A 288,358-nucleotide genomic window follows, 5' to 3' on the forward strand; every position below is an offset into this window, starting at 1 on the left:
TGAAGCTCTCTCTGAAGTATTGTGTTTTAATGGATAAATTCACACAAAATTCTGTCAAAAGTATCAGTGCTTTCTCTTAAAGTGACAGTTAATATTAAATAAACAGCAACAACAAAGAAATCACTCACTGCTCTTGATTGAATCGCTTTTGTAACTTTAATAAAGAGTAATCTTTAATTTATACAGTCGAATATGCAATGCTGTTTTACCTTTGATTACTTTAATCGTACTTCAATTTCTGTACCTAAAAAAACCCCTGAAAATCACTGATATTTTATTTGTATCTTTACTCTATTGTATTTTTATTTGTGCTGTTGCTTGTAGTTAAAGGTCTGCTTTTATTTGTGTACACTCACAATGAAAACAAAACAGATTTTATATATATAACATGTAATAATATTTAGCTTTTTCACATCAAAATAAAAGAAACTGAGCAAAGTAGATGTCTTTTTTTTTCCCTGTTGTACCGAAATTGTATCGAACCGTGACCCCCGAACCGAGGTACGTACCGAACCGTGACATCTGTGTACCGTGCCACCCCTAATATACACACATACATATACACACATACACATATATATATACATATATACACACACACACAGACACACACAAACTTATTCTTAGTGAAAATGCTTGTTTTGCATTTTTCTAGTTTGTGAAAAGACCTACTGGTGATGTTCTACAGCATGTTTTGAGATGATCCAAAGATCCAGCTTGAGGTTAAATGGAATCCCAGATTTTTAGTGAGATCTCAGCCATTTGAACCTATATAATTTGAAAGTGCGGTTTACATTTGCTTTATTTCAGAAAAGACAAGAATGTTCACATACATTTGCAGTTCTCCATAAATAAGAATAAACAGAAAAGCCAAAACAAAAATAAGACATTATAAAATTGGTTTTAAAGCTGATCAGACACAAAATCTTCCATTCTATTGAAGAATCACACAACGATCCCACCTTCCTCACACGATCCACAGTAGATGCCCTAATTTATAAAACATGCAATTCATAGCAGTATCTAAACTAGCTGATATGGTATTTCCCTGTAACACTTCAAAAATCAGTGGTTATATATACTGCTTTTCAGTCCCTCAATCAGAAACAAACCAAAAGATATATTTACAGAACCTGCAATTTAATACTTTCACTATTATTCAGCAAGTCTATTTTTGATATTTAATAAGCAGTATTGCTCAGTATGTGGAAAAGCAAAAGCAGCAGGTGAAGACAAATGAACCCCCTTATATAGCTATAACAGTCATTTCTAGGAAAAGAACAAAAAAAGCACAGTAGAAGCAAATAATAGTACAAAAATCAAATGGAACAACAAAATTATCACAAAGCAATTCCCTTTACTTACACCAGTGGAGTTACAGATATTCAGAACCGCATTGAGCACAAAACAGCAGGAAAAGGCACAATTCCTGTGTCAGTGCCACTTGCATGAAAAATTGCACTGTATATTGCATCTAATATAACTGTACAGCTCTCTGCAAAGACAGAGATTCACAGAGGCATCACTAGAACTTTAGCAAAGCACAGTGGTCTGTATAATACGTAGTGACCACAGCATCAAGATCCCTGCAAAGAGGCAAGTGCCACAAGACATACATAACTGACAGAAAAAGAAAGGCTTCCCAATAAAACTGCATTTATAGAAATAATATCTACCAAATTACTCACTTTTTTACATTTTAACATTCATTCAAATAAAAGATCTCACGTTTAAACAATCAGCCTTATACTTTCCCTTCAAAAACAAACAGAAAAAAAAAAGTAGAGTCATTTCAATTGGGCCTGATTTGTTAACGAAGAAAACCATTTAAAAAAGCTTTTAACTTTTGAAATACGTGAATTGGTGGATACGAATACCATTAATTATGTAGCTACAGGGTTAAGACATTATTCTAATCCTTTAAGAACACAATCAGCTCTATCCTCCGTGCCCTGTGGGTAAATGCATGTGCTCTGCCTCCGCATGCTGTTGCAATGACACAGACAGAACAGAAGAGGGCGACACAGTGCACAGGCCACTGCATAGCCCCTCTAGTAGTAGAGAGGAGCGGATCGGTCATCCATGATGCTTGGCCTGAGGTAGACCTCCAGGGAACGGTCACTAGATGGAGAGGGGGTGGAGAACAAACAAGGTCAGTACGCCCACAACACGTCCCGCGCAAGTGACCCACTGAACTCTACGACACATACACAGCTCTATTGCACTTTGATTTGGGATATAGAAGAAAGGTACTGCTGAAAGGCATACGGTGATTCATTTGACATATACTTATGAACAGGTATCTGGAGAAGAGTCTATGAAGGGTGTTTGGAGCAGGCATGCAAATGGAACAAGACAGTTACTTCTGTCAGCATTGATAGATGCATGCAAGAGTTAGATTCAGGGTTACCTCCAGCGCCAACACCATTTCCTGGCAACCTATGACCTCTCTGGCTGGTACGAACTACAGCTCACACACAAAAAGCCAAGGACCAACCAGAGAGGCAGGTGGCGGCATGAGACGAAACAGCTGTGAAGCCCTACTGCCTGTTTAAGCCGCACAGCGAATGAGAGTCGAAAAAAAAAATCTAAATGAAAGGAAAGGGCATGATTGCTTTGGCTGAGCAGCGATGGAGGCAGGTGACTTACGGAGGTCCTGCAACACTCAGAACCGGGACAATTCAGGACCCAAACTGGAAAGTAAAGAGAGTCCAGGGGTTTGTACCTGAGAGCTCAGCTCAGACCGAGGCTATACATGGCTACATTTCCACCGCATTCACATGATTGTTAGTGTTGCGTACGATGGCCGTACAGTAGGTTACTTGATCTGTGACATGGTGCTTTTTTTGTAATGCTCATGGATGACGTCACAGTTGTATGTTTGTAGATGAGTCAATAACGCACTTCTAGAAATGACATGGGTTCAAAATATAGTGCAAAATGAAAGGTCTGCCCATAGCAGTTTGGTTAGGAGGTCTAATGAGTAGATGTGTATGGAAACAATGAACTCTTGAAGAGCACATTTCAATATCAAACCCTTCACAGATCTTTATCTAAAATGCATGGTTATAAAAAAAACCTGACACCTCTTATATACATCTCAAACAGATCAGATCTTAGAAGATAAGAAGAAAAAAAGTGAGCAGGCAAGCAGAGACACTGAAACACGGACACATAATCATACAGACATGTCATGATGCACAAGTACACAAACATTAGGCTAGATTAGAACTGTGTGCTCTTCAGGTTCGTGAAACGATGAATAATAGTTGGCTTAAAAAGATGACATTTTATTTGTGGACGACCCAGTTGAGCATGTCTTGTTGGTATGTGGGTGCAAGTGATAAAGCCAAAAAAACTGAATAATATTAACCAATAATGGCCCAAAATCGCTCATGCCATATTTATTTGGTTGATTTTAATTGTATAGATTTGATCAAATAATATATCAGTAAATAACATCATAAAATATGAATGAATATCACAATAAAGGTATTTTCTGCTGAGTTGGCTTTAGGTGTGCAGCACCCATTGAAGCTCATTGCAAATACTTGCAAATCCAAGATGACAAATTAAAAATCATCAGAAGCTCATTTGAACAAATGTTTTATTAATATATAGATATTTATTTATTCCTTTCGTAAAAAGTCACCATACATTCAAGGTCAATGTTCACTATGTTCCTCCTCAGCATGCATATTGTGATTGTTACACTGATTTCTTGTGCATTTTTCCTAGTTTGTCTATTTTACAAGAAAAAAAAAAAAAAAAAAGAAGAAACAAAAGAACATCAACACAGCGAGGACTACACCACAGCTCCAGAGGATCTGTCAGTCAGCATCCTAAAACTGCACGGAAACATACTACAATGGGAATGTTTTAGAGACATGGGCTGGCGGCACTTCTATATGGGCTCAGAATAGGCTAAAAATTAATATATTCACATGATATGATACATAAATGTGTAACCTGAATGATATTCACAAAATAAAATTCATATATTCACAAAGGCATCATTTAAAGAGTTCAAAAATGAAAATTCTGTCATTGTTTACTCACCTTCATGTTGTTCAAACCCATAAGACTTTGGTTTGTTTGTTACCTGGAAGGACAGAAACCTCTCAGGATTCATTCAAATGATCTTAATGTGCATTTCAAAGATAAACCAAAGCAAAGGATTTGGAACAATGTGAGGGTGAGTTAATGATGACAGTCATTTCATTTTTGAATGAATGGTGCCTAAGGCCCTTTCACATTGCATTTCATTTCAGTGTTGTCCAATGCATTGATCTCCAACTCTCACTTGAGGAGGATGTACTTGATAAAATAAATAAACAAATAAATCAAATCAAATCAATAAAAAAAATGGCCAGTTCAATCACTATTTTACCAAAGTGAATTTTGGTATTTTTTGGCAAAATGTATTTTTTGAATCAAAACCTCTCTCAATCACTATTTTACCAAAAACTGGATTTTGGTATTTTTGGCAAAATGTATTTTTTACTCAAAACCACTCCGAAAAGAATACATCCACACTAAAATTCAAAGTTATCCATCAGTTCATGAGTTTCAAAATTTGTGAACACACCATTCAAAGGAATATTTGAGAAACAATATTGAGAAACATTTGTGAATCATACTGTCAGAATATTCATTTTCATACTATTCTGATCCCATACTTCAAGGTGTCTGAGGCAGGATAAGGGGGGATTTTTTTGAGGGGAAAGGTTTCTGCTCAGAGCACTTTTCTTTCATGCATGTAGGGTGTGTGGACACGTGCCGTTCTGGACGAACAGCACAGTCCCACCCGAGGATTTTAAAGCTCATGCGACCTTCACTCCAGTTTCATAGGTCCACTCATATTTGGCACTTGTTTAATGAGGGAAAATTTCGATTTTCCTTCCAATCATTCCAATTTCGTGGGTGAATCGGAGAAAAATCTAAGCTTGTTGCGGCACAAAGCGACACAGCCTCTGGACCAGAGGAGCACCAGGTAATACATGAGGGATTCACAAAACGCAAATGCTCTTCAAAACCACACAGAGAGAGTACACTCTGCACAACTAAACCACAAAGAAGAATAAAAAACACAAAACATTCCTCATTTGGCATTAGGCTACCATTACATCTGCTTAGAAAAAACACTCAGCAAGAGCTTCGGAATGAGGAGAGCTGCTTCAAAAGACCAAATTTGCTTTTCTTTTGGCACTTTTACATGAGGATGTCATTTTAAAAAACAACCACATAGCAAAACTTGTGCTCATGCATGAAAGACGGGAAGTGGTAAGCAGTCTCTTTGGAGTCCACAGCGATGTCAAAGCGGCGTCACTACAGGCGAATCAGAGTCCGTAAAGCAGCGAGGCGAGCAGTTGGACTGCGTTCCGGTCATTCTTCTCAGAGTTCCCCCCCGACCCACCACACGCGACCGCCACTATCGCCCCGGCAAGACGCAGGGAGGAAGAGAGGACAGAAAGGAGGGATGAGACTGGCCCCTTCCATTGGAGGAGGAGTGTGTGGAGGCAGAGCTTAAGAGGGGAGGGGCTAAGGGAAGTAGGGGCGTGGCCCCTGTGCTATCCGGATCTGTGTCTGATAGTCTGTCTGTGTTCACACTGTCGAAATCAATTTGCCATCGGAACTGTGGAACAAAGAGAGAAGGAAGCTTGCCAGGTCGGACACATTCAGAGAGAAATGAAGAAAAGACAAGACAGCCACAAATGGGCAGGAGTGAAGGCTGTAGGGGGGCTTATTACTCAACCTGTCTAACATCAAACTACACAGCTACTGAATGTGCCATGAAGCATTAAAGTGCCCTTTTCAATTGACAACGATCAAATTGAAAAGACAAAGGATCAAAATTGGTAAAAGGTCAGGTCAAGATGTCTCAAACTATCTAGAAATAATCTGGTTTAAATACAATTTACAATCTACAACATAAATCTTTCGACTTTCGTTCATTAAATCAGGTTCACAGTAATGCACTTACAACTGATGTTTATGAGGCAGGACATTACAGGTTTACAAAAATATAGAAACATTACGTGACAATCTCATAATAATCTTATCTATGCAAAGTTATAGTAATACACTGCTGTTTAAAAATCTGTTATGATTTTTTTAAATGTTTTTCAAAGGTCTCTTATGCTCACCAGGGCTGCATTTATTTATCAAAAATACACTAAAACAGGAATATTGTGAAATATTATTTAAATTTTAAATAATTGTTTTCTATTTAAATATATTTCAAAATGTAATTTATTCCCGTCTTGACAAGCTGAATTTTCAGCAGCCATTAGTCTAGTATTAAGCCACATAATCCTTCAGAAATCACTCCATTTGCGGCTAATTTTTTATGAAAACCATAATATATATTTTAGCATACTTTGATGAAAAGAAGTTTCAAAAGAAGTGCGTTTATCTGAAATAGAAATCTTGGTAACATTATAAATCTCATTACTGTCACTTTTGATCAATTTAATGTGTTCTTGCTGAATGAAAGTATTCATTCCTTCATAAAACAAACAAAAAAAAAAAAAACAATAACTTGTGACCATGAAAAAAAACCCATTAATTAATCCCAGTAAATTCTGCTACCTGAAAGGGCTGTTGAATAGACACAAATAAGTCAACAGGAGTAATACTGATAATGCATTTGAAACCGTACTCTCACTGCAAAAACAAAGATGCACACAACTTAATTTAATTTATCTGCTTGAAAGAAAGTACAAGCTTTACACTTCTACATTTAAACCCTTGAAATGAACACATTTTCATTGTAAGTGCATTACTGTACACAGTTTTGATAAACTGATGGGTTGATATGAAGCTATTGTCTGCTCTCCATATACTTTCAATTGTGCTGAACCTGAAACATTTTTGTAAATGAATTTTTGTAACTGAATCTCAGCTTCTAGAGACAATGAGTTCAGGGTACACAGACTATGAGCAGCTCTGATCCTGACCTTAATGGATCACACACACAATGAGGTTACAGTGAGGTCAACAACGATGCATCTCACAATCCAACAGCTCATTCGCTCCAATCACGAAAAACAGACAGACACACAACCTTCTCTTGTCAAACCATTTACAATTCTCTGATAAAACAGGGTTGGTCTCCCAACAAATATCAGCACTACATTGCACATTTAGCATAAGCAAGCAAGAGCTAAGAAAGGGAAAAAACATAGATATTAACTACTATTCACTAACAGAGGTATAATTAGCAGTACAGTTTTGGCATTTTGGGATAAATTCATAAAACTGATTCATTATTAAGTGTTGTCATTTCTGTTCATTAAGAGCCGATCTTACCTTGTGGCAAACTGACTGTCATAATCCTCTAGCGCTGGCTGGAATTTGTACAAATAACATTTCAGTGCGGCTTAGAAGCTTATTCCAGGGCAAATATCCAAGGGTGCATCAACAGTGTATTAACAGGCAGAGCTGGGTAGTAACTGATTACATGTAATCTGGATTACGTAATCAGATTCCAAAAATTAAGTACTTGTAATCAGAGTAAGCTACATTTTAAAATACTCGTAATCAGACCACAGTTACTTTTTTATGGATTACATGATTACATATTATTCACACAATAGCAATAAATTATTCATAAATCATTGATTCTCCCTAATTTCTCTTCTTCATCTTTTAAATTTTCTTTTCTAAAATAGCCTAGCGATTATATACATATTATATATACACCCCCTTCTAATGAACAGGTTTGACAATTTAAGTAATTTCCATGAGTACAAATCTTAATGTTTAAGCATATTAAGATATTCTAGGGGATTGTGTGTTTTTAATTTTATAGCAACAGTTTGGACAGGACCCTTTTCTATTCTAACATGACAGTGCCTCTGTGTATAAGGCACGGTTCAAAAAGACATGATTGATTCAGTCAGTGTGGAAGAACTTGACTGGTCTGCAGAAAGCCAAGTCCTGATCTCAGCTGAACTCCTCTGGTATGACTTTAAATGCAGACCTTGAGCCAAAAACTCATCACCAAACACCAATGATTTGTATATGGGTACAGTCATTTTAGACACGTCCAAAACTGTTGCAACAGAGATGGAAACACAGTTTTTAAATACGTGAATTATGCTTCCATCTTTATTGCCACAGTTTTGGAAGTGCCGCCTTCTGTTCTAAAGAAGAGGGTGTCCCAATACTTTTGTCCATATAGTGTATGTACAAATCATTAGTGTTTGGTGATGAGTTTTTGGCTCAAGGTCTGCATTTAAAGTCACACCAGAGGTGTTCAGCTGAGATCAGGACTTGTCTTTCTGCAGACCAGTCAAGTTCTTCCACACTGACTGAATCACAGTCTTTATACACAAGAGGCACTGTCATGTTAGAATAGAAAAGGGTCCTGTCCAAACTGTTGCTATAAAATTAGAAACACAAAACTCCCTAGAATATCATTATATACTTAAACATTAAGATTTGAACACTGGATTTACAAAAATTATTTCAGGTTTAAGAAGGGTTTCAACATTGCATCAACTACTGATGAACACATTCATTTTTATTTGTATTATTACTCTGTAGGTTTTTTAACCATGTATTATTAATTATAACTAATTAAAATGCACATATTCACGTTATTTCTTAGTTACATGTAATGCAGGCATTACAAAACTTTTTGTCATCTAAACCTTATTCACCAAATATATTTGCTTTAAGTACCCCTTAGATTTTCAAATAAATATTTCAATAATTAAGTAACACATTTGCATGCTCATGGTTTCTTTGATGTTGATTAATGATCACATTGCATGCAGGTAAATAAAAATGTCACTTTTTTTTAGTAAGTGTTTTATTTAAAACAAAGACTATAGAAATGCAAAGATGGTTCTCTCCTATACTTATGAATGGGAGAAACTGCAACACGCAATATGGAGGAATAGTCCCACCTTCGAAATGAAAGAGCCAACTTTCCCATAGAAACCTGACTAGACCAGCCAATGCACATGCACAGTATAAGCATGTTTTGACTGTGCATGCACATTGGCTGGTCTAGCCTGAAAAATAATTTTTTTTTAGCATAAGAAACAACATTCATGGGGCAATTAATTCAGATTTTTGTTGCTGATTTGACATAATGGGAGTTCAGAGAGCCGTTTTTGACATTTCAGGATTCCCCCATTCATTAAGATAGGTCTTGTACAAGCTGCCCGGAGGCGTTGCAAATATGGCCGCCAAGTGAAGACCATTTCCTCAAAAGTGAGTTCAAATTTTAAAAAAATTATAAAAATAAAAATAAATAAAAAGAAAGGGAGTTTGTGTTAAAATGATGTATTTTCATTTCATTTAATTAATTCTCAGCTTTTCATTAAACTCACAACCCCTCTGCAGTTCCTTTACGAACCCTAGTTTGGGAAACCTTGATGTAATATAATGTTTAATGCACTTCATGTTGTAAATTACAATGAATGGAAGTTTTTTTACTCTTTGCATTTTTTACATCATTATGGTACAAGATAACACTATTTAAATCAACGTGATAAACGAGTTAAATAAAAAGTAATAAAGTAATCTAAAAGTAATCTGATTATATTACCTAAAATGTGTAATGTAACGGATTACGTTACTGACTACAATTTTTGTCATGTAATCTGGAATCAGTAACGGATTACAATTTGTAAGTAATCTACCCAGCTCTGTTAACAGGACAGTTCACACAAAACACTAACCCTGTCATCATTTACTCACTCTCATATCGCTCCAAATGGAATAATGTTTATAATGCTTCAATTCTATTTTCCTAAAACAGAATGTAATTAGGGGCTAATATACTTTCAAAATGAACAAAGAGCACCATAAAAGTGGGCTGTTTTGTGGACTCTTTTGAAGTCATACAATAGTTTTGTGCATTGTTTTTAAATAACAAAACCTTCCTCTTTACTCAAATATAATTTAAAAAACCCAACCCAGGCAGAAATCCACCCATTTCTGCAAAATGATACTATGTTGCTCTTTGCACGTACTGCAAAAATTTCAAAGTAAAATGTCCAGTGAGTGTTGCTAAGCGCATTCCGTTTTATTCAAATCTGGAAATGCTTTTACTTGGTTGTTGTGCATATTCTTTAGTCTCGTTTGGAAAATAATTTACGCCCTAAACCCTAACCAATACTGCTAACAAAAAGCAAACATGGGGGAAAAACATTTGCTGGCTAACCTTGCCATTTCTTCTACAAGTCTTTGGACTCTTATTGTGACTCTTGTTTCACTGGACTTGCATCCAAACTATCCACATGGCAGGTGCACAGATGCACCAGGTGAGCTACAGAGCAAGTTTACCATGTCAGAAAAGCCATGCATATGGAACTGGTTGTGTGATGCAAACATCAAAGTGTATTAGTTTACAAATCATGAACTATAGTAAAAGTGTTTTGAGGCCATAGTATTTTGCAAGGAACTGCACAGTAAGTCTATATTAATCAATAATCTGCTCCTGTAATCACAATTTTTGGAATAAAAGTAGTTGGTATTTTACTGCCACTAATGCTCATTACAGCTAGATTCTGCAGTGAATTGGTATTTTTCTGATGCATTTTTTTGCCCCTGGGCAACAAGATTTTGCATTCCACCGAAGAAAGTCACATGCATTTGAAACAACATGAAAGTGAGTAAATGATGACATTTTATTTTAAGGTGAACTATCCATTTAATACGAAAATCATGCATGTTAACAGAAACCCCCATGCAGTAATCTTTACAGAGAAGATTAAAGAAGAGCTGATGCATAGATTAAGCTTTAAGAAGAGTTGAAAGAGAAAAAAATCCCAAGAAAGGAGACATTAGTGAAAGACTCCTGCCTAATGCTAATATGTGTGTGTGTACCTGTGCGAAGCCTGTCATGCTGTAGGGACGTGGTCGAGTCTGTGTTAGGCTCTGTGCCAACAGTCGGGCAGTCAGACCATAGTCAGGCATGGGCAAGGACATGTCCTCTCTCTCCAGCAGGTTTCCTGTACTGCTGCTCTTCCCATGGTGAAGACTACAGGATGAAGGTCAGTCAATCAGTCATCTTTACACCTGCCATTAACATGTGTTTTGCATCTGGCTAGTTTTTCGCTGTATTGAATTTATCCCTTTATTCCAATGCATCTTCAGTGTGATCAGATAGAGATGTGAATGCAGATATCTACTACCTCCCACTTACTGTTCAAAAGCTGTGATCTGTAAGATTTTTTTTTTTTTCAATAATTCAGCAAGAATGCATTAAATTGATCATTACATTAATTTGTTAATGGTTCTATTTAAAGTAAATGCTGTTCTTTTGAACTTTCTATTTATCAAAGAATCCTGAAAAAAAAAAACATTACTATTTGCACATAATATTAAGATGCGCTTTTCAGCACTGATAATAATAAGAAATGTTTTCTGAGCAACAAATCAGCATATTAGAATAATATCTGAAGGATCATGTGACAGAAAACATTTTAAATGGTAATATTTCACAACATTACAGTTTTTACTGTATTTTTGATCAAATAAATGCAGCCTTTTCAAAAACATAAAAAAAACTCTCTCACAGACCCCGAAAGTTTGAACATTTGTGTTTTACATTGGAGGTTGTGTTAACTGAATCGTTTGTGCTGAGGTTGTGTTAACAAAATGTTTCAGTTGTTTCATGTGTAATTATGAACTTCTCAGTAAAGGATGTTAGAAGTGAAGAAACAGGAAGAAAATAAATGAGCATTCCAACCGAAACAAGATTGCACCCATAATCCAGTGAAATAACTTGATTAATAATCAGATACTGCTGTTTAAATCCAGTGATTTAATCAAAGCGCAAGAGCACAATATTGGTTGTCTGTCAAATCACCAGAGAAGAAAAAGAAAAGCCCAGAACCTGTGGCCCAGACTTAGGCAAAGTGATGTATATGATATCAAATATTCCTACATAGCTGATAACTCAAAATGCATTTGCATTTTCACCATCAAATGTGGTCAAAATCTGTCAACGAGTGATCCGTTTGTGATCCGATTATTGAAAATGCAAGTTAATGCCAAGTGTAAAGAGTGTTTCAGGGTACTTACTTGACTCTTAACTTCTCACTGTCACTGTCAGGCAGCACTCGGGTATAGGAAAATGGAAACCAGCCACGCCTGAAATTAAAGAACTTTTCTTTAGAAACTCCACATTTATGACAGTGGTTACAACCCAGTGTGAAGAATACGCATAAGTTTAATATCTCAGTTTATTTAGAAATACTCTTCTAAATAGAAAATAGATTAAATGGGGAGCAAACAGAGTATCATTCCTCTCACACTACTCTCCGGATTAAAACACTGTTGTAATCAAATTAATCTCTGCTGAAATCGCTGTCTGGAGAGGACTGTCTGTGCACACATTAACTATACTGTAAGTCTTCGTTTATTGCAAAATATTTAAATTATGCAAATATATAAGTAGTTAGAGGGTGTAGGGAAATATGTCTCATGGGAGCTGGCAGGTGCAGCTAAGCTCTTTTGGTGCAGTTCTCATTTCCATGGAAACAGTGACTGATCCAAGTAGGTAGTCTCTCTAGGATTATGGGTAGTGTAGTGTAGGATTTAATAGTGTTGTCATCTTGTTTCCATCCAAAATGAGTTTAGTTTCAGATGTTTTTTCCTCAGGAGAAATTAAAACTAAAAAAAGATAATTGTTTGTATATAGTACGAGTATAGCATTACATTAATATTAAACTAAAAGAATGAGAGAATTTGGAGAGATATGTTCATATTGAGCTCATAATAAATGTGACTATGATTTGGCATCTTAGCAAATATCAGCACAGCTTGAGATCTCTTTTCAAACTCTAGAGGAGACACATGGGAGATTTCTAGGGTCTTTTTCTCAGGAGAATAATCTGAAATGGACAGGACTAGGGACCCAGAAATACTAGCAATTGATTGAATTCATTAAAAGACGTTCAACATTTGTTTTCCTTTGATTATCAACATATTTTGCATTACAAAATTATTTTTTTTCCTCATTCCTTTTTTGCTGTTAATGTATACATCATTGAGTGCTTACAACTTGTTTTTCTCATTCTCCCCATAGTGCCAGCCGTCCCGAGCCTCTGGCACCAGCAGGGTGATGATGTCGCCCTCAGTGAAGCTCAGAAGGGTGCTGTTGTCTCCAGCAGCATGGGAGAAAATGGCCTGTACGCGAGAACGTCCGTTCTTCTCCAGACCAGCCGCCATGGAACTTGACCTGGGCAGAGTTCGTGTCTCTCCTAGAGAAATATTCAAATAATAATAATAATAAAGTTAAATCAATTTTAACAGTTAACTTACTGACTCTTTATTTATTTATATAGAATTTACAGGTCCCATGAGGCATTAAGATAAGCAGTCAAACATTTTGAACATATTTTAGTCATCTAACTACAAATTTTTTTTTGCGATTTTTCATTTTACAGTATGTTAAAGTTGCAGTAATTTTGTTGCGTTTTTGTCATTTTTTATTATTCTTTCAGCTTATATTTTTTTTTTACGCTATATTGTCTCTATAGTTTTTAGCAATTTTTATTTTGGTTTTAGTAATGTTAGTATTTAAACTTTAACTAAATAAAAAAGATTGCCTTGGCAACTAACTGAAATAATAAAGCAATAATAAAAGAATAATAATAAATTAAGCAATAATAAATAATACTTTGTAAATATTTTATTTTAGTTAACATTTTTTAAGTAACAATTTTCCCCTATGGTTTTAGTTTAGTTTTTAATTTAGTTAGCGATAATTACCCTGTTCTGGGGATGAAAAACGAAAGCCCAGAAAATCAAAAAGCAATTTATGGCTAAAAAACACCATTTGCCCAAAGGTAATCCCCGTTGAAAAAACCAGCACATGCTGGTCAGGTATGTTTTGAAGCATGGCTGCTGGTGTGAGCTGGTTTAAGCTGTTCCTTTGCTGGTCATGAGCTGGTTTAAGCTGGTCAAGTGCTGACCCTAAACTGGTTCTTCTAAGCAGGAGCTAGTTGCTTAGGACCAGCTTAAACATACTTAACCAGCATACGCTGATTTTTTCCAAAGGGATATGCAGAAGGATTGGTTTCTCTTACCCACAGTGGTCTTGTTTTTAGCGGGCTGGGGCCTGCGGACGGGCAAGGTGTTGGAATAGACGTCGCTGACCTGTCTCTGAGGCTGGCTCTGCGTTTGAGACTGATTCTGTGGAGAGGGTGGTCTTCCCTGAGAGACCCCACCCTCTGTCCAGTAGTCGTCTCCATGGACACCCGTTGTCCCATTCACCAGAGACATGCCATCAGGACCCATTAGCCGCTGCAAGCATATAGATCACCAAGTAAGCGATGCCAGACACACACAGAAGTCTGGATTTTTTTGGCCTGGGAGTTTAGTTCAGCTACTGACATAGTGTATGCGAGTGAGCTACTCCTGACAACAGGACAAATTTAAGAATAAAAGAACATTCACTTTGACAGGAGAATAACTTCGTACTTGCTCTCAGGACATCCAAGATGTAGATGAGTTTGTTTCTTCATCAGAACAGATTTGGAGAAATTTAGCATTACATCACGTGCTCACCAATAGATCCTCTTCAGTGAATGGGTGCCATCAGAATGAGAGTTCAAACAGCTGATAAAACATCACAATAATCCACAAGGCAACCAGTCAGAACATCAAATAATAGCTTGTGAAGTGAAAAGCTACGTTTATAATGAACAAATTCATCATTAAGGCGTTTTAGCTTTAAAGTGTCATAAAATACGAGTTCATAATCCATAATACTGCTTTCTCCAGTGAAAAAGTTCACAGTTTGAATGTCTTAATGATGGATTTGTTTCTTACAAACACACAGATTTTCATTTCACAAGATGTTAATTGATGGATTGGACTCTTGTTGGATTGGATTATTGTGATGTCTTTATCAGTTTGAACTCTTATTCTAATAGCACCCATTCACTGCAGATGATCCACTGGTGAGCAAGTGATATAACTTAAAAATTTCTCCAAATCTGATTCAACATCATCTACATTTTGGATGACCTGAGGGTGAGTACATTTTCAGATTATTTATAGTTTTGGATGAAATACTCCTTTAAGGGAGATCTTAAAAACAGATTTTTTTGAACAGAGGGACATTACAACTGAACCTCAGGGAACATATATAAAAAAAAAAAAAAATCATGTCATGACCCCTTTAAACCAGCAGACGAGGCCAGATTTCTAAACAAGCTCTGTGTTATACGAGTATCAATGCAGCAGCAGCGCCAATAGAGAGCATTTATGGCTGTGGAGGCTCAGTTATTGTATTAACATTGTGTGAGCGTTCTGCTCTAGCGAGGGGCCACTCAACTAAAACACTGCCTGCAGAAATGAGTTTTAAAGAGGTTGAATCATCCTACGCTCAGCTAATGCTGCAGTATGCAAATGCATGTTTACTTTTTCACATTAAGACATGAGACGCTTGAAATGCTGTTTTGTATATTCTGATCAACAATAAAACTTTGCAAAACAGAAGGCAAATGTTTCCTACTAACCCCCTGATGGCCCAGGCCACTTCCCATGAAGGCAGCTAGTTCGGGGGGCACAGGCAGCGGCTGTGCTCCAGGAATGGGATCTGAGATGACCAGGTTGCCTTTGGAGGAGTGCAGAGGGCTGGAGAGGAGGGTGCCAGATCCAGAGCTCATCTGCTGGGCGAGCAGCATGGCTCTGTCAGGCAGCTTGTTGGGGTCTGAACAGGCCTGCTGCCACACTGGGATCTTCTGGGTTAACAAGTCCTTACCCTACAAACAAGAGGAAAATCACCATAGATACAGTGGTTTAGGATGGAATTAGAAAGGTTTGACCATAAATGGTGTGCTAAAATGTATTTGAGTGAGTGAATGAGAGAGAGAGATGCCAGATGTCCTCTGTGCGCTTTACACCACTACACTTGCTCATTATATAAAAAAAATTACCATGGTAACTGTAGTTTCTGCCAAAACAATAGAGTTACTACTTCAAAATCGTGACTAGATTTTTACACTTTCAGAACAATCTCAGTGGTTCCCAAGGTGTTTCAATAGGGTTGGTTCAGTATGAGTGGTTCTAAGTAGGTTGTATTCTGGGTTGTTGCTAAGTGGTTTATAGTGTGTGGTTAAAGTGTTCTGAGTGTTTTTTTGTGATTTGCTAAGATGTTTTTAATTTGTTGCTAGACTGTTCTAGATGGATTTTTTTTGTGTGTTGCAAAGGTGTTCCGAATGTTTTAATGTGTTGCTAGGGTATATTTAAGTAGTTTATAGCGTACAGCTAGGGTGGATGTTAAGGTGTTCTGATTGGGTTTTAGTTACAGCAAAGTGGTTTTAGGTTGCTGTCAGGGTACTGTACTGTTAGGGTGTTCTGAGTGGTTTTCCGTGCGTTCTGGGTAGATTTTTTTGTGTCATTAGGGTGCTCTGACTGGTTTTCAGTGTGTTGTCAGGGTGTTGTGAGTGGTTTTCGGATGTGTTGTCATGTTGTTGTGAGTGGTTTTCGGTGTGTTGTTATACTGTTGTGAGTGGTTTTCGGGGTGTTGTCAGGGTGTTGTGAGTGGTTTTCGGTGTGTTGTTATACTGTTGTGAGTGGTTTTCGGTGTGTTGTTATACTGTTGTGAGTGGTTTTCGGATGTGTTGTCAGGGTGTTGTGAGTGGTTTTCGGTGTGTTGTCAGGGTGTTGTGAGTGGTTTTCGGTGTGTTGTTATACTGTTGTGAGTGGTTTTCGGTGTGTTGTTATACTGTTGTGAGTGGTTTTCGGATGTGTTGTCAGGGTGTTGTGAGTGGTTTTCGGTGTGTTGTCAGGGTGTTGTGAGTGGTTTTCGGTGTGTTGTCAGGGTGTTGTGAGTGGTTTTCAGTGTCTTGTCAGGGTGTTGTGAGTGGTTTTCAGTGTGTTGTTATACTGTTGTGAGTGGTTTTCGGTGTGTTGTCAGGGTGTTGAGTGGTTTTCAGTGTGTTGTGAGTGGTTTTTGGTGTGTTGTCGGTGTTGTGAGTGGTTTTCGGTGTGTTGTCAGGGTGTTGAGTGGTTTTCAGTGTGTTGTGAGTGGTTTTCGGTGTGTTGTCAGGGTGTTGTGAGTGGTTTTCGGTGTGTTGTCAGGGTGTTGAGTGGTTTTCAGTGTGTTGTGAGTGGTTTTCGGTGTGTTGTCAGGGTGTTGTGAGTGGTTTTCGGTGTGTTGTCAGGGTGTTGAGTGGTTTTCAGTGTGTTGTGAGTGGTTTTCGGTGTGTTCAGTGTGTTGTCGGTGTTGTGAGTGGTTTTCGGTGTGTTGTCAGGGTGTTGTGAGTGGTTTTCGGTGTGTTGTCAGGGTGTCCTGAGTGGTTTTCACGGTGTTATGGTGTTGTGAGTGGTTTTCAGTGTGCTGTTAGGGTTTTGGGAGTGGTTTTTGGTGTTTTGTTATGGTGTTGTGAGTGGTTTTCAGTGCGCTGTTAGGGTTTTGGGAGTGGTTTTTGGTGTGTTGTTACGGTGTTCTGTGTGGATTTCAGTGTGTCTATTGTTGTGTCAAACTCAGTTCCTGGAGGGCCACAGCCTTGCAGAGTTTAGCTCCAACCCTAATTAAACACACATGATCCAGCTAATCATGCTCTTTAGGCTTATTTGAAAACTACATGGTTTCTGTGTTGGAGCAGGGTTGGAGTTAAACTCTGCAGGGCTGCGGCCCTTCAGTTTGACACCCCGGTGTTAGGGTGTTCTGAGTAATTTTTGGTGTGCTGCTAGGGCATTCTCCATGGTTGTCAGTGTGTTGCCAGGGTGTTCTGTGTGGATTTTGGTGTGTTGTTAGGGTGACTTTTAAGTAATCGCTGTTCTGATTGTCAACTAATTGCTTACTAGTGAATTAAGCCTCACCAAAAGTATCTATGATACTATGGTCTCTAGATATGGTTTGGGTCCCTCCAACAATTCAAGTCAATGGTATTTTTTGCCTTTGTATTGTCCATACGAAAATGAAGACGCCATCAACTGATAACAAAAGTAATAACACATATCCATATTGCATGATTTGAGGTTTTATTGCTATCCATCGCACAAACAGTGGGGGGAAAGGATGTGCCAAAGTAAACTTAGTATTTAGAGTTTTGAAAAAGCCCTAACCCTGAGGCGATCCTTCTATCTGACCCTCAGCTTCTTGACCTCTGTCTTTTGCTTTAGATTTTTAACTTAACACAGTCCTTTCTACATATAATTCACCTTACATCATATTCATTAGCAATTGACTGTTGGTGATTCTGAGCAACTGCTAATAGGTCTCTCACATCTCGGACCACTTACAGTACAGCACACTGCAGTGTGGGTGAGGGGCCTTCATCTCCATCCTACCGCCCACTCCTGGTGACTCACGCACACAACACACTCACGGCTTCTGATTCTACCACACTCGATCTCTCTCCCTCTTCAGCTGGCCCTTTCTGAACTCTTCCCACACACGCCTCCGTACTGATTAGGTACTGGACAGGATGTTCTTGAAAATGAAGGGCTTCTCTCCGACCCTCCCTACAGCCTCAACTACATTCCCAGAAGACATCACCACGATGAGTCCACGATCAGGGTTTACGGTTTAGTCCGAACAAGTTACACAATGAAATATTACAGAAAATAGCCATGTGCAAACATCTCTTCAGCACACACACAAGTATACAGAAGTAAAAAGGTGCATTTAAGCAGATTGCATATGGGTTGGGAACACCTGCTGATGTTAATAACTGCTCTGCATGCAGACTGGAGTTACAATGATGTGGTTTTATCGTGGGGAAGATGCTCCGTTATTACGGATAATTGATATGTCGGAAACGGCGTGCATTACTTCACAGGCACTCCTGGAACACAAACAATTGCAGGGGAGAATAAATCTCATCTTTGCAATAAGCCCAAACAAACTGTGCCCAACGGAGATGGTTGTGAGGGTTAAATATTTGGGGATTGCCATGGAAACTGCTGCTGTCTTCAGCCATATTACAGGAGAGACTGTGAAAGTACATCGCTGGTGATGCTGTCTATCTTGTACAGCAAAGGAAAAAACATCTGGGTCTCACCTTGCCATGGTAGGCACTGCTGTTCTTGGCCACGGCGCACTGGCGGTCCACTAGGAAACAGTATCTCCTACGTTCCTCTGAAAGTGCTGTTTTGTAGCCCTCTGCAATGAAGCTATCCAGCTCACTCTGTTTACTGCTGATGGTCTCAACATACTGAGAAATATAAAAGAAAAAGCAGTTAGTTACATACAAAACTTGTGGTTAACTCATGCAAAAAGCTTGTAAATACATGAGTAAAGTTTCTTTCATTTTTGACCTTCCTTAACCATTTTTGCTGTGTAAGGTTCTTAGATTGGCTATATGGTTCTTTGATGATTCATTTATTAATTACACACTACAATTAAAAAAATAATGAGGTTGCGATTTTTTTAAATGTTTTTAAGAAATATCTTATGCTCACATAGGCTACATTTATTTGATACAGTAAAAACAGTAATATTTTGAAATATTATTACAATTTAACAATGCAATTTATTCCTGTGATGCAAAGCTGAATTAATGCAGTCTTCAGTGTCGCATGATTCTTCAGAAATCATTCTAATATGCTGATATGCTTGAGAAACTTTTATTATTATCAATGTTAAAAACTGTTGAGCTGCTTCATATTTCTGTGGAAACCTGTTTTTTTCTGGATTCTTTGATGAATATAAAAGTTCAATGAACAGCATTTATTTGAAATAGAAATCTTCCATAACATTACAGATGCCTTTCCTTTCACTTTTAAACAGTTTAATGTTATTTTAAATAACATTAAAATAACATTAAAATGTTACGTACCCCAAACATTTGAAAGGTAATGTATATTAATTAATAGAAAACAAACAGTCATTAGATTTCATCGTATAAAAATTTAACTTTTTGTACTTAACAGAAAGGAGTTTGGAAAGATAAGAATAGGCTAAATGATGAGAGAATGTTCATTTGTGGGTAAACTGTCCCTTTAAAAATTTTCTCGATTAGTATCAGGCGGTTAAACTACTTTTTGGTACTGACAGGAAACTTTAAGACACTTAAGACACTTCTGTAAATAATTGGTTGCAGTAGTACGCCTATTCTCTTTTAAAGCCTTACAAAAAGTATTGTGGCAGTACCATGGCACTGAATGATTACCATGCATTATAGCACTACAAAATGGGTGCTTTTTAGTGTTCTTTTGTCTGTGACCGTACTCCAGATTAAAACCTGAGTAGGAGTGCTATGAATATATGAATGCGTTTTAGATGTCTGCATGATAGTTTTTCTTATGAATACTAAACGGCTTTTTTCTCTAGCAGCTCTCTGCTGATTGGCCCATAATCACCCCACCATCTCCCCCTCTCACATCCCCAGTGGGAACTCTCGGCTCCCGGAAATGTCAGAACCATTATAGAACTCATTATCTCAACACATCCAGGTGTTTTAGTGCCCTATTCCAATTTACCCACAACAGTATGAGGGGGACTCCCCGTTGCCCACTGGTGTTATCGTGCATTTCGGTTATATTGGCCTGAATGAGACAAGTGATGAGAAAAGCATTATAATGAGGAAAGCACCTCAGACACCATCAAGAATCAATGATGGAAACTACTTCAAATAAAAACACGGATTTATAGAGGGAGTGAATGCAGAAGAATAAGTCAGAGTCAGAAATCTAATGGAGCAGAAAATCTTCTACGGTCACACGGCGAAAGCTCGACTGCGTTGAAATGAAGATTGGGATGGAAAATTAATGGGCTGTAAAACCAGTTTTATAGAGAGATTTGATGGACTTCTATCTACTTTGGGTCCTGTACCTGTAGACTGAACTCTCTCAAACAAGAGCTTGTTGAAGAGAGTATTTAACAGATTGAGAATCTGCAAGATAAAACATAACCTTTGTTCACGACTCAACAAAATACAAGGTCCTGATTGAATCGGGTGCATGCAGTTTGAAGTTTTAACCACAGATTGGCGCTAGTTTTACACCAATGGCAACTGGCTTACATTTATTGAGGAACGACAGAAATTGCATTATAGACTACATGTAGGTTTTGAGGATTTTAGTTAATATCTTTCATCTGTATGCTAATGTAATCCAAAAAGTTGACAAAAGCAACTGTTATGCACTTTAAAAATGTCTGTCCTCCTCATCATCTCTTTGTTAGGGCTGTATTTAGATCTGTACTGTCTCCTGCTAAATTCTAAATATTATAAATACCACCTGTCACTAGCAAACTTAAAACCACCAAAACAAACAAACAAACATTTTCATTAACTGAAATAAAATTAAACAAAATTTAAATGGTTAAATATTTAACAAAATTAATAAAACAGAAAAAATAAAAATAAAACCTCATTCAAAATATTAACAAAAACTGTAATATACAGTGTTAATTGATATACAAAAAAGTACAAAATACATTGTATAGTATATATATATATATATAGTGCAAAATATACTGTTCAAAACCCCTTTATACATAATGTACCATATTTTCAGTGAAACAAGCTCACAAAAGCAAAAAAAAATACATTAAGAAAGGGTTATTTTTTGGACTTTAAAGTAAGATTTTGCCTTGCAGAATAATACATCGATCAGAGATACAAACTTCCTTTACAGCAGATAAAGCTGAGTGTTTTCACCTCCCCTCCAGAATAAAAGCACAGATACAACTCAACTATGAGTCATAGAGTACTGCAGTGTGAAAGAGACACGTGAGGTGAAATGAGGAAAAGCACAACGGAAATCTAGAACATGGGGAATGAGTGTTTGATGAAAAGATGCATTAGAGGTTATGACAGCAGACGGCCGTGTGGACAGGCATGACGCGGATGACAGGCATGCTCATGGAGTGGTGGATGGAGAAGGCAGGACCCTTTGTTTCAGATATGGAAGCTGTCAGACCTGCTCAATCAGCCGCTGTGAAAGATGTTACACAGGTCATGTGGCTTTGGCACACACACTCTAGTTATTAATGGGGACAGTGGAAAGAGGGGCTGGATCGTTATACTAGTGTTACATTACAGCAACTATGATGTAATTATGTATTATTTTATTGACTATTCAAATATTAATAATACGTTTTTTTTTTCCCTGAAGAAAACAAAGTAGTATTAGAAGTATAAGTAGCAAAATAAGTATTTTCACTCAGCAGGGATGCATTAAATTGATAAGTAAAGATTTCCATTTCAAATTAATGCTGTTAGTTTGTTTGAATTTTCTGGTCAAAGAATCAAAAAAAAGAAATGATGAAGGATCATGAGACACTGAAGACTAGAGTATTGACGCTGAAAATTCAGTTTTGCCAACACAGAAATAAATTACATTTTAAAATATATTCAAATAGAAAACAGTTAATTTAAATTGTAATAATATTTCACAATATTACTGTTTTTATTGTATTTCTGATCAAATAAATGCAGCCTTGGTGAACATAGGAGGCTTCTTTCAAAAACATACTACTTTTTACCGACCCCAAACTTTGGATTGGTAGAGTGTGATTGGAAATAAGATGGGAAATAATATCGGGACATGATGCAGACCAATTATGAGCCTGTCTCATCTCTCTCACCAAAGGGACACAATATGTTACTTTAATGTGAAGAAAACTAAAAACCTCATTAAAAACAGCAGTGTTGCATTCTGGGAAATGTCTAACCAGTCCAGTCCAACGTTTATGATGACACAATGGCACATTTCTCTAACAAGTGAAACCGAAGGCACGTGTACCGCAGAGAAATTCCAGACACAGGTATTGTTATGCTTATGTTAGTGTCAACACTATCTTGAATTCCTCTCCACAAAACAACACCTATTCCAATGAACTGCTCATCTAAAATGAATAGCCTTGAAAAAAACCACACAAACACACATCTACAGTACTGTGTTTTTGAACAGTACTATGCTACTAAAGCAGCAGTTCCATTCAAACACATTCTTTATCATTCCGTGTCATGATGTATATCAAAGTACCATGCACAGAATTTTTCAAAAGGGCATGGTTTCCAATCAAATACCATAGTTACAGTTATTTCTATCCAAGTTCTTGCAGGATCTAATTGAACAGGGAAAGACTGAAACCTCCAAAGTGTTTGCTAAGATGACATTTAAAAAGAAAAATTAATGCACAGCTCGCACAACGTTGGCTGCATTAATTATGCTGTATGTTTACTACTAACTTTTGGTATGTGTGGTTTTCTACTTATTGCCAAAAACATATTCCATGAAATGCATTATAAATTTAGCTTGTTTTGATCTGATCATGCTAGGAAAAGCTATATTTTCAAGCATGGTCTAATTAGTAACGAATTATATACAGTAACACATGTGATGAATCTATCAAAAAGGCAAATTGCGCTTTTAACCCTATAAAACCCACTGTATCATTTTTGATATGCAAAATTCTAAGGCCTCTAAATCAACATAATCATAACTTGTAAGTAAAAGGCATTTATTTGTTATATATAACTCTGTCTCTGAAATGCACTGGTTTTCAAAACTGTCTCCCTCATCTTACACACCCGATTCATCTCGTCAGCTCATTAGTAGAGACTTAAGGACATGAAATGGGTCAGAACAACGATGAGCCAAAATAACCAAAATAACCTAATAATTAGTGTTTGGTAACTTTATTCAATTTCTGTGTATTTCCTACTTGCTGAAGGGCACAGGTAACTAAATAGCCTCGGACATATTTTATTGTAATGGTTTTATGTAAGGATTGTTTTAAAGGGCACCTATTATACAAAATCCACTTGGTGCTTGGACATGTGTTGGCAGTGTGTGAACACAACCACCCTACAATAATAAAAATCCACCCACTCCTCATTTTTTAATCCCCTTTAAGCAAAGTCAGTTTTGATTCTCACAGCAGTGTGCCGTCACATTGCATAGGGCTGGGCCACAGGGGTCGATTGACAGCCCTGCACTGTTATAGTTTCCACCCTCAGCGGTTGTATGTAGTGCTGCTTTCGTCAACGAAAATTATGACTAAATATCGCCGTCAACGAACCTTTATCACGTGACGAAAATGAGATGAGACGCAAGGTAAATGCTGGTCATGTGACGATGACTATAATTAAATATATAATGCAATATTGTTGACGAATAAAAACAAGACTAAATGTGTTTTACAAAATAAAAACTTTGCTAAAATGTCTCTTCATTTTCGTTGACCAAAAACAGATGAAACAAAATGTTTTAATGTTATTTTGTCTCGTTTAGTCGCGTTATTATTATTTTGTAGTATTTCTGTTTCCTGTCTCACTTTAGGGGCTGCATCAGGTTGCACTGCGCAGACACGGGCGACATCACTTCCTCAAGCCCCACTTGCGGCATTATTTAGAAGACGACAACAAACATGTTAACATGTTTGGTTGGTAAAATAAATGTTGTAAATTCAAATCAGAGCGTCTTCCTTGTCTGGAATGGATGTATTCTTAAGTCTATAAGGTAACAATAATATAATAAGAACCTTGTTTGAAATGGGTTTGGCTAAAAGAAAATTTTGGTTTCGTCTATACTACTAACGCAGTGGTGGGCCGTCAGGGGAAGCAGGGCCTTCTCTGCTGGCCCTATAAAAAAAATTTAATTGCGTGAAAAATGTTATTATTGATTATTTTGGTATTATTTTCATTTGTGTAATGTCCACTAAATTGCCTATGATTAGTTTAGTTGAGGTTGAACTGGAATATCCTACATAAAAAAAGTCAGACGTTGAAAGACATCACATCTGATTTGTTACAAGCATTGGTGACAGAATCATCAGCGAATCAAATTTTGACTTTCAACGACAGCCCCCCCTCTGGGTTCAGCTACGTGCCCAGTGCTACCCCCAGCGTTAGACCGCCTCTTTAGGCGGGTCAGGGATTTCCAAGGTACAAACATGAAAGTAAACGAAAAGAAAATGACAGCTGCAGTCATCGGCGCCTACACCAGATCTTGTTGCCGATCTACTAAAATCGTCTTTTTCAAGGTGTTCTTTTGCAGACAAAAGAGAATAACTGAGAAAGGAAGACCTACACCCAAAGTGAATTCGCTAACAAAGGCCAGCAAAGGTTTTATGCACCATTTCAAAGATTGCAACTAGTGGCTAACAGCTAGCACCGAGCACAAGTTATTTTGTTGGCTGTGTTTACTTTTAAATCCGAGTAAAGGAGCATGAAATGACAGACCCGTGGATTTTATTTACAAGTGACAGGTCAGTGCTTTAATATTTGATGAGTATTGTATCATGCACATTGTTATGGAGGTGTAGGTGGTGTGTTGATAATACTGTGGTGTGGTGTGTGGATGTCCAGCATTTGTACAGTTTTGCTGCTTTTGGCGCGTCATCATTTTAGAGTGACATGAATGTGCACAGTGACCCGTGTATTGGCGGATTACTTTTACTGGCCATGTAGGGAAATTTACTCTGCATTTAACCCACCCCAATCTAGCCTACTATTAAAATAGTTGATCAGCTGTCATTGTTTGTTGCGAGCCTGTGTGCGGCATAATATGTGCATTATATGTATATAGCTGCGTTAGCTGTAACAGTGATGTATAAGATGTGTACATGTATTTTACAGTTGCTTACTGAAGGCCCTGACTAAAACCCCACGGTATGCCACTGCTACTAGGCACTTATACTATATTGACTGGGTTAAATAGAATTACTAAAAAGAGACTAAAATGCAATTTTCATTGACTAAAACTAGACGAAATTAGTCATGGCTAATTCTGACTAAAATGAGACTAAAATGCTCAGACTTTTAGTTGACTGAAACATGACTAGACCAAAAAGAGTATGAACGTGACTAAAACTAATAAAAACTAAAATGACAGCTTCAAACAAAGACTAGACTAAAACTCAAATTAAAACAGGCCGCCAAAAACAACACTAGATGTATGCTGTACTCCATTTTCTCCATGCTCGAGCAGCTGTAACGTCAACAATGTCTCACAAGCCATCCCGGTGCTCTGTGTTTGGATGTAAGACTGAACATAAGAGTTTTCATTTTCTCCCAAAATCCAAGCTGCTGAGGATTACTTTAATTTTTCAAGGTAATGCGCCTCAAAATCCACCTAAATACATGAATCACTCCAGACTCCTTTGTGAATGTCATGTCATTATAGTGCTTAGCATTTTAACCGTATTTGTGTGCGTACATTAAGTATTTTTAACTGATCAGTGCCGTGCTCGTGAGATAACTACTGATCCACGCCGATGACAGGTCAGCGCTGCGCGAGCTCTGTAACATTGCGCTGTTTCATCCAACTTTCAGAGCATTTGACTTCCCATATGTACGGCCAAACACCAGTTCTCTTGCTCTCAGTTGTTGCTTCTACCCGTTATTATTGCTGTAGATATGCAATGCAGAGAGACGTATATGCGACGCCCTCTTCTGTAGATGGGGTGGGAATATGCAGATCATTTGCATTTAAAGCCATACACTCCAAATCAACTTTTTTTAGACACACTCCCAAAATGAAATGTTCCAGCTGTTTTAATACATGATCTGTGGGGCATTTTGGGCTGAAGCTTCACAAACACATTCTGGGGACACCCAGGACCAATATTACATCTTGTAAAAAGGTGCCCTTTTTTATTTTTAGAAGTTCAAATGTTTCTAATGTTTTTTTTCCAAAATGTTTAGGTCTAATATTAAAATTGATAGCTCTCAATCATACTGTAATGTCGAATGGCTAGTCAATTGTTATATCTTAGAAAAAAATATTCCTAGAGACATCAGTAATATTGGTATCAGTGATACTCGCCTTCAGTCATTAAAAAGATGCCATTAAACGAATATTTAAATACTTTAATGCTAAGTGCAATTAATCACGATTAATTTTAGAAAAAAAAATGCAATTGGTTATCTTTAAAAATATCCCCATTCATGTTGTGGTACAGTGTCTTTTTGCGGTGAAATCTGATTTTTAAGAATAACTTTAGTATTATTAGTAATACAAACACTTACTGGACTGAAGCAACTTTTTTATATAAAAATAAAATTAAAATGTATCAAATATGATTTGGCTTTTGAGTAATATGTTTCTCTGTTCACCTTTCAATCATCAATGTAGTGCATTATAGCTATGTTTTGCCATGCCATGCAACTGCATGAAATGTTATGAAAATGTAATTTCAGTTTGGTCCTCTGAATAAAACTGGGGTATTTTCTTTCTCCTCAAGCATGAGTTTCATATTCTCCCATTTCATATTTTATGAGTCATAAAATCAACTTGGATGGATAGAAAGGTCTCCAAATACTGTCTTAGTGTTTGAAAAAAGGGGGCTTTGGAGTCAAAATCATTATGCAATGCAATAATGACTGATAATAAGACAAACTTATTATACATGTATGATGAACAAAATCATTTGTAGTGATTTGACATTTTCATTTGCCGATTTTGTGAGAGGCGGCAAACATTATCAAAATGATCTGCAAATGAAAAACAGCTAAATTTCTTTATTTAGGAATAAAATAATGTAGAATATTTTGAACAAGCAGTCAATTTTCTTAAATCACCCAGCGCTCGCAGTAATGTTTGGACACTGGCTGTGCGCCAAATGCTCAAAAAGCAACACTCAAGTGCTGTGTAAAGCACAAAGCCCTCTCAAACTTAAACGTCTCAAACGTCTCCCGCTGCGTCAGCCTGATATAGCCGCAGCTCCGCTCGTTCCTCTGACATCAGCAGTCCTTCAACCCGTGGCACAGCCGCTTCCTCTCCAGTCCCGGCTCTCCCGGGATAAGTCTCATGCCGGAGTCGTGTGCACTAACAGTGCGTGCAAGTGTTCTTCTGTAGATACTCTAATTGCTTTCCCTGAACTCGCTGAGGAGTCCACACCGTTCAGAAGCATGACATGTCTGTTAACATCCGATATCACAGCGAGCGCCGCCGCCGAATCTCATATCCCTTCCGCTGCACCTCAGACCACTCTACTGAACTGAATAATGAGCTAATTAGCATCTTCAGAGGGACTTCGGCGACTAATTATTTCAACAGCAACAGGAAGAGGGGAAAAAAAGAAGAGGTGACAGAGGTACAACAGAGACGAGAGTGAAAAAAACGGAGTGTATAAACAGTCGTCTGAACATGCTCAGACAAAGTAGTCAATTCATGCCTGTTCCTGGAGCTTTTTTCAATTAATTGCAATCTGAGAAGCTCCAAACCACCATCAGTGGTATAATTTATGGTAATATGGATGAAGTATATGAAATTATGTGTGTGTACACTCAGACTTTGCTTCATGGGCCCTGGGGCTCGTGACTAAATCAGTTGACTTTTCTTGCTCTTGCTCAAGGCCACATTTAGCCTACATGTAAAAAGCTCTGAGGGAGGAAATGAAAGGTGCTCCGTTCTTTAGACAAAAGCAGGTATTGAAAATCGATATTTTAAAAGATCAGAAACAAAATAACTCAATGTATATCCATGTATATCATCTAAATGTGAAATTGTACATAATTTGATTGAATGGGCTGTATTCATAGTCGCTGTATGCACACACACCCCCTTGACTAAACATTATGTATTAATGTGGTGAGTGACTTAGTTGCTTGGCAACTGTAAGGTCTGAAACAAACTCTGAGCAAGCATTAATATTAATACATCAAACTATTAATTGAACATCTGTGTCTGCTTTCTTTTTTTTTTAAAGCTAATCCGTAGTGTGTTACAGTGATTTTACCAAGGGTAAATGTGTTCTTAAACTAGACACTTATTTCTTCATTCATGAAACAGATATGATTGGATGAGACACATTAGGTAAGTAAACTAAATAATGTATAACAGATGATAGACTGAGTTTAATTCTACACTACCGTTCAAAAGTTTGGGGTCGGTAATATTTGTTAATGCTCACCAATGCTGCATTTATTTGATCAAAAATGCAGTAAAAACAATCATATTGTGAAATATTATTACAATTTAAAATAACTTTTCTTTTTGAATATATTTTAAAACGTAATTTATTCCTCTTTTCAAAGCTGAATTGTCAGCATCATTAATCCAGTATTCAGTGTCACATGATCCTCCAGAAACCATTATAATTTGCTGATTTGCTGTCCAAGAAACATTTCTTATTATTATCAGTGTTGAAAACGAAATGTATTCACGATATATGATGAATAGAAAGTTTTAAAAAAATTATCTGAAAAATAAATCTTTTATATCATTATTAATATCTTTAATGTCACTTTTAATGATTTAATGCAGCATTGTTGAATAAAACTATTAATTTCCTAAATAAATAAATAAATTAAATTAAAATAATAAAATAAAATAGAATACAAATCTTATATACTCCTTATGAACTTTTGAATGGTAGTTTATATTGCAAATATAATAATTTCTGTGACCATTTTATGAACAACTCCTCTGTGTCATGTAAAACGTCCCTTAACATCCACCATTGGTAAAATCACTGCATGTAAGTCATGGCCTCTTGTGGCTTTGGTTTACAAAATCACAACACTCAAAATATTTGCCGATTTCTGAGGCAAGTGAACCTAAGCTCACTTATCTGCAGGGCATCTGGCAGTAGATAGACACATACTGTATAAACTCCCAGCAGCGCTGCATCTCAAACCACCTAACAGCAGTCACTGACAGATACCTGCTCCTACACACTCACAGCCTCAGGGGGGAATTCAGTCGCACACTCAGTGTTATCATTATTATCTTTAGCTAGTAATACAAAAAATTACCTACTGTGAAGATTTTTGTATACAGTTTTTAATGAATACCACCTATTTAAAATCGTCTGCAAATGTATTTAGATAACAAAAATGTAAGCTTGGCAAAGAATGAAAACTGAAGATTACACGCTATGTAAGGTCACGTTAGTCAAGCTTGCATCAGCTGACTCTCAGGACTCTCTATATGAATACGACACCAATCTCAGCTTTCCTATATAAGGTCCTTCAGTATTATCAGCAGCTTTCGCGTTGCTCAATAGATAACGACCCTCCTCCATCCTCAACTCCTCCTCTCATCCAGTCAGAATTTGGCCTTCTGATTCTCTTTTGAATCAGGCTAATTTCTAAAATGTGTACATTCATTTATTGAACATTAATGATATCTGCAATACATTTATGTTGGTTCTGTTCTGTTTCCCTTGGGGGATTATGGCTGCTCTCCCTGCTCTTATCCATGCTAGGCTGTATGGATGTGCAGAGAGTTCTTGCCCAGAACAGAACCTTACCTCCAATCCAAACTGTATGCTAATTGTCAATCATCTTTGACGATAGTGGTCCTGACAGAAATCCACTTAAATGAGAAAAGTAGCAAAAAAAAAAAAAAAAAAGAGATTTTTTTTATCAGTGTTAGATGAATTAAAGGTGGGGTTAGTGATTTCTGGTGGCCAATGTTGATATTTGAAATCACCAAAACAAACACGCCCCTATCCCAAAAGGGTCTAGCCCCTATTTTGATAGCTCAGCCCCACACATACGTAGGCATCCCAGGCAATGATTAGTTCTATGAAACAAAGCAAAATCAATGTTACTCTCCTATCGAGGAAGAAACAAAGCAACCTCGGCGTCCGATCGCAGGCCTTCCCGCTCCTTGAGTTCTCTCCAGCGCTGCAGCATGACAGAATACTATAGAACTCATTATAATCAGTGATGATGTGTACACTGGATGGGACACGAAAAATCCCTGACAGTAAACTGCTGCCGTGTTCCATTTATGAGATATTGACACAAATTTCAAATGATTTTCAATGGTTGCTTTGTAGATGTAGACGTCCAGTGTAGATAGACTTTAGCTGCTGCGGCGTGGTGCCTTCTTTTGTTCCGCAGACATTTTCCTCTTTTGTTTTTTATCCGCTATCTCTATCTTTCTGTTGTCGCTCAGCTAATGTCCGTCATGTGCACTGAGCAGTCTCTCCTCCGGAGTCTGGATCATGAGTAGACATGCCCCTTACTGCTGATTGGCAACAAGTTTGTTTTGGTATTGGGCCAGACTCAGTTTTCTAAAGCGTTTTTGAAAAAATACATGCCACACTTTTAATTAAACTATGCACTTAGTTAGATATAATTAGCCAATAAGGCAAGAACCAACCATTCTTTTCTGGTTCTTGTCAGAATCCTGGCAGCAGTGTTCTGTGTGAGCTGCAGTTGTCTAATACCCCTTTTCCACCAAGGCAGTTCCAGTGCTGGTTCGGAGCCAGAGCCTAGTTTCAAACCGGTTCTTTGTTTTTCGACACCCAAAGCACCAGCTCCGAACCAGTAAAAGCGGTTCGTGAGTAGAACCAAAACATCGCTGGGCTAGAAGGAAGAACCGCTTGCGTCAGGGACTGGGGGCGGGGTGACCAACAAGACAAAGAGAAACTTGGACCGCCATATTTGAAATAGCAGCTAAACGCTAACACGTTTGATTCGCCGTGTTTGGATGCCGATGTAGGTTCGCAAAGCCATGAACATCAATAGCAACGCAACGTCCGCCATTGCTGATAGTTTGTTTAGGCTTGTTCGGGATGGATCGGCGCTGCGTGGACCGGTCGGTGCGAGGCATCGGGGTGCTGCGGGAGCGACTGGAAAGCAGACTGCTCTTTATGCTTTTGGATCGCTCTCGCGGTGCTTTAGTGTGTTGTGTGCCGATCAATCGATCGGTCTGCGTGGTGCTGATGCACATTGAACAAGCCTGTTGTGCTGCGCTAGTGAACCGAAACATGAAACGTATTGTGACGTAAGACCTGGCTCTGTATTGGCTCTCTAGCCTGTGGAAAAGCAACCGGTTCTTAAAGCGCTCGCCAGTCGAACCAACTAAGAACCGGCTATAGCTCTGGCTCTGAACTAGCACCTGGTTCCAACTGGTGGAAAGGGGGTATAATAGTCTTCTTGGGAAGGACAGTAAGGAGACTATTACAATAGTCCACCCTGCTGGTGATGAAGGCATGAACAAGTTTCTCCAAGTCTTGACTAGAAACAAGACATCTAATTCTTGCAATGTTTTTGAGATGATAGTATGCTGAATTAGTTACTGCTTTGATATGACTACTGAAACTAAGGTCTGACTCCAGAATGACACCAAGATTCTTGACTTGAATTTTAGTTGTTTGACTCCTAGAGTCAAGGTATGTTTCCAAATGCAATGACTTCAGTTTTCTCCTTGTTTAACTGAAGAAAGTTTTGGCACATCCAACTGTTAATTTCATCAGTGCATTGGCAGAGGAAGTCAATGGGGCTGTAGTCATTTAGAAATAAAGCTAGATAAATCTGGGTGTCATTTGCATAGCTATGATAGGCAATTTGGTTATTTCTTATTATTTGACTCAATGGGAGCATATACAGGCTGAACAAGAGTAGTGCAAGAATTGAACCTTGTGGGACTCCGTATGTCATGGATGTCCACTTAGACTTGCTCTCCTATACTCACATAATAACCTCTCCCTTCTAAGTATGACCTGAACCATTTGAGGACCATCCCAGAAAGCCTGACCCAGTTTTCCAGTCTCTCTAGAAGAATGACAATGTCAAATTTTAAAAATGTGATGATACCAGCATTTCCCACAAGCACTTTGTGCGCTTACACAGATACACATGGGAGTGTTTGAAATATCTGTTGAGCACGTGAACACAATGGCCAATCAGAAGTGTTTAAGAATCCGCTCAACAGCACTCAAAATGCTCGTGGGAAATGCTAGTATCATCACATTTTTTAAATTTCAGTACTGACTGGTACCAAAGTTGGTACTTTTGACAACACGTGAATTATTTTAATTTGTTTTTTAAATAATCATGTTCAACAGCGGAATTCCAGGTGAAAAACTACATTATCCACAATTCTGCAAAGAAATCTCCACAAATCACAGCACTGTGACCCTCCCATGAAGCACTGTGAATCACTCTAAGAACTGCAAATGTTGTAACATCTTCTCACAAACTACTTAAACATTTGTACATTTATATGCGGCTCAATACTTCTGTTTAACTGCATAGTTGAATGAGCACTGAGCTGCATCCGACTAATCATCTTATTCACTGTATCACTGTATTATCTTATTTATGTGTTCTTTTCTTTTAAATCAAAAATTTTATTTTATTACATTCTAAATGAAATGTTTGTGTTATACATTTATGATAATTTTTAAAATCTTTATATAAAGAGCTTATGTTAACTACCAGTGTATGAAATGTGATAAATAATAATAAAACTTTCTTGCCATATTTTGCCGTAATAACTGACTTGCCTTGCCATATTTTGGAATAAACATAAAATACATTGCTTCTGTATACATAATCAACATCTTTAAATCGATAGTTATCCATAATTTTTAATGTGATTATATGATTTGCAGTGCTTCATGGGATTGTAGTCCTTTCCCTCATTAAAAGCCATTAAGTACAGTCCTGTAATTTGTCTTTTTCTTCTGATTTCCAAAAATATTTTTGCTTCAAATCAAAGCTTGTAATGTTGTGATTAACCTAGTTGCTGGTTGGTTTGGTTCATGGCTTATAACTTTTTAATGAAGACCTTTTAAAAAAATCCCTACAGGAAAAGCAAACGGGAAAAATAATCCAGGACCAAGACAGCTGAAAAAGAGGACAGCTACTAAACTACCTCTGAAAATAAATAACCATTATGCTAAAATTACAACTTTTATATTAAATTAAAGCTAAATAGAAATGGAAAATCCAAATAAAACTAACTAAAAACACACTGGCAGAGCTACGTTTTAAGGAAGTGTGAGCCGATCAGGGATACCATGGCTCTGTAATGGGGTCAGGAGGGCAGTTCTTTCACACTTGGCAGAGCGAGTAAGCTTCCCGAGAGCTCTGGGCCGGAGAGCACATGCACTTTGCTTATTGATCTATGCCAGGTCTCCACAACCCCGCTGTCACAGTGTAAGACTTCTCTCAGCAGGCCAGCATTCACACACCGCAATTAATACGGCAGGTTGAGGTCTACTCGCGCAGTATAAACAGGGAAGAAAGAAAGTAAAAACCAACCGTGATATTTGCGTGTGTGTTCAGCGCAGCCTCTTAGCTGATATGCCGCAGCGCTGTTTGTATACACACCTACGGGTTTCGCCCCCCCATTGTGTTCTCTCTGCCACGAGAGGCTCGCAGCAGACGCCGTTAAAATCATCCCAGCATTAACATGATGTAGGTGGTCTCACTGAACCAGTGCCTATCCATCCACCTCCGTCCCTTTCAAAGGCCTCAATGGAGCCCACAGTGACACGCTAGCTCTGTTCACAGCCCGTGGCGGTGGCGGCGGTGTGGGGTCTCACCTGCAACTCTTTCTCGCCGTACTTTGAGGGGTTCTTGCTGCCCTGGCTCTTCCTCCGCAGTTTCTTCAGCTCACCCTGGCATTTCTCCAGACTCTCTCCTTTGCTTTTGTGCTCCATCTGGTACTTCTTAAGAGCCGCCTTCAGGAGGAAAAACACAGGAACAGTGTTGGTAAATGCAAAAATAATCAGACTGTAACTACTGCATTAAGAAAGACATGGGAGTCAAAGCCCACTAGTCAAAAGTCAGGTTCCAAAACACTCACTGTCTGCTGTCTACTGCCCTCCTCTGAGCCACAATCTTGAGTGAAATGGACTGATCTTAAACAGCCTACATAGACAGGAGCTTTCTTAAATGGTCACTAGTGTCCAGTACACAGATATTGCTCCTGACAGAATTCACATAATATCACAATACAAATGCGATTATTCAATACTACTACTACTAAGATGATTAAATACTATAATATCAAAACACAGTTAATACAATAACAACAACTATTGTTTAATAATTAATTAATTAATATTATTATATATAGTATATAATTATAGTATAATAATACTATTATTATTATTAATAATATAATAATATAAATATTCTAATATCACAATATAGTTACTATAATAACAACCATTATTATTATTATTAATAATAATAATAATAATATGATTATTATATAAAACATTATATCAATATAGTTCCTATAACAACAACTATTATAATAATTATTATTATTTGTTTGTTTGTTTGTTTGTGTGTGTGCCTACATACACACACACACACACATACATACAATACATACATACATACATGTGTGTGTGTGTGTGTTTTATCAGCACAATCCTAACCATTAATTATTATTATTATTTGTATAATATAAATGCTTTTATTACTAGATCACAATCAATTGTGATATTATAACTGTCAGATTAACTTGTGAGTGAAGAAGTCTGGTCTATACTGAAATAATAATAATAATGATAATAATAATGATAATCATCAACAACAATAAAAATAACAATAATTATACCACCACTATTAAAATACATTGTATATATACAAATATTAATAACATAAATCATCATTATTTTAGTATGTAAACGTTAGAATAAATGTTATAAATTATTATTGTTTTTAGAATATGAATTATAATCAAACTATCATTGTGACAATAATTGTGAAATTGTGATGTTATCAGCACACTAATACAGATTTGCTCAACTTAATCTGACTTTAGCATCTAATGATTCCACAAATAATTTTCTAATTTTATAAGTATTTTTCAGTGTTGATAAAGTCTTTACAATAAACATTTCACCATTTTACTTTTCAATAAATTTAAATTGACTGTGACTGTCAACACACACAAATTTAAATATATTTAACTTGACATGGCACCTTAAATGACACGACACTCATGGTTTGAGATGCTGGAAAAAGTTAGATGTGACGAAACAAAAAAGGTCTGTCTAGTACATACTGTATATAAACTGAGCATCAAACCCCAGTCTCACACATCTGATTCATCTGTTGAGTAATCATCAAGTAAAGTGACTAAAGTGCACATTGCCAGTTCTGCGATTGTCTTCTCGAAGATGGACACTTGCGATGCTGCCTTACAGTTTGTCCAGAACATCTGAGAAGGCAGCATAGCTCTGTCAGCAACTGTTAAGAACAGCCTTCAAGTCAGCATTCTCTTCATGATGCCTTCAAACACAGTCTGGCCAGGCTGTTCACTGGGGTCTGGAGCAAAGCTAAAAGTCTGGGGTTTCAGGGCAGTGCCTTCTGATGTCTGCAGAAGAAAGCAGCGAAGGTCTCCACTCCCAACTGCACAACATGGCTCACGGCCAAATTCTGGAGGCTGATACACTTGGCTGAGAATTTCTAGATATATAAATCTTTACACATCCTACACAAGGTACGCTGAGAGAATGATCTCTAGACTACACGTCTATAAATAGTTTGGCAGCTCGACCAGATTCTTGCGCAGCAGGAAAGTGTCTACAAAGACAGCGTTACATGTGAGTGAAGGAGCAATCGCTCAATCTTCGGCGGGAGAAAGGAAGATTCTGCTTCGATAGCCATGATCCCCTTTTCTCACCATATGAATGATTTACAAGGCATTACAGGAATAAATAAAAATCAGGTCTGACGGATCATGATTTCTCCTGGAATTTAAGCGATGGAGCGTGTGGTTGGTTAACTTCAGTTAACTTGCTTTGCTTACTTGTCAAGCTTTATTTGTTGTGGGCAGAAAAGAATACGCATTTGAAGCATTTTCTTCAGACTGACTAGTACTAAATCAACCTGCTATTTTAATGTTAATCCTTATAAAATGGTGCTCCTATGGCGGCAGCACAAAATGGATATCATAAGAGTCATCCAGACCTAAACAGAGATCTCACAATGGACTCCGGACCAGAGAGTCGACGTGTTGCACAGAATGTGCGAACAGAGAAAAAAAAAACTATTTGGTTTCCAAGGGGAACGACCGCAGACCGTTCTCTCCAGCGTTGAATAAGGCAAGACAGCAAGGCTTTAATTTTATCTGAATACAATGTGACGACAAGCGACGCCCAATCCCAGTCGCCCAACCCCCCCCAATGAACTGCTCTACACAGCTCCTCTCCAACCCACTCACAGTCTAAAGATAACTCTCACAGCACTGCTCCAAACATACTTTAATCTGCTGCAAATTGTGTACTTTCATTTGTTGAAAAAAGTGGAAACAGGAGTGATGGGAAAACAGGGTCGTTGCTATACAAGAAAACACGATGTATTTCTACAAGATCTATGGGTGTGTTTGGAATGGCATGCTAACTACTATAAAAGAAGTCAGTGGTATATATACTGTGTGGTGAACACAATTTTTCTGTTTTATTTTCTTTTCTGTAGCTCCACTAGTTGTGTTTGAATCAAGGAAACACATGCACTGATAAGTTGCTTTGCATAAAATAATATGCCAAATGCATAAATGTAAATTGTTTGCAAATAATCTGCTACATTTGCCAAAATGTGGAGCATGTACCAAAGCAGAGTTAGCAATGTCCTCCAGTTTTTTTGTTTTTGTTTGTTTGTGTGTTTATTTTTTTTTTAATATATTCTTGGCTCAATATTTCATCAGACTGCCAAGTAGTAAGACCAAATTTAACTCAAAAATGGCTAAATATCCATATTTACACTACAAATGTTTGGCATAAGTAAGATTTTTTTTTTTTTAAAGAAATTAATATTGTTATTCAGCAAGGACACATTAAATTGCTCAAAAGCGACAGTAAAGACTTTTCTGTTTCAAATAAATGCTGTTCTTTTGGACTTTCTATTCAAAGAATTCTGAAAACAGTTTAAATGACAACAACAACAAAGAAGATATAAGAAATACTTATTGAGCATCAAATCAGCATATTAGAATGATTTCTGAAGGATCGTGTGACACTGAAGACTGGAGTAATGATGCTGAAAATTCAGCTTTTCCATTACAGGAATAAATTACATTTTAAAATATATTCAAACAGAAAATAGTTATTTTAAATTGTAACAATTCTTTACATTTTGTACTGTATTTTTAATCAAATAAATGCAGCCTTGCTGAACATAAGAGACTTCTGGATAATTTCATTCAACTATGATTTAACTAGTGCTGGGTAATGATGAAATGTTTTTTTTTTAATCGCGATTAATCGCATGATTGTCTGCGATTAATCGTATTATGCACAAAATTCAATAATGAATTCAAAAGTAGTGTATTGTGCACTTTATTCATTTAAAAGTACTGCAAGTACTTTTTTTACAGCAGTATTCCTTTTACATAGGAGCAGTTAAAATATTTCTTGTAAATCTCAACTTAACCATTGATTTAATCAAATTAAATATAAAACCAAAACTATGCTCAGAGTCCAGAGCCTCGATTATAACATTTTAACAGGCACCTTCCTGAGTAGAGACCTGCACTCCCGCGGGACCCAACGCAACAGAGCGCAGTTCGTTTAGCCGGCCCTGGTTCGGTTGGAGGTAGTGGGCCAGAGCACGGTTCAGTTTGGCTCGAGCGCAGTACGCATGTACTGTGAGCGCTAACTGTGCCGGAGCGCGGAACTTCTGATACGTGCAGCATGACTGCGTTAACATTTCCTAGAGGCAAAATAATAGATCTGTAAAGCAATATATTGTGAGAGGGCCGTGTGTTACCGTGTCCCAAACGACTCAAAATAATAAACCACAAAATAAACAAAACATTGCACTCCACTGTGCTGAGCGAGAGCGCTTCTCTGCTGTCTTCACGTGCTATCAGAAACGTCCTGCTTCCCACTTATGAAATTGTGATTACGAGCTCGTTGCATTCTTTTCTGTAAAAAATAACAGTGAACAGTGGTTTGTGAATGTTGATGCTTAGCCTAAATAATTATATCGGGAGCGTTCATGTGAACGCTGCTGTAGTCTTAGGCCCACGCCAAATGCTCTCATTGGTGGAGCAGTACTGATTAACATCCCACCCTTCCAGTGACCCATGGTTTGTCTGTATGTGCATTCAGAGCAACGGACTTTCAAAATAATAATAATAAAAAAACACTGCATTAATGCACGATAAAATAATTGTTGGCGTTAATGAATTAATGCGTTAACGTGATAATAACGCGTTAACTTGCCCAGCCCTAGATTTAACAATTGTCAAGTCAGTTTAAATGGCCATTCACAACCCATTTTACTTTCATAATCTCATACATTTTCAAGTGAAATAGGAAACGTAGAATGGTTTTATTAATTGGAAACCAAACGGATTACAAAAAGTGTGCGCGCGGAGAGTGTCTGTGTGGTTGCTCTGATAGAGGAATGTGTATTACTAAAGTAGAGGGGAAGCACTTCTGTCAGTCTGTTAGGTTATCAGAAGGAGTGGGATGTGCTGTGGACTCACAGTCAGGTATCTCGCGTCCAATTCCACCTTCTTTTCCAGCTCTGATAGCAGCTCGTTGTGGAAGCATTTCAACTGCAACAAAACACATAAAAATGACTGAAGTTCGTTAAATTGGCTTTTGAAGAACCTTGAAACACAGATTTGTGCAAATTAAACAACATACCCAGAAATGTTACGTGTTCAATACACTATCGACAGCATTTTTAGTATAATGTTGATAAGCACAGAAAATTAGTCATCCGTCAATGCTGTGGTTACAGTAACAACTGCAGCTGAGCATTCCAGAAGGTTTTATATCAGAAACGTCAAGGATGTATTTTTATTTAGTGGTTACATTAAAGGTGCAGTATGTAATATCGACAGCTATCAGTTGAAATGGGTACTGCAGTCCAAATTCGACACTCGCACGAGTTGCCAGATTGAAGACATTAAACAGGAAACAGCGCAATTGACAATGGAAGGCACCGAATTTGATTTCTACACTTTTAAATATGCCTCTGCTCAGAGAGATTTTTAGATGGATGCCGAGGATTTTTATGTCAGGTAGAATCTGCAATGTCTGACTCAGTTAGTTTTCCCACTTCCATGGCTGCAATACGCTGGATTTTCAACAACCTGGCAACCCTGGTGTTTAAATATTATTGGGTAAACTGGATGTGATTTACATTACAATTCACTGGATTTAACTTGTATTGAACCTGCCAAGATTAAAAAAAATTCTAATCTAATCTATGCAAAATAGATACTTCCATAAAGATGCAAAATGGACGGCAGTCAAATAGAGTACAGACCATTTCCTCTAACTGCACTTGAATCTGTCGGTGGACCTCTGCCATCTGGAAAAGCACATCCCCTGCAGAGAAGAGGGACAGACATCAGTTAAGAGAGAGGACAACAGGAAATGGACTCATAATCATGTGATTCAAGTGAGAACAAATGTTGAGAGGTTAAAGAGACAGTTAGATCGAGTTAGGACAAGAAAGAAAGAAAGAAAGAAAGATAAATCCCAACGTGCATTACAACCATGCCATCATACACACACCACAGACAGGCAAACATAGGGACAATGACACGGTCAAAGACATTAAACACTGAGACAGAAATTAACAACAGGGTGAAAGGGTGAAGAACAAAGACAGAAACTCAAAATATAAAGCATGTCAAAACAGGGTTTCAAAATTTCAGTGTATTAAAGGAATATTTCACAGAAAAATTTTAATTCTGTCCTTTTTACTCACCATATGCTGCTATTTTTCTGTGGAAAGATATCATGTAACTTCTGAAAGCTTTTATAGGGAGCTTGACAGACATGGCCACTTTGAACTGCACTTTTATAGAAAGGGTTCCTCAAAAAGTCTCTTTTTGTGTCCCACAGAAATAAAAAACAACAGCATATGGGTTTGGAATGCCATGAAGGTCTATAAATACTGACAGAATTTAAATTTTTTGAGTGAACAACTACTTTAAACAGAGCCGAAAAAAAACTCTCGCCTAATATGACTGTAAATTAGAAATTAGCTTCATTTGTCTTTTTTCAAGTGCTTCTTCTGCAAGGATGACTGTCAGAATGTTGTGAAACTCATTGCAAAAAGAGTAAAGAAAACTAAAACAGGAAGAAAAGGACTAAACAATGAGAGACCATGCAGCTGGTGGAAGTTGTGTTGTTTTTCATATACCTACATGCTGCTGCTTCTGAATATGCAATGCATTGTGAAGAAAGGAACAGACAGTGAGCACAGCACAGAGGAGACCCGGTGAGACACTGTGAAAAGAACACACAGCAATGGAAGACAACAGCGAGCCACCCTGACCTCCACCCATCTCAGCATGGCAACCTAAAGTTAGGCGCTACAGAACGTCTCCAAGCACGGTGCAAAGCGGATCTCGTGTTTGCGCATGCTTGAACACTTCATATGTGACAATTTAACAGTCAGTCCAGTGAATCAACACACATCGCATCCCCGCACGCTTGTTTACACCACAGACGCGTGATTGAAGAGCTCTCGCTGAAGAGCAGAAGCATTGGGCTCAGAAATGAGAGAGAGGCTTCTGGAGAGATCAATGATGAAATGAAAGTTCTGTCGATGTTCATTCATCCTCATGTTCTAAACCTAGTTATGTGCTATCTGTCATGAAAGAGAAAAGGAGATATTTAGGTGAATGTTGATATTTAGGTGAATACAACAAAAGCAGACAGTGGTCAGTTCCACTTTCAAACAGCAAAAGAGGGAAAATAGTCAATCAAAATGGATTTTTTTTGATGGCCAATGACAATGAGCAGGGTGGTTGATGGCAGATGTAAGGCTAATATTTATGAAATTTAATTTAAAAATTATTTATATTACATATACAAACTGGATTAAAAACAATTAACTTGAAAATTAATCAATATAAAAATAATTTTAAAATGATGAAAGAATAAACCTGTAAAATAATAAACAGATTTATATTTAGATAGGAACTTAAAATTATTATGCAAATTCTTATAGTAGTATTTTTCACAAATAAATAAAAAAAGTTAAAACATGATTAAAAAGCTGTAACCAATAGTACACTCATTAATCTCATAAAAACAGCTAATACTAATTTTACATACAGTATATACAGTGAATATGACATAGATGACATGCACACCTATTGGCTAATGCCAGTAATTGAAAAAATGCCAAATACTGACTTTCGACTACAAAAGTCCCACAAAATTCCCATATTCCCAGCCTTCAAAAGCCATTTGATAGTCATTTAATGAAAATCTTGCTCTCTATTGTAGCAATGAAATGAACTTCATTCTAAAATGAATTTAGAATGTGTTTTTGCATGCTTGAACACTTTATACGTCACAAAGTTGCACTGACCACTTTTAAGGGGATATTATTGATGCTGTTAAAAAATAACGCGATTAAAATATTTTAACGCAGTTAATGCACTGGCCCCGCCCCCAAACCTGTATGTCATCTTACCTTTCATATAGTCGACTGTTGACAAATATGATGCAGGGCATAAATGCAGTTATGTAGTTATGCATGTAGCATAAATGATTGTGTAATACATTTTATGCTGATTTAAATAAAATATTTCTTTCTAAAGCTACAATTTGTAATGTCTACTTGTTATTTTCTTATTTAACACAAAAATCATCTTCTGTGGATATATATATATATATATCATCGATTGGGATTTAATAATCAATATTGGTTCATAAAAATGAGAATCTATTCAAATTGAGAAATCTATTTTTTTTTTACCCAGCCCTAGCATATTTTGTTTATAGTGGCCTCCGCTGAACATGAAAAATCACGCACAGTTTGTTAATCTGTTCTCATCAAATACATAAATCCATATATGCTCCTCCTGTAGGTTCAATATTAAAAATGAAAATGAGAACAAAATTAGAAGCAATTAAATGTATTATTATAACTAAAATATGAAAATTAAAACGACGGGTAATAATCGATTGACAATTTTTACGACCCTTTCCGTCAAAATGACAGAAAATGTTAAAGTCTAATGCAACCTCTGATATATTATATATTATATATATATTATGTATTGAAATATTAAATCTAACCACTTGCCACTTTACAACCTGAGCTAATCCAGTCTCTTCATGAAACGACATATGGAAGGACATATATACACATGTATTCATATATATATATATATATATATATATATATATATATATATATATATTCATATTCATATTCATATATATATATATATATATATATATATATATATATATATATATATATATATATATATATATATATATATATATATAATCCAAAACACTGCTATGGTTACCACCAAATCAACCATGCCATTTTGGGAGTGACTTCTGTTTTTCATACTTACTGAATGACAATTTAGAGGATTAACTCCCGCATTTAAATGTCACTCGCAAAAAACCCTCCAGTGTGCATGTGGCCAGAGAGCGGAGCTTCCTTACACAGAAACACAGACACACCCAAACCTTCCTTCCTGATACGTTACTGGAAAAGCTTCTTCCTCAGTCCACCTTTAGATCATTTATTCACTTTGCAAGCAGACCTGAAAGCCTGATTTTGTTTGGCTCGAGTCAAAGGAAACCAGGTCTGAGGCTGTTACCGAATTAATATAAATCAGCAAAATATTTTCTATATAAAATTACTGATATCAGACCTTACATATGAGATCTTTGATCTGATATGTAGTTAAAGATGTGCAGTGAGTTTTTACAGCAAAACCACGCACCAAAATGCTTTGAGAAAGCACCTCAGCTTTGATGTGTCTGACAGAAACTCTTCGTATGAAGGTACTTTAAGCTCTTTATAATGGACTTGTGATATCTGCATTCTCTTTGCCTTGAGCACAGCTGCCTGACTGACACACACACTCTCTCTCTCTCTCTCTCTCTCTCTCTCTCTGCCTGTCACAGCCGTTTCCCTGCAACCAGCGAGAACAATGGATACCTGTCAGTCAGTAATGCAGTTTCTCTTGGGAAAATCTGTTGGCTACATTACATGATTTTGCAGACAAACTTAATCATTTGATCATATAAAACAATAAATAAGTAGTGAAAGCAGTGAAGCAGGTTTGTTAAAACAATTGAAAGAAAAAATTAAAGAAATAAAAGTAACAATTATTATTATTGTAACATTTTAATAGGACAGCTTTATCACCCTAAAATTTGAGACAAAAAAAGATTTTAAATAAGTTAATAGTAAAAAAATAATAATATTAATATTATTTAATTAATATTAAGAATTGTTATTATTACTGTTATTAAAATATATTTATTTTTAATTAAGACAGCTTTATCACCTTAATTTGAGACAAAGACAATTTTTTAAAATACATTTATAATACTAACAATATGAAGATGTAATATGAATAATATTTAATTAATATTTATTATGAAAGTATTATGATTTTGTTGTATCAGAACAGCTTTATTAAATTGAGACAAACAAAATTTTTATATAAATTAATAGCAATCAAATTTAAAATTATTATTATTATTATTATTATTATGTAATATTGTTTTGTAAACATTTTTATTAGGACAGCTTTATCATCTTGACATTTTTTAATATTAAAATAATACTTAATATTTATTTACAATTATGAATATAAATAATAATAATACATAATAATAATAATAATAATAATAATGATACATTTCGTAAACTTGTGTACTTTTTATAAAACAGTTTTATCACGCTGACATTTTTGAGACACACAATAAGCAAGCAAGCAAATAAATAAATAACCTCCAGAAACTTTTATTGAGGAATGAAAAACTCCTCCTCTGTCACAACCCACAACGAGGGGTGAGCAATAGATACCCGTCAGAGGGCAGGTTCTCTTGGGAAAATCTTTGCCTGCAGTCTTGCATGTCTCTACTTGGACAGAAAAAAAAACACGTGGGCATTTGGATCAAGTCCATCTAGTCAAATAAGTCGCACTGTACTTCCGTGTCCCAGACTCACCGCACCGGCTTCATATGCAAACATTTGTCAGAACATCTGAAGTGCAGGAGTGTCGTCACTAACAGAGAGCCGCGGGCAAACCCGACAGGCCGGACCAGTCTGGGAGGAGGAGAACGAGGAGAGCAGAGTAAAGCACTGACAATGGTCAAGCGTGGAGCGCTGCGGGGTATCATGGAAACAGTCGAAACGCTCAGGCTGCCAGCCAAACCCAGATTATGAAGAACAAAATGGAGGACTCTGTGTATCATCTTAACATAGATGCGTCAACTCCTTTATCTATTTGTACAGCGAGCAGATTACATTACTCCCCACCGTGCTGCAACTGACAAAACACATGCATCCCATGGTGCACTGGTGCATCCACTACATTAAACAGCACTTAGTTGTGTCACACTCTATTGTGTGTGCAGTCGTCATTCACACATGCAGTGATTTTAATCAGTGGAGGTCATCAAGAGGCTGTATTGTTGTTGTTCATAATGCTGGTTGCTCTAATACTACTGGTGCGCTGCATCACATTGGAAAATCTGAACACAAATCAGATGCATTAATAATTGAAATAAGATCGCATTCTATTTTAATGAAGTGAACAGTTTTCTTGCTGGATAAACAAATATATTATGCACTGGAAAGTGTCTGTATATTATTTGTAGCAGTGCATAATTTATCATATCAAGAATAGGATGAACAATTATTAACTTATAAAATCAAACTCTCACAGAATGGCGACAATTCACATCATGTTTTTATTATTTTCCTGTATAAAATCACTCACAATTGGACATGAGTCAATATTCTTTATGTTTTTTTTTTAACTGTAAAGTTGTCAATAAAATGTAAACAAAATAATACTATTTCAGTCTTTAATCTTCAACATTATTTTGTTTACACTTGCTTATACATATATGGGTAGTTGACGTATCAATGTGACCTATATTGTGACTGTAAAAATGTAAAATATAAAAAATGAAGATACATTTTTCTCATGTTATTTGTATGTTAAGTTTTTTTCTACATTTTTGCTATGTCACACCATAGGACACAGTCCAATTTTTATTTGTCAACTACCCATATACATATTTATATATCTGAACATGTTAGCCCAAAAGGTTTCAGCAATTATCATATGAACTTTTGATCCAGTCACAGTAACACTTCCAGTTTTTCCTTCACTTCACTACAGTATCTGACAGGAAACAGATCAATATGCTTAGTTAAAATTTCAACCTTTTTTTCACTGAACACTTGCCAGTGCTTTGTTGCTTGCTACAATCCAGAGCATGTATAAATTACCTGCATCTTGAATTTGCAGTAATGCTGCATAGTCATTGCTGAGCCCATGCTGCTACAATTTGCACACTAAATTGGCAAGCATGCTAAATATATGGTGAAAACGCACCGCAAAGCTACTTATCAGCACAATCTTTTGTGATGCAGACATTTATGAAGCCAAACACAAACATCCCATTATTTTCTGCACACAGCTGCAGCTCTTTCATGCAGCAAGAGAGTGAAAGCACAACACGATCCTGCTGCTGCTAAGATCACATCAGGGGTGCCCAATCCTGCTCCTGAATGCCCATCTTCCTGCAGAGTCTAGCTCCAGCTTCAATTAAACACCTGCTAATCAAGGTTTTCAGGGTCACCAGAAACTTCCAGGCAGGTGTTTTGGAGGTAAATGCAGGAAGGTGCCCTGCAGGAGCAGGACTGGAGATGTGTGAAACCAGCCAACAACAATCAATCAAACACGCTCTCTCTATTGTAGGGAAGTCTGTTTCATCTGAATGAGACGGTTTGTTTGGATGATTCATTTTAAATTAATTCAAAAAACAGATTCACTGAATGACAGTCATTATTACCAGTGTTAGCAGAAGACTTATTGGAGTGAAAAAACAACAACAAAAAAAACACCCATTTAGTTACATAACACTGGGTTTTTTTTTTTTTTTACTATTTTGCCTGCAGTTATACAAGAGTTCTTTTGTTTTAAATTTATACATTTATATATTCAAGTTTGTAGCAGTGATCCTAATTTAAAAACTGTACCAGATAAATACTGCTCTTGAATTCCAAATCATGTGATTTATCATTTATCATCTGTTTTATCATTTGCCTGACTTAGCTAGTTTCAAATATACTTAGCTATTAATTCTTAGTAGCAAAACAGGTAAATTTAAATATACCATGTACATAAAAGTATTGTCATTTCATAGCACACGTCACGTCTTTAGTGTTTCCTAACTATAGTATACGGTAAAAGAACTGTCATATTCCATGGACCATGGTACACATAGGCCTATACAGATACTTCAAAGAATAGTATTAACATGGCACCAAAAACATGGTACTACCATTGGACTTTTGAGCTATTTTCATAAATATGCCAACAGAACTACATGCACGTGTGTATGTGTGTACCTGGTATTCCCTATGTCATGGGGACTAAATTTTGACCTTGTGGAGACTTTTGCCATGATGAAAACAGCTTATAAATCCAACAGAATTACGTTTTTTGAAAATCTAAAAATAGCAGAAAGTTTTCTGTAAGGGGTAGGAAGGAAGGAGATGGAACATACAGTTTGAACAATATAAAAATTATTTTGTCTCTGGAATAACCCCATAAAACATGGAAACCAAACGTGTGTGTGTGTGTGTGTGTTTGTGTGTGTGTGGTCCAGGTAAAAGAGACCAAATGTCCATAGTAAAACCCTAAATTAAGGTTATGGGATAGAATATAAAGTTTGTACAGTGTCAATGGAAAGTCCCCATAAAACATGAAAACCCAATATGTGTGTGTGTGTGTGTGTGTGTGTGTGCATAACCCTAAGAAAAAACACAGCTCTAAGAGAATAATGATATAAATAGCTGGAGATCAGCCATTTCAGGTCAGGGATCCTGTCCTGCTGACCCAGTAAAATCTGCCGTGACTTCTTCACCTCAGCATGTAGGACAGTTTCAGTGCTGTTCAGAGACACAGATCACTGAACTCTCCAATGGCAGTTCAGCTGAAGCCAGCAAACTAGGAGATCTAAAGGCAGAAAAACAGCCTCTTGCACAGCTTTAGAAAAAGACTACAGTGTTTTTCTGTAATCATTAATATACATAAATGGCACAAATATGTTAGTACCACCACAATAATAAAAAAAAAATAATTCAGTACCATGGCTTGAAAAGAATCTATTACAAACAATATCATTCCAACAAAAACTGAAATGCACATGAAATTCCTGTGGTTTTTCAAGGGTTTTGTGATTGTGAGCACATCTTTGTGTTTGTTTGTGTGTGTGTGTGGCTTTGTTCACCATAAGAAGCTTCAGGATTTGAGGACGGGGAAAAGAGGGAAAAGAAAGAGGTGGATATCAGAGAGTCTGTAATCCTGACAGACAACACAGTGTGTGAATGTAGCCATTAGAGCTGACAGGGATGCTATACTCCAAACTGCAATTTTTGGCAGTGAAGGGCAAGTGTGAGGGATCCTCTCGGCACAGCCTGTGCTCCTCAGCTGATGGGACGTGGAAACACTATGATAGGGCTAATGTGAGGCAGAAGAACATACACCAGCTGGAACGAGCCTGAGACATGAGAATATAACTGAAATACACCAATGAAATCCAGCGGCTTCATCTAACCACACAATCATTCTCTGAATCTTCCTGTTCTTTGCAGAAGCTTCTCCCTGCCTTGTTGTGACGTGTTTGACGCAGCGCACTGATTGATCCAGATGACCTCAAGATGTGTCATACAGGAATACACCAACACAGCGCAGTTTAAAGGCCATAGCTACAAGGCTGTTGCATTTTGTTTTCTCTCCAAAATCCACTTATATGCAATTTAGCTTTACTTTAGTTTATATTGGCGAACCTCTGAACCTTGAACAGCCTGTTTCTACAATTGTAATGTTTAAAAATCACTATCAACACATTTTACTGATGTAAAATGTTAAATGTTTTTAAAGAAGTTTCTTATGTTCATCAACGCTGCATTCATTTGATAAAAATACAGAAGAAAACTGTAATATTGTGAAATATTATTGCAAATAACTGTTTTCTATATTGCTATACTTTAAAATGTAATTCATTCATGTGATGCAAAGCTGAATGTTCAGCAGCCATTGCTCCAGTACATTATTCCATTACTTGGTCACATGATCCTTCAGGAATCATTCTAATATGCTGATTTATTATTAATGTTGAAAACAGTTGTGCTGCTTACTATTTTTTGGAAACGAAGATACTTTTTTTTTCAGGATTCTTTGGTAAATAAAAAGAACAGCATTTATTTAAAATAAATTTATAAAAAGTGATAGTAAAGACTTTTAATTGTTAGAAAATACTTCTATTATAAATACGCCTAAACACTGTTGTTTTTAACCTTTTTTAATCATTAAAGAATCCTGATAAAGTACTGCAAGTTCTATTTTCAACATTGATAAAAAATTAGGGATTCATCGATCCGATACTCAGTATCGGTATCGGCTCCGATACGGTCATTTTCTGCGGATCGGGTATCGGTCCGACGAGACCGATCCAAATCCGATATTGTGCGTATACTATTCTGTGTTATTGTTGAGCCCCACGAAAGGCACAAAAACATTATAAAGCTCCATAAAGTTTTGTGCACTATATTTCAAGCGTTCTGAAGCTGTTTCATAGTTTAATCTGAGGTACAGATGAATATTTAAGTCTTTAAATTCAAGTTCAGGTAAACTCTTCTCTCCGCCATGGCTGTCTGTCATCCTCCATTCAGCATTCAAACTGTGTGTCGCCTTCGGTTACTACAGTCAAACTCTCTTCAAGAGCGCACAGTTACTGAGGTTTAAAACTGTTAAAAGAAGGCTTAATAAATTTACGCACAGATTAAATACACTACGCATCAATATCTCTTCCCTTTGTACTTTGAACGTTTCTATGTGGACTCAGAGCGCTGCACGCTGTGACTCCGTGTCGCTTCAAGCGCATCATTCTGTGCACGGGATGCGCATAAGTGCTTTCTGCTGCTCTATATTGGGAGTCTTACTTATTATAATACTTTTGCGCAATGAACGATTATTAACAGTCTTTCTTGTTCTGTCCTATCTACCATATGTTGCTGCCTTCATTACTGTGCTATAGATTTAAAAAAAAATGTCTTTTAAATTTATAGTAGCCTATATATTTATATATAAATGTATTTGTTTGTTTTTTCATGAATGTATTTTACAATTCAAAGAGCAATGTGTATAATTTCACCAGATTTAGTCCTACACATTCACTTTTATTTGTAAATAAAAATGTTTCACTAGGTTTTATAAAACTATTGTGAACCCATGATTTTTCTAGAGTATATTTTGCTGTATTATAAACAAAGTATTTTTGTCATAGATTATGATTATGTATTTTTTCATTTGTTATTTTTCATTAAAATGACGTTATCTATATGTAGTAGATTGTGTTTAACACACAAAAAAGAAACACACAGACACACAGAAGTATAGAAACATAGACTGGTATCGGATTGGATCGGTATCGGCAGATACTCAGAATTTTCAGGATCAGATCGGTTCTGAAAAGATTGTATCGTTGCATTAGAATGAATTCTGAAGGATCAAAAATAAAATCTTAAAGTATATATATCATACCATTAATATAAATTAAATCACTTTTACCACTGATGATTACACTGACCTCTTATTTGCTAAAAAGTAAGAAAAACCTTCATGTCTTCCATGATATGACCTCTTTAAAAACGGGAGCGAGAATGTGAAGACAGAAAGATCAGGATAGACAAAAAAAAAAAGCAAATGAAAGCAAGCACAAAAAGGAAGGAGATATTATAATAACAGCAATTGAGGGGAAGCCATCTCTGTAATAAAAGCACTACAGGATGAAGAGCAGAAAGCCTCTAATTGCATGGGGCTACAGAAGCTTATTAACTATTCCAGCTCTGAGTTGTATTTAAGCTGTGCCAGACGCAACATATACACAGCATGGATCAAGACACTCGGCACATATATGCCAAGACAGCAAATCAAGGGCAAGGTGAGGGAGTGCATGTGGGCCCTCGTTCTCCCAGCATGCAGTGCAGCTCTCAGAAATGGAGCAGGAGAAAGCAGGGCTCCTGGGACCGAGGCCTAATAAAAGAGCTCCACTGCTCTCATTCCGACAGGCCCAGGTGAGTGAGTGAGTGAGTGAGTGAGTGAGTGAGTGAGTGAGAGAGAGAGAGAGAGAGAGAGAGACTGTCAGAAGTTATCATAGGACTCTGTCTTTGTTCCATTAAAAGAAGTGCCTGAGCAAAACGATTTCCCTCCTAAATAAACAACAAACCTCCTAGGCTTGCTAGCATTTACTAGTGCCATTAGCAAAAATATAAATTACAAATAATTGCAAGTGCTTAATTCGCTTTCGCAGTGCTTCAATCTTAAAAATAAAAGTTTCAAAGTAATTTTTTTGCAGCAGTGCCCAGGTTCTTTTGAGAAAAACTATAGTCATATCATATACAAACAGAAACATAAATACTTCACAGCAACCCGTTAAAATAAAAGTTCAGTTTAACTTTAAGAAACTGTGACAGAAATACTACTTAAATGTAATGATAGTACTACTACTACTAATAAAATAATTAAACCATTATGTTTTTGTTTTTTTTAATTACTTACCAGAATCTATTTAGCAGAAAATGTAAACACACAACACATTATTTCTGGGAAAAAAATAAACAAATAAAATAATAATAAATTATGTGTTAATAAAAATAAATTAATTAGAGGTGATTGTGATTATTAATATTTAATGAAACCATTAAAATGAAATCCAGAAAAATGAATGGAAAACAGAATTTAAAAACAAAGCTAAATTTGAGTAACAAAATTTCATAGGGCATTAAAATGTAATTTTTGTTAAACTTTTAATAAATTGCTGTTTAATATTGCACGTTTCATGATTTCAATTAACTGCACATTGCTTTTGATGAATATAATTTAATTTAACCATTAAAACAGTCAATGTAAAAAAAAAATGGAATCCTGAAATATTAAAACAGAAGAAATAAAACAGTTTTATAAGTAATCCATTTTTATATTTTCCAGATTTAAATATGTTACAGAAATGTATGTCATGTATTTTCCTCCCATATTTCCCTACTGAATTAGGAACTGCACTTGCATGACTGAAAAGACAGCAGCTACCTGAGATTGTTCCCAAGATTTACTTGGTGAACTGTCTTGCCTTGAAAGGGACTTTGGTGGTGGATGCCAGGTGTTCTGAGCTCACAGATGCAACTACTATAAAATGCGTTCTTGATTTTCTCAAACTGAGGAAATCGCAGGCAGTGTTCGTGGATCTCTGGGGAGAAAAATGTGTCATTGAGTTCTTTCTGCATCGACATCTCTGAACTAATTCACTGGCCACTCGACCTAAACCACTGGGGGAAGTGCTTTAGATCTGACAGGAAATTAAAATGGCTTATCACATCATTTGCCACTCAGAGGGGTATATATGCTGATGAGTCCTAATTATGTAACAGTTTTGCCCATTATAGGAATGGGCGCAGAAAAAAATACATCTCAGCAGCCTCTTTTCACATTTAAATGATCAAAATCCCTCTGAGGCAAGTTCACTCGGCCAGCCATCTTGACACAGCTATTTTCCATCTAGTCTATTCAAATCATCGATAGAAATGGTATAATAAATGTAGCTTCTTTAACTGAAATTATGGCTAAAACCTTTGACAGCAATAAAGCAGTGCCTTTATTAAGGCTCTTTTATATGAAAGGTAGGACTTTCATTCTGTCTCTGGTACTTCACTGTTTTAAATATCTAGCTGCCATAGAAACACTCATATGAGAAACCATTCAAAAGCTTAAAAATGAAACTTCCCACAAATGTCAGTCGCTCTACTTAAAAGTTACATTTTAAAAAGTTTGCACAGTATTGTTAAAGGCTATTCTTCTTCTCTTATTCCAGTCTTTTCTCCTCAGGAAGTTTCTTTATGTCAGGCACAAGAGTCAGGTTGAGTTTACAGTAGCTCATGAATATTTAAGGGATCTGACATTCTGATTGGCTTAAAGGTTTGTGACTGTTCAGTCCATTGACGAATAAACAGAATGGCTTCTGGTTTGTCATTGTTTTATGCATCCAACATCTGATCGCTTCAACGCCAGTTTGAGATGTCTAAGGCTTTCGAATATAAGTCATGTTTGGTTTCTAATTTATACTAAAAGATCAAATACTAAGATTTAGCGTTACATTATTTCACTGCTTTTCAGTTCATGCAAACATACTGTTTTCTACTGAAAATAAGTAGGATCCAGTAGGAAAATAATGTAGGATTCAGAGTTTGTCCTCAGGCGTACAGCTGGAAGGTTTATGCAAGCAAATATTCATAGACGTATAGCTGTGGTACTTTCAGTATGGACGACGTCAAGCTGTTGTGGCACGCTGTGACGCGACGCATCATCAGGCTCTTGTGTAGACACGGTGTAAGGCAGAACCAAATACAAATTTGATTAAATCAGTCAGTTATAATTTATCTGGAAACTGAAACTAAATATTTAAAAAGAATAGACAAACAATAATTATTTCATTTATCACATCAAATGGAAGCCTAACATCAAAACAACATCCAGATCTGAATAAAAGAGCGAGAGGCACTTTGTTCTCATGGTAACTGTTTCACTAGCAACTTTACTAAAGCAGTGAGGGATGCTGCATGATTTGCAGTATTTTAGACTTTTTTTCCCTCTCTGCTGACTTATTGAAGAAGCAACAGTACAGTCCATGGCAAACATCCATAATAAAATCTAATAAGACACATATTAAACTCATTTCTGGGAACATTCTGGGTTCAATAAAAGTGTAGCTCCATCAACAACATTTGTGCAATAAAATGTCAGATCACAACAGAAAATAATTTTAACTCATCCTTCAGTTTTTAAATGAAGTTCACACAGGAAGTACACCGGTCTAGACAGTACACATTAAAATACACATCGAATGTATACCACTGTACCGTACTTTACTGAATAATTTAAGTAAATGCTTTAAAATTATTTTCTGTGGCAATCAACACTGTGCCATAAATGCAGTTTTCAATATATAGTTCACCCAAAAATGAAACCTGGTGAAAATGTTTTCAGCCTCAGGCCATCCAGGGCCATGAGTTTGTTAGAACAGGTTTGGAGACATTTATCATTACGTCACTTGATCACCAACGGATCCTCTGTAGTGAATGGGTGCCGTCAGAATGAGAGTCCAAACAGCTGATCAAAACATCACAATAATCCACAAGTAATCCACACGACCCCAGTCCATTAATTAACACCTTTTTAAGTGAAAAGTTGCACATTTGAAAGAAACAAATCCATCATTAAGACGTTTTAACTTTAAACCGTCAATTCTGACCACCAAAATACATAATTCATAAATCATAATAATATTTCCTCCAGTGTAAAAGTCAAAATCAAAAGTCATATTTGTTATACACCATTTTGGACTGTTCTTGCTTGTAAACGGCGACTGATCTTTGCATATTTCTCTCCTCATTCATACAAGACTTTTATCACTGTCTAATGCAATATTATGATTACAGGATTCATCAGAAACAATAGAAGTTAAAAACATCTCACTGATTTTTTCTTACAAACATGCAGCTTTTTATTTCACAAGATGTTAACTAATGGACTGAAGTCGTGTGGTTTACTTGTGGATTATTGTGATTTTTTATCAGCTGTTTGGACTCCCATTCTGACGGCACCCATTCACTGCAGAGAATCCACTGGTGAGGAAATGATATGATACATTTCTCTAAATCAGTTCCCATGAAGAAAAACTCATTTACATCTTGCACTGCCTCTGGGTAAGTACATTTTCATGTTTTAATGAACACCAGAACATTCCTTTAAACATGACAAAACACCAAAACTGGTGAGAAATTGCAACGTAACCTTGGTAAGCGTACGCCGTGTGGTGATGTGTCGTCTACGTGCAGTCCAACCACTGTCTGCTTGAGTAAGGGTGAGAGTATGCCACAGTGATGTAATGAAGGCAGTAAAACACAGAGAAAGAGATGTGGTGGGAGGATATGAGTGGGAGGTGGTGACAGGGGCATCATTATCCTAAACAAACCAGTGAGCGTGGGATTGTACGCGAAAGGGGGAGGAATAGTGTGTGTGTACGCACTCCGTCACGCCTCACTTTCAGATGAGAATGAGCGCTCTCCCCTGCAAGCGCTTTGTGCGTGCAAGAACACCATATATGAAGGCACGATATTTGCCCAGGCTCAACTATGAGTGCATGACTATGTTTATGCAAGTGTGTGTGTGTATGTGAGAGAATGTGTGGCATTTAATGCGAGAAATATCAGAAAAACAGCAAAGAATGAAGTGAAAGAGAGAAAAGCAGGAGCGCGTGTAGGCGGAAACCATTTACAGTCTGTTTCAAAGCGAACCCCCATGGCTCTCTCACCGATTAAGTCAGACACACAGGAGTGCAAATTGCCCACAATAATTTAGTGTTCCACCTCACGGCGCGGGACATCTCCTATCCAAAACAGAGATGATCTGTTTGTCACTAAATGACACATCTTGCATTTCAGCTCAGCGTTTGGCAGGGCAAAGGAACCTTGTCATTATCCCCGGGGGTCGGTGGTTGCAGCGGTGCTGTAGTGTATCTGCACTGGTAATGACCAGTTTATCATTTCATTAAAATATGACGTGACACTCTGATATGTGTGTTTGAGTTGGGCCTGTTCTCATGAGCAGGTGGAGTCCTGTTGTTGACACGGGAGAGGATATAACCTTGGGCGATTCCTCTGGGAGAGACCCGGCAAGAAAACTCAAATGAGGTTTGGCTGTGGGCCATGAGGCAAAAACAAGATTAGTTCCCACTCTTATTTCTGATTGGATGAGCTGCGTTTGAAGCCGCCGACAATGCTGATAAATGCACACCTGTGACATTTGACCAGCAGAGGAACTAAATGTCACAGATTGACCTCCATAAAGAATATGTGCTCAACATAAAGAATAGAAACATCAATGGTTTGCATTAGGGATGTCAAACAGAGTACAGTTTTTAATTAAATAAATTATTTAAATACATGAATTATGTTTCCATCTTTGTTGCCACAGTTTTGTTAGTGCCTTTTTCTGTTCTAAAGAAGGGGGTGTCCCAACACTTTTGTCCTTATAGTGTCTATACAAGTCACTGGTGTTTGGTGATGAGTTTTCGGCTCAAGGTCTGCATTTAAAGTCACACCAGAGGTGTTCAGCTGAGATCAGGACTTGTCTTTCTGCAGACCAGTCAAGTTCTTCCACACTGACTGAATCACAGTCTTTATACACAGAGGCACTGTCATGTTAGAATAGAAAAGGGTCCTGTCCAAACTGTTGCTATAAAATTAAAAACACACAATTCCGTAGAATATCTTTATATGCTTAAACATTAAGATTTGTGCTAAATTACTAAAGTAGCCAAACCTGTTCATTAGAAGGGGGTGACCCAATACTTTTGGTAATATAGTGTATATATATATATATATATATATATACATATATATATATATATATATATATATATATATATATATATATATATATATATATATATATATATATATATATAATCTGCGTGTGTATATGTTACGATGTAAGGAGGTCATATTCAGAAACCAACGAAACCGAAACCAAATCGCGTTGAAACAGGAAGTGAGGTAAACAGAAGAGAATGACAAAATAACGGTCCACATAACAAAACGTAAACCGTTCATTCAACTACACGTTCAAAAACGCTGATTCATTCAAAGAGAGATGTAATGAAACACACTGTTGAAATCATTTTAACTTTGAGAGCCACTTTTAAAGGCTCAGCTGACCAGCAATGTGTCGATACTAAGATAGATTTCGCTTTCCTTGGACATGACAACCTATTTTCACAAATATACATGACTCAGCCTGAAGGACAGACACAGGTAATCGCACACGATCAGGCGATCTCGCTCTCATTTGCAGTCTGTTTAGGCTTGTTAAGTGCAAATTTACTGAGCCTCTGTACAAATCAGCATGGTACACACTGTTATCATTACTTATATTCAGTACACATGCACAAAATGTAAAACGAGGGGCATAACCTTACGAAACCAAAAACACGGAAATATCGCTGTTGCTGCGGTTGTTGCATTCCTATGCAGTTATGCTCGTCAATAGCGCGGTATTGCGATTATTGCTACAGCCCTATATATTATGTAAACAAAAACTTTTATTTTACATGCGTTTAATCGCGATGAATTGTTTCACAGCACTACTAGTACAAACATTCATACTATATAGAACATACATACAATGGTCGCCAAATTTGTTCCTCATGAAATATAGTGCCTACATAGTAAGCAATTTTGGATGCAGCAACTCACTTCCTAAATGGATCAATGATTGGAACAAATCGGTTGATTGAATGATTCAATAACTCCTACTCCTCAACAACTACTAATATACCGTCTGTATTAGTAGACTGACAGTCTGCCTGAAAATCCCTATCTCAATTAAAAGTCAACTAGGGGTCAAAATTCACTTGGGGCCCCCGAAAGTGAGGTAGAAGAAGATTCAGCCCATGCCCAAAAGGACTTGAAAGTTCAATAGACGATGGATACAGTATCACAAATACAAATTATATTTTGCTGCTGTACCTAAAGCCAATACCCATAAGCAACACGCATCTTGAAGGCCACGCATACACCCACTCTCACATCCTTGGCAGAACAAAGAACCGACCAACAATTCTGACAGCCTCCCATAGCAGAAAGTGCTATTTGAAGATGTTATAGCCCTCAACTAGATCTGCTTTTTAAACGGATCATAAATGATGCATCGGAGAGTTTCCCTGCAGCACAGCAGATGAATTCCCATCCACTGCTGTCAGCCCTTTGACTTCATTTTCCACACAAATTGGAGAAACTGAGCAAGTAAAACAAGGAATAATTCAAGCCAGTACATAAACTACATCTGAAATGCTTCTGATTTAAAAAGGTTCAATATAAAAAGCTTTTCGGCCTAATGAAAGCGATATCGGCACTTTGCTGAGCATGTGGTTCCATTAGTGCGTGTTTTGTGGTGTCATGTCGGATCAAGCCACACAGTTTGCCTGCTCCCTTGAAGCTAAAACAGCACGGCAAGACTCACCCAAGTCTTTAGATCCTTGGCTTTCACTGGCCAGCTCTCCCATTCTCACCAGAGCATCAAAATAGCCCTTCGCTGCAAACGTCACACCTGCAAAAAGATAGAAGCAAGTGGAAAAATGTCACAAACTTTCTCATCTCTCATTACAGCAGTATATTTGATGATCAAAGGGCCCATGACGAGGATGGGATGGCTCTCAGCGGCGCAAGTTGGTGTCCGTCCAGCTAGGTAATGAGCGGCAAAAAAATCTATAGGAGTGGATGAGTCTGTCGCACAACAGGAAACACAATCAGTTGTACAGGAAACACATTTAGAATGAGTAAAGAAAGCCCTCCTGTGACTGGAAATTTGGCCCTTTTTTTCTTTACCAGACCAGCCCAGCTGTCTCCCTCACACACACACTGTTTCCCAATCCCATGCCTCATTACGGTTTTAAAATGTCAACTTCGGTGAAAAAGAATAAACAGAATATCGTTATCTCCAAAACTCTCCCTGGATTCCCACATGTGTGTGGAAGAGAGAGAGAGAAAGTGTGCGATTTTCCAACTGAAAAGTGGTCTAGCCTAGGCTGTTTTGGTGTTGGTCTAACTGGTGGGTCTGTAATGCTAGGCTATTCACTAGTAAAACTCTACCTTTTCTGAGACTTCATGAACTACAGTTTTGCTTATTGTGGCTCAAGCAGGTATCAGTCTCATTAAGCCACCAGAGACATCACACTCAGGCTGATGTAACAGAGAGATATTTACTGTATATGCAGTGCTCTGCAAAAGTTTGGAAAAGCTCTAGGGGTTTTGGACAATATGAACAAATCCTTTTCATCATATGATGAATCTGCATTTATAAAAGACAACACAAAATATGTAAACACCTGATAATAAACAAAAAATATTAAAGCTACTGACAAAACATCTCTAAACTATGTACTGATTGATCGGTTTTCAATCAATTAATAAATCTATAAACGTGTCCTGAACTAATAATCTTCAAACGTGCGACAAGTTTAATCTAGTAACCTTCCTTCTTTCCTTCCTTCCTTACGTCCAGCAAAAACAGTAATATTGTGGAATATTGCTACAATTTAAATTACAATTTTTGTTATAATATATTGCAAAATATAATTTATTCCTAAAATGGTAAAGCTGAAATTTCATCATCCTTACTCCAGTCTTCATTGTCACATGATCCTTTGGATATCATACTAATATGCTGATTTGCTGTTCAATAATGATCTATTATTAATTTATTATTATATAAGTTGAGAAAGGTTGTGCTTTTTTCAGGATATTTTGATAAAGTTTGAGGAACAGAATTTATTTGAAATAAAATTGTTTCTAAAACTATGTACTTTTTAATCAGTTTAATGTGACTTTGAATAAACATACATAAAAAATAAATAAATAAAATAAAAAAAATACATACATACATACATACATACATACATACATACATACATACATACACATACATACACACACATACACACATAGAATACAGATTTTATATGTCGGATATAAAAGTAAAATTGAATAAAATTCAAATCGCATACCAAAAATATAAATAGGGCATCTGTTTAATGAAGTTAGTAAATGAAACAGACACTCGCAATATAGACAGCTAGGTTAACCATAATTAAGCAATTCAGTTGTAGCCATGTGTCCCTGTGTAGAAAGTGTGTCAAAATTGCTCCCTATTCCATATACAGTATAGTGCATCCAAGGGAACCGGATTAGCAACTCAGTGAAGGTGTGAGAGATCTGGAACAGCCAAACAGCATATGCTGGTGATTTGCATAGGACTGGTGGCACTCATTATTAACTAGAGCAGTAAAGAGGTAAAGGTGGCCCACTCATACAGGGCTCACCTGTATCTCCTGCCTCACAGATGTTTACTGGAATCAGCTGCTCAGACTCGCGTCATGACTGTCACTCACACAGTACCAAAGAATTAGAAAGCCACTCCCACAAACTATAACTGAAAAGCAAGATCAGGCAGCCAAAATGCTGGTCTTCCTCAAAAACCTCCAGGAGCAGCTCAGGTGCTGTTATGCAACATGCTTCTTTTAAGCGTGTCCCACACTGTGGCTGAAACAATGCCTCTTCAACTCCCTCAGAGCGAGAGCGTAGAAAACAGGCATGGAGAAAATGGATGCCAGTCAGCTATTCTTTATGGAACTCATTCAGAAATCAATTGAGACCTTCATTTGAATCTACTGAGAGCCTGTGGAAAACCACCCTGTGCTTCTGGCACAGGCAGAAAGGCCACAAAAAAATCGGTTGAGCAAACAATTCATCAAGTTGACCAGCTGCGGCTCTGATTAAGTAAGCCAAAGCAGACTGTTGCACTAGGTAGCCACTGTGTGGATAGTGTTCAGGGATTATTTACAAGGAATTTATGCAAAAACGTGCCTGACAGATGGGACCACCAACTCTGGGAACTCGCATAGAGACAGATAGAAGGCCCACTGTATTTTTTTAGGTTTGTTTCTTTCTTCCTATATTCTTCTAGGTTGGATAGGCCAGTACATGAACTCATATTTTTGCTGATAAACTGATTTGACAGGAAAAAAGGAAGAAGAGTTGTTTTGTTTTAAAGGACTACTATAAAATGTAGAAAAAGTTAATGTGACTTCAAAACGTTAAGTTGACTATGTAATTTAGTACTTAAATTGAATTATTAAAATTTAAAGCTGCAACTTTTAGCGCTCTAGTGGTTAATAAACAGAACTGTATGCGTCTAGCAGAAGAAAATTGTAGACAGAGCTACTTCTCACTGTTTATGTCTATGACAAATCACGCAGGTACCGGGTTACTCCGCAACGGTACCTAACCGAACCAGTCTAACATAGTCTGAATATAAACACTTATTAAAGGTCTAGCGTAGTGATTCAGGGTACGCCAAAAACACGGTTTAGAAAATGGATTCATGGTGTACTTGCTTATTATATAAATTGGGTAATTTTTTAAATAAAAAAATGTTATGGACTGCAGCTTTAAATAAAAATAAAATAAAAATGAAATATTAAACAAATTAACTTACAAATTAATTGTTATTGAGAAGTAGATGTTTTTAGCTATATCTAGTGTTTCTGATTATATTCTGCTGAAAAAAAATTGTTTCAAGTCACCATTAGAGTGATTAGTGTTCTCTTCAGTTTTATAAGATTATTCTCTTAAAATGCAAGCTTAATGAATTTAAAAACATTATTATTTTTGAGTTTGTAGAACTTAACTTGGTCTGAAACTACAGACCAATTTTTTAATTTGATTCAACATTTTTTTTTCAATAAGCTCTTTCAAAAGCCCTGATGATGGTTGCCTTAAGTTTATTTTTAAGTTAAATTACTTTGGTGATTGAAAACTGGTTCTTTTTCACAACCCAACACATTATTAAAAATAATAAAAAATAAATACCATGATTGTATGTTTATGAAGTTTAGTTCTGTTAACAGTTCTTGAACGTCTCCATTCATCTGTCAATGTAGAGCAGCATTTACTAAAATACTGAAATCAACAGAGCCACAGTCAATTGGTTAAGATTGTTTGCAGACCAAACTGAATGTGATGAGAGAGAAATACTGAAAAATCACAAAATAATACAAAGACAACAAATAGACAACTTGCACAGGACAACAAAATAATTGGATTGTGCAAGGCAAGGCAAGTTTATTTTTATAGCACATTTCATACACAGTGGTAATTCAAAGTGCTTTGCATAAAAGAAAATGAAATAGACATTAAAAATCACTAAAAACATGGAAATAAAAATAATAAAAACAAGGAATTTTAAAATGATATAGAAATTGATTTAAAATAAATTGAAAGAAAATGATTATACTTAATTCATTGCAGTCAGTTCGGACATATAGCACAGTGCTCATTCAACAAATGCACAGTTAAACAGATGAGTTTTAAGTCTTGATTTAAATGTGGCTAATGTTTTAGCACATCTGATCTCTTCTGGAAGCTGGTTCCAACTGTGGGCGGCATAATAGCTAAAAGCAGACTCCCCTTGTTTTGTGTGAACCCTTGGTATTTCTAACTGACTCGATCCTAATGATCTGAGTGGCCTGTTCGGTTTATAGTATAACAGTATTACAGTAGTTAGTATAACAAACAAAGTGTGACCAATTCTCAAACAAATAATTTCTGAATGAATTCCATTATGCTGACCGAAAATAGCTGATGGTTATCCAATTTCTCCCTGTCTACTCTCAATACTCTCTCTCACGTGTGGTTCTTAAAAATGGGAGACCTGAGATAGGCTCCATTATCCTTCTGGCCCTACGAGAGTGGTTTGCATACGTTTCCTCAAAACTTGTTAATGGATTGTTAAGTGGAAATGGAATCTCCACAATTCTCTCCCACTTTGAAATTCGCTCTTTTACTGAGAAAGAACCATGTCATAACACACTCCTCCTACTGCACTCATTCATCTTTCTGTGCCTGAGGTTCTAAAACAAATCAGCAAGAACAACACCAGTCAGAAATAATAAATGGGGGTAGAAAGCTTTGCTGACTTTGTGTCTGAGTGATTTAATTTCCTAAAACACGGGATAGGGTGGTAAAGACATGGCCTGAGAGCAAAAGAGGATTACGATTTATTCTGGTGGGCTTAGTGGCCTAGGACCTCCCATAAGACCCCAGTTTCCCTCAGTACGAGGTAGTTAATTATGGAATAAATCTCTTTTTTCAACTCTGTGTCTTGCCTTTATGTCCTTTCAGCCATGTTTCTATGGTAAAAAACCCACACCATTCTCTATGCCACTGCTGCGTAATTTGCGCTACTACACTACCCAACTGGCTACCTGTGGGCAGCAATCTGGCAGCATATGGACCCCTGTGTGCAGTCAGCCCCTTTTTGAGGATAAGAGTCTATCAACCACCTCAGCCAATCTGCCTTTAATGCTCAAGAGTTTGAGGGGCAGGCTGTCTCACAGATTTTACATAAATCCCCAAGTAGGTTGGGTGCTGGGATTTATGGGTAGCCCCTGTTTCCTTTGTGACTTTCTAAAGGAATATTGTGGATTCAATAAGGGTAACTCCGTTGACTGCATTTGCACTTTATAAAAAATGTTTGGAATTTTTACAGAAAAGAAAGACTAAAAATGCAACTGTAAAAACCTGTTAATTGGTAAACTAAATTATCTTGCCATACACACTGAACAATTTTAAATAGCCACATTATATGTAATTTTACTGTAAGATACTGCCAAATTTGTGTTTTTTTGGAAGTAAACTTAAAAAATTACCACATAATTTACTGTGAAGTAAGAATACATTCCCAGAAGTTCTGTGTAACACATCACATGTTATTATATCTTTTACAAAGTCTTCTGACTTTTGTCAAAATTACAGTATTTTGTGTTACATATACATTTAAGTTGTGGTTCAAGTAGATATATTAACATTACAGAACATTATGTTTATCAGTTGTAAAATACACAATAATAAAGTAATACTGGAGACATTGTCACAGTATTTTTTAGGATAAAATTGCAGTAAAAATGTAGTACATAAAAGTGCACATAAGTAATATATAATATATGCGCGTTATATACCATCACTAAACTGGAATAAAAAATAAAAGTATAAAATTAAAACCGATTCAAAATATCAGTATGAATAAACTATAACAGTATCTCAATGATATTAAAATAACACTGATTTTAACATTTATAGATTGTCCCTATTCACTATCCCATTGTAAGCACCTCACCGTAACCCATATTTTAAAGAAAAGAGCTGGAGAAGCCAAAATATTTATTTATTTTTCCAAAATCGATGCTGTCGATTGAGCTTGGACTAAATCTGGGATATTCTTTTAAGATGTATTCCTGCACATCACCCTAAAGGTTTTAAGGCCACTTTCGCGCCGAGGCTGCCGGAGCAAGATTACATTTGCCAATGTGAACGCAGACATCAATGGGCAATTGACTGGCTTTCATCAGTCATCTACCGCACAAAGCCTTCAAAGTCGTCTGATTGTTCCTCTGTCTAATGGGTAAATATCAAATCATCAGTGAGGCTGGGCACATTATCTCCTCTGTGAATGCCCTCATCAGCGGAGCGCTTGTGTTCGGCCCATCTGAGCTCAGGAGGTGTCTCGGGCTGTGTTGAGAGTTGATAAGGCTGTGTGGCCATCTGAATGACAGGATGACAAATATTGTCATCATCTTCAAATGAAGTGGCATTAAAGGCGGATGGGAAGGCGTGGAGGATTTGGACAGCTGCCTGAGCGTGGATGAAACTGCGGATGTCTGGAGATGTGATGTGAGGGTACTTACTAGAGAGAGCCTTCTCGTAGTTCTTTCCCATGGCGATGAAATTCCGCAAACAGGGATTGAACTGTTCCATGATGCTCTGCAAGAGAGGGAAAGGTTTGGAACATGTTAAGTGTGCATGGGTTATCGGCAGGCCCATATAAAATCCTCACACTAAGGATGCACCAACTTTAAAAGGCTAACCAATACCAATCAACTGACAAATTTCACCTTTGGCCAATAAGCTAATATTAAAATGACATACTATTTTGTCTAAATAAAAGTAAAATAAAACAAAAAAATAAAAAGATCATTTTTAAATGCGGCAAGGAAATTTAGTATGTCAAAAGACCAAGGAAAATTTTATTTCTCAGAAATATTCTGATGTTTGGAAATATTAAACTTTTTAAATGTCTTTATTTAAGTTTCTTAAGTGCTCTCGAAGGCTGCATTGATGTGCTCAAAAATAGAGTAAAAAAACACTAATATCGTAAAATATTACAATAATAAAAAAAACAACTCATTTCTATATTTTAAAATGTAATTGATTCATGTGATGCAAAGCTGAATTTTCCTTTAGAAATCATTCTAATATGCTGATCTAATAAATAAATGTATAAATAATATATATACAATAAATAAATGTATAAATATAATATAATAATAATAAATATAATAATAATAAATATAATAATTATAAAACTGTAAACAGACCAACTATTTCAAAATCAGCACAGAGCGAAACTAAGAAATTGCAGAAATTGAAACAAATAAGAATTACACATAAATAAATAAGTAAATTCATTATTCAACCTGTCCCATCCATAGCTTGTTTACTAAATACTTGGCCAATTTAACACTGCTGTCTACTAATTAAAACATAGTATTATGTAGCCTTGTTTACTAAAAAAATAAAATCAATAATAATAAAAAAAATAAAATAAAAAAAAATTACAAACGTCAGCAGATACCACCTGGGGCTGGTTAAACACAACTGATAGCATTTATTGCCTGCTAAAAAGACTAGCTTATGCATGAATTTCCATGAAGGTTTAGCCTGGTTAGTGCCTTCTAGTTAAGCTAGTTGACCAAGGAACTCCAGCACAAATGAGGCAGCAGGGGCAGTGCATTTGTACCATAGAAATATACACGTAGATGCCTCATTAGTGACTGTTTCTATGGGCGGCGATATGTAAGCTATCCGATTTTTGGAACGGTCTGCGAACCCAGTGCAAGTTGACTGTGCGGGTCTGCAACAGCAAATTATATGCATGTATATCCTTGAATATTCATGTATTCAAAACGGCGGACGCGTCAACATTTCTGGAGTGGTCAAATAGGGAATCTATACATATTTATGATCTGTACACCCAAACATACCAGAGATGCTTCCATTTCCCCTTATGCAAAAACTGTCCACAGCATCATCCTCGTTCACACCACCCATCATTCCATGTTGTGTTAAACAGAGTGTGATTATTCTTGTGGGAAGGAAGCAGACACTCATTCTGGGGGTGAGCAAAGAGCTTTGACATTTCGTTCAGGGCTTTGAGGCTGTGTTTTTGAGGATGCGAGGAAGTAAAAGAGATAGAAAGTGAGCATATGTTAGGAGTTAATGAACATATTTTGCTCTGAAGTGTTAGTTTGTGGGCTTGTTAAACTGCCAGGATGTGTATACAGTGCGTTTTAAGGAAGGGCTGGAATGTCTGGTGTTTCTGAGAGGGCACATATGCAGGGAGGGCAAATTGTCTCGACGCTCCGTTCCTAGTGCAACCAAAATAAACATTTTACCGCCTCGCCATGCTGTAATCGTGATGCTCATTCGATCGGGCATCAGTCATAGCACCCTGAGCACCATCCACTTCCCTTCAGGGCTTCCTCCAATTAGAGCAGCCACAGACTGCCAGGGACTTAGGGTTAACAAAGGCCTGAAGCTGACAGCACAACACCACCGAACCCTGCTTTCTTCCTCCAAACTTCACCATGAATAACTACATCCCATATAGCAGCCTTTAATACCTCACATGAACCTTTCTACCATCCCTCCATAAACAATTCAAAAACAGTCCAAATCAAGCCGGATTTTCACAGTAAACATCACTACTGGCCAATCTCAATCCCTTTACTGGCACATATTACAATGTCATAGAATTACTTGATACCATAAACCCTGTTATCACGCAGTGCGTCAGTTTGTTTATAGCATTAGCATCTAGCTAAATCCACCCTGTTGCAAAAAAAAAAAAACAGCATATGCTGGTTAGGTAGTTTTTGAAGCTTGGATGCTGGTTTGAGCTGGTTTAAGCTGGTCCTTAGATGGTCATGTGTTGGACCAGCTTAGAACCAGCACCAGCTAAGGACCAGCTTAAACCAGCATCCATGCATGTTTTTTTCATCAGGACATGACATTAATATCCAGCATCAATTAACTTTTAGACTCATACATTTAAAAATGGCTATGGCAGCTTCGCATGTGCATTCCTCGCTATTTTCTTCAACCAAAAAAAATGCATATTCTCTGAGTAGGCATTTCTTTTCTAGGCAAGTACTTTGCGACAGTTAAAAAGTACATTCTATATAGGCTAGTATGTGTGTAGTATGAACATAATCCAGATGTAGGCTACTACATTTTTCTTGTCATTGTCATGTGATGTCAGCTGCTTTGTTTCAAAGCGTTTATCATATGTGCACTGCAAGTGTGCTGTACGTGTACTGTTTTTCCCACTTACAATATAGTAGGGAATTATGTGATTTCGGATGCAACCAAAGTCCCCTTCAAGGATAGTCAGTGTATTATTTGCAATGTTGCTTGGCAGCTATTTTTGGGCATGCAAGACTTCTATCTCTTTGAATGGGGACATAACCGAAATCTCAAAATGCTGCTTGCCAAACTCACATTTAAAAGCATATTTCATGTTAGTGACAAATTTATGTCTCAATAATGTGTTTTCTTATACTCAAATAGCATTAAAGCAATTTATATTTCAATATACATTAGAGTTGGTCCAGCCAATATGGTGTGCAGTACAAATCAAAAGACTTATAACTGGAAAACTGGAGCATCTAACAGTATCTGCAGTGATGCAATGACGTCACTAACTGCCAAATGGCTTTTTTACTCAGAAGGTACTGAAGGCACTTTTATTTAGTGTGTACTACCAATTTCAATACAAGTTGCACCCTGAACAACTAAGTTCAATTCTCGGCTTGTGGTCCTTTACATTCATGTCTCTCACTCTCTCATTTCACTGCCTGTCTAATCTAACTACTTTCGTCAATTTAAATAAAGGCAACAGCAAATTCTTAAATACTACTTCAAGCTAACAAATTTGCGACTTAATGGATCCATAAAGGTAGATGACATAGTAAGAGGCTAAGCATTAGGTGATTTAAGTGTTAGGAACAAAGTGGCACTCAAGTAGTTACAAAACAAGCAGCAGTTAGCTTTGTCCCAATTTAAAAAAGACCTCCGGAACAGCAGGTGCTACCCAGGATTGAGCATTTTGAAGAGTTTTAGGCAGAGTAGATGCTGTTCAATCAATCAAGATACATAGAAGAGCCAAATGCAGGCTGGAACATGCCAACAGACGGAGAAATACCAGGTCAAAACGCTCTCAGTTGCATGGACTGAAAGGCATTTTTGGGCAGACTTTATATAGCAGATTTGGGTCAGGTATTAATAGCCATCAAATTACTTAAGGACTAGTTTGACAAATGTTTCACTCAATATTTCATCGATCCTTCAAAAATGTCAATGCTTTCCACACTAAATGAAGTCTGAGAGCAAAATGAGCGCTGTTAGTTAGGGATTCTCTAGTAGAGCGACAAGACTGGTTCCCTAGGCTTCATTGGCTTGACGTCACAGGTCACCTTCCCGATCATGCCACACTCTCTGGGCAGCTCTAAAAGTGGCTCTGCACCTGACAGAGAGTAAGAGGGAGAGTAGGCAGCAGTGCCTCAGCAAAATCAGTCACCCCAGGAGCTCCATTAGATGGAAAAAAAAGGGACACAAGTGCACAACAAGTGAAGGAAAAAATACATATTCATTGATCAAAATATTAGCAAGGGTTTTTTGTTTGGGCTTCATGTGTCTCAATGCCAGTCTGCAGGCTTTGGCACAACAGCGAGACAAGGTATGAAATGTTCAGGAACGAGATGATATATGGAGAGCACACATTGACACTGAAGAGTATGACTCCCTTCTCTGAAGGGTGAAAGACCTCTCTCCATTTCAAGGGATTTTTCAGAAAACCTTTCTTTACCTATACCCTCTGACTCTCTCCATCTCCTTCCCATACCCCAGTGACTCTTTATAATGCCCTGTCAGCATACCTCATTAAAAAGATCCCGTCAACAACATCCTCATAACACGAGGGCAAGAAAGAGAGGAAGAGAGAGTTAAGGTACAATGAAGAGAGCCAGAGATGTGAAGAGCTTGGTGCTACATGTGGGTGGTTTACATAACGGTTAGGCGAGACCAGGTCTGGACTCATATGGCACTCCAGCAATCAAGAGTAAAACTGGGTGATGCTGACGTGGGAATGATAGAACAGTAATGAAGTGGGCTCTGTTCCAAAACCAATCAAGCTGCTTACCTAGGCTGCATTTTAAGGCATCACGTGTGAGTTCTCGATGTGAATGCTGTCCCAAAACATAGGAAACAATCTTATATTGGCTTCAAAGGTGCCTCGTTTTAGCCAAAACTGGAAGCATTGTAAGTAACTTTCTCAGAGGAGGTAATCCCAGAATGCACTATACCTACATTAACATGCACCCGAACAATCGCTTTCATGTTCAATCAAACTAAAAAAAAACTTTCATGTAAAAACCTGAGCTTGCAGACGCACCGAAGTTTTGTTAAAAAAACACAAAGGCTACTACCCACATAAATGCATATGCAAGTCAGATTGCAAAATTTAGGGTTCATATAAACAGAACTTTAAGAACCTAAAATCAGACTGGACATATTGAGACTGATCAAAATTATGGCATGTGTCCGTTTAAGTTTAGCGAAAATACATTATATTTACATTTAGCAACATTACCATCAAATACTATTCAAATCAGTAGTGTTCTTCTCGTCTGCTTTATCAATGTACTGCATTCCACTTCAGCCACTTATAAGGTGCCGTTTCAGGTAAAATGCTGCCTCTGAAGACATCTGTCTATGTAAGCAGCAGACGGCAAGACAGCTCACAGGAGCAGAGCTGTAGTCAGCACTCCAGTGGCTACAAAAATTAGACAGTGTAACTCTCACACAAACACCATTCACTGAAAATGTGCAATTTTCTGCTGTTAGTGTCACGTAAGCTAGGCGTAATGTTAGCACCTTGAACTCATGAATCACAAGTGAGGTCAGAGGGAGTGGGCGGGGCTTGGGTGGTTTCTTTTCTAAATTCTGTCAGTGTTGCTAATTATATCATCCCAGTCCTCGTGTGCTACATCTGCCAGCCTAATTGCAAGAGCTAATTGGAATATGAGGCCAGCACTCACTTTGTCTGAGAGCTTGGTTATTCCTGACTCTCTGTAAGGGGGACGTGTGCAACACATTCACTTTAGTGACAAGGCAAGAAAGCGACAGTAAAAACAGTGAGGAATACTGGATAAATATGGTTAACACTGCAAATGAATACAATTAAAGTTGATGTTAAGCTTTATATTATGTGAGGAGTTAAGTTCAACCGTATCTTTACTAAAATGGCATGGTTGCTTCAACAAAAGCATTTTATCTCTCATTTATCTCTTTTGTTAACATTATCGGTTAGGTTTAGGGTAGGGTTTATTTGTATGTTATTTTGAAATGCCATTTTAGCACCACTTAGAGTGCTGCTCGCCAGGCATTTCATTTACAAATTGCCTGTTAGATACAAGAAACCTAAAAAAAAATTGCCACATTCACTTTCAACTTTGCCATCTTCACATTCTTCCAGTTAGCCTAGGTTGTTCAATTTAGGTTTAGGTTGAGTCAAAACATCTACAAAAGTTGGCTGCATTTTTGGTAATTAAACTTTGATTGGTACAAAAAATATGCACAATCAAAGAATAGTAATGATGCCTCTTCAAGAAATGTATGAGTAACCCCTTTTTGGCTTATATGATAAAATCCACTGATGAAACATCATTTACTGTGAATACTTGGCCCATCATTTTGTTGAGGAAACAGGGCTGGGAAGATTGACAAGACATTATTGCAGATGTGAATTATCTTCTTCTTGGGGCCCGGATCATGCAGTCTAGGTGCATTTTATGGTTATGACCACGTAATCATGCATTATCCCTTACATAAATCTAATTAGTTACAAGCAAAACCAGTTTTGGTATCAAAAAGTTATTGAAAATAGATTGAAGATGAGTTTGAGTTCACTAAGGGGCTGTTCACACAGGAGATGTTCCTGCCTTCCATCTGCACAATTTAAAAGTGTAAACTTATTAAATTGTGCTTTACTTTAAGGATAATTTTTCTAACATCAAAAATTGTTGGTATGCAACTCTTTAAACACCATCAATGAGTTTCAGTTTTTTTGAGGCTTAATAAATGATTGACACTACAGATGTTCAGAACCCAACAACAGCTGGCCTTGCACTTGACAACATGCTGGCAGTGCTAATCTAATGCGGCAGAGGTCTGTGCATGGGCCCTCGGCAGACGGAGCACATTGTGTGCAATTAGAGAGGAATGTGTGGAGTATAGAGACTGATGCAAACTGTTCCTCCCCCCTCCATCAGACCCCTGTCTTAATCACATCAAGGGGCCAAAAAGAGCAGGATCATCTCTTTCTCTCTCCCTCTGTGTTTCTGGGTAGGCTGCATGCAGGCTTATTTTCAATATGCAATATCTACATATACACATTTCACTTTTTCACCTTTATATCTACACCTTTCACTTTTTAAGACTCATTGTTATTCTTAATTAAAAAGCACAACAACAATAAAACAGTACGTTGACAATGACAAACTAGCTTACATAACATTTATCAACAAAAACTAATGAGACGTGGCATTGCACAGGACACATCACATGCTGTACTATATACCGAGTATATTACAGAATGTTTAGTAAACTGAGGAAGCAAATAAATATTATTATTTTTTATTAAGGAAAGCCTCCATAGCATAACGTGAGGTAAACAGCAAAGATAACAAGCTTCTCAAAACGAAAACAAAAAGAAAAGTAAAACTAAACTGGCTGTCGCTGACAGGACTTGCATGTTTTTTCTACAAGAACACCAGCATGTTCACCTTCTCTGGTTTAAGAAGCGGTCTTTTACTTTAGTTTGAAAACAAAATCCTCTCGTGCTGACGCGGCGAGTATAAACCAGGCTCTACCCACGAAGCGCTCGCGCTGAAAGCACCTCTCTTCACGTGATCAGTGAAATCTGACTCCTGCTATAATGTGCTGCGGCTGGCAGCGTGCGCTGTATGAAGCAGACCCTTTGGAGCAGCGCAGACCTGGCACTCGTACAAATGCGACCACGTCAAATTTTAACTCGCAAAAAATTACCATTTTGGTCGCAGTCTAGAGCCCTGTCATGTTAAATTTAATCTTCGTATTACAACAAAAAAAAAACATTTTATTTATAAAAAGCACTAATATTAGCAGTAAACAAAATAAACGTAGAATGTCTAATGTTTTCAAATGGAGAAAATAAATAAAGCAAATCAAGTACCTGCACGCCGTTGTTGTCTCGTCTCTCCTCAGATGCGCTGCAATTGCGATCCTGCGATCCGCAATTCTCAAAACACCCACAAGATGGCGGTGTTTATCTGTGAATCTGATATTACAAAACCGATATCCGATTATGGAAAGATGCTTAAATATCGGGAAAAAAATCGGTAAATCGATATATCGGTCGATCTCTAGTTTTGATCCCTAATTCAGGCTCAACAATGATGAATCCTCCCAAACACAAGCCTGCCAATGTGGTTCCCTACTGGATTTACTTCACAACCAAGTTTGTACACTGGAAATCAAGTGGTGACCAAACAGACATTCTAAAAAAACAAAGATTAACATTACCATGAACTGCACAGGTCCAACAATATGTTACATTATTAATCACCAAGAAAATCACATAACAAGTGCGTTTTTTTTTACATTGGTTGTTGTATGTAGCACAGCAGTTTGGAAATGAAACATAAAAGGTTAATGCTCTATTAAGTTTTAAAATAATACCTACTACACTAGGGCTGCACGATTAACCTTTATCGCATCGATATTGAGGTTTTAACTCCTGCAATAACCTAACCTCAGGAGTCTGAGGTTTTTTCCCCCGCCTCTGACATTTGAGTGACAAACCTATTAGCCAATCAAAATGGTCGAATCTCGCATTCCTGGCTTGCTGGCCAATTGGAAATGGCAATGGAAACAAGGTTGTATGCAGTGCACCGGCTTTCTGTCAGCAGCAAAGCAGCTAACACACAACGTGTACCTCGAATTGTGCCAATAGAAAAAGCTTGTAACTGCGCAGAAATGGCCGAAGGCACTTCTTCGGTGACGGGAGAGGAAGCGGGGGAGCACTTGCAGGGCTGGACAGTGCGAGCATTTCACTCGCATTTGCGACTAAAAATAGATGTGTGCGAACTGGAAAATGTATTTAGGAGCACAAGTGCGAATACAAAACAAAATACAAAACAGCCTAACTTATACAGTAGCCTAGGGGTGGGCGATATGGGAAAAATATCATATCACGATTTTTTATAGAAATATCACGATTCACGATTTTTATCCCGATTCTTTGTTAGTTTTACTATTTTGGTTTTACAAGTTGTCTGAGCATTACAGCCAAACTAGAAAGACAAAGATGCATGGCAGATATTTAGGCCAAAGTGGGTGAAGATAAAAAAATCTTTGTCATTATTTTATTTTTCTTATTAAAAAATAAGAACAAAGATACACATTACAAATACACATAATATACAAATAAAACAAACAGTGCTTTATTTCCAGGTACAATAGGTGTATTTAGCAGAGCATTCAATGAAATTGAATGAACAAATATAAAAATAAAACGCTAGATAGACTGATTCCTAAAGCAACTGTATTAAAGTTTTTCAGTCAAGAATAGTGAGTGATTTTTCTCTTTTGCGTTTTGTTGTTTTGTTAACGTTAAATGAATAGTTCCCCCACAAATTAATATTCTGTCATCTGTCTGTCAATTCTGTCATAATGTTGTATTTTTATATCATCATTTACTCAAAAGTTGTTTTAAACCGGAATGAGTTTCTTTCTTCTGCTGAACATTTATAAATGCTATTTTGAAGAAGGTGGAAAACCAAACAGTTGCTGGTCCTCAGTGACTTCCATAGGATTTTTCTTTCCTACTATCAAAGTCAATGTAGACCAGCAACTGTTTGGTTTTCCACTGAGTAAATAATGACAGAAATTCAATTTTAGGGTGAACTATCCCTTTAATGACAGTCGACAGCATGTTTAGTGTCCTGTCCCTTTAAGACCTGCACGCATCTAATATACAGTACAGGCACGCATCCGTTTCTCTCTTAACTATTTACTTTCATTTTAGAGATAACCAACTCAGTCTGTATGTAAACCTTGTGTGTTTTGACAGTATTAGCGCAAAATATAACTTAGTTGAGTAATCAGGCGCTGTTAGACAGGCGTTTTAGTGCGCGTGCTTCAGGTTCAGAACAAGCGCACGTCAGACCAGCGCGCGAATTAAACATTTAACCAGCAAGGCTTGTATGCAAATAATGTACTTTTGCGATCGCGAATAAGTGCAGTGTCCTGTCTGAGTAACTCTACTGCTGTATGTCGTGTTGTACAGTACATAGAGACGGCGGCGCCAGAACTGTATTTGACAATGTGCGCGGTAGCGCGATACTACGATATTTCTTCAAAAGCAGATCGTGGAGACATTTTTATCGTCCACGATCAAAAATCGTCATATCGCACACCCCTACAGTAGCCTATAACAAACGTATTAATTTATTCTGTTTATTTATGGAAAAATTGCGATGCAGCCTCATATGATTACTTTAGAACTTTAAAAAGGCAACGGTTTAATTTAAATGAGCACAGATGAGAAGAAAAGCGGAGCGAGTTAAAGTGAAGACGCGCTGAATGACGCACATTCGCCACTAGAGGCCGCTGCCGCTGCCGTTACCCCGGTAACCCAGTAAACAAATCAGCTGCTCTACTTTCCTAAAACTGTGTAAATAATGTTTCACACTCACAGTCATTTAGATATTTATATTCGCTTTAGTCTTCACAATAGCATCAAATAATTCTTACTTAAAGACTTAATGAGCTATTTATTTTCAAACATTTTTTCTAACCTAAACCATGGCCCATCCACTGATCTATAATAGAGAACAGTGGCCTATCTATATATCAACGACTGATTCGTTATTATTGTTCAGTAACACAAGTTCCATTAGTTAACATGAAAAAAACAATGACTGCATTTATTAATAATGCTATCTTAATTTCAACTTTTAATAATACATTATAAAATCAAAAGTTATCTTAATATAATTCAATGGAGCTAACATTAACATAGTTGTATTTTTTATTAATCAACATTAACAAAGAATATTAACTACTGCAACAATTAGCTATTGCACATTTTTAGTTAATGTTAACCTGCTTTAACTAATGTTAACAAATGGGACCTTACTTACCTATTGTTCTTTCGTTCATTTGAACAATCTTTTGCACTCTAATCTTGAAACACTTGTTTACTTTATATTTTTATGTATTTTTTATAAAAGTATTTTAGTAAATTATCTTTAATAAAGTTATTTAACCTGTTAGGAGGACAACACTTTTTTTCACTTAGAAATTATATATTGTGATTTAAAAACAAAAACATATACCGTGACAAAAGCTTCAATGATTATTGTGAAAATTTTATACCGACACAGTTTAATAGGATTATAACTAATTACATAATTAGCCTATTAAATAGTGTCTGAAGTAAAATTATTTAAAAACCTTGTGTACTTTCTGTATTCTGATAAATTAAATAATTGTGCTTGTAAATGTCTCTTTGTATCCCCTTATTAAGCTAAAACACCTCATTTTAAAAATTTGCATTGCGCCCCTAAATTTTTTTAATGTGCTCCTAATTTGTTTTACTTAGGAGCACATGTGCTCCTTGGGGAAAAGGTAAGCGTCAAGCCCTGACTTGGTTAACAAGAAGGGTGGTACTTCAGCTGTTTGGATTTATTTTGGATTTGCGAAGAACGACGTGGAGCAAAAGAGTGCTAAATGTAAAATATGTCGACGTGCCGTGGCCAGATCCAGAGGAAACACTACCAATCTATACCAGCATCTTAAAAATCACCACCGACAGCAATATGATGCATGCACATGAAAATGCACGCAAAAATCGAAAATCGCAATCGCAATATTTGTCAGAAAAACCGCAATTAGGTTTTTTCTCAAAATCGTGCAGCCCTATACTACACTATACATAACTAATACTGCTAACAAAATACCAACATAAGAAATTGGCCAAATACCTCAAGCGTGAGACGGAAATGTTACGCCCCTCACCGTATTATGATGGCATTTCAGGGTGCAAGTCACACAAAAACAATAAAACCCATTACAAACGAGGCATCTGTTGCATTCAGTGGGGACATAATTATGATTATAATGATTTATACTGTCTTTTTACATGTCGCGTTGCATCGCGCCGCGTAAACATTACAATTTCTGCATTTGTGATCAGAGAAACACAAACAACAAGCGCTACTCTACACTGCTCAAAACTCGCGTTTGAATCGTCAGTGGCAGAAATGTACTTACAGTGGTCAGAAGCGCCAGACTGCCCTTTCAAAGTTGGAAATGCCCCATTTAAAAGAAACAGCCTTTGTGCGAGCCAACATTGTAGCTTCCAAGTTCAGGAAATAATACTGCTCTGGAACAGTGTTGTAAATACATTTTAACCACTGATTACTAGTTGTGCCCTCTTTTGGAAGCCCAAACAAAGTAGTTTCGCTTTCACAACGAAACAGCTTCTCCAGGACATGGTACTGGTGGCAGTAACAATACTACAGCGAGAATAGTTCCGCCTTCTTTCTTTGCGTATACATTTGGGCGGTGTTATGAAAATCTCCTCACATCGTGACGTAGAGATGTGGGGGCGTGTTTGAACGAGCCGTTTTAGGGGGGCGTGGCAGAGTCTTAACTTTGATAAAGAATATCTCTTTGGTTTTGAGACTTTAGTCTTAGCAACTTCAGGACTCTTATCTATGCACAAACAGCTTGTAACACTCCAAAGAGAAAGGAAAACTTGAAATCGCATCATATGACCCCTTTAAAATCATTAATCATATGTATAAGAGATGATGATTAGAGATGATGAAATGTAAAATATAAAAATTAAAAGAAAATATTTAAATTGGACACAATATCTGAACTGAATATATTCTGCTAAAAATCTAAGAGAACAGGTTAAAAATCGCTGTATAATAATCTTCAAGAGCAAAAGAGATGAAGATCTTCAGAGCATGCAAAGAGAGAAGAGTGAAGAAGCCAATTTGGGGACCAATATATACACTAGAGACTTACATCCTCTTACAGAATCATGGAATGTTTTTGTGTATGATCGACAAATGTCAAATTGTTTTTATCCGCTATGTCATTTATACATGTTTTGAAATATTTCCCCTATCTAAGGTGAATTTTCACGTTGACATGACCTATGAAATGCAGTAGGTAGAAATAAGATGAAAATAGAGAATAATTTTGCAGAGAATAAGTTTCCGAACATCACTTAAGCATAACAAAATGTACTTTCTATGAAGGAAATATACTACATCAGTGGAATAGGAGTACAACTGGAATTACCTAGAATTATGAATATAAATGCATAATACTTGAGTAACTGAGTATATGAGTAACATAATGCAGTAATATGAATATAATGTAATAAAACCATAAAAGAATAACTCATAATGGAAACATAACCATATTGAAAATTCTGATATACCACTGACTCAAACAGCCATGTCATTTTAGCTTGCTTTTACAAGATTTTGAGCTTTTTTAATCAAACCTGAGAACTCCGCACTGCAAGTGCAATGCTGTACCAGGTGGGCTACTGAGCAAGTTTACTGCATCACAAAAGCCAAACATATGGGGACGTATGTTGTCCATATGATATAAGCAGTTTGGGAGGGGCATTCTGAAGGGCCACAGCCTAAAAGGTACACAGCATTGATACCACACTTGCTTGCTAGCCATTTGTAGGTGGTGCTAAGGAGAGGGATGCATGCTAAAGAGTATTTGATTGACTAATAAACACACACACACATATATATATATATAGAGAGTGAGAGCGATAACACCAAATTTAACACACCTGCTCCCCATTCACACCCGAGACCTTGTAACACTAATGAGTCACATGACACCGGGGAGAGAAATTGGCTAATTGGGCCCAATTTGGACATTTTCACTTATGGTTTTCAGGTTAGACACTAGCATACAGATAGCCTCAAAGTTCAGTTACAAAACACAAAAAATTATCATTTTGTAAATGCATAAACAACTGCAGAAGTGTTATTTACGGGTGTAACACATGGAACAAACACTGGGCCAAATACTCATTAGCCAAGCGAAATTAAATTGTTACAAAACACTGCATCAAAACAGACCTCTGACCCATTTTGGGTTATGACCCACCAGTGGAGGCAACTCTGAAGCACTGCAAGCACTGCAAGTTATCCATTAAAAAGACCCAATGGAGATCTATTTGACATAGCCTAGTTAAAAAATGCACATCAGCCTATTTAATGAGTGAAGACGACACCAAATAAGAGTGCATGCAAAGCATTAATCATTCATCACTAGTTGAAGAACAACCACAGAAAATCCATGCAAGCTTCTCTCGCTTTCTTGTGCTCAAACTAAGCTTGAACTTTCTTCTGAAACCCACTATCATGCTAAACCCTCGAGTGAATGAAGAATCCTTAAAAATCCTCCCATTATGCTTAGGAATTCCCAGAATGCACTTCATGAGAAGCACCACTGGTCTGACCACACTACAGAGCTGCTGGAGTCAAGCCAAGGCAGTGTTTAGACACACGAGACAACAAGACACTTTAATTCTGCATTATATTCAATGTATAACACACATCTGACTATCTGAGCAATTGGAATAGATGTAAAACATTTTTTTTTCACAACAGATTAAAAGTGATTGTATCCAACCACAGTGACCTTCCTTTTACCATGGGTAAGAGCTGTTAGACACAATACAGAGCATGTGATAAAAACACTATAAAAGACAACCTTCAGTGGCTTCACGATTTAAACTATTTGCACAGAATGAGGATAGATGACATCAAATACTTTGGATTTCTTCACTTTTTTTATGCGTGACTGTACATTAAAACTGCTCCTTTTCAAATACTACCACATCTCAAGTTATGTATTTTGTTTGCGCTCATTTTGTGTTCTTTCTGTATTATTTATATACTGTTATGTGCAACATATAGCATTTGTTACTGTTTTGAATTCACTTTCATTTTTATATTTTCAGTTTTCTTTTAATTAGTCATTTTTTTAATCTATATTTATCTGTTTTAATTTATTGTACATATTTCATTTTAATTTCAAGTAATGTGTGTACTTCAACTTCAACTTATTTTATGTCAGTTAGTTGCCAAGGTAACATTTCTAGTTTTAATTTAAGATTTGAAGTTTATTAAAAAAGTTAAAAATTAGATAAGAAAACAATGAAAATGAGCGGAAATGGCATTTGTTGTTTAAAAGAAAATGGTTGGCTTTTTTATTAAAAAATGGCGGGATAAAGGAAACAAAAAACAAATGAGTGTGAGATGCATAAGCAGGCATTTACACTTTCAGATATTGTTAATAATCAAATTAAGTCAATGTGTGTAAAATGTGTTTTCAGGGAGTTTATTTTCTAAAAGTTCAGTTCCCAAAGTGTCCATAATTTAAGAAACACCCAAACTCTTAATAAGAAAAATTCTAAATCGAAAGCTGTTTAAGGATGTAAAGAACATAGAAGCTTGACTAATACTGAATGTGTGGTTATCACAATAAACACTGAACGATTAGTTCCTGTCCTCTAATTTGACTGGTCCAGCAGTACTTCAGTAGCGATGATATTTAGCCCAATACCAATTTACACTTAGTCCACGGAGACTTTTCTTTGTTCGCTGGTGGCATTTCAGACCATGGGTGGTTCTAAGTTTAGGTCGAGGCGTCATTCTCTTGCTCCGTGGTCACTGCACTAATGCTTGTGTACCTAAATTATAACCCCTTCAAACAGGCTCATCCAATCAGAATTTAGAGTCGGAACGAGACAAAGAACAAATCCTGCATAACTAATACAGTGAATGTAACATTATGTAAGAAGAGAGAGAGAAAGCCTGTTATGGCAGACTACAACAAACAGCTTAGGCGATCAATACTGTGCCATTGGCTGAGATAAATGTGTATCTAGATTCAATTAGCCCAATTAAATGAGGCAGGTCTGAGAGAGGCAGAGACATCTGAGCTGGACGGATGTGTCTTTGCCTCAGAACGTAGGTGATGCTGTTAGACAGCGCTTTCAACAGATAACCTCTTGACCCTGTGGCAACACTTCATATTCCTGCAGCTCACTGACGGTTTCCATGGAAACATCTGCGAGTGTGTCTTCCTCTGCATGTTACATGCCAATTGATTTATTTTTGAGAACTTAATTAGGAGCAGACTCGGTATCCCCTGATCATTAAACTACTCCATTCAATAAGCAGCATAACTTCAGCAAAACAGTCTGGAGACTCTACCACATAAACTCCTTTTATGTTCTAGGGGAGGAAAAAAAAATCCCATTAAACATCATTGGATTGGAAAACATGAGGGGTTACAGAAATTGATGATTATTATTATTTATTTAGACAATGACAAGTTTTTTAGTATTGGATGACAAATGTATGATATAGTCACATATTTTGACAATATTTTGTATCTGTTTGAAAAAGATATGAAAAAAAAAAAATACGTGTGTGTTTTTTTTGCTTTTCAGACTTTTAAAAACTCACCTGGATAATATCTAGATATGCAAAAAAAATCAGATTTTTGTCTTAAGGTTAGGGGTGGGCGATATGGGAAAAATATCATATCACGATTTTTTATAGAAATATCACGATTCACGATTTTTATCCCGATTCTTTGTTAGTTTTACTATTTTGGTTTTACAAGTTGTCTGAGCATTACAGCCAAACTAGAAAGACAAAGATGCATGGCAGATATTTAGGCCAAAGTGGGTGAAGATAAAAAAATCTTTGTCATTATTTTATTTTTCTTATTAAAAAATAAGAACAAAGATACACATTACAAATACACATAATATACAAATAAAACAAACAGTGCTTTATTTCCAGGTACAATAGGTGTATTTAGCAGAGCATTCAATGAAATTGAATGAACAAATATAAAAATAAAACACTAGATAGACTGATTCCTAAAGCAACTGTATTAAAGTTTTTCAGTCAAGAATAGTGAGTGATTTTTCTCTTTGTGTTTTGTTGTTTTGTTAACGTTAAATGAATAGTTCCCCCGCAAATTAATATTCTGTCATCTGTCTGTCAATTCTGTCATAATGTTGTATTTTTATATCATCATTTACTCAAAAGTTGTTTTAAACCGGAATGAGTTTCTTTCTTCTGCTGAACATTTATAAATGCTATTTTGAAGAAGGTGGAAAACCAAACAGTTGCTGGTCCTCAGTGACTTCCATAGGATTTTTCTTTCCTACTATCAAAGTCAATGTAGACCAGCAACTGTTTGGTTTTCCACTGAGTAAATAATGACAGAAATTCAATTTTAGGGTGAACTATCCCTTTAATGACAGTCGACAGCATGTTTAGTGTCCTGTCCCTTTAAGAGCTGCACGCATCTAATATACAGTACAGGCACGCATCCGTTTCTCTCTTAACTATTTACTTTCATTTTAGAGATAACCAACTCAGTCTGTATGTAAACCTTGTGTGTTTTGACAGTATTAGCGCAAAATATAACTTAGTTGAGTAATCAGGCGCTGTTAGACAGGCGTTTTAGTGCGCGTGCTTCAGGTGTATGCGCTCAGAAAAAGGGCACCTCAGACCAGCGCGCGAATTAAACATTTAACCAGCAAGGCTTGTATGCAAATAATGTACTTTTGCGATCGCGAATAAGTGCAGTGTCCTGTCTGAGTAACTCTACTGCTGTATGTCGTGTTGTACAGTACATAGAGACGGCGGCGCCAGAACTGTATTTGACAATGTGCGCGGTAGCGCGATACTACGATATTTCTTCAAAAGCAGATCGTGGAGACATTTTTATCGTCCACGATCAAAAATCGTCATATCGCACACCCCTACTTAAGGTCTTGGTAGAAGTATATAGATGTGCATTCCTATTTACAAATATTAATTGCTGTCTTTTTGTGTTAATTCAAGGGAACTCAAGGAGGACTCTCTTGTGAACAATCTGCTCTTGTTTTGTGCAGATGAAAGTGGAGGTCTTCCTGTTTCTGAAGGTTTGCGGGGGAAGAGGACACTAACTATAAATGTAAACGCAATTATACCTCTATGTTCATATTTTGATATATATGTGAACATGGATGTATAATTGCGTTTACACACTTCACACAATAAGTGACCAACAGTGTCCCTCTTTCCCCGCAACCTTCAGAAACAGGAAGACAACCTCCACTTTCATCTGCACAAAACAAGAGCAGATTGTTCACAAGAGAGTCCTCCTTGAGTTACCGAGGTTAAAGTTGACCTCTTCAGAGAGATCTAATACAGTTTGCCCCATTTGTCACAACAGGACTGACCCCTGTGACCCAGACATAATGAAAACGTGTTTCTATAGGAAAAGAGTCATTTGAGGGCCATTCGCTCCATTCCAGTCAAGCAATTAAAAGGTTAGAAACAAATGTAGCATTACTCCCTGCTAATCCCAATCAAAAGCAGAGGAGGTTCCTTTCGGCTGACTCCGTGACCTGCCTCCCGCACCTCCTCCTGAATAATTTCAGGCCCACATCTCCACACAGCAATTACAGACCATTTCCACAAGCTCTCTTTCTCTCACCCACACTCCTCCTCCCAAATCTTGCTCCCGCATCTGTTCTTTTAAAGGCCAGTCTTGAGATCTCATTCTCTTCTCAATTTTGATAGATACTATAGACACCAAGCCATTCTGACCTTTCCAAAAACCATTTTTATAGAACTTTCTACATGTTTGGGACTTTCTTCAACTATGGAACCTTTTATGATCTGGGGGTTGATTTTATTGAAACTATCAAGGTTCTTTTCTCTTTTTTTTTCTTGTCTCGATCAATTAATTTTCATACTTTTGAAATGTACAGTATGTGCAATGTACAGTACAGCATTATTTAAAAGCTTAGGGTCAGAAATATATTTTTTTGTCTCTTACAAGGGCTGCATTTATTTGATCAACAAATTCAGGAAACCAGTAATACACTGCAGTTTTAAAAAAGTGTTGGAGATATGAATAATTTAATCCTGTGATGAATTTTAAATTTTCAGCATCATTAGCTTCAGTCTTCAATGTTGCATGATCCTTCAATAAACATTTTTTAAAATGATTATAAATGTAGAAATCAGTTGTGCTGCTTAATATTTTACTGTCAACTGCACTGTAAAAAAAAAAGTTGGGCAAACTTAAAAGTTTAAGGCAATCAGCTTCAGCAGATTTTTGAGTTCTCAACTTCTTGTTTTAAGTTTATACAACAAAAAGTTGAGACATTTCCTAAAAAAATAAGTTGAGAAAACTCAAAAAATCTGCTGAAGCTGGTTGCCTTAAACTTTTAAGTTGGCTCAAATTTGTTTTGTTTAATTTACAGTGCGTGATATTATTATTTTTTTTACATAATTCTTTGATTAACATAAAACTCAAAAGAAAAGCATTTATTTTAAATATTTTATTTATTTATTGATTTAATTTTTTTTAACTACGGTACATATCTTTAATGTCAGTTTTAGTCAATTTAATGCATCCTTCATTTAAAATATTAATTTTAACAAATATCTCAGACTTTTAAATAGTAGTGTATTTTACTATAAAATGGGAGAACTATTGACGCCACTTTGTAGGCGGATTGGCTGTTAGCATGAAACTGGTTCCCTCGACAAAAAGCCAATATGATTTTTCCATAGGCTTTTGAATTATGGCAAAAAATAAGCTCTGTGTTCAATCATAGCTCATGAAACTTACACGTTTTGTTCATCAAGATAATCTTCACAAAATAATGTAACTTTGACGAATCTTGAAGGCTAAATAAAAGCACTAGAACTAAAAAGCTAAACTTAGGCTATAAATGAACTACAGCACCATACAGCTACAGCAATATTTGAATTAAAAACGTGTATCCACATACTATTCAATAAAATTCTAGTGCATTTAATCTATTAAATAACAGCAGAGTGAGCAAGTGTTTGGATATGGTAAGATTAAACTTATTTTAGTGAACAAAGTACCACATTTCAGCTCTAATTTTGTTAGGGTGGTTACACAAAATGTTATTTCATCCTTGCTTCTAGGAAATGCTCAATCTATATGTTTTCTAACAGCTTCATGTGGCCGTAAACATTTAATTTTATCGTGGCTTTAAGCACTATGCATCATTAAAGTTCCACTTTCACCAAGTAAAGCCGGCAAATGTGGTGTTTACATGTAATAATCGTAATATGAGTTTACCTTATGGTACGAACCCAGAGTCTCCATGTCAGTGGGAAAGTGTTAAAACAAGCATCTTCCCTCCTAAGACTTGTGTTGCATTTCGGGGCAAAGCAAAAAACATTGTCGAACAACAATATAAAATGTGGGAAACTATTCATTGGTTATTCTACAATTAATTGAATTACAAATTATACTACAACTGGAAAATACTGTGAATTGATAAACTGATGACGTTTAAGGTCTCTGACAGCACCTGTAGTCCCATTTAGCAACCGTGTTTAAAATAAATAACGAGTGGGGTGTAACTGGTGCGTTTTGTGTGTTTTCCACAGCCATATCACCCTGTAGCCCAAGACTGGTTGCCCACTGAAGCCAAGCAGGGTTGAGCCTGGTCAGTACCTGGATGGGAGACCTCCTGGGAAAACTAGGTTGCTGTTGGAAGAGGTGTTAGTGAGGCCAGCAGGGGGTGCTCACCCTGCAGTCTGTGTGGGTCCTAACGCCCCAGTATAGTGACAGGGACACTATACTGTCAAAAAGCACCGTCTTTCGGATGAGATGTTAAACCGAGGTCCTGACTCTCTGTGGTCATTTAAAAATCCCAGGATGTCTTTCGAAAAGAGTAGAGGTGTGACCTCGGCATCCTGGCCAAATTTCTCCATTGGTCTCTGACCATCATGGCCTCCTAATCATCCCCTTACACTGATTGGCTTCATCACTCTGTCTCCTCTCCACCAGTAAGCTGGTGTGTGGTGGGCGTTCTGGCGCACTATGGCTGCCGTCGCATCATCCAGGTGGATGCTGCACACTGGTGGTGGACGAGGAGACACCACCCCTCACAATGTAGAGTGCTTTGAGTGCTTAGAAAAAGAAAAAAAAAAAAGCAGAAAAGCGCTATATAAAATGTAATGAATTATTATTATTATGTCGTAGAATAAAACGTGAAAGTATCTTGAGCCTGTGTGAACCACAGACCTTATTTAAGGGATTTAACTAAAATCCCATTCAAAAAACCCATTGACTCTGGGAAGATGGAACCAGAAGTGCTAAAATGCTAACTCGCTTCTGGGTTTTCGCCTACAAAGTGACATCATCGTTCCACCACTATATTTACATATTTTATTGCATATTTTATTGATCCTGGATTTCAATACGACAATTTCATTGTTTATTAAATGACATTCGTTCTTGACAGTTCAGGTGGGAAAATAGCAAAAATGACAGAATTCATCTGTGCTGGAGATACATACCCTGTTGGACATTATTAGCAGAGCAATTAAATAAACTGTAGTTTGGAAAGGGCTTGTTAAAGAATGTAACTTCAAAAAATCCAAAAGGGCCAAAAGTTACAGAAACACTCAATTAATGAATATGCTAAACCAAGCTATCCCTCGTTCCATATGCATGAAGCATTCGCCTTAGCTAACCTCATCAGGGTTAATGCGTTGACTCATTATGCAATAAATCCAAAGCATGTTGTTGCTAATGTTAAAAAAAGGTGTGCATTTTGTGAGCACCCTGCAACATTACTTGTGAGCTCTGAGTATTAGAGATAGAGAGAGCTCTTTGAAGAGAGAGCTCAGACAATAAGATGTGGCAACGGCTCAGAGCCATCCACCCCCGGACTGAGAGGAGAGTGGGTGTGCGGAGTGAATTCATCTCTTATAAAACCCATTCCCTTTCAAATGACTGTCGGGAAACCTATGATAAATGCAATCTCTTGAGGTCTAGGGACTTCTGACACGGCGACAAAAGCTATATCTTTGTCGAGATCACAAAGGCGATCGGTGAAAGTTGTTTTACACTTATTAAATATACTGCGAGTGACTGTAAGGTCGAGAGATCCATTACCTTGTCAGAGAAGTAACTGCAAATGTATCAATTGTTTAAGTGTCAAAGGGCCATGGGAATTTCATAGGACGTAAGTATATACTTGTATTCCTCAAAAGCCTTGCAGGGAGTAAACAGCTGCCATATTTTACACTACAAAAGCACATCTCGTTTACTTAATTACAAGGGAAAAAAAAAATCTCTCTCACTTTCTTTCTTTGAGGTTTATATTTTGTTACAGTATTGTAAAGCAGAGAATTGTAATGTTATGAGACAAATAAAAGAAATGTACAATGTGTCATTATTTACTACTCAAAACACAAAATGAAACACAAAAGAACTGCTTAAAGATTCTTAAAAATTCTCTTATTCTATACAACAGTATAATGAGAAATGGTGAAAATTATGGAAACTTAAACCTATAACACCCATGATTTCTTGTCAAAAAGTATTGTAAATGTACTGTTCCTCAAAAAAATCTTTTGAAAACTTCAGAAGACTTGGAATATAGCTAATTGACTACTTTCATGATACATTTTTGCCTTGCATTTTTGTCATGCTGCCTAACATCTCGTTTTGTGTTCTGAAGACAGAAGAAATTGGTTTAAAATGATGAGGGGGACTTTTAGACTTTTAATTTTAAATGAACTATCCCTTTAAAAATTCATCTAAAATGGCTTGTCTATTAGCACATTAGCCCCATAATAAGAACTTTATGTTATTGATGAATATAACCAAATACATGCCCTCAATGTCTGTTTCTGACAGACAGAAACATTTTCTTGCATGTTGTTGCTAAGAAACCACCTGTCCAGATACATGAAAAATAGGTCCTCTCACTTCTTTGAAATGAAAAAAAAGAAAAGAAAAGGAAAAGAAGTATAGTTTGTTCCTGGTGATCTCTGATGAAACGAGTCCCTGAAAAAGTGAAATTTCACACCTGTTGGGTATGATAATGCTTTCATCAAACAGATTTATGGGAAGGTAATATGCATATTGTAACAGAAACCTTTGCTTGTTATTCCTGTTCTCCAATATCAGTCATGACATAAGGGGGAAAAAACTACAACTACAACAAAAAAACAGACACACCTATAAGTTTCCTCTTGGGATTGTGTGAACATGGTAACCATGTTTACTTCACTCTAAGTTGCCTATTTGGGAGAGGTGTTAAAGACACTCCTACGGCATTGTTTCACCTGTAGACAAGATGAAACATGCCCTGCTGCATCACATGTCTCTCACTACACCCTGATCACCTACAGCAGGAGATTCCAATCAATCATTATGCATAAGTAATAGTAAACTTTACCCCACAGCAATCTGTGAACAAAAATGCTTTGTCAAGAAATCACGATATCACTAAGAGTGGCTATATTCCAAAATACTCCATTTATAACTATAATTACATGCAAGTATGCGCTGAATTTCTGAATGTCGCCACAAGGGGCACTATAGACAGACAGACAGGCAGACAGATTGGCAGACTGAGATGGTTTCAACAGCAACAACATACACAAACGTTACTGCGCTTGCATGCTTTTATGGCCCAAACTTAACTTCCGGTAGACTTCCACAAAGAATCAATAACAACAGAGTCCCTCTAGAATAGATTATTTCTGTTAACAAGCAAAATAAATAAGTAAATTACATTCTCTGACAGCAGGAGGCGCTTCTCAAGAGGCAGAAATAAAGGTTTTCCCAGTAACAGCTGTACACAAAACAGCACTGAGCTCACATATCTTGCTTTATCAGGCATTACATGCAAGATGAAATAAAAATTACATCGAAAATGTTCTGAAGACAGTCGGTTTCAGTCTACTCATCACCTTCACTTTAACTGCTTTTGTAATCAACTAGCCACTAACCAGACAATCACAAACCGGAAGTTAACTTTGGGTCAGGTGCGTGCAACCGATGAAATCGTATATAGAACATTAGAATAATACAGTGATAGATACAGAAAGACCATTTGGGATTGCTGACATCATGTTGGTATGTCTTTAGAGGGTAGAGTTTTGGAAAGAGGGTGTGTGACTGAAGTTAACAAAATAGCACTTCCAGCACCTAAAACGGCACAGCCAGAGCAATGTCTGTGATCCCGCTAGCAACCAATACAGACATGAACATTTTGTACAAGTACAATGTATTTAACAGACACTTTAATCCAAGAGATTTCAGTAAGTGCAAGATTCATGTTTTGCCTGGGAATCAAAGCCACAACTTTGTGCTACACATTTAAAGCTAACTCCTGAGCTAAGTACCTTAGCACTGAGGTTTGTTACCTCCACAGCGACACAAGAACACACACAAGTCCAACGAAGCCACATGCTAGCAATGCACTACACGTGCATTATCACACAGTAAGAGTCTGGCCTCACACTGCATCTAAATAGCTTGACCTCAGCTCGCCCACACACGCAGGTGAGCGGACAGCAGTTATGTCACCCTCCAGCTGGCAAAGGTCCTGTCAGGCCTGCTGCCGGTGCTCGCCTGGAGGGATTGATGGGATTAGAGAGATCCGGCTGAGCCCGGCGCTGTCTGGATGACTGGGCCCCGGTGCTGAGAGTCTGACAACAGGAGGCTGAGTGATTGAGGGCCAGCTGTGACTCACAGGTGAGGCTTGTTTTAAAACCATGTCAACTCCAGCAGGATCACAGCCATCGCTCGCAGGTAGGGAGTGTCGTGTTTGCACAGTTGAGTAACAACCAATCACACACACACACTTGTGCACGCATACGCCCTGGTACACCCATGTGTTGAGTCACAGAGCATGTTCTGGCTTTCCTGTGACACTTCAGCAGATGTTTAACCCTCTTATCTTTTCGCGCTCTTTCGCTCTCACACAGAACACTCATCAATACTGCTCTCCTTTTGAACTCAATCAATGTTCTTTAGCTGGTTGATTTAACAAGCTATCTGAATAGCGGGTGGATTTGGATGGATGATCCAGCCCTCGAAGAATTGGCACACAACGATTCTGTGTTAAATGACTGGTAGATCACCAACAGACAGCTAGTGGACTAATTCAAACCCCTCCTTTGAGGTCTAACCCACTTTAGGTTTATGGAATGTCAATCTACAGACTGACATAGTAAACTTGAATTTAAATATCTGCCAAAACAGTTAAAAATAAAATACGAATCGCGCTGTATGCTAGTCCTCGTAGTCAGTTTTCCATTGCTTTAAGATTAACACCCCAGATACGGGAGACATCCGCTTGCCCTTGAACAACCAGAATAGTGTCTTTGTCCTCGTTTTAGGTGTTGGGCTTCAGGTGGCCTATTTATCGGGCTTAAGTATCTGATGAGAGCCGTAATCCTGTGGTGTGGTAAGTACTAACTTTTTTTAAAGTTACAGACCAAAAACTGCAGCAGGAACCTGTTGGGAATCTATTGAAACATTGACGAGACACACAATGACTGAACCTGTTGCAACACACCAGCAAGTCCCCTCCCTCCCTAAACCACCTATGCTGGAATGCCCGACGGAGCACATGCCAATAAACATAGCAACCAATACAGATTTATGGGAAACAAGGCTCAAAATATAATGGCGGTTATATATATTAAAAAAAAAAAAAAAGAAAGATGAACAAACAAAACTAAATTTTGCTTAAATATAATAACAAATTAAATAAATAAATTGATTAAATAAAGTCAATTAAATAAATTAAAATATTCATCATATGTTTTTATTGTTGTTTGTATTCTAAATAAATAAGATGCATGTAATTGCATTTTATATGTAAATAATATTTATGCATTACATAAAATATGTATTTATTTTCTTAGACAAAATGCAGAGTTAAAACTAATTAAATTCTGCATATCGGTTACCAGATATTCACACACAATCAATATATCACATCAGTCATGAAAAGTAACATTGGCAATCTCTTAGATAGATAGAGTAGTGCATTACAGGTTGTGCACTGTTTTATGCAAACTAATTAAGTGCACTTATATAATATTTTAAGACATACCTGCAAACAGCCATAAGTATATATATTTGTGACCACTTAAATATATAAATATAAATATAACTGCATTGCAAATTAAATTGCAAATACTCAAACATAAATATGTTTTTGTTTCAGTTACATTATTTTGTATTTCTTGTTAAAAAGGAGAAATAAAAGTAACTGAGATTAGATAGATAGATAGATAGATAGATAGATAGATAGATAGATAGATAGATAGATAGATAGATAGATAGATAGATAGATAGATAGATAGATAGATAGATAGATAGATAGATAGATAGATAGATAGATAGATAGATAGATAGATAGATAGATAGATAGATAGATAGATAGATAGATATGTGTGGGTGTGTGTCTGTGGGTGGGTGTGTGTGCGCGCGCGAGAGAGAGAGAGACTGGGAAGGGTTGTGTTCTTATCGTGTCAGAGAAGTAAAAAAACAATGCAAATCACTTCTGTTCTCATTGTGCAATGCATTTAAATGACACGAGCAACACGAACAACAAACTTGATCTCCCATCAAGTTCATTAATGCTGATAAATCTAAACGTAAAGCCACTTAAGAGAATCATCTTATGCAATACAGTAAACAACGACGATAGATCATATCTAAAAAGCATGCACTTTCGTTGCAAAAGTCTTATTAGATCACCTGTGATGAGTAAGTTGTTCCATCAGTTGGATCAATGCACTTTACCTTATAGACATTTTCCGTGATGCGGTGAACCTCGTCGGTGCGAGACATCGTGAAATCTTCAGTTAAAACCATAAACGGTGTTGTGCTGAAAGTGATGTGTTATCCGAACAATGTGTCCGTGTGATGAGGGTCAGCTGCGATCCACAGAAGTCTGATATCTGCTCAACAGTACCGCGCGGAGGCAATGGAATGGAGGAGGGGCTTACAAGAGTAGCCCCGCCCCGTGTTCTAACTCGAGCCCTGGAGGCGTTCACCTGCCCCCGCCTCCTCCCAGATATAAATTGTCTAATGCCCACTTATCACAATTTAACATTTTCTGTTTGAATATACTTTGAAATTTAATTTATTGTTGTGACGGTAAAGCTCAAATTTCAGCATCATTAATCCAGTCTTCAGTGTCACATGAGCCTTCTTTGTAACAAAATATCCTTACACTTTCAGAGCGTGGACTGTCCCTGTTGATCAGTGTAATGCATTCTCACCGAATAAAAGTATTAATTTCTTATATATTTCTATATATATATATGATAAAAGTGTCTGCTAAATAACTAAATGTAACACACACACACACATAAACATGTGTATGTATATTAAAATCCATTAAAATTCATTCAAGGTTTTTCATGGCTGTGAGAGCCAGAGAAAAACCTTTATAATTACAGTATTAAAGATAAATGTAGATACATATATGAATATAAATGCATCCATACATGAACAGAATGTTTAAATTAATCCCAAACTGAGCCAATCGGAAGAGGATTGTGATGTCATCTCAGATTCATTTCCTCTCAATTACTGATATTAAGAGCCCCCTGCTGGTCATGATATGCTAACACACATCTGGAAGAGCCACGACTACGAAATAAAAGTAACCTTACTACAGTCAAGTGCACACTGCACAGATTATAACCCAAACTCTTGTAGGGTTTGTATACTTGAACAGGCTTAAAAAGTACGTTGTCTAAAACACATCTGTAAAAGTGCTATAAAATTTTTTGGGGAGTAATTGTTACTACCAATAAGATTCAATACAGACTAATTTATAGCTGTGATAGATAGCAATGAAAAACATACAAGGCAAAAGTGTTATAGCAATTAGGTTCACTTTTTGCATTTGCAAATGAAAATACAAACAGTCTCGTTTACTAGTTCCACATAACAGAGTTTACAGTTCAAAGCTTTATTTTAACAAAACCAAATATGAATTGATTCTAAACTGCCATTTATGCTTCAAGCAAATTTGCCCAATCTAACAAAGGTCGATTTTAGTAGAACACATTATAAAAATACAGTAAACTCTGTAACAACAGTATTTCTAAGTACATGGTTTGCCCAACTTTTATTGTTCATGACATTTCAAGTCGATCGTAATTACTTCTAAAAAGAAAATGTTTTAAATATAATTTTAAATATTTCAAAAATATATAATTGCAATAACATATTATCACCAATTACAATAAATAAATTAGAATAACAAGAAATTTCCATAACTTTTTGTTGACATTTCATTGCTTTCCATGACTATGAGTCTGAAAAATAAAAATGGTAAAATTCCCTGATATTGTTTTCCATGACCATGGGAACACTGATTCTGATGTGTGCCTATTAAATATGCTATGAAAGCCTTCTTTTCTGCCAATTACATTCCCCTAGCTCTTCCTTTCATTCCAAACAAAGTGATGAGCCAGGTTGCCGTATCAAACACTACGCTGCCAGCATCTCTCGCTCCGGCTTTCTTTCTGCAAAGACACAGAGCACAAAGCGAGTGACAAAAAGCAATCAAAAGCCAAATAAGAGAGCCATGTCATTCTTTCACACAGTGCTGTGTTTGACAGTAGTAAAACAACACCTGTCTCCCCCGTAGGCACCGCTGGCAATGGATCCATGGGTAATTCTGGAAGGGTTATGTCTTCTCCCTGCCCAGGATAAAGAGAGCAGCGTTAGATCAGACGCACACTATGCTCAACCAGCAACGATGATAAAGATATCTGGATATCTGGCAGCATGGATTACAGGTAAAGGTCTCCACACCTGAGTGATGGCCTCCAGCTCTGCTAACACAGCATCCTCATCCTCCGCTGTCAAATAACCTGCCAGCAGTTCATCAATTTGCTTTAAGGGAAGACGTTTCAAGAAGCAGTTAGACATTCGAAGCAATAAAAACCAGGAAAGAGCAATATGGCTGTGTTTCCCAAAAGTATCATAAACCTAAGTAGATGCATATATTTTTAAATGTAATTTCTAGTCCTCAGTGTCACATGATTCTTCAGAAATCATTCTAATATGCTGATTAGCTGCTCAAGAAACCTTTCTTGTTATTATCAATGTTGAAACAGTTGTGCTGCTTTTCACTTTCTGAGAGTTAAGTTTGATCAATTGAATGCATCCTTGCAGAATATTAATTTCTTACACAATGCCTGAGGTCATTTTTTTCTTTTTGTGAATCACATTAACTATAGACGTTACACATGTACATGCCTGTGCTCTTTCTTCAATATAAACGCCACTTGGTTTTGTTTCATTGTGCTATGCAATGCAATGACTTTTATACATTTCATAGATAGCATTTCTCTGTATGTTAAGTGAACTGAGTTTGACTCTCATAACCTTCTGGTACTCAATGGCCTCCTGTGTCTCCTCCAGTATTTTCTCCACCTCCTCAATAGACATGACCTGATGAAGAAAAAAGATCAATGTGAGGCAAAAAAAAATGACTTCAGTCAAATTCAATAACTTATTATATATTCATAACATTGTTGACCCTTCGCTAACCTCCACCCCCATTTAGTTAGTGTTGCTCACTGAGACGAGCCCAACAGAACATCCCACAGAAATGAATCAGTCAACAGACTGCAGTAAAACGTGCTCAAATAAAGCAGTGGAAATGGAAAAGATGTTATATGAGCTGAAATTGCTCCTACAACAGAGGATACTGTGAATGTTGGTATTCTTACTCATGTATATTTGGGAATCAAATGCATGGATATTCAAAGATTTGTATTAAAAAAGGAGCACAATCTTATCTGATAATGTAATGGACAGAAAACGGTACTAAAGTAGTTACAATTTAAAGGTGGGACTTTATAGGTGCAGGGGATTTCGAGGGGTTATGGAGATTCCAAGACAAAGACGGGTCTGCTGTAATCTAAGAGTTTTATGTTTAAGCCTTTAATCCTACAACAATGTCCAACAGTTCCCAAAACATGCTGCTACTAACTAAACCTCCCACCGCACAACACCAAACAGACCAGTGAATCATCTTGGCTCCTAATAACAGCATTTAACACCACCGATAATTGATTCACCTGTTGCAGGTGCATACACTTGTTACAATACAGCAAATCTGTGATTTGAACTAGTTTCGGTCTATATAGACTTACCTCGTGCATTTGCTTGAGACAGTCATTCCCAGCTTTTAAACCCTCAATGACTTTTATTTCAATCTGAGCAAATTCAATATCTTGAACCTGAATGAGACATAATCAAAGTACAATTTATATTGCTCATGCTTTTTGTAATACCACCATATGATTAAACAAATAAACAAATAGCCAGTTTCTTTAGAGTCACATGATACTTCATATTTTTCTAATATAATGATTTGGTGCTCATTTATTAATAAGGGACCTTATTATTAATATTGTTGTTTTGGCTGCTTAATATTTTTGTGGAAATCGTGATACATTTTTTCAGATTCAGCAGATTCTTTGATGAATAAAAAGTAGAAAAGTACAGCATTTATTTGAAGTAAACATCTTTTTAGTAACATTATAAATGTGTTTATAGACACTTTTGAACAATTTAAAGCATCCTTGCTTGATAAAAATATTGCTATTATTATTTTAATTATTTCTTTCCCCAAACAATTGAATGGTTGTGCATCACAGGTTCCATAAAAATATTAAGCAGCAAAAATCTTTATCATTACTAATAAGAAGAAATGAGCAGCAAATCAGCATATTAGAATGCTTTCTGAAGGATCATGTGATGTGACACTGAAGACTGGAATAAAGATGCTGAAAATTCAGCTCTGCATCACATAAATTACATTTTTTATATTTTTCAAATAGAAATTGCAATAATATTTCACAATATTACTTGTTTACTGTATGTTTGATCAAATAAATGCAGTTTAAGAGCATAGGTACTTATTTAAAAAAAATTAAAATATAAATAAATCTAATTATTGCAAACTATATAGCAGTGTGTATCACATTTAATACCTTTAAATAAAACCAAATAATATCATCTAAACCCACCATGCACTCCAGGTTGGCTATCTGGATGTCGGTCTTGTCCAGCAGCTGATCTTGGTAGCGTTTCTTTTTGAGCAGCAGAAGAGCTCGTCTGTGAAATGCATGAATCACACGTGTTAACGAATCTGTTAAACCGAAATCACTTTTGCCATGTACGATGCAGATGGCACCACGTCAGCACAATAAAGGCACTGTGAAAGGGATGATGGCTGACTCTGGGTGACGGCTATCATGAATGTTAGCATTGCATAATGAGTGCACTTGTATCGGTGTAATCTGAAATGTCTTACTCCTTCTTGCCATCCTTCAGGAGCTGTTTGGCCAGACGTCTCTCTTTCTCCAGCTGTAATGTGATTTTCTTCTGATATTGTTTCAGTTTATCTCTCTGCTGTTTCAGTTGCTGTGATCCAGTGACAGGATGTAATGCAGAAACATGACAGTTCACTTATAGAAACACTTCTTATTCATAGAAGCGTCAGTTCTTGACTAAGATGAACAAACAGCTGTCAAAACATGATATCACAGTCCAGACATGGATTACCTGAAACCCTGTTCCTGTGTTCTGATAAATAGGATAGCAGACAGTATTCTGTGTAACTCGAAGACCCCCCATATAGGCTAAGATATTTCTACAGTTTTTTTTTCTGTAATTTTGACAATGTTAACTTTTCTTATTTACAGAAACTGAGTGTAGATATATTAAATCAACCACAGCTCATTTTGTGATTCCAGAACCGTTCTTCAATGAAAACAATAGTTATTGAACTGGGGATTTCATCTTGATTTTGTTTTTTATTTGCGTTTTAATTTAATTTAGACTTAAATTACTATTACTGTAAATAATTTAATGTAAAGTTTTTTATATGAATTGTGTTGTATTTTGTTTAATCTTGATTTAGATTTTTTTAGCATTTTAATTTAGAGTTAAATTACTATTACTGTAAATTATTTAATGTAAAAGGTTTTTATATGAGATATTTTTGTATTTTGTGTTTCATACGGTGGCCGAGAAGTGCAAAACAAATCACGATTCTGAAAACAAAATAACAAAGTACACTAAGTAAAAATAGCAGGACTTTGTGCTATGTATACTACTTGTTGCAAATAGTGGCAATTATCTGCACCTCAGTATTGTAGTAAAACAAACAAAAAAACAGTATGCAATAATAACGTATTGAGTGTAAATGATCATTTTAATTCAAATCGATGCCACCTTATTGGTACAATAAAGCTCTCCCTACACCTACCCTAAATCTACCCGATACTTTATTTTCAACTTTTGGATTATTTCCTTAATTTTATTGAAAATAAATGCCTTTCTGATGCGATAAGAGATTTGAAAAGGGAGAAAAAAAAAGTTTGTCAAATGGCAGGATCGAACTTGGGACGATCGCGTCAAAAACAATGATGTCACGCGATCTACCATCTGTGCCACTGGAATGATGCTTAAGTTGACTCTACTGTTCTTCTTCTCGTTCTTCCTGTACACCTTGATTGACAGATGTCTCGTCCAGTCAGCGGTGAGCAATCTATTCCCAAACCAATGGCGCTGTCTCAAACTATACCTACCTCTTCTGGTTTGTCTGATTTGTCGTTGTGTTTTCTGATTTGTTATTTTGTTTTCAGATTTGTCGTTGTGTTTTCTTACTTGTTATAATGTTTTCTGAATTGTTGTTGTGTTTTCTGAATTGTTATTTTGTTTTTTAGATTTGCATTTGCGTTTGTAATTTGTTATTTTGTTTTCAGAATCGTGATTTGTTTTGCACTTCTCGGCCACCGTAGTTTCATCTTGATTTTGTTTTTAGCATTTTAATTTAAAGAATTTAATTTATTAGACATATGTATAAAATTACTGTAAACAAGTAATTTAAATACTTTTATTTTCATTATTTTATATTTCATTTAGTTTTTTAGCATTTTATTTTAATTTAGAGTTAAATTACTATTACTGCAAATAATTAATTTAATGTAAAGCTTTTTATATGAAATACGTTTTGTATTTTCTATTTCATCTTGATTTTGTTTTTTAGTATTTTAGTTTAGAGAATTTATTAGACAGGACATACACTGTAAAAATGTATTGAATACTTTTATTTTCATTATTTTATATTTCATTTAGATTTTTTTGCATTTCAATTTAATTCAGAGTTAAATTACTATTACTGAAATTAATTTATTTAATGTAAAGCTTTTTATATGAAATATTTTTATTTTCTGTTTCATCTTGATTTTGTTTTTTAGCGTTTTAATTTAGAGAATTTATTAGACATGATAATACTGTAAGAAAATTAACTGAAATACCTTTATTTTTTATTTCTTTTTGATTTTTTTGGCATTTTAATATAGAGTTCAATTACTTTCATTAGATATGATATTATATATCATATCTAATCAGACATTTAATTAATAATTTAATTAATTTAAATACTTTTAGTTCGACCCGCTTGTAAATTTGTTGAGGCCCCTTGTTTGAGAACTATTAGTTTATAGAATAATAGTTTATACTGTATACTATTATAAAACAGAATGTAAATAGTATATTAAACATAAATTGTATCATGCTTTTATTGTTCAGGTTTTTATGCTATACAATAGATACTGATATGTTTTATTCTACAGTAGACGTGGTTCTATTCCATTCTACTTAATACTGTTCTGTGACACTTTATTCTAATACATTATGTCTGATATAATGCTGTTTTATTCTATTCAATAAAAGACATTCTGTCGTATTCTATGATAAACTGCTCTATATAACATACAGCACACCCCGAGTCTGTTCTCTAACACGTGTCCCGTGTACTCAATTCTATAGTGTACCGCTTTACCCATGTGGTCTATTCTACTCAGTTCTGTTGCATTCTACTGTTCTGTTCTACACAGGGTTTCTATCCTGTGTTGTGTAAAGTAGGACAGCTGATCTAATCCGTTCGTCAGTATGGCGCTCTACAGTATGTCGCTCTATATATCTACACGTGTATGTAATGATACAAACCCAACAAACGCGCGCGCGTGTGAGAGAGTGTGATGCTCATTGATTGATTGATTGATTGATTGATTCTTCTTACCAATACCGCCCTGTCCTGATCTGTCACTCGACTGGTGACTCGTCCCTGTCTGCCGAAAACATTTCCCATTGCGAATAAACCACATTCCCGCCTTACATTTAATCTCACATCTCATATGGAATACCAGCTGCTCTTTACTTTATAACATATAGAAAAGATGTGCTCCGATATGTCGAGACTTATTCAGCTGTGGCTCGCTAAGCGCATTTAGCGTCTATAGATGCAGCTGCGCCCTCTGGTGATACAGCGAGAATACAGTAAGCTAATAATGGCACTATTTTCCGCCCCCTGGCGTACTTTTTTGTGTACGAGTTTAAGAAACATTACCTGTTTCCAAATGAACGGACACCTTCAGTGACAATCAAAACACAGGCAATATGATATAGCACATGTATGTACATCTGTAAGATGTCTGTTAAAGATTATACAAACGTCTGACAGACGTACAATCTAAATCATAAACATCTTAAAGATATCTAATAAACATCTATTTGACACATCCTATAGATGTGTTGCAGATGAATATGTCTCGCAGACGTCAAATAGATGTCTCCCAGATGCTATCAAGGCATGTTACATATGGCTCAGGTATACCTTTGGTGTAAATATATTGAATATACAGTTTTAGCAATTACAATATCTTAAAAAAAAGTAATAGTACATCTCTCTTTGACAAGCTGGAGGATTTGAGGTATCAGTTTAATTTTTCTTCATATTTATTTTAAATTATTATTTGTCCATAACTAAGTACAGTATGTGCAATAGCAATAGTGCTGCATGCTTTGGAGCACAACACTAATTATTGATTTATCCATTTCATTAATTTATTTTTAATACTTTTGACCTCTATAAAATATAATTTGCTTAAAAGAATATTTTTTTTTCTTCTTCACATGAAACCACATGTTCACACCGTGACATTAGTCACACAAACTGAAATTAGAACTTACTGTTGTGGAAGATTGTTTTAGCCATTGGATAAAAAAAGAAGCTCATTTTAATTTTCTTATTTTTTAAATCTCATTCTGAGTTTATATCTCTCAATTTTGCCTTCTGAACTGTGAGAACTGAAAGGTATAAACGCAGAATTGTGAGATATGAATGTGTAATCCTGAGAAAAAAAATGTCTGATTTGCAAGATAAAAAATAAAAATAACTAGCAATTCAGAGGGGAAAAAAAAATCAGAATTGCGAGATATGAACTCAGGTCTGAATTGTGACATGTAAACTCAGAACTGTGAAAACTGCCAGATGAAAAGTTGCAATTACCCCCCCCCCCCTCTTTTTTAAATTCCACGATAGAAGCAGCCTTCCATTTCACCACAAATTAAGAATAACAAAAAGGTAACTTTGAGTAAAAATTATTTATTGAATGAAATGTCACAAAAACGTATCACATTAACAATAATAAAAAACAGCACTTTTGAAATGTTATGACAAATAATGACAATAATAGTGGTAGAATTCAACATCTATATAATCTAATCTAATTTTATTCATTTTCATTCACTGGGATAATAAATAGCTGCCTGTCCGAACAGCAGTATTGTGAACCTCAATAACAATAATTTCTTTAGAAATGGCCAGGTCTATACAGTACGTCCGTGGAAAACACAAAAGCGCTTAAACTAGAAAAATAGGCTTTGTCAGCTTTGATCTAGTTTGAATACACAGGCATACAGACAAAGATACTTTAAGAAGCTTGAACCAAACAAACAACGAGTGTGTCTGTGATTTCCACATTGTTCATCCCCATATCTACCATTGCAGAATATGATTAATATTTATCTTTGTTCTGTGCCGTGACGCTCATAAATATAGTCTGAAATGAATAGCAGACATATTTGTCTACTAGATTACAGACATTTATATTTAAAGAGAGGCACCAACAAAACACCTTGTTCCTCATGCAAAACATGTTCATTATAGCAGACCCTCACAGAAGCCCGTACAATTGATCATTTTTCTCATTCTATATGATTTGGTCTCTATTAAACCAGTACAAATGTCAGAGTATATTAATTAAAGGCTCATAATCGACCTCAAGGCCTTTGTGTGGTAAAAAGCAAACAGAATTTTTTCATTATTTGCTTTAGCTATTAATCACAATTTGCATGCCCTAAGCTGAAGTGCTAATCAAAACCTGAATCTCAAACACCAGGCTGATCCAGTTTGTTGCGATCACAGAAAACAATTTATTAATGATCTGGCGAGCCCCTGAGGAGAATAAGCAAATATTTACATGGTCAGAGCTCACCCATAAACCTCTGAGGTATCCTTTGCCTTTCTAGATGAGACTTTGATGGCAGGCAGTCTTTGAGAACTCCCTTTGATGCATTAAATATTTGTGCTTTAAGATCCACAGGTGTCCTCCTTTAAGATGAGACGAGAGGAACGCATCTCATGCTGCTGGAGACCTCTTGAGGATGAGGAACCAGGAAAACTAAATCTGGAAGTCTGTCCCGAAGTGTCTGATTTGGGCATCAGTCATAGACAGGTAGGTGGTCCTCATGCTGGGAGAATACTGCAGTTGTTAAAGAAAGAATAAAGAAACAGATGTTAAGGGTGTTTGACACTAGATACTGGCACGTGTGAAAGACAGTCAAAAGACCCTCAAGCCCCATTCACAAATACATACAGAGATCCGCACCGAGAAAAATCACTCATTTTCAATGAGAGTTGATGTTTTGAAGTGAAATAAAGAAAAACAATACTTTTTAATGTGATGTGGGCGTGGCTAGTGCCATTATGCAAATGAGGAGCAATGGAGTCACTACCATTAGAAGTGATGACATTCTCACAAACTACCTGTCAGATACTTTGTTACTTATCTTTACAAATATATATATATATATATATATATATATATATATATATATATATATATATATATATGTATATACACACACGTGGTCAGAATTGTTGGTACCCTTGGTAAATATGAATAAAGAAGGCTGTGGAAATAAATCTGCATTGTTAATCATTTTGATCTATTATTTAAAAAAATTACAAAAATCTAACCTTTCATTGGGGAATAATAATTTAAAATGGGGGAAATATCATTATGAAATAAATGTTTTTCTCTAATACACATTGAACACAATTCAATACATAATGCCTGATGAAGTTAGAGAACACCTGACAAGAGCTCAGAGACCATTCCTTCATCCAGAATCTCTCCAGATCCTTCAGATTCACAGCTCCATGACGGTGCTTCTTCTCTTCAGTTCACCTCACTCGTTTTCTACAGGGTTCAGGTCAGAGGACTGGAACGGCCATAGCAGAAGCTTGGTTTTGTGTCCAGCGGCCCATTTTTGTGTTGCTTTTAAGGATTGTTTTTGGATTATTGTCCGGTTGGAAGATCCAAACATGGCCCATTATAAGATTTCTAACAGAGTCAGTTACTTATTGATTTTTTTATCTGTTGGTATTTGATAGAATCAGTGATGCATGTGCATGATGTCCAGGACCTCCAGCAGAAATATAGGCCCACAACATTAAAAATACAGCAGTACATTTCATGGGGTACTTTTTAACCCCGTGTTCACCAAACCCATCTTGAGTGTTTGCTGCTAAAAAGCTCTTTTTTTTTTTTATTCATCTGACCATAGAAGCCAGTCCCATTTGAAGTTCCAGTTATGTCTGATAACTGAATATGCTGGAGATTGTTTTTTGGTGAAACCTTTTTCTGCAATTCTCCAGCTGTGGTCCTTGGAGAGTCTTTGGCCACTCAACTCCTCCTCATCGTGCATTAGGATGATATAGACACACGTCCTCTTCCAGGCAGATTTTGAACATTTTCTGTTGATTGGAAATTGTTAATTATTGCCCTGATGGTGGAAATGGGAATTTTCACTGCTCTAGCTCTTTTCTTAAAGCCACTTTCTAATTTGTGAAGCTCAATTATCTTTTGCTGCACATCAGAAACATATTCTTTGGGTTTTCTCATTGTGATGGATGATTAATTTGGAATTTGGCCTTTGTTTTGTTTTCCCTTCTATTTATATTTCTGTGAAACAGGAAGTCATGGCTGAATAATTTCATGTTCATAATTACCCTGGAGTGCTCAAAATTGTGAATATGAATGGGAATATACTTCAGAGATATTTTACTCATAAGAATTTCTAGGGGTACCAATAATTGTGTCCAACATGCATTTGAGAAAAAAAAAAATCATAATATTTCCCCCCATTTTAAATTCTTATTCTCCAATGAACGTTTAGATTTGTGTGATTTTTTTTAAATAAAAGATCAAAAGGATTAACGATGCACATTTATTTTCACAGCATTCTTCTTTCATGTTTACTAAGGGTACCAACAATCCTGACCACATGTGTATGTGCATACATATACTGTATATATATATATATATATATATATATATATATATATATATATATATATATATATATATACATATACTGTATATATATATATATATATATATATATATATATATATATATATATATATATATATATATATATATACACACATATACACACAAATACATATATATATATATATATATATATGTACATATATGCACACACTAAAAATAGTAAGGTTTTTTTTTTATTTTGAAAGTAGTATCTTATGCTTATCAAGGCTGCATTTATTTAATCAAAAATACAGACAAAGGAAAAGCAATATAGTGAAATATTTTTACAATTTAAAATTACAATTTTCTATTTAAAAGTATAATTTATTTTCTACTTTAAAGTATAATTTATTCCTGTGATGGTAAATCAAAGCTGAATTTTCAGCATCATTACTCCAGTCTTCAGTGTCACACGATCCTTCAGAAATCGTTCTAATATGCTGATTTATTATCAATGTTGGAAACAGTTGTGCTGATTAATATTTTTTGGAACCTGTGATACTTTTTTCAGGATTCTGTGATGAATAAAAAGTTTCTCATGAATAAAAAGCATTTATTTAAAATATAAATCTTTTCTAACAATAAAAGTCTGTGCTATCAGTTTTTTTTATATTAATTTAACACATCCTTGCTGAATAAAAAGTATTAATTTCTTTCAAAAAAGAAAAAAAAAAAAAACTGACCCCAAACTTTTGAACTGCTTTGCATATTGATTACTAAATATGCATATATAAAAAAACATGTGCATATATTCACACATTTCTATACATGCAAACTGACTTGAACATGAAAATACTAACTTGCCAGGAAGACTCGCAAGCACTGTGGGTGTCAGCAAGATGGAAGAGTTACTGTGAGCAATTTCACAGCTCTATGTGATTAGTTTTTGCCCATGTACTAGAAAAAATAAATTAAATAAAAAGGTAATGCTTGGAAACCTCCAGAAATGAAATCACTGTATGTGTGAACAGGACTTCAGGTAAGGAAAAAGGTTAGTTGGAAAAACACTGATGAATTTTTGGGAAAAGACAACAGCTGCAAAAATGCTCAGTGCTCTTACATTTTAAAGGGATGTACAGTGGGTGATGATATCCTCAGAGGAAGGAAACGAGGACAAAAAGAGCAAAGGTATGTTGAGGGGAGGACAGGGGTGCACTTACTGTTTCTAAATGTCTGAGGATATAACTTCACATGTGATAAAAAAAACAGGAAAAGAACTCAATTAGCTGTGAAATATCATTGTGTGAATACAGAGTCTTGACAGTTAAAAATGAAGTTGACAATCGGTTCATTAGACAGAAGACTGTCCTGTAATGAGTTTTACGCCTTCTGCAATGCTTCAACCAACACGACTCACTAGATGATCCTCTCAATTACACCCTTTCATTTATGATTCATCTTACAGCTCACAATCTGCACACGTCTGATGGACAATTTGGCTTTGAATTAAATCAAGACAGGACTGTTTTTAATTACTTTCCATTAATAATTTAGTATTAATAAGTAATAGTAATTTCTCCTTATTCCCTTTTTAACTGCAAGGATATTCAACAAAAAAAAAGGAAACATCAGGGGGCAGTAATGCTCCATCTCTGCTTTCAGCTTCAGTTGTCTTGATCTCGAACACCACAAACAAATAAAGAATCCTTAGACACAGGTTACATTAATGGATCTAATATTACAGTCACCATAATTAAGAATCCCCATACACTTGATTGGCTCAATGACTCGCTCTCCTTTCCACCTGTAGCCGTTTTAGTGTGGCTGCCGTCATCCAAGTGGATGCTGCACACTGGTGGTGGTTGTGGAGAGATATATAAATATAGATATATAAAGCGCTATATAAATGCATCATTCATTCATTCAATATACACTATACCTTTCAAAGTTTTGGGGTCAGTAAGATTTTTTTTATGTTTTTGAAAGAAGTCTCTCATGCGTAACAAGGCTGCATTTTTTTTTACATACCATATAAACAGAAAATTCTGAAATATTATTACACTTTTAAAAATCAGGTTTCCATTTGAATATATTTTATAATGTAATTTATTCCTGTGTTGAAATCTGAATTTTCAGCATCATTACTCCAGTCTTTAGTGTCACATGATCCTTTAGAAATCATTCTGATATGCTGCTCAAGAATCATTTTTTACTATTATCAATGTAGAAAACAGTCATGGTACTTATCAGTTTTGTGGAAAACTATAAGTTTTTTTTTTTGTTGAGATTTTTTAATGAATACAAAATAAATTAATTCAAAAGAACAGAATTTATTTCAAATACATTTGTTGTAGCATTATAAATGCCTCTACTGTTCAATTTAATAGATGCTGTATTAAAAATATTAGTTTATTTTTCTTTTTAATCTTACTGACCCAAAACCTTTGAATAGTTGAGTAAAGTGATAATTAAAAGAATAACTGACAAAAAATCTAATATTTTTATGGTCTGCAGAAGAAAGAAAGACAATTTGGTTTGTAATAGTGCTAAAAATCTTCAACTACCTCAAGATATGATACACATCATAATGTATTACATTATTATTTTTGGACTTGAGAATTTTACCAGTTTTAACAAGTTTACACTCAATTAGATGATTTAAAATTGTTTTAGCAGAGCCCTATTGTGGAATGGCATGTGGGTTGGGTATACAGTTGTTTTAATTTTTGCAACACAGTGTTTTGGAACACATTAACAGACCAATGGTTGGTGATATAGAAACCATCAAATATGCAAAAATGGAATAAAACTGTCAGTAAATGGAAAATTTAAATCAAAATACCGATGGTGGTGGTGAACCACTCCCAATCAACGGAACGTTTTCATAGCGAGGATTTCTTTCAAATAGCATGGACTGGTTCCTGTAGGAGAGGAAGAAAGATAAGTGGGTCAGCATGAGAGAAAACAACAGCTCTCTCTCTCTCACACACACACACACTCACATGTACTCTGGTGTGCTGGATGTGGCCTGCAGTGGAGGATGCAGACTTGTCTGGCTGCCCATGCTGCTGCTGTAGCTGCAGAAACTGTGAACTTGATCTCGGCTGGGGTTATATGGCGTGATGCGTCTCGACGGGTTAAAGGGGTCCTCCTCATCGATATCATTATAATCCCTGTCCCTAAGAACAACCAATCACACGTCAGCCACACCGATGGTCTCAGGTGCGATGCACTACAATTACACGGCAGGAAGATGAATGGTACCTGATAGCGATGAGGGTCCAGGCACGTGGGACAGCACACAACAGGGCACAGAAGGCACAGGCTGCCAGCAGAGAGAACAGGCACAGATACAGGAGCCCCTCCACGCCATCATAGCAAACGCCCAGCAGAGCCTCCAGATAGTCCTGCAGGACCAGAGCGCTGTTAGATAAACACAGGACCTAACCATGTTTCTTATTTGTTTTAAGTAGTTTGAGGTAATATTTTACTATTATTTATTAGAGGAAAAAAACTGCTTCACTGCTTGTTAATATTTGAAAAACTTTTGCTTGAAAAAAATCTAAGTTAAGTGGTGCAACCAACATGCAGAAAAATATAGACCTCTATACCAAGGTCACCTTAAGAAAAATAATAATATGGTTTACCTTTTCAAAAATAATAATTACAATTACATGCATTCAGTGTGCAAGGAAAATTTTACTACTTTATCCTTTGTGGTTGCACCACATGACATTTTTATATTAATGAGGAAAAAAAATCCTTTGTGGTTACACCACATGACATTTTTACATTAATGAGGAAAAAAATCCTTTGTGGTTACACCACATGACATTTTTACATTAATGAGGAAAAAAAATCCTTTGTGGTTACACCACATGACATTTTTACATTAATGAGGAAAAAAATCCTTTGTGGTTGCACCACATGACATTTTTACATTAATGAGGAAAAAACTCCTTTGTGGTTGCACCACATGACATTTTTACATTAATGAGGAAAAAAATCCTTTGTGGGAAGTCGTGGCCTAATGGTTAGAGAGTCGGACTCGTAATCGAAAGGTTGCGAGTTCGAGCCCCCGGCCGGCAGGAATTGTAGGTGGGGGGAGGGAATGTCCAGCGCTCTCTCCACCCTCAATACCACGACTGAGGTGCCCTTGAGCAAGGCACCGAACCCCCAATTGCTCCCCGGGCGCTGCAGCATGGCTGCCCACTGCTCCGGGTGTGTGTTCACGGTGTGTGTGTGTGTGTGTGTGTGTGGATTTGTTCACTACTCACTGCTGTGTGTGTGCACTTGGATGGGTTAAACGCAGAGCACCAATTTCGAGTATGGGTCACCATACTTGACAATACGTCACGACTTTACTTTACTTTACTTTACATGACATTTTTAGAGAGGTGGAAATGTTTTTTTCCCCCCAAAGTTTCAAAACAACATGAAAACAACATAAATACAAACAATAAAATATTTGAAAAACAATTGTCCGCAAAATCCAAGTCAAGTGGCGCAACCAACATAAAAGCAGAAAAAAATCCCCTAATGCCAAAGTCATCATAAATTTCTTCAATAGAAAATTCAACCTTTTATGAAAAATCAAGGTTAATTTAGGTTATAAAATGTCATGTGGTGCAACTCCCCCAAAAATATTATGTATGAATTAGGAATATGATATTTGTAAAATAAATAAATAAACAAACAACAACAAAAAATATTTATTTAAAATACATATATTGAAATATTTTCAAAAATAATCATTTGTGTACAGTTATGTGCACTGAAGTTTTAAGGAACTTGGGTTTTTATTTTTTAGATCACACTTTATGACATTTTCAGAGACTTTAGAAATTTTGAAAATGACATAAAAGATAAAAAAAAATGTAAATCCAATTTTTTAAAAACAATTCTCCTGTTCTTTATCATGAACACTTATTTGGCTTTGTGGGTGGTTTTGGGTTAAAATACTTTATATAAAAAAAAAAAAAAAAAAAAAAAAACTGAACAAGACTGGCGTAGATAGGTAGAAGTTTGACTATTTGAGATGACAAACTGTTAAAGTATACTTTAAAGTACAAATGTGACTCACTTTATGCAGACTACGGCAGTCCAGCAAGGCGGTAAACTGGTGCAAATTGATCTCTGTAGAGTTCAAGATCCGTTGAATTCCTAGAAGATCTTTCTAAAATGATTCAAATTGGGAAATGAATGTTTAGAAAAAAGGACGTAGAGAATGTAAAGCAGAACCCTCTTTGACAGCACTCTCACCTCTGCGGAGGGAAACACAGAGACAGAAAACTGCAGCAAACCTTGCACCTGTATCTGCATGGTGGTCAGAGACCTCTGGAAGATGGTCAAAGACTGCAATACAGAAACAACAGCAAATCAGACAAACATGTGACCTAAAGCAGTCGATCCACTGACCTAACCCATGTCTACATAGACATGCTATAGGTTCTGCCTTTTGTTAATGCAATGACCAGTAAAAGGTCATTAATCCATGCTGAGGATTTGTATTTACATCTGGATTAACGGTTATTAAGGTTTTAAATTTGGTTAATGGTTACATCTGTCTTATACATCTGCTTTATGACATTCCCCCAGAACATTTACTTTAATAGATCCTCCAAAACAGCAGCTTAACCAGCAGAGAATACTGTTTAAATCAGTGGAAAAGCTTTCACAGGATTCCCACAGGCAATGCGAGAAAGCCAGACAAATCTAATTATCCCAAGACTATAGACAAAAGAGACCCCTTTTGATCCAAGTTTATTTTCATATCGCCTATTCATAATTTAATTAGCCACGCAGATTTTTTACATAAACATTATAATGGCTTTAACATGGGTATTTGCCTCAATTAGAAGTCTAATGAATCTGTAAGCTCCGTTAATTGCTTGTATCAGGAGTTCAGGGAGGAATTGAATGCTGACATGCCGGGGAATCATTTACCTGCTGGAACGGATTGGGAAGACTCTGGCTGCAGTATAGGTAATAGTGCATTATATCTGCAAGGGACACAGAAACACAGTGAAGATTCAAACAGCTTACAGTCTGTGCCATTGAATGAAACTGAACTAGCAAAATGGGTCATTTGGAAACCATTATTAATCATGAGCACATTAAAGGAATAGTTCATCTTAAAATTAACTCGCCCTTAGGCCTAAGTTTCAACTATGGATCCTGTGTAGTGAATGGGTGCCGTCAGAATGAGAGTCCAAATAGCTGATAAAAACATCACAATAATCCACAAGTAATCCACATGGTTTGAAGTTAAAATGCCTAAATATTGGATTTGTTAATCACACACAGCTTTTCAATTCACAAAATAATTGATGGACTGGAGTCATGTGGATTACTTATGGATTATTGTGATGTTTTGATGAGCTGTTTGGACTCTCATTCTAATGGAACCCATTCACTGCATGATGTAATGCTACATTTCGCTAAATCTGTTCCGATGAAGAAACAAACTTGTCTACATCTTTGATGACCTGAGAGTGAGTGCATTTTACAAGTACAATTTTTGGGTGAACTATTCCCTTAACATATGACCACCCACATATCAGCTATTGAGTACTAAGCCACCAATCACAATATAGATCATTTAAAGGTAAAGTAGCAAAAACTGTTTCATTCTAAATGTCAGACAGTGTGGCAAATGATTGTGGGAAACTACATTATGACATTATGTTTTTGGTGCAATAAACATTGATTAACATATAGGATATGCCTCTGAACAGCTGTGTTAAAAACATCTGGTTCATGCAAAGGATACAGGCATATGGAGCAATATTACTTACCCGCACTTAAGGAGTCTTTGGTTTGATTGACAATGAACTTGTCAGGAGAGACACAAAAGTCGCTGGTGCCCTAGAACAGACCAAACAACAAGCTCACAAGTACAATTCTGCAAAACTGGTTTTAAACACGAGAAAGAATTTGAAAGGCCACATAGCATTTGGTGGATGTTGTTGCAGTGTTCACACATATTGGATTGTGGTGTTTGTATCAAAAGGTGACAGGGTTTCTAAGACCTTTGTTGAAAGTCAGGACCATACGAGGTGATCAACTAGGGGCTAATCTTATTGCAGAGATCAGTGGTTGTCCTGGCTTAAATTAGTGGGTTTCAGCAGCAAGAACAGACAGTGTGAAGCGTTACCTCAGATACTGAAAAAGGCTCAAAGAAACCCGAAACTTTCACGAGAGAAAGTGTCATGAACTTTCTTTCTCTCTGACAAAACTCTGAAAATCTTATTCATGCATTTATCTGAATGTACTCGGATTCAAAAGTGACAAACTGGAAGGCAAAACCAACCAGATTTTAATTTCAACAGGTCTAAGGATGCCCTTGATTTAAGCGACATTATTATCAATCGTTTCCTAGTTAGGTAAGGTTAGGTGTGAGGTTAGGACAACAGTGGTTTGTTGGACCAGAATGTTGTTGTTGTTTCGAATCCACTACAGAGTGATTCACATTGGGTCCCAATGGTAAATTCTCTCTGAAATAATAAAAAAAAGGAAAGAGTGTGAGAGTCACATGTTCCTTCAAGGCTTGCTTCCACTCTCTCTTACTATCAATAACAGGAGGGAATCAATGTAGTCAGGCACTGCTGGAGTAATCCACTTTACTGCTGGGCCCGACCTCTGCTCTGACCCCTCATTGAGCAGTCTTAAGTTCTGTTCCCTACAGACATCCTGACTGAAGCGTCAGCTCTTACTCTAATCACTGTCATGCTCACCGTTTGCCTCTTAATGTGTAGCTCCTCAAAGATTAGAGCTAAAAGAAGTAAGCCAATTCACTGATACTTTAATTAATTACTTAATTGAAATTAGAGATATTATTTAGAGAGTAAAGATTCAAACTAGTTAGAATAACAAAATAAAGAAGATCTGTCAACTTTTAAAGGAAGAATAAAAATCATTCCATGGATTTTGTGGTTGACAACAAAGACTGTGCATCCAAACAAACTCTATGATTGGATGAATCAAAACTCTGAGTGGATGCATGGAAAAACTAGTGAAGTGAAGTGAAGTGACATACTGCCAAGTATGGTGACACATACTAGGAATTCGTGCTCTGCATTTAACCCATCCAACGTGCACACACACAGCAGTGAACACACACACACACCGTGAACACACACCCGGAGCAGTGGGCAGCCATTTATGCTGCGGCACCCGGGGAGCAGTTGGGGGTTCGGTGCCTTGATCAAGGGCACCACAGTCGTGGTATTGAGGGTGGAGAGAGCGCTAGTCTAATTAATAGATGGACAGATTGATTCAGGCCACTTAGTTGATTCATAAAATAAGGATTCAGGGATGAAACAACTATCTTTATTAGCGAGTCACTAAATGATTGCCACTGATTTGTTCAAACACATCAGTTTGTTCAGAATCATCCGTCATCAGTCATTGTTCAGAATTATCAGGTCATTTTGTAGCTTTTGGTTGGTCGATGTTGAATCTGAAATGTTTATTGAACTGTTTATTGAACTGTATATGGGCAATATCACTCAATCATTATATTAGTCAAAATATTAGTGAAGCTTATGGATAAAAACACCATTTCTGATTTGATTATTCCTAAATATAGAATTGCTATAGTTAATATTTCATTCACTATATATATTTATCATATTACATTGTATTTTATAACAACATATGTTTCTTGACAAAATGCAAATTGCATTTAGTAATTTCTTTCACAGCATTTGTTAGTTATAAACACGTTCAAGCAAGGTTGAGGATTCATAGTTGAGAATTTGGACAACTAATGAAAAGTGGCATGTTTGATGTCAGGTATGTGCGTCACAGGATGTGTAAAGTACCTGAGATCCCCCTTCAGTACCACAGTGACATCATGAACAAGGCACTTAGCTCCTAGGTGTGCGGTACTACACGGTACTGCACACCCAATTACTGTATTAGAAGTCAAGACTAAATATAAGGCATCTTCAGAATGTTAAATGCAGTTTGCTATCTTTATTATGCATGCAGCCTGAGAGATGCAGAGCTGAAAACCGAGCCGTGGCATGAGACAGAGTAAATTGGCCTGTTTAGTGACACAGCAAGAACGGCTGTTTACATCCGTTAAGCCAGCGGGCTGTCTAATTTAAATGAACGAGGCTTTGTAATCAGCTTTTCAAACTGGCATGTACCACGAGACACATAAATGCAGTCACTGAAACCTGATAATCTCCTAAGATTTTCACACAGCTCATGCCCCTCTACCCTTACAAACATTCACTTTTTTAAAAAAAAATCCAGGAACTGAATGAAGTGACTCATAGTCACTGGACACTGATCAAAAGGGATTTAAAGTAGGCAGTCATGTGAAAACACAGTAACTTACCACAGCTGTGGCTGTGCCTGCTCCTAATGACGCCCAACTCATGACCAGGGTCAGTACGCCACACATCATAAAACTGAAATGAGAGAAAGAGAGGAAATAACAATGAGATGCAAGGTTAAACATGAAATTAAGCACTACCTTGCAAAAGTTTGGGTCAGTAAAATCTTTTTGAAAGAAGTCTCTAATGCTCACCAAGGTCAAAAATACAGTAAAAACAGTTCTGTCATGACAACTCTCAGAGTGATTTGCATGGTATTGTACATGACAATGCTAATGTATTTGGTCTTGGCGGAATAGATCTGCTACGCTGCTGCTGCAGCAGACCAAGTACCGAGACTTGCTACTGCCAATACATCCACAACATGCTGCTGTGAGCATTGTATTAAAACTGTGAAATTATATTATAATTTAAAATAATCTATTTGAATATTAAATATTAAAAAGTAATTTACTGTGATGTAAAGCTGAATTTTCAGCATCATTACTCAAGCCTTCAGTGTCAAATGATCCTTCAGAAATCATTCTAATATCCTGATTTGTTGTTCAAGAAATATTTCTTATTATTCACAATATTGAAAACAGGTGTGCTGCTTCATACATTTTTGTGCAAACAGATGTGTGATACATTTTGTCTCACGATTCTTAGATGAATAGAAAGTTCAAAAGAACAGAATTTATTTGAAATATAAATCTTTTTCTGCCTCTATTGTTACTTTTGACCAATTTAATGCATGATAAAAATAATAATACACACACATATATATATATATATATATATATATATATATATATATATATATATAAATAATGTAGTTTGACTGTATATGTTGTTTGACTCATATTTTGATAATTATACCACATAAAAACATACGTCTGTGCTTCTATGTTTTTCCACTGGAACTGCTTATATGCCCTGATTGCCCTTAAATGTCTTTTTTTTTCTTTTATTACTATTAATTTATTATTATTATTACGATTATTGTATTTTGCTCTTTTATTGTTGTTGTTTTGTTTGGTGTTTATTGTGCAGTGTAAAACTAATAAAAATAATTACAATAATTATTATGTGAGGATGTAAACCAGTGAGAAAGTGATCAAAGACATGAGCATGTGAGCAATCATATGAGCAAACAGGAAGTCAAAAGGAGACAGAGATGAATGGGGTAAACGGCTCCCTGGTGGCCATGGAAAATGGAGCCGAGGTTTCCTCAAACGGCCTTTCTTGACTGAGGATGGTCTTAAAAGCACCAGTAAAGCAGATTGGAAGCATGTAATAATTAGTTAAGGGCGGGCACACGCTTGCGCGGGCAGAGAGATCAATAAGCATTAGTGGGGTAAGTGGGGATGGATCTAAAGGAGCTTCCAATAAGGCTAACGGGGAGAGAGACAGAGGATTGAAATGAGAGGAAATGCAGGGCTTGATGGCAACTGAATAACCACAGCACTTGATGCACTCAGAGTCATTCCACAGAGGTCTGTTTATGTCAGAGGCTGCATTACTTTACAGTGCATTTAAGCTGGCAGGAATAAACAACTTCACAACACTATACAAACAATTAAAAATGGTAAAGGATTATATGCAAGCAGAAATACAGGAAATATGACAAGTTGCCTCCTTTCTCCATGTTGACATCTTTATGATTACACAAATGGGTCATACTTCCCTTCTGTCAAGGGAATACCCAAAGCCAGAGGTCTAACCATAGATATTTAGAGCACACTTACACTGCGAGCATCCATCGAGACTGCTTTGCCAATCCCAGACATGCTATGAGATAGATGACCAGGTCCAAAATCAGAAGCAGCAGGTATGTTAACCATCTGAAAAAAGCAAACGAAAGATGATGAAAGATGAAAGCAGAAATAAGTGTTCAGATAATATAAAAAATGGCACATATATATTTTATTTTTTTATTTGTACTATAGCGACTACTGTGTACTATTGTACTATTTGTAGTATACTATTGTAGTGTACTATTGTGCTATTTGTAGTATAGCTACACTATAAAAAAATGCAGGGTTAAAAACAACCAAACTTGGGTTACTTGGCAACCCAGCGCTGAGTAAATATTGGACAGAACACATGCTAGGTTATTTTGAACCAGCTGGTTGGGTTTTTACCCAACATGCTGGGTTGTTTTATTTAAGTCAACTATTGTTTAAAAATTATTATAATGCTGGCTTAAAATGGACTGGAAATAAAAACACACAAACACACAAACACACACACACACATTACTAGAGACAACAGCTATAATAAAAAAATGAACATTTATTATCAATCAAGAACACATGGACAAAATACAAGACAAATTGAATTTATTTGGGTAAATACAGCATAGTTTACAACATTACATACATTTAAACTCATTTAACAAGCATTTTAGACATAAAAATTGTAAAGTTTAAACATAGCATTTTAATTTAAGTGTACTCAACCATTCTCTGTAATCGCTTTTCACCGAAATACAGCTAATTCTCGAGACGGTGTGTCGCCAAAATCTGATCCGGTGATGGTCTGTTGGTTGTGGGGGAACTGCGAACTTCAAGCCGTAGCCTCGCGTTTCACTCGTAGTTGAAAGATGCCGTGACTTACTCCAAAACCTGCCCATAAACAAACAGTAGTGAGATTAGGGAACATATTTTAGCATTAAATTATATTAAACTCTGTATTATAACAAATAAAATCCATTTATGTTATGCATGGCAAACTGCGTTCCCATCATGTGAAGTGAGCACTGCTGACGCAGATGACTGACATCTCGTCCTTATGTTGCGTTGCGCAAAATAATGCAATTTATTGAACAGTAAAGACTTTCTAAATATAATAAAATGTATACAAACCTTTATTTCGCTGAAGAAGTGCACCAAATCGGTGGCACTGAGAACCGCTCTCTCTCCTGTAACTGTAACTCAGCAGCTGGGTTGTTTCATCGGAGACAAGCTCAACCCAGCGGATGGGTAGGAAAAAATAACCCAGTGTTAAAAATCACCCAGCAACTTAGTTACAAAAAAAACTACCCAGCACCTGGGTAAAAATATTAAAAACAATCCAATAAAGTGACCCAACAGGCTGAACCCAGCACTTGGGTAAAAAAAGCTTTTTTTTTAGATTGTGCTTATCGTATAGTTTTGCACTGAATTACTGAGTGGAGGATGTTGAAAACATAAATGTGTTTTTATGTGGAGCAAATAAACAAATAAAGGAAATATATTGTAATGTAAGGACTATGATAAAAAAAATAATGCTCTTAATCATGCATCTTAAATCAAAATAGATTAATGTCAACTGTAGGCAAGTTATTTTCAATAATATAAAAACAAACAAACAACATATGTCTACTTTTCTAAGCAAATAATGTTATGCTATTATTTTCATATAATTTGATTAATTAAACTGTCACCTCTTTCGATTTTTTTTTTTTTTAATCAGTTGACAGTGCTGATTTTAATATTCATCAACTGTGTGATTTAGATGTGTGGGAGCACACTGTCAGTAGGTCTCTAAGTAATTTAAAAGTGGGTGTTTATAGCACTCAATTTATTCTTCCATCTTCCGTTGTATGTTTCCCATGCACGATTAATAATTGAACTGAGCAAATACACATAAGAATTTCATGGGCTCCTGCCTAGTATGTGAGAACAGACAACTGGCCAAACAGTTCACTCTGAGAAGGTGTTATTTCTGGTAATCAAGCATATCGTTTGCTCCCATAATTTTGTTTATGTAATATGAACACATAAAATTTCAATAAAAGATTGACAAAATGACCTAAGAAGTAGGCCACTGTTTTCTAACTAACGTTAGATCATTGAAACCATGTGTAAAAACAGGTGTTTTACTGTATTTTTTGTACTGTATTGATTCAAGGTCTACATGGTTTGGTGTGCTACTGGAATGCCTGGCAAGCCACAATCCGATCAGTAATCCTACACCATGAGGACTTAAAAATGTTCACACATCTTGAGACAGAGAGAGCGAGAGAGAGAGCGAGAGAGAGAGAGAGAGAGAGAGAGAGAGAGAGGGAGGTAGGGAGAGAAATATATGGACACAAAGGTGCATGATAAATCAAGGCGATTAGATTTGCCCATGACATGAGTAATGCAGGAAGAGACGTTTGACCATTGCTGCTCAATAGCACAGTCCTTTAGCTGCTTGAAATATTAGCTACTCATCAATACATGCACTGAAAGTTCATAACTTGCAGGTCTACAAATGGAAATGTAATCTTCTTGGAGGGCATACAAATCAATTGAACAAGACTAACAGCCCCAAAAGGGCACAAGTAACCTAGTCCACATGAGATCCAGTAGTAGTGTCAGTAAAGCTAAACAAGTAGGCCAAAGCTGGCACCTTTAAGGCAGTGTCCCATTAAAAACAACTTGATTCTGGTAGGGGTAGTAGGGTGGGGGGCAGGTCAACATGTTTGAGAAGTAGGGCCATAATTATGAAATTTAGAGCGAGAGTTTAAAAAATGGGGACATATATTTGAGGAGTACGTCCAGAAGTTTAGAAAAAAAAGGGTTACATGTTTGAGGAGTAGGACTAGAAGGTTGAAAAATAGGGTCACATGTTTAAAGAGTAGGGCAAGAGAACTAGGCTCGCATATTTGAGGAGTAGGGCCTGAAGTTTGAAAAATATAGAGAGATTTGAGGAGATGGGTCAGAAATTTGGAAAACGGGATCAAATGTTTGAGATGTAGAGGGGGGCAACAGGGTAACATGTTTGATGAGTAGGGCCAGAAGTTTAGAAACTACAGTCACATGTTTAAGAAGTAAGGTTAAACATCTGGAAAATACAGTGAAAAGTTTGTAAAAAAATAAATAAAAAATCACACATTTAAGGAGTAGAGTTAGAAGTTTGGAAAATAGGCTCAAATGTTTGATGAATATGGACAGAAATTTGGAAAATAGGGTCATATGTTTGAGGAGTAGTTTAGCCCCGTTCAGACTATACGATTTTGGGCCGATTTTGCCACGATTTGCTTGATGTAGGGTGTCGTGGGAATTCGTAAAAAACAATGGGTGCCGGGACGCACGATTCAATCGTTTCATCTCATGTAGTGTGTCATAGTGCATGACACCTCTGCGACACTTCACGACGTCAACATAGAAAGACCAGCATGTTTAATTTATTTTTCCGTCGTACACGACAAGTTCCATCACATCTGTGACACTGTCCAATAGGAGCACAGAAACGCCTTTGTACAAGCGTTCAAACAAGGGTATCGGTCTTGCTAGGTGTAATTTTACAATGGAGGAAATGTTCGTGGAGCTACGGCAACAATACTCCTGCATTTATACCTCTATTTTACCTCAGTTCTCTTTGACAGTACATACCATCCTCTTCATGCCATCCAGATGTGTCCACTGTCAGGTTTTCTGATGACAAGACAGGGTTTTGTCTAGCCATTGTTTGTTTATGCTCATAGCACCCTCTGTCTTGTTCGATGACATCATGCACGTCGTTAATGACGGCATGCGATGAATGCTCATGTAGCATCGTATAGTCTGACATGTTTCTTGTTCAAGACACAACAAGATTTTATAAGTCAAAATCGCATAGTCTGACACAGTGACTGTCTTAACCGACAAAAAATATTGTGTAGTCTGAATGGGGCTTTAGATGTTTGGAAAATAGGATCACATGTTTGAGGAGTAGGGACAGAAGTTTGGAATACAAGGTCACGTGTTTGAGGAGTAGAGCTAGATGTTTAGATAATTGGGTCACAAGTTGGAAAAGCAGAGTCAGAAGTCTAAAAAATAGGGTCACATGATTGAGGAATGAGTTTTCTGAAAGGCTTCTCACTTTTCTGACCCATGTCTACATAAGCAGTCTCTAGAGTACATATAGCTGTCCAGTCTCTGACCTCTGATGAGACATAGGACATGTTCTTGCAAAAGTTTTTAAGAGCACAGAGTGCAGTAAATAAGCCATCATTACCCAACCTGCCCAAAGGCAGCTTACCTGTAGTACTCTATGAGTGAAGTTTTATCCGCGATGGCTGCCAAATCCACTTGCACCTTTCTTGTGTCTGGCATGGCTGTCAGCTGCTGGATAATGTTGTTGGCCATCTGCTGCATGAAGTGCAATGTTTGGGTGTAGTCTCCCCGAGGAGAAAATATCTCATCCAACCGCTCCAGGTGTTCTTTCAGCCCGACCTGCATACTACCCAATGAGTTTCCAACCTGAGAATAGAGACAAGAAAAATGCTGATCACCATTAGAAGGCTAATAATGATGATTGGGCCCACTGGCACAGAGACAAGCAACTGTTTCCAATTAATTCTTTATGGGAGCAAGAGGCATGCACAGGGGATCATGGGATTGCCAGAGGAGTAAAGTAAGTGGCAAGAGTGACAGAAAGCAGAGGAATTCTTTAAGGAAAAAAAAAAAATAAGGCTTTTGATTTCTTTAATTATTACAGATATTTTGAAGAATTTGGGGGTCCAATCATATAGACAGAAAACAACAACAATGAGACATTTCTCAAGATATCTTCTTTTATCTTTCACAGAAAAAAAACCCCGAGTCACACAGGTTTGGAATGTATATGAAGGTGAGAAAATTATGAGTATATGAAATTTTGTGACTTAAGATGTGGTAACAGTGAAATTTTGGTGAGGTTTCAAAGGCAATAAGGGTACATCGTCAATAATTTTGCAATGTATAAAGCGTATCTTATACAGAAATCACTCCTTCAAGATAGAGCTGCACGATTCCAGACGATTAATTGGAGCATTTTGTTTTTGTTGTGATTATTATTATTTTTTTAATTCCTTGTTTTTATTGTTGTGATTATTATTATTTTTAATGACTATTTCACTTCCTTTTATGTAAAGCACTTTGAATTACCACTGTGTATGAAATGCGCTATATAAATAAACTTGTCTTGCCTTGCTCAAAGATTTAATAGACATAGACCAATTGTTGTCATTGAGAAATGACTTAGCTTTGGTGTTTGAATCGAGACAGCGATCTTTTACCAATTAATTATGCAGCTCTACTTCAAGACAAGCGTTTTTTTTGTTCAATGTGGTGAAATTCATGTGAGCAGCTTAATCCAGTTTCAAAATCTGCATGCAAACTTTTTTCCTCCTCACTTGAAATTTCTTGGATTTCATCTGCGGGAATTTGCTTAAAGGAAAATGTGACAGTGTATTTTTTTATGTTATATTAAAGGAGGGTACTAGCTAAACAATTTTCTCAAAATAAAATGTAGATTAACATGGCAGGACATTTCATCACATTTGTTTTGGCAGGCCATCCATTGTTAATGTTAAGGTGGACTTCAAGGCTCAAAACTTGCTCAGAAAGTAACAAAACAATTTTCAGTGAGCTTCATTAGTCCCCGATATCTGTTTTTGACAGATTCACTGAAGCTGGCAGAGAATCAATAATGCTTTCAGGAGGCTTTTGTCAGGTTACCACTAAATATTACTGCTATCTGCCTGCCTAGGTGCAGAGTTATGACTATGAAATATTCTGTGCTTATTTATTTAAAACACTAGAGCCTCTGTTGCAGGCTTGAGTCGATGTCAGAGCTCTAGCCACGTATCTACCTATCTGTAAAGCCTGTAAAAACCAAATGCGGCACAACCCTCAAAGGTGTGTACCATATAGTAGAAAAATAATTGTGAAAAAAGCTTTTATATAAACGTATCCAGCCAGAGTAAGCTACACTAGACTGGATTAATGGCACATAGTCTATATCCGTTTTAAATCTGTTAGATTACATCAAATCATTTATATAATTAATCAGCACAGTGCATCAACTGAAAAAAAATGTAGTTGTATCCAGCCATCTGACCTCTTCTTTCCCTCTTTTTAAAGGCCATCATGCGCCATTTCTGGTAAACCGCTCTCATTCTTGGCAATAATTGTTCATTCTGCTTTCGTTAAAGTGAATTGCAATGTAGCTCTTTTGAATAATAGCTCTATAACTCATAATTTCAAGATAGTGGAAGCATAATTAAGATTCATAAAGATTAAGATTCAAAAGGACTAACATTCATACATTAGATTGACGTTTCTTTGCAGAAGGTGTGGATACTGCATGAAATAGAGTTAGAAGCATGCGAAAAGGCAATCACTATATACTCACAGTTGCAACGGCTATTTTCTGCCACGCAACTACAGTCAGGAGGCGTTTAAAAAGCCTGGAAGCTCAAAAACGTCCTCCACACTCTCCCAATCACTTCAAAATTCATGAATTCAGTTGTGCAATCAAGCTTGGCCTTCAGACGCGGTCCTCTTTGCCTTTCAATTTTAAGAGAGAAACTTCCACAAAAGCTGAAATTGGATTTATGCAGTTGTAGTGAAGCCAATGGCTGTTTGTTGTTCTCATATTCTCAATGTTGTTTTAGTTACAGCAAACAGTGAAAAGGCTGTTCTAGACAGCATATTTAGATATGTTCACCTGACCGTGAAGCAATGCTTTATGGGCCAGTGAGCCAAAGATACACTGGCAGAGAGTGAGAGTGACAGCAGGAAGCTCTCGGAGGCAGTGTATTAGAAGAACAGAGGTTGTCACCACATTGCCAGCAGGTAATGAACATCAGGGCTGTATGAGGAGAAATGTTCTGCCAGCCAGCCAGCCAAATGCTTTGTTTGTCACACTCAACCTGCCATATGCTGAAATACACCACTCTCAAATCCAAGACAATCTGCTGGAAACACTGTTTGTGGGTTGTTTTAAATATAACAGTGGTCAATGCATAGATGGTGGTGCTCAGACGTTTGAACGGGAAAGGAACCATCTTGTCACTTAATCCACATCGATTATAACAAAGAAAATCACTGCCTTTTGTGTTAATAAAAATGTGAAGTCTGTCCAGGACTAGCATACTTCTACATAACATGCAGTATATACTCTTTACTAGTATGCTTGAATCAGTGGAAATATGCATTGATAAATGTTTCAAACCCTATGTTCAGAATGAAATACAGTACTTGCTGATTATTGGCTGAAAACAGCACAGCATACAGTCGTCAACAATCAATAAATATTTCAATATTTATGTACTTGCTTTTAAATGAGTAAAAGGTGTATGTTATAATTTAAGGAACTATCATTTCAACCAAATAGCAATGGCAGCCTATAGAAAACCCAAAATGTTTAAAACAAAGAAATATAATACAATACAAATCTAGTGTAAAAGTCATATTTTCCCACATCGTTTCCTTCAAAACATTTAATAATTTTTTATCAATATGCAACAATAAAACAATACACTGTGTAGTAATAAGTGCATCTGTAAGGCATTTAAAATCAAATTTAGGCTCTTTACGGCATGCACATCTAATTTTAAATACACTTAAACATTGACCCCAATATGCAATGTTAAGTTTAAATGAATATTGTACTTTTTTGGGGGGGGGGGGGGGGGGGGGGGGGGGTTAGTTGTCATTGTTTACAGTAACATCCTAAACTGCAAAACTATTTTACAGTTTTAAAAAAACACAAGTTTTGGCAAAAACAAGTTTTATAAAAAACATTTCAGCCATGAGTCAAAATTATGGATATGATATATTATTATATGTAATTTTCTAGACACCTTATTACTCTAATTGTTTACATTTATGAATGCAAATGAGCTTTTCTGACCCAAAACATGCATAAGCACCATGTTGTTAACTTTGAAACACATTGCGCTCATATTTATTTTATTAAATCATAGTCACTTTTGACGTTTAACCCTCACATTAAGCCATATCGTGATTCCTGGTTTTCTGCCCCCAAATTTAGGAACTCTTCAAATAATAATTAAGCCAACTTGACTTTTTAATCACCTTAAATTTGAAAAACTTACATTTCAGCATTTTTAAAGACCCAAGCAAAATTCCATGCAGAGGCTTCCATGAACATTTGTAAGTGATGATGCAAACAAGATGTTAAATGACAGATTTTGAATTGGATTTATTAAAAGCGAATTTATTGTTGTGAAACTACACAAGTGTGAATCTAATCTAAATGGTATGCTTTTCGGAAAACATAATGGTCAAATAAAAAGTGCATTAAAATCACAGTGATATCACAGAGCTGCTTAATTTTATACCAACGTTTCACTATAAATGTAAACAATCAATTCAAGGCCCAGCTCTACAAACTATGAGTAAGGCATTATGAGATGGCATTCTATCTATTTTGAACATAGCCTATTTAACTTTGTGTTGTTTCTCCTTGTCAGAAAACTTTGATTTAACTGCATTTAATAAAATAAAATTAAATAGTTAAATAACATTTTATATTACATCATTAATTTGAATTTTAAAATTAAATGTTAAATTACATGCAATTTTAAATTAAATTAAATTAAAAGCACGAATATAAAATTAAATAAATTCTCAATAAAGCCTAAATCCTTTGAACAGCAGGACATTCACAGATATTTAAAGCAGACCAGTGAACATGGGTGTATATATAGATTTTTAATCCCCTTTAATTAGATTAGATTAGATTCAACTTTATTGTCATTGCACATGTGGGTACAAGGCAACGAAATACAATAGAGAAGAAGAATACAACATAACATGAGGAAGGAGAGGAGAAAAAAGTAATCCCCATACTATGCTCCTTCGGGAGTACAGTGTGCGAACAAGAAAAACACCTCAGCAACAAAAGCACAATCAATACAGAGACACAGGATTTGCAGGGGGGGGGGGGGGGGTAATCCAGCTCAGACAAGCAGCCATCCGGACCTGCAGCCTCTCAGCGCTAATCACAGACCCGCTTGTCAGACTGGCGGTACAAAGCGGTAAAGGCGTTGGATGGGGGTTTGGGAGGTGAATGCATATCTGTATATATGTGCGTATGTCTGTGTGTATGTGAGTTTGTGTATTTGTAGGCCTGGAGATCCGCCACGCTGGTATTCAAAACAAGTTGTCTCAGTCCGCAGATTGTGATAGCGACACAGCAATTGCCATGGAAACGGCCTTGATCGAGACCCAGACGGAGTCGACAACCAGGTGTCTGTGGGAGGGGTCAGGAAGCAAGAGCGTCTTCACTGCAGTGCTCTTCCGGGGGGTTGTTTTCAGCACGACCTTGTCCGAGTCTGGTTGTTTAGGGAAGCCGAAAGAAGATAAGATTGCAATTGTTTGGTCTTGGTGCGAGCAGCTGCATACCAATTTCACAGCTACTCTCTTTGTCCATTCTGGTCTCCAAATCCATAAATTTTTCTCAGCACAGCCGTGAGCTTCTCTGTGATAGAATCCATATTGCGGTTGATAGTTTCAGTCTCAGTGCTGACCGCTCTGCCCACTGCTTCAATCATGACGGGCAGCCTTGTGAGGCTTTGGACAGCTGTTCCCGTCTTCTGAATTCTCTGATAACCCAGGGCAAATCCAATCAGCAGAAAACCCGTTATCATGGTTCTGAATAGGTAGATGTCTTCAATGTCCTCCACGGAAAGAGCCGCCAGACACACGATCCGCCATCTCTCCCATGCGTCCATCGTGTAGCCAGTAGCGAACGTCCCGTCCGGACAATTGGGCTCCCCCGAACCCAGGGCTCTTGCAGAGAATATGGTGTCAATTGCGTTGAGAGACCAGTTGATCAAATCCATGATTTTTCGGTTTGGAGAGCAGTGCAGAAAGAGTCTCTCAAGTGTTAGACAATAGACAAGACGAGAGAGCAAGCAGGGAAGATAAGGGGAGGAGAGGAGAGAAAGATAGAGAGAGAGAGTGCCACTCATCACATCATACACTCATACTCCAGCAGCAGTGAAAAGCCCCTGAGGCTTCCAGCTCTTAGTTTTTCAGCATGCAGAATGTAACAGGCAAAATTCTGTTCAGGGGGAAGTCGTGGCCTAATGGTTAGAGAGTCGGACTCGTAATCGAAAGGTTGCGGGTTCGAGTCCCCGGCCGGCAGGGATTGTAGGTGGGGGGAGTGAATGTCCAGCGCTCTCTCAACCCTCAATATCACGACTGAGGTGCCCTTGAGCAAGGCACGAACCCCCAACTGCTCCCCGGGCGCCGCAGCATGGCTGCCCACTGCTCCGGGTGTGTGTTCACGGTGTGTGTGTGTGTGTGTGCATTTGTTCACTACTCACTGCTGTGTGTGAGCACTTGGATGGGTTAAACGCAGAGCACCAATTTCGAGTATGGGTCACCATACTTGACAATACGTCACAACTTTTTTTTTTTTGTTTTTTCAGATTTCGTTTTAATCACAGTGTTCCTCAGGCTATTCTAATGAAATAGGACAACATGATGAGTGACAGGTAAAGGAAGTGAAACTCTTACCAGACTGCCAATGCCACCCAGTGTGTGATTGGCATTATAAATGGAGTAAGTCAACTGGTAAACGCCATCGTTGGTTTCGCTGTTTCCATAGAAACCCACACCCACCGCTGAACTGTGAGAAAAACAAATCAAGGCAGAACAAGAGTTTGTTACAAATTGAGTTTCACATCAATAACATTCTTTCATGTTGCTTCAAAATGCTTGTTGAAGATCTGAAACATTAATGTATTTTTGACCACTTCAAATCAAATTCATCTTATGAGATAAAGGATTTTGTTGCCGCTTCATCAAATTATCCTCCTCAGTTCAAAGAAAGGCCATTTATTTGAACTAAACTACAAAAACAGCCTGCTAGCGTCACACGTCAGTGAAGCTTTGGTCTTGGTCCACTTGTTGAAAACACCAGAAGAATTAACAATAAGAGTAAAATGTGATGAAATCTTATTGATTGATTTAAAGTTGTGGGTATATTTTTTTATGACCATTAAGCACATTTATCCCCAAATTGTCATTCCCACTAGTCTCAATAGTGATTCTATAATTTTCCTAAATTTTATAGTAAAATACTGTATAATAATAATAATAATAATAATAATTGTTTCCACATTACAGCAATGCAACCAACATTTTTAATATAATTAATAAGTAATTAATTTTTCTTCAAGAAAAATATATACTACTGTACAAAATCTTTTTTTTAATGTTTTTGAAAGAAGTTTCTGACACAAGAATGCTCATCTAGACTGGATCAAAAATACAGCAAACAGTATTATTGTGTAAGATTATTACAGTGTTATTTTAATTTTCTATTTCAATATATTTTAAATTGTCATTTATTCCTGTGATGCAAAGCTGAATTTTCAGCATCATGACTCCAGTCTTCAGTGTCACATGATCCTTCAGAAATCATTCTAATATGCTGATTTGATGCTCATTTCTTATTAATCAAAGCTAAAAACAGGTGTGCTGATTAATATTTTTGTGGAAACCATGTAAAAAAAAAATTCAGGATTCTTTGATTATTAGAAATTTCAAAAAACAGCATTAATTTGAAAAAAATAAAATAAATACAAATTGTTTGTAACAAAAATGTGCTTACAGAAACTTTTGATTGATTTAATGAATCCTTGGTGAATGAATCCATTGAGGAAAAAAAAATAATAATAAAATAATAAAAAAAGACTGACCCCAGTTAGTAGTGTTTATAAATAAATATATACTTGTGTTGATTTGGAGATAAATTGTGTCCTGGAAATTGTTTACAGGTTTTGTGAGATTCACTGAAAGTATTCTTGTTACCTTGTGTATTGAAATGCCCTTGTTTCACAAATCACAGGTTTCATTTTGGCATAAAACAAAGAGTAGTCATCTAAAACACACTTGACTCCAGCTGTTACTGCAATAAACATGAAAGTGTGCTCACCTCTACCAGTTTGGCAATAAAATTCATTATTTTGACTCATTTTTGGTCTCATGGTAGCTTCTAATGTGAAATCTGAGTAAATGTTTCAAAGCAGTCTCCAAAATTGTAGTCTACCTAATTAGACTGTTGTGTTGTGTCATAACAGCTCGGCAAACCAGTCTGCTTGCTCTCTTGTCCAGACAGCATCAGATCAGCTTCATTAAGCAACCTCATCATAACTATGTGTGTAGACCGTCAAGCATTAGGGCCACTCAGTCAATCTCAGTCAGCAAGGGATCCAACCCCCACTCCTTATGTTAGAGCCGCTATATGAGACACAGTCCAGGTGTGATATTTCCCCTGCTTTTGGAAAATCTCTTCTGTTTTTTAGATATATTAATGTATTGACTGTACAGTACTGTCACATACTACTGAATTTGAATACAAGGACAGCATTTAATACAGAATGGAAGAATTGTCAGGGTTACTGAAATTAATGAATAGAATATAACATAGGCTACAACAAGTTTTAACCTGGCCCATGGGCAAACATAACTGGGGTTTCCAGATATTAAAGGGATAGTTCACCCAAAAATGAAAAAAAAAAAAAAAATCTGATATTTGTTGAGAAGAGTCAATAGTACATAGAAAAAAAGTATATGAACATTTGTATTTATACAGTACATTTATTTTTTACGAATGTATTACATGTAAAGTAGTGTGAAGTGTAACAGTGCACTCTGTTAGTATTACCTGATGTAAACTATGGCAACAGTTTGGATGACAGTTACTGTACTGAAATGCAGAAGGCTGCACTTATGTATGCCATATTTCCTTTCAAAAGTACAAATTTACACATTACTGTATGTGGGATATTGATTGAAAGATATAGATTGAAAGATATTGATATTTATTCAAAATGTTTGAATTATTGAGGATATGGTCAATCTCCCAATTTTTAACTGCACCCTTCAGCCATTGTAAGGCCATGACTGACAACATTATTTAATCTGATAGGCACCTCTGTCCTTGGCCTCTTCTTCCTCTGTTTTGCCTTTGTACCCTTCCATGCATCATTACTCCTCTTCTTCCTCTCGGCTGTTGACCCCGATCGTTTTCTGGATGTTCTCCCATCGTCAGAATTTATAACTTTTGTGTTGTCTTCTGTCTGTATATGCTTTCCAATTGAAGGGTCATAAAATGCACCTTTGAGCTATTTCAGAGAACGTACTAGGTTACGTATGTAACCCAGGTTACCTGAAGGGAACGAGAGCTGCGTCCGAAAACGCTATGGGAACGCCTTCAGCGTGACCACGCTCTGAATATCACCTGTAATCAGTCAAAATAGAAGGCGAGGCGTCACGGGCGGGGTGACGTCACGACCAGGAAGTATATAAGCACGTGTGGCGGAGCCTGGTGTCAGGACGAAAGGACGGAGGAGCCTGGAGTGGCTCGGATGTCGAGGTTATAGAACCTGGCGAATGTCAGGGGCGTGGACCACCCAGCAGCGTTGCAGATGTCCTGCATGGAGACACCTGCCAAGAAGGCCTTGGACGCCACCACACCTCGTGTCGAGTGCGCTCTGACTCGCAACGGCGGGGGACGCTCAGAGGCCTCGTATGCTAGATTAATGGCATACACCAGTGCTTCTCAAAGTCCGGACTCCGGTCCGGATCCAGACCCGGAGGGAATTCAATCCGGACCCGCTTCTATTTCATATTTCAAGTACACTAATTATATTTCCTACTTTGATAAACGCACGTTAAACTTGTAAATCATTTGTTTATTTATTCTTATTTTTTATGTCTTTTTGGAGAAGGTCCGAAATTGCAGGCGAGATATTGAAACTTTTCCTTCATGACATTTGTTGTCATCATGACATCCAGTGAGCGTATGACGTTTGACATAATCGGCGACATTTCACCGCTAATATTTTAATTTTTTTGTTTTGTTATCACTTATATTATGGCAATTTGTCTTATAGCAGTGCCCAGTGTATACATTTATTTGTGGCGGCTTGTCACAATATCAAAACTGACCGCTACAAATAGATTTTACAAAAGGCTTATACTTCGTTGAATAAACTGAGCACTGCGCGTTTCAAAAATAAAATGCTGCACGGGTGTTTTTATATGAATGTATCTTTTAAAAGAACCGTCCGTTTTCTTCAGAAAAGCTTTGATGCCAATTTTCATTTGGTCTTTCCTGTAATGACTGATAAAGTCAGCGCTTATTTGATTACAGTCGTTACCGGGGAAACAGCTATATATCACGCTCCAACAGCGCCTCCTGCTGGCAGAGAATCAACTTGCATTTGCTAGTCTGCGGGAAACACTGGTGTCTGTCAGCAAACATAAACAAAGCATGCTTCAGAGCTGTTTTGAGAAGGTGCGTAAGTTTTGAGCCATGTATTATTACTATGAATTAGGCTACTACTACTACTATTACTATCTTGTGCCCTGCAATAACCATTTACGCAAACTCTCTTTTGATATAAAGGGAAAAAAAGAGAAAATCGGCCCAAAAAGCAGCATCATATATCGGCCATAGGCTGCCCTGATTTCTAAATATCGGCATTGGCCAGAGAAAAAACATTATAGCTTCTACTGCTGACACTTAAATTAATTGTTTTGCCACTTTTGCACTTGTTATTAAAGTATTTTGAATGCAAAGGGAACCTTTTTTTTTTTTTTAAATGAGTGTTTATTTGTTATATGTTATGTATGTTTATTAAAAACACGTTTTGCAATAACCAATTGTTCCGGACCTTTGACACTGATGAAAATTCAGATTTGGACCTTTGAATGTAGACTTTGAGAACCCCTGGCATACACTATCCACCTACTAAGAGTGGGCTTCGTAGCAGGAAGACCCCTCTTAGGCGGACCAAAGCACACAAGCAATTGGTCTGACTTTCTCCACAGGGCAGCTCTGTGGATGTACGTGCCCAGTGCTCGCACTGGGCACATACAGTTGTGCCTTTCCTGGTCTGGTTCCCCGAAGGGAGGAGGACAGAAGGCCTGGAGTACGACTGGCTGTGGTACGACCGTTGGAACCTTCGGTACGTACCCCGCACGGGGGTAGAGAAAGACTTTCGCCGAACCGGGCGCAAAGTCAATACACAAAGGGGCCATAGACAAGGCCTGAAGGTCACCCACCCTCCTCAGAGAAGTGATGGCCAACAAGAAAACGAGTCAAGTCTTACTGGTGAGGAGTCTGTCCAAGATCTCCTCAATAGGCTTAAAAGGTGCCACGCACAGAGCCTCCAGTACCATAGCCAGGTCCCACGTGGGGACACGTGATCGTACAGGCGGCCTCAGCCTCAGCGCACCGCGGAGGAAACGTGTAACTAGGGGGTGTCTACCCACTGACTGACCACTACTAGGGGCGTGGTATGACGAAATAGCTGCCACGTAGACCTTAATAGTGGAGTGGGTTAAACCTGCGGAGAAATGGGCCTGCAGGAACTCCAGAACTGCGCGAATCGAGCAGTTGACTGGGTCGAGCTGGCGGTCCCCGCACCAAGAAGTGAAGAGTTTCCACTTCAAGGCGTACAGTTTCCTCGTGGAGGGAGCTCTGGATTGGAGGATGGTCTCGACAACCTCGGTTGACAGACCGGAAGCTATGAGTTGTGCCCCCTCAGGGGCCATACCCACAGCTTCCACAACTCCGGGCGAGGGTGCACTATGGTGCCCCTGGCCTGTGAGAGGAGATCTCTCCTGATCGGCACCGGCCACGGGGTGCCGTCGAGGAGAGAAATAAGGTCTGAGAACCATACTTGGCCCGGCCAGAACGGTGCTACTAACAGTAGACTGACCTTGTCCCGGCGCACTCTCGCCAGAACTCCCGGGAGCAGAGCGATCGGGGGGAAGGCGTACATACGAAGCCTCGGCCACGTCTGTACCATAGCGTCCAGTCCCAGAGGAGCTGGAGGAGCTAGAGAGAACCAGAGGGGACATTGTGCTGACACTGCTTGACAGTGGATGGCTGGCCCTCCTGACTGCCGTGAGGATCGACTCGATCCGAGCAGGGGTCAAACGAGCCTGCATCGTGGTCGGATCCCACACCACGCCTAGATAAGTGGTTCTCTGAGCTGGAGAAAGCACACTTTTCCTGGCATTTAGTCTTAACCCCAAGTCTTTCATGTGGGCGAGAACGACATCTCGATGTCGATGTCGAGCGAGGATCAACCAATCGTCGATATAATTGAGTATGCAGATGCCCTGCAGTCGCAACGGGACCAGAGCCGCATCCACACACTTGGTGAAAGTGCGGGGTGAGAGTGCTAGGCCAAAGGGAAGAACCCGATACTGGTACGCTTTGCCCCCGAAAGCGAACCTCAGGAACGCCTAGATAAGTGGTTCTCTGAGCTGGAGAAAGCACCTGACCTGCTGCTGCATACCCCCTGCCCACTAAGGATGATGTGGTGCGCAGAGGCTTAGTGGGCAGAGTAGGAACCTTCAGAGACGATGCCGTGGAAGGAGACCAAAGCAATCGCAACTTGTTCAAAAAAATTAGAAACTGCTTTTATGATGTGCACAAGTGACTTGATGATGTGGAGGTTGAACAAGTAGTTTTGAAAATTTAATTTCTGTTCTGAGAAATGCACCAAAGCAACTGAGAAAAACTAAGATATTTTGAGATAAAAACAAATCTGTGGTTCTTTTATGTGTGTCACAGGACATTATGTCACACTAAAGGACAGAAATGGTAGTTATTAAATTATTTCTATTTAATTCTGAACATGTCAAAGGAGAAAGAAAGTTTAATTTTGATACAAACATTGTATTTTAAAACAAAAAATTATTTTAATCAACAAAATTCAGTCTCTTAGTCAATCAGTTCAGTCTCTTAGTCAATGTTACTGAAACTCTTCTAGGCCCCTGCTGTGTGCGTGGCACATTCTTTTTAAGGCGCACTTTTTATAGTATGTACTTTCTGCATTGTTCAATTAGAATTGTCTCTCTATATTTCCATGTCTCCTCTCTTCCACTAATTTCTCTCCCTCAATTCTTTCTGCTTTTATGCTTATTGTCATGACACTTTATAACAGTAACAGTTCCTGAGACATTAAAATAGAAAAACATTCTTTTAAATCTGCAATAATATTTCACAATATTAGGCTACAGTTTTTTCTTTTTTTTTTGATCAAATAAATGCGGGCTTGATGACCATAAGACACTTTCATAATGCTGCATAATTATCAAAAGTGGTAATATAATAAAGTCCTTTCACGTCACCATTTCGCCAGCCTACACCTCACATAATAGGCCTGTAGGTGGCACTTGGGCTTAAATAACAATGATAGTTTCATCAAATAGTAAAATGTGTATATCACACATAAATATAAGTAAATTGAATAAGCCTACTGATTTCCATTATTGCGACTTTTGTAGTCATTTAGCATACATTTTCTCAGCGATGTAATCTGATTTATAAAATGAGACAAATCGCAGATCCAGATCGCTCCACAAATAAGATTGTCGGTTTCATGTAATTTTCTAACGATTTATGAATAAGAACGGAAAATAACCACTCCACTTCACATATTGTCCAATGAAATTTGAACTTCTTGTGCCAGATCATGATTGGTTGATGTATTATAACTACATGACTAATGGGCATTGATGAATTGTGTAATATTCTAAAATATGTAATATATGGATTTTTTAATAAATCGACACACTAGCATTGATTATTGATGAAAAATGTTTAAAATATTGTTTGGTTTATTTTTTTCCTTCCGTCGACCCATAGGCACTCACTGAAAGAACCATGTATGGCTTAAGAGGCTATGGTTTCCGAACAGACTGTGGAATATCAGTCAGTCGAGCAAAACGCACACAACCCATAGCTACGTCTCAGATTGACAGATATGTAAAAAATAAACAGGAATTTTCCGACTTTTTAGCGATTAATTTGTATTAATTTGACATGTTAATTTGTATTAAAATGCATTTTGTTTTATTGACCACAATATCATTGCTATTTGTCCCAGAGGGGCACTTTTGAATAATTTTGAGAAAGGGCAGGGGCTCGAGCCCCCAAAACCCCCCTTCTGCACGTGCCTGGTAAAGAGAATTGAGAGAAAATATGATGCGTGTCAGATCCGCGTCACATTCAGCAGTGACATCTCTTAAAGAAATAGCAGCCAAAAACAACCTAATAACCAGCTGCTGTGATGTCTGTTCCTCAAGAATTAAAAAAAAGGAAATCAATAACTTTTACATAGCTGTAAGTATTTACCTGTATTTAGTTTAGAATTTAGTGTTTGATAACTTTATTCAATTTCTGTAAGATTTCTGCTGAGGGGCACAGGTAGCCTAGCTAAATATAACATTTATTATAATGGGTCTATGTGAAGATTGTTTTAAGTTGAATTAAATTAGAAGTTATTTTTAAAGTCTAATAAATGTTAAAATTGATAGCTCTTAATTATAATGTAATGTTTAATGGCTATAATCAATGGTTAAATATTAGGTGAAATGTTTTTGGGGGGGGGGATCAGTATTATTTGGTATCAGTGATACTGGCCTTCGTCATAAAAAAGATACAATTAAACAAATGTTAAAAATATGTTGTTTGTACATTAATTTGACGATTGAATGTGAAATTATTGCAATATAAAAGTATAATTAAAGTATATTTAAAAACTTTATTGTTAAGTGGGATTAATCACAATTAATTTCAGAAAAATGTGTGATTAATTAGTAAAAAAATTTATTCGATTGACAGCACTAATATATATATATATATATATATATAATTCTGGTGTAAAAATTCAAATTAATGTTAAAACTAAGAATAACAAGGGCTCTGACAAAAACTTTCTTTAAATGCTTTTAAATTGTTTTATCGGGAAATCGGTTTTGAAAATGACCGATAACCATAAAAATGCTTAATAACAGCACCGATAATTGGCCAGGCTGATAATTAGTTGACCCCTGGTAAGTCCATGTGACTTCAGTGGTTCACCCATAATTTTATGAAGCTACAACAATACTTTGTGTGTGCAAAGAAAACTACAATATTGACTTTATTCAACAATTTCTTCTCTTTCTTGTCAGTCTTCGCTGTTCATTCAAGAGAGTATGAATAAAAAAATTATTCTCGTAGCTTCAAAACATTACGGTTGAGCCACTGATGTCACATGGACTGTTTTAACGATGTCCTTACTACCTTTCGGGACTTGAACGTGGTAGTTGCGTTGGTGTATATGCAGGGTCAGAAAGTTCTCTGATTTCATCAAAAATATTTTAATTTGTGTTCCGAAGATGAACAAAGGTTTGGAATGACATGAGGGTAGAGTAATTAATGACAGAATTTTCATTTTTAGGTGAACTATGCCTTTAAGAGATACATTCCCAAATCAGAGCTTCACACTTGCACAATACAGAAATATCTGCTGTGTTTTACTTATTTTTCTTAACCTGGCATCCATGTGCATGACTTGTGTATCTTATTTTCTTTGATGGCTTCAGCAGAAAGGCTATTTTTCAGACTGTTAGATGAATATATTCAGTCTGTTATTATAAACATTTAATATGATATAGCCATCTGTCTGTCTGTCTGTCTGTCTATCTATCTACCTATACATTATCCATCCATCCATCTATTCATTACACTTTATTTTGATAGTTCACTTTAGACATTCTACTTACTATAAGTAACTTTGTAACTACATGTCTACTAACTCTCAGAGCAGACTGTTAGGGTAGGTTTAAGGTTAGTAAAATAAGTTGACATATACTTGCAGAGTTTCTTATAGTCAGTATGTTGTGTGTTGTGGACTCATCAAAATAAAGTGTTAGAAGATATTAAGCAGACAGTCTACTAACACGCTAATGACTGTTAGTTGACATGTAGTTGCAAAGTTACTTACTGTTAGTAGAATGTCTAAAGTGGACTATCGAAATTAAGTGTTACCACATATTCATCCATTTGTCCATCTATCCCTCTGTCACCCAGAACACCTCAGAAATGTGTGTCATTACCTTAACAACCAGCTCTAGCAACAATATAAGAAACAGCCAAAATGCACTGAAAGACATTCAACAACATAAGGCATATAACTTTGAAACAGTTTTGATTTCTCAACTTTTCTTTTCTAGTTAATTAATAAAAAAGATAAATAAAATAAAATAAATAAATTAAATAAATAAATAAAAACCCACACTGAAGTGGAGGAGGAGGATTAGAAAACCTCAAGGCCAGTTTAAACACTCACAAAACCCAGGGATATCAAAGTCATTATTGGTTGAAGGCTAAATTAGACAAAACACCAAGCAGACTATTTTTTTTTTTTTTTCATTTTCTTCTTCTTTTTTTTTTTTTTTTTTTTTAATCTTGGCATACTCATGCAGAGTGAACATGTGCTCCCCTGAAAAATTACATTAACCTTATATTAAATTAACTATTTTATATTCATTAACTAGACCTAGAATGACTCTTTTTCCATGTTCTGTGCTTATTTCAAGGACAAAATTTGAATGTCTAAGCCAGTAGTAATTTGGTATTCATGTCATGATTTATTTCTCTAGCATTTTTCCCTTGTACCTGTCTGTCATTATTGCCATTACTGAGTGACTCAAACCTAAAAGTGGGACAAATCAAACTGTGTCACTAAAGACTGGGACATGTTCCGGCGCAGCTCTGATGACGTCAGCTTGTTTACGGAAGCGGTTGTGGGATTTATCGAGAAACTAATGGATGATACGGTGCAGAAAACCATCATCAGGACGTTTCCCAACCAGAAGGCGTGGGTGGATAAAACCATCCGCGACGCCCTGAGATCCCTCTCCGCTGCCTACAACACAGGGCTCACCACCGGGAACATGGATGACTACAAGGCTGCATCTTACAGCGCGCGCAGAGCGGTGAAGGAGGCGTAGCAGCGCTACGGGAGGAAACTAGAGTCGCAATTCCAACATGGCAGCTCTAGGAGCCTGTGGCAGGGACTTAGAACCATCATGGACTATAAAACACCACCCTCCAGATTGGGGAATGCGGACGCTTCTCTGGCTGACGAGCTGAACACTTTTTATGCTCGCTTCGAGGCTGCAGCTAATCACGCTAGCGGTGCTAGCAGTGCTAACTGCATGCACGCTGAGGAAGCCGGTGAGGACAATGTGTTCACCATCACGGAGCATGACGTGAGGAGGGCATTCAGGAGAGTGAACATCAGGAAGGCAGCAGGACCAGATGGCATCACAGGTCGGGTTCTGAAGGCCTGCGCTGACCAGCTAGCACCGGTGTTCACTGTGATCTTCAACCTCTCCCTGGAACAGTCCATAGTCCCCTCATGCTTTAAGCAGTCCACCATTGTTCCTGTCCCCAAGAAACCAAAGCCCACCTGCCTAAACGACTATCACCCTGTAGCCCTCACATCAGTGGTGATGAAGTGCTTTGAGAGACTGGTCAGAGACTTCTTCATTGCATCACTACCAGACACACTGGATCCACTACAGTTTGCATACAGGCATAACCGCTCCACGGAGGATGCCATCTCACACCTCCTCCACACCACAACAAGTCACCTGGACTGCAGAAAAGGGAATTATGTAAAAATGCTGTTTGTGGACTACAGTTCAGCGTTTAACACCATAATTCCCTCCACACTCACCTCCAAGTTGGAGGTCCTTGGTCTCAGCACATACTTGTGCCAATGGATCTCCAGCTTCCTGAAGGACAGACAGCAAGCCGTACGGATGGGTAAACACACCTCATCCTCCATCACCCTAAGTACTGGAGCCCCTCAAGGTTGTGTTCTGAGCCCCCTGCTGTACTCACTGTACACTTATGACTGTGTGGCCACTTCCAACTCCACCACCATCATCAAGTTTGCTGATGACACTGTTGTGTTGGGCCTGATCTCAGACAACGACGAGACGGCCTACATACAGGAGATTAAGAACCTGGAGAGTTGGTGCCAGGTGAATAGTCTACACCTGAACATCAGCAAAACTAAGGAGCTGATAGTGGACTTCAGTACGAAGCAGGAGCGGTCATACCAGCCGATCACTATCAACGGGACTCCAGTGGAGAGAGTGGACAGCTTCAGATACCTGGGTGTTCACATCACGCAGGACTTGACTTGGTCCTGTCATACCAGCACCCTGGTGAAGAAGGCCAGGCAGCGTCTGTACCATCTGAGACGCTTAAGGGACTTTAGACTTCCCTCTCGGGTGCTTAAGACTTTTTACACCTGCACCATCGAGAGCGTCCTGACGGGCAGCATCACTTCCTGGTTCGGGAACTGCACTATGCAGGACAGACGAGCCCTCCAGAGGGTGGTGCGTTCAGCGGAACGTACCATCCACACCGAGCTCCCTGACCTGCAGGAGATCTACAGCAAGCGGTGCCTGACCAGGGCCAGGAAGATAGTGAAGGACCTCAGCCATCCCAACAATGGACTCTTTTCTCTGCTGCGTTCAGGGAGGCGCTTCCGCTCCATGAAGGCGAACACAGAGAGAATGAGGAGGAGCTTCTTCCCGCAGGCCATTCGGAGTCTTAACCTCTCTCCACTCTAATCACATCACCCCACACTTCCACTTTGCACATTTTCAAATAAAATCTGCACTAATTTGTAGAAGGTTACGTAAGGATAAATGAGTGGGACTTACATACCATTTGTCTTTTGTCTTTAGTATTCCTTTTACTCACTTATACACTTTACTGCACTGCACTGCACAGCACACGGACACTTTATCACTGACATACACTTTATTTTTTATAGAATCTATATAGAATCATATTCTATTTTTTATTCTTCATATCTATTTTTATTCTCATATCTATTTTTTATTTTATTTTATTGTTAGTTTATTTCTGTATATATGTTTACTGTACTTTTTCTATTTGTATTTTTGTAAACTTGAGGTTTTTCTTAATTTTGTTGGACAATTTGTTGTAGTCGTACAATACATTTCACGATATGTCATACTATGTATGTATATGTATGTGACAAAATAAAATTTGAATTGAATTGAATAAAGGACACTGCTAGCCATAGATCTGGTTTCAGATGAAATGCATGAATTTTCATGTTGTATAATTAAAATAAATGCTCTCTATGATTAAATCTCAAAATGGCGCCGCTGATGGCAGCTATTGTGCGTTGCTCCTCAGTGTTCGTATTGTTTTTGTTTGTTTTTCCTGTTTTTTGTTTTTCAAATAAGATCAGTTTTACCAGGGATGATCTGCTGAACATTCGGCAGAACACACCACAAAATCTTCTACCGGTTTTTGATTTTTCGGACGTTTTGCTGGACATTGTAGTTGGTGGAGCCGTAGCTCTGGTCAAACGCTACAGGAGGCGCAGACGGGGAAAGCAAGCCGGCGCGCTCGTGAAACTTCGTCAGCGCGGATTTAGAATGGCGTTACCTAGCATCCATTTGTCGAATCTCCGCTCTCTACCCAACAAAACGGACGAACTCCTTCTGCTCTCCAGACAAACAAGGACTTTTCTAACTTTGCTGCTCTGTGTTTCACGGAAACCTGGTTGAATGGCGACATACCGGACAGCGCGATTCATCTGCCTAATTACCAGCTGATCAGAGCAGATCGGGACACAGAATCAACGGGGAAATCGCGCGGCGGCGGGACATGCTTTTACATCAATGAGAGGTGGTGTACAGATGTAACTGTGTTAAAGAAGATGTGCTGCTCAGATCTAGAAACGCTCTTCATTAACTGCAAGCCGTTCTATTTGCCACGGGAGTTCTGCTCGTTCATTCTCGTGAGTGTTTACATTCCACCGCAAGCGCACGTGAGCACAGCTTTACAGAAACTCGCTGATCTGATCACAGAGAGTGAACAACAACACCCGGACTCTGTTTTAATCATTCTCGGGGACTTTAATAAAGCAAATCTCTCCCGTGAACTGCCAAAATACAGACAGCATATCACATGTCCCACCAGAGACAGTAATATATTGGATCACTGTTACACAACAATAGGACGCATATCACTCGGTTCCACGAGCAGCTTTAGGACTCTCTGATCACTGTTTGGTTCATCTTATTCCATCCTACAGGCAGAAACTTAAGTCTGCAAAGCCTGTATTAAGATCTGTTAAAAGATGGACTAACGAAACAGAGCGGGATTTACAAGCCTGTTTCGACCTGACTGATTGGACTGTTTTTGAAGCTGCGGCAAATGATCTGGACGAGCTCACAGAGACTGTAACATCTTATATCAGTTTCTGTGAGGACATGTGCATTCCTACCAGGACTCATCTATTCTACAACAATGACAAACCATGGTTCACTGCCAAACTCAGACAGCTCCGTCAGGCCAAAGAAGATGCTCACAGAAAGGGGGATAAAGTCTTGTACAAACAGGCCAAATACACACTGGAAAAGGAGATCAGAGTGGCAAAGAGGAATTATTCTGACAAGCTCAGGAACAAATTCTCTTCCAGTGATCCTGCTTCAGTGTGGTTAGGATTGAAGGACATCACCAGCTACAAAACACCACCCCCCAGCACTCTGGAGAATCAACACCTGGCAGACGACTTAAACAAGTTCTTTTGTCGTTTTGAACGATCACCCCACACCCGCCCAGAACACCCCTCCACACAATCATTCACACCTCCAGCAACCCCTCTCTCCCCCACACCTACAATTCAAATCAGCGAAGATGATGTGTGCCAGGTCTTCAGGAAGAACAAAAGAAGGAAAGCACCTGGTCCAGATGGTGTGTCACCAGCCTGCCTAAAAATCTGTGCTGAGCAGCTGGCCCCCATCTTCACACAGATCTTCAACAGATCACTGGAGCTGTGTGAAGTCCCCTCATGCTTCAAACGCTCCACCATCATCCCCGTCCCAAAGAAACACAAAATTGCTGGACTTAATGACTACAGACCTGTGGCCCTAACGTCTGTAGCCATGAAATCATTCGAAAGACTGGTTTTGGCTCATCTGAAGGACATCACTGGACCGTTACTGGACCCCCTGCAGTTTGCCTACAGAGCAAACAGGTCTGTGGATGATGCAGTCAACATGGGACTGCACTTCATCCTGCAGCATCTGGACAGACCAGGGACTTATGTGAGGATCCTGCTTGTGGACTTCAGCTCTGCTTTTAACACCATTATCCCGGAAACCCTTCAAAATAAACTAACTCAGCTCTCCGTCCCCACCTCCGTCTGCCAGTGGATCAACAGCTTCCTGACAGACAGACAGCAGTTAGTAAAGCTTGGCAAATTCACATCCAGCACTCGAACCATCAGCACTGGAGCTCCTCAGGGCTGCGTTCTCTCCCCACTGCTCTTCTCCCTCTACACCAACGACTGCACATCTAAAGACCCCTCTGTCAAGCTCCTGAAGTTCGCAGACGACACCACACTGATCGGCCTCATCCAGGACGGTGACGAGTCTGCTTACAGACAGGAGGTTAAGGAGCTGGCTGTCTGGTGCAGTCTCAACAACGTGGAGCTTAACACGCTCAAAACTGTGGAGATGATCGTGGACTTCAGGAGAAACCCCCCTGCTCTCCCCCCACTCACCATCATGAACAGCACTGTGACTGCAGTGGAGTCATTCAGATTCCTGGGCACCACCATCTCTCAGGACCTGAAGTGGGATATTCACATTGACTCCATTGTCAGGAAGGCCCAGTAGAGGTTGTACTTTCTTCGCCAGCTGAGGAAGTTCAACCTGCCACAGGACTTACTGAAACAGTTCTACTCTGCCATCATTGAATCCATCCTCTGCACCTCAATAACTGTCTGGTTCAGCTCAGCTACCAAATCTGACCTCAGAAGACTACGGAGGGTAGTCCGGACTGCTGAGCGAATCATTGGTACAACCCTCCCCTCTCCAAGAACTGTACTCATCCAGAGTGAGAAAAAGGGCTGGTAAAATCACTCTGGACCCCTCACATCCAGCACACAACCTCTTTGAACTGTTACCATCTGGTCGACGCTACAGAGCTCTGAGCACCAGAACGACCAAACACAGGAACAGTTTCTTCCCTCAGTCAACACTGTATAATCTCATGAACACTCAATAAATAAACGTAGAACACACAACTAATTCATTATCCATTCACCACACTCACTTATTTTATTTTTATTTTCTCATTTCTAATTTGCACATAGTTGACCTGTACATACATAGTCGCCTATATTATATATTGTGTATTTTTTATTTTTTTTGCTGCTTTGTACATTGGTTATTGGCTATTTCTTGTTATTTTGTTTTATTACCTGTGTGCTGTCCTGTTACTGTCTTTCTGTTGCACTGTGGAGCTTCTGTCACTATAACAAATTCCTTGTATGTGTAAACATACTTGGCCAATAAAGCTCATTCTGATTCTGATTCTGATGAGTACATGATACTTGTATGTAGTAAATGGCATAAATATTACGGAGTGTCTATTTACACAGCCCGTCTTGTTGGCAAAGGCTATTTACACTAACTCCACCCACTAATGTGTGATTGAGTTAGTCAAGACTAAAGAAAGACGCCAATTCAATATCAGTTTCAGTGGCTTAGCTGATATTATGCATGCTTTCTGCCATGATCGACCCGAGTTCGAGTCCGCCTTTTGCTGAATTTTTTTTCTCCCTTTTCAAATCTAATATTGCATCAGAAAGGCATTCATTTTAAATAAAAATGAAAATAATCAAAAAGTTGAAAATAAGAGTATTGGGTAGGGTTAGGGTAGGTGTAGGGAGGGCTTTATTGTCCCAATAAGGTGGCATCCATTTAATAATTTGAATTAAAACTATAATTTACACTTAATAATGTGACGAGTCGGCTGCCTCCCCCCTTTATCATCATCACCACACCGTCCCGTATTCGCCGCCCTTCACCAGGCTCCTGACGGGAGTGGGTGTGTGAGAGAGGAGGGGCGCTGAAACAGCCAGGGCTGGCGGCGTGTGATGAGGCGCACCTGATGTGAATAGAGCCTCATCACCGCCGCTGTTTAAATGCCGAGCGCGCCTCTCCTCGGGAGACCGGTCTCTTCCCCGTGCATGCACGCTGGTGTCCTCGTGGGTCCAGGAAGGGCGTGTCGAGTAGGAGGACTGCCGCACCCGTTAAGACAGCTGACGGGCCAGGATGCCAGGCCGTCGAGTCCCCCAGAAGCTCCGGGGGCCTAGGAGTAGGATGAAGCCGCCGCCACTCGCTCCCGGACCCGAGAGGGGAGCGCGTGCGGCCACCGGACTCCGCCCCTTCCCTGGACCCTTCCCTCCTTCACAAGCCCCGCAGCACGACGAGGACACCAGATCCCCCTGTTTATTTTGGGACACTTTTTCCCCTTGGACACTATTTTTGTTGATTTATTGTTTAATAAAAACCTCTCCGAGGCCTGACGCCACGCCCACTGTGTCTGTCGTTTGCTCTTCCCGCCACAATACGTTGTTATTGCGTACTGTTTTATAATGTACTACAATATGGAGGTGCAGATAATTGCCACTATTTGCAATAAGTAGTATAAATATAGCAGACAATCTTGCTATTTTAACATAGTGTAAATAGAATCCATTGCTATTTGCACTTAGTGTTATTATTAGCTGTGAACAAAAACAGTCTAAAAATGCCTTTGATGCAAATATTAGAAACCCACTGAAGAACAGTGGGGAGTGAGCAGATGGCATAAATTGTCCTGCTATAATAACTCCTCAACAGGATGTGTGTGTGTGTGTGTTGGTGTGGGGGCAGGTGGTCTGAGTGAGAATCCTGTCTCTGATTTCCCCCAAGCATGATGGATTCCAGGCTCTTTCCTTATATCATTACTAGAACTCCCTCAGGCTAGCAGCATTTCGGCTCCCATTAGCCAGTGAGTGTGTGATCCCAGCTCTCGCCCTTTGCTTCCAGCACACTGCTGAAATCACTTCTCATCTGGTTACATCTCACTTACAACCTGCACCTCTCCATTTATTAAAGTGCCAAAAGCAGATAAGGTGTAAATTTGAAGTAAATGATTGGGCACAGTGTCTGTGAGATGAGTAAATTAGCCAAATCTCAAACCCAGAATGATTAAACCTAAAAAAAAGTGCGGTAACACTTTACGGTAAGGGTACACAAATTACCATGAATTCATGCATAAATTCATGCATGAATTATGCGTTACTTCATGCATTAATATCTCATGAATTATCAGGAACTAACAAGAATTCAAAGTATTTCTATCATGACTTCATGGATGAACAACACATTAAGACATTAACTAAGATGGGTACATCACCATTATTTATGATTTATTACGCATGATCATGATGTTTTCTTTGTTAAAAAAAAAGGCATTTACTATCCACTGTGGATAAATCTATACTTTTGGTACATGAATCATCATGAATTCATGCTGAAGGAGCGGATGCCGATCTACCATACCCTTCACAATAATATTATTTTCTTGTGTGTTTATTAATCAAGTTATTGATCAGTATTTAACCTCCTAGATTATTTGATGTTTGACTTGGTTCCATACTGAAGTCTATTCTGTTCATAAGGTCACAGTGCCATGATTAGGTCAGGGTGACCTCCCATCTATATGAGCATGCTGATAAGTCTCTTGCCAGAGCTAGGCCACCTTGAGCAGAAGATATGTTTTGTCTGTGTATGTGTGTGTCGGCATCTTTTCCTGAGTAAGTGGAGAAGTTCGTCATCGGATGCTTTTTGTTCGCATCTCTGACTCCTGGTCTTCATTCAACACCTGGTCCTCGGGTTTTAACTGTCAATTCCCTTACAATTCATAGAAACATAGCATTATTTTGTGCATGTAAGACTACTTACCTCAAGGCTAGAACAGTATGTAAATTAATGTGAGAACTAATGTTTTTCATTAATTATGAGTTTTCAATCACGTTCATGTCATCCTCATATAGCCTGCAGTAAATGGACAGACCCCAACATTGGCCAATCACAGCACATAACTTGTAAATTCTGTTGACATCCAAATACAGAACACAACTTCAGCTATCTTAAAGAAAAAAGATGATGGATCCTTACTGGATATTTACAAGAACTAAGCAAGTTTGTATATGTTCTGTATGCCATGTGTTTGTGCCATTTATTTGTTTATTTTATTTTAGGTCAGCATTAAATATTTCATGAGGAGTCCACATTAGTATCTTGTTACATTAAAAGGTGGCTTCTTACCTTTTATAAAAGACCAAGCTGTTTGTGAAACCTTTTTTCATCTTTTTTTTTATTTTTGTAAATCCTTTAACAGCTTTATGGTTTTGTTAAGTGTTTTCAGATAAAGGCACTAAAAGTTCATGGTATATATACTGAATTCAACTCTTCCCAGGCAGACTGTAAAAAAATCCAACTTCCAAATTGTTAACTCAGTTTAAAATGATAAGTTAGGTGGACAACGTTTTGAGCACAGTGTTGATTTTACTTATAAAAAGATTTAACTGCATGTTTACTACTATTTGTCTAATGAAAATAAACAATTAGAATTAGCAAACGTAAGATTTAGATTTCTTCATTGGAGCGTTCACTTCCTGTCATTGCGCATGTTTCCGCGGGGTTTCCCCTCATCAACTGCATTTAGAAGAGGCTGGATGTTCTCTGCTTCAGGTAAGTTTTCTTATCGAAAATAACTTAAATAAATTACACAAATGCTTAACGTAAAATGTAACTTTGTGTTTTGGAAAGACTATTCTAAGGAATTTAATGATATTTTCCAACGAGCTCAGACAGCTATTTAGCGATCTTCATCTGAAGGCCATAACCATACTGAACACAGTCATACGGCTAATGTGAATTACAAATGCTAAATTGAGAATTATTTATATATATATATATATATATATACATAAATATCTTTGCTTGATTTGCGTTAGAGGAAGACCAAACAGAATCCTCTGCCAGCTGGTCAGTTCACCGCGTTTTGATTTCTGCAAATCAGTTTTGGCTAACGTTAATGCAAAAAACATGATTATTGTTCATCCAGCCACGCTCAGATTAATCTTCCTGAGTGAATAACGTTACACAAGCAACAAGGAACGTCGTCACTATTGTAGGTTAGTAGTGTTAAATAGAGGGTGAAAACAGCATTTTACATTTAAGTAAGTTATTCTTAACCTTGTTAACTGTGTGGTTGTTTCTGATCTTAGACGTACAACATAACGTGCTTTACATAACATCCAGTCTAAAACACCAAAACATATATAATGTTGAATTATCAGCAAATGTCTAGTATTTCCGGAGCTTAGGTTTTTTTTTTTTTTTTTTTACATATATATAAAGCATAGCTCTTAGCACCATTTAGTTAAATGTAATTTGCCATTATTATTTTGCATTGAATGTGATTCATCTAATATTCTCCTTTTTTTGTATGTAATATTTATGTTGTGTTTTAAACAATTAATGTCAATTTAGTTGGAATGTAACTCTGCACATGTCAAACTGTTTTTATTTTTATTTTCATAGGTTTGGAATGCAGTGTAAGCTTTGCAAATTTTCCCGCAGTAGCAGAGAGGTCCTCTTGAAACACTACAGGCTTCGGCACTATCAAGGGCGATCCTGGCAGCATCCTTGTTTGTATACTGACTGCGTCTGCACTTTTAAAACTGTAGGTGCGTTAAAAAACACTTGACAAGATCGCACAAACACACTGCTGAAGTTACTGACCACTTTAATTTTTCATGTGAGTTATGTGATTTCAAAGATGTTTGTCAGCCATCCCAGTTTTTAAACCATATCAGAAATCATTTGAGGAGGCATGACACAGTCAATTGTCCTTTTAAAGAGTGTGAGCTGACAAGCAATGTCCTTTCAACTTTTAGTAGCCACGTATTTCGGAAGCATAAATCTCAAGGTTTTGAAGATTTTAGCTCTTCTGTTACATTGCAAACTGATCATTTGGAAAGCAATGAAGAGACCGGGTCGGAAGAGTCGGGAGATCCTATGCAGAATCTGCAGTCAAATGTTACTGTTGTCACTAAGACCTTTGTTCGTCTTTGAAACACAATACTTTTTATTGGTACTCTCCAAAATGGCACTAAGGGTGATGCGGAGGAGAAGAAATCTTGAATAAAAGGTATTTTAGATTTTTTGCACACAAAGTATTCTCGTAGCTTCATAAAATTACAGTTGAGCCACTGATGTCACATGGACTATTTTGTCAATGTTCTTGGTACCTTTCTGGACCTTGAACGTGGTAGGACGCTTGCTGTCTATGCAGGGTCGGAGAGCTCTTGGATTTAATAAAAAAAAATCTTAATTCGTGTTCCAAAGACGAACAAAGGTCTTACGGGTTTCGAACGACATGAGGGTGAGTAATTAATGACAGCATTTTAATTTTTGGTGAACTATCCCTTCCATGACATGTCTTTGGAACCTTTAAGTCTTTAAGCAAGTCAGTATACACTGCTGTTGTGTTGAAAAGACAGACAGTGATATTCATTCTAAAAAATCTTATTTTGTTTCTTCTGCATTAGAAAGTAACACAGATTTGGAATGACGTGACTTGGCAAGGCTTAGAAAATTATGAAAGTTTTCATTTTTGAACTACCCCCTTTAAGTCATTTTACATGTTACCACATATTAAGCTTTCCCATATACTTAATGTACTTGATTTATTTTTAATCAGAATTTTGTTTTACAGAATATGCGGCTCCGTGTTGTGTTGGCCCCTGATAATATTAGGAGGCTGGATATTTTGGAAAATCTCACTTCGGTTGAACACTTGAAAACAATTCTTCAAGAAAGGCTTGAAATCAAGGATGAATTTCTGATTCAGTTTGAGGATCCTGGGTTTGGAAATTAACTCTGTAACTTGATCAATATAACAGAGCTTCCACCAGAAAGAGCAGTGCTGAAGATACTCCAGAAAGTACCTGAAGAATCAGAACCAGAGACCTCAATTTCTTCTTTAGACACTGCCAGTATGTCCTCCCCATTTGATAGCTCAAACCAGAGTTTCCCCTTTGTGTCTGTGAGACAGCGTGAAAATTCTCACTTTCCCGATTCCCAATTTCTCTTATGATGTTGAGTTGCGGCTTGAGAAAGGGAATTTTAAAGAAGATGGAACACTGCTCACAGTACCAAGAGAAATGAAAATGGACATCCTGGACAGCATAGCTCAAGCTATTTTTTCATTCAAAGCTTAACCAAACAATCAAGAGTTGGAGTCTGTGTCTGCTGCACTGATTGGAAAGTATCTATGTCTGAAGGACCCAGGCTCAGGAACAGATTATCACAGCTGGACTATGAGCATCAAATATAAGGTTGGGAACTACCATCAGAAACTATGAACGGCAGGTTGCTCTAAAGTCGCTGTGAACCAAAAAAGAGTGAACAATGACTCTAGATGTTTAAAGAAAGCAAAGAGATGCGAGATAAACTTTCTCCCAGACAACCCAGTAGGGCAGACAGATTGTTCCTTACAGAAGGAAAAAGATGCACTACAGGAGGAAAGGAAGAAACATTTCAACATGGCAATTGTTGACTCCAAAATGGAACTGACATTCTCTCTGAGAAGGAAGGAGATAGTTGATGAAGAACCTCTTGTGGCTGATGTCCTAAAACAATGGCCAGCATTGTTTTTGGAAGATCAGGTGAGTTTATGTATTTGAGATTATTTATTTATTTAAAGATTAATTAACTTGTGTAGTCTTAATTCTTACTGTTCACTGTGTATGTGTGTGTGTGTTTTAAGGTCTGTGCCGAGTTTTACAGAATTACACAATCCAACCTGAAGAGTGTTTTTTTGTCTTCTTTGGATGAATACGCATCAAAGATGATCATGTTGTACCGATCACGTTGTGGAGCCTATGGAGATGAAATGAAGACCATCCTAGACCAACTTGATCAAGCAATTATTTAGCAACTTAAGTAATTACTTAGTGTCAAATCATGTAAACATATTGTAAAATTTGTAACCTGTGAATGAGCATAATAGTGGCCAGTTAAAGGTAAGCCCTAAGCTTTTGGTTGAATATAACATGCATATAACTTTTTCTGTGTCTTTCAGGCTTCTGATGTGCTTGCTCAAAGGAAAGCTACAGCTCTCAAAGGTCTACCTTTGTTTATGAGGGAAAAGTCTGGAAACTTCCTGAAGTCTTGCCTGGCAAGTGTGTGTTATCAGTCTGTTAACAGCATATGCTTTTGTCTGGTGTCCGAAACTAATCTGCTAACTGTTCTATAAGCCAAACGGCAGGGGAAAGAGTAGAATGGAGGAGACAAAGTGTTGGCAAAAATTTATTTATTTGCATCCTTCTGTGTGATGTGTCTGGCAGCACAAATTAAAGTGTTATATACAAAAAACCACAATGGAAAATTACGGCATGTGTGATTTTTGGGTGACCTATCTCAAACAATATAAAAAGCTCTTTGTGGTCCAGCAGAATTCAATCAAATTAAAAATTAAAAAATGGGTTTTGATTCAGTCTTTATGCTGCTTTTTACTGCAGGACACAGACCCAGAAGACACTTGCACAAAAGGGATGAAGATGGGGGTCTTAACTGTCATTGAACATGACGTTGCCACCATCCATTCAAACCCAAATGTAAGGTGCCTGTCTGTAGTTCTAGAGGAGCAAGTTGTGCTGGATAATGTGCAAGACCTCCCTACAGCTGTTGCTCTCCGATTTGGCTTGATTTATGCCCTCAACATTAGCTATCCTAAAGAATTAAAATACACCTTTGAAACAATTCAGAAAGTGTTTATTGGCCTTGACCCCCTGTACTCTGCAAGAGTCCAGTCCTTCAAAAACAAATAGTTAAAGTTTAAGTAGCTGCAGTTCATATGGCTAATCAAAGGTGCAAGTACTGATTTGTTCCTGTTTGTTCAGTAGCTGTATAACAGTACAACATATGCTAAAGACAGTTTTGAGTTTTAATGTAAGGTTTTATGACTTTCAAGTTTTCTTTTAACAGTTGTAATACTTGATTGCCCTAGTGCATGTTGAAACTCTGAAGTCTTGTTTATTGCTGCAGCATTTTAAGATTGTTATTCTGGCACTTTGAGAACAATTTTGTTGCTCCAGCACTTTAAAGGCATCACAAGATTTAAAGAATTAAGATTTTTGCCTCTCTTTTTTGCCTTTCATTTTATTAAAATTTTATTTTATATATATTTTTTGAATTATTTTGATGAGTGGCGTAGGATTATATCTGAGTCCAATTTTTGCATTGCCTGCTGACAGAAAATGTGTCGCTTGGCAGAATTGTCAAATAAATATTTTTCTGTAAAAATGACAGTCTTTTTTATTGTGTTTGCAGTATGGTTTGCAATCTGTGTTTGATTTTTAAAATGAATCTGTGGAAGAAGTTTGAATGCAAGATTTACAGCTGTAAACTAAAAGAAGAAAATTAAGTTGAACCAACTGTGACGAGCGTCCCGATCTCTCATCAGCGTTGCCCTGGAAACGCACCAGGAGAGCACCCCGAGCACCTCAGCACGCACCTTCACCGATCACCGCCTGTTTTCTTAATAAATCCACCCTCCAGGGTATTTATCTGAGCTCTCCTTGTCGTGTGATTTTTCCACCCTGCCACACTGGTAGAGAATACGGGCAGATTAGTGGAAGTTTTCACCGACAAGCGATCTCCGTAATCACCGCGCCTTTTTTTCTGTTTGTGTTATTAGGCAGCCGCGGCTCCCCAGATCATGGAGGATCTTCTCCGTCAGCTTACGGAGGTCAGCCTGCGCCAGCAACAGATCGTGGAACATCTCGCCAGCCGGCAGGGCCAGGTTGACCAGGAACTCGCCGATCTGCGTGCGGCCGCCCGCCAGCGCGTTCCGTTACCTAATCCACGGGGACAAGCCACCCAGCTCATCCCAAAAATGACGGCCCAGGATGACGTGGAGTCCTTCCTGCAGCTGTTTGAAAATACGGCCGAGACCGAACGATGGGATCCAGAAGAATGGGCGAGCGCGTTGGCCCCTCTCCTCATGGGGGAAGCCCAGCGTGCATACTTCAGCCTTCCCGCCGAGGCGGCTGGGAACTACGAGGAAGTTAAGCGGGAAATCCTGGCCCGTGTGGGACTTTCGCCGGTGTGCGCCACCCAGCATTTTCACGAGTGGGTTTACCAGCCTCGACGAGCGGCGTGGACCCAAGCCGCCGAGCTCACGCATCTCGCCCACCACTGGCTCATGGGAGGAGCCCCGACGGCGGCCCAGGTAACGGAACGAGTCATCATTGATCGCCTCCTACGGGCTTTGCCCTGCGCATTCCGCCAGGCAGTCGGAATGCGGAATCCCACCACTACATTGGAGCTCGTGGAGGCGATCGAGCTGGCGGAGGCGGCCCAACACCGCGACATCGGGGAGCGCGTGCTGCCTTTTCCCCGGAGGGTGGTCCAGGAGCAGCGTGCGCCGGAGGGCACCTCGCGGCCAATAGGCAGAGCAGCGGCCCCTGAACCACAGGATGAGTCCATGCCCACGGCACCCTCTTCCCCAAAGGCACAACCGTGGCTGGCAGGCTGTGTGGTCCATCAAGACCCACCACGCGGGGCTCCAGAGGCGGAAATAAGGATTAATGGCCGTCCGCACAAGGCGTGACTCGACTCGGGCAGCGCGGTCAGCCTCGTCCATGCAAGAGTGCGTCCCCCGCGCCACGAGACAAAAACCCAGCTGCCGATTGCCTGTGTGCACGGGAACACACAGGAAGTGCCTACTCGCCGCGTGACCATCTCCACGAGTCCAGGGTCTTGGCTCGTGGAAGTGGGCATTGTTCGTACGCTGCCCGTGGACGTGCTGTTGGGACGAGACTGGCCGGGCTTCAACGCATTGTTGGCGACGACGACACAGGCTGCCAGCCCAAAGAGGGGTTGCTGCGGTCGGCCTCCTGGACCTCGACGCTGCCCCGTTCTCCTGGCCACCGATAGTGGGAGAGAAGGTGAGTCCCCCTCCCGTAATACTAACCTATTCTTTGACGTGTATCAACAGGTTGTAGGAGGGGGCTCATTCGGGCAGGCCCAACGTGACGATGAGCGACTAAAACATTGCTGGAACCAGGTCCGCGTGTTGGAGGGAAAAGACCGCCAGCCAAAACCACATCCTCTCCCACACTTTATCGTGGAGAACGGTCTGCTTTATTGTGTCGCTGAGCGAAGGGGGGAGGAAAAGAGACTCCTGGTGGTGCCACGCTCTCAGACCGAGGCCATTCTCCAGTTGGCCCATGCCCACCCCACGGCGGGCCACCTTGGGGCTCACAACACCACGCAGCGCCTGCGGGATCGTTTTCACTGGCCTGGCCTGGAGGCCGAAGTCAAACGCTTCTGTCAGGCATGCGCCATCTGCCAAAAGACGTCACCCAAGACACCCCCCCTTTCGCCCGCTTCCCATCATAGAGGTGCCCTTCGAGCGCATCGGGATGGATCTAGTGGGGCCGTTGCCAAAATCGGCCCGAGGCCACGAACACATCTTGGTGATCGTCGATTATGCCACCCGCTACCCGGAGGCTGTCCCCCTGAGAAAGACTACAGCAAAGAACATCGCGCAGGAGCTCTTCCTCCTCTTTAGCCGGGTTGGTCTACCAGCTGAAATCCTGACCGACCAGGGGACTCCATTTATGTCCCGGCTAATGGCTGACCTCTGCCGCCTGCTCCGGGTAAAGCAGCTGCGGACTTCCGTGTACCACCCTCAGACGGACGGCCTCGTTGAACGCTTTAATCAGACCCTAAAGCAGATGTTGCGGAGAGTAGCGGCCGAGGACCAGCGAGACTGGGATCTACTGCTGCCATATGTCCTCTTCGGTATACGCGAAGTCCCGCAGGCTTCCACCGGCTTTACCCCCTTTGAGCTCCTTTTCGGGAGACAGCCCCGAGGCCTGTTGGACGTGGCCAAGGAAGCTTGGGAACACCAACAGCCCACACCACATCGGCCCCTCGTTGAGCACGTCACCGAAATGCGGCAACGCATAGACCGGGTCATGCCATTAGTCCGGGAGCATATGGCCAAAGCCCAGCAGGCCCAACAACGACATTACAACCGACCAGCTCAGCCCCGAGAGTTCCAAGCAGGCGACCGGGTGATGTTGCTGGTTCCCACGTCCGCCTGCAAGTTCCTGGCTACTTGGCAGGGGCCCTACACGGTGGTGGAGCGTGTGGGGCCCGTCACGTATAAGGTGCGTCAGCCCGGAAGATGCAGCCCCGAGCAATTATATCACGTCAACCTCCTGAAGAAATGGGTGGGGGCCCCGGCGTCAACCGTTGCCCTGGCCACCGTGGAACCAGTAACTGTGGACATCAACCCGGAACTCTCGGCACCGCAGAAGGCTGAGCTGCGGCACCTGGTCGGTCAGTTCCCAGATGTGTTCTCCCCGGTGCCAGGACATACCAACCTCCTGCAACATGACATCAGGACGCTCCCAGGACTTGTGGTAAAGCAACGACCCTACCGGATCCCTGAAGCTCGTCGGCGGGCTATTGAGGAAGAGGTCCAACATATGCTGAAGTTGGGGGTGATTGAGCCATCCAATAGCCCATGGTCCAGTCCCATCGTCCTGGTACCAAAGCCGGACGGCACCCTCAGCTTTTGTAACGACTTCCGCCGCCTCAACGAAACCTCCGAGTTTGACGGATACCCAATGCCCCGGGTGGATGAGCTCCTGGACCGCCTCGGGAGGGCCCGGTATATCTCTACCCTGGACCTCACCAAAGGCTATTGGCAGGTGCCATTGACTGAATCCGCCAAACCCAAGACCGCCTTCTCCACCCCCAGCGGCCACTGGCAATATCGGGTCCTTCCCTTCGGCCTACACGGAGCTCCGGCCACGTTCCAAAGGCTGATGGACGTCCTCCTGCAGCCGCCTACATCGACGATGTGGTCATCCACTCGGAGCGTTGGGAGGACCATCTGGATCGTCTGCAGAGGGTGCTGACGGACCTTCGATGGGCTGGGCTCACCGCCAACCTTGCCAAGTGTCATCTGGCGCTCTATGAGGCGAAGTACCTGGGCTTTCAGGTTGGACGGGGCCTCATCCGGCCGCAAGACAAGAAAGTGGAAGCAGTCCGCGCCGCTCCGAGGCCCAACACAAAGACCCAGGTACGAGCATTCTTAGGGTTGGCGGGGTACTATAGATGTTTCATCCCTAACTTCTCCTCTCTAGCCGCCCCCTTGACAGACCTAACCAGGAAGGGGCAGCCTGAGAGCGTCAAATGGGGACCAGAGTAGGAGAAGGCGTTCAGACGAATCCAACGGGCGTTAACGGAGAAACCAGTCTTGCGCGCCCCGTACTTCGGCTGCCCCTTTCTGCTACAAACAGACGCGTCCGAGACGGGGTTGGGAGCCGTCCTGTCGCAAGTTCAGGAAGGTGAGGAACATCCCGTCTTGTTTATCAGCAGGAAGCTGACGCCAGCCGAGAGGAACTACGCCACGGTAGAGAGAGAGGCTGTGGCCGTCAAGTGCGCAGTCCTGGAGCTGCGGTATTACCTGCTGGGACGGAGATTCACCCTCTTCACGGACCACGCGCCGCTCCAGTGGATGGCGAAAGCCAAAGATACCAACGCTCGTGTGACATGGTGGTTCCTCGCGCTCCAGGACTTCTGCTTCGATGTCCGCCATTGAGCCGGAGCCTCCAACGCAAATGCGGATGGGCTTTCTCGGATCTGGTCAGCTTATGCAGGTCTGTCAGGGGTCACTCCCCACCCACCCCCAATTTCCCCCTTAAATTTCTCTAAAAGAGCAACACGGGTGATCACGTCTTTTTAAAGATGTCCTATCACCCGTGCGTTTCTGGGTGTGGTCGTTTCCTGGCGCCTCAGGACGGTCACGATTGCTGCCTCACGTGTCTGGGCATTCAGCACGCTGAGGAAGCTTTCGTGGATGGTTCATGTTCTTCTTGTGGGGACATGACCATCTCGGAGTTGCGTAATAGACTCCGTTATGTCAAACATGGCGGAGTCCCTCTGCCGCGATCCAGCGTTCGTCCTGGCACCCGGGGTGACGCTGTGTCGGGTGGAGTCAGAGGTGATTTGAGGATCACAGTGAGGGCATCCCCAAGTGGAGCTCCTCACCCCTCAAGCACTCCGCAGCCGGTGGAGCTGCCGAAGGAGCGTGCTGGGCCCTCTGCTGGACAGGGTGCACCAGGCGTTTCCTTCGGTGCCCCCTCTTACGACTAGATGTCGATCGCTGCATCGGAGGATGAGCACTCTCTCGGCTCGGCCCCCTTCGGGTGTGGTAGCGTTGTCCGAGCCAGACCCAGAGATGACAGCTATGCTTTCCCGGGCCGCCGAGAATGTCGGGCTCGTGTGGAATCCTCCACCGCGTCCCGATCCTTCGAGGTTGGACGAGTGGTTTCTCGGTGGGGGTCGTGCTGGTTCTCAGCATCCCCCTCAGGTGCCATTCTTTCCGGAAGTGCATGAGGAGCTTACAAGATCATGGAAGGCACCTTTTACTGGCCGAAACAAATCTTGTGGCTCCTCCTCCCTCACCACCCTCGATGGTGGGGCCGCTTTGGGGTACTCGGGCATCCCGTCGGTGGAGCGGTCTTTGGCCATGCAACTATGTCCAACAGCCGCTATCACCCTGTGGGGTGACCCGTGTCTCCCCTCACGGGCCTGTAAGTATTCGTCAGGTCTAACTGGCAGTGCTTATAGAGCCTGTGGGGAGGCGGCTTCTGCCCTCCACGCCATGACGTTATTGCAGGTCCACCAGGCCAAAGCCCTAAAAGACCTGCACGAGGGTGGTCACGACCTGGCGGTTCTACATGAGCTGCGTGCTGCGACGGACCTCGCGCTTCGAGTGATGAAGGTGACCGCACAGTCTCTGGATCATGCAATGTCCACGCTAGTGGTCCAGGAGCGCCATCTCTGGCTGTGTCTCGCTGACATGAAGGAGCAGAAGGTGGTACAGTTCCTGAATGCTCCCGTGTCACAGACCGGCCTCTTCGGCGACGCTGTCGAGAGCTTTGCCAAGCAGTTCTCGGCAGCACAGAAGCAGACTGAGGCGATCAAACACATAATGCGCCGCAGGAAATCTGCTGCTTCCACCCCGGCTGCAGCCCCTCAGCCTGCTCGTCGCCGTGGGCGCCCCCCTGTGGGCGCCCCCCGCGCAGCCGCAGCAGCCTTCCACCAGGCAGCGTCGTGGAGCCGGTCGCAGGCAGGACGCTCAGCCCATCCAGGCCCCCGCCAAACCTGGCGGTAAGCGCAATTGCAAGAGGCCCTGAGACGGGCGACCCAGAGATGGAGGAGACTGCTCATCGGGAGATGGTGACCACACCACTCCCTCCCCCGGAGGAGGGCCGGGTGGAGAATCTTTTGTTTCATTTTGCTTTTGTTCCCAAAAGCAAAACTGCTCACCCTCCGATGCAGCGATTGACATCTGGTCGTCAGAGGGGGCACCGAAGGAAACGCCTGGTGCACCCCGTCCAGCAGAGGGCCCAGCACGCTCCTTCGGCAGCTCCACCGGCTGCGGAGTGCTTGAGGGGTGAGGAGCTCCACTTGGGGATGCCCTCACCGTGATCCTCAAATCACCTCTGACTCCACCCGACGCAGCATCACCCCGGGTGCCAGGACGAACGCTGGATCGCGGCAGAGGCAGAGGGACTCCGCCATGTTTGATATAACACAGTCTATTACGCAACTCCGAGATGGTCATGTCCCCACAAGAAGAACATGAACCATCCACGAAAGCTTCCTAAGCGTGCTGAATGCCCAGACACGTGAGGCAGCAATCGTGACCGTCCTGAGGCACCAGGAAACGACCACACCCAGAAACGCACGGGTGATAGGACATCTTTAAAAAGACGCGATCACCCGTGTTGCTCTTTTAGAGAAATATGCTCTTTCAGTGCTGAAGCACGCAGGTGAGCTGGCCACCGCACACTCTTAGTGTGGTTGTCAGCCGGAAGACGATCTTTTTTCCCGTCCGACGTGACCACCGCTGCTGCGCCGTACCGCCAACACTCGCTCGCTCTTTCTCACTCGCAGGATAGGAGAGCAGCAGGGATGCACTGCCACTCGGCTCCGAAGCGAAAGGATGAATTAATGCGGTGCACCTGCTGCCTCTTATGCTCACGCTGTGATCAGCGGCAGCTGGATGCAATGATCGCATGCCAATGTCCATTGGCTCGTTTAGTTACACTCGAAGTGGATTGGTCTCTCTGGCGAGATCCCAATTTCGTTGGTCATCCGACGGGACTCAGAGTGACCGACTGAAAGAGAACTACAGACCGGAATTTCAGTAAACTCAAAAAAGCTTTGCAGCAAATTACCTTAATTTTTTAAGTTGGTTCAACTTAATTTTCTTCTTTTAGTTTACAGCTGTAAATCTTGCATTCAAGCTTCTTCCACAGATTCCTGTATGGCCTTCATGGTACCCAAAACATCTATAAAAGAGCGATTTCCTCAATCTCTGGGTCTCAAGAGGAGGAGAGTGGTGACCCGTGCATCAAGATTCAAGATTCAAGAGTTTTATTTGTCACATACACAATTATACAGAGTATAACCAGCAGTGAAATGTAGGTCAGGTCCGCTCCAAGGACAGTGCAATTATAAAGTATACAAATATTAAGAGAAGAAAAGTAGAAAAAATAAAATAAAAGAATAAAATAAAATAAAAGATAAGATAAGATAAAAAATATAAATATAAATGTGCAGGTCAGTATGTTGTTGACTTAAATAGTAAGAGGAAGGTGCAAAAATAATGTGCAAAAAAGTTGTACAGGGTATTTAAATAGCAGCAATATGAGGTAGAGAAAAATTATGAATAGCTTATTGATATGGTGATATTTACATGGAGTCAAGTGATGTTATGACACAGAGTTAGAGTTTAGGAGCCTGATGGCCTGGGGGAAGAAGCTCCTCCTAAGTCTCTCAGTTTTTGCCATCAGGCTACGGAAGCGCTTACCAGATGGAAGCAAAGTGAATAGACGGTTACCAGGGTGATTAGAGTCCTTGAAGATTTTAACAGCTCTATTTTTGCAGCGTTTGAGGTAGATGTCCTGCAGAGAGGGGAGAGCAGACCCTGAGATGCGCTCAGCTAAGCGCACAACTCTCTGTAGAGCTTTGCAGTCCTGATTGGAGCTGTTTCCATACCACACTGAGATGCACTGAGTCAATACACTTTCTATGGTCCCTGAATAGAAAGTTTTCAGGATTGCTGGTGAGACCCTGAATTTCCTCAGCTGTCGCAGATGGTACAGTCTTTGCCTGGCTTTCTTGACCTGTGTTTGGATGTGTGTAGTCCAAGTCAGGTTCTCGGAGATGTTTACACCGAGGTACTTGAAGCTACTCACCCTCTCCACAGGGGTCCCACTGATCATAAGAGGAGTGTAGGGCTGCTGCTGTCTCTTCCTAAAGTCCATGATCAGCTCTTTAGTTTTGCTCACATTCAGAGAGAGACAGTTGTCCTGGCACCATGATGTGAGACTCTCTACCTCATCCAAGTATGCGGTCTCATCGTTGTTGAAGATGAGGCCCAGAACCACAGTATCATCAGCGAATTTGACAATAGATGTGGAGCTGTGAAAGGACACGCAGTCATGCGTGTAGAGAGAGTAGAGCAGGGGACTCAGGACACAGCCCTGTGGGGCTCCTATGTTTAGAGTGATGGAGTTTGAGGTGAACTGGCCAACTTTATTTGAGGGGCCACACACATGATGAATTCATGAGAAGTTAATGCTTAGTTAATGATGAGCACTGTATTTGGATGTCAACAGAATTTACAAGTTATGTGCTGTGATTGGCCAATGTTGGGGTCTGGTCACCACTTTAGTTGAGGGGCAACGCACATGATGAAGTCATGAGAAGCTAATGCTTAGTTAATGATGAGTACTGTATTTGGATGTCAACAGAATTTACAAGTTATGTGCTGTGATTGACCAATGTTGGGGTCTGGTCACCACTTTAGTTGAGGGGCCACACACATGATGAAGTCATGAGAAGCTAATGCTTAGTTAATGATGAGTACTGTATTTGGATGCCAACAGAATTGACAAGTTATGTGCTGTGATTGGCCAATGTTGGGTTCTGGTCACCACTTTAGTTGAGGGGCCACGCACATGATGAAGTCATGAGAAGCTAATGCTTAGTTAATGATGAGTACTGTATTTGGATGTCAACAGAATTTACAAGTTATGTGCTGTGATTGGCCAATGTTGGGGTCTGGTCACCACTTTAGTTGAGGGGCCACACACATGATGAAGTCATGAGAAGCTAATGCTTAGTTAATGATGAGTACTGTATTTGGATGCCAACAGAATTGACAAGTTATGTGCTGTGATTGGCCAATGTTGGGGTCTGGTCACCACTTTAGTTGAGGGGCCACGCACATGATGAAGTCATGAGAAGCTAATGCTTAGTTAATGATGAGTACTGTATCTGGATGCCTACAGAATTTACAAGTTATGTGCTGTGATTGGCCTATGTTGGGGTCTGTCCATTTACTGCAGGCTATATGAGGATGACATGAACGTGATTGAAAACTCATAATTAATGAAAAACATTAGTTCTCACATTAATTTACATACTGTTCTAGCCTGTTTGCATGCATGAGGTAAGCAGTCTTACATGCACAAAATAATGCTATGTTTCTATGAATTGTAAGGGAATTGACAGTTAAAACCCGAGGACCAGGTGTTGAATGAAGACCAGGAGTCAGAGATGCGAACAAAAAGCATCCGATGACGAACTTCTCCACTTACTCAGGAAAAGATGCCGACACACACATACACAGACAAAACATATCTTCTGCTCAAGGTGGCCTAGCTCTGGCAAGAGACTTATCAGCATGCTCATATAGATGGGAGGTCACCCTGACCTAATCATGGCACTGTGACCTTATGAACAGAATAGACTTCAGTATGGAACCAAGTCAAACATCAAATAATCTAGGAGGTTAAATACTGATCAATAACTTGATTAATAAACACACAAGAAATAATGAAATAATATTATTGTGAAGGGTATTGTGATCGGCATCCGCTCTTTCAGCATGAATTCATGATGATTCATGTACCAAAAGTATAGATTTATCCACTGTGGATAGTAAATGCCTTTTTTTTTTTTTAACAAAGAAAACATCATGATCATGCGTAATAAATCATAAATCATGGTGATGTACCCATCTTAGTTAATGTCTTAATTAATGTGTTGTTCATCCATGAAGTCATGATAGAAATACTTTGAATTCTTGTTAGTTCCTGATAATTCATAAGATATTAATGCATGAAGTAACGCATAATTCATGCATGAATTTATGCATGAATTCATGGTAATTTGTGTACCCTTACCGTAAAGTGTTACCAAAAGTGCAAAGATTTAAATAGTTCTTAAAGACCCTTCAGGGTGGATCATACGAACACTTCCTGTGGTGTTTTTAACATGTTTATATTAATAAATCCAGTACATGCATGCAGATGCCATCAGCAAATAAAACCAATTTATACATTTTTAAATTAACAGCAGCCTGTTTTTGCTGCTGTAGCTTCTAGATTTTAAATGTTATTGACTTCTGTTATGACTGCATGTGAAACATCTTGAAAAAATATTCAAAACCATTACAAATTAAATTATGTGCACGCTCATATTCTAGGAAATATGTTTCCCTTATTTGCTTTTTACATAAAGGAATATTATTAAAGGCATTTAAAGTTAAATGCCTTAATGTTTTTTTTTTTTCTTACAAGCATGCAGCTTTTCACTTCACAAGACATTAATTGATTGCCTGGAGTTGTGTGGATTACTTGTGGATTATTGTAATGTTTTTATCAGCTGTTTGGACTCATTCTGATGGCACCCATTCACTGCAGAGGATCCATTGGTGAGCAAGTGATGTAATGCTAAATTTCTCCAAATTAGTCCCGATGAAGAAACAAACTCATCTACATCTTGCATGAGCTGAGAGTGAGTGAATTTTCAGGAAATTTAAATTTTTGGGCGAACCTTTCCTTTAATGGTCACACAAATTGAAATTTTTAGAGCAATAAACAACAGTTTTTGTTTGAAATGGTATAAAAGTTTTACAAGACCAAATGAAACCACAATGAATACAAAGTGTGCATGTCTAAGAACTTGTCACTTATGAGATTTTTAAATATTAATCCTTTTCTTTATCATGGACATTCTTATCTCTCATTTACAGTCAAATTTTACAACCTTGGTCACTACAAAATATTGTATGGAAAGATCTGCATACAGATTCTTGAAATCTTCTCCGTTTTTCTTCCACAGATGAAAAATAACAGTGAGGACTGATATCACTGCTAGAGACTGGTGATCCTTCTCTAAGCCGCTGAAGGACTCATCCAATGCTTCAGTAAACTCTTATGTGCTTATGTGTGTTTTTTTGGCTTTTAGAAGCATTTACAAATTTCACACCTTGTTGCATTCCACTGCACTACTTTTCCATTGTTTTCTATGTAAACACTATAGACAGACATCTTTGACCGGAGCACTCATGTTGTCACATTTTTGTCTATTGTAATATGGTAGAGATTTTGTATTAAAAAGAAAAAAGTGTTTAAAATGAGGGTGAAGAAATAATGACAACTCAGTCAAAGATTCCTTTACGTATGTATGTGGTTATAAGTTTGGTGTCAAGTGTAAAAGATGATAATGATGTCATTAGTTAACCAAAGAATTAACCCGAGCATCAGTGATGTTTCTCAGCAAAAGAGAGGAAACTGTAGGCAGAAGGTGATGATGTCATATAGTAAGTGGAGGAAATGAGAAAACTGAGCCTGCAACTTGATTCCATTACTAAACTCTTATTCAGACTCTATTAATATTCTGTAAGAAGGACAATACTGAATTAGGGGAAAAACACAGTTTTAAAACGTTTCTTCATAAAAATCTTTTAACTTGAGCACCAGTACTGCTTCTCCAGAGAAAAACAGGTAAATGTTCAGTGACGAACTACACTATATTGTACACAATTAATCAAGATCCATTAATAAGCGAAGTAACTTACCATGACACTGCAAATTGCAGCAAGAGAGCTAATCAGCCATGAAAAATGGCAATTTCGAGTCAGTCTCCTAATACTCATCTGTATCTAAATACTTTAAACTTAAATAATATTTGAAATAATATTATCAGTATACATTTTTTTTATTACTATAAATCAATAGTTTTTACAGTCAATTACAATTATCAGGGGCTCTCTAAGAGAACAGGCAATGGTTAAAAGCGACAGAACTTCAGTATGGGTTTTAGGTCTTTAAAAAAGCCCATTACAATAGAATGTGTTGGATGCACGTACACAGGTAAAGGATTAAACAGGACGTTAGCTGCATCACGTAGCAGCACTTAGCACGACAATCAGCCCTGTGTCTAGATTTGGAATGTTAACTCAATCAGGGCTTAAACTTTCATGACTGTCACAAGTTTAAGATGAACACTCTGCCAATTCAATTTAGCACATTAGCGAAAACATTTGTTCTCTTTTATTGACATTTATGAAAAGCAAACAGTGTTAGCACTGTGCTAACTCCCAATGTTCTGGAGGTTTGAAAACAATTTACAGGTTCTCCAGAGGGTAAGAAGTGAGCTTCAGGTCAGGACACCTAAAGTAATGATATTGTTCTCACTCACTCACTCACTCACTGTCCAAACTACAAGATATGGATCCTGAAACTGATTTATATCTTACTGTAAACATGATCCACCAACAGACTTTGTGTGTAAGAGTTCCTCACGTGTTTTCATGTGTGTTCATTCACTGGACCTAATGAATTCTGTGACAGGTGTGTGCTGGTTAGCAGGGAATTAATTTATGCAACATATCCGGCTCGGAGAGAGCAGAAGTGAAGGAGGATTAATTCTCACAAAATTAGAATTGAGTTTCCTTTTTATTTCCTCCCTATCGGAGCTGAAGGCAGCGGTTTGCGCTCTGATTTGCTCCGCCGTTTGGGAGATCAAGGAACTGTGTGCGAGGTCACAGCGTATTTGGCTTAAATACTAAAAATATCTCTTCCACAGCTCACATCCCACCCATGAACCCGTCGCATAACAAATCCAATCAAAATGCACCATTATCCCTGGCAAAATGCAGCTGACATCCTAAATGAAAGGTTACAGGTTAAAGAAAATTTAATTCTAACTCTAAATGCTCTCTGAACTTTTTCGTACTCAGTGGTTCTGAATGAAATGTGGACATCTTGCATGATTCATCTTCTTTTTCTCCCCCTTTCCCCCTGCAAGCTAAATTTTTTCATTCTACTGTGTTGTTTTTCCATTGTTTTTCTATGGGAACATGCATTTGATGGTCACGTTTGACTGCTGCACTCTCAACTCGTGTCTTTTGAAGTATTTAGAAAAACTAAGCTCAAATTTATATTCAAAAATACCTATGCGTGTCCATAAGTAAGAAAAGCAAAAATCTTTCCATAATCCTGAAATTTTTGTTTTGGAGATAGTCAGGGGAGAGACAGAGAGATGTTGAACTCAAAAGTAATACAGCGATAGCTCTATACAAACTAAACTTATGAGGCCGTAGCATAAATATTTAAGAATTTTGCTCTCTTTTACCTCATATTCATCCTCCATATCAAATGCTCATAAATTCGCTGGCTTCTGCGGCACATCAGTTTACATATGAATGCGTAAACTCTTACTTCAGTGGCCTCCGTGTTTACTTCTTGTTATCGTTCAGAACCATGATTAGTTCACATTGGAATTTAATAATGCCCATTAAAAAAAGACACAAAACAGCCACACAATAAATCAGATCTGGGCCGGTATTCACAAAACATTTTATCTTACCACTAAGAGTTCTCCTAAATAGCAGTAAAGTTTTTAGCTAAGAGGTTTCTTTTAAAACCTATTCACAAAGCTGCTGAGACAAACTTTTACTAAGGAATAGAGAGAAGTCTTTAGCTAAGAGTAAGGGTGGGGTTGACCTCGTTGCTATGGATGATGCCAGCATGCTTGCTTACTATGCACACAGTGATTGGCTGATGGTCTCTGTCGGATTCATTCATAGAAGTATTGTAGAGTGCGATATTATGTTGCCATATTCAAATAAAGGATTAAAATCTGCAGTCCGTAAGTTTTGCCTCTTTGTCGCCATCTCTGTTTGAAAAACTGGAATTGCAGCTGCTTGCGGAATTATCTTGCTTGGGTGGGCTGTACTCTAGCATGGCTTCAGCGCGGATGAGGTGAATGAGTAGCAGGGCCGGATTCAGCCAGCCCCACTAGGGGGTGCAGGTAGAATATCAGGGGGGGCAAGTCATTTTTGAGGTGTCAAATCCCCCCAAACCCCTAAAATGCATAGAAATCTATACTAACTATACTATGGGAACAGAGCCATGTTCCCACTGTGTTACCTACAGCACTTGTGAATTAGCAAGCGGTACACATGTGGATGTCTGGGCTGCAGGAGCCGACCGGGCAGCGGAGAACATTAATGTTCCATCTGATGAAAAATTTACAGAGAACTCCAGCGTTATACCATACGAGGGAAAAAAAACAAAGAGATTTAAACATTAAAATAAAATAAGCCTTCAAACACAGAATATAACCTAGCAGTCAAAAATCCCCCCACACACACACACCTGATTCTGGTCTGATTCTAAACAAAATAATTAACATCTGGCTTGACACTGCTAATAGCTTAGCATTTCATTTAGTTTATGTTATCTTTGAAAGCTGCTCTAATTTGCACCAAGGATTTAAACAAAAATGTATCTATATTCTGTTAGATTTTTTGTTTTCAAAAAACAATTATTCTGATAATTTGTTGTTAGTTCCTAGCTAATTAATTTCATATTGACAATATTATCTTTTGAAACTTGAAAACCTTCACTTTTTGTTTAGTTTGTAATATGTGTAACTTTTTTTTAGTTATCTGAAAAAGTTGTGCTGTGAGGCAATAAATGAAGGGAAATGAAATTACAAGTGTCGTCGACCACACTTTGTCGCTCCTTCTCAACAATCTCTCAGCACTCAGAATAAAGCTTTGAAAGTTGTCATTTTCCTTCAGTACGTCTGTCATGTTTAATCTATGACAGGAAAGAAATATTTCAATCCAAACAAGCTGCTGATGATTTCACATCTCACTTATGAGCAACGGAACATTTAAATTTGACAAATATAGTGATTTGATTTATATTGTGATATATATCGATATGGCCAGAAATGAAAAAATATAGTGTGAAATGAAAAAATCCTATATCGCCCAGCTCTAATCTATCAGCTCCTTTGATCCATTTGATTTGTCTTATAGGTTTTATGTTGGATGCCCTTCCTGACACTACCCTCTGCATTTACCCGGGCTTGGGACCGGCACAAATAGGACAAAGTGGAGAAAGAGCTCTCGCATGATGCAGATGATATTCCAATCACAAGTGAGGTCACATACATGCGATGGAGCTGAGGAAAGGCTTTCTTATACCCGTGTAGATATGTGCAAATGGTGGAGAGGTCTACAAACTCTACGTTCTCATCATCATTAGTCTTTTGGAATTCTTTTTCCAACATTATTTTTGCGACAAGAATCTCATTGGAAAGTTTGTCACTGTCACTTTTTGCCATTTTTTGCAGAGGACTTAACATGGCAACATCCAGAAAAGAGGGAGATTGTGGTTGAAGGCAATTAACTGCTTTCATGAGATCCAGATTGCTTTTGGAGAATCTTGTCTCCATCTCTACAATGGCGATGTCCAAAATGTTGAGAAGAGCTCTCTTCAGAGCCTGGCTAGGAGTCATGGAGTCTTCTGCATGGCCTACAGTGGACGTAACAACGCTACCTACGAGCAGTGAGCTCATTGTTCTTTTTCTTTTAGCAGCTGGTGCAGGCATGCTGGTTAATGTCTCACTCTCCTCATCTCTCATCTGCTTCAGAGCCTGCAGAGATGCACTGACTACTTCTGAAGCACAGCACAGGTCAACAGAATGAGCCTGCAGCATAGTATTTGCAGACTTCAAGGAACCCAGAACTTTAAGGAGGAATTTTCCTATTTCAAAGAAATGATGCCTCCTTAACATCATCAACAGCCCTGATGCCTCTGTACAGATATCAACAGCAGCGGCTCTGTCCTCTGTAACCTCTGACAGGATACTCAGAATAGCATCCTGATTCTCCACAAGACACTTGGTCACATCATGGTGGCTTGTCCACCTGATCTCCAACAGTCGTTTAAGGGAGGGAACATTATAGTTCTGTGACACATAATGACGGTGAAAAATAGAGTGCAGTGATCCTGATAGATCAAAAAAAAATTTGCACACGGCTCTCCTTGCATTGCATGGACCACGGCCAAGTGCAGCTGGTGGTTATAGCAGTGGATATAAGGAATATCCTTCCCTACCTTCTTTTGCAATAAGGCCTGAACCCCACCCCTGACCCCACTCATGACAGAAGCTCCATCATAGCACTGACTGATAATTTCAGCTGCACTATAGCCTGAGTCAGAAAGATGCTCAAGAATTTGTGTGGTAATAAATTCAGCATTTAACTGACTGAGGTCAAGCAGGCCAATCAGGTGTTCCTCTGGAATGCCTTTACAGACAAATCTAACCATGATTGACAGATTCTCCACATTACATCTGTCCCTCGTTCCGTCACTTTTGATGCAAAACCCAGCATAATCTGCTTTGTCATAATTACCTTTTATCTGATTTAATACCATTTTGGCCAGTGTTTCAATAATTTCATTTTGTATGTTGTGAGAGGTGTATTTTGCATTTGGTGGGATGTGTTTGTTAATTTCATTAAATTTGGGGTCCTTTGCCAGTGTGTAGTCAACCATTTTTAAGAACAGTCCTGCAGAGAAATCATCATCATTTGAACTTTCCACACTGCCACGAAGTGGAAGTTCATTTACTGCTAGGAACTGAACTACTTCTCCAATTGTTTTAATATAATACCTATTTTTTTCCATTTGTGTGGGCCCTATTAAATTACAAATGGTCTCCCCTGTGGCCTCTCTTTGGGACATTTCAGACCAGGCTTTTGCATTTTTTATGTGGCATTGACTTGATGCGTGCTTTGAGAATCCCTTGTCCTTTTCCAATGCAGTTTTCCAATTTGTAAATCCTTGTTTTGTGAAAACCAAATCCCTATCATTGTTCCCCCCAAATTTCTGACACGGGAATCAAAAGCACGCATCAAGCTTTGCTGAATATTCGAGCCATGGTCTCCCACGATACCAACCTGGGCAGAATGAGCGGGAGTTCTTGCCAAAATTACGTTTGGGGAAAACCAGAGCTATGGGTTGTGACGGTGCTTCAGTGTTTAAGCCTATGTTGTATTCATCCGCAACAGCCACGGATGGGCTGGGAACGACGGGGGCTGCGGTGCTTGTGCAACTAGAACTAGGTGTACTGGTACTGGACTGGGCACGGGGGTTAGAAATTGTAGCGAGACGAGGAGCAGTATCACCCGACGAGCCGGGTGATTCGGTCTCTGCTGCAGCTAATGCCCTAGCAGCCTCGTTGCTGCTGCCAGTTCTAGCTTTAGCAACCAGAAATCGGCGCATACTCGACTCGTCACTCGGTGCAAATTACAAGAGAAAAGCGATAGAGAGATATGGAGGGAATGAGAACACGCTTACAGAAAGAGTAACCAAATAATTTCAGTGACTGACGGGGAAGGAAACTCAAAACAGGGGCTGAGCTCAGCTGACGACAGTGTGTCTGCGTGATCCGCTCTGCAGTGACTGACTGAGACGTGAAGCTCAGCAGGTTCACCACAAGCCGGTGAAGCGACTGGCCACGCCCTCCCTATGCATCTACCAATCAGTAGCTACTTTGAATGAGGGATAGAGAGCAGAGAGCGCTCACTCTGACCATTTTTCTTGAAATATTTTTTAAATTTGGGATCTTTGCATGCCATCACGTTTGGGGGGGCAGTCACAGCATTTGGGGGGGCATTGCCCCTCCTTGCCCATGCCTATATCCGGCCCTGATGAGTAGTTGTCAGTCACCGTACCAGTGTGGATATTTACTGTACTTCGCAATCATAGATTCTAGCCTATGTCTTGGAATATATGATCCAAATAAGAATTTTCACCGTATATTGCCATCTGAACAAGTAACAAGTCTGCCACATTTGTTCTGGCCGACTGAGGAAAAAAGCATTACCATAAATTGTGCTACCAGTGATGATTTCATCTAAAGCTTGCTTCGCTCATATCACATCAAACCGTGCAAAGTATTATTATTGCTATACTTTTTTCTCGAATTATTAAATGTTAACAACATCAGCATTACGTGACAATGAGTAGGCTATAGTGTGTATTAGAGTGTAGATTTGAATTTCTGTACACTCTAATCTAATTTTCATACCATTCAAATTTCATTTTAATAAATTCTTTTAACCCAAAAAGCAAATTATGCTCCCTTCGAACTGATTTTCTTTAAAATACAAATCTTATGTAATCCCAGGCTATCTGTAATCAGAAGCACATTTAAAACTGAAATATAATTTAATTTCATTCACATGTGTTTCATAAATTTTTCAATAATTTCTGGATTACAATCTACCATCAAAATTATAAATTAAATTATTCTAGCTGCTGTGAGAAAAGGCTATAAATGTTCCATCTCCTGCAGGATCCTCACATGCGATAGCCTACTAGCCGGAACAACTTCTTTATGTTTACAGATGTGATGTAATGACGCAGCAGCATGCTCGAATTTCTCGCGAAAACCTTCCCCCACCACTCAAATTAGAAAACATTATTATAAGCTAACCATTGTGAATCGGGCTAAAGTAAGGTGATAGTTTTGAACACTGGCTGGTTATGTACTCGATCAAATATTGATTTTGGATAATTTTTAACCAAAAAAAAAGTTACGGACTGCAGACTTAAATATATATACACACATACACATATACATATATATATATATATATATATATATATATTTAAATTGTTTAAATATAAAAATACTAATGTTTACCAAGGCTGCATCTATTTGATTAAAATGTAATATTTTAGTATTTAATTTATTCCTTTTATGGCAAAGCTGAATTTTCTGGATTCTTTGATGAATAGAAAGTTTAAAAAAACAGCAGTCATTTAAAACAGAAATTATTTGTAGCATTATAAACGTCTATATTGTCACTTTTGCTTAATGCATTTTGTGACATGCAAATTACGCATTTAAAACAAGATCCAAACTATAAATAAAATCAGTCCCTGTTTCCTGGTGGGTGTGAAACAAAGTGAATGTACTCACCATATGACCAAACCAGTGATTACAGCAGCCCATGTGACACAGCAGGTGTCAGGCCTTTTGACTTCCTCATCCTCTTCCCTTCGACAGCAGCACAGGCAGGTCAGATATGCGAACAACACCAGCAGACTCAAACCCAGACCCACCGCACACACACAGGCCAGGAAGATCAGAGACTGCCAAACAGAGTCAGGCAAACATGGGGCAGATGGTTAAATCAAACAGGAAGTAGATCGATTCACCTGTCGTCAGTGTTGCAATTCAATAAAAAGTTTAATAACATTTTCTCAATCAGCCTGTTTTTGTCTTTCTTTCCACAAGATCATCAGAAAAAAAAAACACACTTAGGCTAATTAAAAAAATAATACTTTCAGAGAATAAATCTTGAATTAAATGTTTTCTTTGCAACCTTTAAATATCACTGGAAAATATACAGATTTAGTTTCAAACTAATGCAAATTTTCTGATCTACACTTGAATGTGGTACATAGTCTGTTTTTTTTTTATTTGTTTATTATTTGAAATGTTACCTATGAGGAAAGGCATTGTGTTTTCCTGAATAGTCTATATGTAGAAACTGAAAAACAGAGCATCTCTCATGGCAGCTGTGGGTGGATAAATCGCATGATGGTTGTTATGAGGGCAAGCTGGGCCCGCCATGCGCATCACCATGGCTACCCACATGGACTGAGGCTAAACAGAAACGTTCAGTCTTAAGAGTTGAAACATCATGTGATGAAAGTAAAGCACAACAGCTCTGGAGTCTTGTGATCCAGGGCTAACAGAGGGAGAGCCGGATATTAGATATAGATATGAGATATTGGATTTATTATTAGCTGAAAAGGACTAGGCCTACTGCTCATTTTAATGCAAAACAAATACTTCTCCACGCTTTCAAATTTTAAGTCACATCAAAAGCAAAAGAGTGGTTAAACCAATTGCAAAACTTTCACAATAAATAATCACAACATGCTCTTGGGAAATTCCGAGCAAAATTACTAAAATCACAAAGGGTGGTGTGTAATTATTTTTAATGCTCAGACCACATAAGAACTTGAGGATTTATAGTCAAAACCAAAATGTAGAATAGCTGAATAACTTACTAAAAGGGCAAAAAAACAAACAAACAAAAACAACAACTTGAGTGAAAAAGTACGTGAAAAAGCCACTGAGCCCATGGAGATTTCAAATGTGAAAACTTACTAATGTTGAGTTTTAGTAATGATTATTGTTAATGAAAATAATATTTAGGTCATGACTGAATACATTTGCATGTCACTGTTTGTACAGGATAGGCTACTTTAGGTAAAAACTATACTATTAAATAACTAAATAATATTCAGAAACGAATGCCACGGTTTTAGAAGATTTATAAATAGTATGTCTGCATAGCTTTCCTCTTAAAAAGTTAACAAAAAGTTGCCTTTTTTTATATTGTGCATTAGTATGTGTCGCCACAAGTTTTGTTTTTCTTGATTTTTAAATACTGCATGGTATATACAGTTGCTAAATAAATAAACATGGTTTATTGATCAGTAGTTTTTACTTTTAATACTCAAGTAGATAAAAAACAAGTGCTTTTCTTTTTTACTAGGGTATCTGTACTTTTACTTAAGTACTTGATTAATTTGTGTAGTTCATCCACCACTGTCTACAAACAATAGTCATACATCTCACCAAGATCTCAAACATTTCTCATCATGTTTTTCTAAAAACTAGCAAACAATATGACCGTCATTACCATTTTTTTTTTTAAGTTTGATCTCTATATTTGTCCCATGCATTGTTATCAGAGGAAGTTTAACTACATTAAACCAAACTTCCCTCCAGGGCTAAAGAATACATGCAGAAGAAAGAAGGGAAGTGGTGTGTGGCCAAGTATGATGATCCATATGGTGACCCAATGAAACCATGACGACACTACTAACATACCATTTTTGATACTTTTAAAAGGTACATACTTAAGAGAGCACACCAAGGTACCAAAGACACCTAAAAGATTGTGCGAATTTGTGTCAATGCTTATGAAAATGTTATGCCACCAAAACTAAAACCACATATAATATTTGCACACTGGCGTTTTCATCTGTGCAATGTCAATACATCTCTCGATATCACACACCCCTAAGATGGTATTGGAAATATGCTCAGAAGAACAGTTCCTGGGATTGATTTCAAATAAGCACTAGCAAGGGAATTTAACTGAGAGAAAGATTTGACAAGCAGTTTATTTTACAATGAGTAACCAGAGAAATGTGACCTTGAACAAGGCACGTAATATCCTTTCTGATAAAAAACCCCAGCAGAAATATCGACTGAATCAATGAGCAAAATGTTCCTCTGGAGACAGTATTGTGTGCAAAGGTACAAATCACAGTGTAGAAACTCTCTTTAATGGAGATCTGACACACCACCACATACATCTGTGTTTACCAGATACTGCACATTTATAGAGTTCAGTGACAGACATTTGTCTAACATTCTATCTCAGACCAAAGTCCCTAAACGCTTAAGCTACAAACTATATTCAATAATCAGAGTGTGGAATTCTTGCTGAGCGAAACCTTTGATCCATTACAAAATTACATTTCACTCATTTTATTCTGCATGTTCCACTACTACAGCTACAAGAACAGGCCACTGCTGGGCAGGGGAGGCCAGGGCAAGTTGTCAGGCATACATCATAAAAATGCTTTTGAACACTTATTGCCCAGTAAAAGGAAAACAGTGCATATGAGACATGTCACAATGCATGGCAAAAACTTTCTGTTGACTGACAGTGATTTGAAAATATAGGATTTTTTTAAAAGCCATCGATTGTACAACATGTTTTTTGGGGTTAAAATGTAGCTTATGTCGGCGCTGATAGCCACATGGGTAGCACGCCGACATATAGCACTGTTGCACTTTGGGTGACCCGAGTTCATGTCATGGCTCACGGTCTTTTCCCAAACCTGTCCCCCTCTCTCTCCTTTCCTTTCAATATGCACTATCCTAAAAGTACCCTATAATAAAGGTATTAAATAGGTTTTCACATTAATTTAAACAGCAAATAAATTAGTAAAAGAGGGAAAAACAACCAATGAAACAGCAATACATTAAAAATGATTAAAAAAAAAGCATCAAAACTAGTAAACGTGTTTTACACACTGCCATACAGACAAGAATCAAATATAAAAAATAATACAAATTTATTCATTCAAATCAGGTTGGGGTAAGATGTCACACATTTTTAAATGTTATAAATGTATGCAAGTTTTTAATTATAATATTTGCTGGGCAAAACAAGGCTTTGATATTTTGTACGTTATTTTACAAATTTTATTTATTTGTAATGAATTGCTTAACTTATAATGGTTTCCTTCATGGTGAAATTTATGCAATTTATTAATTATAACTTTGGTTGGCTAAGACAACAGTTTGATATCTCTGTATGCTATTTTATTGATTTATTTATTCGTAGATAAATGAGTTGCTCATTGTTTACTTCATACTTAAAAGTCTTAGGCTGTTTAATGGCCTGTTACATTGTGACAGTTTGCCCCATAGTAACATGCTCCAATTGTGGTCAAGCCAGCTTGTGTTCATTGAACTTCATTTCTTCCCTCTCTTTAAGCCATAACAGTGTTCAATGGCTTGTTTTTGTTGTTGTTGTCGTCATGTTTTTGTGTCTATACAGGAACTCACTTTGTAATATTGTAATAAAAATTGTAATAAAAAGTAGTAGTCCTTCCCTGAGAACACGCTCAAATTTTAAGTTAATATCTACCTTCATTATAATTGACTAAGCTATTCATTTGTGTAGCTATTCATTAAGCAGCTACGGCAGAACATTATAATATTTACTTTTAGTTTTCCCCCTGTCTCCCCTCCATAAACTATAAATCCAAACAACTCTCACCTGCTGATAGCTGGTGTCCTCCGGTTTAAAAGTGTTATCAACCGTCTGGAAGTTAAAATTAAGATGCGGGAAATTGTGCAGCCAGTAGGTCCACCATGGTGCAATATAGTCCTGGCGCGATGAGGCCATCCCGGACGTAAAACTCAAAATCGCCGCTGATTTCTGGAGCGCTCCGGGAATCCTCACCGTTCACCCTAAAACACCAAACACAACGAAGATCCGCCACCAGTGATTCTGACACGATGACCTGACAGGGAAATATTCCCCCTAGCTCTTTTCACTTAAAAGGATGGATAACACAAGAGTTGTGTGTGTGAGTGCATGCAGAGTGATCAGCTGTGACCCCTCAAAGCCCCTGACACTGACTGACTCCACGCGCCTCTCCTGCGGCTGCGCAGCGCGCGCGCGCGCGTCTACAGCACTGATCATCGCTCCACACAAGTTGTAAACTCATTTAATGTTACCCTGCACCAGATCGCCGACGCACTGAACGCTCTTTGTTTGCATGTGTCATTGTTTTCTAATAGAATAAATGAAACGGGACAAAGTTAATCTTGACAAACTATATATCATTCTGAAGGTCTACGCTTCAAGCATCGACGACAGATCGATGTTTTTCGATGGAAAACTTATAAGGAATGTATTTGCTACATTTGTGTAAGCAGTACACATCAAAACATGCAGAATAAAAAAGCAGTACGTACCAGATTCATTGTAATAACGAGCCACAAACGCGTCCACTGCTGAAATCCCAGTTTAGTTAGACAGGTAAGGGTCCACAGAACAACATCCCAGCGAGCACTTTTAGTCCAGCGAAACAATAACGTTGTAATAAGGAAGAATATTCCTTTGTTTACATTTCATTTCTTCGGGAGAGTTATTGTTCGTGTCCATTATGAAATAAATTACGCTCAAAAACAGCTCGTAAACAGCACAAAATGTGTGTAAATTCACAATGGAAAAATTGCTAAAAAGACTGTAGTCTTTTTGTTCTCTTAAGAGATATTCATTTAAAATATTAATGCCTAATTTAATCTGAGACATTTTTAGACAACATATATAAAGTGCCATTAGCTCTTTCACTCATGTTCAATATTGACATCTGGTGGGCAGAAAGGGCACTTCACTCAAAAAATCGTCCTATTCCAGGGTTTTCAAACCTCTCCAAACCAAGGACCCCTGGAAGATTAATTTTTAATCACGTTTGAATGTAAAGTACTACACTACCCACAATTCTGAGACAAAATCCATCAATTAGAGAAGTTATACTGTTACTGTGGAAACAGGGATGGTTTTAAACCAGTTTTTGTGTTTGAATAATTAATATATGTCTAATATATTGTATTTTTAGACTTATAGGTAAAGATTGTTAAAAAAAAGAGAGAATAAACAGTAGTCAGGATAATATTACATATAACTACATTACCCACAATCCTCAAACAAAATCCACCCATCAGAAAAGTTCTTATTACTGTGGAAACAAGAGTTGTTTAGTTTTTGTGTTTGAATATTTAATGTATTTCTAATATATTGTATTTTTTAGGTTACTTTAGGTGCTGAAGTCTTTTAGTAGACAAAAACTCCATAAAACAGTTTTAAAAGTTGTGAGTTATAAAAATGAGGTGATCAAGGACATTCATACAGTGTATGCCAATGTCAAGACTGTAAGTTTCGAGAATTTGTGTTTAACACAGCATTGTTTTTTTTTCTTTTTTAATTAAATATGGTTTCTAACCTGACTAAGGTCTATAAACAGAAGGTCTTAACAAAACTTTCACCTGAAATGAATTGAAGTTTGTTGAAAGAACAGTACATGGAAAAAACAAAACAAAAAAACAAATACTTCAGGAGGGAGCACGGCCAAAATATCACTGCTTAATCAATTACAGCACTGATTCACAGTACTTGATGAATAGCATATTGCACTATAAAATAAGTCTAGTGCACAGTCTTGTACCTTTGTCTTGGAAAGTTATAAAATGTATAGAAAATATGAAATAGGCCAGCATTAATGAACTGAGGCTATTAAGCAAATATGTTATAAAATTCTAGGATACAGTCGATGTGGGTTGTAAATTATTTGTTGGGGCTGTGATCATGTACCGACAGGTGGCAGTAGCACATTACAAGTCAAAGAGTATAAGGATAAGACAAGTAAAATGAATGATCATGAAAAGATCTCCAACACCTCAGTGCACTGAGAAATTAACATTTTACTTATTTTTAACTAAAGGACGTGTCCATAAAATATCAATCTGTTAATATATGTGCATGGTATGAATCATAGAATCTCAGGTGTGCTGTTTCTATGTGAGTTCAGCAATGCAGACATAGTGAAGAATGTAAGAAATGTGTTGCACTATCAACTGTATATATATTGCATATTTGTTATATTTGGCACGTCGGGTTTCAAGGTCAATTGTGCAAACCTGCCATGCAATTATTTTTGAGTACAGGTCTGACTGATTTTATAATCAATTATTCATCTGACTGCGATGACCTTCCTGCATAACAATTCAAATATTAGCTACCGGCTGTACCGACAAGCTTCAGATGCTGTAAATATGCTAACTAATTATTATGACCCACAACCTTTTGCTACACAAAACTGAGTTTGTCAACACGTACGCTGTAGCAGTTTTGGGATTCAAACAAGCTTTCAAATCTCATTTAAGTAATTTTCTTTCTCAATTGCTCCCTCAATTGACATTATAAAATTATGACAATGTCCCAAGACACCACAGGATGAATTTGCATAATAAACATTTTCGTAAAGGTTGTAGCTGACATCCTCACAATGACTCTGAGAGGAACTGTCTCCCCATCACCTGCCGTTACACATTAATCCTCCAGTTCCTGAGCCAGCTGTGATGGTTTGCTTTTGATGTTCAAAACAACGTATAGTGATATTAAGGAGTCTTTCCTCTTTGGTTATTGCTTTTTGGGATTTGGAATCCTAAATCCCTCTGTGGTGTAGCGAGTGACTAAGGCCTATACATATGAATGAAGATTTGCACATCAGGCTCAAAGAGTTTGCGTTCAATCAGACACCACTGCTCACTATAACTCCGAGGGCTGAGCTGAGGAGCAATATCCCACATTCAGAGCGGGGAGATTTTATTCTCCCTCAGACTTTGTTTTATTCTGATCTGCTTTCATCCATTGAGACATTTGTCTATCTGAAAATCCTTGACTAACTCATCTGTGCCACCATGAGTCATGGGAAAGCTAGCGTATGTCTGTAATCATGCCTATTTTTGAGTACTTCTGCTAAAATCTTTAATTATCGTAATGAGGAAAGTGTGCTATTACTGGACTCAGTCCTCTAAGAGCTCCTTAGCAAACAGCATAGCACAAAATCTAAAAGGTAAACCTTTTACCCCAGTATTAGTACCTTAACAGTACTTTAGAGAGTACTTTAAAAATCTGTGCTTTATTAAAAGGTACCACACCAGTGACAGCATTTGTACTTTTTTTTTCTTAAAGTGTACCTGGACAGCAGCGTTGGGTGTAATGCACAACTAAGTAATTAATCACTGTAATTTAATTACTTTTCCCTTGAAAAAATAAGGCATTACTCTTTCTCTAATTGAATTACAGTTACTCCTGATGTAATTGCATTAAATACTGTAGAACAACTCTAAATAAAGCAACAGTGGATTTCACACCAAAATGTAACATCGAATGTTTAAAAGTATGTTTTAATGTAACCTTCTTCCTTTAAATAATTTGGTCAGTTCAAGAATGAATTGTGCAATTTTATAGAATTTATTTGAAAGAATTAAAAGAGCAGTTTCATGTCTATCCTTGTATTGTTTAGTCGGTCGAGTTTGATATGGGATTTACAAAGAAATTAGTAGTAATGCAATACTTTTAAGAGAGAGTAATTAGTGCAAGTAATCTAATTACACGGTTGAAGATGTAAGTAGTAGCTAGTTATTAATTACTGTTTTAGAGTAACTTATCCAACAGTACTGCATAGCCACCTAAAAAACTTATACAAATGCATTGCAACACCTTCTGAACTACCTAGCATGCTTGAGTATTCACATATCAACACCCTAGCAATCACCTTAGCGATACTTAAGCAACAACAAAGCAAAATGTAAAACCCATTCTGACCTGCAGCAGCACGGCAACAGACTAGAAACTACTGTAGCTAGCCATACATAGGCAGCCACCCAAAAAACCTTAACAAATGCATAGCAACACCCTCTGAACTGCCCATAATGCTCAAATAATCACTTAGCACTACCCTAGTAAGTAGTAACCATGTAGAACTTACCTATAACCACACAGCAACGTGCTGCACACATTGCAAACATTTTTTTTACACTTGCATAGCCATTGACAACCATTCACCCCACAACATTTAAAGCCATTGAACTGAATGTTCTTTTCACACTACATGTCATGTAATTATCAAAGTTTTAATGCAATGGTATGTAGAAAATGATCCCATGCCCCAAAAAGAGTGTTTCTCAACCTTTTTTGGCCCCTACTCATTATCCAGGTCCCTTATGGCCTCCACCACCAATAAATAAACAATCAAACAAATACAGATTTATAGACAGACAGACAGACAGATAGATAGATAGATAGATAGATAGATAGATAGATAGATAGATAGATAGATAGATAGATAGATAGATAGATAGATAGATAGATAGATGATAGATAGATAGATAGATGATAGATAGATACAATAAAAATATATAAAAATAGACTAGACAGTCTAATGTCCTTAAAACTCCTCATTCTTAATTCTTATCCTTAATATTGTTGATTCATATTCTGTGTTCATAATCATCATCATCATCTATGTTCTTATTCCTCTATATCAGGGGTCACCAACCTTTTTGTGAGTGAGGGTTCCCTGAAGGGATAAAATGGTCTCTATAGGGCTTCTTGCTTTATATACTCCAAATAAATAAATAAATAAAATGATTAAAATCATTTCATTCATCATTGTCACATATACATATATACATACATGACATTAATGTTTTCTCACAAGTATTTTCAAAGTTTTTATCATACCAGTAAACTATATCCGAAAAAAATATAAAAAATAGGCTATCACAATTTTTTTTTCTGTGTCATATAATATTGGTATTTATCATGATATTAATTTACCATTAATAGGGAAGGAAATGCTTTCTACAAGTTTGTTAGACCTTGAGAATGAAGGTATGAACATAACTTTGTTCACAATTACATTCCACAGAGGACCTACCTTTTAATTTAGGGCCCCAATAAATACATTTCATTTTTCCCTAAATTATGTGTTTTCCTTTTGATTTTCTATGGATTCTGTGTTTTATGATTCAATACAAAAACATTTTGCATTTTCATTATATCAGATAAGATGCTGCAGAACGGAACTGTATAAATTAATAATAATATTAAAATAACTTGGTTGTATGATATTCCTTAAAATTATATTATTAATATTATTATTATTACTACAAGAATTGCATTTTAGTATACAGTAGTAATATAATCGGTCAAAATATATTACAAAAGTCAAATATAATATATATAATCTACAAAATTTTGGTGGTTTGTTGCGAAGGTCTTTCCGTTTTGGTTTTAGTTTCAGCGTGTATTTGTAATTTTTCTCAAATGAAACTGCATAAAGCTGGTGAAGTAACTCTCAGAGCAGCTCTGGAGATGAAATGTGTTCATGTCCTCACATATTGAGACACAGATGGTGAAAACACCATGAGTCATGTGTGTTTCAGTTTGTGTATCAGACGAAACTACTCCACCCATTCACACAGAGACACACAGAACATTCAGACTTATTAAAGACGTGCACTGACTGGCTACTGAAACATTTATTTCTGTTGTGTGATAGGATGTTAGATTAATCCATATTGAGTTTGTATAGTGGATTTTTTTTTATCATAATCTCGATATGATATTGTTTATCGCCCGGCGCTACTTCAGGCTATTTATATAACGTGTCACCACGCTGGTGACCCCTGCATCTTATAATATAATTAAAAAGCATGTGAATGCAAATTAGCATTTTTGTTTCGACTGGACAGTTGATTATCATAATATTTTCCCGGGGAGCAAAAAGCCATGTTAATATGTAAGTGTTAAACAAATGCAGCAGTTAGAAATTTGACATTCAGACTTTAATTAGGTAGCTTATCACAGCTGCCAATCAATAATCAAAAAGCATTCTTATTAATATTTCCAATGAAAAATAAGAATGAGAAAAAGCTGAAGCATTATCTTAAATGTATTGTTTTAGCCATATTAGTTTAAATATCTTGTCTGGATGCTAGAAGCTAAGTTGCCGCTTGAGGCCACTTATTGTACTTTTAGGGATTTACTTTAACATTTACGTACTTTCAGGATTATTTCAAGTAATCACTGTCTTGTATCAATCTGCAATCTCTAAAAGCATAGACAGAGTGAACAAACTCCTTTTATGTTAATAGTAGCCTAGTTCAGTCTGTTAACTACATGTAACAGAGTTATAAATATAGGGTGTGTCTCCACTTGCAAATAATGATCTGTTTCCTATTGGCTGGCTGGTTCTTTAAGCTGTGTACGCCCCTGTTGCCTCAGTCAGTCCATGTGGGAAAGGCCAGCGGTAAGTTGTGTGTTTGGTAGCTCCGTAATTCCGTAATTCCATCTGTTATTATCTATGAAATGTGTGATATATCATGACAAACAGCATATATTCGATATCAAGAAAAGTGCTAGACATTGGAGAAAAGAGTGAAAGATGTGTGTTTTATTTTAGCGTGCCAGCACGAGGAGTGTCGAATATGTTGGAAGTTATCAACTCACTCTGTGTTATCCTGTTTTCTCAGTGAATAGAAAGGGCTGAGAGAAGAATTCTTGAATCACGAGCTTTATTGATCCACAACACAACGCAGGGAAGATAAGAGATGAGTTACATACACACATCATAAACCTGTCTTTTTGGGCAAGTACCAGATATGGGCATCATGTCATAAAATGTTTTTAATACAACTTAATTTAAATGTAATGTGATCAGACTTTAGTAATAGTAACAATAAAAACATTTAAGTTACCAGTTGATCTTTAACTTCCACGGTTATTCAAACTGTGAATACAAAAAGCAAGCAAAGAACATTTAAATTATCAAAGAACATTATCACTGACTTCAGTCTAGCGCAAGTTTAAGAACTAAAGAAAAAGAAATCTCCTGTTATAATCAGTGAAACTGTCTGCACTGATTATAAAAAATTAATCTAACTTAAAATTGTAAGTTCATCTGCACTCTGCTATTTATGATGACGAGAGAGCAGAAATCAGCATGCGCACTGAACACAACTCCAGCATTTCAGCGACGCCTCATCTGAACGAGTCTGATTGGCCATTGCATTCATAGGCTCAACAGAATTGTGTGTGAATGGTTAACACTGTAAAAATGCATAAAAAGAAATATGACACCACATTCATTTCTGCTTTATTTTCAACAGTCGTAATATGTAATACGTTTTTTTAGAAGGTTATCAGAAGGTTTATGAGACACTATTTCTGTGTTTCAACTATTTGGCGCATATCTGGGAAGACGAAAGCAGAAAACGTGGAGCAGGTTTTAGGACTTTGAGGCTTTCATAGCCATGAGTCCTAAAAGAAATACAGGAAGACAGATGAACATAAAGAGATCAAAAAGCGTCAGGACTAAAAAAGACAGTAATAAAGTATTTGGTTACACTTTATTTCGATAGTCCACTTTAGACATTCTACTAACTATAAGTAACTTTGTAAATACATGTCAACTACATGTCAACTAATTCTCATTAATTTGCAACTACATGTCTACTAACTCTCAGAGTAGACTGTTAGGGTAGGTTTAGGGTTAGTAGAAGAAGTTGACATATACTTGCAAAGTTTCTGATAGTCAGTATGTTGTATGTTGTGGACCCATCAAAATAAAGTTTTAGAATGTATTAAGCAGACAGTCTACTAATACTCTAAGGACTGCTAGTTGACATGTAATTGCAAAGTTACTTACTGTTAGTAGAATGTCTATAGTGGACTATCAAAATAAAGTGTTACCAAGTATTTTGTGGATGGAAGATGCTGAGAGCTTCTATGCACTTGATAACGTATTCCGAGTTTGTTTTCTTCTGTCGGATAGGTAAATAATTACTTTATCACCATGGTTATGCCAAAGCTTTGGCTTGTAGAAGGAGAAGGCGCACTGTAAAAAGTGATGCTGACTTAACTTTAAAAAAATTGAGGAAACCCGTTGCCTCAGTCCGTTGCCTCAGTCAGCGGGGTAACAAATTATTTTAAGTTGAAACAACTTTTTGAAACATTTTTTTTACAGTGCGTGTTTAGAGGGTCATAAAACACTAAAATACATTTTTAAAAATGTTAACAGAAATATTGGTGTTGGACATTGCAGAAGATAATGTTAGCATCAGTTTATTTTATTTTCAGGAGGAAATGTTTATTTTTTGCGCTATTTTTTTGTTTTCCAGTGTCATGAGAAATCCTCCCTCTCCTCCACTGACATACATTCATAAATATCGGCCTCTAGTTGCCCTTTTTTTCTTAATCTTGTAGCCTACACTACCTTTCACATCTCCTCTCCCGTGGCCTCATGGGATAGAAAAGTGTCCATCAGGTGCACACTTAAGAATCTTGCCTGAAGTAGTAGGTTATCTGGGTTACTTCTCACATACAGTTTTTTGTATACCTACTCTATCCACCTTAGTTTTCCTTTAAGAGTGGGTACGGCCATTTGTAAATGTTATTTGTCTGGCTTCCAGTCTCATACCCATCCAGCTATTTTTAGCTGTACAAAACAGCTCGTTTTGTTGCTTGAAATTGCATATTGGTGTGTCTTATCGTATTATTTCACTTATGAACACACTGATTTGTAGTTACTGTTATTCTTCCCGTTATCTCTCTATTGTTATGGAAGTATGCCAGAGACAAGAGGAGATCGGTCAAAAGGTTTATTGAGAAGCACAGCAGAATGAGCAAGGGAGTCAGGTGTAACGGTTGTGGTTGTAGAGGTAGGCGCACGACAAGGAGTGGACGAAAAGGAGTTTTTAATACACATCAACACACTATAACCATTGTAAACATTGATCCAAGACAAAGACTGAGGGAGAACTGAGGACTTATAAAGGGACCAACCAATCAAGGAAACAAGATAATTAATTACACACAGGTGATGAAAATGAACGATGATTAACTAATGACAGGAAACTAGAACTGGAAAAACCAAATAAGGGCAAAAGGGAAACTAAACAGAAACCAAACTGTGACAGATATCGCCCCCCTCCCGGGGCGGGCGCCCTGGAGGCTGGAACAGAGTCAGGACAGGGAGGAGACAAGGGAAGCCTCCAGGGTGGATAAGGGGCCTTGGGAGGCCATGGCGGGATAGGATACTCGGGAGGCCATGGCGGGACTGGAGACTCGGGAGGCCATGGCGGATCAGGGGACTCCCGAGTCCCCTGGGAGGCCATGGAGGATCAGGGGACACGGGAGGCCATGGCGGATCAGGAGACACGAGAGGCCATGGCGGATCCGGGGACACGGGAGGCCCTGGAGGGACTATTTTTTGGGTTGGCCGAGATAGCACAGGGAGCTCCGTGGCCTTTGCCTTCGGCCCGGCCACGCAAGCCAGGGGTATATAGCCCCCCCCCCAAAAAAAATTTCTTGGGGAAGTTCCCTCCAGGGAACAATTGAGGAAAAGCGGGCTCTGTGGAGCGGACACTGGAGGGCGCTCTGGAGGAGTGGGATCTAGGGGGCGCTCTGGAGGAGCGGGCTTTTGAGGACGTTCGGGAGGAGCTGGCACTTGAGGGCGCTCGGGAGGAGCGGGCTCTGGGGGACGCTCTGGATGAGCGGGCTCTAGGGGGCGCTCTTGAAGCGCGGACACTTGGGGGCGCTCTTGCAGCGCGTACTCTCGGGTGCGCTCTGTCAGTGCGACTTCTCGGGGGTACTCTGGGAGCGCGGATCCGTACGGGACCAGCGGGGATGCAGGAGAGCTGGGCGGAACCAGCGGAGACGCAGGAGAGCTGGGCGGAAGCAGCGGAGATGCAGGAGGGTACTTGCGAGGAGCAGGCACTGGAGGGCGCTTGCGAGGAGCAGGCACTGGAGGGCACTTGCGAGGCGTAGGCACTGGAGGGCACTGGCGAGGAGCAGGCACTGGAGAGAGTACAGGAGCCGAGACCTCCGGGGGCAGAGCCTCATCTAATAGCCCCCCGTCTTGTGTCGGTGGAACCATCTTCGCCGCGGGCAGAACCATCATCGCCATGGACGGAATCATCTTCGCCCTGGACGGCGGAAACATCATCGCCGCGGGCGGAATTCTCATCATCGTGGGCGGCGGCATCATCATGGCCACGAGCGAAGGAAGCTCGCGGAACATCCCCGAATCTCCCTTGCGGGGAACTAACCTCAGATGCCTCCCCATCTTCGGTTTTGGTCTTGGATTCTGTAACGGCTGTGGTTGTAGAGGTAGGCGCACGACAAGGAGTGGACGAAAAGGAGTTTTTAATACACATCAACACACTATAACCATTGTAAACATTAATCCAAGACAAAGACTGAGGGAGAACTGAGGACTTATAAAGGGACCAACCAAACAAGGAAACAAGATAATTAATTACACACAGGTGATGAAAATGAAAAAACCAAAAATAAGGGCAAAAGGGAAACTAAACAGAAACCAAACTGTGACATCAGGTAAGTAGAATGAGCAATGTAACTTCAGATATCTTGATGTGGTAGGTAATTTGTAACTTGCTTCACAGGTACAGGAGATCGTGGAGGACGGAGAGACCAATCCTAAAGGGGAGCCAGGAGACGAGGAGGACAAGGAGACGATGGAGGACGAGGAGAACACACTGTAAGGAATCACAGAAGGTGAGTACAGGTAATAGCATTTGGAAGGATATAGCTTCGATAGCTGAATCAGTTGTGTAAGAGTCCACTACGTGCAAACGAGACCAGACAATGATGCTGACTGCTGTGTGTGCCTTTGTACCGTGCTGGTGATGAGGAGATTGAGTGAGTGCAGGTAAAGGTGATTAGTACTCAGGGGAGAGCGTGCGCTGGGATTGGCTGGAAAGGGGATCCGGCTGTTCTGTGTCATCTATAGCGGCTATAAACCGGAAGTCTTGTCCATAGGCTTACTTTTGCATTGAAGAATAAGGTGGATATTCAGGAGGTCAATGCCACAGGTGACTAAATATTAGAGATGTGTATAGGTCCACCATCTTTAAATGGTTACTCATAGTAAAACCCGATGTGTTGGTTTGTGTTTTTATATGCATTAGGCTAACTCAGTATTATAGGTTTTAAAACTGTGGGAACTTTTAAATGTTGTGTCAGCTAATGCCTTCAAAAAAAATATTTGCTGAAGTCTATTGCAAATATAGATATTAATTCCTGTGTTTAGTTATGGTTGCAAACTCACAGTCAGTTGTTTTCGAGTGTTCACAGACTGGCTTTGACCATTCCAATATGAAAAATGGTATAGTGGCCCATAGAAATATCTGCTAATGAGGTAGCTATGTATGTACTTATATGGCTAAATATGTCAAAGCTTCTCGAACAGTGAATATACTTTAAAACACATTTAATCCAATACAAAACCTTTTTCTGTGGTATTTATTGTTCAGGAGTGAATTTAATCTTCTCTGTAACTTAGGGGGCATGCACACGATACTGTTTATCAACTAAAAATGGATTTATTTATATTTTTTTTTGCATTTTTGCTGTTTATTTACACGAAAATGGTATTTTGATGGCCTGTAAATGCAAAGTTTTGAAAACAGGTTTCCAAGTGCAAGTTTTTGAAAATTCACATGTGTATTATATGTTTGCGTAATATTTTTTTTTACAATGTTACATTGCAAACTACTGGGCTGGCAAGCATAATACAGTGTTTAAAGGGATAGTTCACACAAAAATGAAAATTCTGTCATCATTTACTCACCCTCAAGTAGTTCCAAACCTGTATGAATGTCTTTGTTCTGCTGAACACAAAGGAAGATATTCTGAAGAATGTGGGAAACAGTTCTGGGGCATCATCGACTGCCATAGTATTTTTTTCTGTAAAAAAAAAAAGAAAAAAAAAGTTGAGCCAACTTAAAATTTTAAGGCAACCAGCTTCAGCAGATTTTTGAGTTTTCTCAACTTGTTGGTTTATACAACAAAAAGTTGAGAATCTCCCACAAAAATAAGTTGAGAGAACTCAAAAATCTGCAAAAAGCTGGTTGCCTTAAAACTTTTTTTTTTTTTCAGTGTACTATGGAAGTTACAAACTTTCTTCAAAATATCTTCCTTTGTGTTCGGAAGAGCAAAGAAATTCTTACAGGTTTGGAACTACTTGAGGATAAGTAAATGATGACAGAATTTTCATTTTTGGGTGAACTATACCTTTAAGTCATTTTCACAGATCCCTGTATAAGGTCTTTGACAACGTTGTCATCAGTACAGAAAAAATACAAAAGACAAACTTCTTCGTTTTTAGTACATTGTTGCCGTGTAAACATAATGGTAAACCCCTCACAGCATTTCTTTGACCTTCTGTTATTTTAAATGCATTCTTGCATTGGAAACTCTTTTTCTCTTCCTCAATTGATTTTTACCTATAATGTGTGTCACTAAACTATTGACCTTTTGTTTTGTTCCCCTTTACCATTACAAGGATAATTCATTTGCTTAGTGGAACATGGTGACTGAGAGGTCTAGTTTGTGCACAGTAGGAGGGAAAAAGAAATCCTTGGGTTCCTTTGTTTGATAAACCTTAGACCTTGAGGAAAAAAAATCACTATACAACTGCAGTGCGAGCAAATAAACCGGTGAACCTGCATTCAGATGAAATTCAACATATATGGACGACAGGCAATCAGCGTGAACTCTCACCAGCCTGGAGACTGAACAATAACAGCAGTGATCCCTTTGAATGGACTGTTAAACTGACTAATGTTTTGGAGTGAGTAAATGGGAACGGTGTTTGTCAGCTTGGTCTGGATGTTTTTTTTCTACTTCAAATATGTGACTGAATGTGTATGGTTGTCTGAAACAAGATTACAGCAGCAGGTTGAACTGAATTGGACCAAATGTGTGCTTGTGAAACGTATCATTGCAATCTGTGGTTTACAGTGATAATTGTCTGAGCACTGTATGGATCTGTTGGAATGATGAAGAGAAAGAGCCAAACAAAGCAGGTTTGGAGGAACTCTCCAAAGACATCTTTGCACAATAACTGTTTTCTTTTATATACCACTTGTATTTCTGAGGACACAGAGACGATCAGAACAGAGAGCAGAGATAAAGCACAAGCTTTGGGCTTATTGTCTGGTTTGAGAGGAGATTCTTACACTGATCGCAGTGAGAGCTGCACACCTACCAAAGACAAGAGGGAACAGAACAAAGAACACTGCGGCTTAAAGACTGATTATGGTTTCTGTTAGCAGCTCAAGATAAAACCTTATTCCACAGCTAGGGCCCATAACCGCCAAAAGGTCATTTTATAGCATAGCAGTTTTATAGTACAAGTCAGAGTGAGTCTGTAAGTGAGAGTCAGAATTTAACCATGGGCTTCTTTTCAGTTTATGAGTTAACTATAACGATAACTATAAAGTTTTAATAATCATTCTAATTCTATGAGAATAGGGGAAGCCAACACTGTAACCAACGATAACAAGGCAGAGCAACAATATCATTGGAATCACTTTCAAAACACCTTTTCCACCTGATCAATGATAATAGCGGGTAACACTTTATTTCGATAGTACACTTTAGACATTCTACTAACAGTAAGTAACTTTGCAACTACATGTCAACTAGCAGTCATTAGAGTATTAGTAGACTATCTGTTTAATATCTTCTAACACTTTATTTTTATGGGTCCACAATATACTAACTATCAGAAACTTTGCAAGTATACGTCAACTTCTTCTACTAAACCTACCCTAACAGTCTGTTCTGAGAGTTAGTAGATATGTAGTTGCAATTTAATGAGAATTAGTTGACATGTAGTTACAAAGTTACTTATAGTTAGTAGCATGTCTAAAGTGGACTATCGGAATAAAGTGTAACCTAATAGCGTTGGCTAACAAAATCCACACTACTTTTTTTTTTTTTTTTCTTTCTTTTACTTTATTTATTAAGCACTTTTACACAATTTGTCATTGAACAAAGTGCTGTACAAACACAAGCAATCATAGCAACATACATCATTAACACCACATAAAATAACAATAAAATAAAATAAACCACTTAATGCTTTAAGTGCAAGCATTTAAAGTGGCAGATTACAAAACTTAAGCATGACAAGAACGACTAATGAATAATTACAGCATATATTCTAACAGAATGACTAATTACACACGTTTATATATATATATATATATATATATATATCCTTATTTACATTATTAGTCAGAATTAATAATTGTTATCACTGATACAAAAAATATACATACACATACTCATATGTATATTTCCAAAACAATACATTCAAATAAATTTTAATTATTCGATTATTATTTAATGTTATTTAATATAGTATGATATAAATAATGAAGAAATTAAATTCTGTATCACATAATATTGTTTTGGAATATATTTTGTGTATGTTTTTAATACTAGGGGATACATATTAAAAATAAATAAATAAATGTACTATTTAAAAAAACAACAACTTTAAATTCCTTTGCATTTTATTTATTTTTGAACAGTATTAATAGAGCTCAAATTTGAGTTGCAACTCTGCATCCTGTTTGAGATGCCTTTAGTTTAACTTATTTTAAATTCAGAAATGGAATAGGAGTATAAAGGCACTCTAAATTCTTAATGATGCACAGCACTGTAAATCACCTGAGAATGCATGTTATATTCAATACTGGTCATTTATTAATAAACGTACAGTATCTAAAATTGCTATCTTCTTGGAGTGAGAAATAAGAACACAGTTCTGAAGATGTGAAGTGAAAGACCTTGATAATGTAATATTTAAAATATTGAATGTTATATGAGATTTCAGTCTGTACCTTAGAGACTTTTATTATGATCTTAACCCTAACTCGGCCTTCCTGAGTATTACTCCTGTTGATTATTCTATTTCCAGTGCTAGACTCTTTGCAGAATCACAGATTGAACCACCGCCAAGGTCCCCAGACTGTAAAGTTCCAGCAAACAAGTGGTGCATTTCAATGTTCTCGTGGGCTCTGTATAAGAGAGCGGTTGCGTTATAGATTTTGGTCAGTGCTGTCTCAGACACTTTACTGTCAAATTGAGGAAAGTAAAACAATCTTGCTTTCTCAGTGGAAACACATTGTCTTCTGTACAGATGACGTCCGTTAGAGGTGATGACTTGACCATTCGTGAAGGACAGGGGCTTTGAATCAACTTCTTGTTAGTGTATTTTTATCTGTGAGTGATAAGGACAGATGAAGAAGTGATTGAATATGACAAATGATATCAGGGACCTACATAGTGAAATTGAATACCTTGGTTAGGTGTGTGAAGGATGGGCCACCACCTTGAACGTGAGGAACAAAAGAAGTAAACGTTTTTTTTTAACACATTTTATATTTTAATTTCTGCAGCATTGGCCATTCTTAAATCTGCTGATATTATTCAACAGCTTTTAATCGTTGAATTTTAAGTAGTTTATTCACATTTAAAATGCAATGAATTGTATAATTAAAATAGCTTAGAATGTAAATCAGTGGGCTGGAAAGGCAGTAGGTAATTAAACAGTTTTCCTAGTGGAATAAAGTCCAATTGTCTCAGAAAAAATGTGAAGAAAAATCTGTTGAACCGAAAGAAAACATGTTTTGGTGTGTTTCTTGGTGCATAATTTGAGTCAGTAAAAAAGCTTGCATATGAAACCACAGTTTTCTAGTAAAATCATCATCTTATCATTATTGTAATGATTTTAAAGATGCACTTTTGAAGCATGTAATTTTTTCCTCATTAAAAAGTCCCTACGGAAATGAATATAACTTTGGAAAAATATGTGAGCGTACGTAATTTTAAACAAGATGAAGACAGTCATCTCAGTTGCAAAAGCTGTTTTATTATACTTGGAGCGGGTTCCTCAAGGGGACTTTAATATTGAGACCATGTGACCAGTCGAAGACTAGTTTGTTCTTGATAACCTGTTTGATTTTCTGGCATAACAAACGTCACTCTAGAGTATTATACACAATCAGTTTTTCAAGTGCTGTAATGTTTGCAGTTTGATGGAATTTCTGCGAGCTTCATGTAGTTTTAGCTGCTTTGTGGCCTGAAGTTGCAATTAAGATTTAGCAGATGGAAGCCTCACAATTAGTTGGGGGTGGCGATCAATTTCTGCCATTTACTAAGGACTGGAATGCTGCCATGGAGAGAAAAGCCTGCGTTTCGTGCAAGAACCGTAACGTGATATCAATGCTGCCCCACTTCAGTTTGTGGAGCTGTGCATATGAACCATTTCTGAGAGCTCTTGCACTGCACAAACCTCCAAACGAAATCCATTACCCATACAAGCATCTTAGAGCCACTCGTCGTACCCCTGAGATGCAATCTGAGCCGAAACAATCTAATGGACATTGGATGTGTTTTTTATTTTTATTTACTAAAACCGTGTTTATTGGAATAGCCAATTAAACGTGTATTATGAAACCGTAACAACATATGCTTTTGTGTTCATTGCTGTGCATTATGCATATTGATTTCCAATTACACCATTTACAGGATGAGTATTGCCCAAGTAAAGGACCGTCATGTTATCTGAGGCACATATGGCGTGTGAATTGTGCATGCTTGCATCTGTGTGTGTCCACTGTTGATGAGCAGATGTTTATGCTGATGAGAAGAGCTTTGGGAACGTGGCTAGCTCTGCTCTAGATAAGATGAGATTGGCATGGCTTTCTCAGCCCTCCGCTCATGGCTCTTGTCAGCCACATGATGCCACAGACAAGAGTGTGTCAGCACTGAATGCTATGGTGGTGTGAATGAGAGAGTGCAAGATGAATGGGTGCCCACTGAGGAGTTGGTTTTCACCTTGAACATCTCATCACTCTTCCTGACTAATCCTCTGTGCTGCTTTGCTCAGGAAGAGCCAGGTGGCGCTTATTCAATGACACGGGATATGTCAGGAGTCGACCGCACATACATCACCCGCTATCAGTTTAACGGGCCTCTGTGTGCTCCTACACGCCCTGAAGTGGCACACCAGACGCCTTTAAAGAGCTGTCTTGGAGATACAATGACTCACCTTCATTGACCAATCCAAAAATTTTGGCTGGAAAATTTTGTAACAATTTTATCTTTCTTTTTGTCTTGTACAGAAGAAATAACAGCCCTGATATACCCAAAAGAAGTTTGAAAAACCTGAGCAGTGGTATACTGTTAGCAAATATCTCATAATCATAATCATACTCTATAATACTGATTTTACTGCATAATACTGCAAAACAGTATATTTTAAGAGGTAAAAAGTATGTATTACCATATAATGTTTATGGTGAAGTTCAATAATAAACTAATCGCAAAAAAGAAATAAATAAATTAAACTTCACAGTAGTTGTTAAAATATGGTAAATGTTTTTGAACTCAGCAAGGATTTTTGTGTTTATTTTATTTGGTCACTGAGCTGGAATAAAACACATTACTTACATGAGCGCCAAGGCTTAACTTGTATGAAATGTGCACAAATTACTAGGCCATACCTCCAACCTCATACATTCACACTGAGAGAAAAATTTGCATTTCTCCTCACATGCTTCGACTTCTGTTCAATTTGCTTCTTCCTTCATCTTCTTTGAATCTGCAATAAGAGATAAAGCCAAGAGATAAAGCCAAGACTGGAATGGACATAGACAAAGCATTCATGGCAACTGTACGGCACCTGAAATACCACCTGAAACCATCATTGGTATTCCAGAGGGACTGAAAATGGTTTTCTGCAGGCCATCTCTGGTGGTCTCTCGAATATTTTTTTTTCTCCCTTTTCTATTCTTCATTCTATCAGTTTGAGAGCAGGGGAGGCGGGGAGGAAGTGTGCTTAAAGGGAAACCCTCTCTGCTTTGTGGCAGAAGTCACAGGCTGGCTGACGGAATGACAGGGAAAAAAAGCAGATATCCAGAGCGTGTCCCTTACCACGGCAATTGCAGCAACTTCACGCACTCCGTGTCATCGCATTTGCGAGTGCAGCGTGCTGTGACAGTAGAAAGATGAGTGTCTGAGGTGTCTACCTTTTTTTCCAATCATACAGCAGATAGGGTGAATACAAAGCTCTGCAGAGTCTGAAATCCAGGCAGAGAGAAACTACCAAATTTGAGCTTGGGAGAGCAGAAGGTAATGTTTTCCCCACAAAGACTCTGAGGCTAAGAAAATTGATAGAACCCAGACCGCCCCCCTCCACTACCAGTATGGGAGGCAGTGATTTCTTCTAAAGTTGTCTAAACTCAGCAAGACTTTATTACAATGAGCAGTAGGCACGCGTTTGGTCTTGAAGGCCAATGTGTGAACTGCAATGTAGCTGATACACTTTTTGGCAGGGCACTTTGGGTTTGAGCATGTGTGGAGTGCTGATAACAGGTGTAGTAGCTGCCAATCGCAGATTGTCCGATTAATCCAGATGAAAACGAACTATGGATGGTTGTGAATGGTGTAGAGCGAGGCCTCAATCATTTGGAGGCGATAGTCTAAGCCTCCAATCTCAACTGGTGGGTTGTGATAGCGACAGCGGTGATAAACAGTGCTACATGCTAATAATTCAAATAAATAATATACAAATCAAACATGAATGGTAAAACTCTGACACACAGAAGTGAAGCCCCAAGAGTCCCATTGATTTGCACAGGCGATTTTGGTTGTTGTGCATCCTGAAGCAAAACCAGTTGACAACCACTGGTCTAATGTATAATTCTAATGTTCCTCATTAATTACACAAGTCTGATGGCCTGGAATTACTTCAATGTGTGGTTAGCATGCATAAAAACACATCATGTTCTGTCAAGGTTGTGGGACTACTTCTACTGAAATTTTAATTCACATCCCCCTGTTCACCCACCACCTGTTTTTGCCATCTTTACGCCTGTTCATGAAGTGCATCATTTACTTGTAGCAAATGATCTCTGCAGCTTAATAAGATCTGACTTCTGTTGATGTAAAAGTTTCCAGTTTATGCAAATACAGCTGGCAGGGACAGGAAGCGCAGGAGGTTTGCCATCCCTCAAAGCATCCGCAACCTTGTGTTTGCACAATATGTTTTTAACTGTCATCAGCTCCTTGCGACAAGACCAGCTACAGCTTCAAAACAGAGAGAGAGCATTGAGTAAATGAGCATTACTAAAATTTCTCTCAGTCTTGCTGTAGCAACAGTAACTGGATTTAAGACAGGAATGTTAAAGTTGTAGGTTATATTAATCTAGAAATTTCCTCTTTCAACAGGCAGTACATCAATACATTGAGGAAAACTGCAACTTGTAAAAAAAGACTTTTAAAAGAAGATAGATCGATAAAATAAACACTTTTGAGATAGAAATATTCTTTGAATTTGGAATCTGCAATGGTTAGTGGCAAAGGTTTGAGGCACTTTGTTGTAGTAGCAAGACAGCATATTTCATTATGTATACTTTAATATGTTTGTGAAATAACAAGGATGTATAACCTTCGAATGGATACATTGTTCTCTGTATAAGCCAACACAAAAACTAGCTGACCAGAAGGTCTCTTCCTGTCCCTATTCGGATGGTAATTTTTTTCTCATGTGGATGTCTGTAAAAATAAATTTACATGGCACCTCAGTGATAAAACTCTTGCATTCGGATGGTGATTTATTCATAGTGGAGAAGCGAGTTCTGTGATCCTGCGAACCTGGGAACGTGCTGCTCACGAGGCCAGCATGATTGTCAGCTGTAAATAAAATCATTATATACTTGGAATGAGAATAAATTCATATTTAATAATATCCTATTTATTATTTGATTATTTCAATCTCCTGTTTAAAAATAGGAAAATAGACATGATTGTCAGTCCTCTGTCGTGTGTGTCATGTGTCATCCTTGTTTAGTGTGATTATTAGTTAATTCTGTTCCAGCTGTGTTTGTGTAATTAGCCTGTGTATTTACAGGTATACAGCCTTGTATACAGCCTTGCCTTGTCTTGCCCTGCCTTGTTTGGAGTCATTAAAGACTGTTATTTTGAGTTTACTCTTCGTCTGTGTGTTCCTGTATCCTCCTCGTGTGTGCACCGTGACAATGCTATGACAATTGAAATGTTTTTTTTTTTGGTCTTGCATTTTTATCTCTCAAAATGATGAATGTCATTAGAAATGTGGAGATTAGGAGAAATAAGTTAATGCAACCTCTTACATAAGGCAAACATAAAGCTGTTTTATATTTTTATGTATTTAATTGTAAGTCTGTATAACACATATTTTAAAATTATATTACATATCCGTTGCTGCCATAATAATGTCCCATTTCATTATATGCTTTTATATATCATATTATATAAATCTTCTTGAAATTGTTAAATATTGTTCTTGTAAATACTTTCTAGCTACCACACATCGTTTCGTCAAAAAGGATTTAAACATTGAATTTTGAATCGATTTCTTCTTGTAAACTCAGAGATGTGGTTTCGGACGGCAAGCGAATTACCACAGGACCTTGGTGTTTGTCAAAAACAGTAGATCATTTGGCCGTGGATTTTTACGTGGGTGGTGGGAGAAAAACATTGCTATTCTGGATTCAGATGGCAATAAAATCACCAACTAACTATCACCTGTAAATGCTGAAAATCGCTTATCCCCCCATGAGAAACAATTACCGTCTGAATTGAGCTTTAGTAGTAAAAAAGTTAAAATACATTGGTCACAAGGGAAACATGTCTGGCTTTGAGATTAGTTGGGGTGTGGTGCTAGTCTAGATGGTATATTTTTACCGGTGAAAGTGTTCAACCAGCACCCATAATGCAACATATACTGGTAAGTAGTTACATTAGTCCTTTCAGTATAGGTCAAGGGTGTCCAATCCTGCTCCTAAAGGATCAACATCCTGCAGAGTTTAATGCCCTGCTCCAGCACACCTGTCTGGAAGTTTCCAGTAATCCTGGAGACCTTGATGAGCTGGTTCAGGTGTGTTTAATTAGGGTTGGAGCTAAACTCTGCAGGACAATAGCCCTCAAGGAGCAGAGCTGCACAATAAACTAGAAAGAGGCCTTGGCAAGTTTTGCACTTAGACATAAGGTAAGGCATACAAAGAAATATATTCAGGGTTGAGTTGGAATAAAGCCCGAGCTCTGAGAGCATTCATTATCAGACAAAGCAAATGGCGCTTTAATGAGAAAGCAATCTCTGCATCGGTTGTCTTGTTTACAGCTAATGGTAACATTTCACAGCCCCTTCAGACGGACAGCTCCAGTGCATTATTGTAGTAATCGATCAGGGCCTCGGCACATGCGTGAAAGGCCCATTCATCGCTCCTGGACCACCCGATTTCGCTCACATGTCACAACAACCCACCTCTCAGTGTTTAAAGAACTGAAAAACAAGCCTGTCCATGCTGTGTGAACACAGTACGTATCATTTTCTTCTCACCTTGGGAGTGACAGTTTGACAGCTGTCTGTCGATTTGATGTCAGGGGCAGCCCCTGATATGCCGCTGTCAGGATCTCTGTGGCGGCCCCATCAGGCCTGCCAGGGGTTGTTGTGGTCAGGTGAAAGTGTGCCATGGAAAGATTAGGCCCAGAGCAGCACTCTCATTTTGATTAATGGACCTCTCTGTACCCCTGAGTGAGCATTTATCAGAGGATCGGCACACTCGTTCATCACTGTAACAGAAAAGCGGCACGGCCTGTGCTGTGAAACCGTACCCAACCAGCAGCACTGCACCTTACACCACCACCCCACCGGTTCAAGCCAAAAGAAGAGCGGTGCCCGGCTGAGGAGGAAGAGGGGAGTTTAGTGGAGTGGAAAGCAGAGTAGATAAGGTTTCCCTCGAGGAATAACTCGGCAGCCTCTTGGATTTGCTCTCTGGCTGCGGTGTGGGCTAATAATCAAGCCTCCTGCTTTCATCTGCACCGGCGAACGTGGTGGTCCACACCTTGTTTCAGAATACCAAAATGCAAATGTCTACATGATGCAACAGCCCATTAGTGCAATGTGCATCCCGACACACTAGGTTTGGGTTACGCTTTAACCTACTTCACAAATAATCGTTTTCACAGGGCGTGCAACAAAATGAGTCAGTTTGTGCCAATATGCAATGGCTGTCCTCAAGACTGTTTGGCTCTGATACTGCCACAATGTGAAAAAGCTCATTATGTTAATTTGCTCATCTATTGAGAACATCTGGCAGATGACATGCATCTTTTACTCACTCTGCCAAACATATTGACATTAAATGCATTATTACATTATAAGTCAGCAATCAAATTCGCACTGACACATGATCAATATGTAATTTGAAGATGTATTATTCCTCTGGCCTAGTAACACATCATCGATAAGCCGTTTGAATAGGTTCACTTAGGCGGACCTCGGTAATTCGCTCAGACTAATCCATTGTCTCATAGCAATGGTTCAATCTGATTGGCTGACTTTTTTTTGTCCACCTGGAAATAAAGATATGTTTACAAAGTTCTGGTTTGATGCATCCCATTAATCACTGAATTTGGCTTGGGTATCTTTTTTTTAGTTTTGTTTTGAAGCATTTATCAGAAAAGTAGCTAGATATCCATAAGCACAAGTGTGTATTCTGTATTGCTTTGAAGTTCTGTACTTACTGGAGGTGCAGATATTCTAACCACAGAGTCTATGCATGATTTCTGTTTTCATTTTCCTGAGCTCTCCATAGTGGACGTGATCAAGATTCAACATCTAGCTGATCTCAGCGTATACATGAAAACAAGACAAATGAGACTGCCCCTCTTAAACAAGTGTGACGAGTCGGCTGCCTCCCCCCTTATTATGATCACCACCCCGTCCCGTATTCGCCGCCCTTCACCAGGCTCCCGACGGGAGTGGGTGTGTGAGAGAGGAGGGGCGCTGAACAGCCAGGGCTGGCGGCGTGTGATGAGGCGCACCTGATGTGAATAGAGCCTCATCACCGCCGCTGTTTAAATGCCGAGCGCGCCTCTCCTCGAGAGACCGGTCTCTTCCCCGTGCATGCACGCTGGTGTCCTCGTGGGTCCAGGAAGGGAGCGTTGAGGGATTCCCGCACCACCGGAGACGTAAGCTGCCGGACCCATAGAGTATGGATGGAATTCCGCACCCGTTTGACGGCTGATGGGCTAGGATGCCGGGCCGTTCTATCCCCCGGAAGCGCCGCGGGCAAAGGATGGATGACCCGCCGACCCACGCGCCCCGTTCCCGAGAGGGGAACGCGTGCGGCCACCAGACTCCGCCCCTTACCTGGACCCTTCCTTCCCGAACACTGCCCTCCTTCACAAGCCCGTCACACGACAAGGACACCAGATTCCCTGTTTTATTTTGGACACTTTTTACCCCCTTTGGACACTTTTTATTTTGATTATTGTTTAATAAAAACCTCTCCGAGGCCTGACGCCACGCCCACTGTGTCTGTCGTTTGCTCCTCCCGCCACACAAGACACTATAAAGAATATAAATCACCTATGAAAACTTTATTCTGTTTTTAAAATGATGATTGGATGGTAAGAAAATCTACATGTTACAAAATTTGACAGAATTATTTGTGAGAATCTGTTTTCATGCCTCTTTACCTTAACATGTTATAAAAAGCGCTACTGTAGTTTCAGGGAAAGTTTGATGGATTGTGATCATTAATCTTCATACTAATATGAGCTAACTTGGCATAAACCATATCATATGACTGTTAGAGATATAATTTTTCTTGAATGTTGAATTGGCTCTGCTTTAGCACAGATATGAGATGCATAGGGTAGCCTATGTAGTGGTGGTTTTACATGGTTTCTAGCTGGAACAAACAAGTCATTTAAATAATGCACTGTTCCTCATCGTCACGCTCTCTTTATGGATGAAGCACAGACACCATAATATTTTCAGCTGGAAAAAAAATCGAATGAACAAGGCTTGATAAATGTAATGACTTAGATGATTAATTTGAAGAGGATAAAAATTAATTACTCGCTACCTCCTAGTTGGGACCACTCTCAGAAATATAGTTTTATTAGTAAACCTCCTCAGCCTGTTGGAACGAAGCGTGTCATCATCATTTCTAATCCCTAGACCCGATGATTTACCTGCTGTTTACCTCTAACTATTAGTCAATTACTACACTGTCTTGTGGACCAGACCTCTGAGTTAATGGGTTTGGAGGAAGGCCAGGGTGTGATTTCTTTCAGCACAGTCTAATGGGCTGTCTTGCGATGAATTTTTAATGTGCCACATTGAGTGCAAACCTCCTTTGCCAGCTATTGGGGTATTTTTCTTGTATTGATTTTGTCTTCTCTTTTTCCCACCGCACTGATTTCGTTACACTGAATATGCATGCTAATGTATGCTCTTGTTAAGACAGGTGCTTCTCTAAAGACACATTCATTGGAAGACTGTAAAGCAATGTGGGATCGTACTGCATGGTTGCTCGTTTTAGTTTCAGGTATGTAGTTTTAGAGTTAAGAGTGGCCCTCAAAATCACAGAGGTGTCGAAGTTTAATCCTTTTAATTGATTTGCATGCCTAGAAGTCATTTATTTTCAGCAGAGTTGCCAATTTCTGACATCGATTTTTATTTCCATTCTCAACCCTTTGATGGCCAATTGTGCAGTCCTCAAATAACATTACGCATAACATTACATAAGTGGTATGAACATCCACTATAACCAATGATACAGAACTTTGCGACCTCCAGCAATAAAATTACCGGGTTCATGCATGTGTATTACATTTGCATTTAAATGATTTTAATAATTTAGTGTTTTAGCCTCAATACTAATGTCAGTTTTTCACAGACACAGTTAACACAAGGTCGTTTTATCGTGAATGTAGTACACTTACAAAGTGCGGTATAAAAAGTTGCCTATAATGGCTTTCCTGACATCTTATTGCTTTTAGGAGTGGAGTGAAACAGTTGAGTAAAGATCTGTATTTTGAATCTACATATTGCTTTCATGTCCTCTCTTTCATCTCCATCTCATTCCCTTTCCTCTCGCTCTCTTTCTCTTCACTCACTGGTTTGTCTCCATCCGTCTCACGTCTTTATTTCATTCACCCAGCACGATGGAAATGGAATGGGAGGGTTGGGGAGCTGGATAAGATGGAAGTGGCTGAGAGGAAACAAAAATAAAACCCAATTTCAACAATAGCTCAAACCCCTTCCTCGGTGTATACAGGAGGACGAACCAACGCACCATCAGCAAGTCCAGGAATTTTGTCTTCTGCTGTAGGGAGTTTTTTTAAGCTCTATTTTTCACAGGCGTCCTTGAAAATAAGGCAGGGAAACAATGACTGGGGTGACTAAACAGTTGTGGCACTTTTGCAAGCCGTATTTCAGTGAAAAAAAAAGTGTTATTCACTAACCACTTGAAACCTGCTGTCACCAGCCAATAATTTTGTCCCTATTTTTCTTATTCTTTTTTTTGGAGGCTACAGTGAAGGTGGTGCTTACAATGGAAATGAATGTGTCTAGTTTTTAGAAGGTTTAAATGCACAATTGTGAAGCTTATAATTGTATAAAATCACTTACATTATTATAATTATTAAAAAGTTGTATTTTATTTCAGCTGTAAAGTTTTTGTCAGTTTTATGGTCATTTAAGGTAAACAAGTTGTAAAATGAAGTATAATTTTACATAGAAAATGTTGGACAGCTTTTATTATTTTAATTTTGCCACACTAAAAACATGTTAATGCACATTTTGATTACATATTGTGGATTTTATAATTGAAGCTTTTTTTTGTACATTTATGGACTGGCCCCTTCATTTCCATTTTGGAAATTTTAAGTCACTTACATTATTTTTTTCTGTTAAATGTTATACATTATTTGAGCTGTAAAGTTTTATGGTCATTTTAGTAAGCTGTCATAGCAACTTGAATATAATTTTACATACAACTTTATTTATTATCGATAGTCCACTTTAGACATTCTACTAACAGTAAGTAACTTTGCATCTGCATGTCAACTAGCAGTTATTAGAGTATTAGATTGTCTGCTTAATATCTTCTAACACTTTATTTTGATGGGTCCACAACATACAAAAAACTGACTATGAGAAACTTTGCAAGTATGTCAACTTATACTACTAACCCTAAACCTACCCTAACAGTCTACTCTGAAAGTTAGTAGACATGTAGTTGCAAATGAATGAGAATTAGGCGCTCTGGAGCAGCAAGTTCTATGGGGCGCTCAGGCGGAGCGGACACTGGAGGGCGCTCTGGAGGAGCGGACACTGGAGGTCGTTCTTGAAACGTGAACTCTTGGGGGGCGCTCTGGAGGAGCGGACTCGTGGGGGCGCTCTTGCAGCGCGGACAGTTGAGGGTGCACGGGAGGCGCGGAGCTGGACAGAAAAAGCGGAGACGAAGGAGAGCTGGACGGGACCAGCGGAGACACAGGAGGGCGCTCTTGCAGCGCGGACACTTGGGGGTGCTCTTGCAGCGCGGACATTTGAGGGCGCACGGGAGGCGCGGAGCTGGACAGAACCAGCGGAGACGAAGGAGAGCTGGATGGGACCAGCGGAGACACAGGAGGACGCTCTTGCAGCGCAGACACTTGAGGGCGCACGGGAGGCGCGGAGCTGGACAGAACCAGCGGAGACGAAGGAGAGCTGGACGGGACCAGCGAAGATGCAGGAGGGCGCTCTTGCAGCGCGGATACTTGAGGGCGCTCGGGAGGCGCGGAGCTGGACAGAACCAGCGGAGATGAAGGAGAGCTGGACGGGACCAGCGAAGACGCAGGAGGGCGCTCTTGCAGCGCTGATACTTGAGAGTGCTCGGGAGGTGCGGAACTGGATGGAGCCAGCGGAGACGAAGGAGAGCTGGGCGGAACCAGCGGAGACGCAGAAGAGCTGGACGGGACCAGCGGGAATTCAGGAGGGCTGGACAGAACCATCTTCGCCGCGGACGGCGTAACGTTCATCACCTTTTGCGGCGGTTTCCTCTTCGCCGCGGGACTTATTCCAGAAGTCGCTCTACCATAAGGAAGAGGCGCTTCGAGGAGAGACCTCCCTGGTGATTTACGTAGGACACCACTGACATGTTGTCTGAGCGGATCAGCACATGTCGTCCCTTTAGCTCTGGCAGGAAAAACTGGCAGGCTCGACACACTGCTAGCATCTCTAAGCAGTTGATGTGGAGGTTCTGCTCCGCCTTCGACCAAAGGCCAAAGGTCGGTTTGCCTTCGCACAGCGCCCCCCAACCCATGTTGGAGGCATCTGTCGTGACAACTTTCCTGCTGCAGACCATCCCTATGGTCACACCCTTTCTGAACCATCGTGGGTTCTTCCAGGGAGCCAGGGCTGTTACACAGGCCTGGCTCACCCTGATATGTAGGCGACCGTGTCGCCATGCGTGGGGCGGAACCCGTGGTTTCAACCAGCGCTGAAAGGGCCACGTGCGAAGCAGGCCCAACTGTAGCACCAGCGATGCTGCGGCCATGGGGCCCAGCATTCTCTGAAACGCTTTGACGGGGCGAGCGGTGCCGCTCTGGAAGGAGGTTGCGAGCTTTTGAATGGCCAGAGCGCGTTCCGGTGCTAGCACAGCTCTCATCTGAGCTGAGTCCAAAACTGTTCCCAGAAACGACACCCGTCGGCTGGGAAACAGCGCGCTCTTGGCGAAATTGACCCTGAGCCCCAGGCATTCTAGGTGGCCGAGGAGGAGGGCTCTGTGTGAGAGTAGTTGTACCTCTGACTGGGCCAGAATGAGCCAGTCGTCGAGGTAATTGAGAATACGGATTCCCATCTGCCTGAGAGGGGAAAAAGCCACGTCCATGCACTTCGTAAAAGTGCGTGGGGCCAGGGACAGTCCAAAGGGAAGGAGCGTGTACTGATAAGCCACTCCCTCGAAGGCGAATCTCAAGAATTGTCTGTGATGGGGGGCTATCTGGACGTGAAATTATGCGTCTTTCAGGTCCAGGGAACAGAACCAGTCCTCTGAGCGAATTTGGGAGAGGATCTGCTTCAGTGTGATCATCCTGAACGACCTCCTCATGAGGGCGCGATTCAGGCGTCTGAGATCGAGGATGGGCCGGAGGCCGCCATCCTTCTTGGGAACGAGGAAGTAACGGCTGTAAAAGCCTGATTCGCTCTGAGCTGGAGGAACCATTTCTATGGCTCCTTTTTCCAGCAGCGTCATCGCTTCTGAACGTAGAACGTGAGCGTTCTCGCCGTCTACAGAAGTGGAGACCACGCCACTGATGCGCGGGGGTCTGCGAGCGAATTGGAGTGAGTAACCTTGTTCTATTATCCGTATAACCCATTCTGACACTCCGGGGATGGCCCTCCAGGCCTCGGCCCACGTGGCAAGGGGTTGAATAAACTCGAGCGATCGACTGCATGGAGGCAGGACGTTCGTGAGGGAAGGAAGAGGAAATTTGCTCTCTCTTTGAGAATGTTTGTGTTCTATTCTGCCCGTTATAACAACGGACGGTTGCAAGGGCGCTTGTACGGGCCCTGTGTTTGCAACAGACACAATGTGCTCTGCACCCGGCAATGAGCGGGGTGACAAGAGGTTTTTTAAGAGAGGCTGCTTGGTGGGCGGTCTGGCCACGGCTGGACTCAGCCCTCTCCTCTTCCTGGCCTTGGCAGGCTGAGGGGCAGAGGCGAGAGGTGAAAGCTTCGCAGGCTGCTTAGTCTGCGCAGGCTTGGGGCGACTAGCGGCAGCAGAAGAGCTCGAACGCTTGGGCAGGAAGTGTCGCATGGCCTGCGATGCCTTCTGTGCTTCCGTGAAACGCTCAGCGAAACCTTTCACCGCAGGTCCAAAGAGGCCGCTGGGTGAAATCGGGGCATCAAGGAAGGAGACCTTGTCTGCATCATGTCTCGGCGTCCATCCCAGCTGTAGCGGTGCTGGGCGCTGAAGAATGCGGGAGGGCGGAGTCTACAGCAGAGCCCGACAGCTCCTCTGCATCAGAAGCTGCCAATGACATGCTGTCATCGGCCAGCTCTTTGTCACTTTTCCCGAACGAGACCAGATCGCTCGCGGCAGCGGAGGGACGCTGGTCGGGCTGGGAAAAAAGGACAGGAGAATGCTCTCTCTGTGGCGAAAACGAGGCACGCGGGATTCGAACCAGCGTGAGCTCGTTCTCAGCCGAGCGCTGAAATCCTCTGCCCCGCCTTTTTTTCCTCACAGGTCCCTGGGAGGAAGAAAACAGGAGAGCGCGAGGGGCGGGATCGCTCTCTGAAAAGAAAGCGATCCGCGAGCGCAGAGAGGCGAGACTGAAACTCTCGCAGTGAGAGCATTCAGTTCCAGCGAGCGCGGCATATGCATGGGATTTCCCCAAGCAGGAAACGCACTCGCTGTGGCCGTCATCGGAGTGCAGGGAAGCCCTGCACGAGCCGCAATGTCGGCCAGGCATTTGAAACAACGCCTGTAATTTGACTCTTTTAGAGCACGCGAATTCACCGGATGGCGGCAGCGAACAGACCGGGGCTTCTGCGGGGCTGGAGCGCGATGAAAGCGTCGTCTCAGCAGGCAGGAGGTCTCTGGCTCAGCTGCGAGGCGTGTCAACGGCGATGGTGGCTTCTTGGGATCAGCGAAGGCGAGATGTCGTCGCTGAAGGAGAAGAAATCTGAGGATCCTATGGCGAGACGGACGATTATATAGCCAGGTAACCCCACCCATTCTGGCGGGATCTGGCGGGCTCTGTCACCATAGGCTCGTGCAGCTCCGCTGCCGACACATTGGTTCGTTTTTAACACACTGCATGAACCAATAGTCGTGCAGTTTCACTGCGTGATCGAATAAGGCTTCAGTAAAGGAGAAAAAATACTTTTTCCCATAACGTCTTTAGCAAGACGCAGTACGAGTGGAGTATCGATAGGGAACGGGTTTGAGCTCTAAAACTGACAACTGAATTTAACTGAAGCATGTAAGTGGCCAAAGGGCAACGATATAAGTTTTCAACAATACAGTAGGTTATATATATATTGTTTTATAATAAAAAAACGTTTTTATTCCCCAAAAATGCTTTGCTTGAAAAAGGACTGTCTTTAAAATGATTGCTGCTTGGTCTGATGTTTTGTTGTATAACGCAGGAGTGTCACTTGGCCCTACCTCAATGTTTTTCCCCCATAGCAATCTTATTTTCAGCTTATTTGAAAAAGCTGTTGGATCTTTTTGTTCCTTCTGTTTTCTTTATGTGTGCACTGCAGGAATTCAAATCACAGTGCCAAATGCATTAACAAGGCATTATTCTATTTTTTTTTTTGATACATCGGATCAGATAAACTCTTTTTTTGTTGAATGTTGCACATATAATAGAAGCCCTAAAATTAGCTAGTGCTTGAAGTGGGCTGTTACCATACTACTGAATGTGCTAAAACAACATTAGTGAATACCTTTTCTGTTCACAATCCTCATTTAGCAACTTGTTGACAACTTTAGTTTTTTTAAGCATGCAATTGTCAGGATCCTACCCTGACTGTCTTGTCTGTCTTGTCCCTGTTCAATGTTTCTTTGTTTGTTTTGTGTCTGAGCACATGGCTCTGTCTCTGTTTGTGTTTGCCACATGCTCCTATTGTCCAACCTCCCTGTTTCCCATGGTCACGCCCCCTTGTTTAGTCCTTGTCTAGTCCTCGTTTACTTGATTGTGTTCACCTGATCCTCGTGTGCTCTGCTGCTTTATATTGTGTTCCTTTCCCTTGTGTCTTGGCTGGTTCGTTTGGGTGTTTACCTGTTTTTTAGTCCTAGAGTTATCTTTTGATCTTGCTCAAGTAAATTTTTTTTTCGTCTTTTATCTTGTTATTTTCAGTGTTGGGGAGTAGTTAACTACAAGTAGCGACGCTACTAACTTAAATACATTTTTCAGTAGCTTGGCAGTAGCTCAGTTGCTTTTTAAACAGTGTAGCTTTTCCAGTAGCTAACTACTTTTTGCAGCAAGTAGCGGTGTAGCGCGAGCAAAAGCTACATTGCGTTTTGTCGAGCCTGCGCGAATCAGCGCGATGCAAGGATATTCTTCTTGTTAGATTACAAACTCATTTTTTGCCATTACCGCCACCTGTTGTTTAATCACGCATCTTGCGGCTAACGGTTCACTGACGTACAGAAGTGGGTTGACACACCCATATTATCCATGATGGAGCAAGACGTGCTGGCAGATTTGGAGGATGGAGAAACAACTAACGTTAATTACCCATGGCCTTATTTGTCCAAGTTCATGTCTCTCAAAGAAACGACAAGTAAAGGTTACACTTTTTGTAACAGTCTGAGATATTTGAGTGTTGTGTGTAATAAAACCATAATTAAACAGAATTGTATTGCATTGTTTTAAACACTAAATATTTTACTTAAAACATTCCTCAGACACTTATTCAGTTATTTATGATATACGTTGTTCAAAAAAATAAAAAGTAGTTTCAATGTAGCTAGCTACTTTTTGATAGTAACTTGTAGTGTAGCTAACTACTTTTCCAAAAGGGTAGCTTGACTGTAGTTTAACTACTTTAACTTACGAGTAGCTTGTAGCTTGTCAAACTACAGTTTCAGAGTAGCTTCCCCAACACTGGTTATTTTATATCCTCGGTTCCTTTTTGTTTTCTCTAGTTCTGTTTAGTTCTTGTTTTTTTTTTTTTTTTTTGATTGTGCATTCTTATTTAGTTTTGTTTTCTCTTGATTTAGATTTCTTTTGTCTGTCTTGTGTCGGTGTGTTGTCTTGAGTCTTGTCTTGTTTATCGTGTTTTGCCTTGCCCTTTACCCAGATTCACTGGCCTCTGACTCCTACTACCTGGAAGCAGCTCTCCACTCTCTTTTTTTTTTTTTTTTTTTTTTTTTTTTGGCCTGTCAGTAACACAGATAACACATGACAGTACGTATGTGTAGTTATGCTATCATCATTCACAGCCTTTTTTTTTTTTTTTTTTTTTTTTTTTTATATTATTTTTTTTTTATTAATTAATTAATTAAATTTTATATACCCTTTTATTTAACCATACTATGACCGACAAGACCAGGGGACAGAGAAAACAAGAGAGAGAAAAAAAAAAAAAAAAAAAAAAATTAATAATAATAATAATAATAAAAAAATAATAATTATAATTATAATGATAATAATAAAAATAATAATAATAAAAAAAAAAAAAAAGGAATTAGAAAAAAAAAAAAAAAAAAAAAAAAAAAAAAAATTGTGGATAAAGTCAACAGAGAAGGGGGAGAGAGAGAGAGGAAAAAAAAGAGAATGGGGGATAGAGAGAGAGAGGAAAAAACAAAACAAAAAAAAAAAACAGACAATTTGCTTCGATACCTGCTGACAAAAAGAGAAAACAACAGAAGACACAACAGAAGACACAACATCAGAGAAACTGCAGCAACAACCAACATCTGTATGAATCACAATAAATTCTAAATGTTAAATGTTATTGAGCAACACGCATAACTAATATTACAAAATAAGTTTTGAAGCAACAGCAGATCAGAACAATGTGTGTCTGTGAGCACCCGTTTTTACACCAATGTGAATGCTTGAGTGTACACCTGTGTGTGTGAGCGCGCTTGTGTTCATAAGGTTCCTCCATGTAAATGTTTAATAGTGTGTGTGTGGGGAACAACAGCCCCATCCCGCAAGGCATGAAGCAGGCATGGAAGAGACCCAGGCCCCAAACATCCGGAGGCCCCCCAGGGCACGGGACCCCCAGGGGAACCACCGCAGGGACAACTGCGGCCCCCACCCAGAAAAGGGCAGAGGAGAGCCCGAAGGTGGGACATCCGACAGCCACAGTGTAGACACCCCAGGGTGCCGTGGCGGCAAGCCCGCAGGCTCCGCCGGCAGCCGACCACACCAGGGCAGACCGAGCCCTGGGCCCGGAGATCCAAGGGCCCCCCACCCCCCAACCGGGGCCCAGCAAGGCCAGTAGGGCCAGGCCCCGCCAAGCGACCGCCGAGAGTGGGCCAGCGCTCACCCGAGCATCCTGCCCCGGCGCGAGAAACCACCAATGCACCGGCGGCATCCTCCACCGGCAGGGCATGGTGGTGGGGTGGGGGTCGACTGAGATGATGAGTGAGGTGGAGTCTCCACTCTCACGAGTCAGGTCTTTGGTTCTGTGAGTCACTACCTGGCGACTAGACTGGTGCGACTTCCGAGATTCACTTCAAGCTGTCTTCCTGCCTTCCTCTGGACCTGCTGCCTCCGTGCTTGAGTCCGCTGCCACCTTGGACATGCTCAGTGGTCATCCCTCCTGCCTGTATTGTGTTGTCTGCCCTGCCCCTCTGTTTGGACTGATTCACTTCTCACTCTCCCTGCTGTTTCTATTCAACGTCTTGTCAATAACTGCCATTGTCCACTCATTTGCATCTGGGTCCCATTTCTTGCAGATCCCTGACAGCAATTGCTTCAAAATGTATGTTTGAGGCGTGACTGCTGGTAAAATCTGTTGTAGAACAAAACATTATAGTCTCAAAGTCATGGTAACCACAGACCGTATTTTAGTTATAAATCAAGAAATAACGACTCTGATAGAATTCCTGAAGGAACTCATGGCTTAAAAATGCTAATTCTCTTCCAGGTTTTAGGACAATAAATTGAACCGCTTTCTATAGCCTAAATATTTATTTCCTTTCCAAATCTAGTGCATTCAGTCTTAAAGGGATAAACACCCATAAAAAAAACCCCCAAAAAAACAAATTCATTTAGACGCCCTATATTACATTATTTCTTCTGTGGAGCGTTTCTCAGTTCTATTTTTGTGTCTAATGGAAGTTATTGGTAACCAAAACTGTTTAGTTACCAACATTCTTCAAATATCTTTGTGTTTAGGAGATGAAAGAAAGTCATACAGTTTTGGAACGATGTGAATAATCAAATGATGACCGTTGAACTATCCTTTACTGCATTCAGTTCGTCTTGAGGATGTGTAGCAACATTTTAGAAAGCACACATACCAGAATAACTGTTTTAATTCCATTCATTAAGTATATGAAACAAGACAGTGATCACATTAACCACTTCCAATTTATGACAAAAAGGAATTTAAAAATATTGCATTAAAATAATTGCTATTTACAGACAGGCATTTAATGAGTGCAACTGAAAAGCAGTTCTATAATTAAAATGAGTCATTATAATTGTTTTTTTTTTTTTAACTTTATTTTAATGTTTTTTTTTCTTGTTTAAAACTTTCCTGTTAATGTTCTCAGCTAAGATCAGTGAGTCTTTCGTTCTTCCTTTTTCTGAATCTTTTTTAATCTTTTCTTTCTACTTTTATTTTTATACTGTAAAGGTCTCTGATGTTCCTTTTATTTTATACCAATCTTAGTTAAAGCAAAATTAATTTATACTTTAACTTCAAAATAGCATCTGTTATGCATTGCATAATAGTGAATAATGATTAAAATAAATAAAAAAGTCAAATGTACCAGCCTATTTTGAACAAATGTAACAAAAGGTTCAGAGCTTAATTTACATGGAATATTTTAGCTGGGTCACAGTATATCTCTGTGTAAAATAAACCGGGAAATGTTGGCAGGTCTAGCCATGGCCCTGATTCAAATCAGTGCCATTCATACATTTTAAGTTTATTTCCAAATACATATATATAGTTTTTGAGGGCATGTATCACAAGGGCAGTTGTTTGATGTGTCATCCAGGGCATCAAGAACATAACACGCCTAGTAGTCACACTTCATTCATATGCACTGATCTGCCGAGACTCCATCTTGAAATCAATACCCACCACCGGCTGTGGAACTGAGTAATAATATATTAGCAATTGAAATTCATAGATATTGTGTGTGCACTTTTTCCACTTTCCAGAGAACTCAAAATGTTGCCCAATACTGCCTGTGTCACAGATGCAGACGGACTCAAAAGGTAAGTGCAATAATGTGTCTTTATTTACAGGACTTGGGTGCTGGTGATCGTGAGACAAGGTGAGTAGCTTCTTTGTCGTGAATCTTGCAGGTGTTGGGTGATAGTGCTAATCGGGTCTTTCTGCCTTGCAGGCGGGTGGAGCGTGACCGGAGAGGAGTCGGATCCCAGACAGATGATCACACACAGACGGGTCTGAAGACTGAGAGGAAGACGGGACGGAGAACAGCAGGTTAGTACACAAGGTAAGTAATCAGAGGTAATACTCATCGACTGGAGAGCTTCAGAGTAGAGTCCAGCAGGTAGCAACGAGATCGGACAACTGTGGTGGCTGGGGTGAGTGCTTATGAAGTGTCTGTGATGAGGGTGATGACGAGGTGCAGGTGTGCATGATTAGAAGTCAGGTGAGGCAGATCTTGGGAGTTGAGTGACGGGGGAGCCTGGCCATGCTGTTACAGCCTGATTGGGAATAGATGCAGTGATTGACAGGTCATGACAATGTGTAGAACAGCAGAAGAATCACCTTCCAATCACCTCTGCCGGACAGAGAGAATCAAAAATCACACACTGAGAGTGAAGGTAAAGAATTCATTAAATAACTTAATATCTGACTTGGACAATAACAAATCCAAAACAATAAAAAAATTATTTATCAACATTTTTGCTTCTCTTATACGATCTCAAGCGTATAAAGCTAAGAAATGGTCATCTTTGAGTTTGAAGATTGATGTTACACACATGTTGCTCTGCCTCATTGTTGGCTCTAATCAAAACATGCCATGTAACGAGTGTTTAAAATCTTTATGTTTCACATCCTATAAATATTACAGTAGGCAGTGTGTACTGCATAAGCTACTGTTTCGCTCCATTGTGTTGTTACAGATGTGCCTCGCTGTGTTCAGCATACATAAAACCATCTGTTATTTTTGTTCTTGCTCTTTTTGTTCAAGGCTCTCATGTGTATTTCATTCGGAGTGGTTTGTATCTGTGATTTGTTACGTTGCTCACTGAATATCTGCCTGTGTGTTTTGATTATGGTATTGGATTACCTTCATTATACTGATGCATTCTGATTCCAATATTATGTTTGTGATTTGGAACATGGACTAAAACACTGTGCTTGGATCCTTCAGACTGATTACATCTTGTATTGTTGCTCGTGCATTGAAAAATGGGCCAGAAAGCGAGAGCAGCCAGAGAAAACCTGAATAATTATAAGCCCCAGAGAAATGCTTGACCTTTGATTCTTGACACACCAAATATTCAGGGTATAATTAGGAGATTCAAAAAAATTCAGTGCAGCAACCATGTCATCTTAATCCCAAATGGCCATCATACATTATTCTCTCTTAATGATTAAAACATATTAAAAACACTTTTTTTTCTTTGATACACTTATCATCTGATTATGCTGCAAATGCTATTAAAAATGACAAGAAATAAAGACTCCATATTCATCCTTATTTGCTAATGTCAGATATCTTTATTATTTTACATATTTGAGTGTAGAGTTCATCTATTTTTAGCTGGATGAATGTTTATTCCTGAAGGTAAAATACTCCATCTGTATTAAAGTAAGGCTTTTTGTTTATGTACCACTATAAGACAGATGGCTTTATATCCAGAGTGGAGAAGATCCTTATTTACACACTCAGTCTACAGGTTTAATATTTTACAGTCTTAAAGAAAAATAAATCCATTACAATTTGGAAAATAAGCTAGCATTGTGATTTATTAGCCTTGGTCTGTCTGGTGCACATCATTTAAAACATTATTCAGTATTATAAATTAGATTTTAGCAACAAGAAGTTTTAGAAGAAGTGTTAATGATAATTTCCAAATGACTGCAACTATTTTAGGTTCTAGATTGTCTTGTTAGAGCTGCTTTACAGCAACATTTGGATTGCCTCATGTTTTTTGAAGCTTGCATCACTGATTCTGTTTCTTTCCTGTTTAGTATTGTGGAAAGTTTATTGTATAAAGCTCTATATAAACAAAGGTGACTTGGATGAGAAAATATTAGTACAACTATTTAACACGACTGTCTTTCAAAATGCAATTACATACTGTGAAGGTGCAGTCACATTAGCGAAATTTTGCAGACAAATAAAGGTCCATTGCCATTGTCTGTTGTCAATAGTGATTTATGAAGCACAACTCATACAGAATTCACTTTCAAACCAATCAGCTTTCTGTTGGTCTACACAATGAATTGATGTTACCAACTTTGACTGAAATCTGCCTGGGGAAATCTTTTGGTCTCTATTATGAATTCCTTATAACTTAGATCCCTATTGAAATTACTCGTCTGTTTCATCTAACAATGATAAATGTGTCGGCACCTTAAGTGGTTATTCATGCCAATTTAATTAAATGCCACACTTAATACAGCAATGATTTTACAAACGGTTTATGAATTTACTGTGCTACTTTTTCACGAACGAGGCCCATGAATCACATAGGAGACTAGATCGTATGACTTGGCAGTGTTTTTCAATTATATTTGTCAGTACTGAATAAATATACTTTGTATTTATGTTATACTTTGCAATTGACATGTCCTATTTCAAATGGAATTTTTTGTCAGTTTGTTCTGGGATTTTGGAACAGAGCAAATGTCTTTGTTTCCTTTTTAATTTGAGAAGGCCACCACTGGATGAGAGATCTGGAGTAGATGGTCCACAGGAGACTGTGTTCTGAAAAAGAAAGAAAAACAGTAAGTGGATGACAAATTTCAGCAAGTCGCATAATCTGAAATAACAGTGACGCTGCAATATAATAATATAAGAGCTGTAACAGCAGAGCACAGAAGTGCTATGTTTGCTATGTTAACAAGATGTACGTGGTGGGCTTTTGAAATAGACCTTTAGTCTGATATAAATTCCAGTTGCAGTTATACTTTAATCATGTTTACACACACACACACAAACTTACTATTTAATTATACTATTTATTCAAAGTCTAAGCTACTATTTGTATAATAGTATACCATATATTCAGACAGATGTCTCTCACAATTATTATTATTATTTTTAAGTATAAGGATAAACAGTCATTTGAAGTTCACTTTAATTGGGACAGCACCAAAATAAAGTTTTTTTTTTGTTTGTCTGATTTGACTCATCTAACTTTTTTTAAATTTTTTTTTTACTTATTTACAGTTATTATTATTTGATTTATTTTTAGGAGCTACTGCCTGTCTTGCTTCTTCAGCCAAATGCATTCTATTTACCAAGCAAAAGGGGTCTGTATTTATTTATTTATAAAAAAAAAAAAATGTACACTGACTGAGACTACATTTATTTGATCAAAAATACAGCAAAAATATGCTGTAATATTATCACAAATTAAAATAAAGGTTTTCTGAATATATTTTCAAACATAATTTATTCCTGTGATGATAAATCTGAATTTTCAGCATCATTACTCCAGTCTTCAGTGTCACATGATCCTTCAGAAATCATACTAATATGCTGATTTGCTGCTAAAGAAACATTTCTTTATTTTAAGGTGTCCTTGTTACAGTGTAATTATACATTTAAGTACTGAGTAATATTAATTAACTGCATGTAGTTACTGTATCGTTAGGGTTAGGATTAGGGTTTCGCTTAGGGTTACTTGCAAGTAATTATGCATCATTTATTGTTATTATAGTAGTGAGTACATGTAACATATGTAACAAGGACACCTTTAAATAAAATGTTACACAAATCATTTGCAGAATTTTGAAATGTTTTTACTGCCACTTTTAATTAATTTAATCTGTCCTTGCTGAATAAAAGTTTTTTTTTTTTTTCAAAAAAATTTCCAAACTTTTGAATGGTAGTGTAAAGATATATAATTCTGGGTACTTACAGACAAACATTCGAATACACATGCCACACATGGCAACCACGCTGGCGATGTTAAGAGCTCGGCCGCACTCCGGACTCATCAGACAGTTCTTGGTGCTAATGCAACATCTGCAGCAGCTGCCCTGCTTGTTACCAGCGGAGCGGCTCTGACTAGTGTTGCTCGTGTGCTGCTCGGTAATAACGTCTTCATAGGATGGTGGTGGTCTCTTGTAATTCTCCTCCATGGTTGGTCTCCTAGATCAGGCCTGAGGGAGGATGAGACAGTTACACCGTCACTCATGGATGCGGAGAATCAACCGGTTGTAATTATGTTCCAGTATCTGAGAAAAGCCTTTCAGTGTCATTAAACTAATATCGAAATAAATCAATGCTCTATGGATCACGTAAATTTTATCTGTTGACACAGAGAATGCACAAGTCAGAGTGTTGTTTTGAACCTTTAAGTGACAATTAGCTAAAAATGCGACTGTGCTCGGTTGTTTTTTACATTTGCCATTCGGTGATGACCTAATCGGGTGCAGCAAGTAACATAGTTGTGAGATGAATGTGTCAGTATTAAGCTCAGCCCTTCTATAGCAGAGCTCAAGGGCGAAATGCAAGATCATTCAAAACAAGCGTTGAGCTCCTCCTAGGGAAGTCATGGCCTAATGGTTAGAGAGTCGGCCTCGTAATCCAAAGGTTGCGGGTTCGAGTCTCGGGCCGGCAGGGATTGTAGGTGGGGGGAGTGAATGTCCAGTGCTCTCTCCACCCTCAATACCACGACTGAGGTGCCCAGCGAACCCCCAACTGCTCCCCAGGTGCCGCAGCATAAATGGCTGCCCACTGCTCCGGGTGTGTGTTCACTGCTGGCTGTGTGTGTGTGTGTGTGTGTGTGTGTGTGTGTGTGTGTGTGTGTGTGTGTGTGTGTGTGTGTACGTTGGATGGGTTAAATGCAGAGCACGAATTCCGAGTATGGGTCACCATACTTGGCAGTATGTTACTTCACTTCACTATTCCTCTTTCACAGACTCACAGTTTAAAGCTCCTAAAGAAGTAGAACTTTTATTACACTAAACTTTTCACAACAAAAGATCCATTCCAATCAAATAATGTACCCAAGGACCAGTGGGGATTTCTTTAAGACTGCAAGGGAAGCTCAGCTTCCCCTATAATGTCAAAAAATTAATGGTCAAACATTTACTATTGTGTTAACATTTTATTGATTAAAAATGCGTTAGAACACGTTCATCTCGAAGACGAGTTCGTTCAGAATCAGCTACATATAGCAGCTGACTCGATTTCCTTCTCATATATTCCCGTAGCATCAGTGTATTTGCCTGTTGAAGCCCAGCGTCCATTGACTTCTATGGGGCTGCTTTGAACAGTTTTTTTCAGCGCTTCAAAACTAGACGCTCATTGGATAAATGCTGAGATTATGTCCCGCCCCCGGACGCTCAGCGTCTCTGGGGGTGAATGGAGGAGTGGGCGGGGCCGGACTCCGGGCTTCTGCGTGATGATTGGAGGGTTTGTCGAAAGACTGCATCTCCTTTTGATTGACAGCGATTGTGTCCTATAAGAAATCGCTGATGCTGAAGCTATTCGAGCCAGTGTTGCCAATTTAGCGACTTTTCAGACCACCTTAGTGACTTTTCAGACCACCCTAGCGACCTTTTTCCCCAAAAGTGACTAGCGACAAATCTAGCGACTTCTTTGACAAACCTTAGCGAGTCTCTGTGATCGCTGGTACTGCCGCAACGGCGCGAGGTCAGCGCGCACGCACCTCTTTCTCTGTTCAGTGAGCGGCTGAGAGGAGCGTTCAGTTCAAATAGATATTATGTTGCTTCTCTAATTTTACATGCAAATATAGCCGAAATCACAGCACAGGAATTGTCTTGTCTTATCTTGTGTGTATTATTTGATTTAATCAGACGACGGCTCGATTATAAATTAGGATTTTTGTGCAGACTAACTTCTTGGGAGGGAGAGCTGGTTATGTATTCTTAAAGGGCTGCGTTTCAGTCACTATTTCATATTTATCCTGTTGACTGACAACATAAAAAGTAAAATATATAAAGGAGAACAGTTTTATTGAGAATTTGGCTGCATTAAAATACAGTATGAGCACAGAGAGACAAACAAATGTAAAAGGCAATATGACGCGATGACGTCATGAATATGCTAATTAGTGCGTGACGTCATCAGCTACTTTCCATCGAAAGAAATTGGCAACACTGATTCGAGCTCAGTCCCATAGTGGACTTTGCAAGTGTAGTCAAAAGACAAACTGCTGCAACCGATTTCTTGATATTTGCTTGGCGAAATTGCTGGCCAATTTTCATTATACATTTCACACAATTATACACCACATTCCTTGTTTCAGTTTAACCTAATTCCCACATTTCCTCCGTCGAGTTTAATGTTTTTTTAGATCGTTTGTTCATTCAGTCATTCATACAGTAGGCCAGGCGGTGAACTAGCCAGCTAGAAAACTGCACACGATGGCAGAATTTACGTATAAATAAATGGACAATTTTTATGATGTAGGCCGAAAATGAGCTTCCCCTCTTTGAAAGACCAGCAGCCACCACTGCCAAGGACAAGGCTGCAGGCAATGTATGGATATGTTTCAGATTTCTCAAATTACCAGAGAACTGCCATTTCAATTCAATGTACCTTTGTCAAGCGCCTTCGGACGTTTAGAGTCTTCTTTTTTCTTTAATCTTCCTCTCTTCTTCAGTCCCACTTCTTTTTTTTTTCTTGAAATTGAGAAGAAATTAAAATCCTCAATCACTGCACTGCCACAAAAGGAGAAAAGAGCATAGAAACAACATACTCAGCTTCTCAGATGATCTTGTTTACCTCTTTTGTATCTCCTGTCCTCTTTTCACCTTTTAAAAGTCACCGTAAAAGTACATTTCAGTAAGTTCTTTCAAGCTGTCTTTCTCGTGATGTTGACAGGGCTGATCTGACGTACGCCTGGGTGGACTCTTAAATATAAATACCGTACCTCTGTGACGGCGTGTTCCACAGGGCGTGCAAATCAAGTTTTTCCTGCCTGTCCTCTGAGAGTCAGTCATTCTGGTGCATACCACGTCAAGCAAAACCTTTTTTTATTTTGCATGGTTGCACAAGGGGTTTAACTTTTGAATAGATCCTCTAGGTACATTTAACAGAGGACACTTGTGTAGTTAACAGAATCAGCTGTATTTGGTGCTTAAATATAAAGTAGTGTACAATACAGTGTATACACAATATAGCATGGGCTCAATTACAGAGGTAGCAACTGATCTACAAATGCACTTTCAATGAACTTCCTTCATGTTTTTTCAGTCTCTTGCTATACAGCGAATGGCATCATGAAGTAGGAATCAGGTCTTCATCCAGCCCATTACATTCATCAGATGAACTAAATCACTTGGCCTTCTTCCAAATGAGAACCTATGGGCAAAGAAATAAACAAAATAAAAAATAAATAAAAAAACATTTAGTAAAATCATAATAATTTTTGTAGCTAGTGGCAGTGCTTTTTTATTAATTCTTTGATGAAGAACTACATTTATTTGGTATCTCTTTCTCTCCCTCTCGTTTTTTTTTTTGGTAACACGCTGTAAATGCCTACTGTCATGCACTTTTGATCAATTGCTGTTTAGGTTAAAGTGTACTGCTGAATGTACTGACAAGCTTTTATGGTAAACTAAGATATATTTTAATGTCATTGCAATTGAAACTTGTGTCATATATTTAAATATTTTTGTATGTACACATTAGTAACCATGAAGTTGCAGTTTAGCAGATTTATGGTTCCATTTTATTTTCAATAGGCTACTTCTGCTAACTATAAGTAACTGTGCAACTACATGTAAACAAACTCTCTTTAGAGTATTAGTAAACTCTTATTTTAGGGTTAGAAGAATAGAAGAATAAGCTGACATGCACTTGCAAAGTTACTTATAGCTAGCAGAATGTCTAAAGTGGACTATAGAAATAATTGTTACCAAATTTATAACATATTAACTTTTAAAGATCATTTCAAATAATACACCACAGTTAAAATTACAATCAAATACTTTGCTTTTGCTTTATGTTGGGCAACACATCAAAATAAGTGTACTCCTTTAAAGTATGAAAAAGATGATTAAAACAATAATTTAAAATGTGCTTTAAAGTAACTTTTAATCTCACTTAATTATAAAGTGCGCTTTTTAAAAGAAACGTAATAAAATCATACTCTCTGAAATCATAAGTACACTTATGTAGCTTTTATTTAATTGATTTATATTATCCGCAAGTACACTTTTCATGTACTTTTCAAATTTGAATTACAAGTGCACATTCAATACAATAAAGTGCATTTCTTCTTCACATGTGTGATAATGTAAATACATAATGTTAAGTGTTACCAATAGCTTGGAATACGCCATCAAATTCTAACATTGGAGCCACAGCAATGTACTAGTTAATATACATGTGCACTACTCATTTGTAACTCCACCTACCTTCTCTTGGTTTCTGTGTAGATCTGGGCTGCTCAGTGGTCAGAACGGCAGCACAGGAGTCAGCAATAGTGCTGCACGTGAAACACAGCGTATAGCTGCAGTCGTCTGGGCAGATGAGACAGCAGCCATCCAGACAGAACTGACAGCACAGGTTACAGCAGCGGTCCACACAGGGCTCATCCCGGTGACAGTTGTCCCTACAGCTTTCCCTGCACTCAGGACAAGGGCCAAACATTCCACTGCAGCTCTGTCCCATGTCTTCTTGAGTTAAGCAGTCTCTGCTGATCACAGCAGCCCTCCGACCAAAGAGAAAATGTAACATAATAAGTGCGTTTATGAGTGCGTCATTAGGGGACTGCGTGAAAACACCAATTTGTCTGCTCATTTTAACTTTCCATGAGCTGAAGAAAGAGATGACAGGCTGTGTTTGTTAGCAGTGAGCTTATAAGCCTCAGGGTGGCCCAGGCCACCCCTCCTCCTGTGCTGAGTCAATTATTAGATAGCGTCCCGTGATTAGCAGCTCAACAGAGAACAGTGTTGAGTCTGTCTCCCCTCAGGATGACTGTGGATTGGCTTGCAAAACAGTCGCTTAAGGAACTGTTTTGTGTGCTTGCATAAATACATTCGCTAAATGTCTGTTTTAGCAAATGTAGCATAATAACCCACAAGAGAAGTCGCATTTAAACCAATCTATATGGGCCGCTTTATTTGATCACAAGCAAGCCTAAGATAATGACAACTTGGGGGACGTTTATTCACCTTGAGCACAGAACAGTGTCAGCACAATGGAGTATGGGACATGGGACAAGTTTTCTAGTCCCAACTGCACATTTTGTATGTCTATGTAAACTATGTTGACTCGTTGTTTTAGGTTGGGGTCGATGACTTTTTTTGGTGTGTGAAATAACAATGAAATCTGCCAAGGTTTTGAATGACCAACTTCCTAAATACATCCATTGGGTACCTAAATGACTAAATCATTCAATTAATACGCATTCCTAACAGACTGAAGGACGTTTTTCCCTTTACATTTCTTTATTATATTAAAATTCAGCTGGCACTTTTTAAACAGGGCCATAGAGAATAGTTTACACTGAAAAGCAAGTGACTACCACTTCTAAAAGATGATGATCAAATCATTTATCAAAGGATGAATGACATTTTACATTGCATTCAATTTATACAGTAAATGTTTTTCAGTTCTTGCTTTCCTCTGAGAATCAAACCATTGATGTTGATCTTGCTAGAATATCAGCAAGTCAATTATTTTCAGCCCCACATTAGTAGATCTTTGTTCTATAAGAAGTGAAGAAGTGAAGTGACATACTGCCAAGTATGGTGACCCATACTCGGAATAAAATCAAAGACATAAATGTATTTTGAGACAATATAACTGGAACAACAAGATCTGAACTACCCTTGTGAAATCATAGTTTAAATTGATATAAAATGCAGCTAGTGGAACCTAAGAGTTTGTTTTGACTTACTTAATTACACCTTTAAAAGTAATTTTACAATTACTTCTGTTGTAATTGAAATATGATTAAAGTGAACTTACGGAATAAATTTCTGATCATTTCTGCTGAAGCGTGTCATGGATTTAAATGTTTGTAATTACACATTAATTATAATGAAATTGCAATTTAGTGCATTTAAAACATATAAACTTCAAGTGTAATATTAAATAACACACCATAAAATCACAATCAAGCACTTTATATGTGCTATAGTATGTTAAAATGCCTACTTTAAAACAAGACAAGAATATTAAAACATGATTAAAAATATTTACTTTAAAGTAAAACTTTTAATTTGACAATTACAAAGTGCACTTTGTAAAACTGTTAAGACTGTTAGTCTTGAAAGTGTATTCTCTTTAAAAGTGGCCTTTTTTCAATAATATTTTTTTTTGCGAGTAGTTTTGTAAAAATATACTTTTATGATCTGAATTACACTATAAGTGCACATTCCATACAATTAAGTGCACTACTTTTTCAGAAGGGACTGTTTTTCTAATACTCGTTGATTTTGGCTTTATTAAATAAAAAACATTAATATATTTTGACATAATATAGCCTTGGAACATCAAATCCAGACCTGGGCCCTCATTTATCAACAGTGCGTAGAAAAGGTTCTATATTTTGTCCAACGAATGAAATTTAGAATGTGCCTAAGTACAAGAAAATCCGCATTTATCAAACGTGCGCACGCAGTTCTTATGCACATGAGTAAGCAATCATTGTTGATAAATACCACATGTGCGTAAGTACCATGCTCGTTCACATTCATGGTCATTAGCATTCGGAAACGCCTCCAATTAACCATATATGGTGACAACACTTCCCTTTAAAAATTACGTGATTGTGTTTTTTCCTCACTGCAATAATGGCAAAGAGAGCAAAGAAGAGGAACTTCACAAACACAGAATTAGAGATACTTGTAAATGAAGTTGAATCCAAACAACAGATATTGTTTAGTTCATTCACTGCAGGAGGAATTACAAATAAAAGAAAAAAGGCTGCATGGGAGAATGTCACCAATGCAGTTAATTCCGTTGGGTCTGAGGAGAGAACTGTCCCAGAAATAAATAAAAAAATGGTTTGATATTAAAGTATTGGCTAAAAAATGTGTCACAGCACACAGACGAGAAATGTCCGCAACTGGAGGAGGACAGACAACAACGGAACTTTCCCCATTGGACAACCGCATAGCCTGCATCATCGGAGACACGGCTCTGTCCGGGATTACTAAGGACGGTGACACTGATGCTCTTGCGACAGAACAAACAGGGCCATCTAACACCCAAAGTGAAGGTAAAATAAACCAACTGGAATAGGATATTGTGTTTGCATACATTTTATTTCAATTTGTAAACTGTTAATGAAATCATTCATAGGATAAACTCAATTAAATTAATGTGAACATGTGTTTCCTTAATAGCGACACCCGTTGTGCCTGAGGAGCTTGAGGAGCCGGGCCCATCCATTGCCCCTTCCATGCGCCGTGCGCCAAGAGTGCTGAGTGAGGCGGTGCTACAAAATCAAGAGGAAACAACAAAATCCATTAATGACCTAAAGGATCAACTGAGCAACATAACGAATGTATTGATTCAAATCAACGAGTCTCTGAAACAGATTGCCTCTTGCGCAAATACAATTGCTAATAAACCATAAACCGCTGACTAATGTGATTTCAGTTATTTGTTTCCACGAAGCTGCAAAACACAAAATGAAATCGCTGTAATGTTTCTGCACTCGACCAATGGCCAGACTTCCCTAAAATGTCTGTATGATTCTCTGTCTTGTCTGAATGCCAGCGGCATTAGGAGGTGGCAGGGGCACTGCATCGGGCATAGGGCCGTCTGGTCTTGGGGGTTCCTGCAGAGGGATGCCCTGTCTGATGGCCAAGTTATGTAGCACACTGCAAGCAATGATGATTTTGCATGCTTTTTCTGGCTGATACTGCAGTGTCCCTCCCGTGCTTGACAGACACAGCCATCGTCCTTTCAGCAGGCCTATTGCGCGCTCAACTGTGCTCCTTGAGCGCGCATGGGCACGGTTGTACGCCTGTTCCTGCTCGGTCCTCGGGTTGGTTAGGGGGGTCATTAGTCATCACAAATTATTTGCACGTTAACAGAATGAAACCCTTTTCTATTTACATAATTAAAATCGTTGGTTGATGGTGCTTTTATGGCGATGTGGGTGCAGTCTATAGCTCCAATTATGTTTGGGAATCTAGAAATGGCATGAAAGTCCCGTTTTATTGCGGCTTGTTGAGGAATTCGATAAGGGAACTGGATGTAGGTTGGGGCCAAGGAAATAATTGCATGCAACACTGCCGGCATGATCCTACTCACTGATGGCTGGGATATACCAGGAAATGTGCCAGTAGCTAAAAATCCAAGGGTGGACAGGAGTTGGATGTGCACGGGAATGGCTTTCGTGCGATTTGTTTCTCTCTCCAACACTGGTCCTAAATCACGACACAAATCCAGCAGTACATTTTTGGGAAAGCGGTACCTACTTAGAAGCCACTCTGTGCTCTTGCCAAGCAGATCAGCGCGATCTTGGAAAACGCGCTCTCTGCGGAGCGCATTGTTTGCCAAGTCTTCCAATAACGCAAGATAAGCCATTGCACTGAGACAAATATATTTCACATCTGTCTTTTATAGGGTTTGACACCAATTAAGCATCGTGTTTAAAACTAGACAAATTATAAATTGAGTGTTTTAAAGGAAACACAGGACATATGTGGATTGCTTAATGCTTACTGTGACACTCTTAAATGCTTTTTATGTGTAGTGTCGCTATTCTACCACTAGATTATCTGCGTAAGCATGCTCAGAGGTGTGCTTATATTTACACACATTTCTACGTATAAGTACAACTTGGTGAATCCCACACTTTGCGTGAAATTGTTCTTACGCACTCACTACGCACAAATCTGTCCGTACGCACCATTGATAAATGAGGGCCCAAGACCCTTCAAAACCCTATTCAAATTGTTGAGTTTTGTCCAGTGACGCCACACACCATAACCAATAGCATTTTGTCATCAATGACCCCAAGATCAAGACTCCAGCTCAGGTGATAAGACTTTGAGTGGAGTGCTGACATTACCGTGATAGCCATTTTTTTAAGTGGTCTCCTTTGTTTAACTTCTTCGATATTTATAATTGAATTATAACAACGCTCCTTTAAAAGCCTTTTAATCTTTAAAATCAAAGTGGAAAATTAGATATTCCTCATGAAAAGCAAAAGGTGACCATTCCCACACACCTCAGTCTTAGACACACATACACAAACCGTCTTTTCACACAGTTAACAAATCAACACACAAGAACATGACAAGTGAATCACTATAAAGCCGAAGTGACCTTGACTTCTCCGGTAGCAGTGCGAGCAGTAAAAGCCTGTAGTGTGCTATTGTGGGCCCTCGGGCTTCCATTAGTGAATGACATGAAACATCTGTGAGATATGAGGGCATACAGGAGATGATGGAGGCCAGCTGACAGGTCTCAGCATAGCAGCCTCGCATTTGCGGTAGACTCACCTGTACAAATGCCTGTGCCTCACATTCACACAAGTAGGGATAACTGCAGGCTTGAGCAATGGGCGTGGCGAAAGGTTAGGGCGTGCCAAAAGGTAGGGGCGTGGAGAAAGGTCTTAATGATTGGTCGACAAAGCTGTCTGTCAGGGTGTGGGGGTAGGGTTAGGGGTAGATTTTGTTGTACTGATTCACCTTTCGGAACGCCTCATTTCAGCACGCCCATTGCTGCAGGCTGCAGCTACCCCCGTATCACGGCTTTGTCTTATTACCTCATTCATGCTGTAGGGAACTGCACCCAGTGGTGACTCTTGTTTATTCAGCTCTCTCACAGCGTTACTCTGTGTCTACACAGACAGCAACACGCCAAGGGGCGGATCTCTGATTTCATGGCTGCATACATCACTGTATGTTGAAAATACAAAATGTCAACACACTTTTCCTCCCAAATATTATAAAGCAGTGTGTTCATTGTTATTTCACCGGAGATCCTGTATTAGCTATTAGAAGACGTTTGGATGTACACGTGGAATGCATGTTGAAGGCAGGGAAGTTCTTCAGGAAATTTTCAGGCAATTATTTTAGTTTGAAGGCATACAGCAAAGTTTAAAATCTTTATTTTCTCCCTTGGATTAATTAATTCTTCTGCTTTGGATAAAGGTGTCTGCTTAATAAAATATAGTAATCTAAATCAGGGGTGCCCACACTTTTTGTGTGGGGTTCTACTTTTCAAATGAAACTCACCGAGATCTACCAAGTGAAAAATAAATAAATAATAAAATACGTTAAAAAATACATAAATAAAAAAGCTTGTTGGGATGTATCTTCATATTGCATTAATTTAATTTTTGATTCAAATAATAATAATAAAATAGTGTTCAATTCTTAGTTCCCACGTAGAACTGTGCCCGCATTTACAAAGCAGTGGTTCTCAACCTTTTTTACTCCAAGACCCCCTCCTCTCCAAATCAATACTGCAAGCCCAAACTTTTCTATTCACTAAAATCATTGTATTTGTTAATACTTTTCAATTACATGTATTTTTTAAAACAAAGCAAATTCAAAATAGATTTAAATATTTCATGTTAAATGCCACTGCAGATATTCTATATAACTTAAAAGGATGTAAAGCTCAATTATATAGTAATTTTAACATATAAGCACAAGTCAACCTGCCATACCAAACAATACCACAGGGAGATGCCAAAGGACTGCATATAAACTATGGTCCATACTGGGTCCATTCAGAATCATTAAACACACCAAAATACATATGAAAAATTAAACCATTCTGAAATCGACGCCATTCTGTCAGAACGCTGTTTGAAGTGTCTGATGCCCATATGTACATAAACACCACTGATCCTCACAAAATTCTCCAACATTCTCCAGCATCCGTTATAAAACACTCGCTGTCTTCAACTTTTATCCAGCCGAGAGCTGTAGTTTGCATATCATATGCTCATACAACAGTTTTGAGCCACCATTCAGTCTTTATTTCACAAAGCACGATGAGAAACGGTTTGCTGTTCCGAAACACAGAATATCACAGAATATGTAGAGAAGTGGTGCTGTTATTTATTCATATATATTTTTACATTATTTAACATATTAGTCATAACATTAGTGAATATATTATTTTAGTTTTAAGTTATCTCGTGCCCCCCCGGTTGAGAACCACTGACCTAAAGCGCATTGCCTTCGCGATCAACTGGTAGATCGCGATCGACCTATTGGGCACCCCTGATCTAAATGGTTCAGTGATCAGATCACTAAACAACCAAATAGACCACTGTATTCATTGCCGTCCAATTGTGATCGGATCATTCTAGATGGATGTTAATAATGGCTCTAATTTTGTACCTACATTAGGCTGGGTGAGTAGTCTATGTTGTTTTAGATCCCATTGATTTACACTGAAGAAGAATTCAACTGTTTTTGTCCATGCAAAGTATCGTATTTTGTATTATCTTATTTCACAGAAGAATTTTTTTTGTTGCTTTGGCATGACATGGAGTTCATTTACATGACAACTGTGTTTTGGGGGCCTGAAAACACAAACTTTTAAAATTAGGTTTCAAAGTGCAAGGTACAGTTGTCATCTCCATGTAAACAACACAAATGTGAATTTGTGAAAATGCTACCGTCATGCACAGCAGATCAATATTTTTAAATATTTAATTATGTTTACATTCTCTATAATTTAACAAAGACCAAGAGATGCAGTGACTACCATTGGTAGCACAGAAAGTGATGCCCCTTGTGAAAAAGAAGTACATTTTAGCATGATTTTAAAGGGCACCTATTATGCCCCTTTTTACATGTAATATAATTCTCGGGTGTCCCCAGAATGTGTCTGTGAAGTTTCAGCTCAAAATCCCCCACATATAATTTATTATATAATTTTGAATATGCTTATTATGAATGGAAGCAGAAACACACTGTTTTTGTGCATGTCTCTTTAAATGCAAATGAGCTATTGCTCCCTGCCCCCTTTTCCAGAAGAGGGCTGTGCCTTTGCAGCTTTTTCCTCAGATACTCTGCAAAAAAAAATCGGTTTGGTTTTGATTATCATGTCTTTCACTGTCACGAGTCTGCCTGCCTTTCCCTCTCTCCAATCCGGATGCACGCCCTCACCTGGTCTCCCTCTGTCATTAATCACGCGCACCTGCACCTCATCACCACTTTCATCATGAGCACTATAAAGGATCTCACCCCTATCACTTCTAGGTCCGATCTCGTTGACACAACGTGGACTCCTACCCTGCCATCATACCGATGAGTATTACCTCTAAATCCTTACCTGTGAAACTTACCTTCTGTTCTCCGTCCCGATCTCTCCCTGTCTGCAGATCGTCCTTCCCAGAGGTCTGCCTCGTTCCTGCCTTGGTGCTCCTTGTTAGCATAACCCCTCGAACCTAGAGAGAAAGAGAAGAGGAATTAACCCACGTCAAGATCCTGTGAAATCCCATCAAGGAGTGTACTCACCCTACAAGCTCCGTTACTCTCCAGCCTGCCACGATCCCTTCAATAAAATCACTGTGTTCACACTTACCTTTGTGTCCATCTGCGTTCCGTAACATTCACACTGACATCATGTGTTTTAACATCATGTTTAAACCTCTGATATAAGGTTTTCTGAGCACACACATCCAAATCACATGCACAGAAAGTGGCTGTCACATGGCATGTGAGTACTAAACTAAGTTCTCTTTCATATCTTATTGTGCTTAAACTATCAAAGTTTTTGACACAAGTTTTTGTTAAAAGCACATAAAAGTTGCAAAAACACAGTTGGTTATGTCTTTGAAGGTAAACAGCTGGGAAAGAAATCATATGTTGATATTAGATCTGTGTAAGTGACAGCAGCGTAATATACTGTACCTACTGCTGTCTACACTGTTAATATGACCTAAACAATAAAACAAAATCAGAAAATCACTCACTGCTCTGGACTGAATAACATTTATAGCTTCAATAAAATGATATTTCTTACTTGAATGCTGCTTTTAAATGCTGTAGCGTGAAGATAATCATGGTGGATTGTGTGCAGCTCACTCAGGGCGGGGTCTCTGCAAATACGGCAGTGTCTGTCAACAGTCGTGGGAGGGGCTTGTAAAAAGTTCCATCACATTTTACAGATTTTGTGAAGGGCTTGTTCTGAGACTGAATGATTAATGGGAATTTAAAAAAAAAGGAGCGGGCAGATTTTTATCATTATAGGGTGGTTGTGTACACACACCAACACATCTTTGTTTAAACAACATGTAAAAGTGAATTTTGCATGCTCTTTAAAACAAGTACTTATATATAAAACATATATTTAAGAATGTATTTAAGTGTAAACTGAATGTAATGGTTTTAACACTTAATCCCGGGTAAGTAGTTTAGTTTAAAGTTGAAATAGTTTTAAATTGAAATTAAAGGCAGTTAGTTGAACTAAATTGTTTTTTGATGGAATTTGATAATTACGTCTATTGTCTTTGAAATATGGGATGTACATCTGAATGTACTGTCAAGAATGTAGTTAATTAAAATATACTTTCATGTCATTTCTTTATAACCGTGTATGTCTGGCATTTAAATATATTTGTTTTTACACATTTGTAATGATAAAGTTGAAATTTAGCTGTTTAAATGTTTTAATTTATAATATGGAATAAAGACAAACGACTATTAAAACCTAATGATTTAAAATTAACTTTAACATAAAACTTTTAATTTGGCATTATTACAAAATTAAGTTGTTAAGTAACAGTCATGAAAGTGAATTCTCTTTAATTACACTTAAGTGATGTTTTATTTATTAAGAGCACTTCTTTTTCATAAGGGGTGTTACCGGAATACATCTGGATACTGCATAGGACCTTTCAGATATAATATTACAATCACTGCATTTATTTATAGACAGAAATATTTATAGGTACTGATGATATCTGTTAAATCAGAGAAAAGGAACATCATGAACTGAATTTGATGTGACGACTTATGGTTATTAAATTACATAACAAATACGTTTTTTTCCATACAGATAGGGAAATAAAGTAGCCTGCAGAGCATCACAAATAGAAGCCAGGCTTCCGTCAACTGAAGACGTGACACACTGCATTGGACACTTTCAGCGTAGACTACTTCATTGTGTCACGTTTCACCGGAGCAAGGAGCGAGGAGACACGGAGATATCCAACACAGAGATTTATTGAAATATCCAAACACACGGAACGTAGAGCTTGGGGAATGGACGAACAATACAGGACATGGGAGACAGGGAGACACAGGGCTAAAGAACACTGGGAAATCAACAGGGAAGAACGGAAACAGGTGTGGGGCAATTAAAAACAGGGCTAGGGACCAATCAACTAATGAACATGGAACGAGGACAGGAACGGGAAGGCCAAATATGGACACGAGAGGTGGGGAAACACGAGACACAGACTGACATGACGCCCCCCTCCGGAAGGTGTGTCCTCACGCCATACACCATCCAATGGGGGAGGGGGGGCGCTCTGGAGGCCTCCAGGGATCAGGGCTACCGGCCTCCAGGGCGGGGCCCGTTCCGGGAGCCATGGCCGGACAGGAGACACGGGAGGCCATGGCGGGTCCGGGGACTCGGGAGGCCATGGCGAGTCAGGGGACTCGGGAGGCCACGGCCTTACTTCTTTGGGTCGTCTGAGGGGTTCTGTGGCCTTGGCCCTTGGCCCGGCCACACAGGCCGTGACCCTATTACCCCCCCCAAATTTTCTGCGGAGCGGACTTTGTGGGGTGCTCTTGCAGCGCGGACTCTGTCGGGCACTCTTGCAGCGCGGAGCTGGACGGAACCAGCAGAGACGCAGGAGGGCACGTGCTGGGAGCTGGCACGGGAAGGCACCTACGGGGAGCTGGCACGGGGGGGCACTCTGGAAGTGCAGACACTTGGGGGTGCTCTGGAAGCGCAGACACTTGGGGGCACTCTGGAAGCGCGGGTTCGCGGGGGCGCTCTGGAAGCACGGATTCACGGGGGCGCTCTGGAAGCATGAACGACGGAGGGCTCGGGAGAGCCGCGGATGACGGCGAGCTGGCTCGGGACCGGACGCTTCCCAGACACCGGTAGACTCCCTCTCTCCAACTCAGGCTGGTAGTGTCTGGGAGGTCCACGGGACGGTGGTAGTTTGTCCCGAGCCAGAACAGTTTGTTCAGCGTTGCATCATCTACTGCCGTCGCCGCGGCGATCTTGCAGAACTTCTCCACATAGTCAAAAAAGGGATAACCCTTGCGGATCAGGGCGGCGAAGCGGGAGGCGGCGTCCATGCCGTGGAGCAAAAACTGGAAAAAAACACTTTCTAAAAAACAAAAAACAAAAATGTTGGACGCCGCTTACTGTTGTTGGTCCTGTATTAAGTCACGCTGTACTGGAGCAAGGAGCGAGGAGCGAGGAGACACGGAGATATCCAACACGGAGATTTATTGAAATATCCAAACACACGGAACGTAGAGCTTGGGGAATGGACGAACAATACAGGACATGGGAGATAGGGAGACACAGGGCTAAAGAACACTAGGAAATCAACAGGGAAGAACGGAAACAGGTGCGGGGCAATTAAACACAGGGCTAGGGACTAATCAACTAATGAACATGGAACGAGGACAGGAATGGGAAGGCCAAATATGGACACGAGAGGTGGGGAAACACGAGACACAGACTGACACATTGATTATAATGGAACTGATTTTGTTTTGATGCGTCACACCACTTACGTCTGGTGTAGACATGGTATTACACTCTCTGCAGTCTCCCAGAGACACATGGTAACCTAAACAATCAGGTCACTGATGGTCATTGATCAAACAGAGTCCAAAAATTTTATTGTCGTGGTAATGTTGTGAAACAATCTGATTAAATTAGGGAGCAGGCCTGAGTGTCTCAGCGCACCTATGCTAATGTTGCTTTGTCTGGAGCTGAAATGTATTTAAAGACAATCAATCATGAGAGACAGGTGTGATTAAAGTTATGTAATGCATTCTTTCGCTCTGCCCTGCTCCACCTCTGAGGAGTGAATGAATTTCTGCGCTGATAATTACACTTCTCCAGCCATTCCCTTTCTCAGACATAAAAAGAGAGGAGACACAGAGCGTGAAACGGGAAAGAGAGAGAGAGGGAGAAGAGGGGTAGCTAACAATTTATTTCAGCTCTCCATTGAGATTGAGATGAGATTAAAGATGCTGTTTCAGTGCTCACAATTACCGTGGAGTCTCATAGTCCACAGCCATACCATCAGTTGACTTCAAATGTAGAGTGTCCAGATTTCTTAAAGTCTCGCATAGAATAAATAACAAGTTTTGACTTCTAAACTATCAAACATTTGCACACACTTATGTTGAATTTACTTTTCTCATGAACTTATGATTAGATTTGAAATTGGCTTTGAAGACAAAAACAAATTGTGACTATGTACTGTATTAATTTATTTGTGAAACTAATTTTTTAAAGGTCACAAAGGTTTAGTAAACCATCTGGTAGGAAAAAGCATTAATATGAAATATTATGAAATATTTGAAGAACTGACTTGTCTTAAAGTGACTTTGCTAATTGGAATGAAAAAATAAGTAAATAAATAAAAAAACAAACATACATCATGACAATACCATGGTGTTTTTTGAAGTACCATTACCAGTTAAGTAGCTAATTACTGTCAAAGAAGCATTTCATAAAGCTGAACTACTGACTATTAATATCTTCTAATGTTTCTGAAAATAGTCCATATGTTGTATGAACGCATATTAAGTCATTCATGAAAATATATATATTATTAACAAATTTGGTCACATAAGTATAATTATTACAGAATGGATGTGTACCATTAATTCCATTAATGTGATTAATGGAAAATTAACATTCATTTCTCCTCATTTCCTCTTTCCACTTGTTACTGATTGATTTCTCTGTGCAAAAAGTTAGTGTGGATATTGTTGTGAGGACCAGATAGATTTGAACCAAGTTGGTTTGCAGAAAGACGTTCTAGAACAGTGGTCTCAAAACTCAATTCCTGGAGGGCCATAGCTCTGCAGAGTTTACCTCCAACCAGCTCTAAATCACACCTGCTTGGAAGTTTCTAGTAATCCTGAAGACCTTGATTAGCTTGATCAGGTGTGTTTGATTAGGGTTGGAGCTAAACTATGCCAGCCGGCTGCAGCCGTAATTGACCAGACAGTGACCAGTTAACTTTCCATTTCGTTTGGTCCCGGGACCCTGATACCCCCGAGCTGCCCCATGGAAATTTTTTGGGGGGTAGAAGGGTTCCGGCGGGAGTGGCCGGGCCGAGGAACGAGGCCATGGGCATGAGGACCACCTGCCATGGCCTCCTGAGCTACACCTCGGCCTGCGGCTTTCTGTTCCGCGCTGGAGGCCCCGTTCGGTGTATGTTTCTGTGTCTGTCCTGAGGGGCCTCCAGAGCGCCCACCCCCCCCTCTCTGATGGAACTGAGAAGGGGGAGTTATGTCAGTCCTCTGTTGAGTGTGTCATGTGTTCCTGCCTCTTGTGCCCTTATTTGGTTTGTTTCCTGTCCTTGTCTGATGTAATCATTAGTTTATTTATGTCTAACCGTGTCTGTCTCATGATGCTGTGTATTTATAGTTCTGTCTGTTCAATGTTATGTCGTCTGGTCTACTCGTTACTCCCCGGTGCTTGATGTCTGTCTTGCCTTGCCATGTCTTGTCCTGTCTCCAGTAAAGCCTATTATTTGAGTTATGTCGACGTCTGCGTGTTCCTTGTTCCTCCCTGCTGTGTGCACCGTGACAGTATAATTTAATGTGCTTTTATTTAAAAAACTAGATGACTCCCCCCAAAGATTCAAAATTGTGCCATCATTTACCCACCCTCATGACGTGTGACAGAATTTAAGTGATCTATAGCTTTACAATATATGAATAAGGCCTTCAAAAACCTACAAAATAAAAGAGCAAGCTACTTCAAAGCTGGAACAAAATAATTGGCTGTTGGTTAGAACATGTCTTAAAGCATTTTGTAATTTAATTGTTCTGGTACAACCGTTTGAATAAAAGCTCAACCAAAACTGTTTGTGTGAAAGCCACACCTGACTTGTACAAGTCTTATAACAACTGTACGATATCAACCTCAAACACTCAAAACCTGTGCAAAGTCATGCTCGTATTTTAAGCACTCACTTTATTTTCCCACACCACTTGATTCCTAGTGCAATTTGCATATCACTCAAATAGATCATTGGGTGACACAGTATCATCAGTTGCACTATTTACTCCTTAGCTCCTACACTGGATTGCATGTCAAGGCTTTATTTACTGAATGAAGCTTTGCTTTAATACTTTTGAAGTGTTCTTGATGCATCAGGGACTTGAAACTGCATTACTAAATATGCAAACTGCAGTTATGACTGATTTTGAATAGCGGTGTACCTCATGGTTATATCTTCGGCCCCAGTTTTCACCTGGGACTGTTAACCTGTTAAATCAAATTGAGCTGACATCACTACAATTACAGTATGCAAAATAATGACAGAACAACATAAAGCAAAGAAGCAGATGTCCTGATATATTCCCTTTTGAATGTCAACAAGATAAAATAGTACATTGTGGAGTTCAGCAGAGTTCAGCAGACAGACAGCAAAAAGAAAAAAGAAAAGCAGTGGGCATTGTTTGCTACTTCGTATTCTGCATGGGGTCTTGCACATATCATCTGACATAAAGGTCATTCTGTTGCAATTGGTCTTCATGCCCATGGCCTCGTTCCTCGGCCCGGCCACTCCCGCCGGAACCCTTCTACCCCCCACCCCCCAATTTCCATGGGGCAGCTCGGGGGTATCAGGGTCCCGGGACCAAATGAAATGGAAAGTTAAAAAGACCTTGGCCACTGGTCAATCCGGCTGCAGCCGGCAGCCACGACAACCACGGCGGCAGCCGGCCGGCTGACCATCACAACGGCGGGGACCGGTGGGCTGGAGGCAGGGACGGATTATGGGTTGTGTGGGCCCCTGGGCAAAACGTTCGCGAGGGCCCCCCCCTTAAAAAAAAAAAACGCCAGCATTGTCTGGGATGGCTAGTTGTTACGTCATCATGCCACTTGTGGGTCCAAACTAGTGCGGCGTACTATGGGACTGAGCTCGAATCAGTGTTGCCAGCTTCTTTCGATGGAAAGTAGCTAAAGCCAGTTTGAAAAGTCGCTAAATGTCGTCAGATGACGCCATGCGCTAATTAGCATATTCATTACGTCATCGCGTCATATTACCTTTTACATTTGTTTGTCTCTCTGTGCTCATACTGTATTTTAATGCAGCCAAATTCTCAATAAAACTGTTTTCCTTTATACATTTTACTGTTTATGTTGTCAGTCAACGGGATAAATATGAACTAGTGACTGAAACGCAGCCCTTTAAGAATACATAACCAGCTCTCCCTCCCAAGAAGTTAGTAGGCCTATGCACAAAAATACTAATTTATAATCGAGCCGTCGTCTGATTAAATCAAATAATACATACAAGATAAGACAAGACAATTCCTGTGCTGTGATTTCGGCTATATTTGCATGTAAAATTAGAGAAGCAACATAATATCTATTTGAACTGAACGCGCTGCTCCTCTCAGCCGCTCACTGAACAGAGAAAGAGGTGCGTGCGCGCTGACCTCGCGCCGTTGCGGCAGTACCAGCGATCACAGAGACTCGCTAAGGTTTGTCAAAGAAGTCGCTAGATTTGTCGCTAGTCACTTTTGGGGAAAAAGGTCGCTAGTGTGGTCTGAAAAGTCGCTAAATTGGCAACACTGGCTCGAATAGCTTCAGCATCAGCGACTTCTTATAGGACACAATCGCTGTCAATCAAAAGGAGATGCAGTCTTTCGACAAACCCTCCAATCATCACGCAGAAGCCCGGAGTCCAGCCCCGCCCACTCCTCCATTCACCCCCAGAGACGCTGAGCGTCCGGGGGCGGGACATAATCGCAGCATTTATCCAATGAGCGTCTAGTTTCGAAGCACTAAAAAAAACTGTTCAAAGCAGCCCCATTGAAGTCAATGGATGCTAGGCTTCAACAGGCAAATACATTGATGCTACGGGAATATATGAGAAGGAAATCGAGTCACCTGCTATATGTAGCTGATTCTGAACGAACTCGTCTCTGAGATGAACGTGTTCTAACGCATTTTTAATCAATAAAATGTTAACACAATAGTACATGTTTGACCATTAATTTTTTGACATTATAGGGGAAGCCGAGCTTCCCTTGCAGTCTTAAAGAAATCCCCACTGGTAGCAACTGTCTACTACAGCATGCTGTCTGCTGTTCTAGCATCGAGTGAAATAACCATCAGACAGAAGTCAGAAAATATTAGAACTTGTCCAGTTTTAATCAACAATGCAAACTGATCATGCAGTTTGAATGTCATACAATTCATGCTCTAAATCAAAGCACTTTTGCTAATCATCCCATTTCTATTCAGCAGCCTGGTTATTACCATGGGAAAAGATAGGTCTCTCCCCATGATTTACGCATTGCAAGTTCTTCAATGTGAAAAAAACTGTTATTAACACCAACTTTCTCAAATTAATTCAAATATTTATTATTTGGAGTGTCATTATTGATGTCATGTACATTCACATCAGAAGAGACCAGAGCGACGAAAGTCATTATTTCTCTATGGAGAGTCGGCGAATTGGCCGAACAAAGCAAATTCACTGGCAGCGAAGCGAATTGGGCGACCAGAGCGAAAAAGAGAAGTTAAAAGTCAGTTAACCTTATGTAATGAGTTATGACGCGGTTCGGTGAAAACCAATTCTAATATATAGATTTACCAACGCCCCACGGTAACAGGCTAAATCAAACATCCCAATGAGCGAACAAAGTGAATAAAGCAAATTCAACAACGAAGCTTCTTCAACGGCCTTGGCGACGTGTTCGCTTTGGTCTCTCCTGGTGTGAACGTACAGTGAGAGCCATGTTGGGGCACGGTTAGTGATCACACTACATGTGTACCGTGTCCAGCTGAACCATGCCAGAATCCACCTGTGTACCATATCCCCGTACAGAACGGAGTGATCAGGGGTGTAGTGGTAAAATAAGAGGTGGGTGAACTACGAATTCTGTGATCACATTTTGTGCATAAACTATACTATGATGTGCATTTAGATCAATTGAGAAGTGGGTAAACTGTAATTCTGAAATTTCAGAGGTGGGTAAACCGTGTTTACTTGCGTTTAGCCTCCACTACAGCCCTGGGAGTGATTACACTGGTCAAACTCTTACACTGCTACACTGGTCTGGGGGCCACTCAGCGGGCAGGTTAACCGCCTCCATCCCACCATGCTACCGCTCCCTAGTCAGAGGGCCTTCTGTAAGGCTGTTAACAAGCCCCCCTCCCCTCCCCCCAGAAGCCAGGGGCCCCATGGTAGGGGCCCTTGTAATCAGATGGCCCTCTAAAGGTACACTACACCCTCCTCCCTAGGGCCTCCTAGTAGGGCCCTCATAATCAGAGGGCCCTCTAAAAGCCCCCATCCTCCCTAGGACCCCCTGGTAGCCAGAAGCCAGGACTATAATAGGAGGGCCTAAGAGGGCCTTCTAAAAGTAGGCTCCCATGCACCCATTTCCCTTTAAAGTTCCTATAGCAGGGCCGGGGGCCCCCTGAAAGCACCGACCCCCCCCACCAGCACCACCACAATTCAAGGGCCCTTGGCAGCCAAACGCCCTCCCTATAGGGTCAGGGGCCCTTGTAGGCAGAGGATCAAAGAATGTAGGCCCTCTAAAATAGACAAACGAAAATACATTGTTGATAAGCGTTGCAAATTGTTTTGGGCTAGGGGCCCCACGGGCCCCCTGCACCCCTAGGGCCCCTGGGCAGCGGCCCCGCTGGCCCGGTTCGTAATCCGTCCCTGGCTGGAGGAAGCCACAACCGGCGACGGGCCGAGTGACCACGGACGGCGGGTTGGTCTTCCCCGCGAAACAGCAAGTAGAGGAGCCGCGGACGGCGGCGTCATACCCCGCGAACGGCGGGCATGAGTCAGCGGCGATCCGGCGGGCATTGAGTCAGCGGCGATCCGGCGGGCATTGAGTCAGCGGCGATCCGGCGGGCATTCTGCGGCGATCCGGCAGGCATTGAGTCTGCGGCGATCCGGCGGGCATTGAGTCTGCGGCGATCCGGCGGGCATTCTGCGGCGATCCGGCGGGCATTGAGTCTGCGGCGATCCGGCGGGCATTGAGTCAGGGAGCCGCGGACGGTGGGTGGGCTTTCCCCACCGACCGCGGCGTAGATCTCCCGCGAACGGCAGCCTCCTCTCCAGCGACCGGCGGGCTTGGTGATCCGCGAACGGCGGGCTTGATGATCCGCGGACGGCGGCCTCACCTCCCGCGAACGGCGGGCTCGATGATCCGCGGATGGCGGCCTCACCTCCCGCGAATGGCGGGCAAAACCAGGAACAAAAAAAACACTACAAAACTGGACAAAACAAAACGAAGTGAAGGGACGACGCTTACTGTATAGGTCTGGTCTTCTGTCACGGTGTACACACGAGGGAGGAACAAGGAACACGCATATGAGGAGGTAAACTCAAATAACATACTTTACTGATGAAGCCAGGGCAGGACAAGGCAAGGCAGACATCAAACACCGGGGAGTAACGAGTAGACCAGACGACATAACACTGCACAGACAGGACTTAAATACTAGGCTAATTAACTCAAACACACCTGGAAACGAATAAACTACTAATGACATAACGAGGACAGGAAACAAACCAAATATGGCCATAGAAACACAGGGCACATGTGGAAACACAAGACACACACAACAGAGGACTGGCACCTGCATGAACACCTTTTTAAAGGGACAGTCCCCCTGGAGTAACCTGAGGTTAAGTGCCTTGCTCAGTGGCACCATGGTGTTAGTCCAGAACCCTAATGCGTTTTGAACCTGCAGCCCTTTTTGTTACAAGCTAAGATTTGTTTGTGTGCCAAGGGACACAAGACATCCGTAGATAAAGGTGTACAAGACAGATCATCATTTATCTGTGAGGCTTTATGCATTTAATCAATAATCTAGATGACAATACAAAAGTTTCACCTTGTCATAGAAGCGCATTCTGATCATTAACCTTTGTCAACATATTTAGCTCAACCCACTATTCATCATGAACAGCTCTGTATGTCTGATCTTTGAATTTCTCAACCTTTATTTATCATCTGTTTGTACCTCCTGGTCTTCTTCACTCTGTGTGCAAATAGGGATCTCAAAAGAGGGCTAAAATTATGCCTCTCTCTCAGCTTCCTGGCTCTCCAAAGTCTCCAGCCTGAGCTCTGGTTACGTCGGCAATCAACAGTCCCCCTGGCCTCATCCATCAAAGAGGAGAATACGCTGTTAGTGGGAGATTTACAGCACTTGCACAGGAAGTGCAGAATCACTCTTGATTTATGCTCTAAGACTGAGAGTTGCAAGGCGAGTGTTCTTTCTGCCATCTGAAATCTGAAATGGATTGGCCTGGTGGATAGAGGATATCAACCATACTGCGGGTGTCTATCTGTCTATTTCTTGACAGACAGGTAGATCATTTAACAATTCTGCCAATTAGTATGATAATTATGTTTTCTTTATGAACAATAACTGATAAATGGCGGATATTAAATAAACTAAAAACAAACAAAAAATAAATAAAACCATTTTTTAAATCTCACAAGTGAATTCAATTATAATGTAAATGAAGTAAAATGGATATTCATTTTTAGATTTGAGGAAGATTACATTTAAAAGTGTTATAAAATGATTAGTGTTTTTAAATGTCTCATCGGATGCAAAATTCACTTTACAAGTTGTTTGACTATAAATGTGTGTTGGAAGTGTGTGTACACATCCATCCTATAATGATAAAAATCCACCCAATGTTTTTTTTTTTTTTTTTTAAATCCCTATTTTAAAATCCCCTTTCACAAATCAGGCTGTTCTGAGATTCCTGCCAGAATGATGTAGTTCTTTACAGGCCCCTCCTATGGTAGTTTATTGACAAGGCCGTCAGCAGAGCTCATTAACATTTAAAGTGACATCGACTAAAAAAGAAGCTCCTGAAAACAGAGCTGATTTTGACAGGTAAAAAGGGTGTTTTTTACACTACCACTAAGAAATTTTAACCAAAGTATGTTATGGACTTTTCATAAAGACCCTAAAGAATTATTTCAACCTGTGGAAAATGGGCATCCGATGATCCCTTTAAGAAATCTATTTAGAACACTTACGTTGAGTTCTTAGATAACTTTTGCAGTCATCTAACACTAAGTGTAAAAATAAGGGACTTGTGAATGTATAATTAATTATATAATATTGTTCAATAATGATTAAATAAAAACTGATGATAACTGAGATGGTACTAATATAAAGTGAATCCCTCAACATGTTCATTTATCTAGACCTGTTCATCATGAAAATTTGATTCAATATTAGTATGCTTTTTGTCTGTTCAGACCAATGCGTGACATACTGTAGCAGATTAGCTGATGGAAATGCAAATTCACTTCAATTAGAAATACTGTACAGTGTTATGCAAAGTCAGCACTGCTCAGCTCAATGTTGTTATTAATTAAAATCGAAAATAGTTTTCTTTAAAATAAAGCTGAAATAAAATATAAGATGAAAAACATCAAAAGACTTAAAGAAAATTTAGAAATGTTGCCTTGGCAAATGACTGAAATTAAATTAGTTTAAGGTGAAGTTACTAAAAGTAAAATTTAAATAAATATTAATTAAATTGAAAAGAAATATTAAAAACTAATAAAAACGACAAAAGGCAATAACAAAATTATTATAAAACCCATACTAAAATTAAAATGATAACTGAAAATCTAAACATGTAAACATGTTTGTTTGAAAGTACAACCAGATTTAGATTTAGTCACCCTGCTGAAATGACTAGGATTATGCATTATGTAATTACGCTTAATGCAAATATTCATAGGGAGGAAACTTTTGGAATGGAAACAGTTATTTCATATTTACACATAATTGATGCTGCAAAATCCAACATGCTGCGGTACCTGAAGGCATTTTACTGTTGCTGGTAAACAACTTCATAACAGCAGCATTTGACAACAAGCTGCTTGTATTTACACGCCTACTAAAAATAAACAATGTATCCTTTAAAAGTGTAATAACGTGCACTTATTTTACAAGTGCATACATAATGACACCACACATATGTGCATTTATAATATTCCATAACATTTCTTAAACTGCATTAAAGGGAAATGCAATCCATGAATAAATGTTTACCTCACAATTTATGAGCACTTGAAAAGTATTTGTAGTCTGTGGAACTACAAGACTGTGAGCCTGTGGTTTTTACAATTTTTCTATGCGTTTTGTTTATTAGTAAATTACTTAATGTGCATGTACAAATGTGCATGTACAACAGTGTTAAGAAATCACACAGACAATAATGAAATGATTATAACTACAAATCGTGAATTTGTTAACAACATGTTTATTAGCAAGTGATAATAGTTTCATTTTGACAGCTGTAGCGGTATCTAAATATTACTGGGACTTGGGACTTTGATATTGTAGAAAAGCTCTTTATCTTACCAGACGAATATTTGTGTCAGTCTTGGTGCGAATAGACCTTTCGGGTGTGATTTTGTCATCATTGTCATCTCATATTTGGTGTGAACAGACCTTAAAAAAATAGTTCACAAAAAAAAGGTTCTGAAAATTTACTCACCCTCAGGTCATCTAAGATGAGTTTGTTTCTTCATCAAAACAGATTTGGATAAAACGTAGCATTACATCACTTGCTCACCAATGGATCGTTTGCAGTGAATGGGTGCCGTCAGAATGAGAGTCCAAACAGCTGATAAACACATTACAATAATCCATAAGTAATCCAAATGATTTATGACCAAATGTCTTGTGAAGTAAAAACGCTGTGAATTTTGTAAGAAACAGATATATCAAGACATTTGTGACCCTGGACCACAAAACCAGTCTTAAGTCTCTGGGGTATATTTGTAGCAATAGCCAAAAATACATTGTATGGGTCAAAATTATAAATTTTTCTTTTATGACAAAAATCATTAGGATATGAAATAAAGATCATGTTCCATGTGTCACGGTGCACACACGAGGGAGGAACCTGGAACACGCAGACGAGGATATAACTTCAAATGATAATCTTTACTGAATAACATCAAGGCAGGGCAAGACAAGGCAGGGCAAAACACAGACAGGAACACCGGGGAATAACGAGTAGACCAGACGAACTCAAATTGAACAGACAGGACTATAAATAAACAGGTAAATCATAGATAACGAGACGAACACGGCTGGACAAGAATTAACTGATGATTACGCTTAACAAGGACAGGAAACAAACCAAATAAGGAAACATGAGGTGGGAACACATGACAGACATGACAGAACCCTGACACCATGAAGATATTTAGTATATTCCTTACTGTAAGTACATAAAAACTTCATTTTTGATTAGTAATATGCATTGCTAAAAACTTAATTTGGACAACTTTAAAGGAGATTTTCTCAATATTTAGATTTTTTGCACCCTTAGTTTCCAGATTTGCAAATAGTTGTATCTTGGCCAAATATTGTCCTATCCTAACAAACAATACATCGGTGGAAAGCTTATTTATTCAGCTTTCATATGATGTATAAATCAGTCGAAGAATTGACACTTAAGACTGGTTTTGTGGTCCAGGGTCACTTTTTTTTTTAAACCTTCACTTCTGGCCAAAATACAATAATCCAAACTAAAGCTTCCTCCAATGAAAAAGTTCATCCCGTTTTCCACTCACATCAAAATCCACCCACTGTTTGACTTGTAAATGGTGCTTGATCGGTACATACTTCTCTCCTGAATCAGACGGAACAATTTTTTTTCCCACTGGAGAAAGCCATATAATAGAGGACTGGTATTTTGGTCAGAGGCAATGGTTTAAAGTTAAAATTGTCTTATTGATGGATTTTTTTGTTACAAACACACAGCTTTTCGCTTCACAAGACATTAATTGATGGACTTGTGTAACTTATTTAACGAATTATTATGATGTTTTTATCAGCTGTTTGGACTCTCATTCTGACGGCACCCATTCACTACAGAGGATCCATTGGTGAAGTAAAGTAATGGTTAATAAAAATCTGTTACTATAAAGAGACAAATTCTTGGATGGCCTAAAGGTAAGTACATTTTCAGAATATTTTCATTTTTAGGGTTTACTATTTCTTTTCTGTCATGGTTTGTCAGTAAACTTTGCAGGGGCACATAATTTCTGTTGGTCTAAGCTGGTCTATTCAGCAGGCAGAAACAAAAATAACTTTAGCGTGAGATATTGAGATTCTTGATACAGTGCTAGGATAAGAAGTGTAGGAAGATTATCAGGAGAGAAGTATATATATACAGTGGGTATGGAAAGTATTCAGACCCCCTTAAATTTTTCACTCTTTGATATAGTGCAGCCATTTGCTAAAATCATTTAAGTTCATTTTTTTCCTCATTAATGTACACACAGCACCCCGTATTGACAGAAAAACACAGAATTGTTGACATTTTTGGAGATTTATTAAAAAAGAAAAACTGAAATATCACATGGTCGTAAGTATTCAGACCCTTTGCTCAGTATTTAGTAGAAGCACCCTTTTGATCTAATACAGCCATGAGTCTTTTTGGGAAAGATGCAACAAGTTTTTCACACCTGGATTTGGCGATCCTCTGCCATTCCTCCTTGCAGATCCTCTCCAGTTCTGTCAGATTGGATGGTAAACGTTGGTGGACAGCCATTTTTAGGTCTCTCCGGAGATGCTCAATTGGGTTTAAGTCAGGGCTCTGGCTGGGCCATTCAAGAACAGTCACGGAGTTGTTGTGAAGCCACTCCTTTGTTATTTTAGCTGTGTGCTTAGGGTCATTGTCTTGTTGGAAGGTAAACCTTCGGCCCAGTCTGAGGTCCTGAGCACTCTGGAGAAGGTTTTCGTCCAGGATATCCCTGTACTTGGCCACATTCATCTTTCCCTCGATTGCAACCAGTCGTCCTGTCCCTGCAGCTGAAAAACACCCCCACAGCATGATGCTGCCACCACCATGCTTCACTGTTGGGACTGTATTGGATAGGTGATGAGCAGTGCCAGTCTGCCATAAAGCCCCGACTGATGGAGGGCTGCAGTGATGGTTGACTTTCTACAACTCTCTCCCATCTCCTGACTGCATCTCTGGAGGTCAGCCACAGTGATCTTTGGGTTCTTCTTTACCTCTCTCACCAAGGCTCTTCTCCCCCGATAGCTCAGTTTGGCCAGACGGCCAGCTCTAAGAAGGGTTCTGGTCGTCCCAAACGTCATCCATTTAAGGATTATGGATGCCACTGTGCTCTTAGGAACCTTAAGTGCAGCAGAATTTTTTTTGTAACCTTGGCCAGATCTGTGCCTTGCCACAATTCTGTCTCTGAGGTCTTCAGGCAGTTCCTTTGACCTCATGATTCTCATTTGCTCTGACATGCACTGTGAGCTGTAAGGTCTTATATAGACAGGTGTGTGGCTTTCCTAATCAAGTCCAGTCAGTATAATCAAACAAAACTGGACTCAAATGAAGGTGTAGAACCATCTCAAGGATGATCCGAAGAAATGGACAGCACCTGAGTTAAATATATGAGTGTCACAGCAAAGGGTCTGAATACTTAGGAGCATGTGATATTTCAGTTTTTCTTTTTTAATAAATCTTCAAAAATGTCAACAATTCTGTGTTTTTCTGTCAATATGGGGTGCTGTGTGTACATTAATGAGGAAAAAAAATGAACTTAAATGATTTTAGCAAATGGCTGCAATATAACAAAGAGTGAAAAATTTAAGGGGGTCTGAATACTTTCCGTACCCACTGTATATACTAAAACCAAGAATGGACTGGTAAAAATATTGAAACTGAAAACTAACAAGCTGGCAAAGAACCCCAGACTAGCCTCTTTAAACACCTCCAGGGTGCAACAGTTTCATATTTGTGCATGTAATCATCTTTACATTGGAACTCAGCGGGATATTTCAGGCAAACAGCCACATGAGCAGGATTATATTGCCAAGGTCTAGTTTTTGACATAACACCGAGTCATAACGCTGAAGTAATACTGTAAAATGGCATGTGTGTAACTGTATAGTGCTGCGTAGGAACAATCACACTCAATAATGAGTTAATGACTGCGTCTTTTTTCACAAGATGATGTGTTAGTGCTTCAGACCTGCTCATAGCTCTGCATATTTTGCTCATTAAACACTAGTTAATTTCAGCTATGACATAATCAACTCTGAGAGACAAAATCATGCACTTGAGAAACCTCCTGGAGCAGATGAAAAGAAAGTGATTGCCATAAGATCATTTCACTGGAAATGCAATACAAACAAAACGCTGTTTACAAGAGAGACACTCGTCAAGAAACAAATACAGACAAGGTTTGTTCTTTCAGGTTGCAGCTCTATAGATTTCTAAAGAGCTCTCTTTATATTTCTTCCTTGGCATATTTATATGAAAATGAATCTATAGCTTAAAGCCGCCATACAATAAAGCCTCCATACTATGTTTTTAAGGTTACACATTCAATCTTTGGGCCAGTTATACGTAATAATTCTTGTAGCCATTAATAATCTTGGTCTAGTCTTTTATTTTGATGTTTTGTCATGTGTAGCTTTGAGTTAATTGCATTGTTGCTGTCTGGTCCCTCTTTTGATTGTTTCTAGATGTTTAGTCACTTGTTCTTGCATATTTATGCTGTCTTTATGTGCTATCAGAATTATCGTAAGTACGAGTTTCCTAATTGGAAATTGGATAAGAATAGCAGTGCTCTGTCACCGTAGATTGTATCTAAAACCAAGAGAGCTGCTTTGCTGCTCAACCAGTCAAGAGGTTTTCTTAATTTTTTTTTTTGTATTAAGTGTCTAGGTTGGGGGTCCACAACTTTTTCATACTATGACCCACCTAGAGGTTTAATCAGTAAGCAAGAGCAAATGAATGAATTGTAGTAATGATGCATTGACATGGACCTAACAGTTCAGTCATATGTTCAATTCGGTCAGTTCATTCAAGGATTCATCAGACTACTTCAAATCTCCTACAAGTTTTTTTTTTTTTTTTTTAGATATTTGCATGAGATTTGAGACATGAGTTCATGAATCAAACAGTTTAACTTGTGCTATATGTTTGTTTTGAACAGTTAATTTACTTCTTCTAACTGCTTCGTCAGACACCATTTTTGTTCTTTCAACCGACTGGTGATGATTATATGATACTCTGTTTCCCTCGAACCGATTCAAAGAAATTTTCCAAACACAAATAAAAAGCCCACCTTCAGGCTGATATTCTGAGGCTCAGTTCTCTTTGCTGTTTTATTCAGAGAACTAAGAGGAAAAGGCACACGGGTGAAGAGCAAAAGCTAGGGTCAAGAGCTCTAACTATTTACCCTCTAAAGTTATCATTCTTACACCAGCAAAACAACACCAGACACCTCGAGAAATAAATGGCCCATGTTAAATGATCTAGTAAATGTGGCTAATGTGTCTTAGCACCTCTTCAGCGGCGTGATCCTGACCTGCTTCTTTGGCCGCCGAATACTTGTACTTGAGCTCTGCACACATTATATAGTTGTAGACATTTTTTGAAGTTTGATATTCAGTGCAAAATGATTAAATTAACTCATCTATGTGATACTGTATGCAACAGAAATATCTCGCTAATTAGCAATCTCTTTATGCTATGATCATGCTATCAAATTATGTGGCGTTCATTCTGAAGAATGAGCAATCCACAAGCTCCTTCTGTCACCCAGATATGACAAACTCCAAACAACCAGACTTCTTTTTTTCTGCTTCCAGACGGCACATTACTGCAAGATCTTGCCAATGAGGATGTCAAGATGTTGTGATGCAGTAAGTGGTGGTTTTTCATATTGGTTTTTAGCAATAGTTCTTCTCTTTTGAAAAAAAAGTTTTCCAAATATGTAGTCAATACAATATTTAGTCATGTCATGTGAATTATTTAGTCAGTTTTACTTATTAGATTTGATTAATAATTAAATTTACTTTAGCCAATGTTGCTAAAATTAATTGATGAGAAATTAAAGCAAATATTAAAACATCTTATATGTAAAATTAAATATGTATCAGCATTTAACAAAACTTGAAAGCTGTTGACGTGGAAACTCAATCAGCTCATGCAATATTATTGCCAGTGTTGTTATTGTTAAATAAAATTAAAACTATTCAAATTTGTCTTAAGTAACTGAAATAAAAGATAAATATTGGATGAAAAATTTTAATCTAGAATTGGACTACTTTTACTGCAATTATGAATTATGCTACGTGTGCATTCATGCCTGTCTGTTAGTCTTTATTTGGATGAATAAAGATTGTTCCTTGTCAATATCGCCGTCTCCTCGATTCCTCGTTCCTACACAGTAGCAGTAGCCGAAGTGTGACAATAATAAAGATGACAAAAACACATCACAAAACAACTAAAATGAAAACAACTAAAGTTAAAATAAACACTACAGTAATTCAAAATATTAATAAGTACTATAAAAGTAGATAAATAATGCTAAAATAACATTGATTATTACAGTGAGTACATTATTGTAATACAATATTGTGAATATAGTTATTCATTATCCAAGCTTTAGTCCACTTTAACGGTAAGAGTGTATTCACAACGCAACTTATATATTCTGACTACCATGTAAGGTGGTTGAAGTACACTAATACATTCGCATCATTTTATGCAGATGCAAGTTGTAAAATAATGATAATGTTTGAGTTGTGTTTGTATCTATTGAATCTCATATAGGATGGGATGGGTGTAGGATGGGTGAGTAAATTAACCCCGCTAGCTTTTAAAGTTTTCCAGTGTTCATTCACCGTTCAGCTTCAGCTCCTCTCAAGCATGACAATCCCCGGCATTACTGACTAGGGATGGATTATTTGAAAGAATCATATTCTTTTTGTGTGTGTTTTCATTATTACTGATGAAATCAAAAACCAATGAATAATTTTGCTGACAAGTTTAGCACTGGACATAATCGATCGCCCAGTCAGTTCTGTCAATCAAAACAAATCCTTAGATGTATATCAAAATCAGATATGAATGGACTTCAACATCACTCAGACTGTCTTTTACCCGTGATCTCACTTGGGTCATATCATATAGTCTGACAAGCCACAATCACAGGACTGAAAACACAATGCACCTGATTGAACATACACACACGCACGCGTGCTTATTTGGTTCATCAAGATGCCAGCAAGAGACCAAAAACGGTTGCACTTCGACTACATGTTTTAAGCGATTTTATTAGCCATGCTGCTAATTATGTGTTCTGCTAATCAGGGGCATAAAAGAGCAGAGCCTCTCCACTTCATTAGGCCAAGAACACATTGCACTTCTGATTGTTAGTCCCTGAGTACAGAGTTCATTAACTCTTTTGGACAGGACCTGCAAAAGAGAGCTTGCTCCATCTTTACAATGTATTGCATCAAAGCAGTAACTTGCGGTCTGCAGCGTCTTCTAGATATGCATGTGATGCCGAATAAATGTCTCATTAGGAGCATTCTGAAGTATCTAAAATATCAAGAGGAAAAAAAAAATGAAAACAGAACAAAAGAGAAACAGTATATGAAGTTTATCCACAATTGCTCAAGAATCAAATATATGTTGTTTGTAAGCCAGTCGCCATTTGTTTGTGTAGACTATAAATCTTTCGATTTACCGTGATTTCTCAGACGATGGCTTTCCTCAGGTCTCTGATGCCGGCTGCAGACAGCATAATACAACAGCTCCAGCCTGGAGCTTTTAATTAACACAGAGATTGCCAGAACCGGCTTCACCATGGGAACTAACATTACATTAAATTGAACCAGGTATTGATTGTTTGTACTTGTGCTGCGGTTTCAGTTTTTAAAATTTTAGAAGCTAGCATGTGGTAGGATAGAGTTTAGTGATTTTTGCTCAAATGTGAGAACCTTTCCTCAGAACTAATGCTACGAGATAGAAAACAGAACTTCTCTTTATGAAACTGAATCAAATAAGACCAGCTAAATAAATACAATAGCTCTGTTTCAAAATCGTGGCTGTATTACAGACACAAAGGCTGTTTCAAAACAGTAGGTAGCGAAATAATGATGCCTCGTACCTCATTTTTTGCATTTTAAAGCTGCTGTGTGTAATTTTAATTTGCAGGGACAACTGTAAGCACTGCAAGCCATTCTTTCTCTGTTTGTTGGAGAATCCCAAAAGAGTAGTATTATACGGTGCGTGTTTGGAGTAGGATACCCTGTTTTTCTGAACTATGCATATCAAAGCAGCTTTACAGAATAATACTGCAGTAATAATGTCTTAAAGGTCCTCATTCAGCAGTTCCATTTAAAGCTCAATTAAAACATTGTGGCCTGATGTATTTTCTTGTGAACCCCAAGTGAGCAAGCTGTGAAAAGGGATGAGAAACTCCATAAGGTGAACATAGTGTTGATTTTAGTTTAGTACCAATCATATGAGTTTTAGTTTGTCGTCATTCATGAAGCATATACTTCAATGTATAGTAAAGTTTTTTTCCAATAACCAACAGATGTGAAGTGACATACCGCCAAGTATGGTGACCCATACTCGGAATTCGTGCTCTGTATTTAACCCATCCAACATGCACACACACAGCAGTGAACACACACACACCGTGAACACACACCCGGAGCAGTGGGCATCCATGTATGCTGCGGCGCCCGGGGAGCAGTTGAGGGTTCGGTGCCTTGCTCAAGGGCACCTCAGTCGTGGTATTGAGGGTGGAAAGAGTGCTGGACATTCACTCCCCCCACCTACAATCCCTGCTCGCCTGAGACTCGAACCCGCAACCTTTGGATTACGAGTCCGACTCTCTAACCATTAGGCCACGACTTCCCCTTAATAGCAGATAACAGATAAAGTTATCTGCTATTAAGGGGATAGCAGATAACTTTCCCCTTAATAACAGATAAAGTCAAGATACTTTTTCGTTGTTGCTACATTGACAAGAGTGATGTAGAAGAATTCACTGTGAAGCTTACACTGGCAAAGTACCCGACAGAAAATAGATGTCATGTTAAGCAATCTAATTTCAGCCTCAAGAAAAAAAGTGTTTTAAAGCTTGTTGTATGAGAGATATGAGAATAGGAGTACATGTTAACTGAGGAAAATATAACTAGGTCTTCAGAATGACATTTATGTTTTACCCCACAGTCACTTGGGGTAAAACACCTCCAGGTGGCATCGCTTCCCACTATCATTATCATGTTCTGAGCATCACATCTTTTGTTTTTCCATCAAATGTAATCTAACTAGGTGGTTGGAATAAAATGTATATTTAAAAAACGTTTTATTTAAAAGAATACCTTTTTTTCAAGTGAACTTGCCTCCTTGAGTTCATCATTAACCATTTTTAATTGTAATTTTAATTTGAACCGTTTAAGTTTAATTCCAATACTCAAGAATGCAAGTACAGAGGATGCATGAAAGTGCCTGGATGTTTTTTTGAAATCAAGTGTGAATCGATTTCAGACTTGAGAGAATCAAACCATTAGAAATCCCAGGAGACACGTATGGTCGACGTACAGAAGCCTGTAAGCTTTAAATTGATCATTTTCAAAGTTCCATTGCAAGCTCACAAATACGTCACAGCTCATGACAGAAAACATTTGGTTTGCATAATTTTAATAAATTGACTTGGAGAAAGCATCCAGTAATCCTAACATTGACAAAGCATTGTTAACATTAAATATACATACTCATTGCCACAAATATACACGGTGATGATATTTGTTTGTGATGTTATGTTGTTTTTATTGTATATTTACTGCTGTGCTTGGACAGTCAGTTGAGCAGCGCATCTCAATTCTTACAAAGATGTGTTCGGTGGCCTTGTGTCCTTTCGAGTTCATTCTTTCAAGGTAGCAAGGTCGCCACAAGAATGCAAGTCCGCTCTTTGCATTGTTGGAAATGTCGAGCACCTAATGTTTTTCAAATAGGGTGAGTTTCAGCATGGTGCATTAATAAATATTCATATTTATATTTTTAATGTTAAGCTAAAACTGTTTGTACTCAGATTTTTCTGTAAATGTATGAAGAAAATTGCTTTGTCAGAGAGGGGGAATTTTACCCTACCTGTGGGGCGAAACGCCCCCTTGGTAATCTAATAACATGAAAACTCTGGACTTTTTCATGGTTTATATTTTAAGTCATTGTCCCTGAAAACTAGGATAGTATTTTAGGCACATTGAACCTTTGTTTCATAGAAAAATTACAGTCCTTAAAGGGGGCGTTTTCGGCCAATATACCCTAAATAGTTTGTAAAACCATTATGATATAAAATGTTGCATTCAAATCAATACAGTTTAGCATAAAGTTATGAATAATTTATATAGAAATTCTGCTCATGTCAGAAATGAGGCATCGAGACGATTGAGGAACATTTTCAGGGGAATAATTTTTTTTGTAATTTTTTTTTACATTAATGCAGTGATGTTTATATACCATTATAGTATTTATTGATATTTTGAATTAGCTTTTTAATTTTTTTTAAGTATTAGTAGTTTTATGTTGCTTGTAAAATGAATTTATTTTTTTAATATTTTAAATTAGCTTTAATTAATTTTATTTCCATTTTAGACTTGCTAGTTTTAGCACTTCAACTTAAAAGTTATTTTATTTCAGTTATTTGCCACATTTCTAAGTTTAAGGTTTTAATAATATTTTAATATTTCTGTATAAAATGTTTTAGCATAATTTTTAATTTATATTGTTAATAATGTTAACTAACAATAATAGTAATATTTTATTTTATTTAACAAAATTGATCGTTAATACTTTTAGTTTTAGTCACAATCACAAACAGTTGTATGTATCTAACAGATTATGAAATCCTAAAACATTTATACAAAATGGTGGCTAGATTGAAGGTAAATTATGCTATAAATATATTTTATTCAGTGCTCAAAATTAACTTTACAAATATTGTTTCATGTCAGTATTTTTGTAATTATAAGATGCATTTTGATTGTTGAGCTTAGGGAAAAATGTTCAAGTTAGATTTTTTCGTCTAATACTGTTTTCCCATTCACCTCAGAATCATGATTAAATTCTGATGGTCGTATTAGGGTTGAGAAAATCAGTGTGACACACTGAAACTCGATTTCTCACAGAGGCCACGTTTATGACAGAGCACTTAGGTTCGTTACCTGTTATCTGACCATGTCAAAAAGCAAATCCAAAGCTGCTCTTTGAGCTGCAATCTCTCTAGCCAGAGCAAAGCTAATTATACAAGGTTTAAAAAAGCCATGACAGTTTGCTACATAATTTCAGGTCCTGCTGTGGTGCTTTCTTGAAAGGACTGCTAATGAGTTTTGATATAATAAAATAAACACGCATAGTGGACTCAAAAGGTTTGTCCCATTTTAAAAGGAATCATTTTCTAAATATAACTCAATATCAAACCAAGGGGCCTCTGCAAAGAAATTATGCTAGACCTTTTCCTCAGAACTAACTTTCTAAGTAGGTGTTTAAAATCGTTTGACGTCAGCTTGCACGGCAACATATAAATCAGGTGCATATTGACATTTCAAAAGAAAGCACAATGGCTTTCCCCCTGCAATCCAATTAAACAGGCACTGATTCTGAGTAGACTGAATGAAAAGCCTGAATGTCCTTAAATAGGGTGCACCTGTTTTGTTAAGCTACATGAGGCTCTAGCCTCTAATTTTCTGCTGTTTATCTTGACAAGGGATACATAAAAAAACTACAAGAGTTATAAAGGAGGCAGTGTTCTTTCTCCTTTCCCTCTCCCACTGGATACCCACTTTCAGCATCAACAAGCAAGAAGAGAGAAACTTCAAACAGCAACACTGCAGACAGCTGAGGCTCAGAGAGCCAGAAAGAGAGAGGGAGAAAGAGGATGACATAGCAGAGAACAGAGATCATGAAAACAAATAACAACAACAGAAAAAAGTATATTGGGTACCACTTTCCCTGGACAGAAAATAGCTGAAGGTAATGCAATGACTCCCTTGAGGGCATCTCTGCAGTATCCTTCAGTGAACCTGCTTGCCGACACTTTGCGCTTGGCAATACACCTGCAACTGATTCCGGTGAAATGAGGGAGAGATGATGGGGGAGGCTATAGTGATATATCTGACATCATCACAGGGCTGTGTCTTCCTTTAGAGGCTAGAGCAGCATGATTGAACATGCTGTTGACTTCAGTTCCTACAGCAAGTCTATAGCAAAAACTAACACTTGGCATTCATAACTTTTTAAATATACTACTGCATAGTTCATTTGTTTTTTCAAGGTGCATGTTTCTCTGACTGATAAGGGAAAGGATTTTTACTGTATACCGAAAATTCTTGGAATGTATGCAGCATCAAACAAGATCAAAAGTTATTGGTTACTGTTGCCTCTGTAGAAATTTATTATTCAGCCAAGAAACTCTAGATGGCACAGGCTGATAGGTCCTTTACATGCAATCTGCTAGTAATCTCTACATGGCACAAGCTGATTGTCCTCTGCTGATTTCACAGCCAATGGACAACGCACTCCTCTGAAACCCTCCACCTCCGCCAGCTCCACCTATCAATTCATGCAGCAGCAGCATATCTTACATTCTCACAACAATGTGTCTGTGTATCTACTGGTTGTCATGATAGAAATACTACTAACAATTTATTTCATATGGGAAACTGTTTGATAATTGTTTAAGGGATAAAGATTTATAGTAGCTGGTCATGTGTAGGGATGGGTATCGTTAAGGTTTTAACGGTATTACTACTCTTATCGATACTGCTTATCGATCCGGTACTTTAACGGTATTCTTATCGGTACTTTTTGTTTTACTTTGTTTCTTTGTTCATATTCTTACAGTATCTTATCTTATGTATATAAAACACTAAAAATGCCTGCTCTTCATCAATTTGTAAATGCACCAGTGTGCAGGTATTTTTAGTGTTTTATATACATAAGATACAGTAACAACATGAACAAAGAAACAAAGTCAAACAAACTGACAAATACAATAAAACAAACACACAAACGAAATGAAATAAACAGTGCTTTCATTTTTCCATGAAGGTCTACTAATATTAATGTTCAGGTAAGTAATAGTTACAAAAGTAATCAAATGTAAATGAGCACTGCATAGTTTTCACTGTATGTACTGATAGATTTATGTTTATTAAAGCTATAACGTTGTTCAGATTAAGAGCTGTGGGTGATTTTCTCTTTGCATTTTGTTCTTTGATTAACATTGATGGCTCAAGCTCCAGTCTGACACTTTAAGACAATATACTGACACGCATCGGATTTTCTCCCAACTGTTCTCGTCCACTTAAAACATAAAAGTGAAGACTCTCATAACCGGCCATTTTGACACATTGTGTGTGTATTTTTTTGGCATATTTGTGTGTGTTATTTCGACGCGCCCGAAGCTCAAAGTGTACTTTGCTTGTCTGTTTTGGAGCACGCCGCCGCGCAGGCACACGCGCGCACACACATTTCAGCCTGAACAGCGTCACTTGTTCAGATTGTACTCTCAACGTTTTACTATCAAATATGTCCTGCAATGTAGCAACAGTAAAGACGGCATTTTATAACAATCACTGATTGAGCTGATTCAGATAAGTTTTGGTTCGGAGGAACGAATCCGCGCCGCTATGAAGGGAAGGGAGAAATGCGGCTATAATCCTTGGAAGCCAAAATCGAAAAAAAATAAAAAATACTTAGCTTAATATAACAGCCACAGGCCTAAAGTGTGAGCAGATGTTTGAATAGTTGGTTCTCTCTTCTATCATAATTAAACAGGACTTTCATGTTGCGTGTGCTGATGCTGAAGCTCATCCGCGTGAGCGCGATCTGGCTTCTGAATTGCGCATAACAAAAATGCATCATAGACAAATGTTTGAATATTATTGCACATAAAAACAGCTGGCGACATTATATATATATATATATAGAGAGAGAGAGCAACAATAAATGTATGTGTGTTTTCTTAATTTCTCCAATACCGACAGAAGTACCGATAACGTCAGAGCTTATCGATACTCCGGTCTTTCATAATTTAGCCCCGAGACCGATTTAATACCGAGTTTCGGTACCCATCCCTAGTCATGTGATCTCAAAATAGCAGCCACCATGAGGGGATGAGCCTCTTTATGAAGAAAACTGTTATCTGATATGCAGAGGTGGAAAGTAACAGAAAACATTTACTCGCGTTACTGTAATTGAGTAGCTTTTTTGTGTACTTCTACTTTTTAAAGTAATTTTTAATATATGTAATTTTACTTTTACTTAAGTATATTTTGTTTTAAGTATTGTACTTCGCTACATTTTAAAACACATTAATTACTGAGTAAAAAAAAACATAAAAAATCGCTCCTTGGAAACTACTGCATTAAATAATGGGCAGGAGAACAAACTGGCGCTAAAATCACAAGAAAGATGCAGATGGACAAGAACGGCGTTAATGGTGCAGACCCAGCTGAAAACCAAACCCTGTCGTATTCTGCTGAAGTTGAACTCGAAGGAAATTAAGTGAACTCCTGGCCATATTTATGCTCTATTATGCAATGTAAACTGTGTTTGTCTAGGGAGACCAAACTAGCAGCAAATCTCGACATCACCCCTTCGCAAGCATGTAACGTTAAAGGTAAGGTAAATACTTGCATCATTGCATTGGTGGTTAAAATGAAGCTTTGGCAGTTTAGCAAATGGTTTTGCACAAATTAGCCAAAAAGACAGTGGTGCAGTAATTGTTGTTTTAACGATGTGCGATTTGACATTATCAGTATTTAGCCAAAAACCAAACAAAACACTCTTACAGAGTGCAGTGAAGTCTAGATTAGACTAGTGCACGCACATTTAAAGTGCATTCTTTCACTGCATGATTGAGTCTGTTAAAATGCATTTGAAATGATCACAAAATTGAAGAGATAGGTGCAGAAAATATATATTTATATAATTTCATATAGTAAATCAATATCACACGAAGAGTGCCGTTTTTCTCCAAAAATCAGCATGAAAAATAGATTTTTTTTTTTTCTCTCTGAGCAACATGACTGTGTTTCGTTCCTGAATGAATCAACTGTATAATTGATTCGGTTCAGTCAATGACTCACTTATTAACAGTGACTTGGTGACACCTACTGGTGGTTTTAATTTTGCATTTAAAGTATCTTTTGATTTTTTTTAAACATATAATTTCAAATGAGTATTCAACATTTTATGTCTTATATATCAAAACATTATTGCTGCATTTGTTACTGCAGGTTAAATGCATTCATGTCCTGCATTAAACAGTGTGTAACTACATCTAAATGCCACTTCAGATGAAGCTTCTGTGTTTCCGCTGCATTACAAAGATTAATTTGGCCTATCCCAGTGGTGTCAACTAAGTTCCTGGAGAGCTGCAGCCCTGCAGAGTTTAGTTCCAACCCTGTTCCAACACACATACCATGTAGTTTTCAAATAAGCCTAAATGATTAGATTAGTATAGATATAACCCTAATTATACACATCTGATCCAGCTATAGCTTTTTATAGCTATTTAATTAGGGTTATATCTATACTGTTGTAGGGCTGTGGCCCTCCAGGAGCTGAGTATGACACCCTTGGTCTATCCCATTGTTTCGTCCCTCCCACTGTTAAAAAGTAACTAAGTAATTTTTACTCTGAGTAAATTTGAAATGAGCTACTTTTTACTTTTACTTGAGTAGATTTTCATTAAGGTAATGGTACTTTTACTTGAGTAAAATATTTTCGTACTCTTTCCACCTCTGCTGATATGGTTGAAGTCTTCATCTGAAGTTAGAGAATGTCATTTTAAACACTTTTGTAAAATATACTATCAATTAAACAAATAAATAAGCTTCACCATATTGAAAAGAAAATCATTCATCCAAAGTCAGTATGAAACATTTTATTTCTGTAATCTAATTTATTCCCATGCGAAACAGGTCACTTCAAAAAAGGTTTGGTGGGACTTGATATTATCCACTGTGAACTGACTGGATGGTGAAATGTGGTTGTTACACACCAGAATGGAGTCAGGCTTTTAGGGTTGAAAAAGTAAGGGGTTTGTGACGTCAACCAAAAAGCAAAGTCATTTCAGTGGCTTGGCAAGCTATTACATTTTGATAAAAGACTATAAAGACAGCCTTTTTATGTTTTCTTTGGAATGACGTGCACCAATGAATCATTCACAATAAAACGAAGAATGTATATTAGGATAGTAAATAGGGTCAATTTTGATTTCATGCTGAGTTTAAGAACATTCTGGTACAGTTATGATGAAATAGCCAAACTATGCCAGCCAGTGTCATATTTATAGACCCGAAATTTCAGAGAGTGCATTTCAAACTAAAGGTCTCCTTTCAACCGTAACACAGAGAGACAGTTTTATCACCATACATTCAAACCCTCTTTGCTTTCCCGTATCTCTCTGTGAATAAGTTGCTTTTCCAGACGTTAGGCTGCTTGCGGGGTGACAATGTGTTCCAGCACCACAGAATGGGATAATATGAAATTGTTGTTGTGGTTCATTTAAATCTCTGTGCATTGAATGTTAATTTATTCAAGGGCTTGACATGTGCCGCTTTTAGTTTTCCACATCTGTCTGAGTGCCCTCTGAGGGCAGATGCACAAGAACCCTTCTTGCTGTCTTACTGATAATTTGTCTCTACTCTTTAGATATCAAACTATCAGATGCCCTTTCCAGGACCCTTTCCAGCTCTGAGAGCCAAACGCACACAACAAGCTTAATGCTTGCCACCCTTTTATGCACCAAAACCTCAGATCGCAGCCATGCTGTTGTCGATGCTCTTCCAGTGTATGCTTAGTAGTAAATGCTAGGACCGTCTGTTGTTTGAAAACATCATCAAAAATCAACTCCAACGTTGATATGTACACAAGTTTGTGTAGAAATTAATTTTAGTGTATTAATGTACACACACACACACACACACACACATGTTGGTTTTTGTGGTTTATGGGGACTCTCCATAGGCGTAATGGTTTTTATACTGAACAAACTGTGTGTGCTATTGCCCTACACCTAAACTTAGCCCTCACAGGAGACTTTGTGCATTTTTAGATTTTCAAAAAAACACCATTTAGTATGTTTTTTAAGCCTTTTGAATTACGGGACATAGGCAGTGTCCTCATAAAACACCTTCATATTGTAATACCTCTGTCATACCCATATCATTATACAAATTTGTGTCCTCATAAACCACATAAACATGCACACACACACACACACACACACACACACACACACACACACACACACAAATTCATTCAGAAATGGTTGAAAATAATCACAAAGAAAGTAACAGTGGTATAAATGTGAAATTTGGAAGTAGGAACACTGAAGTAGTATTTTCTTTCAAAATGTACTTTAATAATCTTTGCTTTATTCACAATTTCTTTTTTCTTTGCAGTGTATTTACAGAGATGTAGAAGAATGATCTTGAAATTAACATACTAAATGTGTACAGTGCTTCAGTCATGTACATTTCAAAGAATAGTTCACGCCTAAAAAAAGAAAATGTATAATTTTCTGTACTGTCATAATGGTACTTCAAAGCATCCACAATTTTAGACTTAGAAGATAATTTTTGTTTAGGTGAACTATTCCACTTTAAAGCTTCAGGTGAAATTACCGACTTCCCGATGTTGTGGCAAATCACGGGTTCTTTTGTCATTTTTTAAGAAATTCAAACAATAAATACAGTTTTTTGTCTCTTTGTCGGGACAGATCACTGTAGCACCTCAGTTCAAGTGGTATGTGAACCAATAATGTCTTCCTCTTTACTAGTTTTAGCATGAAATAAACATGAATGAACATCAGAAGGTATCGTTTTTCAACTGCGTAAAGATGTCAATACACACGATTTTTCAAGTTCAAGTACGCTAAAGTTAATCTACTCTCCTGTCTGGTTTGTTTGACGAACGAAAATGGCAGATTCTGCGTTAAGATTGGTCAGATCATCTTTCAATCAGACTCCATGTCAAGGGTCAATTGGGTATCTGTTTGTTATGCTAGTATGTAAGCTAACTAAAACAGACATTAATGGTCATTATATAACAGTTTAAACAGCATTTCTCTTAATGTGATTTTGTAGGAAGTAAAAATTCTTTGAGACAATTAGATTGCTTAGAGACCTAATGTAGGCTCAATTTTGAAGATTATATTTAGATCTGCCTTCAGACCAAGATCTACATCTGATGTACCTCTGAGCTGTTTCATATACAGTAGATGTATGTCATAATACAGAAGAAAAACTTTTGAGTCTAGATGTTGCAGGTACAATGGTGAAAAAGGTATCTAGATTTTAAATTTAATAAAGATTTGGGAATGAGTCCAGGGCAGAACCTGACACTGTTGTTGGCACAACTGAGAAGGAGAAATATGTATCTGGACGATACATATTTCATGGTCTGAGCTGCACTTGAGGATGTTTTATCCCAAAGAGGTAGCATTTTTCACGTTTCAATCTGCTTGGCTTTACAAGCGTTTCAGGGACGGTGCTGTGTCTGTGAAGGATGATTTCTCTCCAAGGGGAAATCAGATTTTCCCAGCTAGACATCCTGTTTAACAGCAGCTTAGTAAGAGTAATGCTGTGATATCATATAATTGTGTGCGCGCGTGTGTGTGTGCCAGTGGACATGTGGTGAAGACACTCTCAGGAGAAGGGGCTTATCAAAAGGAACGTATGTCAAATTACAGGATAGTAGCCATGGTGGGAGGCAAACCGCAGAGCCCCAGCTCTAATGAGCCTCCAATCCAGAGAATCACAAAAGCCTACGGGACAAATACTGCCAATCAGACTCAATGTGCAAGGCACTGTATTGTATGCTTAATTTCCCAGTCTGAGCCAGTGTGCGATTTGAAGCCGAATTAAATTAAGCTATTCCATTTCTGTTTGTTCAATCTAGTGCAAAGGAGGAGTGGAAGTGTGAAACGTTTTTTCTCGGGATGAAATGACAGTGCTACGGTTTGACAGGCGAAAGATTGAGATGAAGCTGAGAAATAGCATGTAGGCTAGCGGGTCATATTATGTGGCTTGATTTGTATTCTCGCTCTGCAGTCAATAGGCAGGTCCGATTGGCATTCCTGAAACTTTTCTTGACGTGCCGTATAGAGCTGTCACTACACACAGGCTCATAGCTATACGTTTTCCTCTAGGATTTAGTTCCATGGGAAATATTAAACAGGGAGAAGAGTCTGCCTCAGAATGAAAAATGTGACGTGATCCAGTGATAAACCGAAAGAGAGTCTGCACTGTTGATAAATGATCCTGTACGCCGTTTCAAATATTTCTATATTTGAAGCACCTTATGACGCATGTGACAAATAATCCCCCGTGATTAATGACTAGTGTGTGCGATCAACTGAAAACTAGGCTAAACACAATGAGCAATGTTGTGTGATGCACTATGACTACATTGAAACAAGCCACAATCAAATGTAAATATCCAAACAAAGTATGGATTAGGGCTGGATACAGTGACTGTATTCCATGCAGTGGAAGAAACAGAATGAAGAGAAATGTGTCAACATGGAAGAGATTTAGCTTTTGTGTTTGTGTGTGTGTGTGTACAGGTTTATATATCCTGGTGGGGACTTAAACCTGAATACACACAGACTCATGGGGGCTCGTGTCACAGTGGGGACCTAAATTGAGGTCCCCATGGGTACAAAAGCTTATAAATCATACAGAATTATTATTATTTTCTTTTTTTGAGAGAGAGAGAGAGTAAAAATGCACAAAGTTTCTTGTAAGGGGTAGATTTAGGTGTTGGGTTGGTGTAGGGCGATAGAAAATACAGTTTGTACAGTATTAAAACAGTATTTCACCTGCCATGTCTACCTGGGTGCAGTGCACAGCAGGATAATAATGGCAAGACAGGCACAATTTGCGTCTGCATCAGACTGGGAGCAGAAAGCTGCCACCAAGCCTGCGAGTCTCATCATCTGAGCATCATTAAAACGGGCCATGAGAAACGCAGCTTGACGTGGCTCCAGCACACGCAGGAACCCTGCTGCTGAGGCGATGCAGTTCTGACGAGATGTCAGGAGCGCACGATAGCATGGACTGCGGAGCAGTCCCACATGTCGTGTGCTCTATCTGTTGCTTCATTAATGGATAAATGCTTTTCTTGAAAGCTGCAGTGCAGCATTGTGTGTTAATCAATACGGTTCACTTCTACCTCATCCACCTTCGCAGTCAACAGTTCAAGGCCCAGTCAGCATCACTCATGAGGTTTATTTGGTTACTGTTCTCCTTCTGCCCCAGTCCACATGTTAATCATATTAAGTAGTGAATTTTGCTTAATTAATAACCATAGATAATTTGTTGAACATAAAAACGTTTACTCATGGGGGGATCCCCTGAGATCTGAAGAATATCTATTTATATTCCATGTTTTAATGGACCACAATCAGCTTTATTCATTAGTATAAACAATTTGCATCATATATATACGCATTCTGTTCCCCCTCATTGTCTCTTTTTTTTTTCATTAGAGCAGACAATGTACAGTGTATGTTTCATAGTGCAGGATTTCTCGAATGTGGTGTTACAGGGCTGAACAAACTAGAGAAAAAGAAATTAAAGGTAGTTATCTTTTAATTTGACATTTTCAAATTAACTAACTAATGAGCGCCCTTTCGAGTTAGGTTAAGTGCCTTGTTTGGGGCTGTAATGGCAGTGTGACGTTCGAGCTGCTCCTTTCGTCTGTTGGTTTACCAGCTTTCTGGATCACTTTAGCAGGTAAAATCCAAACAAATAATCACACATTTAAAGGGATAGTTCACCCAAAAAACATTTACGTACCCTCTTGTCGTTCCAACCCTGTCTGTCTTTTTTCTGCAGAAGACTAAAGAAGAGAATTGAAGAGCCCGATTGATTTGTATTGAAAAACAGAGACATTTTTCAAAACATATTTCATGTTTGGAGCAACATGAGTGGTGACAATTTTCTTTTTAGGGTGAACTCTCTCATTGGGCACAGATCCGGATTTTCTCTTTCTATCCCTCCTCGGCTCTTGTCGGATAATCTAAGCCCCTGTCGTGTTTCTGCATTACTTTAAAGCTGTGAAAATGTACATTTACTTATGAGGTGCAATCGTGCTATTTAAATGGATATATGGCTACGGGCAGGAAACCCCTGAGTACTATTTTTCTCACCGTTTTATGTACGTTGTTTTTCCTCTAAAGGAAAGTCAGTGATCATACTTGCATAACCACCTGAGATATTATCGATCAGATGAAAATCTGATTGATCTATGTAGGAAAAACTAAAGGAAACAACACAAACTCATTTCCATGTTACAGTCCGATGAGGTCTTTGCAGAGCTGAAATTCAGCTTAAATACTGGGCAACATCTAACAATGCAAATCGTAATGAATGACAGTTTGTTTTTCTACTGTTTACTATTGTACTTACTTTTGTAGTATTCCACATTTATGCATTTATTCTTCTTTTTTTTTTGTAAACGTAACTCTTATATGCAGTAAACAAATGACACTTGGTGTAAGACTGATGTATGCAGGGGGTTCTTGCACTTTGTATTCCGCCGTACTTTGTTCTTTCTCTCTTTGCCTTCGGTCCTGAGGGACGCTTTAGTCTCCTGCATGTGTTTTTAACCCTACATGCTCATTTACTGCCTGAAACTGAGATCAGCTACGTTAGCGTTTAGTCATGGCAAGCAGCCTTATGTTAGCTCTCTTAAAGCCATTCAATGCATGGTTCTGTTCACTGTCTGTTTTCGTCTGTACAGGTTACAGATCTACTTGGGCTGGACCCGCTAAAAAGCCCATTCACAAACATCTAATGTAATCAGTAGCTTTCTAATTTACTTGCAAACAAACTATTGAGATGCAGAAATTCTAGTCTTTTGTATGACGAAGGAAAATGAGGAAAAAACAACAATGTTTAATAAGTTTCAGTTGTTGTACTTGAAAATCATCACTCGGAACCGTCTTTGTGTGTCGACTACAAAGCCGTCAATGTTACATGGCACTGAAGGTTTACATGCATAGGCAATTTCATACCGATTGTGAATGTTTCAATGGTTTGGTCTGGAGTCCCTTTACAGTTAGAAACTCTACTACACCAATAAAAAGAGAGAAAAATTACCATTTAAATTCAAAGAAAAATAAAGTATAAATTTGTTTTCTATTATGTGAAGTCTAAAAGATGGAGGATATAAAAAAATCTATTTAATGGAAGGTCAAAGGATTTTTTGTTTTTAAAATGCATTGAGTGTGGTTACATTTCTCTCTCTGTATTGCTGTTGCATTTTACTCATTTATGTGTTGAATTATGATGTCATAAAGAATTTTCTTTACTATCACTATTGTAAAATTATATATAGCGGGCCAAATACTTTCTTTACTTTACTTCCTTGCATGAGATTAAAAAAAGGAAAAAAAAGTAAAAAAACAAAAAAAAAACAATTTGCATCATGACCATGGTGATCACTAGCACTGTCCCAATCTCAATCTTCACTATAATCATCATCCTCACAAAATCACTAGTAAGTAAAGCCTTATTTATATAGCAACTATAAAAACAGTGTTTAAAAATGTTTAATTAAATATGTAAATGACATGCCTCCAGACTTGCTCGCCAGTATTCAAAATAATTTTTAAATCTTATCAGTAACACAACCATCATTTGCATCTGCACTATCATTACCATCATTATGGCCACAACTATCATCAACACCAACAGTATCTCCATTACTACCATCACTATCATCAAAACAATCAACACTCTCATGATTATCACCATCACATCTATCATCACCAGTAATATCTTCATGACCATGACCACTATCATTACCGTCATCAACATAATCTTTATCATCATCATCATCATCATCATCATTATCATCATCATCATCATCACCACCACCACCAATGTTATCATAATCAACACAGATATTATCATAACCAACAGTGCTATCATTATCACTATCATTACCACATCAATACTGTAATGGTTAACTTCGTCACATCTACCATCACTGGCAGTATCTTCATTGCCACCACCACTATTATCAGCACCAACAATATCATCATTACCATTATCATTACCACACCAACATCATCAACACTATCACGTTAACCACCATAATCACCACCACTATCATTACCACAATCAACATCTCATCATTACCATCATCAGCAGCAATACTGTGAAAATCAAAACAGATATTACCATCACCGACAGTATCATTATCATTACCAATATTAATACCACTTCAGCATCATCAACACAACTTTCATTGCCAACAGTATCTTCATTACCATCATTATCATTATTATCATCACCACTAGTCTCGTCACTACCACCACTATGACAATCCTCACACCGATATTATCAGTATCACCTCCACCATCATCTTTACCATCTTACCACGCTCTGAGTTTGAGGATTGAAGCACATTTGGTAAAGCAACAACTCGCATGCTTATATTTAGAATGTGAGTTATCATTTTGATTTTTGCCTCCTGCTCAGTGTGGGAATGAATGCGGTTTCTGGATGTAACTTGAACAGTTGTGCAGTATGTGAGTCATAACATGCTTGGGTAACGAGTGCAGTAGTCTGTGGATCTGTTCGGAATTTAAAACCAGATTTGTGTCCTCAGGATCAAAGCTTACACTGAGCCTGTGGTCTCACGGAGAGAGTGTGGGGAGAGAGAGAGAAAGAAAGAGAGCCACTAATAATAATGTTGCTCTATGAGCTTGTGCTCTCTTGGCAAACAGAGAACTTGCACTGTGGAGATACAAGGAGTTATAATTCTGGCATCCTGTGGGAAATTGTCAGTAGCCCCTCACTGCAGAACAAAGATCCAGGGGGCAGGGTTGGACCCACATCTAGGGGGTGGAGATGGTAGGTTTAGGGGTGGAGATGGGTAGGTTTAGGGGTGGGTTTAGGGATCTGGGGGTGGAGACGGGTAGGTTTAGGTATATGTAAGGTGGGAGGAGTTGGATCTAGATCCAACCACGCCCCCTGGATCTTGTGTTCTGCAGTGAGGACCATCTCGAAATTGTGGACAGCTTGAACCAATTGCAACTCTCTACTAATTAATAAAACGTTCATAGATAAGCAGAGCTCACTGCCTGTTTGAGTTAAACACCCTTGACGTTTTCGTAAACATGGTCTAGCCGCAGTATGAACGTCCAAACTTTGAATGATGCTGGATGGATCTGTTACAAACATAAATGCGTCGTAATAGGAAGATACGGTTCTCCCGTCTGCCGCGTGGTGGCGACATCCCACAGTGAAGGAGTTCGGCTTCGGTCCTGAGTTATCAGACACTCATACACTCATACATTGTTGCTCGCAGTACTGAAAGGGCACTGCATTTTTGGGGAGTACATCCACGATACCGGACGGAATATTTCCTCATCGAGACTCCTCTACTTCAGCCCTTACTTCCCCCCCCCAGCAGTGGTTTTATAGTGTCTTTTTTTTTTTTTTAAAGAGCGTCCACTTTGAGATATGCTTCTTGACGCGCAGGGATGCAGCGGAATCGTTCGTTTGAACGCAAATGATTGAATTAATCTGAACCCAGTTCAGAAACGTTTCTGAGATTAAACAATTCTTATTGCCTAACTTTTTGTAAATACATCTGAATAAATTATCAAAATAATTAATGATAATAATTAAAAGACTATCATGTAAAGTCGTGCTGTTTATGCAGTTCTTAAACTTTGCTTCATCGGACTTTGCAGCAGTTTATTGGTGCCTGACGCGTACAGACTGATTTATAGACTCCTTATTAAGCGCTGGTTTTGGACGCACGGGAGCGACGCGCTCAGTGTCTCGCATCGCTATGTGGAAACCGGGACTACGGCGCAACATGTATCCAGCGCGGCGCGGGCGAACGCGTGCTGCGGACTCACAGACGTGTCGGAGCATCATGTCAAGGCGTGCGTTAACTCTGAAGTGGAGCGCCGGATGGATTCTGATGTTTTCATTCATCACTAACACTTGGGCGCAAGGTAAGCGTCTCCGATCTTATTGTGGCCCCCGAGACTCTGAGCTCGCGAGTCAGTGATGTGTGGGATTTATTGAAAGAATCCTTACTGAATCCTAATGGAATTCCAGACATACTTTTGAACCAATTCTAACGGGATCAAACATGAATCCTGTTGCAAATCAAAATGAGCATACCGGTTTAGCTGAAATTTCCATTTTGTTTTCACGATTTCAACTTATCCAGATATGAAGGTCACTTCAAAATGATAATAGCAATACTGTCTGTATTCCTTTGAGAATAAAGCATTCATTGTTTAACAGTGAAGTTTGTAGTATGATATTTGCTGCTGTGAATTTGTTGGTGATAACCTTAGATGTGGTTGAAGTAATACCCTGTGGTCTCTAGCTATAGCCAGCATGCTCCATCACTTGTAGAACAATCCCATGGGATGGAGAGATCACAGGCACCCAGCATCAATACTGCACATTACAGTTCACTTGTTAGTCGCTACTAGACCACACTTACACAATGGGTAAAGTTTGAAAAGAGAGGTCTGTTCAGAGAACAAAACATCTATCTCAGCTAAATTGTGATCAGATCATAGAAAATGGCATAAATACCAAAATGCAATAATGGATGCAAGCTTTTTCAAGCAATGGTGTGTGTCTAGCTGAAAGAAAACTGAATTTAATTCTTATTCCAATTACCATGCTGTCTTGCCCATTTGGTAAGCGGAAATACAATGCATTTGCTCATATTTGGCTAATTTGAGATAATCGGCTAAGAGCTGTGTGCTGTTGTCAGATTAACAGTAATGACCGTTCCACCATGTCAGTTCTTAAAGATCACAATCTGAGAGATAATGCACATTATATTTTTGTTATTTTTTAGTAAAATAATGAATTAAATACTATATTGATTATTTTGAGTTATTTTAAGTTGTTATAAATGTACTGTATGTATTTTCTTAAAAAAAAAAAAAAAAGTAAATTAATATAGTCATATTCTGGTTTGAAATTACATTTTCTGAGCTGAACATCCCTAAAGGGATCCACAATTAATTAATGATCATAAATAAGCCAAATAAATAAAATAAAGCATATGTGCAAGAGAGACAATATGCTGATTTAAACTGACTTTGTTGAGCAACTAAATAAATATATATATTGCTAACTAAATAACTAACTAAATAATAATAATAAATATAATTGCATTAATCTGCTATCCATCTCCCAGAGTGTCATACCATCACTTGTTCGTCCAGTTCGCTCCTGAGGGTATTTTACCTTTTGACAAGGTGTTCTGCTCTCTCCACGGGGTGCATTTCTCATCTATTAGCTGCTGTAAAAAGGCCTCGGCATCCGCAGGCAGATGGCTGATATACAGCCCAGTGATCCATCCTGGTTGACAGATCTTAAAGCACTGGCACTGGTGATTCATTCACTGTGAAGAGGCATGGATAGGGTGAGGTGCATCTGATAATTACAATGCCCTAAGCATTGGAGTGCTAAAAGCGGCATAATCCTTGAGCATGTCAGCATTTGAACAGGCCATATTGGGGTATAAACGACCCCCTATCTTATCTAAGAAGCCTTCAGCCGTCCCCTATAATGCATAGCACGGTCTTGCTGACACTTATTAGCATCCTGTCATGGAGCATACACATGTTCTATAGACAAGGTCTGTCCGATGTTTGTTTAGAGCTGTTGAGGGCAGCTTTGTTTTTCCTCGTATTGATCAGATCCCTGTTTTAAGGGAGCTTAGCTTTAAGGGAGCTTAGCGGTGACTAAAAGGAAACCCAGCACTTTGGTCAATGGGTAGAAAAAGCTCTCTGAACCCTGTTCACCTCAAGTCTTTCTCAGGAGTTCAATAGCTCGGCTCCACTTGAAGCTGTCAGACCTTGCAGCCCCAAATGACCAAATGGGTACCTGTCACAGAGGGTGGCAAGAAGAAGCAGCAACAAGTCAGAAGCTCGTCATGGAGGGTGGCATTAACCACCATCGGGGAGCAACGAGCCTCTGATACACAACGTTCCCCCCATGGGGCCTCTGTATTTGTTCTGAAGCTTCCCGCTAATGAGTATCAGCGTGACTGGCGCGCAGGGTACAGCAGAATGGGATCAGTCATCCTTGTGGAGGGTGGGGAACATGGAGCATTCCATAAATTAGGAGGGCTCAGAAGCTGAAGAGGTCTCTGGGGAGGTGGAGGTGTCGTGCTTGTTTTTCCATCCGAAGGCTGAATATGTTTCTCGTGCTACGTTTAATAGCGATCCAGTCTCTAATTCCACCGGGATATCTGATAAAGTCCGCAAAAAGAGACGGCTCCAACAGAGTGACACTTATTTTGCCCTCATTGAAAAGCAGAAACCCCCTAAATGTCAGGCTGACCACCTTTGGAGAGTGCTGCCATAAAACCAGTGCACAAATGCCTTTCGAAATCTTGAAGAAATGCACAGAAATGCCCCAGAACATTGTGTGTGTGTGAACAGTTTTCAACTAATCCCGACTAGTTGAAAACCTTGGATTTTCAACTAATCCCGACTGTTGTATCTCATTTTTGAAACAATGTCTTAGTGGCACTTTGTTGCATCATATGACAGCTGTCAGCCATCTTTAAATCTTCTGATTATATTTGATAATCCTCCATGCTTACAAATATGAATTTGGGTGGAATCCACATCTTTATGCGACTAAAACTGCCTGCTCTGTTATTTAAGCAGGATAACATGTGCGCGCGGGCATATGTCAAGACGTCAAGCGCATTTAATTCATACGCATCGACAGAGTCACGCAAATCTGACCCATTTGCTCCAGGAAATTCGAGCCGCAGTCGCGGTAGTTTAAATTCGCCACCATGCGGATGTTCCCCTCCTTTGAGGGCACCAGTAAAAGCTTGTTCCCATATGAACACATGGGACTCGCAACGCTGTTTTTTGATGTCCCAGATGGGCCATAATGAGCATGGAAGACCGCAGCTCCCTAGATGCCCTGTCATAATTATGCTCCCCTGCACCAGTTGCGGCATATTTATCTGTACGCGCCGTGACACTTATTTAATTAAACGCTTTCGAAGCAAGGTCCCGGCATGGCAACAGATGTCTCGTGAATTTTTGACAAAACACTCGTCGTTTTCTGCGAGCCCTAGCTGCGACAGCCCCAACGCAAGGCCCCCAGGTGAAACAGACTGACAGCCCAGTTCCTGCGATCCCACGCCATCTAACGCGGTAGCTCTTCCTCACTCCTCACTGCTGCAGTCTGCTGATGTTTATTCATACAGCCAGTAGACTGAGGAATGAATAAATGGCTCAGAATGAGGCACGTCGACCTCTGCAAGGCTTTGTCTGTTTTTTCATTGCTGGATGTCAAACTTTGCTTCTTATCAGAGTTGTGGCTCACATTAATCTGCCTCGAGACCAGACGCGATTGTAGCCTAATATTAGAGAACCTGTAGACTGGCTGTACAGAGCCTGTATTTCGCTCCAGGAGGCTTTTAAACGTACTCGTTCGAGCGGTAAAACTGTTTGGATAGTGCAGAATGGAAATATAATCAGATAAGTTTAGACTTTAGGGCCCCTGCCTAGTAATTGCAGTGAGCCTGAGGGGGTATGACTGTCAGTGTTTATGTGAGGCCAATGAGAGTCAGATCTAGCACTGCATCCATGAAATGCAGGCTCCTAATGCAGTCCCCGAGGAGATCCGACTGTTTGCTATCCATTCGCTGCGAGTTCTCGATAGAAGCCGTTTCATTATTCTACCGCAAATGAATGTCTTTTTGTATTACGCTACTGGAATGTCATTGTTATCGGGTTTGATTCTGTCTCAATAGTCAGTTGGTGCAAACGAGGATGAATTCATGAAGCTTTTTTAAATTCTGTGTTAAACCGAATCCTGTGAATCCTTCAGTATGGATCACATCTATTCATGGCACGACACTTGAAGGTAGATGCTGGTTGTGTAAGTTGAAGGTTGATGCTGTGTAGTGTTTATACAATAGTCATGAAATACCAGGACTGATCTTCTGGAGTTGATGATGAGTTACTTTTTGTGACTATCTCTGCATATGTTGTGCTTTGAATGCTAGTCTCATTGGTCTCCATCATAAAGCTTGGTTTACAAGCTAGACCAAACTAGATATGCGTGCAGTGTTTAACTGTGAGAGTCATGTATCTGACCATCTAAATGTGTATAAGATTAATGGCATTGGTAAAATTAGTGACCACTGTTGGTAAAATTAGATTTTGCACAAGACTCTAGAAAATTCAACGCTGTAAAAAATACACTAATGTTTCAAAAGGAAAAACCTGGCCTCCTGTCAGACTCTCTGTGTGTTCTGCTCGATATTTGCATGAGTGAGCTATTTATTTCTAGTGTACCCATTCAAAACATCTTTTCCACTGTTCTCTTCCAAGTTAAATTAATATGAATAATCACAATTTACTTAAGTGCAATGTTTAGGAGGCTGATAAATTGTTTGCTGTTGGCACAAAGTTGCCTTTGAACTTGAAATAAAAAAGTAACTTTCCAAAAATTATTATAATTTGATCTTGTTTTATTTTGATTGTAAATATACACTCTATATACAAATATGTTTGAATTTTGTACATTGCAGTTTTTTTGTAGTACAGATACATAACCTTGACATTTAAAAGTCTATTAAGGAAAAAGTTAAAAAATTTTATTATGGGTGTTTAAAATGCTCACAATTTAGTTTGGGGACCAATTCTCACTGTTAACTAGCTATGGGGATGGGGTAACACTTTAGTTTCGGAACCATTTGCTTATTAGTATGCATATTACTAGCATATTGGCTGTATATTAGCACTTATAAAGCAAAAAAATAATAATAATAATAATGCCTTATTCTGCATGACCATATTTTAGATCTCTTAATCCTACTACCCCATACCTAAAATTTAACATCTACCTTACTAACTACTAATAGGCTGCAAATTAGGAGTTTATTGAGGCAAAAGTCGTAATTAATAGTGAGGAAACGTGACCATATATGGATCCCCCCCCCCCCCCCCCACACACACACACACACAGACAGAGACACCTGAATGTTTGCCTGTAGGTGCATTGGACATAGAGAATATTTCAAAGAGTGAAGAAAAAAATGGATGAGGAAGGTCACAAACATGACGGCTGTTTCATTAAATAGTTCATATTTCTTGCAATTTACTCCAGCATGCAGGATTTTTCTCTCTTCTAGATCATTTTTGAAAGGTCCTAACTGCAACCAAAATGCAACATTGTGAAATGTTGTTGAAATGTTCCATGCTTGCTGGGATGCCAGCCACAATATCATTCAATTTGATGTAATATTTAATGGCAACATACAAAGCTGACCCTGTTTACTTTCTTAACCCTTCTATTGTGCTGAAAATCCTTTATCTAATTTGGTGTTGCCAGTCAAATATGACTAGCCTTTTATCCTCGGTTTTTGAGTGGAAAAATCAATATTCAGTGAAAAACAGGTGCATAAGCTCAAGTGATCAATCAGTTCCAAAAAATAAATACAAAATCTGTGATAACTGAAAGAAAACAAGTGTTTGGTAATAATACAGCATAACAAGAAATTTCTGAGCACTTTGTTGGAGGCTGGTAATTTTTGAGTGTATCAAGGTATCAGTGGTGGCTGCTGGTCTTTCAAAGAGGGGAAGCTCATTTTCGGCCTACATCATAAAAATTGTCCATTTATTTATACGTAAATTATTAAAAAAAAAATGCTCTGTGACCCTGTCGTACCAACTAGGCGTCTTTTCCAGTGACTTGACCAGTGTCCTCTCAATGGCCAGCAGAGCTAGGCTGCTTAAACGGCCTTGGCCCATTGTGTTACGGGTGTAGGACTTGAGCCGCTTTAAACAGGAGAAGCTCCTTTCTACACCTGCAGATGTAGCTCCAATTGTTGCCACTAATGAGAACAGTTTGTAAAGCTGAGGCATTGCACTGTCCAACTCCATGTCTTTAACCCTCTGGGGTCTGAGGGTGTTTTGGGGGCCTGGAGAAGTTTTGACATGCCATGACATTTGTGCTTTTTTCAGTTGCTTATAAATATATAAATGGCTAAAGTCTAATAACACTATAAACAGCAAAAACAGGGCTACAATAATATGTTAGCAGCACTTATGTACTTGATTTTGTTTTTGAGAAAATGAACCAGGTTACGTATGTAACCCAGGTTCCCTGAAGGGAACGAAAGCTGCATCCGAAAACGCTATGGGAACGTCTTCAGCGTCACCACGCTCTGAATATCACGTGTAATCAGTCCAATAGAAGGGCGAGGCGTCACGGGCGGGGTGACGTCACGACCAGGAAGTATATAAGCACGTGCGGCGGAGCCGGCATCAGCTTCAAGTCATGAAGCAAGCGCTGACAGGGATGCCGTAAGTGTGGCCACGAGACACAGCTCTCGTTCCCTTCAGGGAACCTGGGTTACATACGTAACCTGGTTCGTTCCCTTCCAGGAACTTCGAACTGTGTCTGAAAACGCTATGGGAACGATATACCAATGCCGCCAGACTGACAAGTCCCTGCCTGGTGTCAGGACGAAAGGACGGAGGAGCCTGGATTGGCTCGAACGTCAAGATTATAGAACCTGGCAAATGTCAGGGGCGTGGACCACCCAGCAGCGTTGCAGATGTCCTGAACCGGGACACCTGCCCAGAGGGCCTTGGAGGCCGCCACACCTCAGGTCGAGTGCGCTCTGACTCCCAGTGCCACATCCACACACTTGGTGAAAGTGCGGGGTGAAAGTGCTAGGCCGAAGGGAAAAACCTGATACTGGTACGCTTTGCCCCCGAAAGGGAGCCTCAGGAACTCCCTGTGAGAGGGAAGGATGGGTACATGGAAATAGGCATCTTTGAGGTCTATCGTGACAAACCAGTCCTCGGACCTGATTTGCGACACGACCTGCTTGACAGTGAGCATTTTGAACTTCAGTGAGGAGGAACCAACTCGATGGCTTCCTTCCTCAGCAAAGTAACTACTTCCTGTTCCAGCACCAGAGCCTGCTCGGGGCGGACCGCAGTCACAACAACCCCGTTGAACGGCGGGGATGACCCGCCGAACTGAATGCGATATCCATTCGCTATGGTTTGCAGGACCCAGTGAGACACATTCGGCAGTTGCTGCCTCCAGGCTGCCAAATGATCTACTCAGGGAATCAGTCTCTCGAGACTGACCTCTGGTGTCAGAGAAACGGCCAGACCGCAGTCTCGCTGCGGCGCACCGGAGGGAGACGCAAAATCTGGCGGTTGAGGCGAGTCTCTCAGGCCCGCTATATTCACCAGCGGAAAAACCTGAGAAAGGCACTCGCTGGGACCCGCTGCTCCCTGGAGCAACGGCAGGGTTGGTAGACAGGTCCCCGGAGGGCACCGAGGGGAAACGGTCACCGAGTACCGCGGTGTAAGCCGCTCCACCCCAGTAGGGGTCGCCCTCCGTAGTCCTGGGGCTCGCCCGTCAGGACCTTTCGCGCTTCCCTGCGCGAGGAGCTGGAATGCGTAGGACTCTGCGCCCGCCCAGCAGCCCCCTGCCGCATTCCAAAGAGGCGGCGAAACCTTTTAACAGCGGCAGCCGCTCGCAATGATGGTAACCGGCTCCCTCGAGAGCCGATTCGCGTGCTCCGCACCCAGGCAGACTACGCACAGATCGTGTGTGTCCCCACTCGGGAATAACGAGGGCAAGGACGAACACACGACCTGAAACGCGGTCTGAAACTTTCGCCCCTAAATTATTCATACTGGGGCGAACGAGGCGGCGAAACCTCGTGAACGCTCGTCACATCAACCTCCTCGGAGGAAGAAAGACGCAGCGTCAAGCCCTCGTCTCGGGGGGAAGAGACCGCTTCCAAACCGAGAGACGGGGCACCAGATCTGGCGGATACGGGAGGAGATATGGACATGCCCGTCTCACTCTCGCCAGTCAGATCAGCCTGCGAGCTTACAAGTGCAGCCGCCGCTCTGCCTCGGCAAAAGCGGGACCAGCACCGCTCGAAGAGAACCCTCCAGGTGCGGAGTGTGCGCAGCGAGAGCTCTCTCAAGAGCCGCTGCCACGTGTTCCGCACCCAGGCAGACCACGCACAGATCGTGTGTGTCCCCACTCGTAATGTAGCGCGGGCAGGGATTAACACACAATCTGAAACGCGATCCGGAATTGCCCCCTGTCTTGGTCTTAGCTTTAGGCATCTCTCACTCTTTTCAAGGACAGACAACACTAAATAAGACTCACAATACAGAAAACGGACTGACAACACACAGAGCGCTTGCTGAATGACAGAAAGCTGACGCCGGCTCCGCCGCACGTGCTTATATACTTCCAGGTCGTGACGTCACCCCGCCCGTGACGCCTCGCCCTTCTATTGGACTGATTACACATGATATTCAGAGCGTGGTGACACTGAAGGCGTTCCCATAGTGTTTTCGGACGCAGCTCGAAGTTCCTGGAACGGAACAACGTTTATGCGTGGTTAGTGAAAAATTTACATTTTGAAGTCACTGAAATAAGGCCATAAAAAACATACAGAACATTTGTTCACAAGACTTCTGAGAACTGGATCTTGTAGCCTATAATTTTTGCTTCAAAATAATGTGAAAATCATCTTGTTTATTTGCTCACAAAAAACAATACATTGAGTTTTTGAGTAAAAAGGGTCTATGCGAGAAGGCGTCAACCTTCACATTCACACCTGAGAAGACAGGCCTGCATAATGAGCTTCATAATGAGCCATTTAGTCAAGTATGTGACTGAGAGGAAGAGTTACAAGAAAGAATATGAGGACAAAATAAATTTTAATATTTTTTTTTGTTGTTTGTAGTTTATTAAGTATATATTTAGCTATCACATAAAATAACTTGAGATTCACTTGTGAGTGCAGTTAAACATTTTATTAGGAACAATCAAAACTGTCTTTCAAAGCTGACTTTTTAGCATCATTACTCCAGTCACATGATGCTTCAGAAATCATTCTAATATTGTGATTTACTGCTAAAAAACATTTATTATTATGTTGAAATGAGCTAAGAAGATTTTAAATGTTTTTGATGAATAGAAAGTTCAGAAGAACAGCATCGTTTGTAACATGATACCTGTCTTTATCATCACTTGTGTGCTAAATAAAAGTTTTCATTTCTATATATGCTGTCTCCAAGCTTTTGCACCTGGCATTTTCATAGTGTATATTGTTTATGTGCTCTGGAGGGGAAAAAACAACAACACATTTAGAAATTCTGGGTTATTTCTCTCAGCAGATCTTCTTCCAGAAACAGAAAGTATCCGGGATGAACTTGTTTGTTTCCGCTGACAGCATTAGATATAATGAGTTGACATCGCATTGGTTTCATACGGATTACTTTAACATAGAATATTTGTTTTTTTATTCATGTTGTTTTATTTACGTGTCTGTGAAGAGGTGACAGAGACAGAGCCCGCAGAGAACGCACCCTGTTTATTTTCTCTATTTTTTAAAAATCACATTGTTTTGTTGTTATTATGACTACACAAATAAAAGTAGACCCTTTGTAGTTTCAAATGATACCTTGCTCTTATCTATATGATCAAAACTCGTGGAGTATTTTTAGTTTGTTTCGCTTCATAAAGAAAAACGAGACAGCCCGCACCGGTGGGTTAAGGAACACCAAGTAATCACACAGCTTTCTCCTGTTATGATGAAAACTGGCCAGCAATTTCGCCAACCAAATGCCAAGAAATAGGTTGCAGCAGTTTGTCAATCCGCTATGGGACTGAGCTCGAATAGCTTCAGCATCAGCAACTTCTTATAGGACACAATCGCTGTCAATCAAAAGGATATGCAGTCTTTCGACAGACCCTCCAATCATCACGCAGAAGCCCGGAGTCCAGCCCCGCCCACTCCTCCATTCACCCCCAGAGATGCTGAGCGTCCGGGGGCGGGACATAATCACAGCATTTATCCAATGACTGTCTAGTTCCCTATCGATACTCCACTCGTACTGTGTCTTGCTAAAGACGCTATGGGAAAAAGCCTTTTTTCTCCTTTACTGAAGCCTTATTCAATCACGCAGTGAAACTGCACGATCATTGGTTCGTGCAGTGTGATAAAAACGAACCAATGTGTCGGCAGCGGAGCTGCACGAGCCTATGGCGACGGAGCCCGCCAGATCCCGCCAGAATGGGCGGGGTTATCTGGCTATATAATCAGCCGTCTCGCCATAGGATCCTCAGATTTCTTTTCCTTCAGCGACGACATCTCGCCTTCGCTGATCCCAAGAAGCCGCCATCGCCGTTGACACGCCTTGCAGCTGAGCCAGAGACCTCCTGCCTGCTGAGACGACGCTCTTCGCGCTCCAGCCCCGCAGAACCCCCGGTCTGTTCGCTGCCGCCATCTGGCGAATTCACGCACTCTAAAAGAGCAAATTTAGGCGTTGTTTCAAATGCCTGGCCGACATTGCGGCTCGTGCAGGGCTCCCCTGCACTCCGATGACGGCCACAGCGAGTGCGTTTCCTGCTTGGGGAAATCCCATGCAGATGCAGCGCTCGCTGACACTGAATGCTCGCACTGCGAGCGTTTCAGTCTCGCCTCTCTGCGCTCGCGGATCGCTTTCTTTTCAGAGAGCGATCCCGCCCCTCGCGCCCTCCCGTTTTCTTCCTCCCAGGCACCTGTGAGGAAAAAGCGGCGGGGCAGAGGATTTCAGTGCTTGGCTGAGAGCGAGCTCACGCCGGCTCGAGTCCCGTGTGCCTCGCCTTCGCCACAGAGAGAGCATTCTCACGTCCTTTTTTCCCAGCCCGACCAGCGTCCCTCCGCTGCCGCGAGCGATCTGGTCTCGTTCGGGAAAAGTGACGAAGAGCTGGCCGATGACAGCATGTCATTGGCAGCTTCTGATGCGGAGGAGCTGTCGGGCTCTGCTGTAGATTCCGCCCTCCCGCATTCTTCAGCGCCCAGCACCGCTACAGCTGGGATGGACGCCGAGCTCTTCCGTGTCCTTTCCAGAGCGGTTGAAGAGCTGGGACTGGATTGGTCTCCACCAGAGGAGCCCTCTCGCAGCCGTCTTGATGAGTGGTTCCTGCCGGGGCGCCGTCAGGCCCCTCTACAGCGACCCTCGCCGTTCTTCCCTGAAGTTCACAGCGAGCTGACGAAATCGTGGCGCGCCCCCTACTCCGCCCGCCTCCGCACTTCCTCTTCATCCGCCCTCACTACAATTGACGGCGCTGAAGAAAAGGGGTACGGGAAAATGCCTCAACTGGATGAGTCAGTGGCTGCCCATCTCTGCCCACCCACTGCCATCGGCTGGAAGGCTAAAGCCGCCCATCCGTCCAAGCCATGCAGGACCACTTCAGCACTCGCTGGACGCTCCTATGCTTCAGCTGGACAGGCAGCGTCGGCGCTTCACTCTATGGCGGTTCTACAGGTCTATCAGGCCAAACTCCTCGCTGCTATGGACGAGTCTGAACCTGATCCTGCAACTCTCAGGGATCTGAGAAGTGCAACAGACCTGGCTCTGCGCGCCACCAAGACCACCGCCCAGGCGATTGGACGGTCCATGGCCAGCCTAGTGGTGCTCGAGCGCCACCTGTGGCTCACGCTGACGGAGATCAAGGACGCAGACAAGGTCTCCTTCCTTGATGCACCGATTTCGCCTAGCGGCCTCTTTGAACCTGCGGTGGAGGGTTTTGCTGAACGCTTCACGGAAGCACAGAAGGCGTCGCAAGCCATGCGACACTTCCTGCCCAAGCGATCAAGCTCTTCTGCTGCCGCTAGTCGCCCCAAGCCTGTGCCGACTAAGCAGCCTGCGAAACCCTCGCCTCCTGCCTCCGCCTCTCAGCCTGCCAAGGCTCCGCAGACGCGAGGGCGTTCTCGATCGGCCAGACGCTACCCCCCATCCGCAGTGCCAGGGGCCCCGACCCAGGATTGTGTTGGACCCTGCGCCTCCAGCGTCTTCCTGATCTGCAGACCAGGAAGAGGAGAGGGCCGAGTCCCGCCGCGGCGAGACCGCCCGCCAAGCAGCCTCTCTTAAAAAACCTCTTGTCACTCCGCTCATCGCTGGGTGCAGAGCACATTGTGTCTGTTGCAAACACAGGGCCCGTACAAGCGTCCTTGCAACCGTCCGTTGTTATAACGGGCAAAATAAAACACAAACATTCTTAAAGAGAGAGCAAATTTCCTCTTCCTTCCATCACGAGCGTTCTGCCTCCGTGCAGTCGATCGCTCGAGTTTATCCAGCCCCTTGCCACACGGGCCGAGGCCTGGAGGGCCATCCCCGGAGTGTCAGAATGGGTTGTACGGATAATAGAACGAGGTTACTCACTCCAATTCGCTCGCAGACCCCCGCGCTTCAGCGGCGTGGTCTCCACTTCTGTAGACGGCAAGAACGTTCACGTTCTACGTTCAGAAGTGATGACGCTGCTGGAAAAGGGAGCCATAGAAATGGTTCCTCCAGCTCAGAGCGAATCAGGCTTTTACAGCCGTTACTTCCTCGTTCCCAAGAAGGATGGCGGCCTCCAGCCCATCCTCGATCTCAGACGCCTGAATCGCGCCCTCATGAGGAGGTCGTTCAGGATGATCACACTGAAGCAGATCCTCTCGCAAATTCGCTCAGAGGACTGGTTCTGTTCCCTGGACCTGAAAGACGCATACTTTCACGTCCAGATAGCCCCCCATCACAGACGATTCTTGAGATTTGCCTTCGAGGGAGTGGCTTATCAGTACACGGTCCTTCCCTTTGGACTGTCCCTGGCTCCACGCACTTTTACGAAGTGCATGGACGTGGCTCTTTCCCCTCTCAGGCAGATGGGAATCCGCATTCTCAATTACCTCGACGACTGGCTCATCTGGCCCAGTCAGAGGTCGGCACCTTCCAGAGCGGCACCGCTCGCCCCGTCAAAGCGTTTCAGAGGATGCTGGGCCTCATGGCCGCAGCATCGCCGGTGCTACAGTTGGGCCTGCTTCGCATGCGGCCACTTCAGCGCTGGTTGAAACCACGGGTTCCGCCCACGCATGGCGACACGGTCGCCTACATATCAGGGTGAGCCAGGCCTGTGTAACAGCCCTAGCCCCCTGGAAGAACCCACAATGGTTCAGAAAGGGTGTGACCATAGGGATGGTCTGCAGCAGGAAAGTTGTCACGACAGATGCCTCCAACATGGGTTGGGGGGCGCTGTGCGAAGGCAAACCGACCTTTGGCCTTTGGTCGAAGACGGAGCAGAACCTCCACATCAACTGCTTAGAGATGCTAGCAGTGTGTCGAGCCTGCCAGTTTTTCCTGCCAGAGCTAAGGGGACGACATGTGCTGATCCGCTCAGACAACATGTCAGTGGTGTCCTACGTAAATCACCAGGGAGGTCTCTCCTCGAAGCGCCTCTTCCTTATGGTAGAGCGACTTCTGGAGTGGGCTCAGCTCAACTTGCGCTCGCTGAGAGCAGCACATTTGCCGGGCAGATTGAACCGAGGAGCGGATATGTTATCACGGAGCAACGTCCCCTCAGAAGAGTGGTTGCTCCACCCGCAGACGGTTCGAATGATCTGGAGAATCTTTGGCAAGGCCGAGGTAGACCTTTTCGCCTCCAAAGACAACTCTCACTGCCCAGCCTATTATTCGAAGGTCAAGGACGCGTTGGCCCACGACTGGCCCAACCTCCTCCTCTATGCATTCCCTCCGATCGCCTTCCACGCCCCTATCGCGGGCCAATCAGTGGGCAGGGACAATGTTATCGTCCGCTTTCTAAGGGGTGCCAAGAGGCTGAATCCGCCTCGGCCCCTTACTGTCCCTACGTGGGACTTACCCACTGTGCTGAGGGCCCTGAGGGGCCCTCCTTTTGAGCCGCTCCAGTCTACGAACCTTCGGTCGTTGTCGCTGAAGACTGCTTTGCTACTAGCACTAGCGTCAGTCAAGCGAGTAGGAGACCTGCAGGCGCTCTCTGTGAGCCCTGCCTGCCTGGAATTTGGGCCAAACGACTCCAAGGTCGTCCTAAAACCAAGGCATGGATACGTACCTAAGGTACTTTCCACTCCGTTCAGAGCTCAGGTCATCACACTCTCTGCGCTTCCTCCCTCCGAGGAGGACCGGGAGTTCATTCTGTTATGCCCTGTTAGAGCCCTACGGATCTACTTTGAGCGTTCCGCCTCCTTCAGGCGCACGGAACAGCTCTTTGTTAGCTTCGGTAACCGCGCCAAAGGGCTTCCGGTCACGAAGCAGAGACTCTCTAAGTGGATAGTGGATGCCGTTACGCTGGCTTACTCTTCCTTGGGCCTTCAATGCCCCATTGGAGTACGAGCCCATTCGACTAGAGGCATTGCCTCGTCGTGGGCCTGGTCTAGCGGTGTGTCCATTACAGACATTGTGTGGCGGCCGGCTGGGCCTCGCCGTCCACATTTGCAAAGTTTTATAAGTTGGATGTACCGACCTTACAGGCCAGGGTCCTATCTGCTTAGATGAGTATGGCTTATGTTGTGGGAACAACCCTAACGGAGATCTCTTGACTGCATGGGCACTCAAGCTCTCTGATGGGTTCCTTACATATCTCAGCCCTGAAAGTGCTGAGTATGCGAGGAATACATGGAATGACCCGGGCCGAGCGTGACCTCTATGAGCTCAGCTCGCTTTAGCCCGAGTATACTATTATACTTCCCTCTGAGCATGGAATGCTTATGGAGGTATTTTACACAGTCGTTCCTCTACCATAGCACGGCGTGATTGAATTGTGTTCCCATAGCGTCTTTAGCAAGACGCAGTACGAGTGGAGTATCGATAGGGAACGTACTCGGTTACTATCGTAACCTCGGTTCCCTGAGATACGGAACGAGTACTGCGTACTTTGCCGTGCCAGGTAGCTGCACGACTCAGTCGTCGCTTCAGTCGAAGTAAACCTGAGGATCCTATGGCGAGACGGCTGATTATATAGCCAGATAACCCCGCCCATTCTGGCGGGATCTGGCGTGCTCCGTCACCATAGGCTCGTGCAGCTCCGCTGCCGACACATTGGTTCGTTTTTATCACACTGCACGAACCAATGATCGTGCAGTTTCACTGCGTGATTGAATAAGGCTTCAGTAAAGGAGAAAAAAGGCTTTTTCCCATAGTGTCTTTAGCAAGACGCAGTACTCGTTCCGTATCTCAGGGAACCGAGGTTACGATAGTAACCGAGTACGTTTCGAAGCATTGAAAAAAACTGTTCAAAGCAGCCCCATAGAAGTCAATGGACGCTGGGCTTCAACAGGGAAATACACTGACGCTACGGGAATATATGAGAAGGAAATCGAGTCACCTGCTATATGTAGCTGATTCTGAACGAACTCGTCTTCGAGATGAACGTGTTCTAACGCATTTTTAATCAATAAAATGTTAACACAATAGTACATATTTGACCATTAATTTTTTGACATTATAGGGGAAGCCTTGCAGTCTTAAAGAAATCCCCACTGCAAGGTATGAAAAAACAAAAACTAAAACAATATCTTTAAAAAGTTTTTACACTCTGTGTGAACACAATCCGTAGGTTTTAGTCCAATGCATTTATTTGCATATTCTGAAATGCGTTTCCGTTCTATGACATAATCAAAACCGTGTGGGATTAAAAGAACCAATGAACCAATAAAATCTCTTTTTGGGATGAGGCTTTGCTCTGTACCTGAGCTCAAATCAATCTACAAACCAAAGAAAGCTGTAATAGAATCTTTACAATTCTGTTTCGCAGGCAGACCATTTGATATTTAAGGTGGGTGGAAACAGAAGCTGAATGCTGTAATATTGAATGCTTGATGAGAGGGATGTCAATAATGAAATTCCTGCCTTTGGAGGAAACTCATTATTTCAGGGCTAGTTTAAATAAAAGAGCATCAGCATGAGTGAATTTGGTTTTCATTTTCTGGTTGTTTACTGCAACAGAGAGGGGAACATGTCTTTTTTATTATTGGTATTATTGGCTTAATAAACATTCTACATGTGCATTTGCTTCAAGATAATTTGTCAAGAAATTTGAGGCAGAACTTGCACGAGCCAATGTGGAAATGGCTGGTGTGTGTACGTGTGTCCTTATAAAGTCATTATGTAGCGAAGGTTGTTTCTGAATAGCCGCAATGCACAGCGAGTGCAGTGTTAATTTTGGCAGGCATTTTTGATTTAGTCTTAGTCTTTATCTTGAGACGAAAATGCTTAATAGTCTTAGTCACATTTTAGTTATTTGAGTCTATCATAGTTTTAGTCTAGTTTTAGTCGACGAAAAGTCATTGCATTTTTGTCAACTTTTAGTCATTACTTTTAGTCAAACTGCAGTTACCAACATTTATTTTGGTAGCTATTTTATATGTAGTATTCTAACAAAAATAGTCAATACTTCTCTCTTTAGACCAAAACAATTAAGCTTAGTTATGAGAAATTTGAATCAAGGATTGAATTTGGAAAAACTGGAATAAATTTTAATTTTTTGGTAGAAATATAAATTAAATTTATTTTTCAGATACAGTAGATTTACTTAACAAGTATACATTTATTTAACATCTTTTGTTGGTTAACATTTATGACAGATAATTAGGAATGCTGTCCATTTAAGATGGAAGGTATGTATGTAATAGCCTACTGACATACATTCAGTTTTCACCCACCTGTTTAAGCTCACTTAAACCATAACGGACTGTATTTCCGTGAGATACTCTACATGAGAGACATGTGGACTGCTGTGTGTGTATTTGAGCACTGAGAACTGATCGCGCGCTGTATGAGAACTGAAGAAGTGGAGCGTGCGCGAGAGAGAGCACTTCTATCAGCGCGTTTCCACCTATCGCACCTTCACTAACTTTAAGTTAATTGACAATGAATTGTGACTCCCGGGAAAAACGGGACGTCTGGTCACCCACTCCCTAACCCTTCGGGTGCTGAGGCCATTGTTTCAGATCGCTAGTTCGCGTTTTGGTAGGCTATCCGTCCACCGCGGCTGCCATGCAAACGCCCCTTATCCAATGACAGAGACGCACATTTTGAAAGACAAGACAGTTAACTTAGCCTATAGGATGTATTTTGAATATCCATTAGTCCTCAAATAACATTTTAGTCCCGTCTCGTCTTGTTAACGAAGACGCGCATACATTTCGTCATAGTTTTTATCATCAGATATTAGTTTTAGCTCGTCAACGTCTCGTCTTAGTCACAGAAAAAAGGTTCGTCGACGAATATTTTTCGTCGTCGTCTTCGTTAACGAAATTATCACTGAGCGAGTGTCTTCTGGAGAGACCTTGGACACTGACATGCTTAGTGTTGAAATGAAATTAGCAAATCTTTCAAAGCGATCTTGTCGTGGCAGAATTGCTTTGGAAAGGAGAAAGTGTGATGAAATTCTGACAAAGTGTCATTTTCCTGCTGCATACAAGCTTGTTTCAAGCCTCTGGGCTGTTCAGTGTAAACATATAAACAACAGAAAGCTTGACTGAAGGGAATCAGCAGCTAGAAACAAAGGCCTCTACATCTTTTCCCTTATTCAGCGTCATCCTCCTGGGAAACTGGGAGTGCATTCTTGTGTTGTGAATAAAATAGCAAAGTGGCAACACCACTGTATGATAAAGCCATTGATAGAAAGATTGAAAAGGGGGGAGGCGGAGGGGGAGAGGAAAGCAAAGGAGATGCAAGCCTCGTTTTCTTCTGAAAAGCTACAGCGCTATGAACCCATTTATGTGCACAAAAGACTGAGCTCTGTTGTTCTGGCCGTACGTGCTCAAAAAAGGTGCTCTATCCAAAACCCGGCCAATCATAACATGGATAATTTTACCCATAAACCTCATAAAACAATCTTTTACTCTCTGTTCATCAGGGATCTTTCTCTCTGTAACACAGAAAGCTCTCAACACAGAGCTCTGCTACGAAGTGTTTTGAGTGGTCTTTTATAGATTTCACGGTTTTCGTCTTAAAGATCCAGTAAATTTGGAGTTTTGAGGCTTTTACTACTGGTCTGTCAAGTTCCCAAAACAAACCTTTAGTAGATGCAGTATACATACCTTAAATTTACACTCTTTCACTAACAAGAAAATGGACCAAAAATATTGTGTTTTATGTTAAAAATCTATCTATCTATCTATCTATCTATCTATCTATCTATCTATCTATCTATCTATCTATCTATCTATCCATCCATCCATCCATCCATCCATCCATCCATCCATCCATCCATCCATCCATCCATCCATCCATCCATCCATCCATCCATCCATCCATCCATCCATCCATCCATCCATCCATCCATCCATCCACATGCAAAGATGTATTTCAGTGGAGCCCTTTGATATGTCCTTAATCACAATTTGGATTTTAATCGGATAAGGGTCACTATAAAATGACCTGTTTTGGATCCTGAGTGCAGATCCACAATCTCCTTAAGACCTTCCAATGAGCCATCACCATAAGTGACAGGAAGACATTTCTGAAAGCACGACACACCCATTGTGGCTGTGGATGGAAATGTTTCAGATTGTGAAGTTGTCTCTTGTCCCATCACCCCCCCCCTCCTCCCCAGCACTCTTTCCTCCATCCTTTGGCAGTCAGCCTGGACGTTTGCCTGGCTGGGAGCCCCTGGCTGCATCTCAATGCCTTGTGCTGGGTATTGATTAGGATAAACTCTGAGCTCTCCTCACCAGCCCAGACTCAGCGCGTGCGGGAATGTGTGGCTGTTTGATGCCACTTGTGTTTCTCTCTCTTCCTTTCCCTCTTATTTCGCTTTCTTCTATCTTGCATGCGCTTCATCAAATGCTAGCGTCGTAGCGAGCAGCCCTGCAGCCGTCTCGTGCACTTGATGTTTCTTTGCATCGCACCTTGCTTGCAAAACAAATTGACTGCTGCTTTGAGGTGGAAACTCCAGGAGCCCCTGGTGTGTTTCTGAAACTGGTATGTGTGTGTTCATATGTATGCGTGAGTGTACTTGTACAAGGAATGTAGAGAATATATAAATGTTGATTCGTTGTTCGCACTCGCTACCAAAGTTCTTCCGCTCACAGGTTCGGTGTTTATCACGTATAGTCAGTTGTGGCATTAAAAAGAGAGAGTTCACCCAAAAAAGAAAATTATGTCACTATTTATTCATCCTCCTGTTGTTCTAAATCCACATGCTGTTTGCTGGAACTGAAAAGAGAGAAATCTGAATTTTCACGCATGCAGTTAATTTGCATACAACAAGATCACATACGGTATATTTCTGTCGAGCTCCAAAAATCAACAAAAAATATCAAAATGAACCCATATAGCACTAAATACTGTATGTTTAATTTTCCTTTCTTGTTCCTTACCTATAATACAGCTTCAGAAGACTTCAAATTTAAAATGAAAAAAATTCACAAAGTTGATACTACTACTAGTGAATGTTTTAAAACCTATTTCAATGCGCAATAATATGCTGTTGAACACACTCCTTTAATTAAAAATGTTAAGTATTAATATAAATATGAACCATTTAAATTTAGATCAGTGATAATTAGCTTTCAAGTACTTCTAATTAAGTAAACATTAAACCTTAATATAAAAGTAATTATTCAAGCCAGTATAAAGAACATTTGTTGATATAGTCTTCACTGCATGATGATTAAATAAAACTTTAATTAAATAATGACTCTTTAAATTAGATTACTGATTAAAGCTATTAAAACTGCATTTATCCCTTTTTTAACAGTATTGTTGTTTAATTAATATTGATGACAATAAACAACAGCATGTCTGTTAGGCTGCATACAAGACTTTTTTCTGGTACTTTTGATGTCACTTATTAAAAACACACTAATTATTTGCTACATGGGCTACTTTAATGTTTCTCTCATTGTTTTGGGTTTTTTGTGTTCCTGCAAACTTTAATTGAAATGGAGCTGTGTAACGATTTTTCAAAACGTCTGGGTAAAAAAATGAAGTAATAATAACAGAGTGGAATGGCCTATGCAGGGTGATGCAAATTTTATTGTTTTTTATAAAATAGCCCATTTATTTTGTAATATACAATGATTGATCTTCTCAAGCATGCAATGAGCTGCCCTGGAAAGTGACATTTTGTTTGGTTTTATTTCTCTCCGCTAGGCTATAATTGTGTGTCTTACAAACTGACCAATTTAATGTGTTAATAAATTAGCAGCATTTAATTTGGACTGTTGTTTTTACAATGAGGTACAAGACCCAAGAAAAGTCAGTTCCATCACTGCCTGTGCCCTGAATGATTTATCGAGGGTTAGTGGAGCTAGTGAGGTTAAATGGAAAAATTGCGGCGCATTGCTATTTGCTCCTCTTGCAGTAATGAATACTGACAGAGATAAAAGAGATTGTGTGCGGATATTTATTTTCATTTTAAAGAGGGCAAGAAAGCGGACTCTAATAAAAGACTTTATTGCGGTGACATAAACCGTTGCAAATACATGTGCGCTAAATTCTTGACAGGTGCAGATAATCATGCAGCCACACGCCGATGCTAAGTTGCCCCTCAGATTTTTAGTGTAAAGCATCGCTTCTGAGCTCAGTCTCAAAATGTTTCCAGAAGTGCTTCCAGTATCAAGCCAACAGTATTCACCATGTCTACCATTAGAATCAATTCTGGTCAATGGAGAAGCATGTCTGAAAGATAGAAAGGCTCTTTGTACAATAAATCCCTGTCATGTTGGTATCTGTTTATTATGAGGTCATACAAAGGAAAAGAAAATGCAGTTGAAAGAGAGTGAGAGATGAAAAGAGCAAGCGATACCAAGTAAGTGCACTGGAGAACAGATATTGATGCAGTATATAGTAGTGCGCATCCCAAATTCAGCCTTGATCCCATGTAGCTCAGAAAACCTGTTTGCGTTTGGCTCTGTGTTCATTTGAGGAATGTTGTCGCCGTACCAAAATTAGCTGGTACCCATCCCAGTGAAATTTCACAGTTCTGTATACTCATGCCAGTACCACACCAATGACGAAACATTTATGCTACTGAACACTTTTTCATTATTAATATTAGTAATAACAAATTAAAACACTGACATTTAGCCTTCAGATATTTCTCAGATAAGTAAACATTTTTTAATTTCTCAAGAGAATTAAACAAGCCATTTTAAAAGGACAAAAGAACAAAGAATCAAATCAATTGATGCAATAAAAGAAATAACTGCAATAGAACAAAGATGGCCAAAAATGAACAGTGTTTGAAGTTTCTCAGTTATTCAGTTAGACATTTAAAGTATTCAATTACATATTCAGAAATATAAAATACAAAACTTAATAAGCATAGTTTTTGCTACTGCATGATAATCAAAAAATATCCATCTATCTATCCATCCATCCATCCATCCATCCCATTTAAGACTTCTATATTTGAGTGTGTTCTTGAAAAACACATTTATTTGATGTTTCAGTGTTTCCTTCCTTCCTCATAACACAAGCTTAGACCTGCAGAATGCTGGTAAGTGCTGGTTTGTGGACCTGTTCACTTAGGGGGTAAAGATAATAGACCAGAATGGTCTTTTCTGAGGGAGATTGTTGTTTTGAGTCTTGTTCATCAAGCTAGTTTAAGTGTATGGAGAGGATGATGATGTGCAGAAGGCTCAAACATTAGTGACCACAATTTTCCTTCATAGAACATGTTTGATATATACAGTGCTATTCAAAAGATTCTTTTCTAAAAAAGAATTTAATATTTTGAGGCAGCAAGGTCAAATTATATAACCAAAAGTGAAAGGAAAGACATTTATAATGGTACAGAAGATTTCTCTCTCAAATAAATGATGTTCTTTAAAAAAAAAAATGTCTGGCAGCTTTTACAGAAATATTAAGCAGCACAACTGTTTTCAGCATTGATAATATGAAAATATTTATTGTGCAGCAAATCAGCATATTAGTTCTTTTTTTAAGGATCATGTGACACTCAAGACTGAAGTAATGATGCTGTAAATTCAGCTTTGCATCACAGGAATGTATTCAAATAGAAATATTTCACAATATTACTGTTATTACCGCAATTTTAAACAAATAAATGCACCCTTGGTGAGCATAAGAGGCCTCTTTTAAAAACATTAAACGATTTTACCCCACATTTTTTTGAATGATATTATTGTATTTAATTTATTAATTTAGTTCTTTTCTATATGAAAATAAAAGGGGGGTATATTCTCACCAACAAGTTCATTGAAGTACCACCTTAATGTTTTTGTCTTAAGTCAGTGCAGCCTGCACAATTGAAAAAAACAAGTAACTGTGATTAACATGATCCTGTAATTAATTGGGTATCTTTTTTATCAACTGACATCCCTATTAAAAGCAGACAATTCCAGTACAGACATTTTAACACACACACACAAATTAAATGAAACCTCCTGCTCGACAATCCCTCAGTATTAGATTCACCCCTGCCGCTACTATTCCATAAAATGATGAGGACAAAATCTGTCATTCTTCCACCTTTTTCACAATCGTACCATTTGCCAGTGTTTTTTAAGGACACTTGGCTTGCGTTAAATCTCTACTGATCTGATATGGGTTTGTAGTCCTAATCTCTTAGCAATTTAAGCTCAACTCTGTATATTCAGGTTGTTTTCTTGTGAATGATCCTGTAGGACTCCCACTCGCTCTGATGTACTTTGACAAATACATCGAGGGCACATGAAGGGTCACGAAGGAAAGAAACTAAAGCAAGTTCTCCAGATGAAACAAAGAGTCGCTAGCTGAAGGGAGAGGCTGCTCACGTCACAGTGAATCAGTGCAGGGCCGGTGATCCGGGGGAAACTCTGTCATCAGGTCTCTGCGCTGGTCTGCGGGGGCTCTGGATATAACGGCATCACGAGGGCTTGTATCTGAGAAGCGTCCTCTTGTCTCTTTGAGCACCTTGTGAGCCCTGTGTGGACCAATGGGATATGTGCACATTACTGTGCATACAGAATCACACGGTCACGCTACAGTGGTTGTTTCCTGCCTTGACTTTGTGTTGGAGACTTGAGAGATTCATCAAACGCATCAAAAGTTGTGTCTTACCAACAACTGCAACAATCTTCACTCAAGTGTGTAATTTCTGCATTGCTAGCAGCTTCAAGCAGAATTGCATTAATGGTATACTGTATGTTTTGTCAGTTCATGCAATCCCTGGGAATCAAACCTTCAACCTTAGCATTGCTAGCACCATGCTGTATTATTTGTGCTACAGGGATGACTAGTTGAGAAGTCTCTTTTAAAGAAGTTCTGTGCAATTATGAGTCAACCAGATGCCGACCAAAATCCTGAGTGGCGGAATATGTTTAATTATAGAAATATTTCTTACAGATGATGATTTGAAGTTTGTTGTTAACTGTTAGGTGGAAAGAGTACGAAAATATTCTACTCAAGTAAAAGTACCATTACCTTAATGAAATTTTACTTAAGTACAAGTAAAAGTACCAGTCTAAAAATCTACTCAAGTAAAAGTAAAAAGTAGCTCATTTAAAATTTACTCAGAGTAAAAATTACTTAGTTACTTTTTAACAGTGGGAGGGACACAAAAATGGGATAAGCCAAGGGTGTCAAACTCAGCTCCTGGAGGGCCACAGCCCTACAACAGTATAGATATCAGCTGGATCAGCTGTGTTTAATTAGGGTTATATCTATACTAATCTAATCATTTAGGCTTATTTGAAAACTACATGGTATGTGTGTTGGAGCAGGGTTGGAACTAAACTCTGCAGGGCTGCAGCCCTCCAGGAACTGAGTTTGACACCCATTGGATAGGCCTATAAATCTCAAACTAGTTGTTTTTAATTAAAGGAATCAGTTATTTAGAATAATAAGACATTTGGGCTGTTACCAGGCAAATTAAATCAATATCAACAAAATTCATCTTTGCAATGCAGCGGGGAAACAGAAGCTTCATCTGAAGCGGCATTTTGATGTAGTTACACACTGTTTAATGCAGGACATGAATGCATTTAACCTGCAGCAATAATGTTTTGATATAAGACATAAAATGTTGAACACTCATTTAAAAAAAAAAAAAAAAAAAAAAAAAAAATATATATATATATATATATATATATATATATATATATATATGTGTATATATATGTGTATATATATATATATATATATATAAATCAAAATATACTTTAAATGTGAAATTAAAACCGCCAGTAGGTGTCACCAATTCACTGTTAATAAGTGAGTCATTGCGACTGAACCAAATCATTTAAATGGTTGATTCATTCAAGAATGAAACACCCATGAGGCTGCTCAGAGACGCAAAACAGTGCAGTGGCTGTGTTTGGAATTATTTTTGTTGTCGAAATAGAGCAAAAACAGGCAATATGGTGTCTAAAAGGCAAGTCTCTTAATTAACTCCTTGTTTATTGAACTGTTAAAAAAAATAAATATATGCAATCATGCTGATTTTTGGAGAAAAATGACACTCCGTGTGATATTGATTTACTATATGAAATTATATAAATATACATTTTCTGACCCTATATCTTCACTTTTGTGATAATTTTAAATGCATTTTAACAGACTCAATCACGAAAGAACACACTTTAAATGCACGCGCGCACACTAGTCTAATCTAGACTTCACTGCACTCTGTAAGAGTGTTTTGTTTGGTTTTTGGCTAAATACTGATAATGTCAAATCGCACATTGTTAAAACAACAATTACGTTATTATCGCAGCCGATGTATATCGCACAACGTGCACCACTGTCTTTTTGGCTAATTTGTGTAAAACCTTTTGCTAAACTGCCAAAGCTTCATTTTAACCACCAATGCAATGATGCAAGTATTTAGCTTACCTCTACATGCTTGCGAAGGGGTGATGTCAAGATTTTATAAGCTGCTAGATTGGTCTCCCTAGACAAACACAGCTTAGACTGAATAATAGAGCATAAATATGGCCAAGGGCTCACTTAATTTCCTTCGAGTTCAACTTCAGCAGAATACGACAGGGTTTGGTTTTCAGCTCGGTCTGCATCATTAACGTCGGTCTTGTCCGTCTGCATCTTTCTTCTGATTTTAGCGCCAGTTTGTTCTCCTGCCCATTATTAACTGCAGTAGTTTCCAGGGAGCGATTTTTTATTTTTTTTTTACTCAGTAATTAATGCGTTTTAAAATGTAGCGAAATACAATACTTCAAAGAAAATGTACTTAAGTAAAAGTAAAATTACATATTTGAAAAATTACTTTAAAAAGTAGAAGTACACAAAAAAGCTACTCAATTACAGTAACGCGAGTAAATGTAATTCGTTACTTTCCACCTCTGCTGTTAGCATGCTAAAGCACAACATGCTGTTAGCTTCCTACAACCCTTTGCTCGAAGTTTTGTTCCTAATTCATCCTTTGCTAAAATATTGAAGTTTGCATTTAAAAATAGTTTCGATAAACTGGTTAAACTCACTATTCAACCAACCTGGCTGTTAGATAACAGTCAACCAAGCAAAATAGCACAAAACCAGCATAAACTAGAAAATTCTTTACAAAATTCGGTTTAAAAAAACGTGTGGCAAAAATTCCATGTGGTGTAACCATCAAGTAAAAATCATTAGCATATTCTGAACACACATGTGTTCACATCAATCGTTACTTGGTTACAATAGGGTTCCATTTGTTAACATTAGTTGAATACAAAGTTCTGTCATGAAACTCTAGATGGCACAGACTGCCTAACTCAGTCTGATATAATCACTATTATTCATGTGACGCAGGTGATTGGTTTCTTTTTGTATCAGCAGCCAATAGGCTTGCTGCTCAACATTGAAATACTTCGCTAGAGTTTTCTGTAGCAGTTGCAGCTCACTACAGAAACCCTTCACCTTCCCCATCTCCACCTGTCTATAGGTCTACTATGGGGTGATTTCATGTTTTTTATATAAGAGGGTTATTTCACATGTTATCTAGGCAGCAGCAGCATTTCTTACATGCTCACAGTCTGTGGATGTAGTAAGTCTTGGTACTTGCTCTGCCACAGCAGCAGCAGCGTAGCAGATCTATTCCGCCAAGATCAAACACATTAACTTTGTCATGTACATTACCATGCTAAACTCTCAGAGAGTTATGACAGCACTACATTAGTTAACATCAACAATGAAAAATACTTTTGAATCATTTGTTAATCTTAGATAACATTAATTCCAACATAGTCTCACGTAGCCAGACCTTCAGACTTACGGCTGAAGGTCTGGAATAGATTGCCGCATTCATTGGCCAAGGCCTGCCAATGAGGCCGTTTGACCGACATGTCAAACAACCAATCATAGTTCGTTTCGTTTAGCGTCACATTTCAGGGCGTGGAAATGTCGCCACAATAACAAACCGGTGTGTAAAACTCTCGGATGTATTTTAAAGATTCAAAGCTGCAAACTTTAAATATTTCACCTACTTTTTAAAATTCAGAGTTTAGTTGACTCTGATAAGCATTCATCGTCACATTTGTAAACACCATGGCTTTCTTCTTTCGTGAGGGGGTTTGGCGCCACTGCATCTTTATTTCCCGGCTGACCGAAAATAAACGCGACACTCACGTCTCCCGGAAATCAGCACAATTTTAGCACAATTTGAGTACTTATTACAAAAATAATCTAGTTAAGTGCTGAATATAAGTGAACTGAATTTAATGGAATTCTTTGGCACTTAATTTCATGTTAATTGCAATTATATGAAAATATATGTTTAAATGTATATTAATTCAAATTAGCTGAACTTTAGAGTGCTTTCTGACACACTTATGTAGGGCGTAAGTACATCTTTATAATATGGTTAAAGTGTACTGCCAAATGTACAGACCAACATTTATAGTTAACTAAATATGCATTCATTTTATTTCTACTGTTACTTGTATGCCATGTATATAAATATTTTTTGATGTAAGGATGAAGTTGCAATCAAATCAAATGCAATCTACAGCATGCTTTAGTATGTCAGTCAACACATCAAAATAAGCACACTTCATTAAAGAACAAAAACATTATTATTGAAATAAAGTGATTTAAACTGATTTTAATTTGGCACTGCTACAATGTACACTTATGTACTTTTATGTGTGTTAAGAAACAGTCATAAAAAAAATCCACTCAAATGGCCTTTTAAGACAAAGGGATTTCAAATTTAATTAAACACTTCTTTTCCACAATCCATGTTATTTTGGAAGGATTCCTGATTAATTTCAATGCTAGGCTGTGTTTTTTTAAAAAGCTTTAATCATGGCACAACAGCGAGTGGAGCATGTCAGCATGCCCTTCCCTCTCCGAAAGCGTGTTTTATTAAAGGAGTCCTGAGCAAGTGGCCCCGTGGAGAATGCCGTGTAGAGCTGGAACAAAAGATGAGGATGAAGTGCGGAGAGTGCATCGTAAAACACTTCTTTAAAACTTCTCACTGTTAATGGAGAAGATGAGAACTAGTTTAACTCCTCGCTAGAGTTTTTTTTTTTTAAATTGCAGCTCAAATTGAATTGTCATAAGTTTCGAAGGTGACCTGAGGTGTTTGGCGTAATTGTTAACGCTGATCAGTAAAAGCAGTTGTGATTGCAGGAGCAACTTTGGGAATAGCCTGAATTGCTTCACTTTGATGAACCGTGTGATGCAGAGTTCATGAAGCCTTTGGCTGACATGCAGATATGAACTTCACGAGTTCGCACTAACATATAATATGATTACAATTAGTAAGCATATTTGGCGTGCTGTCAGGAGGGAGGGCTCCGAGCTCGGGATGGAGCCCGAACCCAGAGAACTCCCCCCCTCATCCCAAGAATGGGATGAAATTTAGATTGGAGTGCGGAGTTGGGGGGGAGGCGGGATGCTGGAAAACTGTAACATATAATATGATTGAGCAATTAGTAAGCATATTTGGCGTGCTGTCAGGAGGGAGGGCTCTGAGCTCGGGATGGAGCCCGAACCCAGAGAACTCCCCAAAAGAAGCTAATGGCATGGGACAGCAGCCGGAGAGGAAATTGTTAGTAGCCCCCCAAAAATATGCTTGTCATGAAGAAAAATGGGTTTTGCGAGGAGGCGAAATGGGGAGCACGATGGAAGGCCAGGTGAGGGACTCTCGCTGCGTCCAAAGGGAGCTGCAGCTCTGCTGCTCCGGAAGGGAGAGTCCCTCTTGCAGCTGAATACTTGGCGTGGTTTGAAACGTCAGATGCAGGGCTCTCACTGCGACCAAAGAGAGCTGTGGCTCTGCTGCACTGGAAGGGAGAGCCCTGTTCGATGCTGAATGAGCCATGAGGCTCGAAACGATGAAGGGCTCTCACTGTGACCGAAGGGAGCTGCGCCTCTGCTGCACCGGAAGGGAGAGCCCTGTTTGAAGCTGAAAACTTGGCATGGTTTTGAAGCATCAGATGGAGGGCTCTCACTGCGACCGAAGGGAGCTGCGACTCTGCTGCACCGGAAGGGAGAGCCCAGTCTGATGCTGGGTAAGCCAGGAGGCTCGAAATGATGGATGGAGGGCTCTCACTGCGATCGAAGGGAGCTGCGGCTCTGCTGCACCGGGAGGGAGAGGCCAGTCTGATGCTGGGTAAGCCAGGAGGCTCAAAATGATGGATGGAGGGCTCTCACTGCGACCGAAGGGAGGTGCGGCTCTGCTGCACCGGAAGGGGGAGCCCTGTACAGTGCTGAATGAGTCTTGAAAACTCGGAACAACGAGTCCTTCGAATGAGGATTTTTATTTTGAACTTGACAAATATTCAATATTCAAAATTCAAATTTATTTCGCAACCCTGCAGCAGAGGCAGCCTGACTTTTCAATAGGCCTCTGGGCTAGTGTCTGCCATGGGAGCTGGAGGCGACTGAAAAGAAAAAGGGGTCATTAGAAAAGCCCGAGATGTGAGGGCAAGCGGAGGCAGCCTCACGCTTCCTTCAGCTATTGTAGACCACAGGAGTGGGGTTTTTGACATCCTGAAAAGCCTGCGCAGCCTGCGGAGGCAGACTCACACTAGCATGTGCTATGGGAGCTGGAGGCCACTCAAAAGGAAAAGGATTCGAAGTATGGGAGGAAAAGACTGAGATGTGAGGGCATGTGTTGCAAGCATAAGCAACTTTGTGCTCGTTTCAGCTTCTGTAGCTGTAGGCCGTGGAGGCTTGTGATATTCGGAGAAAAATAGCTGGAGAGCCTGTGCAGCCTGCGCAGCTAGCAGAGGCAGACTCACGCTAGCGTGTGCTGTGGGAGCTGGAGACCACTGAAAAAAGAAAGAGGGGTTAGAAGTAGCAGGAGAAAATAGGACGGCTTTTAACAACTTTAAAAAAAGTTTTAAAATTATGAAAATACATGTTTTTCCTCTTAACCACATGAAAAGAAGAAAGTACTGAAACAGCTGGCCAGCCAAGCCGTACATCGGTTGGTAGAGACTTGAAGAGGGGTGCCTAGTAGTATACACAACACATGCAAAGTGGGTTGCATTTGTTCAATAATGATATGAATGGTTCTTTATGATACACTTTAGCTGTTAATTTGCACCTATAATTGTTCATTTAGGTACAATGATTTTCGAAGAATTAAGTTCAAACAATCTTTTCCATCTTATCCGTCTATCGGAGTAATGTACAATTTAAAATACATGTAAAATGCTAGTGAAAATTAATACAGAAAATGAATCATTTCCTTGCGTGATCTGCGCAGTTTGTGTCATGGTTACTGAAATGACATCAACATCCATAATGTCATCACATTGTTTAACGATTTTTAGCAACAAATGACCTGCCGTCACACAAAAGTTTGTTTGCAACACGGCCTGCGCCGCTACCGGAGACAGCCTCGCGCTGACTGCTACGAGAGCTGGAGGTCCGGCTACATACGGCACTGCGGCCGGAAGAACTGCGGAGAAAAGAAGAGCCGAGTGAGGTTTTGCTCGTTTGAGGCCTGCCACTACGACCCAATGCTCTAGGAGAGCCGGGTCTTGTACGGGACGATGATGGTGGATAGTGAGGCAAGATCGGGGCTTTGCTCGATCTATTGGCCGC

The 288,358-nt window shown here is 39.2% G+C and overlaps 3 protein-coding genes and 1 long non-coding RNA gene across 10 annotated transcripts; all 4 read right to left on the reverse strand.

Moving 5' to 3' along the window:
- Window positions 1-729: 729 nt before the first annotated feature.
- On the reverse strand, window positions 730-90,311 carry LOC306849541 (BAR/IMD domain-containing adapter protein 2-like). Of its 7 annotated transcripts, none has more exons than XM_079384654.1 (14): window positions 90,129-90,298; window positions 63,977-64,052; window positions 57,697-57,783; window positions 39,867-39,928; window positions 39,076-39,147; window positions 34,169-34,306; window positions 18,987-19,139; window positions 15,492-15,737; window positions 14,055-14,271; window positions 13,025-13,226; window positions 12,046-12,114; window positions 10,846-10,999; window positions 7,312-7,349; window positions 730-2,121 (listed from the first exon to the last, which is right to left on the reverse strand). In XM_079384654.1, the coding sequence occupies exons 1-14, from the start codon at window positions 90,198-90,200 to the stop codon at window positions 2,052-2,054; spliced, it is 1,656 nt and encodes a 551-aa protein (XP_079240780.1). In that variant the 5' UTR covers window positions 90,201-90,298; the 3' UTR covers window positions 730-2,051. The 7 variants fall into 7 exon arrangements, with proteins under 7 accessions (XP_079240780.1, XP_079240779.1, XP_079240784.1 ...); XM_079384653.1 differs by having other exon boundaries at window positions 90,084-90,281; XM_079384656.1 differs by lacking the exon at window positions 7,312-7,349 and having other exon boundaries at window positions 780-2,121.
- Window positions 90,312-91,272: 961 nt separating this feature from the next.
- chmp6a (charged multivesicular body protein 6a) lies at window positions 91,273-97,670 on the reverse strand. The gene is made up of 8 exons (XM_079397530.1): window positions 97,453-97,670; window positions 94,675-94,784; window positions 94,388-94,475; window positions 93,509-93,595; window positions 92,736-92,801; window positions 92,160-92,240; window positions 91,978-92,044; window positions 91,273-91,867 (listed from the first exon to the last, which is right to left on the reverse strand). Exons 1-8 carry the CDS (start codon window positions 97,519-97,521, stop codon window positions 91,833-91,835), a joined length of 603 nt encoding a protein of 200 aa, XP_079253656.1. The 5' UTR covers window positions 97,522-97,670; the 3' UTR covers window positions 91,273-91,832.
- Window positions 97,671-98,804: 1,134 nt separating this feature from the next.
- LOC306849665 (protein tweety homolog 2-like) lies at window positions 98,805-170,084 on the reverse strand. Its single transcript, XM_079384858.1, has 14 exons — window positions 169,699-170,084; window positions 165,801-165,973; window positions 123,366-123,477; window positions 117,091-117,311; window positions 112,848-112,943; window positions 111,123-111,195; window positions 108,571-108,640; window positions 107,720-107,775; window positions 107,036-107,128; window positions 106,857-106,949; window positions 105,038-105,180; window positions 104,776-104,952; window positions 104,616-104,694; window positions 98,805-99,976 (listed from the first exon to the last, which is right to left on the reverse strand). Exons 1-14 carry the CDS (start codon window positions 169,825-169,827, stop codon window positions 99,896-99,898), a joined length of 1,596 nt encoding a protein of 531 aa, XP_079240984.1. The 5' UTR covers window positions 169,828-170,084; the 3' UTR covers window positions 98,805-99,895.
- A 35,916-nt stretch (window positions 170,085-206,000) lies between these two features.
- LOC306850892 lies at window positions 206,001-211,412 on the reverse strand. Its single transcript, XR_013782450.1, has 4 exons — window positions 211,305-211,412; window positions 211,119-211,201; window positions 208,468-208,711; window positions 206,001-207,308 (listed from the first exon to the last, which is right to left on the reverse strand). It is a non-coding gene; the product is annotated as an uncharacterized lncRNA (long non-coding RNA).
- Window positions 211,413-288,358: the final 76,946 nt, after the last annotated feature.

The sequence above is a fragment of the Barbus barbus genome (genome assembly GCF_936440315.1).
Source record: "Barbus barbus genome assembly, chromosome: 3".
Taxonomy (NCBI): Eukaryota; Metazoa; Chordata; class Actinopteri; order Cypriniformes; family Cyprinidae; genus Barbus; species Barbus barbus.

Excerpts from the sequence above, each read along its gene's own strand:
- LOC306849541 (XM_079384653.1), bottom strand. The coding sequence starts at position 90,200 with ATGGTTTTAACTGAAGATTTCACGATGTCTCGCACCGACGAGGTTCAC. Across the intron at positions 39,929-57,696 it reads CCAAGGATCTAAAGACTTGG|GGGATGTGCTTTTCCAGATG; the intron begins GTGAGTCTTGCC and ends TCTTCTCTGCAG. Across the intron at positions 34,307-39,075 it reads TGGACGCGAGATACCTGACT|GCGGCTCTTAAGAAGTACCA; the intron begins GTGAGTCCACAG and ends TTCCTCCTGAAG.
- chmp6a (XM_079397530.1), bottom strand. The coding sequence starts at position 97,521 with ATGGGAAATGTTTTCGGCAGACAGGGACGAGTCACCAGTCGAGTGACA. Across the intron at positions 92,802-93,508 it reads GTCTCAAGCAAATGCACGAG|GTCATGTCTATTGAGGAGGT; the intron begins GTAAGTCTATAT and ends TTTCTTCATCAG. Across the intron at positions 91,868-91,977 it reads GGTGCCTACGGGGGAGACAG|AAAGAAAGCCGGAGCGAGAG; the intron begins GTGTTGTTTTAC and ends GTGTCTTTGCAG.
- LOC306849665 (XM_079384858.1), bottom strand. The coding sequence starts at position 169,827 with ATGGCCTCATCGCGCCAGGACTATATTGCACCATGGTGGACCTACTGG. Across the intron at positions 107,129-107,719 it reads TTCCCAATCCGTTCCAGCAG|TCTTTGACCATCTTCCAGAG; the intron begins GTAAATGATTCC and ends TCTGTATTGCAG. Across the intron at positions 104,695-104,775 it reads TCCAGCACACCAGAGTACAT|GAACCAGTCCATGCTATTTG; the intron begins GTGAGTGTGTGT and ends CCTCTCCTACAG.